The sequence below is a fragment of the Cervus elaphus genome, chromosome 16 (assembly GCF_910594005.1).
Source record: "Cervus elaphus chromosome 16, mCerEla1.1, whole genome shotgun sequence".
In the NCBI taxonomy this organism is placed as follows: domain Eukaryota; kingdom Metazoa; phylum Chordata; class Mammalia; order Artiodactyla; family Cervidae; genus Cervus; species Cervus elaphus.
Window position 1 is genome coordinate 42,037,299 of NC_057830.1, and position 288,358 is coordinate 42,325,656.

Sequence of the window (288,358 nt, forward strand, 5' to 3'; positions counted from 1 at the left end):
TATTTGCCTCTTGACTGAAGCCCTTACGATTGAAACCCAAGGTTTCTACCTGTGGACCATGTATGTGTAACAATAGCCTCGATGGACAAGAGAATGGGATCAGGGACACCCATCCATCAATCTTGTGAACTGATGGTCAGCGTTGCATGAGATTTCCAAACTGGAGGTCCCTTCTCTGTTAGGACTGGGGGAGAGAAGAGAATGGGGACATCTAGGGGATGAATTCCTCTGATTGTAAAGAAATGATGATCAGTAAAGACAGCTACTGGAGACTCTCCCTCCTTTCAGAAGTTTTACTCACAACCCAAAAAGATCTTTTCTCCTCTTCCCAATATCCTTCCTATCTTTTTTGTTAAGAGAGTAATCTATGCCATCAGGTTCCAATCTCCAAAATACTTTGATTTCTGTCATAAACAAATTGGGAACTGTTAGCAAGGTATAGGAAAACAGAGATAGGTGGGCTAAATCCTCATTCTCCTTATGAAATTATGTGGTTTTGTTTGCTGTTTTTGTTTCTTTTTTGAGCCACACCATATGGCTTGTGGGAGTTCAGTTTCTTGACCAGGAATTGAACCTCAGGCCCTCGGCAGTCAAAGTGTGGAGGAGTTGTAACTACTGGTCAACCAGGGAATTCCCTGAAGTTGTGTTTTTTGAAAAACGTTTTCTGGTGTCCTTGAAGCTCCAAACATAAAGTACTACTGTCTGGGATACATGTTTCAAGGCTGGGCTTCTACATCCCAAATGACATTAAGGAATTCTACAAAATATGCACTTTGGCACAGTGTCGCCCAGACATGTACATTCATTACAAGGCTGACCAGTGAGTTATTACGACATGGCACCTGTCACCAGGCTAAACCAAAAATGGGAGCCTAAGGATCCCTGAAACTTTCTTCACTAGTTGGTTGTGACCTGAAAAACTCAGGGAAGATTATTCAAATATTATATTTGAACACTTGTTTTTATATTCTAAAATACCCAGCAGAGACTAACAATACACAGTTCAACCTAATGAGTGCTAAAAAATGGAGGAACATCCCAGTATTTGACAGACAGGAGATCATAATATCACTCACCCAATGCCCTTCAGCAAGACTTCCAGTTCACAAGGGAACCGTTTTAACCTTGTCAGTTTCCATGACCCTGTGTGTGCGTGCTAAATCACTTCAGTGGTGTCCGGCTCTCTGCAACCCCATGGACTGCAGCCCACCAGGCTCCTCTGCCCATGGGGTCTTCTAGGCAAGAACACTGGAGTGGCTTGCCATGCCCTCCTCCAGGAGCCCCAGTTGGTTTAAAAAATGTCGACACAGAAAAACAGATGGAAGATAGGGAGAAGAGATGTGAGAGCCGATGCGGGGACACGGAAGGGTGTGACTGCCGGAGGCTCTACAGAGGGCATTTATACAGTATTTAGAAATGTCACTTCCTTTGCAGATGAGGTAAATTACCTAGGGTTCAAAAGTAAAAGCAAAAGAATCTGGCAACAGTTAAGAAATCTCCAAAGTTCAAAGGGAAGTTTAAACCAATCACGCTCATGGTTAGATGAATAAATTTTAAGTCATTCTACAAAAAAATCCCTCATTATTTTTTATTTTGCCATACCAGGATACATTAAGAGTAATTGAGAGTCCAGAAGAGAGTAGGTTATTATGGAAAGCATTTCCCTTGGCCCTTAAAATCACTGGGTTTGGGTTATTCACTGAGGAGTTCTACTATAATCAAGTTTTCCATAAGGAGAAGTTTTAGCCACTGAAATCTAAGAGATATTTTTCAGTGGTACCCTGTAGAAAAGGAAAAAGAAAACACCCTTTTGTGTTTGCAAAATGATTAGTCTGAAATGAACAATACTACCTCCAAAAACAAGAGAAAAGGCTGACTAATTCAAGTCAGAAAGCCAGGGAAGAGGTTTCCAAGGCCCTTTTATTTGGGGACAGTCCCCTTTATAACACACGACTTCACTATGTGTCAGACAATCAGATCAGTTCCTAAAAATTAGAGGGGGAAAAAAAAAGGGAAAACAAAACAGATGCATTTTACACATATATTAAACATAAATTAAAAGAATTTATAAAAGGGTCACGTTTCTTACAGAGTAAATGCAGAGTGTATTTTGAATGCACCTCCAGGTTTAAGTTGTTTAAGTTGTTTGTGTTTAGCTTTCCGATAATAAATAAATAACATGGACGATTAGGTCTTGGATCCACCAGTGCCACCACAGGACTCTGAGTCATTACTGGCTCTTCTTCCCTTGTCGCTCCTGTGAGTAGCATTGGCTTGGACCAGTTTCACCGGCCCATCAAAGTACTGGCTATCTTTGCGGGGTGGCATCCGCTCATTAATTCGGTCCAGACCTCGGGCTTCTTCAAAACTCCGGATCCTGTGCTGAAGCGAAAACCCTCTGATGGCTACAGGGAAACAGGAAAGAGAGGCACTCCATTAGACATCGTTTAGGTTTCTTAGCATCCAGCAAGCTCCGAGAGGAAAATACAGAAGGGGGACTGTGGAGCACATGTCTGGTGAAGGCGATGAGCAATATTTGATTTCAGTTAGCCTGGTCTGAAGCTATTGTTTTCTTAAGGCCCAAAGGGCCACTGAAACTGTGAAAGTAATTTTCATAGTTCAGTTCATCACAGCAGAAGTGGACCTGACAAAAAGCCCCCAATATCTTTGAAAGAGTCCCTTATGGGCCAGAAACGTGCTCAGAGAAAGGAAAGAAGGCAACACTAGAATAAGAGAACAAGTGAAGCAGACTAGTTAGTCTAACACAAACATCACACTGACCACACAAAAAAGTAACAAAAGAGCTAATCCGTTTGTTTAGGATAGCTTTTTTTTTTTTTTAATCTTGCAAAACCAGGAGCTGAACTTAAATTAAAAACCATCTAAAAAAATAGTTCCAGGTATTTTCTTTCTGTCTGAACTTCTGTATCACCAAGGAAAGGCATTCCCAGTGTGAACCACCTTCTCTAACAGAACAATTCAATTTATAACACAAGTTTATCGATTGTGATGATTTTCAGCCTCGGATTCATAGATAATTTGTTACTCAAAATTTGTGTAATTTAGCTTGGCTGACTGAGGGTAACCTCAGAAACAAATCAGACTGCATTCCTATCTGCTCTTGCCTCCACTTTTGATATGTTTCAGAATCATTAGATAAAGAGGTTGATGGTTTGAATTTCCAATAATTAAATGGATACCTCATAGCTATGGAAGGGCTATCAGACTGCACCATCTGAACACCCCATGACTGGTTGCTTAAACTTCAGCCATTGCATTCAAACTGAGAGAGCCCAGAAAGGACTTTGGCTGTGGAGAGGGTCATTTGAGTTAATATTAGACAAACGAAGAACACAAAGGCAGTACTTTGTGAGCGTAGCTAGAGTTATCTTTCCCTTTTCTCAGTGTTAACAGTTCTGGTGATGCAACAATAAAAGATGTCTAACATTGACAGAGCTTTTTTAAGAACTAATAGACAGACACATGATCACATCTATCGTAGGAACACGGCCATACCTTCCCGGGCCTCTACCGCTTCTACTGTGGCTGTGACAGACAGGAGCAGTGGCATGCAAAAATGAAGACAGAGAAAGAGTGAGTAAACCAACAGCACCGCTGCCAGCACAGACATCCCGGGGCCCGACCTTTGAGCCTATTTCCATCCATAGTAAAAGTGGACTAGTCAGAGAAGTGAGAGGAGTATTGCGAAAAACTGAACTGGGGGTGGGGGATTTTTCACACTGTAAGTGGCATGAGAACCTTTTAGTTAATGGCATCCATGGCTAAGACAGTCAAGCTGACTCGGAGAAATGAAATGCTGCTTTCCTCATTTTAAATAGCCAGCTGCTAATTTACGCCTTGACATTCATGTATCAAAATACTGACATGTCCAGTCAAATCACCTGATATTACAACCGTTCTTTAGTTTGTGATAGTTCAGATGGTACTAAATGAGCTGCTGCTGCATCCTATTAGAAAAAGTTATTTAAAACTATGAATGATTTCAAGCAACTTGTATAGGGTCTAGCTATCCTTTATAATTACTTAATAAGAGTGGCTTTTGCTACAGTAACTATCCTCCAATTAAAATAAATAATTTTTTTTTTTTTTTTTAAAGAGCAGCTTCTGAATAACAGACTGGCATTTGGAAGAAGAGAAAAAATGGAATATAAGTGAGAGGTTCTTTCTTTTCCAAGGGGTGAATTACTAAGCTGGGAAAGGCATAAAGCTATTCCATTTCAAATACAAATTCATGTACCATCTGGAATTAGAGAAACAGCAGAGGCTGACATGTCCAACTTACATGGCTTCCATTCTCCATGTGAGAGAGCAGGCCAGTTACTAACAAGGCCCTCTTCTTTGTGATGGAAAAGGAAGCTATTTAAAAGTTAAGACTAACAGGTAAACTTTCCTGCATTTGTTTTTTAAGACAGTAAGTCCCCTACATATAAACCTTCAAGCTGAGAACTTTCAAAGACCTGAACATGTGTCCTCATGTTCAGTCACGTAAATTAGTTTACGTGAAACTGCAGCCTTGTCTTCCATTGACTGATGATTCTTCAGTTCTGCCATCTCTCACCTCCTCTAGCCAGCAACTCTTCTTGCCTGTTCACTCGATGCCAGCCCCTGTATGCCAACCGTTATACTGTACTTTTCAAGGTACTGTGCTGTGAGATGAAAAATGTTCCCTTTGTTTCTGTGTTTTTTATGTATTACGTGAAATTAATTGGGTGGGTACCGAGGCTACCTTTGTTGGACTTAGAAACAAACTGGACATATGAACGTGCTCTTGGAATGAAACTTATTCTTATGTAGGGGACTTACTGTATCTGAAAAGGTTACAGGTTGTAGCAAGAAAGATCTTATTAGGAAAATCCTGTCAGCTCCCCCAAAATTAGTTTTTAAAAAGAAGGCAGGGAAGAATGAGTAACAGTTTGCTGTTCCTGAAGCTTTTTATAATCAATCATAGAGGAAAAACTGTAAGAACTGAAAATTAACTTCCGAATGCAATGTGAAAAATGGCAACTTGGAATCAACTTATCAAGTGAGTGTTTACACTTGTCAACCATATGTTGACATGTGTTAAAGCAATGCCACATCCTCCCAAATCCCCTCACAGAGAACAAACAAACTCTCAGAAGAAAAGCACAGTGCCTTCAGACAGGATACTTTAACAGCAACTGTTAGGAAGTGAGAGAATAAAGCTTTACCTGAAATTGTATACAGAGTGTTGGTTTAATTAGACTTTAAAAGCTATGTTTGCGGTAAAATGTGTACTAATATCGCATTATTTTGGGTCCTCCTAGAATTGCTTTTTGCATTGGGTATTACGATATTAGCCTGCATGAGGGATATTCTTTATAAGTAAGAGTCATATAAAACTGAAGAACTGTTTTTTTTTCTCCCTGTACTGAAATACTTTTCTTTATTGAATGAAATTTCTTTACTGAAATATAATTCATATACCATAAAATTCATTTGTTTAAAGTGTACAGTTCAATGATTTTAATATATGTAGAGTTGTGTAGCCATTACCACAATCTATGGTTAGAACATTTTCATCACTCCCCCCCCACCCAAAACAAACCATCTCCCTCCCTCATTCCTTCACCTAACCTTACAATCAATCATTCATCTACTTTCTGTCTCTACAGATTTGGCTGTTGGAGACATGTCCATAAATGGAATCATATACTACGTGGTGTTAGTGATCAGCTTCTTTCACATAGCAAAATGCTTTCAAGGTTTATTTGTGCTGAGGACTGTGTCAGTGTATCATTTCTTTTAAGGACTGAATAGTATAGTTCATTGTATGGACATACCACATGTTGTTTGTCTATTCATTAGGTGATAGACATTTGTGTGGTTTCCACTCATCGGCTATTACAAAGCATGCTGCTGTGAACATTTGTGTACAAGTTTTTGTGTGGCTATGTCTTCATTTCTCTGGGTATTAACTAGGAATAGAACTTCTGGGTCATATGATTAACTGTATGTTCAATCATCAAAGAAATTGCCTGATTGGTTTTCAAAGAGCTGCTCCATTTTACATCCCCACCAGCAGTATATGAGAATCATAATTCCGCTCCATTCTCACCAACACTTGTTACTGTCTGTCTTTTTGATCACAACTATCCAGTGGGTCTTTAATTAAAGTGGTGTCTCACTGTGGTTAATGTCTAATGATGTGGAACATCTTTTTACATGCTTATTGGTTATCTGTATCCCTTCTTTGGAACAATGTCTATTAAATTTTTAACCCATTTTTAATTGGGTAATTTGTCATATTGTTATTCAGTTACAAGAGTTCTTTACAGTTCCTAGATATTAGTCTCCTATCAGATATATGCTTTGTAAAGATGGGGTTGGCCAAAAAGTTCCTTTGGGTTTTTCTGCAAGATGCTATGAAAACACCCAAAGGAACTTTTTGGTCAACGCGGTATTTTCACCCATGCTGTGGGTTGTCTTTTCACTTTCTTGATGGTTCCATTTGTAGCACAAAACTTTAAAACTTTCAATGGAGTGCCTTTATAACTGACCTGTTTTTGTTTTTCTTTTTTTAATCTTACGGTCTTTCCTCTTTATTTTGGCTACTTGGAAGCCTGGAATCAAATGTGTGATTATTGGATTTCACTGGTTTGTTTTCCTTTGTGCTCCAGTTTCTCAGCGTATTTATTTCTCCCACCAAGCTGGACGTATACTGTGACTTACTCAAATCCCCCTGGAATAAGGTGGAGTATAAATGAACGTAGGCTATAAGGCCATATGGGATGGGACCTTGTTCACTGAAGGCTGTCCAAGTAACGTTATATGAACAATAAAAGGTCTTTTCAGCTAATGTGCGTTTGTCACTGAACCTGTGGAACTAAGACTCTGATGGGAAAATAACAAAATTAACTCAGTTCTTGCAAATCAATGAGAGACTAAGAAGCTCTGAAAAGTTTGCTGCAACTTTACTTATGTTCTGACACATTCCTGAGCTTTCTATCAATTTTCGAGTATCAATGCTGCTGCTAAGTTGCTTCAGTCATGTCTTACTCTGTGGGACCCCATACATGGCAGCCCACCAGGCTCCTCTGTCCCTGGGATTCTCCAGGCAAGAATACTGGAGTGGGCTATATCAATAACAATCTTACATTGATTAAAACATTCATATTCAAGTCAGGAATGAAGAGAAACTGCATATATTTGGGACTGAGAACAAAAGGTAGACTAAGGGTTATAAACAACAAGTCTCCAAACAACACATCTATAAAATTCTGTTACTTATCCCAGATTTGCCGATTTACTTCTTCAAATCAAGATCTAGAAAAATTTGATTCAGATTAAAACAACTTTGTGGATCAGCAAATTTTCGAAACGTTTCAAGCAAGGATGTATAGGATGTTCCTTTTTTTCCTTACCCATGTTACTTCCTATTAACTCTAAAATGCCTTGTCAGAGTTGCTCGCAATATCTCACATGACTAACAATGAAGGAATGATGGAAAAGTATTTTGCTTACAAGAAACTGTGCATTTGAGAGGAAAAATTCAATCGGAAACAATATTCTTCCTATGATACTACAGAAGCTAAGAAAATTAATTATATACTTCTAAGGAGAAAATATTCATTCTTCCTCATAAATAAGCTCTAATATTTCAGTACTTGATTTGAAAGAGAAAAGAGGAAACCAATCCTATAAAAAGTATGGGGAAACGAGGCTGTTCCTAAGAATCAATAGCCTTTTGGAATATTCACAAAACACAAAGAATTCCTATAAGAGGTATTCCTACAGGAGAAGAGGAAAAAAGAAAAACTGAAGTAGAAACAATTAAAAAAAAAAAGGCAAAAAAGCAGTGAACTCTAAGTTGTTAATGATTCAACTCCAGTTTTCAAGCCTAGAATTTAGTCACCCAGTGATCTGATCTCATGTCTCTTCCCTCGGCTTGACCAGATCTGTTTATTTTGATAAACATCAACCTTTTCATTCCTGGGTTCTATCAAGCCCTCTCCTTAGGAAGTCAGCACCCATGTGGTTTTCAGAGCTGACATTATGGTTTGAAGAGGCGACTGTGGTACTGTTGTAGGATATGGTTTGCAGGCAAAGAGGCAAACTCCTCTGACTGAGGATCTTTAACCGCCACCCCCCCATCAAATTAAGATATAAACTGCACACAAGTGAGGTACATGCTATGCACAGATCTGAAGTGCACTGCTTAATACATCTTTATATATATGCATGCACTTGTGTAACTACCATCCCAACAGTGATAGAGAACATGACTCCAACTCCAAAAGTCTCCCGTGCCCTTTCTGGGTCCACATTCTCCCACCAGAGGGGCCATTTTGACTTCTTTTACTATTTATGAGTCTGCCAGTTGTTGTTGTTTTTAAAGCAGAAAAATAATTTATTCCAGAAGACAGCAGAAGTAAAGTCACCCTGAAATACACTCAGGCATAATCCTGGTGGGACAGACCTTCCTGCTGAGCATGTTCTCCTGCTAGCTGCCCCACCATCCTGCTCTCAGACCCCTCACTGATGCTCACGTGGTGAGCAGGCAGGAGCAGCCTTCAGATCCACAGGTTTCACAGTCACGTATTCTTAATACAGTCAAGTATTTTTCTTAGAAAAACAGCACTTTTTTTTTTTTCATTTTATTATTTTTTAATTGTATTTTTTTCTAGAAGAGCACTTCCTTTTTTTTTTTCTTCATTATTTAATATTTTTAAGCTCTCCCCCACCCCCAAGAACAGCACTGTCTGTCTCAGTTCAGTTCAGTCACTCAGTTGTGCCTGACTCTTTGCGACCCCATGGGCTGGAGCACTCCAGGCTTCCCTGTCCATCACCAACTCCTGGAGCCTGCTCAAACTCATGTCCATTGAGTCGGTGATGCCATCCAACCATCTCATCCTCTGTCGTCCCCTTCTCCTCCTGCCTTCAATCTTTCCCAGCATCAGGGTCTTTCTATCTCAGTAGAGTATGCAAACATTTTATGGAGTTTGTACAGTTTACTTTAAGTAGGCACACAATTTGTCAAAAGGTGAGAAAAGGTGACAGGGAAAATTGTACTGCATTGTAGAGTAAGACGTTCCAATGTGCTGTGAATATTTAAGCAAGTGGATGGCCAAAGTAGGCACATCAAGAAAGGTGGTCAGGGTATTGAGGTGATTTTACATCTCTTCGTGACTAGAGACAACAGCTCAGTGACCAGGTCACCAACAAGGGGATGATAACTCCCTGGCTGGGACCCACAGGGATGAACCAGGGCTCCAGGAAGCTGATGAAGCCCCAGGAACATGTTCCTCACGATGAAGGCATCATGAGGCTGTGTACCCCATGGCTGTGGCCAGAGCTGCCAGCCCCTGCCCCACACCCTCACTTTGGTCCCACCCAGAAGTGTTCGTCTGCCTGCTCCTGAACATCATACAAGTCAGTCTGTGTTCTTTTGTATCTAGTGTTTTTAGTTAAACATGGTATCCACGAGATTCAACCATATATTCATAATATTATTTTTTGGTATATATTCATGATGTTACCTTTATCGCTGAGTAATACTCCATTGTATAAATATTAAGTGGAATATTTTTTGCATGTATTCATAATGTTTTTGCATAGATTCATAACATTTTTATTGCTTGGTTATAGGGTAGACAAATGTTTTGATTTACTGCCCAACAATTTTCTGAAGTAGTTGAACCAATTTACAAATGCACTGGCAATAAATATATCTAGTTCTCCACAAACTCACCAACACTTGATATTGTCACACTTTTAAATTTTAGCCATTCTAGAGGATGTGTAGTGGTATCTCACCATGGTTTTATATCCATTTCCCAGAAGAGTAACTATTTTAAGCATCAAATTTTCATATGCTTTTTGGTCATTTTGATACTCTCTTTTGTGAAGTACTGTTAAAATTTTTTGACCATTAAAAAAAATTAGCATTCGTATTTTTCATATGGAGTTGCAGTTCTTTAGACTCTGAATGTAAGTTCTTTGTCAGACATATGTACTACAAAAATCTCTCAGTTTACAGTTTGTCTTTTCCCTTTTTTAGTCATGAATTTCTGTGAACAGACATTCTTAATCTTAATGAAACTCATTCATTAATTTTTTTCTTTTAATGTTAGTGCTTTTTGTGTCATATTTAAAATTTTATCTTCCTCAATGCTTAGTTTGCATATCTTTTTCTGGGAAGTTCTTTTTTTATCTTTTACATTTAAATTATAATTCATTTTGATTTAGTTTTTGCACATGGCGAGAAGGATCAATCCATTTTCTCCCCTCCAGAGATGGATATTCAATTGCTTCAGTGCCACTAACTGAAAGGAGCCTTAATTTCCAATTTGACACTAATGCTGGATAACAGGAGCCCACACTCCATGAAAGAAGCGTTGCTCATACTCACCTGTCTCAATGGTCTGCTTTCCTCCTGAGAGGACACCCAAAGGGAGTGTCCCCGTAGGAGTCAGGCCCTTGAGAGTTAGCACACTCTCACTCTCTTCCCTGCAAAAGAAGATCAAAGCCCCGGGTTAATGCCAGGCAGGGTGTCTACCACTCAGTATCTACAAAGATACTTGAAAGAAGACAAGAAAAGATGCACAAAGATGGAGGATAGGTACTCCTTCTTCTACCCCTTCCCTGACTCCAAAAACGGATGTTTTCTGTACATATTTCAACTTTAAGCAATTAGCCAAAAAAAAAAGCAATTAGCCAGGCCCTGCTTTTCAATTAGAGCCACTTAATAGTCAGGTGTTAATCTGTGTTTTGCATACATTACCCTATTTAATCCTCCAAATAACCTTAAAAGGCAGATCCTGCTATTATCTTTTACAGGCCAAGAAAATGAGGCACAAGATGACATGGCTGAGAAGACACAGGGCCAGGATGTGAACAGAGGCCACTGAGCTCCAGAAATCACTGGAATGAAATCACTAGCACTCACTGCACTGTATCTAAGCTCACACCAAATAAACGTTTGCCAGAATTGTTTCTAGTCACTTTAACATGTAGGACTGATTCAATCTGCATTCAACCCAAAGACCCAGTTTCGATACCACACTCCAATTCTAAAACTACCGATCTGAAATCAACTTCTAAATCACTCTCAAAACATGATTATTGCACACCATAATGACAAGACTTCTCCTTACCGAAGAATTGAAAAGACCCGTGCCATCTTCCCAATAGCTCTGATTTTATTCTTGATGATCTCCTTGCGGACAGTAGTGCCTCCTTAGAGAATACAAACAATATGTGAGCTAAAGGAATATGTTAACAGGTTTAAAAAAATGCAGGATGAAGTGCCTCTAAGTTAAAGAAATGGTTTTAAACAAAGAAATCGAGGCCTAAGTTTGTCTAAACAAACAAAAAACCCAGGAAGTTTTAAGGAGCAGGAGAAAAAAATAAAGATGAAGTAAAAAAAATGGAGGGGCCACCAAAGGGACAGAGTGAGCAGATTTTTGAAGGTAGGAACTTACTGGTGTTTCTGAAAGGTAGAACACAGTGAAGAATGAAATACGTATAAACAAAGACAGTTGGTACTACAGCAAAAATATCTCTTGAGAATGCTGTGGGCCACCTTACGATGCAGGGCTTGGTCAACCAAATGGCAAGGGATGACTTAAGCAGTTGTCTTCTACATGGAAACACAGAACATAGCTGACTCTCCTGAATCGAGCAGGAGCTGCTCCCATTCTATCATCCTCACTTACACACTGGTGAGTTATTTCCAACCACAGACAGTGGTGCAGTACAAATGAGGATGATGGGTAAGGTATTTTATAAAACATCAAAAAAGTTAACAGAAGACTTTGTGGCCTTTTCTCATACCAGATTTAGGAAACAGCTCACACACCAGAAGTCAGTGTCCAGGCATGCATCAGGTGGCCGCATTCAAAAGTCAGAAACTAAGAAAGATGGCCTCTCCTTCCTCACCCACCCAGCTCTCAAAACCCTGCAGGATCACACAGCAGGGGCCAGAGAAAACGTATACATTAAAATAGGGAGGAGGGAGGGCCTGTCTGAAATTATTCAACTATAACTAAAAAAGTCTAATTAATAGACCGTGATGAGACAGACAGCAAGTATTAAGCTCGTAGCACATTCTGTTCAGATACCTTTCTGAAAGCTTGAAATGTAGTGATCTTCAGGGAGAAGAGACACCAAGAAACAAGGAGATGGAAATAGAAATATGGGAAGAGAAATTTAAGTTTGCATGGAAGAGAGAGAAAAACAAAATCAAAGTGAGATGCAATGAGAGAAGCAGGCTATTATCTTTATCAGCTCAGAAGAGACATCCTTGGTATCATGATAGAATATTAAATTACAGACTTCTTGCATGGAGTCTTCAAAGTTTTAAATGAATTCACATCTCTTATTTTCCATCTTATTCTATCCCCACAGATCATGAAGATAAAATCAGACAAGGAAAAAAGATATTATTTGTGTAATAAACAATGTTGAAAACAATGAACAAAGGATAGAATGAACAGCGCATACATTTCTGAATGGAGCATCATGTTTTCGTATGATGATCACAATTATCTTCTCATCTCCTTCTGGAGATATTATAGTTTTTCCATGTTTAAATTTTATATAGTCTTTAGAATCTCAAGTTCATCTATTTGGTTGTTTTTTGCTGTTGTCTCAGAGACTCTCCGGAGAAGTCCCATAGCCCTTGGTGTTTGCTCATCATTAAGAATGACAGACTAGAAAGCTTTCTGAACTGGTTGGCGGTTGACTGCTGACTTGGAGCTTTCTGTACATGGAGTGATCAGGGTGGGTCTTTTTTTAGGGAATTTTCTGTATCAGTACTGAGAACGTGCGCACATGTGCCTGTGTGCGTGTTAGCTGTTCAGTTGTGTCCGACTCTTAGTGACCCGATGGACTGTAGCCCACCAGGTGCCTCTGTCCATGGGATTTCCCAGGCAAGAATACTGGAGTGAGTATAGCCATTTCCCTCTCCAGGGCAATCTTTCTGACCCAGAGATTGAATCCGGCTCTCCTGCATTGCAGGCGGATTCTTTGAGCCACAGGGAAGACCACCGAGAATGTGCGGGATTACTTAATTTACCTGTTTTTGGCAAAGTTATCGATGCCCTCAACTGTATCCCTGTCCAGAAATTCTTTGGTTTATACTATTTTAGATATTAGCCTCTGGTCTTGGGAGAAAAGACAGCTAGGACTTTAACTGCCTTTCAAATACCTTTTACCTGCTCTACTTATTTTAGCTAGGGGCCCATCTCCCTCTTCTCAATAGTCCCCAATTCTAGCAACTGGTGTAGTCTAGCAATTCCTCTGCTTTTTGAAGATTCTGTGCTGAACTCAGCATTCTACATTACTAAGCCAGGCTTCAGCTTTCTTGAATCAGCCAAGTTAGTCATACTAATTCATTTGTTTCCTGGCTTCCAAAATTCCTACAAAAATCTCTACATTTTTGTAGGCTTATAACTTTGGTAAAAAAAACTCTTCTATTGTGAAGTATGATAAACTTACAGAAAAGTACATAAAACAAAGGCAGACTCAATGCTTTTTATTAAAACACAAATGGCCACATAACCAGCCAGGACAATAAACAGAACCTTGCCAGCACCACAGACTTCCCCCGACTTGGGCCCCTCCTAGTAATTAACAGTCTCCCTCTTCCAAAAGAAAATTGTTCTCTTGACTTCTATCGGAATCACTTTCTTGCCCTTCTTTATAGTTTTACCATTTAAGCATGTTTTCACAAGCACTAGTTTAAATTTTCTTTTTAATGTTATGTAGTTGGAACAATCAAATAATGCATTTTTGTGTCTGGCTTCTCTTGTTCAACATTATGTTTTTAAGATACATCCATGTTTCCCCTGCTCCTATAGTTCACTGTCATTATTGCATACAATTCCTCTATAAGAATATGCCACAATCTATTTATCCTTTTCACTGTCAATGGTCATCTGGGCTGATTTCAACTTTTGGCTAATTCGGCTGCTATGAATATTCTGGTGTATTTCTCTTAGCTGCACATATTTATGCTAAGTACATTCCTAGAGTTAGACTGCTCAGATATAAGGTATGTATATGTTCAACTTTGGATAATGGTTTGGCATTATCTACTAAAGTGGATGTATCCATTTATACTTTAGTATATGAGCATTCCTGTTGCTATACATTCTGGTCAACATTTGGTGTTATTCATGTTTAATTTTAGCCACTTTGGTAGGTATGCAGAATCACCTATTGTGGTTTTAATCTGCATTTTCAAAATGACTAATGTGGCTGAATAACTTTTCATATTTTTATTGGCCATTTGGATATCCTCTTTTGTGAAGTGCTCATTCAAGTCTCACCTCATTGATCATTGTAGTTTTTTATATATTCTGCAAGTGAACTGTTTTTCGGTTGTAGCAAATATCCTCCCCCATTCTGTAGCTTGTCTTTTTTTTTAAACATTCATTTATTTGGCTGCTCCAAAGGTCTTATTTGTGCTTTCGATCTTCACTGAAGCATGTGGGATCCTTAGTTGTGGCATGTGAACTCCTTAGCTGCAGCATGTGGGATCGAGTTCCCTCCAAGGGACAGAAGCCGGGCCCCCGGGCACTGGGGGTGCAGAGTCCTGGAGCCACTGGACCACTGGGGAAGTCCCTGTAGCTGTCCTTACACACTTAGTCTTTTGATAAACACAAGCTCTAATTTCTAATGCAGTCCAATAATTTCCTATATCGCTAGTGTTTTTTGTGTATTGTTTAAGAAATTTTCCTCTACTTCAAGGTCATGAATGCATTCTATGTAATACATATTAGAAGCTTTATTGTTTTGCCTATCATATTTGAATGTGTTAGTCCATCTGGAATTTATTCTTGGGTTTAGAGTAGGGGTTAGGTTTAATTTTTTTCTCAAATAGATATCCTCAACCATACCAATACCATCGTTTCCCTACTACTTTGCAGAGACGCCTCTAGTGTAAATCAAGTGTCTATCCATGTGGGTCTGCTTCTGGATTCTCTGTTTCACTGCTCCTCTGTCCTTGAGCTAATAATTCCAGTTACTTTCTTCTTTGACCTTAAATATTCCCATATGAATTTCAGAAACTACCCTTAGAAGTTCCATATAAATTTTAGGGTCAAATTGTTAATATTTGACTTTGTATTGAATCTGCAGATCAATTTGGGAGTAACATATCTTTATAACATTGAATCTTCCAATAATCTATGAACATGGTATTTCTATTTATTTAGATGTCCTTTAATTTCTCTAATAATGGTTTAGTTTGTTGCTTAGAGGTATCACACATTATTTGTTAGATTTATTGCTAGGAGTGATATTGTCAATGGCATCTTTTTAAAAATTTCATTTTGTTTGTTGCTGGCAAATAGAAATACAGTGATTTTTGCTTTCTGACTTTGTATCCAGCAGCTCTGCTACATCTGTTTATTGATTCTAATAAATAATCTATAAACTTTAAAATTTCCTCTATATATAATCATATAAATAATGATCTATAAATCTATAAATAACTATCGCTTTGTTCCTTCCTCCTCAATCTTTATACCTTGCCTTTCTTTCTATTGCCTTACTGTACTGGCTACGACTTCTAATAAGATATTTTAAAGAGGTTTTGATAGCTGGCATCCTTGTCTATTCCCAATCACTAAGGGAAGCTTTCAATATTTCACATATGATATTTGCTAAGGTTTTCACAGGTACATTTGTCAGATTAAAGAACTCCTTTCTAAACCTAGTTTAAGAGATCTATTGTAAAATGAAGGATGAATCTTATCCAATGCGGTTTCTACACCTGGTGAGGTAATGATTTTTCTCCATTTTTTCCCTTAATGCAGTGAATTATATTAATTGATTGATTTTTAAAAAAAAACTCTGACCATGCCTGCAGCATGCAGGATCTTAGTTTTCCAACCAGGGATCAAGCTTGTGCCTCCAGATTTGGGAGCATGGAGTCTTAACCACTCAACTGCCAGAGAAGTCCCTGTTGACTGATTTTTAATATATATATTTTTTACTTTTCAATAGTTTTAGATGTATAGAAAAGTTAAGATAGCATAGACAGTTTCCATACACCCTCTCCTAGTTTCCACTATTATTAATATCTTACATTAGTAAGATATCTTCAAACATCTTATTTGAGTAAGTTATATTTTTCTAGAAATCTATTTTATCTAAGTTCTGAATTTTACTGGTATAAACTTATTCTTGTTATTTTCTTAATGTCTGTAGGATTGGAAATGAATGTTGTCTTCTTTTTCAGTTCTGTCATCAGTTATTTTTGTCTTTTTTACCAGAGATTTGTCAATTTGACTGAAATGGGTACATTCTGGTTTTACTGCTCCCCTATCCTATATTTTATTTATTTAGTTAGTTTTTGAAGGGTGCCCTGCATAGCTTGTGGGATCTTAGTTTCCCGACCAAGGATTGAACCCAGTCCCTCGGTAGTAAAAGCAGAGCCCTAACCACTAGACCAGCAGGGAATTCCCTATACTGTATTTCGTTTTGTTTCTTATGCTTCTCGTAACTTCTTTATTTCATTCCACCTGCTTTCTTTAGGTTTAATATGCTAGCCCCTTTTTCTCTTTATTTCTTGAGACAGATTTTGATTTTTCACCTTTCTTCTTTTCCAACATATGCATCTGAGGCTATAAGTTTTCCTCTAAGTATGATGTTAGATGCATCTCTCAAGCATTATTGTTTATTTTTGTTCAATTTGGATCATTTTGTATTTAAGCACTGATTTTTACAAAATGTGGTATAAAGGTCAACTAAATTTACAATTTAATTTGTTCATGTAAATTGCCTTCAAAATACACTGTAGCTAAGATGTGTATAAAACTTTACATGCATTTTGGAAGCAATCACACAGAAGCAGTTGCTTTTTCAACAAAATTAGGCAGTTTCACATCCCTTTTGGTCCGTCTCCCACAGAATGTGAGGTGAGAGGCCTATGGACCTTGTTGTACACATTGAACCATTCTAGGTAATGATTCATCTTCTCTGCTTGTAGGTAACTTGAGACACTAAGCCAGATGCCTGATTAAAATTTCTGAAAGAGAACTCCTTGTTGATGGCATCTCTCTCACTTAATTCTGACCATCCAGCTGCTTTCAGGTCAAATATAACTCAGTTCCTCTTGTCTGCTGTCAACAGCAAACATCTGCTGAAGTTCTGGTTCCAACGCCAAACCCACGCCCGTCTGGGGCACTGCCTGCCTCAGGTTTCAATGTGCACTGCTTTTTATTTTCAGTTCAACTTATTTTCAAATTTTAATTGTGATTTATGATTTGACTGCTGGATAATTAAGTATATTTTAAAATTTCCTAAAACACGGTGGTTTCTAGTTATCTTTTTGTATTGACTTATATCTTATCTGCATACAGGCAGAATATAGTCATTGTGATTTTAATGCTTTGACACGTGAAACTTGCTCTTAACCCAGAACATTTTTTGTAAAGGTCAAGTTTTATAAGTGTTCATGTCTGTTTGAAAAGAAGGTATAGCAGGTATGTTAGACGCTTTCTCTTTACATGTCGATTGTTCTGCCACGAAGTTGTGTCCAGCTCTTTGTGACCCCATGAACTACAGCACACCCAGCTTCCCTGTCCTTCACTAGCTCCCACAGTTTGCTCAAGTGCATGTCTGCTGAGTCAGTCTAGTAGGTCAAGTTTATTATTTGCATTCTAATTTTCTACAACATTTTTAGTTTTGTTTGTCTGCTTATTTCTGCCAATTCCTGAAAAATATTTGTTAAATTCTCCCACTATCACTGTGGACATTTCTATTTCTCACTGTACTTTGGTTAATCTTTGCTTTATATATTATGAAGCCATTTTACAAAAATTTTTCATCTTTTTGTTTTAAAGTTTATTTCATGTAATTTTTCAGTATTTATTTTTATTTATTTATTTGGCTGTACTGAGTCTTAGTTGCAGCACATGGGATCAATGATCTTTTTTACAGCATGAGAACTCTTAACTGTAGCATGTGAGATCTAGTTCCCTGGCCAGGGATCAAAGCCAGGCACGCTGCGCTAGAAGCATAGAGTGTTAGCCACTGGACTACTAGGGAAGTCCCTATTTCATGTAATATTAATCTATCTGCAACAGCTTTTCTTTGGTTAGTAGACTATATTCTTCTTTTACTTTCAAATTTTCTGTATCTTTATGTTTTATCTCTTATAAAACATCATACAGTGTTTTCTTTTGTTTAATCTTACCTGACAATCTTATCTATTTACATGTAATGAGGTTGCTGACATATTTATCATCATTTATTTATCCTCTTTGCCCTAGTGTTATAAGTACCTTCCCTCCTTTCTTGCCATCTAGACTATTTTTTTATTATAGTCATGTTCCCCCTATAATTTAAAGATTACACACTTTTTAAAAAAAACTCTCTCTTCTTGAAAATTACTCTGCATATTACACCATGCATCTCTTACTTATCAAAATATAATGTTAACAGGTACTTCCCCCCAGCTTCCCCAGATAATATAAAGTCCTCAAACACTTTAATTCTATCCCACTGCCAACTACTATTGTCATATATTTTAATTGTCTTTTAAATTCAGTAAAACATTATTATGATTGTTTAATAAGGTCTACATTCATTTTATTTACCCATTTACGTATTTTCTACTATTCTCGTTATTTCTTCCTGACTCTCCAAGCTTCCATCTGGTATTTTCCTTCTGTTCGAGTAACATTCTTTAGAATTTCATTTAGTGTGGGTCTCCTGGTATTTCTTTTAGTATAGCGTTTACAGGGAGGAATACCTGAAGAGTGCTTATTTCTTCATTTTTAAAGGCTATTTCTGCTAGGTATAGAATTCTAGGTGTAGCAATTATTATCTTTCAGTGCTTTGAATATGTTAGTCCATGGTTTCCTCCTTCCATTGTTTCCATTAAGAATATACTGTCAGTTTAACTGTTCTCTTTTGAAAGTAATCTTTTTTCCCCCTGGTCTAATTAAGATCTTTTTCTTTGTCTTTCATCTGAAGCACTTTTACTGTGATGTACTTAGATATTATTTTCTTTGTATTCATTCTGCTTTGGTTTGGGGGACTTCTTCAATCTGCGGCTTAACTAATCAGTACTAAAAAACGTTTATCCATTATCTCTTCAAATACTGGTTGTACCCCATCCTCTCTCTCTCCTAAGATTGATTCCAAACACACAGCTGATATCTGTTCACTGTGTCTTCCATGTCTTATACTTTTTCTGAGTATTTTACTCTTTCTCTTTGTGATGTATTCTAGGTTGTTCCTTCTGACCTATATTCTACTTCATTTATTCTCTGTTTAGCTTTATTGAGTCTTCTATTAATTCATCTGTTAAGTTTTTTTATTTTTCATTCTTGGAATTTTCTTTTGGTGCTTTATCAGCTCTGCTACACTGTTTTTTTATAATTCACAGTTCTCTGTCAAAATTTTTAATTCAGTCTTTTATATTCTTGAACATAGTTAGCCTTGTTTAATTTTTTAGCACAGTGATTTTAAAGCTTGGTCTGATAAAGCTAACGTTTGAAGAACTTACGGGACTTTTTATTTCTCACTCTTTCTGCTCATTTTCACTCGTGTTGTTATGTCTTCTCATATATCTACTTATTTTTGGTTGTGAGCCATGTATTATATTTGAAAAACTTCAGTAGTTTAAGGTTCTATATAATGCTACCTTAGTCTGAAAAGGTTTGCTTTTGCCAGATGCTTGGGACTACCTTATTTAAATTTCAGAGATGGAAATGATCGAGGATAGTCCCTTTCAGGGAATTATATTTCTAGTTCATCCTTACTCTTACACAGATACAAGCTTTAGGGGCCCAAAACCAATCAGCAGAAGCTTAACCGCACTCTATCCATTTTTGACAAGTCATGAACTCCCAACTTTCTTAGCTTCTATCAAGAGGGCTGGTCAGTCTCTTAGCCCCCACTTTTGAAATTCATGAATGTGTTTAGGAGAAAATTAGTCCCAAATGTTACCAATGTCTTACCTCTCTGGGTGTATGCTTTTCCCCAGATCTCTACTTGGTAATTTTTTTTCACTTCCTTGGCTTTCTGAATGCCTCTGAAGCAACTTTTTAAAATATTTTGTCTAGCTTTTCTACTTGTCTTAAGAGTCAGGCTTGGTTTGAACTGTCTGGCATTATTAAAGCAAAAATTCTTAGCTTTTATATCATTTGGATAAAACCAAAATTGTAATTTTAGTGTGGTTTCAGGAAGGAATGGATTTAGAAGTATGTTCAATTCACCAGCTTAACCTAAAACATTATTCTTTATCTCCCTTCAGAAAAAAAAATTTTTAAAGCCTGTATCAGTTTATAGCCACACACTTTGTTAAAGAAAAAGGAAATTAGAAGATTCTATACATTTACTTTTGTACTTAATATCTAGCACACTTTCCGTATCAGCACCAATAGCTCTACTTCATTTTTTCACTTTTTAATGGCTGTACTTCATACTATTCAATCTAACTCAACAAATATTTGCCTACTTTGCTCATTCACCTACTATACTTGGTTTTGAGGTGATAATGGTAAGCAAAAACTAATTTTGTCCTCATCACTCAAGTCCCTGTTGAGTGACTTGTAACAACATATATATATTAACAGTATAAATAAATGCAAAATTATAACTCTATCAAATGCTAAGAAGTTAGCACCATTGATGTGAGAACAGGTCAGGTGTGTTAGGTCTAGTCTGGGAGATCAGAAATACCTTCCATGATGAAGTGGCAGTAAGTTGAATAGGAACTAACTAGAAGAGAAGTGGGAAGGAAAGGAGGCTTACAGCAAGGAAATAATCTAACTCTATGTTGACAATCTACCATATGAATATATCATAATTGACTTACCCTGCTCTCCTCTGAGGGATATTGTGATATTTGAATCTTTTGCTACTATATATGATACTTTGATAAATATTCCCATATATAATTTTTGGTATAATTTAGGAATCTTATCCTTACAATACATATAATATAGCATTATAAGGATACATATAATAGCGTTAATACATACAAGAGAGTTCACAATAATTTCCACTTAGATTAAAATATAAAATTTACTAGATCTATTTCCTACATATTTCATTCTTTCCTAACTTGAATTCTTTGTTTTAATTTTCACTTGGCTGCACTATTTTCACAAGAACTGGTTCCCTGCAGTGATCTCCTATCCCATTCATAAAGGTAAACATAGTTATGCTCCATCTGCTCTGCACCTTCAATGTGGAATTTGAAGCCTAAGTATGTGCAGGACTTTCGTCTATATTCTCAAAGTAAGCTGGGCTTTCTTCACAACACAGATACTTCATCCTAACAGCTGAGTGAATCACCTTAGTATAAGCTTGGAGAGAATGAGGCAGTCAAGAGGTTTATGCTAAGGTGCCACCATCTTTTCAGAATCTCCTGCGTTCTCAGATGAGTTAGGATCTATGTTTAAAATCAAACCTCTCACAAAATACTAGGAAAAAAAATACTTGGCTACATAAACAAAATGTAACTATATAAAAATCTCTCAGGCCAATAAGAAGAAAAACAAACAAGCATGTAACAGTACAAAAGGGGAAAATGCATGAATTGACAGCTCACAAAAAAGAAATAAAGGAGGTCAACAAGCACAAGAAAAAAATGCTCATTAGTCATCATAAAAATAGAATTTTAAATTAAAAAACACACCAGACTATAAAAATTAAAATAAGTAGTATTTAAGAGAGCACTGTGACCTACATGTTGCACATGACAAATGTGAACTGTTACAGCCTTTCCAGGTGATCTGTGTCTAAATTAAAATTGTAAGTACTGATTGACACAGATTTTCAATTTCTAGAAATCTATCCTACGGAAATAATCAAGAAAGTATTATTTTTCATTTCCTAATAGTGCTTTCCATTCTTTCATACCACATGTCAACATCTGGCTTTATTGTTTGTTTTTCTCACCACTAGAATACAAGCTTATTGAGAGCAAGGACCTATATAGTTCTTGGCACATATAAGGCATAAAATAAACGTTGATTGTTGGACAGAATATGCAAGGATTTATCTATAAAAATTTTCAAAACTGTGGAGTTGTAAAAGAAAAAAGTTGGAAAAAATCCAAAATCCATCAGCAGAGGATTGGTTAAAACAAACAGTAACCAACATGGACAACTATGTAGCCATTGAAAATTAGTCTACAAAAATACCAGTAAATGTATGTGATGCTATCACATGACTTCATTTTTGTTAAAAAGAAAAAAAGAGGAGAAAAAGATGCTAATAACAGTATTTATATCACGATGTTAACAGTGGGTATCTATGAGATGGTAGGATTACTGGTAACTTTTTCCCCTTATTCATGGTTTCCTGTATTTTTCAAATTTTATTTTTCTACAACAAACACAATTATTTTTTACTAAGGCAAAGAAAATTCTCCAAAACAAACTAAAACGCAAACCAAAAGTTCTTTGTTTCTAGTTCAGAGAAGGAAAAGGCAAGTTTACCTTCAAGTTCATCATCAGAAATCAATTCATCATCAGAGCATATGTTGAGAATGTTAACCAGCATCTCTGTGACTAAATGACAAGACAAAATAGTCCAAAATTTGTGTAGTTAATAAGGCACTTTCTCTAAAAGGATGTGGATATATAAACAAACATATATATATTAAATAAACACAGATAAAAATGATTGATTGTTTTGCTATTCAGAGTAGCTTAAGGAGCAGCATTAATGTAGACCTTCAAGTTTATACAGACTTGGGGGAAGATTACTTGTTCCAGTTAAAGCACAGAGTCTTTGAAGATTCTAATGCTTAACAACTTGATTTCATTTTAGACTGCTGCCAGTTTAGACTTTTCTACACTGACACACCCAGGAGAAGATTCCCTCCCATTTCACAAAGACAGTAAGCCACCAGGCCGACGTACAACAGACTCACAGATTTGCACTGCTCATTTGCTGGTGCTCAGTCACTCTTGTCCGACTCTTTATGACCCCATGGACTGTAGCCCTCCAGATGGCTCTGTCCATGGAATTTTCCAGGCAGGAATACTGGAGCGGGTTGCCATTTCCTTCTCCAGGGATCTTCCAGACCCAGGGATCGAACCTGCATCTCCTGCATTGGCAGGAGGATTCTTAACCACTGTGCCACCTGGGAAGCTTATTTGTATAGACGCATAAATAGAATTCTAAGGATAAATCTTCCCATTTAAGTCTCTTTATCACAGAAGGAAAGGTTATTTTTACTGTTACTTGTTATTCTAACATCTTGATCATACAAGGACAGCTATTTTAAATTGATACTTAGAAAAAGAAAATCACAATCAACTAGAATTATAATTTAAAATCCAATTAAGCGCCACTTAAAACTCTGTAGAGAACAATGAAAACGGAAAACACTTCTGATAACTTTAAGAAAAACTCTTCTGAACCATCAGGGAATGCATGCAAGTAGCAGGGTGTCACTAGTTAGGATAACTGATGGTCCCTGTCTTAGTTCTCTTACCTTTTTCCCCAACAAATGGCAAAGACCACGTGAAAACATCCATGAAGTTTGGAAGCCAGTAAGGGTGTGGAGAACAGTTAAACTGCCTGATATTCATGACGTTGTTTTCATATTTTAACACAGCAGCTAAAAAGGAAAAAGAAGAAAAATATCTGGCACGGAGGAACAGGACATGGTAAATGGTATACTGTATACAGCTGTGTACCTACTACCCAGATTTCAGGAACTGACTTTCCATTTATAAATTTAGGACACATGGAAAATCTTACAGCATGTTGTACAGTTTATTCTTTTAAGAATTATCCCAAAGAACAAAGTTACCTGAAGAGCTCATATAATAAAAGTACAAAAGAAACTTAAGCTCTGAGACTTCAAAGGTCTTGCATGGTAACTATCTATAGAAATCTCAGATTCCACATGAGAAAAATTTCATCATGATTTCCATTTATAGGCCAAATGGTTACAATTACAACTTTCCTTTGATGGCAAACATTTCTCATTAAATGAACACAGCCTGTTTTCCTAGTCATTAGCCAGGGCCAAAGATTTTATAAACTCTCTAGGAGTTTATAACATAGCAGTTATTAATTCATAGTGGGGAATGCAAATAGATGGTAAACTTGGAGCAGTTTAACAAGGTTCCAAGTAGATTAAATCACTTCTGCACACAATATGTGAATAAAAATTGTCCATCTCTCCTATACACAGTCAGTATACTGCTCACACTTTAAATGTTTAATATTAACCGGTTCATATACATATATTGCACACACACATACTTTGGTACCAAATTGATTCTCTTTATACTTAAAATTTTTTAAAAATCCATTCCCTTAGTTTGCATCACCAGCAATGCAATGTGGTTTGCATTATTCTGCATTATTCTATTAAATTATTCTTACTGTGATCATAAATAGAATAGGGTACAACAGTTCTCTAGAAATGACAGGTATAGGTCATCTCCTGATCCCTGTCTCTTTGCTTATTATAGATACCCTAGTATTCTCAAATTTTTAAGTCACTGAATATTTAAAATGTTTACCATATATTATTAAATAAATATATGAAAACAGGATTTTCAGCTTTTAAGAAGCTTCTAATACTGGTTACAATGTACATGTCCCATTATTTTCATGTATATGTATTTTATTTAAGTTAGACGAATATATAAATATTCAACAATTCCCTCAATCTACACAAGAAAAAGAGATGGACGGTGGACATAAAAATAGAAACAGAGATCTTTAAAAATCATGACTTAAAGGTCTTTCACGTAACCAGTAGAACTACTGATAAAAAATGTCTGTTCGTACCAGTAAGTCTAAAGAATATGCAAGAAAGAAAAGCGATAGGAAAAGAAGAAGGAAAGGGGGACAGAGTCATCTTTTTCAAGAGGAATAATGAAGCATCACCAGAGATTATTTTAGATGCCACATTTTCTTCCTTCCCCATCCCCCCTAAAAGGTTAAGAAATGACCAAGGAAAACAAGATTGTCGCAAGGTAAAGGATGTTACCAATTAAGTCAAGGCCAACAAAAAACTCAGAATCAACTGTGACTCTAAAATAGTTTACTAATGGAATGATCAAAACAAGACCAGATTAGAATGAGGCAAAGAACAAGCTGGCAGTTAGTTAAGCTAGTAAAGTGATTGCTGATTTAGATGACATGTTTTAGCTTAGCACACTGATAAATCCACCGGCCAATCAATAGACACTTTAATAGTAAGGTTAATAAAGGGAGTAAGAAGGGAACGTCTTCATCACAGATATGAGGGTGAGGGACAGACTGTCCTTGAGGAAGTCTGACGACATGAGTGGCACATACCATTCATAAGGGAGGAAACAAAAACAAAACTAAGTTTCTACTAGGAAAAGGGAAATAAGAAAGAACGGACTTAGGGAGAAGCAGAGTACTGAAGGATACCCAAGACTCGGAAAAGAATGATGAGAAGGAAAGCAAAAATCTAAGACTGGAAGAGAATTTAAGTCAAAGAAATGCCTTTTAAAAATGGACAGCAAGTCACTAAGGACATCCAGAGATAACTGATCCAAATCAGATTGAAATGAGACGTGCCATTTCATAGTTGACTTTGAAATAGAGGAAATAAGTATACCATGGACCTCTTTTACACTTCTCTCCCCGACTGCATATACAAGATATGACTATAAAGTAATGAGACTTAAGAAACCATCAACAACAAACACACCAGACCTTATATATCAGATGAGTGTGGTCCTCTGATGTAATCACACCAGGCACAGTAACGGTAGGATGTTACAGCAGTGTAGCAATTTATAGTCTGACCAATGCTTTTAATATTCATTTTGATTACTCCAACTTATCTTCAACAAGTCTACGTGACAGTCATTTAACATCAACTGAGGCTCAGAGAAGTTCAGTATCTTGTTGATTGTGAATTTAAAAGTGAAGCAGGACTAGATTAGGATTTTTGCCTCCTAGCTCTCAAGTGTTCTTATCAATGTACCCTGCTGCCTTGCCGTGTGTTTAATCCAAAGATGCTGCCATTACTCAAAATGTTTTTGGAACTCTTCTTTTGGAATTACCTCCAGAGGCATTTTATAAGCAACACAAGGAAAACCAGTCTCATTACCTTATAATCATACCTTGTTCCTGACCCCAAATGGTATCGTCTAGCTTGATCACTCACCTTAGTCCTCAGTCTTGACTCCGAATGACTTTTGGCTGTTCCAAAAATCAAATCCACCCTCAAAGGACGAAGATTTCCCATCATTGAGGATAATCAAAAGAATGTGTCGCAGACTCTGAAGGCAATGCCAAAAGAGGAGTTCCAAAAATGTTTTGAACAATGGCAGCATTGTTGGAATAAGGGTATAAGCTCCCAAGGTAACTACTCTGAAGGGACCATACTCACTTGGATATATTTGTTCTGGCATGTTTGTTTAAAAGTTCTATTATTTTATAGTCATACTTTATCAACAACAAAATAGTTACAGAGGCATGTTACAGAAGAGGCTTTTAGGTAGAAGATCGTCCTGATACAAACTGATCAACTAGGGATCATAAAAGTTAAATTTTTTTAAAAAATGACTAAAACTACAAGAAAGTCTTAAAAGTAGAATTTCTGGATCAAAAGGCAAGTGTATATGCAAATCTCTTTTTTTTATGTGGGAAACTAAGGTTAAGAAAGCTATGTGACTTCCTAAAGTAACACTATTAGTTTTGAGCAGGGCTTGGACTAAACGAAGATTTTTCTGACTTTTGGTACAGTATTCATTCTAATTGTATCATTTTTCAAGAGAAAAACAGCTTAATAATAGACATTAAAACACTAAATAGTGACATTTTATTGAGGGACTGTTATAAATAAATTAGATTCACCAAAACCAATAATTTATGCTGTTTTAACTTCAACCTGAAGTAATTTATTTCTTCTTATTTTGATTCGATGGTGCAAGTCAAACCTACTGTAATCATTACTCATAATCACAGAGTCCCCAAATCCTTAGGAGATGAAAACTAAACAGAAGCCTAAATTCTAAGTTTCTTGGCCTTTGTTTCAATTAAGACTTCTTTTTTTTCTTATTTAAAATTTATAAATATATTCCAAAAATTACCTATGCACGTAACATAGGATTAAACTAGAGCTCACATTTACTCACAAATTCAAACTCAAGTATCGCTGGTCCCCTTTACCTTTGTTGTTATAGACATCGAGGTAATTGGGTGCAGAGAAGATCGTAATGAGCGATGGAAAGCCCGTCGTTTGGCTCTTCCTATACATTCGGTACCTGGAAGAGAGATGGCAGCCCGTCTGTCTTCATATTAAAAGAAGGAACTCTGCGGTGCTGCTGGGTTCAGAGTTTTGTTTTGCTCATTATTGCCGTTGTTGTTGGCTGTGCCATACAGTCAGCAGGATCTTACTTCCCCAACCAGGGGTCGAACCCACAACTCCTGCAGTGGAAGCATGGAGTCTTAGCCACTGAACTGCCAGGGAAGTCCTGGTCCAGTTTTGCTATAACTTACCCGGCATCTTGGGCTTCATGGGCTCTGATTATTGAGAGCAAATTATTGTTCTGCAGAAATTCACAAACTGCAGGGTAACTGTAAAAGAAAATTAGAAAACAGATTCAGAATGAAGACACTTGTCTTTTAATAGGAGGCAGGGGAAAAATCAAGATGAAATGAGTTGAGTATGTTTTAAATTTATAGGTTTGCATTACCACCGAACTTTTATTAACAGCTTAGGAATCATCACTCTTGTTCTCCCGTGTCCCTCACACACCTCACTCCAGACCAAGGACACCCTGGACAGAAGGGAGCTCCCCTACCTTCTAATTGTTTTCTTTAACCCATAAGACTCATAACAATCATAATACAACGCCAAAACTTTTCTTGGTATCTTGATATTAAAAAAGTATTAATACCACAGCAGTGTGCGTGTGCATGCGCATGTGTGTGTATAGCAGGTACTAAGAACTGAATAGGGGCTTTCTGAACGGCAAATACCCAATAGGAAGAACTAGAGGATACAAAATTATCCCAGAATTATCCAAGGGTTACTTATTTAATTTAGGTTTAATCTTTGTTTCTTATTATGTTCAATAAGTTTTAAAACAGGTTGCACATTCATTCACGTGGTATAAAATGGAAAGATACAAAAAGTTCTACAGTGAAATGTCTCCCTCCAGCCTACCTCTATCTTCCAGTTACCTTGGAATCATCCAATGTCCGTGATTTCTTTGAGAGCCCTTCAGAGATACTTTACTCAATTTCATGCAATTATACACACACACATGCATAGCCCACTTTAAGAAATGTTATCAGATGGTACACACAGCTTTTTTGTAGGTCTTTTTTTTTTCACTTTATACTAGTGATTATTCCAATCAGCATATAAAGGATTTGTTTTCTTTTTTTCATTTCTTTAAAAAACAGACTCATTGCATTGTCTGGTATATTCCTTTGTCGGGATGTACAACCATTTATTTAACTAGTCTTCTATTGAATGTTTCGGTTGTTTAAAATCCTTCAGCATAAACAATGCAGGAAGGAAAACCTTGTACATGCATTTTACACATTTTCGAGTACAGTGGATCCCCATCACTTGCAGCAGCTGTGTTCCACATAGAGTTGCTGCAGAACGGAATGACAGAACACTGAACCACTGCTCCGAGGGGAGATACACGGCCAGGGTCCAGCGGGCCTCTGGTCACAACGTTTCATAAACCCATCAACACACAGCCTTGTTCTATATGTGTTTCCGTGCAAAGACCCTGACTGAAGATAACAGTGTTGATTCATGAACATGGGACTCACGGCCAACAGGGCCATACTTATTCCTGAATGAAACTTATCTAACACACCACAGCCTCCTGGCACTTAAGAACACTAGATAGCTCTTCAGCACTATGCTTGGGGTGATTTTAAACAGCAAAACACCAACAAAAACGTGGGAAATGTTTCACTAAATAGAGCACAGAAAAAATACTTGCTTACAGGGTGAGAGCTGAAATAAGAAGGCAGAGCAACTGTGCCTTCAACCTCAGCGGGAACGTGCAACGGGTGACCCACATTTTCCATTGCTCTGTACACACGAATGTCTGTGAGTGACCGGGACTGCTGTGAGTATGACTCTGGGGTTACAAATAAAAACAAGCAGGCAGATTTGCAAAGCAGAATTCGTGAATAATGAGGATCCAAGATCATGAATGATAATAGCCACAGGATTACACTTTAGAAGTAGAAATTCTGGAATAAAGGCCAAGGCCATTTATAATTGAGAAATATTGTCAAGCTGACTGTCACAGAAACTGTACCAATTTATATTCTCCTAAAGATAAAAGACTTTATGCTCTTTATTTTAAGCAATGTAAAGAGAAGTAAAATTTAAATGATTCCATCGTATTAGTCACTGCTAAAGTTGGCAGAATAGAATGAAAAAGTTACTTAGAAGAATGTTAAAACTATGGGAAAACTGAGGTTTCTTTTTGTGTGTAGATTTCCTTTAATGAATGCATTATCTTAAGCAACTATCAGAGATTTTTAGGGTACTAAATACAGATATGATTTATTGGAATAAAATATTGGAATTTTTTAAAAAGTAGGCTTCAAACTTCCCTGAACCTCCCTAGTTTGGAGTGGCAAAGCACAATAAAAGCTCACATAGGAGATTTAAGACAACAATCAACTTCCAGGAAATGTCCTGGGCTTAGTTCACAATGTCCTGTTCTTTTTATATCTTTGCCAATACCAGCAGTTCCAAAAGCTAGAGAGCTTTTAAAAAAATAACAGGATTCCCTTGTCTCAGGCTTACTGAACCAGAATCTCTGACAGAAGAACCAAGAAATCTTTTATTTTTCAAGAAGTCAATAGTGGATGTTTGGGAACAAATAATCTAGATCATGTAGAGTCAGACAACAACACTTAAACACTACAAGATGTTGTGTTCAATTGTGTTTGGTATATTACACTTATTAGGGCATAACACCTAATAAAGTATAAAAAACAAGCAAAGGAAGAAAAGCGTTTTCTTCCTTTTATTAATCAAAAAATTAAGTAGAAGTCCCTGAATGACACAGATTCAAGATACCAAATATGCAGTTAAAAATATTTTGATAAAGTATATTACAACTTCCTCTTCTCATTTTCCGAGGATTCAGTTTAGTTCAGTTGCTCAGTCTTGTGCAACCCTTTGTGACCCCATGGACTGCAGCATGCCAAGCTTCCCTGTCCATCACCAACCCCCAGAGCCTGCTCAAACTCTTGTTCATCAAGTCGGTGATGACATTCAACCATCTCATCCTCCGTTGTCCCCTTCTCCTCCTGCCTTCAATCTTTCCCAGCATCAGGGGTTTTTCCAATGAGTCAGTTCTTCGAATTAGGTGGCCAAAGTATTGGAGCTTCAGCTTCAGTATCAGTCCTTCCAATGAATATTCGGGACTGATTTCCTTTAGAAATGACTGGTTTGATCTCCTTGCAGTCCAAGGGACGGACTCTCAAGAGTCTTCTCCCAACACCATAGTTCAAAAGCATCAATTCTTCGGTGCTCAGCTTTCTTTATAGTCCAAATCTCACATCCATACATGACTACTCGAAAAATCATAGCTTTGACTACATGGACCTTTGTTGGCAAAGTAATGTCTCTGCTTTTTAATATGTTGTCTAGGTTGGTCATAGCTTTTCTTCCAAAGAGCAAGTGTCTTTTAATTTCATGGCTGCAGTCACCATCCGCAGTGATTTTGGAGCCCAAGAAAATAAAGTCTCTCACTGTTTCCATTATTTCCCCATCTAATCTTAACTGAGGATTAGCTTACCTGTAAAAATAAGAACACCCTCGGACAGTGTTGTGGGTGTAGTGTTCCAAGGTCTTTTCACTGCCATAATCCTCCGAGGGATCAGACCAAAGCAGGTCACATACTGGCCCAAAGGCTGGAGGTTCTTTAAACCTGTCTAACTAGAAGACACGCAAAAGCCAAAAGAAGAGAAATCATGAAAGCAAAAGAGCTTTTGGAAACCGCATGTGCACGTTCAGACGCTTCTGTCATGACCGGCTCTTTATGACCCCATGGACTGTAACCCGCCAGGTTCCTCTGTCCATGGCATTTCCCAGCAAGAATACTGGAGTGGGTTGCCATGCCCTCCATCTGGGGATCTTCCCGACCAGGGACTGAACCCTCGTCTCTTTAGTTTCCTGCACTGCAGACGCATTCTTTACTGCTTAGTCACCAGGGAAGCCCTGGTAGAGGTCAAAAAAAGACCCTTCCAACCATAAGACTGTATTAGGAGAGTGGGCAGTAACCCCTAAAGAATTTTCCTTTAGGATGAAAATGAACATTTAAAAATTTAGATGCACTGTTTTTACTAGGTTTTGGTAATAAATTTTAATTAATATCTATATCCCTATGGTAGAAAAGGATCTCCTTACATCCTCATCTTAAAAGTGGTGCTCATTTAATTAGAATGTGAAGTCCATCACTATAGAAACATACTATTTATGAGAAAGACTCTGTAAAGTTTATTTCAATTGCCTAGGTAAGTCCAGGTTACCATGAGAGCAGCAAGGGTTTTTCAATGGCTCTGTTCATTGTTTATCTCATTCCAATGGAGATTTATTTTAAAGAATGCTAGTTCTGAGGGGTTTTTTTTGCAAAAGGTTTCATCCTTTCCATTCTGTGCAGTGGAGGCATTTCAAAGTTATTAAATGAACTGATTACTAGTCATTGGTCACTGGTGCTTTAGTTAAAAAGTGAAAACAGAGAAACAAAAGAAACCACACCCACCAAGTAACTAGGAGAGCTGAATGCCAAGAAAAGGACTCCTACTGAATGAAAGGGGAGCTTTTTATTAATACAATTGATTTAGAATTGTAAAATTTGAGACTCACAATGTAAAACAGTGAAAGTGTCACTATGTAAAACAGTGAAAGTGAAAGTTGCTCAGGGTGTCCAACTCTTTGTGACCCCATGGACTATATATAGTTCATGGAATTCTCCAGGCCAGAATACTAGAGTGGGTAGGCTTTCCCTTTTCCAGGGATCTTCCCAGCCCAGGGACTGAATACCAGATCTCCCACATTGCAGGCAGATTCTTTACCAGCTGAGCTATCAAGAAAGCCCAAGAATATTGGAGTGGGTACCCTATCCCTTCTCCAGCAGATCTTCCTGACCAAGGAATTGCACTGGGGTTGCCTGCATTGCAGGCGGATTCTTTACCAGCTGTTTATTTAATAACAAGGCAGCAGAAAAGGCTGTGCATTATTACTACCCTCTTACCCTGAAAATAGTAACTTCAAGTCAGAGAAAATAGTTCTCCAAACAGAAAATTTTTTAGTTTCCGTACCTGTGTAAGAGAGGTAAGAGAATACCTCGCTTCATGATTCAGTCTTGGAAGTTTGTGTGACTCTAAAAATTCGTTTATTTTAGGTTGCCCTATTTGTTGGTATATAGCTATTCATAATATTCTGTCGTGGGGCTTCCCTGCGGTTCAGCAATAAAGAATCTTCCTGCCGATGCAGGAGATGCAGGTTTGCTCCCTGGGTCGGGAAGATTCCCTGGTGGAGAAAATGGCAACACACTCCAGTATTCTTGACTGGCAAATCCCCTGGACAGAGGAGCCTAGCGGGCTACAGTGCACAGGGTTGCAGAGAGTCAGACATGACTTAGCCACTAAACAACAAGAGAATACAAAGGCAGAGGAGAGAAGACGATGATGCAGAACAATATAATTGAAAAAAGACTGACCGCCTTTTTTCAATCGTGAAGATACATAATCCCTGAAAATCATGATTACCAACGAAGGCAAGTATAGCAATTAAACTCTATCATCTAAAAAGTCAAAGTCAATGAATTTCACAGCTGAAGAGTCCTCAGCCCACCCATTTCAACTTCCTCATTTTACAGAGAAGAAAATCTAAGAGGTTAAGTGATTTGCTATGGGTTACACAATTAATGGGGGCTTCCCTGGAGGCTCAGATAGTAAAGAATCTGCCTGAGATGTAGGTAAACCAGGTTCAATCCATGGGTCAGGAAGATCCCCTGGAGTAGGGAATGGCAACCCACTCCAGTATTCTTGCCTGGAGAATTCCATGAACAGAGAAACCTGTTGAGCTACAGTCCATTGGGTCACAGTCAGACACAACTGGATGACGAACACTTTCACTTCCTATCACATAATTAATGGCAGAACAGGGATTAGAACCCTGGTTTTCTTCCTTCCTTCAGTTTGGTCACTCAGTCATGTCTGACTCTTTGTGACCGCATGGACTGCAAACGCACGTCCTTCGAGTTCGTGATGCCATCCAACCATCTTATCTTCTGTCATCCCTTCTTTCCTTATTGCAATATAATTTAAAGTTTCAGGACTATACTCAAAATATGTTATGTTTCTAGTTTGTAAAAGCCAGGTTTTGTTAAAAATTAGACATTTACTGGAAGATATACAGGAAAGATGTTAATAGATGCTGTTGCCCAATAAAAAATCACTGGTGATTTGTTTTTCTTACTTTTAGTTATCCATATTTAAATTTTTCAGCAATAAAGACATATTAGTTAACTGCAATAAAAAACAAAATTAAAAGCATATTTACTCCATGAGACTAATGAATGCTTACTTACTTTCCGAATGTCATCTAAACAAGTAATTTCAGGTGACATTCCTCCATGTACACACAGAAACTGCTGGTTTAAGAGGGCAGCAAGAGGAAGACAGTCAAATGTTTCCATACATGCATCGTACACCTGTTCAGAATATTTGATTCGACCTATTAAAGGGAAAACAAAGGAGGAGAAACAGAATTTATCATTCCTGACAAAGGATACAGGCCAAATGATTATAAAGCTACTCCAAAGCCATTTAATGCAGGCAAATTCAAAAACAATCATCTTTGTAAAGATATTTCTGGAAAGTTGTGGATAAAGGGTAGACAAAATCTCCAACTTTTTCTAAAGACAAACGTGACCTTGGAATAAGTTGCTAGTTCTGCTGCCCTGGAAACCTGATAAAGTGAATACAATCACCTGTGTCATTAGGCAATGATGTTTATGGTAAAAAACTACCTCATCACCTCAGTGCTCAGTTGCTAAGTCATGTCTGACTCTTTCTGACCCCGTGGTCTATACCTGCCAGGCTCTTCTGTTTCCTCGCACCTGAGCTGTGACTAGGAGCAGACTGGGGGAAGGGAAGGCAAAAGGCAAGAAACCTCTGGACTGAGGCATGGACTCTGCACTCCCAAGAGGACTCCTCCGTGAAAACGGATACCTGGCGCTGCCTCCTGGGTTGCGCTCTTTAGGATAGATGACAAGCACCCATGGCCCATGGTCGCTCGTGAGTCTGAGTATTTTATTGGTTCTAAAAAGCCTTCCTGGTGGTATTGAAAATATATAAATAGAAACTGAAATTTTAGGAGTCATCAATAAAATGTCAGTAATATTTTTGCTCAGGATTTTTAAGGTCTTTAAGCAAATTATGTCCTATGCTCTTTTAGGTAAAAACGTTCATCTTAGTGAACTGTATTTTAATGTGGTGGTTGTTTTTGAGGCTACAGAACAGCAACCAAAATACTCCAGTGGGCTGAGTTATCTAGTCATGATATATAATAGTTGAGGTCATGAGAGGTCATGAAAGAACAGGTAATAGTTGAGAAGTTGGAAGAGGGCTTCCCTGGTGGCTCAGATGGTAAAGAATCCTCCTCCAATGCAGAAGACGCAGGTTCAGTCCCTGGGTCGGGAAGATCCCCTGGAGAAGGAAATAGTAATCCACTCTAGTATTCTTGCCTGGAGAATTCCCTGGACAGAGGAGCCTGGTGGGCTACAGTCCATGGGCTTGCAAAGAGTTGGACACGACTGAGCAACTAAACAATAACAAGCTGGAAGATGGCTTTAGTTTAAAGAGAGAGGGAACATCTTCTTGTTCTTTGGCCTTGGGTTCAAAAACCCAGTATTCTAGGAGGTGCACATTGGTAGACACGGCCAGAAGTTGTACAGGCAGGCAGCCCTACAGAACTGTGAGCTCCTCCACCTCTTCCATGATTTCATGAAGATGACAGAAAGCCTACAAGGGCCCAGACGGCGATGCTACAGCGAGTGAGTCAGACTGTCCAGTTTAATGATTTCTGGGTTTACTGCCTTCCTCTCATCTCCATGCTTTTAAAAGTGTCAGAGTTCAAGTATCAGAGCCTGGTCCTGGCAAGGCTTTGGGGAATAAAATGAAGGGTGATGGGTCCGGATGTGGGTCAGAGTGCAATTCCTGGGTAGCAGGAATGACTGGGCAGAGATTCCTGAAGGGAAGGTGTAAACCAGTGGACCACTCTTCCTCCCCGAGGGTGGGCACTGTCCCTTTACTGCCAATACTGATTAGGATTTGAGGACATTAAGGGAGTCTGTGGGTTCCTTTAGAAACTTTTAAAGAATTCTGTATTACCACAAAGGCAATTAAAATCTATTTCACAATATATGCTGACTCTATTACAACATCCAAGTTAACAAGAGCCATGTCTTCTACATCTTTGTATCTGCTTGCAATTACATCCTTCTATTCTCCTTTGCATCTGAATACTTCACCTTTGGCTATTTCAAAAGTAGACCCAGTAATAGCCATAAAAAGTTCTGAAGGGAAAAAAGGCAAGGGAAAAAAAAGCCTTTCATTTGTGCCCAGTGATTTACTTTTTCTCTTGTAAATCCATGGAGCCAGAGTTCCCCTTGTTGCCAACATCAATAAGCAAGTCCTTTGTAAGAGTCCTAAGGGTGCATATAGGCAGGATTTTAATTACATACTAGTTCATGCTCCAAACACCATTTTACACCAATAAACTGCCTTTCAACCCTAAGAATGACTCAAAACAATTCCTTAGCCTATTTCCAGAAGAATGCCAAGTCTGAAGAAAGAAATACAGTGTCTTAACCCATTTTGTAAATTGGAAGAGGAAGTCACGAATCAAACTAAGCTCACAGCCGAAATATGAGTTACAGAATGTTCTCGTTTTTATGTTCTCAAAGTTCTGAGTAGATACATAAACACCAATTCTTCTTTTCTGAGGGGTTAGACTGCAGATGATTTAGTTTAACTGCATTTTCTATGATGGATATATAATCTTTCTATAGTAATATTTATTATTATATTATCTTTATTATTAAAATTTGTTGAAGGTTCACAATGTCCCTGTGCCACCTTAAACACAGTGGAGTGGAGTCTGGAACCTGACTGCCTGGACCTGAACCTCAGCCCCACCACTTACTAGCAATAGTACTTTGGACAAATTCCTTAACTCTGTCTTCATGTTCTCATCTATAATATGGGCCCAACAATAATGCCCACCTACATTACAAGGTTGCTATGAGGATCAAGTGAATTCACATATGTAAAATGCTTTGAAAAATGTGTGGCACAAAGTCGGTACTATACAAGTTTGGGTTTTTTTTTTTAATATTTACTTACTTATTTGGCCACACCAGGTCTTAGTTACAGCATGCAGGATCTTTAGCTATGGCATGCAGGATCTAGTTCCCTGACTGAACCCAGGCCCCTGTTCATTGGGAGCACAGAGTCTCAGACCCTGAACCACCAGGGAAGTCCCAGTAAGTGTTAACCAATAAAATTACCTTATCTTATCCTCAGAGAAACTCTATCAAGTAGGTACTATCACTGACTTCATTAAAAAGTTCAGGAAACTGGGCTCACTTGTCCAAAGCTGCAACTAGTAAGTAATGGAACTAGAACTTGAACCTGTTCATGCTCTTAACATGATGCCATACTCCTCCTCCCAGTCTTTATTTTTTAAGTTAAATATTTAGTAGGAGAATCTAAAGAGCCAAATATATAGTTACTGAAGGTTAAACGAGCTGACTTGAGTGTTTTATTTTCATGATAAATTGTAAGGAACATCCCATAATGAAGTAAACGTGCACCTCAGTCACAGGATCACACTGATAACAAGTTCTAACCAGTATCAATAATAGAACATGAACAAAACAAAATTCTCACCAATATTCTTTCAAAGTAATTTTGAGAGTCAACACTATTTGCAAAAAACCATGAATTGCTCTAAACAGTGGTTATATATATTTAATTTTTATTTGCTTTCGTTTTTTTTTTTTAAAAGGTAATAGGTTAAAAAAAAAGTTTCAAAATTAGTGTCTCTTGCCCCTCCTTTAGGCAACTAGTTTTCTGGGTGTCTTTGTAAGATATTTGATGCACATACATGCAAATATGTGTATTTCCCTTTCACAACAGCCTTTTGTTTTTTACATAAATGTAGCATATCTACTTCGGAGAAGGCAATGGCAACCCACTCCAGTACTCTTGCCTGGAAAATCCCATGGACGGAGGAGCCTGGTGGGCTGCATGCAGTCCATGGGGTCACTGAGAGTCGGACACGGCTGAGCAACTTCCCTTTCACTTTTCACTTTCATGCATTGGAGAAGGAAATGGCAACCCACTCCAGTGTCCTTGCCTGGAGAATCCCAAGGACGGCGGAGCCTGGAGGGCTGCCGTCTATGGGGTCGCACAGAGTCGGACACGACTGAAGCGACTTAGCAGCAGCAGCAGCATATCTACACTGTTTTCACTTGCTTTTTGGACCTTTTTTTCCTGGTTGTAATGTGTGGCATGTTGTATCTTAGTTCTCTGACCAGGGATGGAACTCGGCCTCTTGGCAGTGAAAGCATGGAGTCCTAACCACTGGACCATCAGGGAATTCCTGCTTTTTGGACTTAAAAAACATATTCTGGAGATCACGCCACATCATTACATGAAGAGCTTTGTAATTTTTAAATACCTACATAATATTTCACTTTATGGATATAAAACAATCTAAGGACACCAATCTCTTGCTACTGTAAATAATGTTTATATAAGTAATGAACAATGGCAAACAATATTTGTTTATTAAAAAAAATCAACTTGTCATAACAATACTATTTTCATTAGCAAAATTATAGGAGTTTCTGGAACGTCCTGAAATTTTAGTAATGTTTAACTACACATCAAAAAAGGGCCCCTGGAAAAAAGAAATTAATTTACTTTAGAAATTTGAACCCAGAGCTATGAGATGGAATCATAAAACCACTAGGTTACTTGCTTTCTAAATATTACAGCAATAAAGAAATGTTTTTGCAAAGATAAATAATATGTCAAAAATTAACTGTTATACTTTGCTAATCAAATTATCTCTGAAAAACTTATCTCTGGATTTGAAAGAAACTTTAAAAATATCTGCAATATAAAGTACTTTAAAACTTGATATAATAAAAGCCTCCACCTGCCCCTTTTGGAAATATTAACAAGACTGCAGCTGCAAAATTTGGAACTAAGCATCACTTGGCAGTCATTATAAGTGCTGATTCTAAATGCCACGGTGTCTCTATAAGAAAGATCAGCTTATCAGTAAAAACACTTGTGCAAAGCAGCACACACGCTCTTTCCCTATATAGGAAAAAAAATTGAAATTGTGCTTGAATTTGTGTTTATTCCAAGATTTATTTACATTTCAGATGCAGGGTTAGAATCAGGAGTACGTTGGTAGATGAGAGGGAAAAACGTGGTTTAACTAAAAAATTAAAGCATGTGAAAAGTAAATAAAAACCTGAGATAAGAAATTCTGTGCAAAACGACAGACTCAAAATGTTTCCCAAAACTATTGTTGTATCTTCTAAAAATAGCCTGAACCAAGTACACTCATCAAAAAAAGCTCTGAACAAAACAGAGGAAAAACTAAATTTACCTAAAAAACCCTGAATCTTAATTCAAAGGCATCCATACACCTCTTTCTTCATTTCTTGTATATTGCTAAATATTGGGCATTCCAGGGCCTTTGAGAATTGCTTAATATGAACTGTTTAATTTTCCCAGGTAAAGAAATAGAGACATAATGAGAACCACTCCAACATTTGGCTTAGAAAAACAATGCAAAATACTTCCAATTTTTAAATCACTTAATGAAGTGGTTCTCAAATGACAAATAGTAGATATGTGCCGAGCCTCTGTAACAGGTGTTCTTAACTAGCAGTGTGCTACAGAATCACCTGAGATGCTTTAAAAAGTTAAGGATTTCAGCCCCAGTTGGATAATTTGGAAGTTACCAGTTTAAAACCTTGTTATAATATTAATAGTATTACATGGCGGTGATGAAAAGCTAATTCAAGGAGTCTAGGGGAAGACAATTAAAAGTACTAATCTTCCTGATCTAACTCCCCACAGGTAATCACTGTGACCAATTATTTCTGTACCTTACATATTTGTAATTTACAAAGGCGATCACACTATACATGTTCTGCAAATGGCTTTGGTCACCTAACAACATATTTAACATCTCTCCATATCAGGACATACATATCCACCTTGATCTTACAACAGTTGCCTAGCATTCCATTTTTAAGATGTATTATCTCTTATTTAAGCAGCTCCTTACTGACATTTGCTTCCCTGGTGGCCCAGGTGGTAAAGAATCTGCCTGCAATGTGGGAGACCCAGGTTCGATCCCTGGGCAGAGAAGAATCCCCTGGAAAAGGGAATGGCTACCCACTCCAGTATCCTTGCCTGGAGAATTCCATGGACAGAGGAGCCTGGCAGGTTACAGTCCATGGGGTTGCAGAGTTAGACATGACTGAAGTGACTTAGCACACACATACAGGAGCATGTATGAAAGTTATACGGAAACATTACACCACTTTACATAAGGAACTTGATAATCTGCAGATTTTGCTATCTGTGGGAGTCTTGGAGCAACTCCTCAGGGACATCACGGGATGGCTATGTGTGTGTGTACATATGTATAGATTTGAACTATTTCAGGATAGGTTTTTATGTAGACAGAATGGAAATCTGTATCTCAAATAGTGAGCTGCTGCTGCCGCTGCTAAGTCACTTCAGTCGTGTCCGACTCTGTGTGACCCCAAAGACGGCAGCCCACCAGGCTCCCCCATCCCTGGGATTCTCCAGGCAAGAACACTGGAGTGGGTTGCCATTTCCTTCTGCAATGCATGAAAGTGAAAAGTGAAAGTGAAGATGCCCAGTCATGTCCAACTCTTAGCGACCCCATGGACCGCAGCCTACCAGGCTCCTCTGTCCATGGGATTATCCAGGCAAGAGTACTGGAGTGGGTTGCCATTGCCTTCTCCGAAATAGTGAGCTAATAGTTATTAATTTTAAGTGATGTAATTGTGTGGACAATATATATCTTTGGACTTTTTAATGTTTTCCAAATATTCCCATGGGGGAAACTCAAAAGTTATTTTGCTTAAATAGTGGAGCCTAGGTTCTCACTAGAAAATGAAACAAAACAAGAACAAAACAGAACAGGAAGCATTTGAGGTCCATTAGTTTCTTGTTTGTGTGTTTAATTTGCTTTGAGATGAGCTAAAGCGTAACTTCTAAAAAGTTCCGAAGAAGTGATTATACTTACATTCCTGTTTGAAGGTAAAATATTCTGTAAGATGCCTGCATTCATGATTTCCTCGAAGCAGAAACAATGTTTTGGGATGATTGATCTTTAAACTCCATAAATACAGCACACACTACAAGCCAAACATAAGGATAAAATTTTTATTTTTGATTACAATAACACATAAAGACAATTTATACAAGTTCCAATGACTTGCTGTAATGGCATATCTCATTGCTATTCCCAAGACAAAATGTGAGGAATCCGTCTTTTGAGTGTGACCTGCTGCTGTCGCCCTAGAATTCTTTTTGTTTGTTTGTTTTTGTCTTGGCCTCACTGTGTGGCAGGAAGGATCTCTGTTCCAGATCAGGGACTGAGCCCAGCCCCCTGAAGTGGAAGCGCAGAGTGCCAACCATTGGACCGCCAAGGAATTCCCTGCCCTAAAGTTTGAAAGAACAAAGGAGAGTAGCCTTCACAGAAATCTCTTCTTACTTTCTGCTCCCATATTCTGTCTAGATATCTAGATCTCTATGATAAAGCCACTCACACACATACCTTAGGCCTAAAACTTGTATTTTATTTAGTGGAGAAACACTAGAGACATTTCCACTAAAATCAGGAACAAGGAAAGATACGTACTATCACCACCACTATTCAGAGGTATTAGTCAACTGAATTCAACAAAAGAAGTCAATGAGAGGCTTAAGAATGAGTAAAAATAAAACTGTTCCTATTTGAAGATAATATAATATCCTACCAGAAAAACTCCAGAAAAATCAATGATACAACTAACTAAAATAATAAAAAAGTTCAGTAACATGAAAGGATATAAAATCAATGTGTGAAACCATTAGCCTTCATATATACAAACAATATGTAGGACACAATGGTAGACAAAACTCCATTTACAACAGCAGCAAAGAAGATTAAACATAAAGGAATAAACTTAACAAGAAGTGTGCAAAACTCACACTAGGAATAACTTGAAAAAACACTCCTGAAAGACACAAAAGGAGACATGAACAAATAGACTTTCCCTGTTTTTGTATAGGATGATTCGCATTAAAAGAATATAGTTCTTCCAAGTTTATAAACTCATTGCATTTCCAATGGAAATACCATAAGCTATTCTATGGAATTAGATGAATTGATAATTAAATTTATATGAAAAAATAAACATGCATGAATAGCCAGGAAACAGAAAAACACTGAAAAAGAGTATTAAGACATACTGTAAAATTTCTAAATTAAAACAGTGGTCCTGACACATATATAGATAAATATACTAGTATAACAAAATGGTCAGAAATTAATCCACATACTAATCCAGGTAAATCCAAGCTCCGGGAATTGGTGTGTGCTGCAGTCCACGGGGTCGTAAAGAGTCGGACACATCTGAGTGACTGAACTGAACTGAACTGAATCCACGAATACGTAAAAATTTGAGATATAAGAAAAGTGGCATTCATTTATTTTTTAAAACTGACATGTAAATATATCTGTATATGTTTAACCTATCTCTGAAAGATCATACAAGAAGCTCTTAACAGTGATCGTATGGGTACAATGGCTAATACATGAGAAGATGTTTAATTGCACTAGTAATCAAAGAAATAATAATTGAAACAACAATATACCCATCATTTTGGTAAATGTTAGAAAATGAGATAAAAGCAAATTCTGGAAAGAGACGGGAAGAAACATGAATTCTTAGGTGCTGCTGGTAGGCATATAGACTGTTACAGCTATTCTAAAGAGTGATCTGAAATACTCAGTTCATGTATGGGTCATACCCTTTCCCCTAGCAATCCCAGTCTCATTCATATACCATTTTGTCTTTCGCTGTTGTTGACTCGCTCAGTCACGTACGACTCTTTTGTGACCCCATTGACTGTAGCCCCCCAGGCTTCTTTGTCCACAGGATTCTCCAGGCAAGAATACTGGAGTGGATTGCCATTTCCTGCTTCAGGGGATCTTCCTGACCCAGCGATTAAACCCGTGTCTTCTGCATTAGCAGGCAGATTCTTTACCACTGAGCCACTAGAGAAAGCCATAGAGTGACTACTAATAAAACCTGGGACCATAAATGGATTTATACAAGGGTGCTCCTCACAACAGTGTTCATTATAGAAAGAAACTGGAGTCAACCAAGTCGTCCACCATTGAGAACAGAGAACTAAAATGTCACAGATGTATACTACGGAATACAACGGAACAGAGAGAAACCCAGACAGACCTTTAAAACATAATGATACGTGAAAACCAAAATCAACAGAAGCTTGTTAGAATACAGAGATTCCCAGGGTCTACCCCAGACATAAAAAAGTCAGAAATTCTGGGGTGGGGTCTAGCAATTTGTTTTTTAATAACCCCTCCATGTAATTATGATGCCTGCTAGAGTTCGAGAATGACTGAACAGCACCATATCATTTATGCAAAACTAAAAAATATTTTTTCCTCAAAAACATTATATACTAAAAAGTTAATATAATTAGTATATGTATTCTGAGGTATATACCAAATACCACACAAACGTGTACACTTTGGGGAGGGAGTAAGGAAAATAGAGGTCACAGATTAAAAAAAAAAAACCAGTAGAGGGACTTTTTAGGAAAAACTAGCAATAAATGTGCCATGACCTGAAGGGCTGAATTCAACCAAGATTGCCTGCCTCCTAAAAGGAAAGACATCAAAATTCTGAATCAAGACACTTCTCTGAAGTCCTCTTCTAGTTCACCAGCATCTTCTGCCTACGCTCCTGAATGAGACTCCTAACGAGTCTCCCTGAACCCGTTCTTGGGCTCCTAGAGTCAGTCTCCCACATAACAGCTAGAGGAACTGTCTTAAAACATAAATGGAAGTTATATCACTGCCACGCTTAAAAAACAAAAAACATATCAACAAAAAAAGCTCTAGAGGATTTTCATTGAGTTCAGAATAAAACCCAAACTCTACCATGGTTTGCAAAGCCTGACATCATGTAACCCCTGCCTCTCTCTCTGATGCACCATCCACATTGTCCCCTTACTCATTTTGTCAAACCATGTTGACCTTGCTTCTGTTCCTGAGCTGTCTTAGGCTCGTTCCTTCCTCAGAGCTCTACACAGCCTCTGCCTGGAAGGTACTCACCCCACCTCCATCTACGCATGGCTCATTCTCTCCGGTCATTCACGTGTTCTATTCAAATGTTACCTCTTCAAATAGAACTTCCCTGACCTCCAACTAAATTGAAAGTGAAAGTGTTAGTTGCTCAGTCGTGTCCAACTCTTTGGGACCCCCTGGACTGTAGCCTCCAGGCTCCTCTGTCCATGGGATTCTCCAGGCAAGAATACGGGAGTGGGGAGCCATTCCTTTCTCCAGGAGAACTTCCTGACCCAGGGATCGAACATGGGTCTCCTGCATTGCAGGCGGATTCTTTACCATCAGAGCTACCAGGGAAGCCCCAGATGAGCTACTCCTGTCCCCTTTAGTCCTTTACCCTGACTTGACTTTCATGGACACTAAACAAATATAAAGATGCTGTCTCTCTTACTAGAAAACACAACAAACGACTTGGTTATGCTTGTTTATCTTCACATCCCCAGAAAGATAACAATGTCTCCCAACTCAGGTACTACTAACAGGCACAATTCTTTGCTGCAGGGTGCTTTGCAAGCCTGTGTGCTAAGTTGCTCAGTCATGTCTGATTCTTTGCGACCCCATGACTGTAGCTCGCCAAGAAAAACTGCATGTGACAAACTATTCATTCATGTCATTGTACATAATTATGAGTATATGTGTAGTATAATTTCGCAGAAAGTGAAACTGTTAGATCAAAATATGTGTATGTTCTAAGAAAGACAATGCAAAAGAAACATGAAAAAAAAAAGAAAACACATAGACACATACAAATATAATTAGATGGCTTTTCCCTTTTGGGGGCTGACTTCCGTTTGCAACATACCAACTTTCATGATATTCCAAGGGAAAATGAGATTAAATTCATATATAAATGTAGAATGCACTTTCTCTTTTCTATACTTACCTTTCCAAGAACATGATATATCTTTTGATTTATTTGGTCTTTATTTCTGCCTCCTGAAATGACCAACTAACCTTTCTGAAGTAATGCGCTATAAAAAGCACAGTGCACATCCACTCTACAATGTGATTTGGTTGATATACTTCTCAGCCTCTAATTTCAAGTTTTACTCCCTCGTACTATACATCAGGAGACAATCTTATGATTATTTAGTCCACAACAAAGAAAGGTCATGATCATCAGAAGGTCTCTTTACACACTACTGGGTGAAAGAGGATCCCATGTTCACTTAGACTAATCAACCAGCGACAGGGAATGGATTGCCATGACTGGTTCAAACCAACCAGAAAATTCATCCCCTTGGGCTGGGATAAGGGCCTTCCCTCCCCAACATTAAAAGTTCTCCCTGAACCCCCAAGCCCATTTATTTGGAAAAAAAACAAGGATTTTGCTAGTAAGGAATAAGAAGAGAAAAAGGAGACAATAAGCAGTACCTGCTACAAACTGAATTATCCAAAGAGAAATGGTGAAATAAATTGTGGTATTTATGCCACTCATCACACTTTTAGAGAAATTTTAATGACAGAGAAAAGTGTTCTCAACACAAAGTTGAAGAGGGGGAAAAGATTACAAGAGAGAATACACAAAACAATCTCAACTTTCTTTGAAAATTGTACATACATGTAAAAGGAGAAAAAAGAATGCAAGGAAATATAACAAAATGGTAACAGTAATTATTTCATTTATAAATGTTTTTATTAGATTCTGCATTTCCCAACTTTTCTACCCCCAAAAATGACTATTTATAACAAAAAATTGTAAACGGGGCTCCGTTATCTTATTTTCCTCTGTTTGACAAACATAACATTCATGTTTATCAAGCACATTGATAAAAAATTATTGTTCAATTACATACTTATATCATGTTGGACTAAGCTGTAGCTTACAGAAACCTATAACCTTATTGGTTTATAAGTGACTTCCAATTAACACCAGATATCTCCTACAGTTTAGTTTTAAAACTGATGTGATACAGCGCTGTCACTTTAAAGTTTTGATTAATTTATCTCTTAAACTATTCTAGAAAAAACACTTTAAGGTAGCCAAACATCAAGTAACAAGATAAAGCCAAATACAACCTATGATTTATTAACATCCATTCAACCAACAAATACCATGTGCCCACTATGTGTCGAAACCTAACAGAGAGATTTCCCTGGTAACCCGGCAGTCAAGACTGTGCTCCCGATGTAGGGAGCAGCCTGGAGGTGAGGCACCTAGGATCTGGGACACTGGCAAGACAACACTGAGGCTTTCTGACTCATGAATTTAGACTGTCTATCTAACTGAAGGGTAAGATCCATTTCTCCTGTTTCTTGTGTTTTTGGCAGCTTTGGAACCACAGCTGCTTCTCTGGTTGAGAACCAGGTGACATGGTTGACTTGTATTTAGGCGACATGCTGCATGAACAATAAACCTCATCTCAAGTCTCATCTCAAGCTTATTCTGGTGACATAATAATTCAATTACCTGTACTATTTCAAAAGTTACTTTTCTTTGCCGAGCATGTACAGCTGAATCAATAGACATTAAATATGAATGTTCTAAGTCCTTCCATCAGCTTTTTAAAAAATACTTATTTATCTGGTTGCGCCAGGTCTTAGTTGCAGCATGCAAGATTTTCAGTCTTTGTTGCGGTGTGCAGGATCTCTAGATGTGGTATGTGGGATCTAGTTCCCTGACCAGGGATATGAACCTGGGCCCCCTGCACCGGGAGCCTAGAATCTTAACCAATGGACCACCAGAAAAGTCCCTCTGTTAGGTTTTAAAATAGTTTTATTTTTTATACGTAAAAGCTTATATTAATACTTTGTTTTAAATCTAACCATTTTTCTGTCATCATACAGTTTTCAAAATATGTAAATTGTGAGTTTTCATTAACTTCATTAACTGTAATTATTTTTCCTTCAATGAACATGTCCTTACTACGTGCAATAGTATCAGAAATTATTCCTACAATAAGTTAAATGCCTGATTATTTAGCATTGGCAGTTAATCTATGCATTCAGTGTAGCCTAACAGCTTATGGTTTTACAATTAAGGTGAGCTAATCCAAACCCCATTTAGGGTGAAAAGCAATTTAAGTTATTTATACATATCCTGTACACTACCTCCAAAGAGGAAAGATTGGTAAACACTTAACTTATTTGCAAAGCTGGGTTAATACAGCCTTCGACATGTCAGATTTTTACTAGTAAATAAAAGAAATAGTTTTTTAATATCAATTTCTATCACTTTAATTAATGAAAGTAACAACGTTTATAAATTCTGCCAGTGTTCATTTTAATTTCTTATACTGAAGAAAGAAAAGAAAATATTTTTAAGAATACAATATGATAGTTCCAATATATCCAGTTTAATATTTACCTCTATACTGAAATAACCTCTGTCCACATAGTCACCCAGAAAGAGGTAGCGTGTATTACTAGGCGACCCTCCAACTTCAAACAACTTCATCAGGTCAAAGAACTGTCCATGAATGTCACCACATACTAGGAGGGAAAAAAGACATAGGGTGAGACGAAAAATTATGTTTTAGAAGAGAAAGAGCATTACACTATTAAGACCACAGTTTAACTTTTAACTTAAATCACTCTAGTTTTTGACTGGACTGCTTAATAATTGCAGGTAATCTATCAATCTGAAGCAGTCCTACTGGAAATATTAGACATTTTAAATTATATTTCTTCAATGAAAAACAAACATATCAAACAATCGTAAGACTGCTCACAATTCCTAGAATAATTATTACACATTTTAGTTGATGATGAATTGTAATCATTCCTCAAACTAGCTCAAATCTGTAATCATTCCTCAAACTAGCTCAAATCTAAGTACCACCATGCAGATCCTTCTCATACCCGTGATTGGAGCGTCTACTTCTATCATAGTCTTCTCTTGTCTCAGTATGGCAGCCCCATCATTGATTATTTTTAAGGCTACTTCCTCTTCCAGTCGCCCTTCCTTCACCAAATGGTTTTTCAAAACATCAATTTTAGGTTTCCCATTCTCAAATACTTCCTTCAAAGTAAGCCGCTGGGTCGGAGGAAAGGGGACAGCTAGAAAGAAAAGAAAAGAAAAAATTGTAAACAGCTGAAGTTATAGAAAACAACCATAAACACATCACTTTTACATAACAAATTAAGTCTAAAACATCACCATGATTTAACACCCACAGCACCAGAACTACATGGGGAAAAAAAACTAAAGAGATTTATAGATGATCGATTCTAATTTTTTAGAAGGCCACAAAGTCAAAGTCATTTAAAAGATCTAGGTGTGTATAAATTATGCCTTACATAATAACATGAAACACTTGATTCAGTAAATAAGCTAACAGACAATGAATATATTTCTTCTATGAAAAAGTATTCAAAAAGAAACTATAGTTTAAAAAATGAAGGAAAAGAAACCACAACACTACTAAAAATGCATTTATTTCCTTCAAAGAATAGACATAATGAAACCGTGTCTTGGAAGTTTAACTTCAGTTCCTGTTTAGGGGAATCAAAAATGTATGATTTTATTATTAATAAATGTATGATTATATTATTAATAATACATACACAAGTGTATGTATGTATTATGAAAAGATGAAAGTGAAAGTCACTCAGTTGTGTCTGACTCTTTCCGACCCCATGGACTATACAGTCCATGGAATTCTCTAGGCCAGGATACTGGAGTGGGTAGCCTTTCCCATCTCCAGGGGACCTTCCCAGCCCAGGAATTGAACTCAGGTCTCCTGCATTGCAGGCAGATTCTTTTATCAGGGAGCCACAAGAGAAGCCCTATTAAAAGATAGTCACTTAAAATATTACTGATAATAAGGACACAACTAACAGAATGGAGCTCTTTCAGAAAATAACTTCCTATAGTAGCAGAGCACAAACTTGAGAAAAATAGATATGGGAGGCCTAATCTGGAGATGCTAACAACTTCAGTTTACACTATATATAAAGATTATATACAACATCACGGTAAGTTAGCAACTTGAACAGAAAAAATTTTTTCACATTTTAAAATTGGCTATCATCTCTTCTTTTACCTATCTTTAAAACAGTCTACTTTAGATTTCCTGTGACCTATAGCCATAAGTCTATAAACCATACATTTGAAAGGAGAGGTTCATGTTATTTCTTTTTAATTTTTGGTCACATGGGATCCAAGTCACCTGACCAGGGATCAAACCCGTGCCCCCTGAACTGGGAGCACGGAGTCCTAACCACTGGACTGCTGGGGAAGTCCCAACAGAGGGGTTCATTTTAATTTGTGCTTATTGGAGAAAAGGGAACCCTCTTACACTGTTGGTGGGAATGCAAACTAGTACAGCCATTATGGAGAACAGTGTGGAAATTCCTTAAAACACTGGAAATAGAACTGCCATATGACCCAGCAATCCCACTCCTGGGCATACACACCGAGGAAACCAGAACTGAAAGAGACACGTGCACCCCAATGTTCATCGCAGCACTGTTTATAATAGCCAGGACATGGAAGCAACCTAGAGGCCCATCAGCAGACGAATGGATAAGGAAGCTGTGGTACATATACACAATGGAATATTACTCAGCCATTAAAAAGAATACATTTGAATCAGTTCTAATGAGATGGATGAAACTGGAGCCCATCATACAGAGTGAAGTAAGCCAGAAAGATAAAGATCATTACAGCATACTAACACATATATATGGAATTTAGAAAGATGGTAACGACAACCCTATATGCAAGACAGAAAAAGAGACACAGATGTATAGAACAGACTTTTGGACTCTGTGGGAGAAGGCGACGGTGGGATGATCTGAGAGAATAGCATTGAAACATATATATTATCAAGTGTGAAACAGATCGCCAGTCCAGGTTGGATGCATGAGACAAGTGCTCAGGGCTGGTGCACTGGGAAGACCCAGAGGGATGGGATGGGGAGGGAGGCGGGAGGGGGGTTCAGGATGGGGAACACATGTAAATCCATGGCTGATTCATGTCAATGTGTGGCAAAAACCACTACAATACTGTAAAGTAATTAGCCTCCAACTAATAAAAATAAATGAAAAAAAAAATTTGTGCTTATGTCTGATGATTCCACTTCTAGCTTTATGGAAGTGTTAAGAACCAACTTGAAATGTACAGGTGCTTACACAATTTTAAACTTGCTCTAGCCATACCATTTTGTATTATTCAAAAGTGAAGAAAGTCCCATGGTAAGTTTTGTAATACTCTTGGCTACAACTTGACTCATTTTGACTATTCAAAGCCTACTGAAAGAAATCATAGTAGCTATCCAACCGGCAAATATTACACTGAGATAGGGGACCACATGCTGCTGCTGCTGCTGCTGCCTGCCAAGTCAATTCAGTCGTGTCCGACTCTGTGCGACCCCATAGACGGCAGCCCACCAGGCTCCCCCGTCCCTGGGATTCTCCAGGCAAGAGTACTGGAGTGGGTTGCCATTGCCTTCTCCGGAAGGGGACCACATACACCCCAGTTTACTCAAAACAGTCCTAGATTTCAGCCATTCTCCTAGTGTAACTGTTAACAGTATCCCCTTTCACTCTCAAAACCACCTCAATTTGGAGGACAAATTTAGTGTTAACTTGTGTAATTCATACAGTACACCAACATACTATCCTAATAGTATAATCTGCATCTATTATAAGAAAAATATTATGATGGGTCTTTTATTCACTCATCCAGTGAGTCTATAAAACAGGGTAAAGGTTAGTCCTGAACAAGTTTACTTACATTTTTACTAAAATAGCAATGGTACTATGGTTGTGTTAAAAAATAATAATAAGCCTTTTGTATTTTAGTGATTCTTACTGAAATATTTTCAGATGAAAGTAAATGCCATTTGGGATTTGCTTCAAAATTATGGGAGAAATAAGCAATAGTATAGAGCAGCAGCAGTCCTGGGAGGCACAGCGTGTGCCTTAAGTCCTCTTGGAGGAGGTTGCCATTAGACCCACTACACAGCCACCAAGCAGGTGACCCAAAAATAGGTTTTTACAGTAGTCATGTATGGATGTGAGAGTTGGACCATAAGAAAGCTGAGAGCTGAAGAATTGATGCTTTCAAACTGTGATGTTGGAGAAGACTCTTGAGAGTCCCTTGGACTGCAAGGAGATCAAACCAGTCAATCCCAAAGTAGATCAACCGTGAATATTCCTTGGAAGGACTGATGCTGAAGCTGAAGCTCCAATACTTTGGCCACCTGATGAGAAGAGCCAACTCATTGGAAAAGTCCCTGATACTGGGAAAGATTGAGGGCAGGAAGAGAAGGGGGTGACAGAGGATGAGATGGTTAGATAGCATCACCGACTCAGTGGATATGAATTTTGAACAAACTCCAGGAGACAGTGAAGGATGGGGGAGCCTGGTGTGCTGCAGTCCATGGGGTTGCAAAGCTTGTGCCCACAAAGCTCAGATAATTAGCGCCTGCATTCTCAGTCATCACATAGGCACAGTTTACTCATCTTCGTGTCCTTACTCCCAGCCCCTGTGTGGCCACAGGGATACAAGGAGTTCAGAATTTCTGAGTAGAAAGAAAGGAGATCTAGAGAAATGCTTCGTAAACTGTCTTGGGAACTGCCCCCACCCCAGCACCAACAGGCAGAAAACTAAACCTTGTAAAATGTGGTAAAAGTAAATTACTAGAAAAATAATCACAGGCACAGATGTTGTGCCGATGTCGAGCTGCTATCGAAGTTTTTAAATGGTCACCACTCTCTGTACCGACTTCACTTAGCACCAGTTGGTGGACAGACACTGGTTCACAGACCACACTTTCTAAATAAGACTGGTTTGGATAAATATGGATTTAGGGGAACAAGAATTAGACTAGAATGAAAACTTGAATATTATGCATATACATGTGTTCAAGCCCCAGTTTCAGTTTTAACAAGTTTTAAACAGTCTTTAGTGACATACAGAATTTCACTGATTAAAAAATACAATCTAAGCAACCTAGATGCCCATCAGAAGATGAATGGATAAGGAAGCTGTGGTACATATACACCATGGAATATTACTCAGCCATTAAAAAAATTCATTTGAATCAGTTCTAATGAGATGGATGAAACTGGAGCCCATTATACAGAGTGAAGTAAGCCAGAAAGATAAAGATCATTACAGCATACTAACACATATATATGGAATTTAGAAAGATGGTAATGATAACCCTATATGCAAAACAGAAAAAGAGACACAGATGTACAGAACAGACTTCTGGACTCTGTGGGAGAAGGCGAGGGTGGGATGTTTCGAGAGAACAGCATGTATATTATCTATAGTGAAACAGATCACCAGCCCAGGTGGGATGCATGAGACAAGTGCTCGGGCCTGGTGCACTGGGAAGACCCAGAGGAATCGGGTGGAGAGGGAGGTTGGAGGGGGGATCGGGATGGGGAATACATGTAACTCCATGGCTGATTCATGTCAATGTATGACAAAACCCACTGCAATGTTGTAAAGTAATTAGCCTCCAACTAATAAAAATAAATGAAAAAATAAAAAAATAAAAAATACAATCTAAGCACTTGGATTCTGAAGTTTAAGCTTCTAACATCTTACCCATGCTTTAAACTATGAAGTATTTAAACTGTAACACTGAGGTTTAGTACTTGTATCCTTTCAAGTCATAAATAAACCATATGCCACCAAACACAGAAGTCTCCCTTCTTCATTTCTGTGGCTGTGTGTCGCCTCTTTATTCCATTTCTAAAGCTATCATCCTCCCAAAACCAAGTCTTAGCACAATTTTTCAATTTTCAAAGAAAAGATACTCAAGTGTAATTACAAGGGTAGTAAGTAATTCCAGACATTTTATTTGTTCAAAAAATTATGCTAACCAAAGTAGGCATTTTAATTTTTTTTCTTAATATATATATACATATTTTATTGAAGTACAGTTGACTTACAATGTTTCAGGACCAAATTAGGCATTTTTAAATGAAAGAATCAAAATGTCAGTAGTGCCAGCACTCAAGTTATTGCCTTATTGGTTATTTCATATTGTCACTTGGGGCACTGGTTCCTTTATTTTTAACATAGGCTCATCATTTTAAAAGCTACAATCCTTATCAACAAGAAAGTAGGGTTAATAGAGGGATCAAAGGGTCTCAAAACGCAAGCACAGAGTTAAAAAAATTTTTGACTATGAATTGAAAGGTCATTTACCCAGAAATATGATAATTTAGGGGTTAACAAAGTACAGTACTTTTTTTTTTTGGAGGAGAGGAGGTTCTTGTTATTCAAAGATGACTGGCACTAGAAAAGGCCACTTAGGCCTTCCCTGGTGGTACACTGGTTAGGAATCCACCTGCCAATGCAGGAAACAAGGTTCAATCCCTGGTCTGGGAGGATCCCACACGCCACGGAGCAACTAGGCCCATGCGCCACAATTACTGAGGCCACGCTCCAGAGCCCACGAATTACAGCTACACCTCCTGCACGCTCTGGGGCCTCTGAGCCACAACTCCGGCAGACTGTGCTCCACAACAAGACAAGACCCCACAGCGAGAAGCCCGAGCACCACGACGAGACAGCAGCTCTTGCTCACCACAACTAGGCGAAGCCCACACAAAGCAACGAAGATCCAGCGCAACCAAAAATAAACAATTAAATAACTGCTTAAAAAAGAACAGGTCACTTAAAGTGTATCCACATTAAAAAAAATAGTCATAAAAAATAGTGGAGGGACATCATTCAGCTTTTTATCTTTAAAAATAAGGGACTTCCCTAGTGGTCCAGTAGCTAAGATTCTGTGCTCCCAATGCAGGAATCCTGGGTTCAATTCCTGGTCAGGGAACTAGATTCCCACATGCCAACTAAAGATCACGTGTGTCAAAACTTAAGACCCAGCACAGCCAAATAAATAAATAAATGAGAAAGTAAAAACTGTAGAAATGATTTTATTTCATAATTAAACTAGCTGCAACATGATTACAAAGGGAGTTGTTTGTACAAATACAACCAAGACTTTCAATATAAACCTTCTGAAAACTGATGAGCCCTCCAGACTCTTAAATTCAACAGTCTATTTAACATCTACTCAGATGTCTAAGAGGCATGTAAAATGTAACAGGTTATGGAAACAACCTGTGTGTCCATTGATGGATGAATGAAGATGTTATGGTACATATATACACAATGGAGTATTATTCACCCTTAAAAAATGAGCAAGTCCTATAATTTGCAACAATATGGATGGATTTGAGGGCATCATGCTAAGTGAAATATGTCAGGCAGACAAAGACAAAATCCTGTATGGTATCACTTACATATGGAATCTAAAAACAAAACAAAACTCCTAGAACAGGAGATCAGACTTACAGTTACCAAAGGAGAAGGGTAGGAGGAAGGAAAAATGGAGGAAAGGGGTAGCAAGATACAAATTTTCAGTGAAAAGATAAATAAGTACTAGGAATGCAATGTGCTATAATGATAATAGCTAACACTGCTGTATGATATACAACAAAGTTAACAGAGTAAATCCTAAGAGTTCTCATTGTTGTTATTGCTCAGCTGCTAAGTCGTGACAGACTCTTTGCGACCCCATGGACTGCAGAGGCAGGTTCCTCTGTCCTTCACTATCTCCCTGAGTTTGCTCAAACTCATGTCCATCGAGTCAGTGATGCCATCCAACCATCTCATCCTCTGTTGCCGCCTTCTCCTCCTGCCCTCAATCTTTCCTAGCATCAGGGTCTTTTCCAATGAGTCAGCGGCTCCTTATGTAAGATTATGTAACTCAAAGAATCAAACTTCCACTCATGTACACGTCTTCCATTTCAGTTCCTCCTCAATCCTAAAAAAAGCATTAATAGAAGGATTTTTTTTCACCCCACTGTTAAAACAGAATCATTGTTGACATGGTTGATGACCAAATCCAGATCACATTTCGGACACTTTGCAAGGAATATTACAAAACAAAGTATTTGTCTTTGCCTCATCTCTCTCCTCAAAAGTAGAAGCACAGTAAGTAACAAAACAAACTATTTTCATCACCAAGTAAATAGTGATTTTCTGTATTCTTTAATAATTCATACAGCGAGTGCCCAGTCTATTAATGTTTCAGCAAGAAAATACTACACTGAGCCCTCATATCAGTCTGCACCTTCAGGAGGAACATTTTAACATTCTAGGCAGTCCCAGGTGATGCCAGTCGTGAAGAATCTGCCACTGCAGGAGATGTAAGAGACACAGTTCGATCCCTCGGTCAGCAAGATCCCCTGGTGTAGGAAATGGCAACCCATTCCAGTATTCTTGCCTGGAAAATGCCATGGACAGAGGAGCCTGGCAGGCTGCAGTCCATGGGGTCACAAAGAGAGGACATGACTGACGGACTGAGCACAGTCAGCCTGAGAAATCAGGAGAAGAGGGGTGAGGAGGCACGTGGTGCTCTCTTTCACTCTCTAAGTCTGGAACATTCTTTAAAGACCTCTTTTCAAAGCACTTTCTTTTTCTGACCTGCTATTCCCCAGAGCAAGGCCAGGGTCATGGCATCTTTTCTCAAGAAGCAAGAGGGAAGTAGAGACAATGGAAACACTAATGTCCTTGGTCCATGGATGGTATTAAAATATAAGGTAGGGTGAAAACTCAGCTGTCAGGGACTCTGAGGGAGTGAGTCAATTTGAAAAGACAAAGGAATTCTCTTTTTCCCATAAAATAGTGATCATACATATATATATATATATGCATATACATATATATGTGTGTGTATATATGTACATATGCATGTAAAAATTTTAAAACAAAAAGCTTATTTATGAATTTAAAATTCACATAGAATTAACAAAGTCACTTTTAAAGGTTAAGATACAAAGAAACTCCTGGGTGATAAGTAATACACCAAATATCTTTTATTTAAAATTGTTAAGTGTTCCAGTATTAACTCTGTTTAAAAATAAATTCATATAATATGATCTAAATTGTGACTAAATAATGCATTAGGAAAGGCAGTGAAGAAATATACCCAAGTATTAGTGCTAGGTAACAAGATTCTAAATTATCTCATTCTTCCAGCTTGCCTATTTTTTTTTTAACTTTCTCCAATTACCCTGTATCACTTCTATAATCAGAAATAGATCTATAAGAAGTTAGTATATAATTATTTTCTACACTACATGATCATACTGATATTCTTTTTAGTGAACAATAAAAATTGAAAGAATAGGATGAAAGTACGTGTTTGGACTACAAGTGGCTTTTTTACCCCTATCTGCTTTGCCCTACATTTTTCCAAGTTTTTATTAAAAAAACTTACTAAGAGAAAAATAGGAGATGCCAAAGGCATAAAAGGCAATCCTGTTGGCAATAACTTTCCCTATGCTAGTCAGTTTTATACATAAATAAGACTTCTCAAATCAGCAGAGCTGTACCCCAAACTGACTATTACCAGCGACATTCAAAAATTCGACATCAAATTTAAGTTACACCTATAAATGACCAAGAGTTCCTAAGATGACAAAGAGGAAACTGTGGTTTATGCTTCAAAACACACAAAGGCACTGTGGTGAGTGGGAGACAGACCCCTCAAGATGCCTGGCCCATGGTATATACACATCTTCTCCCAGTTACTCCATCAAACCACAATCTAGGTACTGGTGGAAGGAAGGAAGTCTGCAAGCATAAGTAAGGTCCCATATCAGATGACCTTAAAATAGGGAGACTGTCCAGGTATACCCGACCTAAGCACAGGAGACCTTTGCATCTGGATCTAGAGGTTAGACATAGGGAGAGATCTGAAGCATGAAAGGGATTCGACGTGTAAGTTCTCCATCGTTAGCTTGGAGACAGAGGCGGCCACGGAGCAAGGAATGAAGGCAGCCTCTAGGAGCAAGGAGAGGCCCCCAGATGAAAATAAAGATTTCATCCCTACCACCACAAGGAACTACCAATAACCTGAACATGCTAATGATCAGATTCCCCGAGCCTCCACATGTAAACTCAGCCTGGTGGGCACTTTGATTTCAGCCTTTGAGCTGTTGAGCAGAGAAGTCTCATAACCACACAGCTATGAGCTTAAAAAAATCATTGTTTTAAGCCACTGAGTTTGTGATAATTTGTTACACAGCAGTGGAAAACTAATACTGAATTCCTGAAGTCAAAGTTTTTTCCTTAGACTGTTCAACAATCACAAATACACTTTTATACACACAAGAAACTAACACCAGATACCTCTCAGAATCGAAACAGCAGTCCCAACTTATAACTGTACTATGACTCATAAGACAGATAAAGTGAGCCAAACCAAACCGCAACATACATCACAGACTATCTGAGCTCAAACTTTCTCACACCAGATGTTTCAGATCTGTATATTTCAAGATAAGACCTCAGGCAGAGTAATTTAACAGCAACTCTGCATAGACACCAGATCTGATCTAACACTAGAACTTATGAGTGCCAGCAACTTATCAAGTTTACAGATTCTAACTAGCCCTTGCCCAGATGACAAACTTCCAGCCTAAAAATCCAACAACAGTCTCTCATCTAACAATAGCATCTGTGAGTAGCCTTCCTAACCGCCTCAGAGAAGGTCCCTGGCCCCCTGGTTTTCACTTGTTCTGTGTGCCTCTGTTCAGTTGCTTAGCCATGTCTGACTCTTTCCGACCCTGTGGACTGCAGCCCACCAGGTTCCTTGCGTCCATGCAATCTTTCAGGCAAGAGTACTAGAGTGGGTTGCCATTTTCCTCCTCCAGGAGATCTTCCCACACCTAACTCTGTTTCTTTATAAACAAATCCTTCGGCTGACCTTGTTTCTCGATACATCCGTGGCTCTGTAAGAGTGTGCACTTATGAGGCCACTTGATAGCCACCTGCTCAGGGCCACCCTGACTACAGTTGCCTGAGCTCCAGTACTTTTGTCGAGCACTTCAGGGTCAAGGTGATCTGTGGGTCCTCTTTCAGTCTTATCAGATTGTACTGTTTGGGAGCAAAATCTGGCTTCTCCCTAATTATCAGCAATCCCATCACCTGTCTGTTTGTTTAGTATCTTGAGTGTCATTCATCTACAAGGAAGTACATAAGCAGAGGACAGACAAGAGCTAAGAAGGGGATCCTCCAGCCAGCCCCAAAGGTTGGTTCAGACAGCCTCTGACAAGTCTGGAAGGTCTCATTAGATGAGTGTCTTTAGATCAACTCTGCACTAGATCAATTTCTCTAAAACTTCCTAAGGATCTTCCTCAGGCCTTAAAATGCTGAGAAGTGTCTTGTTTAGCTCTGTCTATCTGAGCTGAGGCTCTGACTGGCCCTCAGTTGGTAACGGGTGATCTCTGGTGTCACTTTGCATCTTCCAGAGACACGTGGTTGCAAAAGTGCCACGCTTGATAACCGCTGCAGATCCCACTGAGCTTTCTCAGTCTGAGCCTTTGTCTCCGCTGGGCCTCTTCTATCTGCTTCCTTTACATTTCAGATTACCAATATACTCAATAAATGCCATAATTTCACCAAGGAAAAATTCTGAAATACAAATGGCATCCTGGGGAACTTCTAACATGAACAAAATTATTTGAGAGGCACCTTCAAACAACAGGAAACAGAATTCTGAATACCCAATGCTCTTCATTCTGTAATATGAAGAAACTTCCAAATGCAATTCAAATTCTAAAACTGGCTCCCTGAAAGAATCCCCAAATGCCAGGAAAAAAGAACATTTACTGAAGGACTCAGGCTTGTGTAAATATCCCTGATCTCTATCAATTAGTCCCTATTTTGATGTGTCTAGGAGATACAAGGCTTCCCTGGTGGCTCAGTGGTAAAGAATCCGCCTGCCAATGCAGGAGACACAGGTTCAATCCCTGGGTCAGGAAGATCCCCCGTAGGAGGAAATGGCAACCCACTCCAGTATTCCTGCCTGGAAAATGCCATGAACAGAGGAGCCTGGGGAGACGACAGTCCATGGGGTTGCAAAGAGCTGGACCCCAATGAAGTGACTTAGCACTCACACAGACAGAGGACACAAAACCTGGGAAAGACTAGTTGGCATTACCCTAAAGAGAATTGAGAGGCCAATTAATCCACAGGCAATAAAAGCCCTTTTAATTTGTAACTCTCTGGAAGTTATAAGATTACTCATTTCTAATACCCTCACAATTCCCCTCTCAATCAACCTTTAACTCTTAACAGTGTCTTTTGTTACTGATTTTGAAGGAATGTAAAAGAATGCATGTAAAGACATGGAAATGTGAATTCATAGTATCAGATATGTTTATGTTTATAAAGAAATAAAGAGAATAATTTTGTTTTAGAATAAGAAATATCTGTCTCACCACAAAAAAGATATGGTAATTATAGGGTGTTTATACGTTGTCAGCTAACACCATTGTGGTAAATAATCATTTTGCAGTATATATCAAATCAACATATCATACACCTTAAACTCACAAAATGATATATGTCAATTCAGTTCAGTTCAGTCGCTCAACTGTGTCTGACTCTTTGCCACCCCATGAATCGCAGCACCCCAGGCGTCCCTGTTCATCACCAACTCCCAGAGTCCATTCAAACCCATGTCCATTGAGTCGGTGATGCCATCCAACCATCTCAGTCACTGTTGTCCCCTTCTCCTCCTACCCTCAACCTTTCCCAGCATCAGGGTCTTTTCCAATCAGTCAGCTCTCCGCATCAGGTGGCTAAAGTACTGGAGTTTCAGCTTCAACATCAGTCCTTCCAGTGAACACCCAGGACTGATCTCCTTTAGGATGGACTGGTTGGATCTCCTTGCAGTCCAAGGGACTCTCAAGAGTCTTCTCCAACACCACAGTTCAAAATCACCAGTTCTTCTGTGCTCAGCTTTCTTTATAGTCCAACTCTCACATCCATATGTCAATTATATCTCAATAAAGCTGGGGGGTGGGAAATTTCTAGCTGTGTCAAAAAGTGACAAGAGTATAGCTAAAGACAAATTAGACAGTAGACCTTAATAAAGGTAGCAAGTCTGAGAACTGGTATATTTCATTTGTCTGGGTTTGTACAAAAACAAAACAACCTTTGAGGAGAGAAAGAAAATACATCAAAATTTCTGACAAAACTGGTCAAATGTGAGGGGTTTATCATAAGGAATAAAGGCTTATAGATCCTTTTAATGTAAATCCTTTCATGAGTAATAGAGGAAAACTAGAATTTGATTTTCTTTCTGTTAAAAGGGCAGTTATTCTGTGCCGAGAGAAGACATTCCTTAAATCAAAGTATTCTGTTAATTCTGTGCTTTTTTTCTTTTAACGAACTTGTAAGTCTTCTTTTTATTTTACATTCCTTACTTTTAGAAAAAAGATGACATTCCTAATAAACAGTGTCACTTATTGCTGTATTTTTAAATATACTGCCTTTAATTTAACTATTCCTCACCTTTGGATAGTCACAACTAGTATTCTGTCACACAACAATTCTCTTTGATTTTGTTCTTCTCCAAATTCAGAACAATAAAACTGTAAAGATGTCTCTTATGCCTACGATACCTTTGGGTCTACCCAATTAAAGGACCATTAGGTTACACAAAGATTTGATCCTTTACCTTATTAAAAATATTTTTAAAGGATTAACAGAAATTATTAGCTCTGTTTGGCATTCTCCAACTTTTAATTAACTCAAAACTATTGTGAGAGCTCCTTGCTTTACTAAAATGGGGTAAAAAGAAAAAAAAAATCTGACAAATGGAAAGAGTTCAGCCTTCGGCCTTCCTAAGCTAATGATTTGTTAATTTAAAATGTGTTAAAGTAGATATGCTTCAATGTTTCTATATCTTTCAGGTTAAAGATACATTTACATACAAAGACTGACACAATAGCTGTGGACAAAAGATTTATCTCTAGGTTTAAATAAGCTTGTATTGGTGACATTCCTCATACATTTTATAGGAATAATCAAAAGGCTTGGAGATTTGTCAATATCCTCTCTGTTCAAGACATATTCATACTTTCAGAATACTCAATGACTGACTCTTTATCAAACTGATTATATACTTTAACAGAAGATTCCACTCTCTTCCATTCTGATAAGGCTGGTTAATTGTTGATATAATAAATTAAATGAATAAATAAAGCCTGCAGACTCAACACCTACAAGGAGTTTTTGCTTCTGCCTTACATTAACCTAAAGTTCCACCTATAATCTAAAGATCAACAGTTAACCTTGGGGAGACATGTCAAAAGAACTTTGGTAAAGGTATGTATCATGTGCTTGTAACTACATGGAACAAATTAACTATGCGTACTGCTTACACCATTGCTATGGCCAGACACTGTGCCTGAGTTAGGATTTCTAGAACTGTTTTGGTTCAAAAGCAGAAGATAATGTGAATAGACCATTTATGTCCAAAATCAACAGAACACAATCTCTCAGATGCCAGAAGCCACTGATTACCATGCACATTCCATGATTTTGCCCTTTATTCTCTTGGCTCTTTTCTTCTGTCTCCAGATTGTAGACTGTCAATAAATACCCTGCCCTTCATTCTTAGTATTACCAAGACCTTTATCCTTGATAATCAACAATGCAGGACTAATTCTTCAGACACTGGGAAAGGTAAATACCCCATATCCAAATTAACGGGGGAAAAACGACTTGGTTACCATAGGAAGATCCAGATAGATATGAGATATATGGGACATTATCTCAAGCTTTAACAATAATTATTGAAGTTTTGTCTGTTACAAATGCCATGTGTGTGGTCTCCTGAGTCTTAAATAATGCATTCAGTTATTATCATGCCAGGTGACTCTGACTCAAAAAACAATCATCTGACCTAGAAGGGTGGGATGGAGTGGGGAGGCCCCAAGGGGAGGGGATATATGTGCGCATACAGCTGATTCACGCTGTACAGCAGAAACTAATGCAACATTGCAGAGCAATTATATTCCAATAAAATAAATAAAAACAAAAAAAATCATCTAAGGAAAAGAACAAAATGGCTTGGTGTTTACAGAGGTCAAAATGACTACCATCAAAAGCTTGATAAACACTCACAACCTCTCTTAACAATGGCACAGACCTTGACTGATCACTCCTAAGTGGTAAATCCTCCAGTTTTAAAAAATGATCAGAGGCAAAGAGTGAAAATTGAAACAGAAACCACAAATTGTTCCCAAACTCTCAGAGAAAACACAATGGCTTAAAAGTCAGATAAAGTGAACCAAATCAATCCACAATGTGCATTACAGACTATCTAAGCTCTTTTTTTTTTTTTTACATTAGCTCATTATGTATGTTCCAGTACCACAGAGAAACTGATCTGACAAAAACACCTCAGGGACTCCGGTCTAAAGATAAAATCACTGACCATTCCAGCAAGTCAACTAAATCGCATAGTGTAGCTAGTCCCGGCCCAGACTACTAACTTCCACCCTAAATTCACTCTATGACCAATCTCTGCTCTGAAAATACTGTGTATCTTCCTTTCTAACTCCCTCCTTCTGAGATGCTCCACCAGTTATTCTAGTATATGTGATTCCTTGTTGCAACAAGCTAAGTGTAACTTCATTTTGATAAGATACAGATGTGTTCCTGGTGGTCTCTGGTGACAGGCTTTAACCTCCCCAAGACAGGGAACTGGTGGCCTAGAATTAGGGATAGGAAGAAGACTTTTGTTACACACCTTTTAAAAGTTTATACCATATTATTGTATTACTCACCTAGAGACAGACATCTTGGAGTGCAAAGTCAAGTAGGCGTAAGGAAGCATCACTATGAACAAAGCTAGTAGAGGTGATGGAATTCCAGCTGAGCTATTTCAAATTCTAAAAGATGATGCTGTTAAAGTGTTACACTCAATATGCCAGCAGATATGGAAAACTCAGCAGTGGCCACAGTACTGGAAAAGGCCAGTTTTCATTCTAATCTCAAAGAAGGGCAATGCCAAAGAATGTTCAAACTACCACACAATTGTACTCATCTCACGTGCTAGCAAAGTAATGCTCAAAATTGTCCAAGCTAGGCTTCAACAGTACGTGAATGGAGAACTTTTCCAGATGTTCAAGCTGGATTTAGAAAAGGCAGAGGAACCAGAGATCAAATTGCCCAACATCGGCTGGATCATAGAAAAAGCAAGAGAACTTCAGAAAAACATCTACTTCTGCTTTATTGACATGCTAAAGCCTTTGACTGTATGGATCACAACAAACTGTGGAAAATTCTTCGAGATGGGCGTACCGGACCATCATACCTGCCTCTTGAGAAATGTATATGTAGGTCAAGAAGCAACAGTTAGAACTGGACATGGGAAAAAAAAAAAAAACTGGACATGGAACAACAGACTGGTTCCAAATTGGGAAAGGAGTACGTCAAGGCTGTATACTGTCACCCTGTTTATTTAACTTATATGCAGAGTACATCATGCAAAATGCCAGCCTGGATGAAGCACAAGCTGGAATCAAGACTGCCAGGAGAAATATCAATAACCTCAGATATGCAGATGACACCACCCTTATGGCAGAAAGCAAAGAGGAACTAAAGAGCCTCTTGACGAAGGTGAAAGAGGAGAGTGAAAAAGCTGGCTTAAACCTCAACATTCAAAAAACTAAGATTATGGCATCTGGTCCCATCACTTCATGGCAAATAGATGGGGAAACAATGGAAACAATAATAGACTTTATTTTCTTGGGCTCCAAAGTCACTGGAGGTGGTGACTGCAGTCTTGAAATTAAAAGACGCTTGCTCCTTGGAAGAAAAGCTATGACCAACCAGGACAGTATATTAAAAGCAGAGACATCACTTTGCCAACCAAGGTCCATGTAGTCAAAGCTATGGTTTTTCCAGCAGTCATATATGGATGTGAGAGTTGGATCACAAAGAAAGCTGAGTGCCGAAGAATTGATGCTTTTGAACTATGGTGTTGGAGAAGACTCTTGAGAGTCCCCTGGACAGCAAGGAGATCCAACCAGTCCATCCTAAAGGAAATCAGTCCTGAATATTCATTGGAAGGACTGATGCTGAGGCTAAAGCTCCAATACTTTGGCCACATGATGCGAAAAACCTCATTAGAAAAGATCCTGATGCTGGGAAAGATTGAAGGCAGGAGGAGAAGGGGACGACAGTGGACGAGATGGTTGGATGGCATCATTGACTCAATGGACATGAATTTGAGCAAGCTCCAGTTAGTTAGTGAAGGATAGGGAAGCCTGGGATGCTGCAGTCCATGGGGTCACAAAGAGTCAGACATGACTGAGAGACTTAACAACAACAACAACAAATTGTATTACTTATTCAAAATGTACATAACTCTATTATAAATTAATCAATCCAATGGTAATACTACCAATATCTAATTAGGCTGCAACTCACCTAGGAATCAAAGAGCATTGCTGGATGTCCAAGAGGTAAATTCGTCACCTGTTTCTACAAGGCTAGAAAGAATACTTTTTGGTTTTTTTGGGGTTTTTTGGCCATGCTGCAAAGCTTGAGGGATCTTAGCTCCCCTACCAGAGACTGAGCCCAGGCCTAGGCAGTGAAGTGCTGAGTCCTAACCACTGGACTGCCATGGAATTCCCAAAGATTACTGATCATTAATGGATCATCAATACATCATCAACAGATCTTGGTGTCCAAATGCAAAACCTCTTCCTATTGTGAAACTATTAACAAATCTAAATCAGCCAGCAGTTAGAGGTGATACTTTGCTTTGTATCTAATGTGAACAAAACTTTATTACACTTCGTATTTATTAGAATCAAACTTAAGGACTGCCATTAAATAGCCTCATAAGTGAAGCTATGCTTGATAAATATCATGGCTAACACTGTAAATAAAGTGAAGATTTTCAAGCTATTGTAAAACTTTTTTGAAATTCTCAAAGAATTTGCAAAAACAGAAGGTACAGCATAATGAATACTACAGTATCAATGTTTAACCTTCTGCTTATCTTCAAATCACATCAAAGAAACTATATACTCAGTGCAAAACAATTTTTAACAACATATACAAATTACTGTATATAAAACAGACAAGTAATAGGATTTATTGTATAACACAGGGAACTATATCTTGTAATAACTTATAATGGAAAACAATATAAAATATATATTATATAGCTGAATTAATCTGTGATACACCTGAAACTAACAAAATATTATATATCCAGTATACTTCAAACTTTATTTAAAATACTTATTTACTCATCTATCCGACCGCACCAGGTCTTGGTGTGGGACACAGCCTCCCCTCTCGTCACGTGGGGTCTGTGTCACAGCACACAGACTCTCTAGTTGCTTCATGGCATGTGGGATCCCAGTTACCCAGTCAAGGATCAAACCCATGTCCCCCTGATTCCCAACCACTGGACCACCAGGGAAATCCCCATACTTCTATTTTTAAAAAAAAATTTTTTTTTAAACTAAAGATCACAGAAAACAACAACCCCCATAAAACCAAATCTCTTAGAATGCCACCAACGAAAGATAATCACTGTTAAAATTCTGATGTAGATCTTACTATTTTTAATAGTTAAATATCTTATTTTATAATCAGCTGTACTATACAATCCTGTAATCTGTCTCCTGAAAAATATTGCAGAATCCTCCTCTTGTAACCTGTTTTTTTAACTTTTGTATTAAACTATTAAAATCTTCTCACACCAACAAATATTCTTCTACAATAGAGTTCTCAAAGTTTGCATCATAATTCACCTAACCAATCTGCTATAACACTGCAGCTATTTTTATTGTTAATTTTTGCTCTCATGAGTAACGTGGCAACAAATATCTTTGTTCATATGTCTATCATCTCATATGCTCACTGGTCATTCGAATTTATTCATTCATAAATTATCTATAAACATCACCTCCTTTGCTCATTTTTATCGTCCTTCTGAATGATTTGCTGTGCTTTAATAAGTATAAAAAATAACTAAGAATACATCCATGGATTAAAGCTAGTCATATAGTGCAAATATTTTCTCTCTGAAGCATACTTTGAAAAGGAGGCATTTCAACTCCAGGCAGTATTTCAAAGTAAATTGTATGCTTCTAAAGCAAACTACTAATCCCCTTAGTTCACAGGGGGCCTCTATTTATTTCCTTCTTTCAGGTTTTCAATTCGATTTTGCAGTAGCCTATCAACCTGCAAACTCATTTTAGCCAAAGTCAGTCATCTGCACTAAATCCTAGATTAATTTTAGGGTATAGCCCCCCACCCCCACCCCCCAGTCTATCCTAAAGGAGATCAGTCCTGGGTGTTCTTTGGAAGGACTGATGTTGAAGCTGAAACTCCAATACTTTGGCCACCTGATGCAAAGAGCTGACTCACTGGAAAAGATCCTGATGCTGGGAAAGACTGAGGGCAGGAGGAGAAGGGGACGACAGAGGATGAGATGGTTGGATGGCATCACTGACTCAATGGACATGGGTTTGGGTGGACTCCGGGAGTTGGTGATGAACAGGGAGGTCGTGCTGCGGTTCATGGGGTCACAAAGAGTCGGGACACACACACACACACACACACACAAAAAGAGTCGGACACAATTGAGCGACTGACTTGAACTGACAGCTCCCTTAACTTCTTTTTTAAAGATGTTTTATTGAGGTGTATTTAGGAACAGTAAACTGTATCCACTAATGTGCACAATTCGATAAAATATGACACGTCTTTGTCAAACCACAACCACAATCAAAAACGAAACATTTCCATTACGCTTGAAAGACCCTCTCCTCTGCCTCTCAGCACCAGACAACAGCTGATCTACTTTCTGTCACTACACATGAATTTTGCACTTTTTAAGTTTCATATGAATGGAGCAGTCCAGCATATAGTTTTTTTGTGTCTGGTATTTTTCATAAACATAGTGGTTTTGTGATTCACCTGTGCTGTTGCATAGTCAGTAGTTTGTATCTTTTTATTGCTGACTAGTACTCCACGGTGATGATTTACCATGAGGTCATTCATTTACCCATTGAATATTTCCTGGTTTGGGCTATTATGACCAAAGCTGCTATAAACATTTGTGTACAAATCTTATTTTCATTACTCTTGGGTAAATACCTAGGGGTGGAGTGCTAGAGATGGAAGGCAGGTGTATAATTAACACATGAAGAGACTGTCCGAGCCATTTTCCCCAAGGACTTTTACAACTTCACATTCCCACCAACAGTGCCTAAGAGTCTGTCACTCCACATCCTTGTTAAAAGTTGATAGCTGTCCCTTCAATTTCAGCCATTCTAATGGGTGTGTAGTGGTAGTTCATTGTGGTTTTAATTTGTACTTCTTTGATAGCTAATGATATCAAATATCTTCTTGTCTACTACTGGCTATTTATATATCTTCATTTGTGAGTTGTCTTCAAATCGTGCCCATTTTTAAATTTTGCTGGTTGGCTTATCAGTGAGTTGTTAAATTCTTTAAATATTCTTAATAAAAGTCCTTTGTAAGACACACCTAGCGTATTTTCTCCCAGTCCAAGGTTTGTCTTTCATTCTCTTAAGAAAACATATTTAGAAGAAGAAAAGATTTTAATTTTGATGAAGTCCAATTATCAGTTTTTATAGTTCTTGCTTTTTGTCACTGAAGAAAACTTTGTCTACCCCAAGGTCACAAAGATTTCTTCCAGGTTTTCTTTTCAGTTCAGTTCAGTCACATCTGACTCTTTGTGACCCCATGGACTGCAGCACGCCAGGCTTTCCTGTCCATCACCAACTTCCTGGAGCTTACTCAAACTCATGTCCATCAAGTCGGTGATACCATCGAGCCATCTCATCCTCTGTTGTCCCCTTCTCCTCCCGCCTTCAAACTTTCCTAGCATCAGGGTCTTTTCCAGTGAATCAGTTCTTTGCACCAGATGCCAAAGTATTGGAGTTTCAGCTTCAGTATCAGTCCTTCCAATGAATATTCAGGACTGATTTTCTTTGGACTGGTTGGATTTCCTTGCAGTCCAAGGGACTCTCAAGAGTCTTCTCCAACACCACAGTTCAAAAGTATCAATTCTTCGGCGCTCAGCTTTCTTTGTGATCCAACTCTCACATCCATACGTGACTACTGGAAAAACCATAGCTTTGATTAGACAGACCTTTGTTGGCAAGTAATGTCTCTGCTTTTAATATGCTGTCCTGGTTGGTCATAGCTTTTCTTCCAAGGAGTAAGTGCCTTTTAATTTCATGACTGCAGTTGCCATCTGCAGTGATTTTGGAGCCCAAAAAATAAAGTCTGACACTGTTTCCACTGTTTCCCCATCTATTTGCCATGAAGTGATGCGACTGGGTGCCATGATCTTAGTTTTCTGAATGTTGAGTTTTAAGCCAACTTCTTCACTCTCCTCTTTCACTGTTATTAAGAGGCTATTTATTTATTTTGAACTAGTTGCACCATCTATTTGTTCCCTCATTAATTAAAAATAAAAGTCATCCTTTATCACTTAAAAAAAAAAAAAAAAAAGAGGCTATTCAGTTCTTCCTCACTTCTGCCATAAGGTTGGTGTCATCTCCGTATCTGAGGTTATTGATATTTCTCCCAAGTTTACAAAAATGGTAATGTTTTGCTTTTACATCTAGGTCTGTGATCCATTATTAAATAAGCTTTGTGTAGGCTACATGTCAGATTTTACTTTTCTCCATACAGATATCCAGTTGTCCCAACACCATTTGTTGTAAACTTTTTCCTTTCACTGCTGAATTGCTTTATCAAAAAATGAAGTGACCATTTACGTTTAGGTCTATTTCTGGACTCTGCTCTTTTCCGTCCGTCTGTCCATCTGTCCTTTTCACCTTTACCACACTGTCTTGATTCCTGTAGCTTTATAGTGAGTCTTGAAATCAGTAGTGAGTCCTTCAAGCTTGTTCTTCCTTTTTAAAATCAGTTTGCTTACTATTTACAATAGCCAAGTCATGGAAGCAACCTAAATGTCAATCAACAGATGAATGGATAAAGATATGGTGTACACACACACACATACACACACACACACACACACACAGAGGAATACTGTTCAGTCATAAAAAAAGAATAAAATAATGCCATTTGCAGCAAACATGCATGGGCCTAGAGATAATCATACTAAGTGAAGTCTGAAAGAAAAAGACAAATATCATATGGTATCACTGACATGTATAAGCTAAAATATGATACAAATAAACTAATTTACAAAACAGAAACAGACTCACAAGCATACAAAATAAACTTAGGGTTACAAAATGGGGAAAGAAGGGGTAAATTAGGAGTCTGGGATTAGCTGATACAAACTATTATGCATAAAATAGATAAGTAAGGACCCATTGTAGAGCACAGGGAACTACACTCAAAATCTTGTAATAAACCATAATAGAAAAGAAAAGATATATATTATATATATACAGCATGCCAGGCTTCCCTGTCCTCCACTATCTCCCAGAGTTTGCTCAAGTTCATGTCCGTTGAGTCAGTGATGATGTCTCACCATCTCATCCTCTGCACCTCTTTCTCCTGCCCTCAATCTTTCCCAGCTTCAGGGTCTTTTCCAATGAGTCAGTTCTTCGCCTTAGGTGGCCAAAGTACTGGAGCTTCAGCTTCAGCATCAGTCCTTCCCGTGAACATTCAGGGTTGATTCCCTTTAGTATTTCCAGAAGTGTTTGTTTAAATCATGAATGGGGTGTTGAGTTTTTGTCAAATAGTTTTTCTGAATTTACTGAAGTAATGCTATGTGTTTTCTCCTTTACTCTGTTAATATGTAGATTTATATTCATCGATTTTCAAATGTTAACACAACTTTGCATTACTGAGATAAATCCTACTTGATAATAATGCGGTTTTTTTTTTTTTGCGTTATTCTTTTTGTTAGTACATTAAATTTGCTAATATAAGTTAGCTATAATCTCTGATGCTAAATTATTTATGTTGTGCTAGTTTGTCAAAAGTATCCAAAAAACGCTTTTCGGTATAGGTTTCAGATTTCAACTTTTAATTATAGAGTCACAAAAATAATAGTGATCATAATGTTTATTGTTGTCTGCTAACTGCAAAACAGCCATTATGCTGACGGCTTTACATACATAGTCTCATCTAACCTAATAACACTCTATGAAGTATTATTATCCCCACTTGACAAATGTGAAAACCAAGGTTCAGGGAAGTTAGAAACTTTGTCCAAAATCTCACAACTGGGAACTGGAGGAGCTGGAATTTGATCTCAGGTCGATTGATTCCAGAGACTAAGTTCCTTTGCTATAGCAAAAGTCACTCAGTCGTGTCTGACTCTCTGCAATCCCATGGACTATACAGTCCATGGAATTCTCCAGGCCAGAATACCGGAGCGGGTAGCCCTTCCCTTCTCCAGGGGATCTTCCCAACCCAGAGAACGAAATCCAGGTCTCCCACATTGCAGGTGGATTCTTTACAAGCTGAGCCATAAGGGAAGTCCAACAACTGAAGTGGGTAGCCTATCCCTTCTGCAGCGGATCTTCCCAAGCCAGGAATTGAACCGGGTCTCCTGCATTGCAGGAGGATTCTTTACCAACTGAGCTATCAGGGAAGTCCTTTGCTATAGTGCTTCATCAAATAATCTCTAATAGTTTTTCTTCATACATAAGTCAAAGTAAAAAAAAAAAAGGTTAGAATACAAATAATCTCTCTGAGAAGCCACTAAAATTTAAGTTTAAATGAGTACTATGTAGACATAACACACAATAAATAAATTCATAAGCAAGATACACTCAAGAAAGCAAAAGAATTTTATACAATCCAGGATTTTACACAATTTGAGATTTTATAGAATTCATGGCTATACAATGTTACTAACTTAAAAATAAAACACTCAGTACCTGAAGAGATCTAAGTTCCTATAGCTGGCCTTCCTAAAATCCTATTTAATAGTGATTATTTGTTAAAACCTGAAGTTCTGAAATCTATAGGAGACAAAAAACTGCAAAGGTTCTTTGAGTAAAAGTAGAAAATACTAGGGAGGTAATTATATTCTAAGTTAAATAATTCAGTATTTATCAAGCATCTACCACATACTCATGCTGTCTAGAAGGTAAGGTATAGATTATATAAATTTAACATATGAGTCTACCTTAAATAAATGTATATTCTACTTAAATAGACAAAATAATTAATGCAATGTCAACATTACATCAAAAAATAAGATGTAATGTCAACACAGAAGAGTTAAGCAATACACTATATTGGAAGCACTGGCTGTATAAAAGACCACAGAGCTGACTATCAGCAGATGGCTACAGAAATCAGGGGAGGGCATCAGAAAGCGGAAACCTCAGCTGGAAGTCTGGGTCTTCTGGAAGCTCCAAAGCTACTTTCTTAATCCTCACTTTTAGGTATTTATTTCCACTCTTGGCACCAAAATAAAATAAACAGAAGTATACTACAAGGGAAAAAAGAGGAAATTCGAAACACAGATGTAATATACTGCATGTAGACCCAGATTTGATCTCTGGGTTGGAAAGATCCCCTGGAGAAGGGAATGGCTACCCACTCCAGTACTCTTGCCTGCAGAATCCCATGGACAGAGAAGTCTAGTGGGCTAATAAGTCCATGGGGTCACAAAGAGTCAGACATGACTGAGCAACTAACACTTTATATATATTTTTAATGAAAAAGTTTAAAAAAAATTTTACATAAAATGGTATAGGAAATAATACAAATACTATGAACACCCGTGTACCTACCACATAGATTTAAAATATTAAGTCTGCCATATCTGTTTCAAATAGAATGTTACAATTATAATTGAAGACAGCCTCCATCCTTTTCCTTCATCCCAGGGGTAATTAGTACCGTTAAGTATTTGTGTATCCTTCCCAATGTCAATTTCTTTATATACACATAATTTTCCTTAAATATATTTATAAACAATATATTTAAAATTTTTATATATGTATCATACTGTGTATCCTTTTGTAACCTGGATTTTATATTCAACGCTGCTTGCCAGATTTATCTGGAATGAGGCCAAAGTACCCATATTTCCTTCATTTTTTTTTTAAGCTCCACAGGTGATTCTGTTTGGTAACCAGAGCTCAGAATGATTCTAAGCCTTTATACATTTATCCAGAAAAGTTTTCAGTGCTCCCAAATTGCCAACACATCTTAACCTAGTTTTTGCCCTGAGACAATTGCTGTTAGATTACCTCGATTGCAAAAAAAATCTATTGTACAATGCTTTCAACTCAGAAGCAAAAACCCTAATCAAATCAAGTTTATATACGATTCAAGACAATAACCAAACTATAAAAATGAGCTTCTGAAGGGGACGGGTGTGGCCACAAAGGGGTAGTAACACAAGAGTCTTGTGGTGGTGATTCAGTTGAGTATCTTGATTGTGGTTGTAGCTATAAACATGTGAAACTGCATATAGCTACACACACACACACAAGTCCACGTATAACTGGTGAAACTCGAATAAGCCCTCTGGATTGTGCCAATGTCGGTATTTTAATTTTGGTACAGTACTTTGGCGATGTGGGACACTGACACTGTGGAAGAGACCTGGGGGAGGGTGTATAGGACTTTCCTGTACATTTCTTTGCAACATCCTGTAAATCTAAAATTATCAAAATTAAAATTTAATAAATTTTAAGAACTAAGTTGCTACAGTACACCGAAAAAATTCTGCAGCCTTTTCATGGTCAAATTCAATTCAATACACTGCTTTAATATACATCCACTGAATAATGATACATATTCTCATATGCCTAACATCTGATGCAGAACTGCATTAAAGAGAAAGGCCACATTGGTGACCATGTTAATCCTGTAGGAAGTATAGGAGATAAACCTTAAAAGTGATTGGCCTTTAAGCTATTATTTTTAGATTATGTGTGGTCTTATCCTCATGGGACACTAGGATTTACCTAAATAGCTGTCTCTGTTCACTGCAAATAACCCTGCTTTCATTCCTATTTTAAGCCAACAAGCCTGCCCTACTTTTGCAGCTTATTTCCTAATCTCCTCACCTGCCTTTCCAATCATGAACCAGTTAAACACCGCGTAAGAAGTTATATTAACTATTATTAGTGAAAGTGGTATGCACATTTCAGGTCCTTTTATAACTGATCAGAACAAATCATTTTATTTCAATAATCTGAAATCACTCTTTCAGATTATTCTCTCTGTTCTTTGAAGGTCACTGAACTCACCAGTCTTAAGGAAACCATAACTTTACAGTGATCATATGTGTTCAATAAAACTTGCACAATAGTTAAAAAAAAAAAAACTAACTTACTTTCATGAATAAGTCCACCAATTACATTTATTACTCTGGCCCTTCGTTAAAACTATCCTATTTTATTTTTAAACTTCCACAAAGCCCTAAGTCACAAGAATAAAAGGTACCAAGGCATACATACAAAAAAAAACCTCCCACAAATTAAGTCTTACCTAGTTAGGCCACCAATCAACCGTTAAAGTTTAAACTTGAAAGGATTATCAATTTATAGAGTGAAGGGGCAAACATTTCTCACCAGATATAGTCTAAGGTTTAGTCATCCACTCTTCCCGGTGGTATTAGTCATAGGAAGCTCCACAGTTCTAATTTTCTGTTACATTTTTGGGAAATTATCACAGGCTATACTGAGTACTTTTCAAGACAGTAATTAAGCTTCTGAGTATAACCAAAAATATGTTGCTGCTTATAGTAAGAACTCACCAAATATCTGTTTCTGAACACACAATTTTCAAAATTCTATCTATACTATAGAAAAGGACATTTTCACTATTTTGACTAAGCATTTAAGTTCTTTCAAAAGCTAAGGAAACTAAAGTTGGAAAACACAAAATATAACACTGTTAAGCTATCATTGCACATATACCACTTAAAATGAAACAGTTCTGGGGTCAAATTTCACCAAGATTCAAGAATTAGTTTAATAAAGAATAGCTAACATTTATTAAGCACCCACTACGGACAATATGCTGACCATTTTATATAATGTGAAATATAATCTTTAGATTCTGAGGTAGGTACTGTTATCTCCCATTTTAAAATTAAAACAAGGAAAAGAAGTCACACAACTAGTAATTAGCAGTTCCCATGCTCTTTCCTACACTGTCTTCAATAAAGTTAAGTTTCTTAGGTTTTCACTTAGACATTTACTAAGCACCTATGGTCTAGGCACTGTACTCAGCATTAAGAATACACAGTTCTTGGAGACTTCCCTGGCAGCCCAGTGATTAAGACTCTGCCTTCCAATGCAGGGGGTGCAGGTTCGATCCCTGGTCAGGGAGCTAAGATCCCACATGCCTTGGGGCCAAAAAACCAGAACATAAAACGGAAGCAATACTGTGACAAATTCAATAAAGACTTTAAAAACTGGTCCACATCAAAAAATTAAAAAAAAAAAAAAAACTACAGTTCTTGCACTTGAAGAGAACAGTTTAGAACAAAGAATAAATTAGAGAGTCTAATTAGAAATTAGAATGAATAAAGAACATTAAAATATTTTCGGAAATTTGTAATGCAAGTGAGAGTGCTTGTGGGAGCACATAGGAGGCAAACACCTCATTCTTCTGACGAGGATGAGAGCAGCCAGGTACTGACCGTTCACCAAGCGCCCATCACTGCACTCTACGGAGTTTATTTAATCCTTACAACTATCTGGCTTTCCTGGTGGCTCAGCGGTAACAAATCTGATCCAGGTTCGATGCCTGGGTCAGGAAGATCCCCTGGAAAAGGAAATGGCTTCCCACCCCAACATTCTTGCCTGGGAAATCCCATGGATAGAGGAGCCTGGCAGGCTACAGTCCATGGGACTGCAAGAGTCGGACACAACTCAGCAACTAAACCACCACCCTACCCTACAAGCTAAGTTTTAGCGTCCCTCTTCCTCAAATACGGAAACTGAGGGAAAACAAAGGTAAGTGATTTGTCCAAGGTCATGCAGCTACTAAAAGAAGCAGAATTTGAATCATTCATCTGACTTCAAAGTCCAAGTTCTAAAACAATTACTCATACAGCCTCCTAGTAAAGGAGAAAAAGTTTCTCAGCTGTTCTCTTGACTAAATCCTGAAAGATAAATTAGGAACTAGTCATGTTAGGGGACAAGATTTTATATGAAGTAGTGCAAAGAATCCTTTCACATATACAGCACGGCATGGGATTCTAGGGGATGACAAGGAGTGGGAATGTAGGTTTGGGAATGGGGGTGTGAAATAAGGAGGAAGGAACACAAGGTTAGAGGGGAACCACGAGGGGAACTTCCACATCAGCAAAGCTGGAGTTTACCCTACGGGCTGCAAGTGTTCATGAAGGATTTCCAGCACAAAAAAGATGCTTTATATTATCCAAGGATCATGATGGCAGCATAAGATTAGATTAAACCGCCCTAGCAAGAGGCTACTGCAATAGTATTAATATAAGCAAGAAGTGAGACAGAAAGATGAAGCAGTAGCTTATGTAGAAACCGGAAGTCCACAGAACCGAGTCTGATAGGATGGGGTATGACATGCAAAGGACAGGAAAGAGTCTGGCCTGGTTCCCAGGCTTGTCATCTGAGCCAGTGACAAAATGGGTAAGTGGTGTGATTAACAGGGATGGGAAATATACTTAGGAAATCCTTTCCATCTTCTCTCCTTCTTAGTCCTTTTTAATATTTATTTTATCCCTCCACCACTTTTCTCACTTCAGTCTCCCCCCAAAAATAAAAACAAGCCTGTCACAGTATCTGTTTAGGTAATGTTTGAATGTTCCATGATTCTGAATTACATTTATGAGTCAATTAAGCCTCAGTTTGTTTAACACATAGCCATCAAAATAGTCTTGCTCTCTCCTTAATGGAATCACGGCCAACTGATCACTGACAGTTTTCAGTTGCCCCTCGTCCTTCTCCTCTTCTTCATTAGGCTGCTTCCCTTCTCTGAACTCATTTACCCCTCCTCTCAATTCCTTAGTCAAGCACACTTTATTTCTCCATCTTTGCTTCTGCATGTTCTTCCATGCCCGACTATGTAGCTGCAACAACCTCTTTTCCTACTGAACAAGTAGCCATCACTCCACATCAGCTGTATGTACTTTAAAATTCGTGTTCTAAACAAAAGAAAACAAAACTCATGTTCTTCTCTTCAGCATGCCTTCACTGGGCCACCACTGCATCCTCAAATTGACAGTGCCTTTCCAGAGTCCGGTTATTGGAGGCATCTCTTAATTGTACTTTTTTCTCTCTCCAACTTTATATTTTGAAACACTGAAATTCTATCAAAAAGTGAAAGAATACTAAGATGAATATCCATTTGCTCTTCACCCATATTCACCACTGGACTTCCCAGAGGTGCTAGTGGTAAAGAACCTGCCCGCCAATGCAAGAGACACAAGAGACATGGGTTTGATACCTGGGTCAGGAAGATCCCCTGGAAAAGGGAATGGCAACCTACTCCAGTATTCTTGCCTGGAGAATTCCACGGACAGAGGAGCCTGGCCGGCTACAGCCATCGGGTCACAAAGAATCCAACACAACTGAAGCGACTTAGCACATACCACGGTAAACATTTTGCCACTTTTGCTTTCTCTTTTAACAAACATATTTCTTTTCCCTAAACCATTTGAAAACAAATTGCAGACATCATGACATTTCAACCTAAATGTTTCATCAGGTATCACCTCAGAATAGGAACATTATCCTTTATAACCACAATAGCCTATCACATACCCAAGACATTTAATATTGAATTACTATATCTAACATATACTCCATATTCAAATTTGCCAGGTGTCCTAAAAATGTCCTCTATGGCTTATCCATCTTCCCCATCCAAGCTTGGCACTGTGCTTGGCTGCCATTTCTCTTTCATCTTCTCTCATCTAGAAAACTCCTCTTGCCTTCTTAATTTTTATCACTGTGACATTTTTGAAAAGTTCAGACCATTTGTCTTACAGAAAGTCCCATAAGTTGGATTTATCTGATTATTTACTATAACTAGATACAGGTTAAATATTTTTAACAAGGATTACAGGTGGCTCAGTGGTAAAGAATCCACCTCCAATGCAAGAGATGTGGGTTCAATCCCTGGCTCAGGTAGATTCCTGGAGAAGGAAATGGCAACCCACTCCAGTATTCCTGCCTGGGAAATCGCAGGGATAGAGGAGCTTGGCGGGCTACAGGCCAGGGGACACAAAGAATCAGACTCGACCTAGTGATTAAATAACAATTATCTCCTACTGCTTATTTCATTCAGAATTTCACTCTCGGGCTGACACTGTCTGGACATTGCACCAAAACATCATGATTTGTTAGCATTCAATAAATCTAACAACAATCATCAAAGATACACATTTCCTTGGCCAAACAGTATAGCATATTTTTCTGTCAACCAAGCTAGAGAGCCTAGTTACCAAGTTATACCCTCTTCTAATAACAAAGACTCAAGAAACTAAAAGATTTCATGATAAAAATCTAGTTTGCCAACAAAATAAAACTGAATATAAGGAACCAAAGTTCTCTCTGCATACATCTGAATAATTAGGTAGATTATAAAGATAACGAAATCAGATATGACTTAGGTTAGGATGAAATTTTTAGACCTCAGCTTTGTATCTTTGAATGAAGCTAAAATTTAACATAAAAATGTTAATATAGAACGCTATATTCTATTAATGACTGCACCAAAGGATGATGATTAAAAAACACCTCTTTATTTCCATTAGTCCTTTAGCAAGTAAGGAGCAGCAAAGCCCCAAAATGACTACAAATGTAACAGAATTAGTTGAATAATTTTGTCTCTCATAGATATGTCTAAAAATTAGCTTTTCCCCAAAATGTTACTTTAATGGAAAGACACTCTGTTATCAAATACTGCTTAGGAAAAAGTTTTTAATCAATTCTTTAATTTACTTTAAGTAATGAGTCCTTCTGGCGCTAGTGGTAAAGAACCCGCCTACCAGTGCAAGAGATGTAAGAGACAGGGGTTCGACCCCTGAGTCAGAGAGACCCTCTGGAGTCTGGTAACCCACTCCAGTATCACTCATCGCCTAGAGAATTCCATAGGATCGCAAAGAGTCAGACATGGCTGAAGCGACTTAACATGCACACAAGTCCTTAGCATTTGTCTCTCCAACGATCCAATAGCTTTTTTTTACTTTACAGTAAAATGTGATGTTACTTTATAGAAGAAAAATTTATTATCAAATGTCTGATATAAATAAGGCTTTCATCACAACCATTATCATACAGGTAAAAAGAACACCTTATTCCTGCTCAAAAAAAAAAAAAGAAATTAAGTGTTTAAATTAAGAGATCCTTTCTGAATTTTGGGACTTTCACCTAGAGGTGTGAATTCCAAACAGTCTTGGATGTCCAAGTGTTCAGATAGCTTGGCAGCTTGTTAATTACAATGGTAACTAAGCATAACTGAAATACTTTTGACAAATTCAACAGATGTGTGCTGTAAGACTTGCACACCATGAATATTCATCCTTGAAAACATTTCTTCTAGGTTGGCACTGTATCAAATGATTGAAAATATAAAGGATCAAAATATGAATATGAGCACTTTCAAATCATTTTCATGTTGACTGAAACCATTATGAAAGGATTTAGGTAAAATTACCATATTTACATTAAAGGAATATGAATTATTTGCACAATCAAAGGCTTAACATGACATATATTAAATTCAAAGCACACCACTAGATGGAAATACAGCTGATCCTTGAATAAGGAGGGGCCGAAGGGTGCCAATACTTTGGCCACTTCATGCGAAGGGTTGACTCATTGGAAAGACTCTGATGCTGGGAGGGATTGGGGGCAGGAGAAGGGGACGACAGAGGATGAGATGGCTGGATGGCATCACCGACTCAATGGGCATGTGTTTGAGTAAACTCCAGAAGTTGGTGATGGACAGGGAGGCCTGGCGTGCTGCGGTTCATGGGGTCGCAAAGAGTCGGACACGACTGAGCGACTGAACTCAAGTGAAGGGTGCCAAGACTGCAGACACTAGAAAGTCCACTACATCTTACAGCTGGCCCTCTGTATACCCAAGTGCCTCCCTATCCACAGTTCTGCATCCTCGGATTCAACCATCTTCAGATCATGTAGCACCACAGTATTTACTATTGAGAAGATCCATGTGTAACGGGGCCTACCGTTCAAACCTGTGTTGCTCAAGGCTCAACTGTATGAAAAGTATTAATGAAAGAAGAGTAATGAAAAGTATTAACAGCAGTTGCTTCTGTAAGGAACGAATATGAAGCCTTTGTTTTCTTCCCTTTTGCCTTTCAAAATTTACAGGGTTAAGCGTATATTTATAAGAAAAAATAATTTTAACCCTTGGTAAATTCATTCTCATGATATGAAAATGGGAGAGGGAACAAACAGAAAATAAAAGAGGTATAAGTACCAGAGACAGAAATGGGGTTCAGGGTAAACTTGTAGAAACAGCCATTTCTGGTCATACTACTCTTCTTAAAAAATTTTAAGAAAGCCCTGCGTGCATGCCAAGTCGCTTCAGTTGTGTCCAACTCTCTGCGACCCTTTGGACTGTAGCCCCCCAGGCTCCTCTCTTCATGGAAATCTCCAGGCAAGAATAATGGAGTGGGTTGTCATTCCCTTCTTAGGGGATCTTTCCAACCCAAGGATCGAACCTGTGTCTCATATATCTCCCGCATTGGCAGGCAGGCTCTTTACCACTAGAGTTACCTGGGAAGTCCAAGAAAGTCATAGCCATATCTAGTCCCAGTGCCAGAATATTAAAAAACAGTAGTCTTCAATGCGTGCTACAAATGACAGTACATTCTCTGACTATACAATATACTTGAATTTCAAAAGAATGAGAGAACTGTATGAAAAAAGAAACCTGACTTCTGTTTCCATTCGGCCACCAGATAACAGACTAAGACAATGCATTCTCCCTATCTGTCACGTAATGCCCAGTGAAATTCCCTTGTTGCTGCTGAAAAGATTCAGTCCAGAGGAACAGAAACTTTTTATAAAAATCACCGTCAAAGGAAAAAAAATCCCTCCAACAGGAAAAGAAGCTTGGAAACCAGAAAAAGAAAACAAATCAAGCTGAAAGATTTTCACAATTCAATTACTTGAGTTTCTGTTCCAGACACAAGTAGTGATGCTAGTGCATATGGGCTGTTCTAGAAGCTCACCCATATATTAATTTTTAAAACAAAGAGGAAACAAATGAGCACCTATTGGGAATACACTGCAGATGGCTCTCCATAAACATTTAATGAGTGAGTGAAATCATAAGAATTTTTATATTTTTTAAACACAAAATGAACACCTTCAACTGGGAGAGAAGAAACCAGCTGCCAGGGAATACAAGACAGACTGTATTATCGGTTTCTATGCTGTTATCCATGGGATTCCACCCAAATGTCCTTTATATTATAGAAGAGGTATTTTCCTCAGAACAGCTTCTTAACTTGTAATTTCATATGCTTTCTGATGCTGATATTTTTCAAATGGTTCATAATACTACATGGTCTTAAGCTTTTCACATCCATTATGTCATTTGCATGGCTGAGATGCTTGAGGAAGAAAGTATTATTAACTCTATTTTGCAGATGAGATTATTGAAGCAAAAAAAAAAAGGGTTTAACTAAAAAGGCAAGGTTAGAAAAAAAACAGGCAAGGTCACAAGTAAGCTTGAGAAACAGAAGTAAAACCACCCTCTAGTCCTTCATTTTAGGCAAGTTGCTGTTTAAAAGACACTTAAAATACAAATCACTCCCACCCACCCACTCTTCTCCACCGTTTGCTCAAGCAAAACAATTAAGTAGACTTTAAAGTGAACAGGAAATGACAGAACCAAAAATAACTGGGGTGTGGTCTCACCTCTGAAAAAGATTTCCAGCTGTGAATAAATGCAAACAATTCTGGCCAGACAAGATAACATTAGATCAGGATTTAGAACCCAATACAACCAGGGGACCTTAGCTATAAATACAGTGACACCTTACTTTCTTAGAATAAACCTCAATATTTCAAACTCAGGAAAATGTAGATAAGAAGCAAGGTAAATCATCAAGAAGCCACAATTGCTGTGCTCAAGTTCTCATGCTCAAGTTTTTACATACTAGACAAATCCATACAATCTAAGGGCTTGAGATCATTCATGTTTCATTTCTTTAAGAGTAATGTGATAACACACAGTCATTTATAATTTCACCAAAAAACAGATCTGAATGATACAGACTATGAGGGTGTTCACTTAACTGTGGGCATGCCTAGCAATAAGTCAGCACCTGCATATTAGCTGCATTTTATTTCACTTTACTTCTGTATTTAACGATTTGAAAGAGTCATTTTAAAATGACCTTTATATCTTTTATACCATTTCCTTTATAGCTTATTGCACGTTATGGTAGAAATTACACGCTACAATGGCGATCAGAATTTGAGATTTGTAAAGGTCTGAGGACTACCACTAAGCTTTACTCAGATCCTATTTATTCTGACTTGACACACTATTCTGGTTTATCTGGTTTCCCTGCCTACTTCAGCTTATAAGTGGCAGATGAGAAGGGCATATTTTGACAGATAAAGAACAGTACTGAAGGAGATAAACTAAAAACAGACAAAAGCACTAAACTGGTATAGCAGTGAGGAGTCATTTTAGCCCAGGAGGAAACTGCCAACACCCTTATATAGCAGAATGCACCGGCCATATTAACTGCATAGGACAGAAATTAATGTACATTATGATGACCTTGATTTATCAAAGAAGATTGTTTAATCGATTCTAAATCTTAAGAGATGGTTATATACCCTTGATGAGTTATATACTATGAAAACTGACATTAAGATGGTCAAAATAATTTAGCAGTTAAAGGGCTATCAGTTATATGACCAATTCTCTTAAATCCCTAATGATACTAGACAAATGCTGAGGAGGTAAATCTCAAAATTCCCATTATATTTAATAAATATTATATAGTGTAGATAATTAACATTTATGATCAACACTTATGATGATGACTTTCTGGGTGGAAACTACATGATACATTAAAATTATATACTGCAGACAATCAACATTTATGATGCTTAATGTTTCTGGAGGTGGGGGGGTGCTAAGTTATAACTAAAACTCTTCCCCTTCATTGACCATTCATTTTTCTCCACTAAGAGAAAAATGTTTTCTCATCACCAATCTTGGTTGCTTTTCTCCATCTAATTACCAAAATAAAAAAAAAGTATTTTAAGAGTTCTCCCCACTTACAACTAACCCCTTTATCTAGAGGTCACTAACACACCTGGATCTTGCTATATTCCCGTCTTACAAAATGGTGCTTTCAAACCCAGTATTAAAACTCAGAGAGCAGAGTTGTACTTAAGTCTTATGTCTGAACAAAAGCAGCACATAAATTAGTGGTTATGCTTAAACCACTAATCTTATTTTAAGGGCAGAAACAACTACAACATAAGAAACACTTTAGTCGATGTTGGACACCTGAATCAGAGAATATCATTCTCCAAGTCTCTATGGCCAAAAGGAAAATAAAACACCAACAATCATGTCAAGAGATCTGTAGATCCCTTTCAAATATCATAAAATGAATTTATTTGTTTTTATTTCATTATATTGTTTCTTTTAGTAATAACAGTGACGTGATGATCTGGAGAAAGTGGTATTCATACTTTAAAAAGGTTGGGGAAGCGGCAAGAAAGATCTGACCTTTGAGTAGAAAGATCTGACTTGGAAGAGCCTACTTAACACCCTGCCCACATCACCCTAGATGGCTTCCCTCAGGTAAGAGACTAAAAAGATGGAGATCCAGACTCTTCATGGGTTGATAGGATTAGAAACACCCATCCTGCCTGGAAATCCGACACTGCTGGAGATAAATGAGCAATCCCCAGCTAGCTACTGGTCCAGGTGCTACAGAAAACACCCGGCGCCCCCGCCGGGCAGCCCCGGTGGGGATCCCCGCCTCCCGTCTCCCACACCCCCTCCAGGTCCTCCTCCTGGATGGGCGCCGCCCGGGACCCCGCCGCCCTCCCGGCTCCCGTCCTCGACTCCTTCCCTCCCTCCGGCCCCGAGCCATCGCCCGGCCAAGGGCCGTTTCCCGCCGATCGACTGGAAGGCCTGGCCCGCTTGGCACCTTTGATGACGCGTTCGGTGGTGGAGAGGTGGAGGTTCCTCCCGGACATGATCCCCTCGGCCTCCTCCCGGTCCGGGGAGATCTCCAGACGTGCGCCTCCGCCTTCGCCTCCAGCGATCTCGACTCCCCGGGGCCGGTCAACCGGCCGTGCCCCGGCCCCACTTAATCAGGGCGGCCCAGGCACCAGAAGGAGGCGGCCGCAGCAGCCCGGCCTCAAATCCCACGGACACTATGCGGGCCCGCTGACCGCTCCCTCCCGAGGCGCCGAGTCGCGAGCGCAGGCGACAGCAGATCAGGGAGGCTACGCGGGCAGCCGCGGCTGCGCGCGGCCGGGCTCGTGCGCGCGCGCGCGCTCTCCCCCGACTCGGCGCCTCCCCAACTTCCCTGCGGCGCGCGCGGCGCCGCCGCGGTTACCGCGCCGAGGCCTTGAGCTCCGCAAGTGGCCCCGGCCGCTCGGCCGTCTGACCCCCAGCCCCCGGGCAGTAGACAACCCCGGCTTTACCCTTCGCGCGGAGGCCCCGGGCCCGCGCGGCCGCCTTCGGTACTCGCGCGCTTCCTTCGTCTCCTCCAGGTTCCGAAAGTCTGTCTTCCCTCTCTGCTCTGCCTGCCCTCCCCTGCAGCTCTGACTGCTCCTCGGCTGCCTGCGCCTCCCGGGCCTGGAGCACCTAACGCCGGGCCCTGGGCCCCGCACCCAGAGGCCCAGCGGAACCGCGGCCATCTTGTGACCCGGCCCGGGCGACCCGGCGGCTGTCTGGCGGAGCCGCGCGCATCCTGTCCGCCTGGGATCACCTTGCGGGGCGCCCTCGTCCTCCCCGACCTTCCCCACGGCGGGGCCTCCCTCCCTTCCCTCGGGGTCTCCCCTCCAACTCTGTCTCTAGGAGTCGTTATCAGCTTGATCCAGCTCCTTCCCACAGCTTACCCTCCCCCCAGTCACCACACCCATTTAAATCCCTGGTTTAAGTTGTCACATTTGTCGAGAGTACTTAGTATAGTGAGGACGATCGCGTGCATCCTAGTTCTAATCTAGTAGTGGGAGGTGGAGGGGGGTGGTTTCCGAGTGGGTGGATAGGAGCCCCCACACACACACCCCGCCACGTCCCACAGCCTCCTGGCTTCTTTTCCACTTGTCAGAAGGGACCGCAGCCCCCTCAGCGAGTCCTTGGGCCAGACCTCTTCTGTGCAGGGAACTGACCTGTAAGTTCTGCGCGCCACCTACACGGCTGGAAGCAACCCTTCCCCTTTGACACAGTGACACAGTACCTACCTCCCCCCTCATTCTTACCGTGGAAAACGATGGGCAAGTCTCCGTAGAGTCTTAATAATCTGGCTCATCTCTAGGTTAAAAACTGACCTTTTTCTCTCCTTGAACTGCAGGCCTAATATAGAAAGTGTTTTCTAGTATAGTGCCTGGCAAAGACAAAAGTCTTTTAGTCCTGATGGTGGAATGTTAATGGAGAAAGCAGTGGCACCCCACTCCAGTACTCTTGCCTGGAAAATCCCATGGACGGAGGAGCCTGGTAGGCTAAGGGGCGTCCATGGGGTCGCTAAGAGTCGGACACGACTGAGCGACTTCAGTTTCACTTTTCACTTTCATGCATTGGAGAAGGAAATGGCAACCCACTCCAGTGTTCTTGCCTGGAGAATGCCAGGGATGGGGGAGCCTGTTGGGCTGCAGTCTATGGGGGTCGCACAGAGTCGAAGTGACTTAAATGCACGACTGAAGTGACTTAGCAGCAGCAATGGAATGTTAAAACTGGGATCCAAGGAAGTATATGCAAATTACAGGAAAACCGATCTTAACAGTCACTGTGGTGGCCAGTGAGTAGTCATAAGTGGCTCTGTACATTTAAAGTAAATAAAACAAATATTTATTTCCTCAGGTGTACTAGCCACATTTGAAGCATTCAGTAACTACATGTGGCTAGTGACTAATTGGATGTGGTCGAATAAGACCTAGTGCAAAGAACCGTCCCACTGGAAAAGACCCTGATGCTGGGAAAGATTGAAGGCAAGATGAGAGGAGGGCACAAAGGATGAGACAGATGGTTCCTTGGCATCGCTGACTCAATGGACATGAATCTGAGCAAACTCTGGAAGATAGTGAAGGACAGGGAGACCTGGCGTGCTGTAGTCCTTGGGGTCTCAGAGTCAGACACGACTGAGCAACTGAACAAAACAACAGACTAGGACACTTCCATCATCACAGAAAGTTCTTTTGGACAGCTCCCAGCTGAAAGATTATAGAGGTTAACCCAAATCTCCTTTAACGTAGATTTATGTAATGGGACCAACCTAGACAGCATATTAAAAAGCAGAGACATTACTTTGCCAACAAAGGTCCATCTAGTCAAAGGGAGAAGGGGACGACAGAGGATGAGATGGCTCGATGGCATCACCAACTCAATGGACGTGAGCTTGAGTAAACTCTGGAAGTTGGTGATGGACCGGGAAGCCTGGCATGCTGCAGTCTATGGGGTGGCAACGAGTCGGTCATGAGTGAGCAGCTGAACTGAACTGACGGATGTAATGGGAGGTGGTCTGGGCGTATGCCCTAGAGTCAGAGCCTGAGTTACGCTTTGCAGGTGTTTTAACTGGAGGTGAATTGCTTCGGCCCCCACTAGCCGTCTGCCTCACACTCGGCAGTCGTGATCTCAGTTCAGGCCACCCTCCTCGGCCCACCTGCGTCCGCATGTCCCTTTTGTGCAGCTCGTCTCTATTTCTGCCTGTGCCTTGCAGTTTTGACCTAAAGGAAACTCGCGGCAATTCTAGCAAGGCAGGAGCACTTCAGGAACCAGACAGATTTTGGTTCTGTGTTCTTGGGTCTTGATTTCAGGCTTTCACCGGAGAGAATTGTTCAGAGATTCTGAGGAAGTTCTTCAACTATGAAGTAACCAGAGCTCCACGCCCCATATCAAACAGAGCAACTTTCTAGTGGTCGAAAATAAACTGGTTCCTGCAGCATAGTAGAGGCTGAAATTCATCTAGAAGAATCTACACAAGATGACTAAAACAGTTTAAGAAAACACTGGAAACCAACGTGAAGAGATGGGTTATTCAATAATAGTAGTGGGGAAAGGAACCAGCTATCTGGATCTCAGATATATCTTCGCTCGTTTTTGTTTGTTTGTTGATTTGTTTTCTTTGGTTTTTGGTCACACTGGGAGGCATGCAGGATCTTAGTTCCCTGACCAGGGATCAAACACATGCCTTTTGCAGTGAAAGTGCAGAGTCTTAACCACTGGACTGAGCTACGGAAGTCCTTGGATCTCAAAGTGGAGCCACATTTTAACACCAAACTTCATAAGTAATAAATATGAGAATTAAGGTGCTATTTTTTTACATAGAAAATTGGAAAATATTTTTATTTTTATTTTCATAGTTTAAGGAAGTCACTACATTTTATTTCTTGATGTTATAGATTTAACAACATATTGGTAGCAACATGTAACTTCTCACATGGATTAGACATCAAGAGACCAGTTTGTGTATATAAACTTAAACACTGAAAATGAATACATTCAGCTATTGTGGAACTTACAACAAATAAAAACTTGTTAACAACTTTCCAGAAAGCACAAAAGACGATATTAATAAAGAGTGGTCTTTTGCATCATTTTCAAAAATTCTCCCTTGCTTATTTCTCCGTCCATCATGCTCAGCCTCATCAAGCTTTCCTGAAGTTCATCATCTGTTACATCTTCCCCTAGTTCCTTAGCAACCCCTCGATATTGTTCAGTGATGTACTTCCTGTATCATCAGCATCAAATAATTTGAAAGCCTTCAGTATTTCTTCTTTTTCATCCTTTTCACTCATTTTTACACTCATGGCAAAAAATTCTTCAAAACTAATGGTGCCAATTCCTTCTTTGTCAGTTTCAGCTATCATCTTTTTAATTTCTTCTTTCTTTGGCTCAAATCCTAAGGCCCGCATTGCAATCATGTCTCCAACCGGAGCCCCCGGCCAGGACCTCCCAGCATTACCCGCCAGCCGAGCTGCCCAACAGTAGCACGCCGCCCATCAGAAAATTGGAAAATATTTTTAAAAGGTGATACTGTTGGTAGTACATCATGAGAAACGCTGGGCTGGAGGAAGCACAAGCTGGAATCAAGATTGCTGGGAGAAATATCAATAATCTTAGATACGCAGATGACACCACCCTTATGGCAGAAAGTGAAGAAGAACTAAAGAGCCTCTTGATGAAAGTGAAAGAGGAGAGTGAAAAAGTTGGCTTAAAGCTCAACATTCAGGAAACTAAGATCATGGCATCATTTCATGGCAAATAGATGGAGAAACAGTGGAAACAGTGGCTGACTTTATTTTTCTGGGCTCCAAAATCACTGCAGATGGTGATTGCAGCCATGAAATTAAAAGACGCTTACTCCTTGGGAAGGAAAGTTATGACCAACCTAGATGGCATATTGAAAGGCAGAGACATTACTTTGTCAACAAAGGTCCGTCTAGTCAAGGCTATGGTTTTTCCAGTGGTCATGTATGGATGTGAGAGTTGGACTATAAAGAAAGCTGAGCACCGAAGAATTGATGCTTTTGAACTGTGGTGTTGGAGAAGACTCTTGAGAGTCCCTTGGACTGCAAGGAGATCCAACCGGTCCATCCTAAAGGAGATTAGTCCTGAATATTCATTGGAAGGACTGATACTGAAGCTGAAACTCCAATACTTTGGCCACCTGATGCGAAGAGCTGACTCATTTGAAAAGACCCTGTTGCTGGGAAAGATTGAGGGCAGGAGGAGAAGGGGACGACAGAGGATGAGATGCTTGGATGCCATCACCGACTCAATGGACATGGGTTTGGGTGGAATCTGGGAGTTGGTGATGGACAGGGAGGCCTGGCGTGCTGCGGTTCATGGGGTTGCAAAGAGTCGGACACGACTGAGCGACTGAACTGAACTGAACTGTTGGTAGAATTATAAATTAGCACAATTTCTCTGCAAAGGAATTTGGCAGTATCAATCAAGATATATGTATGGCCAGTGAGAAGACTCAATATTATTTGTCATGAGGGAAATACTGAGATACCATTTTACTAACCTAGAAGAGCTGAAATTGGAACTTCCCTGGTGGTACAGTAGGTAAGAATCCACCTGCTAATGCAGGGGACACAGGTTCAATCCCTGGATCCAGGAAGATCCCACATGCTGAGGGGCAACTGATCCCATGCACTATAGCTACTGGAGCTGTGTGCTACAACTGCTGAAGCCCACACACCCTTAAGCCTGTGCTCTGCAACCATAGAAGCTCCCACAATGAGAATTCCATGCACCACAACAAAGAGTAACTCCTGCTCACCACAACTAGAGAAAGCCTGCATGCAGCAATGAAGACCCAGTGCAACCAAAAATCAAAAATTAAAAATAAAAGCTGAAATTAAAAACTCTCAACATGTAAGTGTTGGCAAGGCTGGGAGCAACTGGAACTCTGCTGCATTGCTGGTGGGAGAGTAAAATGCTGCAACTACTTAGGAAGTTTGTTATAAAAGTTAAATATACACACAGTATTACTCAGTAATTCTACTCTTGGGTATTTTACCCAACAGCCATAATAACCCAGCAAAAATACCCAATACTACTCAGATAATAAAAAGAAAATAATTAATGAGGTATGTAATAGTATGGATGAATCTTAAAAACATTATGGTGAACAAAAGAGGCGAGATACCAGGACTTCCCTGGTGGCCCAATGGCTAAGACTCTATGCTCCCAATGCAGGGGGTTCAGGTTCAATCCCTGGTCAGGGAACTAGATACCACATGCTGCAACTAAGAGTTTGCATGCCTGCAACTGAGAAGATCCTACATGCCTGCAGATAAGACCCAATGCAGCCAAATAAATTTTTAACAAAGAAGCAAGACATGAAATAGACGCTATATTATTTCATTTGCATAGGAAAATGATTAAATGAAGTATGACACTGGATGGAACATTATGCTTTATGAAAAATCATACTTTATGTGGATAGAGATTTGACATCATGAGAAAAATCTCAGGAGATAATAAGCGAAAAAGTACAGTATGGACTCCGTGTTATTAACAAACGAGCTAATGCCTGCATAAAAAGGCTGGAAAGAAATGTTAATATAGTCATTCATTCAATAAATACTAATTAAATGTCATCTGTGCCAGGTACTGTGCTGGGCAGTAGGGATACAGTGATGAACTGAAATCAACACAGTTCATACCACCATGAAGCATTAGCTGATGATGAAAAGATGTTAACAGTAGCCATCTGTTGGTGGCATGATTAAGAGTCACTTATATAAAAATAAGAGGGAAAAAAAAGAGAAAAGAGTCACAAAAACGAACCATAATTTTCCGTATTTTCCAGATTTTCTATGGTAAGAGAGTATTACTTTATAACTAGCAGAAAACAAATTTTAAGTGCTCTTTTCTTTCAAAGGCCTATTGTCTGTGCCTATTTCCAGTAGCATTAAGTGTTTATTTGGAGAACTTTCTGAGAGACTTCTCTGATCAAAACAAACAAAACATCTAGTACCACTCAGTGAAAAAAGAAAACTCTAAGTAAGTTCCCTTCGAAAACAATTTTTTTTAAATAAATAAGGCTTTAATGTACTGGTGGTGGTGGTAATGTTTTTAGTCCTCATATTAATAGCTCCTGGCAACAAATGAAGAGTTCTATTTCATTCACCTGTACATCTACCACCTGGCCATGGTCACATGCATCTTCATTTCATTGATGGATTTGATTCTCTTTCCTTTTACTTTCTGCATTGGTCAGAATTGACTAAATATTTAAAACTACCAAGATTCATGCTTAATTGGCAACCCTACTAATTTCTTCAAATCTAGGTTTCCATGTTACAGGGCCTATGAGACTTGTTTTATTTCCTTATGAAACTCCCTAAGGACTTCATAAACCTTAATTAATGACTAACTCTTTTGAGAAATAAGCATGAATGCTTTTAATTTAACAAAAGCACAAGGAAACCTAGTTTCCACTGTTGTATAAAAGTAACCTGGCTTTAGTTTCTGTATGAAGCCATTAAATATTAAACTTCTGTGTTAAATGCAGGCAAGAGAACTGCAGAATATTTTAAAATGAATAAAATGGGCATTTCTAAAATAGCAACACAGAGTAAAAGGTATTTTATAGTGTATAAATTCTAATTTTATATGAAAAGCACTTCTTAAATGTTTTTATTAGTAATACATATGATATGGACATCACATACTAATATTTCATTTATCTCTTTCTATATGAGTGCATTTGGGCTTCCCAGGCAGGAGATGTGGATTCAATCCCTGGGTTGGGAAGATCCCCTGGAGAGAAAATGGCAACCCACTCCAGTATTCTTGCCTGGGAAATCTCACTGAAGAGGAGGCTAGCGGGCTGTAGTCCGTGGGGTCACAAAGACTCAAGACACTGAACACACACGCAGGAGCGCATTGAACTCTGATTACATTACCTTGGCATGAACACCCCCCACACCAACAGTCGAGGTCTAAACAAAATTAGCAAACTTATATTTAAAAAAAGTGGTTTTTTTTTTGCAATTGGAAAAACATGACTCAAAGGAACATTCTACCCATCATAACCTGATATGAAAGTAGTAATCTCTATAGACACGTGAAAAGTAAAAAGCGCTAAGGAAAGTTTTGCTTGTCTGGTGTGCTGCAGTTCATGGCGTTGCAAAAAGTCAGACACAACTTAGCGACTGAACAACAATATTCAGGTCATTTTGGGGGTAATGTGCAAGCTTCTGAAGTGTGTTACCCCTTGGTCTTCCTGGGAGAACCCACTACTATAACTGTAACAGGATTAGGGACCCCCCAAAAGTTGCCATTACCCATGATTACTTTTGTTTAAATCATGACAAAACAGAAAAAGACAGTAACAGTCATTATTGGGTACATAATACAGTACAGTCTAGGAGAATAGAATTTAATACCTCTCTCATCGCTGGGCTCCAGCATTCCACAGGTGAGAGATGCCACAGGTAAACGTCAGGGGCATTCATCAAGTTGCTTGGGCCAAAAATTTACAGTGGGAGGCAGGCAGAGGGGGAGGCCAGTCTTCCCATAAACTTACACCCCCTACAGTCCATTTCCCATACAACAGATCCTTCTCAACTAAAAGCAAATCTGATTTTTATTATTTCTCTGCTTAAAACCCTCAAGTGTCTCTTTTTCTAAAAGTGGTCTACTTCTTAGTAGACTTCTGTCTAATTTGTTGATCTCAGCTCAAATCTCTTCCCCTCCATCCACTACATTTCAGACCTAGTGGCCTTATACGGGATATACTGCAATTTATACAAATAGCCTCAAACAGACCAAGTTCATTTCTGTCCCAGAGCTCTTGCATTTCCTGAATAGTCATTGAAAGGACTGATGCTGAAGCTGAAGCTCCAATACTTTGGCCACCTGATGTGAAGAGCTGACTCACTGGAAAAGACCCTGATGCTGGGAAAGATTGAAGGCAAAAGGAGAAGGGGGCAGCAGAAAATGTTAGGCGGCATTACCGACCCATGGACATGAATTTGAGCAAACTCCAGGAGACAGTGAAGAACAGAAGAGGCTGGTATGCTGCAATCTATAGGGTTGCAAAGAGTCAGACATGACTTAGCAACTGAACAACAACAAAATTGCTCAGAACATTCTTTTCCTAGATCTTCACAAAGGTGCCTCCTCATTACTCTCAACTCAGGTGCATCTCCTGAAGGCTGGCCTTCCCTAACCACTGAACTACCTAAAGCTACAACACCCCACCACTCTCTGCCTCATTCCCTAAATTAATTTATCTGTAGCATGTCTGCTGTCACTTCTTAAGGGGGGTATCTTTGTCTGTCTTGTTCACTGCTGTTACGTTGTCATGCTGACCCTGGCCTGAGGTTGGAGGTTAATAATTCGTTGAATTCATGAATATCATCTTACTCTGGTCCTAAGCAGAAGTTCTCAACTTGTGGTACAGGAATTTCAAATCATTCCCTCCCCATCTAGCTCCCAATTATAAGTGAAATCAAGGTATTGAGTTTATTTTTAAGTGCTTTGGGGTGTGTGTGAGAAATGTATAGGAAAGCATTTATTTTTCATTTTCTTGAAGGAAACCAGACAACAAAATGTTAATAATCACTGATACAGAATTTTAATTTACAAAGCACTGTCCCTTTAAAAAAAAATTCTTTTTTTTGCCACCCTGCATGATGGAACCTGAGCCCCCTGCAACGCAGATCTTAAACCACTGGACCATCAGTGAAGTCCCTAAAGTTTCTTACACATTTAGTTCTCTTACATTTATGCAGATACACAGTATAGAAATGATCTTTTCTACCTTGTAGATAAAGTAATTGAGGTGTGGAGACATTAAACAAATCAGAGTTTGCACAGCCAGTCAATGATGGAATTGACACAAATCCATTCTTCTGGACTCAAAATACTTTGCCCTGTTGGCTGAAGACCAAGACAGAATCCACTCTTGCTTAACTTCATTTGCTTCCAAAAGCATCAAACTTAAACATTTTTCTAACAGCTTTCTTATTTAAACTAGTTTATAAGGCTGCATTAAAAGTTTCAATGAAAATAATTATTAGCTAGATCAAGGCAGTTTTTTTCAAGCAAAAATTTAATGTATGGACCAAGGAGTGCAAAACAGTTTTCCATTAGGTTAACTGGAACATAATTGAGGAAGTAGCTTTGCAAGGATAAATATAACAAATGAAAATAATGTTGAGATCTTTAATGTTTAGATTTTATCTACCGTTTCAGTTAGGATGCACAACTGAACCATCTTTCCTAAAAAATCAATTTAATCTACTTGTTTTTAAAAGTTAGGTTTCCCAGAAAAGAAAAATCTAAATTTAATCTCTTTCCTCTCTGCTCATGCAGTTTTCAAGAGGAATGGGATGGAGGGACCTACATTATTTGGATTAAACCATGTACATTTGGGGCAAAGATATTTCTCCTCAAGGGCGATGCCTGTGTAATAACTGATATAGGAAAAGAATCTAAGAAAGAATGGCTGTATGTATATGTATAACTGATTCACTTTGCTGTGCATGTGAAACTAACACAACATTGTAAATTAACTATACTCCAATTTTTAAAAAGTGGGGGCATGCCTGTAGGATACAACCAGACACTGGCTTCAAAAGAGCTTCTTTCATTAACCTCAAGAACTTATGTGGAATATGCCACTTGAAAGAATCTCCTATTCTGGGAGGATACAGTAGATCAAAGAGAATTTTTTCCTTCCTTATGAGAATCTATAATTAAAGACCTAATCCTTTATTTTAAGGAAGAAAAAAAAAAGTCCTCCTTTATTGAATTAGTTATTTTCCTCTCTTTAAAACGCACATGGTTAACGTCATGTTTTGGAAGGAATTTCCTTTTAACTGGCCCGAGTGTCAGTCTTAGATTTTGGTGCATTTAAAAATGTTAGCCTGGGTCTTCCTCGGTGGTCCATTAGACCCCCATCTTCCAATGCAGGGGGTGCAGGTTCAATCCCTGGTTGGGGAACTAAGATGCCACATGCCTGGTGGCCAAATAAATAAAATAAAAAATGTTAGCCGAGCAGTGTGTGTTCCTGGCATCTTGGGATCTGTCACTTTCTCGGGACAATGTGAAGTCCAGCGCCCAGTCCCCGCCGCCAGCCGAGGCCCAGTTCCGTGCAGAGCAAGGGTGGCAAGTGGAAGGACAGCCCTACTGAGGACGGCCCGTCACCCTTACTGGCAATCACATATGAAGCCTGAATCCATCTACTTACGGGGTGTGTCCACAGCTAGGTGCAGGCGGCAGCAACCACTGTATCCAGGATTCTCCACTAACAAGTTCAATTTCCGCTTTGGGATCCAAGGGCCTCATGTGGGCAAATGCAGTTCCCACAGGGGTGGCATGAACACCAATGGAGGCCTTATTGTGGTAGACTATGACAACCATCGGGTCAGCATCTTTTCTTCCGAGGGCAGGTTCAAGACAGAGATTGGACCAGGTGGCCTTGAGGGCCCCAAAGAAGTGGCCACAGAACCGATGGTGACAGGTTATGCAACTTAACCTTCGGGGCCAGTGGCAAGCTGGTTGGCCATTTCGGAGGCCGTGGAGCCACTAACCACTACTATGCAGTACCTGTGGCCCAGGTGGTAAAGAGTCTGCCTGCAATGCAGTTTAGACCTGGGTTCAATCCCTGGGTCGGGAGGATCCCCTGGAGAAGAGAATGGAAACCCATTCCAGTCTTCTTGCCTGGAGAATTCCATGGACAGAGGAGCCTGGCTATAGTCCATGGGATTGCAGAGTCAGACACAATTGAGCGACTAACACTTTCACTTTGTGAACAAGAATGCAATTGTAGTGCTAGATCTCTGCAAGCGTTCCATGGAGGTGGACGCCCCTGGCAGGGTTCCTCTTCAGGTTGGCCTCCCACAGGAGGTGGACCCTTCGATGCCTCTGTGGGGTTAGCTGTGGACGCCAGTGGGAGCCCCCTTGTGGCTGACAGGGGGAGTGCAGCCTCCGGCCATTCCAAGGCTCTGGCTCTGTCTAGTCCTTCCATCAAGTCTGCAGAGCCACTGAACGCCACAGGGCCTGGCACGGACCACAGATGCCCGCGAGGCGGTGGCCTATGCTGCTGTCAAAGAACATAGTCAATATTCTGTCATAGGAATGGAAGAGATTTATCTGAGCCACACTAAGGACGATAGCGTGGAAGACAGCATCACAGATAACTCTGAAGAACTGCTCTGGAGAGACATGGTTTTCAGCAGTTTTATATGTTGTCAGAACAAAGAGGGCATCCCTGGTGGCGCAGGCAGTAAAGACTCTGCCTGCAACTCTGGAGACCCAGATTCGACCCCTGGGTCGGGAAGATCCCCTGGAGAAGGGAATAGCGACCCACTCCAGTATTCATGCCTGGAGAATTCCGTGGACAGAGGAGCCTGGTGGGCTACAGTCCATGGGGTCACAAAGAGTCAGACACAACTGAGCGACTAAAACACACACAGAGAACAAAGAGCACTCAACAAGTCAGGTACACATTCCTTCAAGGTTTTTTTTTTTTTTTTAAAGGACGTACACAGCGAGCCAGTTTGACCTTGGCACCCGGGAAGTGAGTTTTATCATTGATGGGATATCAGCACTGGTGTCCCAGGAAGGGAGACATTGAGTCTTTACTTTTCACATGGACATTCTTTCCTTTGGGTCAGTGTACCCTTTTCTTAATCATTAAAGCAGATGTACAATGTATGTTTGATATGCCACAAACAAGGCTGTTTTAGTTAGCATAAAATTCAAGTTATGTCACGTGTAAGCCAGAATGACTTCCCCAGACTGCAATATGTGAATACTTTTTTTTTAATCGCTGCTAATCAGAAATGGCAACCCACTCTAGTATTTTTGCCTGGGAAATCCTATCGACAGAAGAGCCTGGTGGGCTACAGTCCATGGGGTCACAGAGTTGGACAGGACTTAGCGACTAAACAACAACAAACCACTGTTTTAAGGTCTATGCTACACTAGTGGCTGCTCAGAGGCCATGCCTAGTTCGTGCAGGGATATACCTCGGGGTGACCAAACCAGAGGATCTGGCCAGGAGGTGGGCCACAAATCTGGCAGCACTGAATGTGGGCTGTGGGCATGGGTGCCCTCCCTTCCCCCATCTCCCAAACTCAGGGTTGCTCTTTATTTATTCAATTCTTTTTTTTCTCCTTTGACTGCACCATGCAGCATGCAGGATCTTAGTTCCTGCACTGGGAGTGCAGAACCTTAAGCACTGGACCGTTAGGTGCATGCGCGCTAAGTTCCTTTAATCGTGTCCAAATCTTTGCCACCTTCTGGACTATAGCCCACCAGGCTCCTCTGTCCATGGGATTCTCCAGGCAAGAATAATGGAGTGGGTTGTCATTTCCTACTCCATGGAATCTTCCCAACCCAGGGATCAAACCCACATCTCTTATATCTCTCACGTTGGTTCATTTCAGTTCAGTTCAGTTGCTCAGTCATGACCAACTCTTTGCGACCCCATGGACCGCAGCACACCAGGCCTCCCTGTCCATCACCAACTCCCAGAGTTTACCCAAACTCATGTCCATTGAGTGGGTGATGCCATCCAATCATCTCATCCTCTGTCGTCCCCTTCTCCTCCTGCCCTCAATCTTTCCCAGGATCAGGGTCTTTTCCAATGAGTCAGCTCTTCGCATCAGGTGGCCAAAGTATTGGAGTTTCAGCTTCAGCATCAGTCCTTCCAATGAACACTCAGGGTTGATCTCCTTTAGGATGGACTGGTTGGATCTCCTTGCAGTCCAAGGGACTCTGAAGAGTCTTCTCCAACACCACAGTTCAAAAGCATCAATTCTTTAGCACTCAGCTTTCTTTATAGTCCAACTTTCACATCCATACATGACTACTGGAAAAACCATAGCCTTGACTAGATGGACCTTTGTTGGCAAAGCAATGTCTCTGCTTTTTAATATACTGTCTAGTTTGGTCATAACTTTCCTTCCAAAGAGTAAGCGTCTTTTAATTTCATGGCTGCAGTCACCATCTGCAGTGATTTTGGAGCCCCCCAAAATAAAGTAGCCACTGTTTCCACTTGTAGGCAGGTTCTTTACTACTAGGGCCAGCCACCTAGGAAGCCCACTAGCTAAGTCTCTTTTTATTCAGTTCTTGCTTTAAGTGGGTGGGCCTAGACTGTAGTCTCAATGATGTGCACCTTCCTTACATATCTCCCCTGTCCCTTCCACGTGCTCCCCGCCAGGCTGGGGCCAGAACAGCCTTTCACTCCAGGTCTGGTTGTCTGCCTACCACCCCCTACACGGACAGTGATAGCAATACCCCATCACTCCTATTCAATGACTTCACACACACATAAAGTCAAATACAGGATGATATATGCTTTAAGAGCACATTTCATTTAGAATCACTTCATCAAAGATTTCTTTTCAATATGTTATTTGAAATTCCTTGTTTCAGATACTCAGCACATGTTTCTGGGCTCCCTTTGGGGGGAAAAACTGTAAAAGATGTATGAAAGGATTGACCATGGCTCACAGGAAATGGCAGAGAAAACAAAAGAAAAACCTGCTGCTGCTGCTAAGTCACTTCAGTCGTGTCCGACTCTGTGTGACCCCATGGATGGCAGCCTACCAGGCTCCTCTGTCCATGGGATTTTCCAGGCAAGAGAACTGGAGTGGGGTGCCATTGCCTTCTCCGAAGAAAAACCTACAAAACACTTGAAATGTATGGAGACGTGTTATGTTTTTGTGACATTTTTATGTTATGCTTATGTATGAATGTTATGATGGATGCACATTTATGTTGTTTCCAGTTATAAAAAAGGGACATTTTGAAAACAAATTTTCTTTTCAGGAGCTTCTCCTTGGAATTTCCTGATCGCTTTCTTTTAATGTGTATACTTATAAAAACCTCTGTGGATTATTGCCTGAGCTTATTCTTAGGCAACCTCAGGAGATAAGCAAACCACAGATGGAGAAAAAAAATTCAGAACCTAATGGGAGAAAGAACTCCTTCTTGGCTTCTGATTGCCAGAAGTAGAGCACTTTTGGATTACTCCTTAACTATAATTGATGCCACTGTTTCAGAATCCCACCCACTGCCAGGGTCAAAGATTGTTCTTATACAGGAAGCATAGTCTGTGAACTCCCTTCCTTCTTTTAAAACAAACCTTGAAGAGACATCTGGCAAGAACTGTGATGTTGGAGAGAAAAATATTTTGGGGCTGACAGCTCTAAACATACTTAGCTGAGAGCTGATACGGACCTATGGATCTTTTCCAACAACCTTTTTTCCCCCTATTTAAATAGAATGGAATTCAGTTTATTTCAGAGGGATGGAAAGGATTCACTTCCTCTGGGATTCAAACCTGTCATTCCTGAGAAGTCCAGGTATATCACATTAGATCATTCAGTTCAGTTCAATCGCTCAGTTGTGTCCGACTCTTTGTGACCCCATGCCTCCCTGTCCATCACCAACTCCCAGATTCCACCCAAACCCATGTCCATTGAGTCGGTGATGCCATCCAACCATCTCATCCTCTGTCGTCCCCTTCTCCTACCCTCAATCTTTCCCAGGATCAGGGTCTTTTCCAATGAGTCAGCTCTTCGCATCAGGTGGCCAAAGTATTGGAGTTTCAGCTTCAACATCAGTCCTTCCAATGAACACCCAGGACTGATCTCCTCTATGATGGACTGGTTGGATCTCCTTGCAGTCCAAGGGACTCTCAAGAGTCTTCTCCAACACCACAGTTCAAAAGCATCAATTCTTCGGTGCTCAGCTTTCTTTATAGTCCAACTCTCACATCCATATATGACCACTGGAAAAACTGTAACCTTGACTAGATGGACCTTTGTTGACAAAGTAATGTCTCTGCCTTTCAATATGCTGTCTAGGTTGGTCATAACTTTCCTTCCAAGGAGTAAGCATCTTTTAATTTCATGGCTGCAATCACCATCTGCAGTGATTTTGGAGCCCAGAAAAATAAAGTCAACCACTGTTTCCCCATCTATTTGCCATGCAGTGATGGGACCTGATGCCATGATCTTTGTTTTCTGAATGTTGAGCTTTAAGCCAACTTTTTCACTCTCCTCTCCTCTTTCACTTTCATCAAGAGGCTCTTTAGTTCTTTACTTTCTGCCATAAGGGTGGTGTCATCTGCATATCTGAGGTTATTGATATTTCTCCCAGCAATCTTGATTCCAGCTTGTGCTTCCTCCAGCCCAGCGTTTCTCTTGATGTACTCTGCACATGTTAAATAAGCAGGGTGACAATATACAGCCTTGACATACTCCTTTTCCTATTTGGAACCAGTCTGTTGTTCCATGTCTATTTCCAACTGTTGCTTCCTGACCTGCAAACAGGTTTCTTAAAAGGCAGGTCAGGTGGTCTGGTATTCCCATCTCTTTCAGAATTTTCCAGTTTATTGTGATCCACACAGTCAAAGGCTTTGGCATAGTCAATAAAGCAGAAATAGATGTTTTTCTGGAAGAGTGTGAAAATCTTTAATAAAAGAGATGAGCATTTTGTTTTCCAGTAAATCAAAAACCCTGTGTCAACATTTGGTGTAATTATTTCTCAAGACACATTTTTTTCAAATCAGATCTCAGCATTACTGAATGGTAGAGACAAATGTGCAGAAGCAACTTGATAGGGCATTCACCTTCCATCAAAAATGTCCTAAATGGCTTAGTTGATTAACAGTACTACAAAGAGATGGCTAAGATCAAAGTTTTAATCTTCTTAGTGACCTGTTTACTTTGCTCGGCTCTGTCCTAGGTTGTTGTTTCATCACTAACCTGTGTCTGACTCTTTTGCGATCCCAGGGACTGTAGCCCACCAGGCTCCTCTGTCCATGGGATTTCCCAGGCAAGAATACTGGAGTGGGTTGCTATTTCCTTCTCCAGGGATCTTCCTGACCCAGGGACCAAATCCCTATCTCCTGCATTGGCAGGTGGATTCTTTACCACTCACTGAGCCATCACAGAAGCCCACTCTATTCTATACTGGCCACAAATTCACCTCTCTCAAACTTCTGTTTCTAAAGAAGGACCAGGAAACAAGGAATTAGCAAAACCAACACCAAAGACAGTAAAAACACAACAGGAACTGCTGCCAGTGGATAAGGAGCCCTTCTATCAACACAAAGCTTGCAGGCATTCCATTTGATCTTCTCATTCATTCCTACTGTGTGGCAGCTGCTGGAATCACAGAGAGAAACCAGGTAGAGCCTCTGCCCAGAAGGAAGTCGGTGCATAAAGAACAAGCGACCACAATGCAAGTCCAGTCACTGATAAGCTCAGGGAGGCATCAGTCCCAGGGCAGGTGATCCAGAGGTGGCACAAGCCGAGGATGGAGTGAGTATCATTTTGAAAACTGCCTCAGATGCTAGTCCAATACAGCTACTTAATGCGATTTAAAATTCCAATAGGAACCACTTAATATATTATTCTTGAGTTTTTTTTTTTTTTTTTTTAAAGGAAGGACTAAGAAACAGGCATTTGGGAATTTCTATGTAGTAATAAGACAGCATCTTTTTTTTTCCAAGTCTTCATTCAATTTGTTACAATATTGTTTCTGTTTTGTTTTCATTTTTTGGCCATCAGGCATGTGTAATCTTAGCTACCAGACCAGGGATTGAATCTGCAACCCCTGCATTGGAAGGCAAAGTCTTAACCACTGGACTACCAGGGAAATCCCTAGCACCAGTTCTTTTACCCTACTGGTCATTTTTGTTGTCGAAGATAAATAACAGAACCCTGCTCTTTTGAATAAATTGGAGAAAGAGCAGATTTAGAATTTTAAATCTCATGACATAACTTTCCCCTGTGAGACATTCAGGAGACATGGTTTGAATGAACCAATTATATTCTTCTGCTTCATTGACTACAGTAAAGGTTTTGAGTGGATCACAACAAACTGGAAAATTCTTAGATATGGAAATACCAGACCACCTTACCTGCTTCCTGCGAAACCTGTATGCAGGTTAAGAAGCAACAGTTAGAATGGACATGGAACGATGGTCTGGTTCCAAATAGGAAAAGGAGCACGTCCAGACTCTATATTGTCACCCTGCTTATTTAACTTCTATGTAGAATACATCACGCGAAATGCTGGGCTGGATGAAGCACAAGTTGGAGTCAAGATTGCTGGGAGAAATATCAATAACCTCAGATATGCAGATGACACCACCCTTATGGCAGAAAGCAAAGAGGAACTAAAAAGCCTCTTGATGAAGGTGAAAGAGGAGAGTGAAAAAGCTGGCTTAAAACTCAACATTCAAAAAACTAAGATCATGGCATCCGCTCCCATCACTTCATGGCTAATAGATGGGGAGACAATGGAAACAGTGACAGACTTTATTTTCTTGGACTCCAAAATCACTGCAGATGGTGACTGCAACCTTGAAATAAAAAAACGCTTGCTCCTTGGAAGAAAAGTTATGACAAACATAGACAGCGTATTAAAAAGCAGAAATATTACTTTGCCGGCAAAGGTCCGTATAGTCAAAGCTATGGTTTTCCCAGTAGTCACGTATGGATGTGAGAGTTGGACTATAAAGAAAGCTGAGTGCTGAAAAATTGATACTTTTGAACTGTGGTGTTGGAGAAGACTCTTGAGAGTCCCTTGGACTTCAAGGAGATCAAACCCAAAGGAAATCAACCCTGAATCTTCATTGGAAGGACTGATGCTGAAGCTGAAACTCTTATACTTTGGCCACCTGATTCAAAGAGTTGCGTCGTTAGAAAAGACCCTGATGCTGAAAAAACAGAAGGTAGGAGGAGAAGGGGATGACAGAAGATGAGATGGTAGGATGGCATCACTGACTCAATGGACATGAGTTTGATCAAGCTCCGGGAGATAGTGAAGGACAGGGAAGCCTGGCATACTGCAGTCCCTGGGGTCGCAAAGAGTCAGACACAACTGAGCAACTGAACAATAAATATTCTCCAAGTTTCAAATCATGGATTTGTATGAGTGAAAACAGTATGACAGAAAGTTCTTTTTAGGAGACACCGTCCATCACTGATAAAGTCATAGGCTCCATTAAAAGATAAGTTAATCATTTTAAAGTGAGCATGTTACACTATCTGAGGGTCCTTCTAAAGTGAAAGTGAAAGTCACTCAGTCATGTCTGACTCTTTGCGACCCAGTACATGGAATTCTCCAGGCCAGAATACTGAAGTGGATAGCTGTTCCCTTCTCCAGGGGATCTTCCCAACCCAGGGATCGAACCCAGGTCTCCTGCATTGCAGGTGGATTCTTTACCAGCTGAGCCACAAGGGAAGAACAAGAATATTGGAGTGGGTAGCCTATCCCTTTGCCAGCAGATCTTCCTGACCCAGGAATCAAACCAGGGTCTCCTGTATTGCAGGCGGAATCTTTACCAACTAAAGTGAAAGTGAAGTCGCTCAGTCGTGTCCAACTCTTTGCAACCCTGTGGACTGTAGCCCACCAGGTGACTCTGTCCATGGGATTCTCCAGGCAAGAACACTGGAGTGGGTTGCCATTTCCTTCTCCTCTCTCCACATGTGAGCTGGACCAGCAAAAGGAAGCTTCATGTTAGTGAGACATCATCGCCACCTTGTGTTCAACAGTCTCCATTACACCTACCTTATTGCGAAAGATGACTCGGGATTCAATAGTTACAGAATATAGCTTTATTTATAGAATCTTACAAATAAAAACATTTACAGTCCACATAACTTAAGTTTATTTTATTTTCTAATTTATCTTCATAACACCTGAGTCATTTAAAAAAATACTGTGATGGAATTGCAGAACTGTAAAATAAAATATGAATAATAAAAAGCTAACCTCTCTCTTTTGCAACAATCAGACAACCTTTTGTTTCTTTTTAAGCAGATTTCCAACATATTGCTATCTCCATATTACCATGTGGAAGAAGATTTACTAAAAACAGGTCTTAGGAGGCCATAAAAGAGAAGCTTTCTTTTTAAAACCCAGGGTGAAGGACCAGTGAAGGGGAGACCTAAGTTGACACTAGACACAAAAACCCTTGGGGGCAAGGACAGCAGACCTGCAAGCCAGGGGGAGGGTGAGAAGCAGCAGAACCCCTCCTCTGGAGTCACGGCTCCTGCACGTTACACATACCTTCCTGGTTATCCTTAGAGAAAGGTGGTCCACAAGGGAGACAGGCTGAAGATGCTAATGCCAGACGTGAAATAAGTCCTCAGAACTTGCTACTCCTCAGACTTCTGTGTACAAATGCTTGAAACAGCAAACCCAACACTTCAAAAAGAAACTGCCACATTTTCGATTCATGAGGCAAATCTGTTGCCATAGCAACAGGTAATCCGTTGCACAATTTGAGTGTCTCTACCCCTCCTAAGCTACAGCTGGGACTGGCCTCTGGACTAATGACAGTTTGGAAAAAACTCCCCTCTGAGGCAGGTGTCTGTGAAAGGAAAGTCAGTTCTTAATACGGATGTGCACGAGAAGGGAAAACACCCTACTGCTCATATTTTAGTTTTTTAATTTGCTCAAGGTTACATTTTTGGGCTCTTCTCCTAAAACTAGAAACCCACTAATGCTTACTTAGGATTCTACTCCACAAATACCAGTGTCTGTAAGGAAGGACAGATCTACAGGGAATGCTAAAATTATCAAGTTAATACATCCATGTAAATTAAGGGAAGCAAAATCATCTAGGGTCCTAAGGTTTGAGTGTTATTTCTTGCTAGCTCCTGAAAGCAATCTGAGAAAAATGAAACAGAAGAGACAAAGATTCGTTTCAAAACAGTTAACAGTGACAATAATAATGACGGTATAAAAAGTTAGATTCCAACATTCAAGGAATTGGTTCTTTGGTAAAAACTGGACTGTAATCCTACCAGGGAGTCTGTCCTGACAGTACATCTAGAATCTTGAGAACTGAGTTTTCCTCCTCCTTCCGCCCATTCTCAAATCTATCCAAATCAACAGGCAAGATGAGAAAAACTTGTAAAGCATCGCCAACGGTTTTCCTGCTCATGTTCAAGAATAGTCCCGGTTTGAGGGATGTTTCCCAAAGGAAAAAAGAAAGAAAGAAAAAAACCCAGAGTCGATGCTTTCAATTACTGTAGAGTGGAAAAGTTTTCCTGTCAGAACGGAAATGTGCTCGGGCGGTGGCGATGGACCAGCGCTGGTCAGCCACGCGCACAGGCCGGTCTGCGACCGCGCGCACCGCTGAGAAAGGCTTCTGGGGAGGTCTGCTCCCCAGAGTGGCTGAGGAATCTCACGTTATCAATATGATAATAATACAGCAATTCACCTAGTGAACCTGGAGACTAGCTCCCCTCACAGCTGGAGCTCTGCGGAGAGGGCTCCACAGGGCAAGCAGGTGACCCACGGTCTCCCACACACACACACATGAGGCTATCAACCCATTTTCTGAAGAGAGTTATTAGCATAATTCATACTGTTCCATACAGGATCCGCCCTCTCTGGTGTGGGGTGAGGGCGGAAGGGGGACCCAGCTGGCTGCCGCGGGAACTTTTGGGTCGCCTATTCTGGGAACCCCAAGGGTGCTCCCCTCCCAGCTCAGAGTCTACCATGTGCAGTTAGCTGTGGCATCAGTAAGTCCTAAAGGCTGCCTGCGCTGACTGCACCCCCGCTCACCCTCGTCAAGAAGACCCCAAGCGGCACTCCCGTTCTGAAAGTCAACTCATCGCTTGGCAGCAGGAGCTGTTGCCCAGGGAGGTGGATTTGTGCGGTCTCCCCTCCAACATGGGTGTCGTCACTGTGCTTAGAGTGTGCTGCCAGGGAGGCAGCGGAAATGCCTCTCAGGAGATGGGGGTGGGGGCTGCGGGGTGGGAATTGTAGCAAAGCCACTGGATTTCTCAGACGTCTCTCTTCTCTGCCCTCCCATGTCCACCAGCGTTCATCTCAAAGGAGGGGAGGTTCAGGCAACACACACTACTGGCTGCTTAGCTGGACAGCCACGAAACACCAGGTGCAGAACCGATTGTGGCCCAGGGTCCCAGTGGGGATAAGCGACTGTCCTGACAAGACACACGCCCCTCGTCCACACACAGCGATCCTTGCCTCTCCTCCAGCCCCGCTCATCTGTTCCCAGCTCTGACTTCTCTTTGACAGAACAGGCAACCGAACAGACTGAAAATATGAGGGATTCCTGTCCTTTGTACTTTTGCTGTAAAAAAAAACAGGCAAATTCACTTAAAAATGGGTCACCCTGAGGCCCAGGAAACACACTGAGACTTTGTGAGCCCCAAACTGTAGATTCACCTCCTAGTATTTCTCACCAAGCTGTGAGCCCTGGCTCTCTTTCTGCATCACCTGGCCAAGGATTCAGAATGTCTCAGTGCTGGTTGGGAGAGAAAGTGGCCAGGGCAACCAGAGGAAAAGTTAGGCTTGTCTTTCGAGCTGTGCTGAGAAGAGGAAAGGGACAGAGGCACTACCGAGAGGCTGGTTTCCAGGGCAGCTTATTCCTTGGACAGAGCATTTTCAAAACCAGCTGACATTTGAATGTAGGAATAGAGTCCGTGTCACAGTTTTTAATAGAACTGCCTCTTCCGAAGTGCTTCCTGGATGAGGCGTCCTTGGGCCAGGGGTCGGGCAGCCCAGGGCCGGACTGCCAACCCCGCCGGCTCCTGGCGGGGCCCTATCCGATCTGGATATGTCCCGAGTACATGGTGAGGACCAGCATGATGCCAAAGCCGGTCAGGAGGCCCAGGTTCTGGATGACAAAGGGGATCAAGGAGCTGCCCTTGCGTTCGTCCTCCTGGCTGACCTCGTTCATCTCAGGGAACTGGGGACGAAAAGAGAATACGAGAGCTGCAGGTCCTTTAAGTGCAGGACAATTCGGTGATGTACACTATCGAATAATCATTACAGTGTTTGTCATTATTATATTTCTATGTGAAAATAACATATCATTAGTGTATATGATTACTATAATAGCTATTATATATAATATTTAATCAAGACGCGTGCATGTCAGTTACTCAGGCATGTCTGACTCTGTGATCCCATGGAGTGTAGCCCACCATGTCCGTAGGATTTCCCAGGCAAGAATACGGGAGTGGACTGCCATTTCCTTCTCCACGGGGTGTTCCTGACCCAGGGATTGAACCCACGTCTCCTGCATTAAGAGGCAGATTCTTTTACTGCTAAACCACCAGGGTATATAAAAAAATAGGATTGGTTTACAAAGAAAATCAATAGCAGTAACTTCTAGAACTTAAACATTATCACCTTTCTCCAAGGTGGTTGCCACTGCTTTACAACTATGGAGGTGAAACAAAGTACTAAACGTATATGTAACCCTGGATGTGTTTAGCGACTGGTTAAAAATAACCACTCTGATAAAACTGCCACTTGTTTGGGAAACTAAGCAACTGTGTAAGGGGCCAGAAAATGGAGCTAAGTATTGCAGTGACTCAAGGTCTCCTGCAGCTGGCTAGCAAGGCATGCATGCTCAGCCATGTGTGACTCTCTGTGACCCCATGCACTGAAGCCCTACAGGCTCTTCTGTTCATGGGATTTCCCAGGCAAGAATACTGGAGTGGGTTGCCATTTCCTTCTCCAGGGGATCTTCCTGAGCCAAGGATTGAACAAAAAATATCCTAACCCATTGGCTGAGGATGGACCATGGTGGTCAGTACTCTCATCATCTCATCAAAAATACTACTTTTCAGGACTTCCCTGGTAGTCTAATGGTTAAGAATCTGCCTCCCAGTGCAGGGAACATGGGTTCCACCCCTGGTAGGGGAAGATCCCACATGCCCTGGGGCAATTAAGCCTGTGCTTCACAACTAGTAAGCCTGTGAACCCTAGAGCCTGCGCTCCACAACAGGTGAAGCAATAAGAAGCCCATGAACTGCAAGGAAGAGTAGCCTCGGCTCGCCACAACTAGAGAAAGCCTGCTTGTAGCAATGAAGACCCAGCGCAGCCAAAAATAAACAAACAAATGATTTCTTTAAAATAATACTTTCCAAGGATACAGAATAATGCATTCAAACATGCCAAAGAACATGTCATGCCCTTAAGGAAAGAAATCAACCTCGTTAGAGAAAAAGCTGCAACAAATCAGTATTAAAGTAGCAAACTCAAATAGACGTTAGTGGGCACAGTACAATGTACACTTTCAGACGCTGCTAATAATGTAAAGGAAGGTTAAGCTGTTTTAGAAAGCAATTTGGCAACACACATTAAAACCTCAAACTAATGCAGCCTTTCTGAGCCCGAGATTCCTGTTCTGGATCGAGTACACTCTCCCACCAAATAATACCAGCAGTGGAGATGATGCCTTTTTTGGTTTGGTTTTGGCGTGCCTTGCTGGATCTTAGTCCCCCAAAGAGGGGTCACACCCACGCCTCTGGACGTGGGCAGTGTGTTACTCTAACCACTGGACTGACAGGGAGTTCCCTGAAAAGGATGCCCTTAGAGAGTATGCAGCAAGAAAAACGTCTAGGATGTATTAAGTGAAAAAAGAAACTAGGATACAGAAGTGTATATTCAGTGTGATTAGTTGTTTAAAAACAAACACGATGCGTTGTGAAGAAACAAGAAATAAAGCCAAGTGGTGGTGTTCTGAGGGAGAATAATTATGGGTAATTTTCTTTCCTTCCTTCCCTTCCTGCCTCCTTTCTATTTATCTATGGATATCTAAAAGATACTTAGGTAAGGACCCTGGAGTTGAGCTAGATCATTTTTTTTCAGTGACATGTGCCTAAGGAACATAGGCTTTTCATCCTTTAAAAATCTAATATCCCTTTTAAAAAAGCATTGTATACTTTAAATAGGTAAATGGTGTGGTATACAAATTTGGGCTTCCCACATGGCCGAGTGGTAGAGAGTCCACCTGCCAATGCAGGAGACATGTGAGATCTGGGTTTGATCCCTGGGTCGGGAAGATCGCCTGGAGGAAGGCATAGCAACCCACTCCACTATTCTTGCCTGGAGAATACCACCGACAGAGGAGCCTGGCAGGCTACCAGCCCACAGGGCTGCAAAGAGTTGGACAGGACTGAAGCAACTTAGCATGTGCACACACATGAACTGATTTGTTGATAAAGTTGTTATTAAAAACAAAGTAACTAATGCATCTTAGCCGTCATCCCACTCAATGAACTTAAATTAATAACCTGATCCAGTTTTGCCTACAAGGCATTAAAACTATGGAAAACTTACCATATCAGCCAGTGAAATATATAAGAACATTCCTCCAGCCAGTGCAAAGATCCAGTTGGCAGAGAAGTGGCTGCCGGCTAAGATGCCGAAGCCCAGGCCCACGTAACAGCAGCAGGCAGAGAGGAAGTTGAAGAAGAGAGCCTGCTGGAGACTCATGCCGGCATTGAGAAGGATGACAAAGTCTCCTACAGCAGGGAGGACGAGAGAGGAGGGTGTGGACAGAAGAGTCATATTAGGTTGTGGGACACACAACTTGATGAGGACAGGCTGCCTAAATGTTGGATGGAGTCTGGGTGAAAATCCTGACGGCCCCAGACTAGAGCTCATAATGACAGACTAAGGCCCCCTTGACCTCCACACCAAGGATGCTTGCAAGCTTGCATCTATGAGGCTGACCATGCGCGTCCAGTCTAGAGGCTGAACACAATGCACAGGATTTTCAAGACAGAAAACCACCTACAATGGCCTCGTTTCTCTTGTGATTGATGGTGAAATAGAAGAAGCTTCCTTCCTCAAAACTGTAATGCATGGTGTTTTTAGGAAACAAAATCGAGATGGACAGATGTTAAGTCATTTGCCCAAATTCACAAGCCAATAAATGGCAAAGCCGGGATATGACCTTGAATATCTGAGCCTCAAAAAAGTCTAGGCTTTTTACACTCTCCCTCTGATAAAACCAAGGAGTTTCCAACTGGCTCATCTACCCACCAGACCTCTAACATATAGCTCAGCCTTTGGAAGATTAATAGGATGTAAGACATAACCAATACTGAAAACTTAAGTCTAGTGAATGGCACACCATAAGTCCTTTTCACTATTTCTCCCCCCATGTTTCTCACGATGAGTCAATGAGACAGGTATCACTATTAATCCCAGTGTAGAAGTGAAGAAACTGAGCCACAAACATGCTGGTAAAAACTCCAACATTTCCAACGATCAACTTTCTGGGTTTTTTTGGCCAAACTGTGTCACACGCAGCATCTCAGTTCCCTGACCAGGGATCAAACCTGTGCCCCCTACAGTAGAAGTGCAGAGTCTTAATCACTGGACTGCCAAGGATGTCCTTATCCAATGATCGATTTGCAGTAACTGATTTGGCTGTTGAGAATCAGTGGTTTGATTTCACATAGCACAAAGAATGTGTCCACCGAAGATGGTCTGTGTTCCGAAGGGCAGCGGGGGAGACAGCACAATGGACCAGGCTGGGGTGGGGGCAGTGCCCAGGCACCTACCAAGCTCATGTGGGAACTCCTCACACAGGATGGCCACTGAGGTGCTGATTCCCTGGAAGACGGACACAGTGAAGGAGGCGCCGATAGCCAGGCCGTCGATGAAGTTGTGGAGGCCGTCACTCAGGGTGATCATCCAGGCCAGCGTGCCGATGTCTGAGTAGCGCACGCCTTTCAGCCAGTGACAGGCACTCTGGGAAGCCTGCAGGTCCTGCCAGGAAGCCCGACCCCAAGGCCCCCAGGTCAAAGGGTGGACGACAGACCTTCAGGGCAGGCCCGAGTCATCAAGGCTGTTACCGTGCAAGCCCCTCCCACCTCCCAACCCCCACCTGCGTCCCCCAGTGGAGGGCGGCCCAAACCTGGACGGACAGGGAGCCCACGATGACCTTCTCGTCCACCACAGAGGTCTTCCCGTCCAGCTCCCCGCTGCAGTGCTGAGGAATCATGTGGTCCAGATCCCCGTTCTGCAGCTTCTCTGTCACACCCTCTTCCTGGTCCTTCTGGGAGGGGAGCGTCTCAGAGGTGTAATGGCTGTGTCCGTGATGATGCTGGCGGCACCGCACAGAGGGGGTCAAGCCAGAGCAACGCTCACCAAAACCACCCACCCAGCAGGTGCCACGAGCACCGGGAAGACCTCACTCCCACCGTCCGGGAAGCCACGAGCAGGCAATGAAGAGACAGAGGCCAAAGGCAAGGTAATGGAGAAAGCCGAAAGGGGCAGGGTGGGGCGTGGGGCTGGGGGGTGGGGCGTGGGGCGTGGGGCTGGCATGGGGTGGATCTCAGAGCAGTGACCGAGGGGCCAGTGCTCATTCCTGGCAGGAAGCACAGCACAGGTGCTTAGAGAGGCTGATTGTATCCCATTCATCAACTGCTTAGGGGAAAACTAGGAGCCAGGCACCAAACGTGACTTCTGGGAACTACGCCACAAAAACTGGTCTCATTTCCTTGAGGACTACTTCATATACGGTGCCCTTCCTACATCTCCTCAAGGGCTGAAAAATCTGTTAAGGAAATAATCTAGAATAAGATAAAGAGGGCAAGTCACTGCCTGGGAGGAGGCACACAGGCCAGACCTGGTTTCGGGTTCGCCCTTACCCCCTGCTTGTCCCCTTTCCGAGGGGAGGTGGGTTTATCTACTCAGGAAGTCTGTGGGTTTGAGCCCACGGTGGGAGGATCCAGGTAAGCTCACTGGATCAGCACTGAGGTCAATAGCACGCCTGGGACACATTTCTGAGATGGATGCTCTCCCGAGAGGCACTTCCTTTACCAACAATTAGGCCTCACCTCGTTTTTCTGTTTAAGGAGCATCTTCAAGATCTTCTCTGTGAAAAAGAAGAGATAAAAGCCCCCGAACACCACTGCAGACTTGGAGACATAATAGTCTTCCATAGGGTTGAAGCCGAAAGCCTGTGGACCCAGGAAAACAAAATGAATTGAGTTTCACTGGTCCCCTCTCCTCTCTTTCACCACCTCCTTGACTCCAGGAAAGGAAGAGACTGGGACAACTCTGCCATCTACCTCACCTTTTTCCAGCAAAATCTAACCCTTAATGTTTTTCTCATGTCATGCCACCAGACCTGCTGGGTTCTCTCTAGCTGATTTTCTGATGCAAAAGACATCAGATCGTCTTTCGAATTTTACTTTCAGGAAGAACAGGCTCGGACAAAGGCTGCCCAACTTTTAACAACCCTGTCTTTACTTTCTCCTGGTTCTTTGTAATAAGGGCAGACTCTGCCGGCAAATTCCGTATTTAAGGAGACACTTATGTTTATTTTTGTCGTTATCTAGTCTCCCTGGATGACCTGCATGTAAACACACAGGGAGATGGTGTAATTAAACTTTCTAAAATGGGAAATCCTTTCCCTGGTGGAACAGTAAGAATTGCAGCATCTTTCTGACCGCAGACCTCCCAGTGACCACAAAGCCAAAGGGGCAGACAGTATTACTGCATGTATCAACCTGGGGAAGTTTGTTTTGGGTTCTTGAAACTTCACTTAGGGAAAAAAGAAAATCCTTGGGAAAGCAGACAGGAGTAGAAGTTAGGAGAATACCGTTTTCCCAGTGAAGCTCCTAACTTGTGTGCAGCAGCGGGGAACTTGAGAAAGTGTCTGCTGACCTGCTCCTCAGTTTTCTGATAGAAAACGGGCCTCACAAGCAAACACAAGCATCTCATGGATGGGCCCAGATAAAAGGGCCATCAGAACCAGGGACTCTGGGCTGCTTAGAAACTGTTTTTTTTTCTTTTCTCTTTTAAAGAGACAAAATGCAGTCTCTAATCCCAGTGTAGTTTTCTAAGAGACATTAAAGGTCAAGTTCTAGAATAGAAATGACTCACTCAGGCCAACCTTCCAAGAGAGTCAAACCATCTTAAGGAAAAGAGGAGCGGACACAGGCAGCTAACAGTTCTCACTAAAAGAACCAGGACACGAGTGCTCTTGTACAGGCTGGGCTCTGCATCTGTTAAACAGGTCAAACAGCCCTTGTTCCCTACACATCACAGAAGTGATCTGAGGACCAACTTGGGAGACACAAAACCACAGCGTGGAAAACGAAGTGCTACAAGGAGCGCAGGGCGTCATCTTTCTGCTTCACCTCTGGCGGGTCCGGGCCTGTCAGACCACCCACAGTGAAGCACCTCATGCTTGCTTCCTGCATCAGCGGGTCTGCCAGGAGACCACAGGGCATCAGGAACTCCTTCTTGGCCCTGCTAAACCTTACAAACACAGTGCTCCTCCTCTGCCACGGAGGGTGTCCTGGTTGGCCCAGGTGAAGGGGCAACGGGGCCTTCAACATGTGTGAGGCCAGATTGCTGGGTTCAGCTTACTTTCTGATGCAAAAGACAGAGGGTCTTTAGAAGTTTATGCCCTACTGAGGAGAACTAATTTTTTTTCACTGAGACCTACTGATTCTGGTTTTGGTGCCCAAAGCTCCAAATTGGGGGCCATCATGTGACCTAGCTACACTATGTCTCTTCACCTGGTAGGTAGCGAGCACCAGGTGATTTATGAACACGAACTCATAGAACCCTCACGAGCTCATCCTGAGGTCCAGCCGATTATTTTCCCCCTTTTCTGCATGAGGAAACTGCAGCACAGAGGGGTTAGGTGACTTGCCCTAGTGCACAAGTGGAGCTGGGATCTGCACCAGCTCTCAGACCTACTCCCTGCTCACACTGCCTCAAACTGCCCCTCCCTGCTTGTGTCTGCTTCCCATCTTCGCTTTCCAAAAGGAGAGATCTCCTCGCTACACCATAAATGGAGATGGGGAGGGGTCCCTCCCACTGCACCCCGCAGTCCCCAGGAGGCGGCGTGCTCCCGAGAGGGCCCTGGCTCGCCATACCTCAGGGATCAGCTGGAAGAGGGCGTTGGAGTAGAGGGTTCCAATCGCCAGAGCTATGAAGTAGAGCAGGAGCCTCTTGTAAAAAGTCTTCTTCATGAAGGGCACAACGCTGGCCCCCAGGAGGGAGCAGAGGGAGATGACGGTCACGCAGAGGAGACCGTACCCCCACACTGCCATGGAGCGGGGGAGCCAGCCCCACCCGGGACAGGGGCAAGGGCCAACACCCCAGGGCATGGCAGCCACCATTGGGGGAAGGCAGGTGGTGGTCGGGGAGGGAGCAGGCAGGAGGGGTTTGGTTGACAGATATTAACAAAGGAGACAAAAGAGAAGAATCAGAGAGAGACAAGCAGGGGGGAGAGAGAAACAGAACATTTATTAGTGATTCAAGTCTGATGAAATTTTCTTCAATCAAGTTCAGGAGAAATGGGGGAGGAGCTTGAGGTGGCCTTGGAACGCTGTCTCTCCTGCCCCTGTTGCCTGGTGGCCGAGTCCCACCTGCCTGCTGCTGTGCCTGGCGGGGCAGCTGCGGTCTTAGCCCAAGTGTCCCCAGGCCAGGCCAGAGGCTGCCTGGAGGACTTTGGATGCGAGGGCTATCCGAGAGAGGAAACAAGAGCCCGGGAAGAGACCGTTGTGCTGCCTGTGTTTGCACATCCGCCCCACGCGGCAGGCACGTGGACGCTCCTCAAAGCTGGTCTGCACCGCACAGGGCGCAACCAGGTCAGAAGTGCAGGGCAGAAAGGGTAAACAAATCAGCCCCGACGCCCGGAGAATTCACGCTCTCAGCAGCCCAGGTTCTCTTGCCGTTTTTCCCCTCTATGTTTTTTGTGTTCGTTTTTTCTTTTGGCTGCATAGCTTGTGGGATCTTAGTTCCCCAACACGGGATTGAACCCAGGCCACAGCAGTGAAAGCCCGGAGCCCTAACCACTAGACAACCAGAGAACTCCCTCAGGTATTGTTTGTTTCCATTTGCTTTGAGAGGGCTGCAGCGTAGAGAACAGACTTCCAAGATCACCCCGCCAAAAAATATTTCCTCTTCCATTTCTCAGGGGGACATACTCCGGGCAGGACGAAACCGACCCAGGACGTGGCCTCCCCTGTGAGTCCAGGGGCGGAGTATGCACCATTATTGTATTCCTATTCAAGAGGCAACACAGCATTTCATTTCCGATCTTGAAAAAAAAAATTAATTTAATTTCCAGAGCTGGAAAAAAAAAAAATAGCCCAAGATGAGGCCTGCCCTGAGAAGTGCTTGCCAGATTCATGTGCAATTCTGACATAGCATTGAGATGGTTCACCTTAAACCAAATTTCTTCTCTCATCGAGAAGCAGGAACAGGTAAGGCAAGGCTGGGCATCCCGTAAAGTCTTTTTTTTTTTTTCTTTTTTGGTTGCTAGTACAGTATATGGGATCTAGTTCCATAACCAGGAACTGAATCCAGGCCCCCTGTGTTGGGAGCTCGGAGTCTTAGCCACTGGACCGCCAGGGAAGTCCCCATGAAGTCTTCTGATTGGGAGAGGTGGGCAGCTGCCTATGGAAGGCAAAGCCAACACACGTCACCACTGCCCCACTGCACGGCCTTGCCTGAGTTGACACGTCGGCAGGCTGTCACCTTGGGCCTTTTTTTTTTTTAAGCTCTTCAATGGTTACAATTAAAGAACAAAATTAACGAACATTTCAAAACAGTCAAGTCAGGGCGCCAGGAAGTCATTCCTATCAGGAAGAAGTCCAGATGCAAGGTGTGAAGGGCTGCGGTCACTTTCGCTTGTTTTTGTTTCACAGTCTGGATTCTATGTTTGGCCTTGTATCCTGCAGGTTATTTTTATTTAGTCCTAAGTAGTGTCTGACTCTCTTGCAACCCCATGGACTGCGGCCTACCAGGTTCCTCTGTCTATGGGGTTTCGCAGGCAAGAATACTGGAGTGGGTTGCCATTTCCCCCTCCAGAGGATCTTCCCGACCCAGCAATCAAACCCGTGACTTCTGCATTGGCAGGTGGCTTCTTTACCACTGAGCCACCAGCGAAGCCCACGCTGTGTGGATTAGGGCCTGCTTTAAAAAAAAAGGCTCTTTTTAGGCCAGTTCCGCTTTTCAGTTGGTAGCCTCTTTCCTTCCACCTCACTCCAGGTGGATCGTCTCTTGGTGGCCACACCTGAGTACCGCCAGGGCCTCTACTTCGAATGGCAGGGGGTCAGGCGGACCAAGGGCAGGGGCAGCCACCACCGCCACTTTCCTTTCAAGCCCTGCCAACAGGGCTTCGGAAAGGCGCTGACTGGGGAAGGGGAAGGAGGCTGACGGACCCCCAGCGTGGTGATGGTGGGTAGGGGTGACGGGGGTGAGTGCTAACAGCCTTGCATCTGACAACCCCTGAAGAGGCCAGAGGCCGACCTGGGTGCCCCAGGAGTGACAGGAAGCCCTGGAGATTCAGAGGCAGAAGTCACTGGGGTCCCTTGACTAGAAAAAGACGTCTGTGTTTCGGGTGGCGGCTGTCAGGGGCCTTGGAGCACAGGTTGGGGCAGGGATGCCCCGGGGAGGGAGGACGCACACACTTCCATTCTACTGCACCTCTGGGATGAGCTGGAAGAGCGCGTTAGACAGCAGCGTTCCAATGGACAGGGCGATGAAGTAAGTGAGCACACGGCTGAAAAACGCTCTCTCTGTGCAGGGCAGGACGAGGACTCCCAGGAGAGAGGCCAGGTTAATCAGTGAGACACTGAGAAAGCCAAAGCCCCACACTGTGGAGGAACAAGAACAGACGAGGGCCGCCATTACTACGGGCGGGGGTGCTCTTGCTGCTGGGGGTGCGTGCAACCCCCATTCTGAACTCAGCCGCAACCAGGGCAGACAGAGTTCCACCAGCCCATCAGTAAATGCTTGCCGAGTGTCTCTTGCTGGGTGCTGTGAAGAAGCCTGAAAACATACACCAAAGTTGCTATCTAAAGCAGCTTACCTTTCAGATGGAGGGGCAGGTGAACCCACGAAAGGCTAAAGACTACAGGAGTTAAATAATGACATGGGGCAGGACACAGGTGGCATGTGCCAGGTACCAAATGCCGGCAGCTCACACCAGCAGGACAGGATTGCAGGAGCTCGATCCAGGCCCGAGGGAGCCACGTGCACACACGTGAACCACTGTGGCTGGAGCAGAGGTCCAGGCAGAGGAGGAGGGCAGGTGGATGAAGGGGGATGAGGGCAGTCTGTGAAAGGCCTTAAATGCTAAACTCAAAAAACCAAGGCACTGGCCCCCTGGTAGTTTAATGAAAACCAAAAGGGAAAAGTGGTCCAACAGTTTCACAATGACCGCTCACCAGCCACACTGCCCAGCCTGGTGATGTGCTGGACTGGTCTCATGAGCATGGGAGATATCAGTTTATACATTACTTCAGTTCACCCCTCCTGATGATGATAAGAGGAGGATAACTGGTTAATCATTCAGCGAGCCACTCTATCTGATCAGCCCGGCAGTCCCTGGGCTGACAAGCATGGACACCTGCCTGCCTCCCCATCCCGGCTCACCTTCCACCGAGCTGGGCCTCCCCTCTTCCGTCTGCTCATTCTCCTCATTCTCCTGGTTCTCGGAGGAGCAGGCCCTGGAGTCCAGCTGCTGGAGGATGGTGGGGCAGAACTCCTGGAACTCACGCTCCCCGATCTGCGACTGGTGGCTGAGGTTGTGGGCAGCAAAGAGTTCTCCAGAACTGAAGCACTGAAACCAAGAGGGAGGGGCAGAAAGCTTCTTAGGGCCCAAGGTCACACCTTGCCCCCGAGGAGCCCTCCAAGATGAAGAACAGAAGACGGACCTGGCTAACTTTCATGGAATCTGCAGGCTAATTTCCAAGGATGAGAGCAAAGTAGTCCCTAAACTTAAAACACTGATGAGTAATCTTACGAGATCGGCCACCCAGACCTGCCTTCCACACGCCCATCTATGAATGGCTACCCAGAAGTTCTGGAAACAACTGAATTCCAATCATTACGACCAGGGTGCGGCTGCTGGAAAACGTGCCTCTGTGTGCATGCCTGAAGATGCAGTTTCTCCCAGACTCCCACTCTGGCTCCACATCACCACAGCCCCGGGAGCTGTAAAATGCAGATTTCAGACGCTTCTCCAGAGCCACTGAGCACAGGCGTCTACGGGGACGCCGGTCTCCTGGGCCATGGGCAGTAATGCCCATAGCCTGCAGCATGTGCTGGCAGGGACTGGGGAAGGGTGGAGGGGTACCTGGAGATTCAGGGTCTGCCAGGGAGAGGCGTGGGCTGCCCAGTGAACCTGGGCTCTCAGTTCCCTGGGAGGCATCAGGTCAGTGGTTCTCACATACCATTCCCCTGAAACACTGCCATTTCACTTCTAATTAGACATTCACACGTCAGTCTTTCGCTGAGTGTGGTTTTATGTGGGTCTGTGTCTAATGAGCTAATCAGCTCTGGGAGGGCTGGTGAGGGAGGGTTTCCTGGGCCTACAAAGCTGGGGGCTGGATGTGGTGACCCCCAGTATCCTTGTGCTGCACCGGAAGGCTGCTGGGGTCAGGCTGCGTGAGCCCCAGCCTGGGGCAGGCTCCCCTGACTCAGAGGCGGGCCACGTCCTCATGGTCCCACATCCATGCCACAAGGTCCCCCACTTCTGGCCACTTGGCCTCTCTGAACTCTGCTCTCCTTCAAGAAGCTCCAGGATGCCCCACCCACAAAGCTTCCTTGACCAGTGAGCCTATACTCACCCGCTCCTGTCATTTCTGAATCCAGAAATGACTTGCCAACCCACAGCATCTTAACACTTCATCCAAGTATCAGCTAACTCTGTCCTTGGTTGGCTGAGCTCCCCATCTGAACGGTACACTCCCTGAAGATGACTCATTTTCTCTGTCTTTCTCACAACACTCAGCACAGGCAACAGAGCAGATGCATAAAGACATCGCGGGTGACTTATACATGGCCGCCACAGGGCCTCAGACTCTGATTGGCCAAGATGACACGGAAGACAGAAGAGAGAATCAGAAGCCAAAACACCCGGGTCTTAATCCCGGTCCCTGCGGCACTCGCCGTGGGTCCCTCAGTATCCCAGTATATTGTTGTTGCTTAGTTACTCAGTCATGTCTGACTCTTGGCAACCCCGTGGACTGTAGCCCGCCAGGCTCCTCTGTCCACGGGATTTTCCAGGCAAGAATACTGGAGTGGGTTGCCATTTCCTTCTCCAGGGGATTGTCCCAACCCAGGGATTGAACCTGCATCTCCTGCATTGGCAGGCGGATTCTTTACTGTCTAAGTCAGCATGGAAGCCCATCTCACTGTACACAGGATATGATGAAGATCTGCCACCTGCCCAGGCTCACCCAGGATGATGGGCAAAGGCCTTTGCAAAAACTCCATTAGAAACACAAGCTGACCCAGGAGCCCCAGCCTAGCAGGAGTTCCAGGAGCTCCCAGTACAGCTCTGCGGCAGGGTCTGGACTGTGGGCAGCCCCTATTGCATGGCTGTCCTGGGCTAAGGGATTCAACGCACCCATGGAGAAGGTTACGAGGTGCAGCTGGAGTCTCAGACCAGCTGACCCAGACTGCAGGGCAAGAAGTGGCTCCTCTGTTCTGTCATCAAGGCTCACCTAGCCCCCACCTAGACTGTGAACCTCGAACGGGTAGAGTTGGTGCCGGGCGGAGCTGAGGGCCTTACCGTCGAGAGGTTCCTCGGGCCCTGCACGGGCTGGGAGATGTTGCTCCGGCCTACTCCCACGTCCAGGTGGTTGAGCAGGGTCTTCAGCTGCTGAAGGGTAAGGCTGTCACCCTCCCCGTAGCGATGCATGAGGTTTTGCAGAAAAGAGGCTGCGCTGAGGGTGGTCCCTGTGGACACAGCACGAGCCTCAGAAGCAGCTGTCCGCATGATGAGCAGGGTCAGCAGGAAGTAGCTGGGGAGGGCTGGGCGCTGCAGCTTCATGGTGACGGATGAGCCTGCAAGAGCGAAGAGACAGGTGAGAGACCCACCCTTACCTTCCATACCAGACCCACAGGGCTCCCTCCAGACAGGAGGGTCTCTCCTCAGACTCTGGATCCCGTCAGTACCAAAGCTGACCCTTCACTCCTTCTCTAAGTCTCTGCCTAACTTTTGAGAACAATCCTTCTTTTGTAATAGAAAATAAAAACAAATTCAACAGGTCTGAGTAAATTTTTTAAAAGTAGGGGCTTCCCTTGTGGTCCATGTGGCTAAGACTCCAGGGGGCCCAGGTTCGATCCCCGGTCAGGAAACTAGGTTCCACATGCCACAGCTTAGGAGTTCACATGCCACAACTAAGAGTCTGCATGCTACAACAAAGACTGAAGAGCTCCGGTGCTACAACTGGGGCACAGCACAGCCAAATAATTATATATAATTTAAAAAAAAAAGGGAAAGAAAAACTATGTGTGTTTTTTAATTAACTTTTTTTTTTGGCTGTGCTGGATCTTCCTTGCTACACATGGACCTTTTCTAGTTGCGGCAAGCAGAGGGCCACTCTCTATTTGCAGTGCGTGGGCTTCTCTCGTTGCGGAGCACAGGATTGAGGGCGCAGCCTCAGTAGTTGTGGTGCATAGGCTTAGTTTACCCGCTGCATGTGGAGTCTTCCCAGACCAGGGATGGAAGCCAGGTCCCCTGCATTGGCAGGTGAACTCTGCTAGTGGACCACCAGGGAAGTCATGTGGTTATGCTTTTCTTTTAAAGTCTGTGTCTTTTTAGAGATACTGAGATCATCATGGATTAAGTATTTTACTTGGGATTTGCTTCAAAATCACAAAGGAGGGAATATTTGCGTTAGAGTACAGATGAGACCAGATTAGGCATGAGTTGACACCTGTTGGAACTAAGTGATGGGAATTCGTTATGCTACTCTCTCTACTTTCGTATATGTTTGAAATTCTTCAAAGGAAAAATCTTAAAAAATGGAAAGTACAACTAAAAGGTGGGGGGAAGTAGACTGGGGAAAATATACACCATCAAACATGCCAAAGAGTTATTTCTACACTACCTAAATTAGGGAACCAATATGAAAACTACTAGTCTTGGAGTTCCCTGGCGGTCCAGTGGTTAAGAATCCCCCTGTCAAGGCAGGGGACGTGGGTTTTTGATCCCTGGTCCGGGAAGATTCCACCTGCCTCAAGGCAACTAAGCTGGTGAGTCACACTATTGCAGCCCACATGCCCTAGAGCCCATGCTCCGCAACGAGAAGCCACTGCACCACAACCAGAGAGTAATCTCCACTCCAGATCCCAACTGGAGAAAGCCCGCAAGACCAGTACAGCCAATTAAAAACAAAAAACAAAACAACCCCCCAAACTTGGTCTCCCTGGTTTAAGAATATAAATTTAAAAGATGGAGGGTGCTACTTACTAAGATAGCAAAACATTTTTTAAAAAAGATATAAAACCAAATGTCAGTGAGGTTAAACAACAGAAGAAGATACTTCTGGTGGCTATCCAAATGACTCTGGAAAAGTTATGTGATAATAAATGTATCTCAATCCGTTAATAATTCTACTTCTTCTGGAATTTACACTAATAGAAGCAATCCCAAAATAAAAAAGCCATTGGCAGAAAGATGTGTGTGGTCAAGTGAATTATATCAATTTCACGCAACAGTATGCAGCGATAAAAAGCAGAATCATGAGTTTAACATTAAATAAAGACGTGGAACAATTATGTAAACAGAGTTAAGAACCGAGAAAGAACAGAGAAAAACGAAACCTTCTGGTAGCGCGACTGACAACCTTTCTTTAGTTAATCATTTCCCTTAGTAGAGTTATAATTTAATTTGTGAAATAAACAAATACCAGGAGTGGGAAGTGAGCCTCCTATTTAATCTGGGGCCCGGGAACCCGGGTGCTTCAGTCACTTCCCCATCTCCCTGGGCATCCAGGGCTCTGGCACAGTGCCTGGTGTGGACAGAGGCACCAGAGCAGAGTGGGTAACGGCAGGCCTGTTAGCAGCCCAACTGCCATTCACCAGCTGTGTGATCTTGGGCAAGTTATTTAACCAGAGTCAACATTCTAGAATCACTGTGAGCAGTGATGGAGTATGCCATGGCCTTCAGGGTCAAAAGACTTGGCTTGAATTTTCATGCCGCTGATTCCCAGAAGTGACCTTGGCCAAGTTGCATGGCCTCTCTCCACGCCTCGGTTTTCTCATCTGTAAAATTGGTATCCACATCATTGGACTATCGTGAAAACTTAATGACATGAGCTTTGGCAAGCGACTAGACGCAAGAGAGCACTCGATAAAACAGGGCTACGATGATTATATGACTAATCATTAGCAGGGCCCCCCAACTGCGATCCCCTCTCAGTCAGATACTAAGCTGCCAAAGGAAGCACTGAGGCTGGCTTTGCACCAGGCCTGCAACACACACACGACACAAGCCCCAGCTGCAAGCAGAGCTGGGACACCCCAGGCTCTCGGTCCCACACATGAGGCACACGCCAGAATCTGGGACGCAAACCATCACTCCAGGGAACATGCACCAGCGAATGGGTCGGGCACCCGCCCAGACGGTAGTTTATAAAACTGCTATTTTGGGACTAAAAACTCTCAAATCTTTACCAGGCACCAAAGTTAAATCATGGTGAGCTAGCAGGGTGGATCTTAGTCTAAAACAGCTAAACCCCGCTGCACAAAGAAGTCTGCTCTCTGCTGGACCATAGTGGGATTTGTCTAAGGCATGTGCTGTGCTGTTAAAACAAGCAGGGGAGGGCTGCCTGGGTTTAGGAAAGGGGAGGCAAAGAGCTGATGCGATAAGCTGCTAGTGGTCCCAGTACTTTACTGAAGCATCTGACATTCACCAATGCCTTTAAGAGACGGTAGAACACTTATCTCAGCCTAACAAATGAGGGCTTCCCTGGTGGCTCAGTGGTAAAGAAAGAACTTGTCTGCTAATGCAAGAGACATGAGTTTGATCCCTGGGCCACGAAGATTCCCTGGAGAAGGAAATGGCAACCCACTCCAGTATTCTTGCCTAAAGAATACCATGGACAGAGGAGCCTGGCAGGCTACAGTCCATGGGGCTGCAAAGAGTTGGACTGACTCAGAGACTCAGCAACAACAGATGAGGTTTAGAGATTAGGGAGCGTGACCCATGGCCAGTAAGTAGACCAGTGAAGCCAGGAATCAAATTTTCATGATCTGAAGCCAAGTCTGAGTGACACTAAAGTCAGGGTGCACTTAACCACTCACTGTCCCTGCTGTGTGGAGACACATACATACACGCCCCAGGTCTCGTGGAGAAGCCACCAAAGCCTGTGTGTCTCTGGGCAGATCTACCCCAGTTTCTATCAGTCCCAGTAAGTACCCCAAACCCAGGCGTAAGATGCCCTGAAGACTCGTGGAGGGAAACTGCCCAAGTGTGTCTCAGGGGACAAGCCATGTTACAAGTTTCAAAACAAGCAATGCACCATAGAGGAGGACATGGCAACCCACTCCAGTATCCTTGCCTGGAGAATCACTTGGACAGGGGCGCCTGGTGGGCTACGCTCCACAGGGTCGCAAAGAGTTGGACACGACTGAAGCGACTTAGCATGCACGCACGAAAGGGCTACAGATCATAATCTGAGCCATATCCTTTAATGCTGGAGCTCCCACCAGATGGAAGGTGTACATTGTACATCCAGATGTAATTGTACCTGGATGAGCATTTATGTCAAGGTAACCATCTACTCAGCATCTACTCAGCATCTACTCAGCATCTGCTCTTTAAGGAACCCAGTAGCCCCCCAACCATGGCAGCCAAGAGTGGGTGATGGCAGAGCCCTCCTGCCTGGCCCTCACGCCAGACATGCCCCCCACCCCGCCCCAATCCACCTGAGAGTCAGAGGAGAATCGACAAACAATTGGTCATGACTAAATCATGACCAGACTTTAGCCACGACATAAGTTGCTCCATCTTACACAATCTTGAGAGTTTACCTCAAGGAAATGGGAACAAACTGACTCTGGAATTGAAAATTAACTGTACTTAAAACAGTCAAGGTGACACTGATCAGACCACCACACGAACATTTCAGGGTGACTGTGCCCCTCTGTATGTAGCCACACCTCCCTACCAGTGCATTCCTGGAATTTTCCCTTTAAAATCTCTTGCTCCCTGATCAGCAAATGGGGATTTGGTTCTTTGGAACAGGAGTCCAGCTTCTCCCCAAGACTGCTGGCTTCCCCAATAAAGTTACCTTTGCTTTCAGCTCCCCCACCCCAAAAAAACAAGCAATCCAATTAATCTGCAGCAACTTCAGAATACTTAGAAATGACAGAGACACAGGACCTCCCTGGTGGTCCAGTGGCTAAGACTCCATGCTCCCAATATAGGGGTCTGGGGTTCAATCTCTGGTCAGGGAACTAGATCCCACATGCCCCAACAAAGATTGAAGACCCCATGTGCCACAACTAAGACCTGGAACAGCCAAATAAATAATTTTTTTTTTTTTTAAAGAAAGAAATAAGAGACATGCAAAAACACTTCAAGGGTGAGAGGCTCAAGATACTGTAATTGTACCTGGATGAGCATTTATGTCAAGGTAAGCATCTACTAGCATCTGCTCTTTAAGGAACCCAGTAGCCCCCCAACCACGGCAGCCAAGAGTGGGTGATGGCAGAGCCCTCCTGCCTGGCCCTCACGCCAGACATGCCCCCCACCCCACCCCAATCCACCTGAGAGTCAGAGGAGACTCTACAAACAACTGGAGGGTAGTAAGAAGTCTTGGTCCAGGGATCCTGGAGTCACTAAAGATACTTCAAACTCAAGTGACCCTGGCCTTTTGGCAGACACATGAGGGGAGCTTTCTGCTCCAAAGGACACTGAAGTTATTCTAAGGGGGTAAAAAAACGATTCTTAGGAGAAAACAAAGAAGAGAGGAAGAAAATACATACACTCTTGGAGTGGCTGGGTGGTGAAGCTGGGCAGGGGTCCTCGATGCATGGCCCGGTTGCAGGAGGAAGCTCAAGCCCTATAAAGGGCTTGGAAATGGGCGGTCCTGGGTAGGCTGCTCCCCACCCCGCCCTCCCCCGAGGGAGCTGAGCCAGCTGCCCCCAGGGCCACCTTCCTTCCAGGAGGAGCAAGAAGAGCAAGTGGGGCCAGGCATTAAAAACAAGCTGCAGAGACAAAGGCTCGAGTATGCTGTTGGCTCAGAGGACCAGGCTCCCCCACTGAACAGAAGCTGGAGTCTCTCCACCCCTTTGTTCACTTGGCTCAGGTTCAAAGAAGTAAATTACTTTAGTGCTTTAGGTCTGTCTGCAAGGCGCCAGACCTAACCCTCCCCCCAGGGGCAGGGGCAAGGGGAATAAGAGTCAACAGGTCACTCTCTTGACCCTCTGTGGAAGCTCAGAAGTTCCTTCCCTCCTGGGAGGAGGCTCAGCAGGATTCTACCTGCCCATCCCTTCACGTGGCCCAGAAGCACCTCATCCTGGATGCGGCGCTCTGTCCTGCAGCGTACTTCGCTGTTCCATTTATCAGGCCACACTTTTCCCATGCCCACTCCGTCTCAGAGATGAGCAAACATTTACTTCTCCTTGTGTGAAGGAGTAGTGCCTTGCTGTGTTGCTTGGTCCAGAGGCTGGACATTGATGTGAGCAAAATGGGCAACAGAGACCCGGGGGGCCTGGGAGCCGCTGGCCCTTCTAACATCCACTCCCTTCCCTGACCACGAGCTGGCCACACGGCCCACTGTTCTTCCTCTCAGATTCCTCTGGGCTGAGGAGTGAACATGGAAGATAAGATCTCGTGCTCCCAGGGACAGACTTGGCTAAGGCACAGTGATCTCCAAGGCCACCCGGCGAGCCACAGGAAGCAGGCAAAGCATGTGTTTGGGACCCTACCTGCCCCCCGCCTGCTCGGTGCCCCCTAAAGCACAGGCCGAGTGCATTGTAAGACAGGCCAAGGGGCAGCGTGTGCGTAATGGGCTTTTACAAAGCACCTCAGTTAAAACTGGGAAACAATGGATGGTCCATACCGAAGCAGGACCAAGGTGGTCGGAGGGGTAGAAAAGGAGGTGCAGGCCAAGGAGCAGGGGAAAGAGGGAGGAGACAGTGACAGGAAGGACGGCTCCCAAAGTCCTCGGCTGCACTACTGACTGGCCTAAGTGAATCACCTTTAGCCATCCCAACTGTCTCCTTGTCTGAAATTCAAAGGACGTAAAGACAGGCATCGAGGGGACTTTCCCGGTGGTCCAGCGGCTAAGACTCCACATTCCTAATGCAGGGGGCCCGGTTTGATTCCTGGTTAAGGAACTAGATCCCACATGCAGCAACTAAGACCCAACACAGCCAAGTAAAATAAATAAATATTTTTTAAAAAGATGAAGAAGAAAGGCATCAAGTTCTCTTATATTCCTCTTGTGGATAAACAGCAGTGGCGGGGGGTGGGGGAGGGTGTGGTCTCTGAGGTATTCGTGGCCTTAGCACATGTTCCAGGGCTGTGAGCATTAGCGACCCAACTGTTAACCACAAGACAGCTGCCACCAGGCCCCTGCTCCCGGGGGTTCTCCCCGCCACTGCCGTCCACCACCAGCTCTTTGCTACAGAAAACGGTCACGTGACTGTTCTTCCTCCAATCCCCTCCCCACCCCATTCTAGGCCTGTGACCCGTCAGCCTAATAGGACTGTCTCCCCACGGTACACCTCTCACAAAAGGCTAACTTACTGAGGGGTGAACAGATGCAGGTGGTCTGGGTGAGCCAAGAGGACATATATACGACTATATATGTTTTACACGCCTGTACCTCAGGACAGGTGTATAAAAACCCCGAGACCTGCAGACAAAGACGAAGCCAGGCCTCAGGGTAGAAGTGGAGGCCCCGAGGACTCAGAAACCCTGGCATTTGTTTTCTGAGTCACGGGCGCTAGTGAGCAGGAGAGCGCCAGCTTCAGCAACAGGAGGACCACGGGGCTTGGGGGAAGGGGTCCAATATGCAGTGACCCCAAGTACCTCAAGTAAAAGGCAGAGACATCACTTTGCCAACACTAGTCAAAGCTATGGTTTTTCCAGTAGTCATGTCCTGATGTGAAAGTTGGACCATAAAGAAGGCTGAATGCTGAAGAACTGATGCTTTTGAACTGTGGTGCTAAGGAAGTTCTTAAATTCCTCGGACAGAAAGGAGATCAAACCAGTCAATCCTAAAGGAAATCAACCCTGAATATTCACTAGAAGGACTGATGCTGAAGCTCCAAGACTTTGGTCACCTGACACGAAGAGCTGACGCATTGGAAAGACCCTGATGCTGGGAGAGACTGAGGGCAAGAAGAGAAGGGGGCAACAGAGGATGAGATGATTGGACGGCATCACAGACTCAATGGACATGAGTTTGAGCAAACTTCAGGAAATAATGAAGGACAGGGAAGCCTGGCGTCCTGCAGTCCATGGGGTTGCAAAGAGTGAGACACCAACGAGCGGCCGAACAAGTATCTCACTGATCTCACTAGGTCAGTTCCTTATTCTGGACAAAGGAAAGCAAATCCAGAGCTTTGTGTATTAGGAAAGCTAATGTATTTTGAAACACTATATAAAAATAAAGATTTCTGAATTAAGATGCGGAATTGAAATGGAGTCATGATTTTTCCTTCCCCTAATAATTAACTTTTGAGTTAAAAAATAATAATAAAAAGCAAGCCTCCTCCCCCACTCCCCACCAAAGTTACCAAAAGCAAGCAAAGAAAGAAAGAAGCATAATCTGATATAATAACTTCTAAACCAAAAGCAAGGAAAGGAATGCAGGAGGCACCCACTTGTGGCTCGTCTCCCGGCCCTGGCTGGGCCCGGAGGAAGCAGGAGGATTCTCACTAACCCTCCCCAGATGCAGAGACAGGCAACCTGCCACCAAGTCTTCTTCCCCTTCCAGTGGGGAGTAGTGGGAAAAGGTGCTGGAAAACAAAGAAGCGGGTGACAGGGGAACAAGAACAATGGGCTGACTCCCCCGAAAGGAAGTAAGGGCTGCAAGGCCACAGGCTGAATTGGGGAAGCTGTCCAACTGCAGTGGGCCCTCTTCCTCCTTCAGCACGAGGGAGCACCTCCCCAGTAACCCAGGGTTGAACCCTGCCACTGGGCGCCACCAAAGTCACAGAACAGAGGCCCAATCCGGCCACCTGTCTAACTCAGGCTGCACGGAGGACACTCTGTCACAATACCCGGCCCTGGGCACTGCTGTCGTTGAGGAGGGGGACAAACCTGCCTCGACATGGTGGGAAGCAAGTCACTGCCTTATTTTAGAGCCAGCAGAGCTGAGAAGCACTGGCATGAACGCGATGAGAAGAGAAAGCCGGCCAAAGACGTCGACAGAAAGGAGACAGCAGTCCCGCACTGTAGCCCCACTCTGTGAGACCACTCACCTAGAACACTCACGCAACAGAACCAGGGCTCAAAGGCGGGAAGAAAACAAAAGGAGATGCAGGCTTAGCGAAAAAACCCCAAGAACACAGCACTGATGAACTAACACATAGATTATAATGAACAGAGAACTAAATTCTGCCAGGAATTTCACACGGAAATGCTGACAAAAGGTTTGTGGCGAGCAGAGCGAATGTGGATGGAAACGACAAATAAAAAGCAGGCACGGAATGAAATGACGATACGACACCAGTGTCGGGATAACTGTCATTCCCGATGTGCTTGAAACAGAGAGCCCAAGCCTGCAGCTGAAGATATGTTCACAGATTAAAAAACCCAGATTTCCCTGAAATGAGAGGGAAAACAGAATCTGATGATTGAAATAACACACAGTACTTCACAAAAATTTCACACAGAAGGTTCAAAACTGGGATTTTGCCCAGCTAAGTTACTGAACTTGAAGCTTTTTCCAGGCCACCAGAAGGAACTTCCCCCTGCCCCAAGTATTTCCTTCCAAAAATTGTGAGATATACTAAAACTTAAGGGGCAGAAAATTCAGACTGCTCTCATCTTCTCCATAGTGACACTTAGTATCAGAAGCGTCACAAAGTTTATATAATTCTTAGAGAAAGAAAATACAAACCAATGAGTATTATTCCCAGCTGTGATGTCCAGCATCTTATAAAGTTGGTAAAAACAACAAACAGAAATTGTCAAGCATGAAATAAGTCAGAGATTTCAGTCCCCTTCCTGGGGTGGGGAGTGGGGAAATGACATGATAATGAAATGCAACTGATGGGCTACAGTCCATGGGGTCACAAAGTCAAACAAGACTTCGCTGCTAAACAATGACAAAAAGAAAAATTTCATTGGAGAAACAAAAATGAAGGGCTCCAGGGATACAAAAACCAAAGGTAAGCTTTAAAATCCTTCAAATAAGAGTTAAAAACTATGGGGATTACAGTTACAGGACAGAATCTAAATGTTATGATTATGGATAATTTAATAATAGAATTAACACAATTAAGAGATGGAAAGGAAATGGGAAAAAATGTAAAAATGCTGACACCTTTATTTTTCATAGCAGAGTCAATAAATACTGTCTAAAATGGAAACAAGTAATTATAGATATGACTCACAAGTTGTTTTTTTTTTAAGCCTTTTTTGGGGTCTTTTAGCAAGTCATCTCTTTTGTGAAAGACACGTTTCTTCACAGTTTAATAATTCCTTTAAATTTACTACAGTTTCTTTTTTTTCAGTTACAGTCAGGGAAGTTTTAATACTCTTTTTATAGGAGTATTTAAAAAATCTACTGGCGTGTCGTTGACTTATAATGTTGTGTTGGTTTCAGCTGTGCAGCAAAGTGGATCGGTTATATCAGTTACACATTTTATTTATGTATAATATATAAAGAATGGATATTCTTTTTCAGATCCTCTTCCCACACAGGTTATTACAAATGCTGAGTAGAGCTCCCTGTGCTATATGGCAGGTACTTATTAGTTATGTTTTATATATAGCAGTGCTTATATATTTATCCCAGTCCTCTAATTTGTCATTCCCCCTATGTTACAGGAGCATTTATGTCTATCTCTCTATATCCATTTATCTGTAAGCATGCCTGGAAGACTTTCTGGAATGATGTTCACCTAATATTAGTGATGACTATTTCTGAGTGGTGGGAGGTGGAGTGTTTGGGTTTTTCCCCTCACTTTTTAAAATGCATCACTGATGTGTCCCAAGGCGTTGCGTAGGTACAATAATACAAGAAAACATGGGTAATTATTTTTAGAATCAAGGAGTTGGGTCAAATTTTCTAAGTATGGCACAAAACCTAGAACCTGTAGAATTAATAATTTGACTACAAAACTGCTAAGTGTTCTATATGAGTGGTCTCCCAGTACTCATGGTCCGGCTAATAATGATACAGTCCTCTGTGTCAGTCTCAATAGACTTCATGAGAAAACCAATAGTCTCACAGCATGGTGCTCAAGTCCCCCTACAGGGTCTCTGGAGTTCTGAGAAAAACTACCCAGCCTGTGGTCCTTCCCAACCACCAACAGAACATCGTTCAGGAAGCCACTCCCCTCTCGGACAAGCCAAAACCCCCTCTGAAATACAGTGCAAATATCACAGCCTAAAGCCAGTCCCTGGCCTTGCCCAAGAGGCCCAGGGCTCAACAGGCCCATTCTTCTCCGGCCTCCCCTGGCCCTCCCACCTAACCGCTCTCCTACATCCCTAAAAGGATGTGCTCTCTGCTTCCAGCTCACACTCCCAGAACCTTAGCCTCAGGCTGTGGCTCAGCCAGAGGCCACCCAGCGTGGGGGATTTCCAGAGAGAGTACATGAGAGCCGGCAGGGTGGAGATGAGGCAGGGGGTACCTAGAATCAGTGGCCCACTTACTGTCCCCGTGAAACCTCACGGTGCTGGGAGAGGCAGGATGAGAAAAGTTAGGGGGAAAAAAAAGTGGTGACCCAGAAGCAGAGAACAAAATAAGAACCAGCAGCCTGCCGTACATCGACCAATATTTACTGAGCCCCCACTGTGTCAGCGCCTGTCGGGGGAGGTTGGTAGGGCATCAGGGCCCTGGGCAGCCAGCACAGGCGGCTGGGATGGCTGATTTAACCACATGCTGAGCCCTGAGGGCTGGACCAGCAGAGGAGAACTGTGCATCTGCCAGGCTCCCCCGTCCCAGCAGAGCCTGGGCTTGACGGAGCAAGGAAGCCTTCCAAAACCAACGAAATGAGTCAGGCAGCCGGGTAGGGAGGAGCCTGCAGGCCCCCCACCCCCACCCCTCTTCTCATCATTCATCCATCAACGTTTCCCAGATGTTCCATTGCAAAATTCTGACCTGCTGTCCTCTAAGTCCACTCCTGTTTGTCAGACCACGGGGCCCAGCGTGTGGTTTCGGAAACAAGGTGCTCACAACCACCGCTTACATCACCCACTCGAAGCAGAACTTCCCAACTTATTATTCAGGGTCAAATGCATAAGAGTAAAATGTACGTGCTGGTGGCTAGATCATCAGACAGCAGGAGGAGTCGGGCAGGCCTGGGTTCAAATTTGGGGCCTGCCACTAACCTACCATGTGCCCCCAGCATGATTAGGCTATGAAATGCCCAGCCTCTCAGGGGCACTCTGATAGATGACAGAGAGCTTAAAGGTCATAACACAGCATGGACTTAGGTCTCTTCCTTCTGCTCCCTGTCCTCCAAGCTCTCAGGCCAATCCCTTTACCTAGACTTGGACCTATCAAGTCTCAGATTACCTCTTCTTCCAGGAAGCTTTCGTGGACCACTTCCTGAGAACTCATCTGCAACTACTTTGAACTCCTAATGATCTGGTCTCTTAGGGAGCCTTCCCAACAGAGTTTTGTTCCATGAAGGCAAGGGGGTCCTCCCCTTATGCTTGACCAGTGCTGGGCACACAAGAGGGGAGAAGTAGAAATTTTCAGCTAGAAGATGCCAACTCCAGGCTCCCACCTAACTAATGTCTGCCTGCACCACCCTTACACCTTGATGAACACAGAACTCAGTGCCTCCTCTCAGACATTCTAACCCCTTCCCCACCCCTACTGCCTTGGGGCCTTCATATGTTATCTGAAGTCAGATGTCCAGACCATTTATTCCTCTAGACTAAACAATTCCCATTCCTTCAATATGATTTATATTCATTGAGTAAAAGGCTAGCCACACCTGCGACTTGAAAAAACTCATTCCAACAGTTCATTCACTCAAAAAATATTCATTGCCTACAGATCTCATACCGAGAATAATGCTGGAGAATGCCTGGTACCTGCCCTCACAGAGCTGCAGAGCAAACAATTCAACAACCAACTTACAAGAACAGTGACAACAGGGTTGTATACTGATTGGAGTTCAGTTAGACAATTTAAGCAGAAAGAGGGTTTGTATAACATATTAAAATGGCCCAGAGAATCATGAGAAGAGTGGAAGAAACAGACTCTGGGCTGAGCTTCCAGGAGCTGGTCCCAAAATCACAGAGTGGAGTCAGCCCTCCAAGGAGCTTCTGCCCTGACCTGCCACCATCAGGAAGCTAATGGCACAAGGAAGATGCCATAATCCACACCAGCACATGGACGTCCCAGGTCCATCATGAGGAAGAGGATATCCACACATTCAAGACCACATCCAATGTGGCTCACTGGCAGAATGCAAGTCACACTGGGAATTCCAGTGGAAAGATGTCTGTGGAAAGTGTTGTTTTTCCCCTACACTTAGTAGCTTAGAACAAAATTTATTATCCAAAGTAATGTATGCAATAGTGAAAGGAGGTGCTGTTAGTAAACAGACCAGAACCAGGGCTGCTTCAGCGTGGATTCCTGGGGAACAAGTCAATCGACACCGTCCGCCACAGGTCATGATGAGGAGCAAAGGAAGCTTGAAGAACACAGTAGGATGGTCAAATCTAGTGTCAGGGGTCAGGGGAGGCCTCCAGAAAGAGATGTTATTTTAGCTGACACCTACAGGACATGCTCTCAAGGCAAGGATGCTGAAGTGGTTTGCCGTTCCTTTTTCCAGCGGACCACTTTTTTGTCATGAGTTTGAGCAAGCTCCGGGAGATGGTGACGGACAGGGAAATCTGGTGTGCTACAGTCCATGGGGTCGCAAAGAGTTGGACACAACTGAGTGACTGAACAACAACAAAAGGATGTGTAAAAGTGGGCCAGGTGAAAAGTGATGGGGTGGGGATGGGGCAGGATGTTCTAGGAAGACGTAGCATCCTTTGGAATGCTTCGGCCAAGATGCTGCATCTAAGAACTTAAAGAGCATGGTGTGGCCAGTGTGTACATAAGAGGATGAGGCAGGGGCCAGGACAGGGAAGGGCCTGTAGGCCACGTTAAGGTGGCTGAACGCATCTGGAGGGCAGTGGCGATCATTTTCAGCTAAGGTACCAGCAGATCTGTGTCTTTAGTATCCTGGTCAGACTGCAGTATGGAGAACAGACCAGAGGCGGGCAAGAAGAGAACTAGGACTCCAGGAAGGAGAACACAGTACCCAGTCTGGTCTAAAGAGCAAGACTTTGTTCTCCCAACTTCACCCTAGCCCGGGGGGCTCCCCTGCCTCGTGGGGCTGCGGGCGTGGCAGTTTTCCATTAAAGACCCGAACTGTTGTTGTTCAGTCGCTAAGTCCTGTCTGACTTTCTGTGACCGCATGGACTGTAGCCCACCAGGCTCCTCTGTCCATGGGACTTCCCAGGCAAGCATACTGTCATAGGTTGCCATTTCCATCTTCCTGACCCAGGGGTCAAACCCACATCTCCTGCATCAGCTGGCGGATTCCCTACCACTGAGCCACCAGGGAAGGGAAGCCTATGAAGACCTAGAAAGGCTCCGCCTTAGCAGTTACCAGGAGAGAAACAAGTCACGTCACTCCTGGTAACCAAAAGTGCGAGTGAGTTTGAAAACAACCCTCCCCAAACCCGCCCTACATCATTGCCTCAATCAGCCTAAGACTTCAACTCTCTGTAGCAGGAGGGCCATTTATAAAGACCAACTCCAACTCCTGGGCAGCATCACTCTGGGCAGAATGTGCCACCAAGGGCCTCTCACGAGAAGCCTCCTATGTTCCCTTCTTCCCAAAATGGCTAAGAGGAGTGCTCTGAGCCCTCTGGGCAGTGAGGTGGGCTCTTCCCAGACAGTGAGCCTTCACAGGACCTGTGGCTGCAGCAGGCGGAGGTTTCAGGGCTGGGTTTCCCTGGTGCAAGGAACCTCTCTCTACTAGAAGCCGGGCCCCAGGTCAGCTCCACTACTCAGCCTGCACAAAGACTCTCTGTCCTGCAGCCAGCCCACCCTTCCTCTGTCCCTCGTGTCCTTGTTGTTTGTTCTTCAGTTGCTAACTCTCATCTGACTCTGTGAGCCCATGGACTGCAGCAGGCCAGGCTCCTCTGTCCTCCACTCTCTCTCGGAGTTTGCTCAGATTCATGCCCATTGAGTCAGTGATGCTATCTAACCATCTCATCCTCTGTTGTCCCCTTCTCCTTTTGCCTTCAACCTTTCCCAGCATTTCTGGGCTTCCCTGGTGGCTCAGACGGTAAAGAATCTGCCTGCAAAGTGGGAGATGTGGGTCTGAACCCTGGGTTGGGGAGATTTCCCTGGAAAAGGAAATGGCAACCCCCTCCAGTGTTCTTGCCTGGAGAATCCTACGGACAGAGAAGCCTAGTGGGCTACAATCCATGGGTTGCAAGGAGTCAGACACAACTGAGGTGACTAACACTTTCCCAGCATCAGGGTCTCTTCCGATGAGCTGGCTCTTCACATCATGTCCTGCTACATCGCTATCTCCCTCTACCCGCATCCTTAAGCCAGGGGCAAGTCACCTCGCTCCTCCTCAGAAGCTCTGACCATGACGGTCTCTACAGCTGAGATGCTGAACTGGGCGTGATAATTTCTCCAGGAAAGTAGTTCTCAGAGCAAGGCTCCACAACCAGCAGGCAACACCATCACTTGGGAACCCACTGAAAGTACAAATTCTCCCCTCCCCGACCCTTCAGACAATTTGTTTTTTTTTTTTTTGAAGAAAAAATTCTTAGCACCACCCAAATCTGCTGAATCAGAAACTCTAGGTGGAGCCCAGCAATCTGTGTTTTAGGAAGTTCTCCGGGGGACAACGATGTACATGGAGGTCTGAGGACCACTATTCTCAGAGGAAGGTCGTTAGGTTACCAGCTTTCTTCCCCAAAGTGGGTGGCATGAGCACATGCCCAGGGCCCCAGCAGGAAGGCACAGGCTACATCTTGGGTCTGAGATTTCTCAGTGACCATAAACATTTACCAGCATGAGTCACAAATGAGCCCTACTCTCAGGGGAAGAGGGTAATTGGGAAAAAGAGGGGAAAAGTCCATATTTCCAAATCAGAGAGAGAAAGGTAATGAGACACGGGGAAGATTGAGTAACGACATTCCTGAATCATATTCCTCCACTTTCCCGCCCACTTCCCAAACTTCCACACGGCTCATTCCCTGATCCAAGGGCACTGGCCGTCCCCACGAGATTACTGAGGTGAGAGGCCTTCTCTCGTCCTTTGCTTCCCCAGTGTGGACCCCTCTTTTGAGATTCAGAGGAGATACCATTGCACCAGTCTCACTGGTCACTAACACCCGCTCCATCCCATCTCCTCCAACAATCATACCACTCTCCTGCTAAAATACCTACCTTCCATCACTCCCCCTAACCAACAGCAAAGTTCAGTCCCTCTGCCTGGAAGGCAAGGGTTTTCCTCCAACTAGGCTCCCATCACCTCTCACCCTCAGCGGCCACTGCTTTCTAGCCGGGACCCCAGGATCCACCCGGAACACCTATCCCTGCTCCCTTTCACCCCTGCACCCTCTATCTCTACTGCCCACAGAACCAGGCCTGGGAAGGCTAATTAACATCTGATTCTACCAACAGCCAGAAAGCTGAACACAGTCCACCTGTGTTCCAAGCACTCTCCACAAGCATGAAGGGGTTGGATGTGTTTAAAAAAAAAAAAGGATAGGGCTTCCATAGTGGCTCAGTGGTAAAGAATCTGCCTGCCAAGGCAGGAGACCCGGGTTCAATCCCTGGTCCAGGAAAATCTCACATGCTGCAGGGCAACTAAGCCCCTGCACCACAACTAGTGAAGCCCACGTACTCTAGAGCCTTCAACGTACTCTAGGCTCTTCAACGAGAGAAGCCGCAGCAATGAGAAGTCCACGCATTGCAATTAAAGAGTCGCCCCAACTCGCTGCAACCAGAGAAAAGCTGGGGCAACAAGGAAGATCCAGCACAGCCAAAAATAAAAAAAGGATGAACTGTAGGAAAAAGCTCCATCTCTGGACCATTCCAAATCCTTCCCAGCACAAGCCCCACCCTACCCTCCTCTGACTCCAACCTCTCTGTTTCAATGCTGTAACTGTCTCAGAATGACACTCCAAACACTTTCAGTTAGTTTCCTCAGCTGTTTCATAACAATCCTAGGAGGATGGGAGGATCCCCTGCACGGAGATGTAAATACAAATGCATATGTACACAGACATCACCTCACTTCTCCAGAGTGCTGGGTGATACACTGCACTGAAAATGCAGCTTTTAGGGCCAGGGGGTCGAGAGCAGGAAAGGACAAGTGTCATCTCAAAGCTCCATCTTCTCAAAGGTGAGAAGGACAGCATAAGGACTCCCATACTTTGCCCTCCTGATTCCCCATCTCTGCCCGACCAGAGCTCAAGAGAGACTGTCAAGAGTATACTCAGATGGATTCCAGAACAAAGGCAACCACATCTCTGGCTGTCATCCTCAGATATGGATCAGGGCCAAGAGAAGACCCACACGGACAAGCTCCTCCTTCTCAGGTGGCAGTCTCTGGACAACCCAGTACCCTAAGTGACTTCCCTAACGTCACGATGAATTTCCACTTGCCCTACCCCACCCCCTACCAACTGCTTGCCTATTAAAAAGGGATCAACATTCTAACCAGACTTAAAGGCTTATCCTCTACTGCCAACCCCAGCCCCAGGGGGACAATCGGAATGCCACCTGGAAAGGGTTTCTGACTTTAGTTTGCTTAGATGGTAAAGAATCTGCCTGCAATGTGAGAGACCTAGGTTTGATCCCTGTGTCGGGAAGACCCTCTGGAGAAGGGAATGGCAACCCACTCTAGTATTCTTGCCTGGAAAATCCCATGGACAGAGTAGCCTGGCAGGCTACAGTCCACAGGGTCACAAAGAGTTGGACACAACTAACTGACTAACATTACTACTATAGACATTCTCTAGTTTGGGTGATTCTCAAACCCAAACAGAGAGGGGGGAAAAAAAAAGACAGATATGAGAAGTCTTGTGGTAGCACTATTCACAATAACAAAAACTTTGGAAGCAACCCAAGAGCCCATCAGCAGGAGAGTGCGTAAATAAACTAACCGACTCTTACAACAGAGCAGTACACAGCATGAATCAACTGCAGCGGCAGTAATGCCAAGTGTATATCACAAGCTTCCGATGACTGCTTTTTGAATGCTACTTGCTCAAGGACAATTCATTCTTCAGGACTTCTCCTCAAGATGATCTGGAAGGAAGGACTGCCTGAATCTAAAGACAGGGAATCTGAGTGAAGGAAACACTGGAATGCTGGTGGAATAAAAATGCTAAAATAAAATCAAATCTCTTAACCAGATTTCAGCTTCCTCTGGGCACTTACCCCCAAACTGTCAGAGTCCCTTCTCTCTTTTCAAAGTATAACATACACACATGTAACACACCCAAGTCTTAAAGTGTACAGCTCAATGAAAGTGCCATTTTTAAAAAATACAAATCTGATCACAGCATTTTCTTTGCTTTGAACCCTTGATGGCCTCCCAGCACAAGTGAAACCCTATCTGGGACTTTGTGGCAGTCTGGTAGTTAAGGCTCCACGCTTCCACTTCAGCAGGCATGAGTTCGATCCCTGGTCAGAGAACTAAAGTCCCGTGTGGTACACACTGCAGTCAAAAACCAAACAAAAACAAGTGGGATCAAATCTAAATCCCTTTTCCTGGCCTAGAAGTCACTGTGAGATCTGGCCCTTGCTGACCCCACCAACCTCATCAGGATCCAGTACCCTTCTTTCTGTCCCTCTAGCACATCAAGAGCATTCTTACCCCAGGGCCTTTGCACCTGATATTCCCACTGCCAAGAATGCCCCTCCCCTAGACCTTCATATCAAGTCTCAGTTCAGATGTTACCTCCTCAAAATGGAGGCCCACCCAGTTTAAAAAAAAAAGCCTGCTCCCAAGGCATTCAAAGTCCCAACACCCTGTTTTATTTACCATATGTCACTACCTAACAGAGTTCTTTCATTTTGTTTACATGTTTATTATCTGTCTCCTCCTGCTGACTGTAAACTCCACAATAGTGGAGACAGACTCGGCCTATTTTCTTTCCCGAGCCCAGAGAGGCCAGTGCTTAGCACCCAGACAACCCCCAAAGGATAACTTTTTAATAACTTTTTATTTTTTTTAATTTTTGATTGGAGGATAATTGCTTTACAACATTGTTCTAGCTTCTGCCATACATCAACATGAATCAGCCATCAGTGTACGTATGTGCCCCCTCTCTGTCTCCCTCCCATCTCTCTCTCCATCCCACCCCTCTAGGTTGTCAAAGAGCTCCAGGTTGAGCTGCCTGTGTTATACCAGCAAATTCCCACTGGCTATCTATTTTACATTTGGTAACGTACACATTTCAGTGTTACTTCTCCTTCAATTTGTCCCTCCCTCTCCTTTCCTCCACGTCCACAAGTCTATTCTCTATGTCTGAGTCTCCATCCCAAAGAATACCTGCTGAATGATGTGTTAATTCCCATGCCCCTCCTTGTTGCCATGTCCTCAAGTTTAGAACCCTCCTGTTCTTTGGTCTCAACCCCCAGTTAAACTACTATTAGCAATTTGAGGGGGAGGGACACCCCCTTCTGCAGCATCAATAGAGCTGAAGACACCCCCAGAGAACCAGAGAAGTCTATCTGGAGTTGGAATATTAAAAAAAGTAAAGTAAAAAAAAAAAAAGAAGAAAGAAAGCAGAACATCAGGTGGAATGGAGGATCCAAAAGGAAGGTGGGGGGAGAGGCGCAGGAAGCCAGCCTTCCTTCCCCACCCCAGCAGCAAATGTGCCAAGGACAGGCCACCATCTGATCACATGGCCAAGAACCCCATGTTAACTTCTCCCCAAGGCAGACAGAGGAAAGGAAAGGAAACCCCCAAGTACAGGTGGCTTCTGGCATTTCTCAGCTGGTCACGGAAACTCGAGTCTCGTCCTGTGGCTCACAACCTCTCTTTTTGTGCCAGTTGCACGCATCCTGAAATGCAGGGGGAGGGGCGGTGGCCACTGCCGCCAAGAGGAGGGACTGGTGTGAGCAGCCAAGGTCAGAGGCGCAATCTGGCCCGCAGAGCCACGCGCACCATGGCTTACCCACGGTCAAGGCCTCTGCTGTGGGAGGCACCCCTGGAGGTCAGGAGGCGGCTGAGGCGGGAACAGGAACCGGGACAGAATCTGCTGAGAGCTGGTCAGGCTGCCCCTGAGGGCACTCTGGCTAGTGGCCCGAGTCTGGGGGAGTGGGTGACTTTGTACATTTTGTGCTTTGCTGGGAACGGTGATGAGAAAACAGTTGTAGTTTGCTACCCCCTGGAAATTCCCCAGCGGCCTGGTATCCTGAGGACCTGCCCAGCCTCTCAGATAGGAAATGGTCAACGCTGAAATCTACAGACGCTGATCAGTGTCACTGGCGTGTCTTCTGGGAGCAGGGGGAGAGGTGGGGAGGGAAGCCAGGGCCTTCTACCAGGGAAAGCTGGGCCAGCTCCGCTGCAGGCCAGCACAGCTCCACCTCGCCCCAAGCCTCTCGTACTCTGTGCTCTGAGAAGAGCAAGTCCCCAGGGCTGGCTGGGAGCCCTCTGGTTTCCAGGAAAGGAAGAGGGTAGCCGGCAGTACAGCTTGCTCCCTGGGACTTAGATGGCTTCCCCTGACTAGCAGGACACATGCTCACCTCACTTGCCCCTGCACAAACCAACTTTTCAGGCGTCCAGTAAAAATAAGAATAAAACAGTGGGTTTGGGTTCTGGTCTGCCCCCTCACCCCAGCATTGAGAGAGCAACACAGAAATTTTGGGAGTCACAGAACATGGGGTCATAAGAGTAGGACATGACTTAGCGACTAAATAACAAAATCAAATATATCCCACTTTTCCTATAAGGTCTCTGCTTTTAGTAGCATACTTGGAAAACCCTTTGCCACCCTGAAATCATAGAACTACATACCTGCTTTTTTCTGGCATTAAAAAAAAATTACATCTCTAATTTATTTAGAATTTAATTTGACATAGTGTGAGAAAGAGAAACTCACCTAAACAACAACAAAAAAAAGGAGTTGGCTAATTACCCCAGTGTTTTTTAATGAACGGTCTATTTTCCCTATAAACCTCAACAGTAAAGTCGATAAAGATAAGAAACAGGGGTGAAGTCAACGACATCCTTTGTGCAAAGAAAAGCCACAGGGGACCGTTCTGCCAGTGAAATCTAAGAGCGTGGCTAGGGTGCTGTTTCCCATTCAGAAATTTAGGTTCAAAGATCACAAGAAGGAAGTCCTACTTGCCAAGGATGGCAGAGCAGAAAGATCCGCTGAAGAGAGCCCGGGTCCCTGCAGGCACCCCTGGGCAGGAACCCAGCCTCCCTCCATGGCTAATCGCCAGACGCTTTACATGCTGTTGCCTAAACTAGCCTTGTTGGACTCTGGTATTTGCATCTGAACACTCCTGTAACTCATCCACAATCCTTTCTTCCCTAATTTTATACCAATAGGAATTGCTAGGATTTACTGTTGCCAGGCGCTGTGCTAAGCAATTTGTTTTCATTAGCTCATTTAACCTTCTCAATAACCTTACTAGGATAGATTCTACAGTACTTCTCTAATAATAAGTAGCAATGGCAGCTTTTCAGAGTAGAAAAAGATACTACATTAAATGCACACATCACTGAGACACCTCTCTAGTTCAGAAGCATGAAAACAGAACAAAAAGGCATTTTAAAACTGAGGAATGGAAGTACACATTCAACAACAAGTATCTGTCAAGTACCAACTGTTGTGGGCACAGGGGATACAACAATGACCAAAAAGACAAGAATACGTACCCTCTTGGAGCTTGCTCTAGTGCAAGGCTCACAGTAGTGAAAAACTGCAAGCAATCTAAGCAATAGAAGGGAATTGCTGGGAATTCCCTGGTGGTCCACTGGTTAGGACTCCACACTTAACGCTGCCGAGAGCGCAGGATCAATCCCTGAAAGGGGAACTATGATCCCACAAGCTGCATGGTGCAGTCAAATTAAGGGGGAAAAAAGGGAGGGGACTGCTAAAGAAAAGTAATCCACATAACAAAATATATAGTTCAAGCACAGAGATTCAGAGCTTGGGCTCCATGTGCAACAAACCTCAGTGTAGATCCTGAAATACACATTTACAAGCTTCAAGTCACAACATCAAAGAGACTTCCTACAGGAAAACAAAGCTACTAACAGTCTCCCTTGGAGCAAATGAGAAAACTGAGTAAGATGCTAAGTATAAATACAATGCTAGATATATAGTAATGGTTCAATATATGTTAATATTCAGGAAAATAATGACATGGAAAGACATCACATGCTAAGTGAAAAGAAAAAAAGAGGCTACAAAACTCTATGTAGAGCAGAACCTGTTTTCCTTACAAAGTATGCATTCGCAGAAAAAGATGGAAAATATTTAACAAGTTACTAGCTCTTGGTGGTGAGTTTAATGGTGACTTTTGTTATCTTTTTTAACTCTGTATTTCCTACAATGAACCTGAATTACCTCAAGAAGAAGGTTCAGAGGGTTCTCTGGTGGCCTAGTGATTAAGGTTCCACGCTTTCACTGCCGTGGCCTAGGTTCAATCTTAGGTCAGAAACTCGGATGCAGCCAAAAAATAAAAGTTCACTTTCGAGTTCAATTAGGAAATGGGAAAGGAGGAATGATGACCAACTGGAAGGCAGTTCTCTCCCCTTTTTTAAAGACCTTCACTTAAGAGCCTGACAATGGATTCCAGCCCTAATCTGCATGGGCAGGACTTCCCGTGTGCCTCGTCCCCTAACCTGGGTACCCCCAGGAGCAGAGTCTCACCATGGTTCTTCTGAATCAGAGCATCCTGGGTGAGACCCAGGTAACTGTACACACAGCTCTGATAGATCAGCCTGCCTCTTGTCTGGGGCACTGGTCTGACATTCTGGTCTAGTCAGGACTGCTGGACTAGACAGACTAGCTATAATATCCTGTGATTTACCCAAACTCTTTGAAGTCAGTTCCCCCTCTCTGGCCAACGGGTACCACCGTTTCTGCCCTGCCCTTCCTACAGGGAAACTAATCTTCAGTGAGAACTCCTTGCACAGAGACAAATCGTTGGCATTACAAAGAGTCTAGAATGTAGGGACTCTGAGGCCAGAGTCCTCAGTAACTGATACCCACCTGGTTCTCAGACGTGTAGCAACGTGAGGGAAGCAGGCAACCTGAGGCTGGGCCCTGGTCTCCCCAACAGCCAGGCCTGCCTTCTGTCTTTAAAAACAAATCTATCTTTTTTTTGCAGTTCTGAGAACCAGAGTTGACAAAGGACAGTCCCCCATCCTGAGTGCAGCGGATAGACTGTGCGTGCGTGGGTGCTCAGTCACTCAGTCCTGTCTGACTCTGCAACCCGCTGGACTGCAGCCCGCCAGGCTCCTCTGTCCATGAGACTCTCCAGGCAAGAACACTGGAGCAGGCTGCTGTGCCCTTCTCCAGAGGATCTTCCGAACCCAGGGCTCAAACCTGCTGTCTCCTGCAACTCCTGCATTGCAGGCGGATTCTTTACCGCTGAGCCACTGGGGAAGCCCAATGGGTTGAATTCAGTTCAGTTCAGTTCAGTCACTCAGTTGTGTCCGACTCTTTGCTACCGCATGAGCTGCAGCATGCCAGGCCTCTCTGTCCAACACCAACTCCCGGAGCATACCCAAACTCATGTCCATTGAGTCGGTGATGCCATCCAACCATCTCATCCTGTCGTCCCCTTCTCCTCCTGCCCTCAATCTTTCCCAGCATCAGGGTCTTTTCCAATGAGTCAGCTCTTCGCATCAGGTGGCCAAAGTATTGGAGTTTCAGCTTCAACATCAGTCCTTCCAATGAACACCCAGGACTGATCTCCTTTAGGGTGGACTGGTTGGATCTCCTTGCTGTCCAAGGGACTCTCAAGAGTCTTCTTCAACACCACAGTTCAAAAGCATCAATTCCTCGGTGCTCAGCTTTCTTTATAGTCCAACTCTCACATCCATACATGACTACTGGAAAAACCATAGCCTTGACTAGACGGACCTTTGTTGGCAAAGTAATGTCTCTGCTTTTTAATATGTTATCTAGGTTGGTCATAACTTTCCTTCCAAGGAGTAAGCGTCTTTTAATTTCATGGCTGCAATCACCATCTGCACTGATTTTGGAGCCCAGAAAAATAAAGCCAACCACTGTTTCCACTGTTTCCACATCTATTTGCCATGAAGTGATGGGACCAGATGCCATGATCTTAGTTTTCTGAATGTTGAGCTTTAAGCCAACTTTTTCACTCTCCTCTTTCACTTTCATCAAGAGGCTCTTTAGTTCTTCTTCACTTTCTGCCATTAAGGGTGGTATCATCTGCATATCTGAGGTTATTGATATTTCTCCCGGCAATCTTGATTCCAGCTTGTGCTTCCTCCAGCCCAGCGTTTCTCATGATGTACTCTGCATGTAAGTTAAATAAGTAGTTTGACAATATACAGCCTTGATGTATTCCTTTTCCTATTTGGAACCAGTCTGCTGTTCCATGTTCAGTTCTAACTGTTGCTTCCTGCATACATATTTCTCAAGAGGCAGGTCAGGTGGTCTGGTATTCCCATCTCTTTCAGAATTTTCCACAGCTTATTGTGAGCCACACAAAGGCTTTGTCATAGTCAATAAAGCAGAAATAGATGTTTTTCTGAAACTCTCTTGCTTTTTCTATGATCCAGAGTATGTTGGCAATTTGATCTCTGGTTCCTCTGTCTTTTCTAAAACCAGCTTGAACATGTGGAAGTTCACGGTTCACATACTGTTGAAGACTGGCTTGGAGAATTTTGAGCATTACTTTACTAGCGTGTGAGATGAGTGCAATTGTGTGGTAGTCTGAGCATTCTTTGGCATTGCCTTTCTTTGGGATTGGAATAAAAACTGACCTTTTCCAGTCCTGTGGCCACTACTGAGTTTTCCAAATTTGCTGGCATATTGAGTGCAGCACTTTCACAGCATCATCTTTCAGGATTTGAAATAGCTCACCTGGAATTCCATCACCTCCACTAGCTTTGTTTGTAGTGATGCTTCCTAAAGCCCACTTGACTTCACATTCCAGGATGTCTGGCTCTAGGTGGGTGATCAAACCATCATAATTAACTGGGCCATGAAGATCTTTTTTGTACAGTTTTTCTGTGTATTCTTGACACCTCTTCTTAATATCTTCTGCTTCTGTCAGGTCCAAACCATTTCTGTCCTTTACTGAGATCTCTAGTCTTTCCCATTCTATTGGTTTCCTCTATTTCTTTGCATTGATCGCTGAGAAAGGCTTTCGTATCTCTCCTTGCTATTCTTTGGAACCCTGCATTCAAATGGGTATATCTTTCCTTTCCTCCTTTCGCTTCTCTTATTTTCACAGCTATTTGTAAGGCCTCAGCCATTTTGCTTTTTTGCATTTTTTTTTTGCTGGGGATGGTCTTGATCCCAAAATCCATGTCTACCCCAAAACCTCAGAATGTGACCTTATTGAGAAATACAGTCTTTGCAGAAATAATGATTTAAGAATCTAGAGATGAAGTCACCATGGACTTTGAGTAGCCCCTAAATCCAATGATTAGAATGTTTACAAGGTAAAGGAGATTTGGACACAGACACACAGAAAAGAAGACCATGTGGAGATGGAGGCAGAGAGGAGAGTGATGCTGCCACAAGCCAAGGAACACCTGGAGGCCCCAGAAGGTGGAAGAGCCAAGGAAACATGTGCCCCAGGAGTCTCTGGAGGCAATGCGGACCTGCTGACCCCTTGATCTCAACCTTCTGGCCAGAACTGAGAGTAGATTTCTGTTCTTTTAAGCCACAGAGTTTGTGGTCATTTGTTAGGACGGTCATAGGAAACTAACACTTAGATGCTGGAATTAAGGCTTGATATCTTTTATCTGGGGCTTCCCTGGTGGCTCAGTGGTAAAGAGTTCACCTGCTAATGTAGAAGACCCAGGTTCAATCCCTGGGTCACGAAGATCCCCTGGAGAAGGAAATGGCAACTTACTCCAGGATTTCTTGCCTAAGAAATCCCATGGACAGAGGAGCGGGCTACAGTCCATGGGGTCACATACAACAATATTTTATCTGAAACTCTCTTGCTAGAGTTGGCAGAATTCCAAGATAGGCCTCAATGACCTTCTCCTTTGTATATGGGCAGGAGCTGAAAATATGAGATATCACTCCTGTTATCAGGTTACATTATCTGCCAAAGGGATTTTGTTGGTGTCAGCTGACCAAATCAGTTGACCCTTAAGACAGGGAAATTGATCCTGTAGACTCAGAACTAGTCAGGTGAGCTCTTAAATGGGATCGGCTCCTCCTGGCCCAAAAGGGTTTGAACCATGAGAAGGATTCAACATGAGAGAATGACTCTTCCAGTGTGAAGGTCCAGCAGACACCAAGTAACCAAGGGATCCAGGAAAACATCACCATCGACACCACGAATGCCTTGATATGATGCTCTTAAAAGGATGTAACATCATTTTTATTGATATTCTTGCTAAAAATGCATGACCTTATCCTATGGGAGAAAGATATGGGATGGTTACAAACTGGAGCAGAGAAATGACAATTAAATGCAACATGGGATGGCAGACTGGATCCTGGGACAGAAAAAAGATGTCAGCAGAAACAGTGGTGAAATTTAAATGAGGCCTGTAATTTAAAGTTTTGTGCCAATGTTGATTACCTATTCTTGATGATTATACCACAGGGTGAGGGGATATAAAGGAACTCTGCTACATAATTTGTGACTTTTAAGTCTAAAGTAAGTTGAAAATTAAAAGTTTACAATAAAAGGAAATAATTGAGCAGAGTAACAGAAGTTGTCTTACAGCCTCAGGATTACACCTTTTTCTCCCATACTTTATACTTTTCAGTAAGTATGCATTACTCTTGATAATCACAAGAACACAAGGTTGGCTGGAGTAAGTGGACTGATAACAAAGGATGTCGATTTGGGGCCAATGGTGTTTTTCTGGAAAAGAGCAGGCTGACCCCAAAACAAGGCTGAAAAGACCAGCAAGTCTTTGATTAACAGCTAATACCTACCAGAGAATATTGGTACCTTAGACCCCAGAACCCTGGTGATCCAGGAACATACATCTTAATGTCACTATTCATGGTCTTCCTCGATGGGGAAGTAAAAGAAGTATGTCTGCAATGCAGAAAACATGGGTTCAGTCCCTGTGTTGGGAAGATCCCTTGGAGAAGGAAATGGCAACCCACTCCAGTATTCTTGCCTGAAAAATCCCATGGGCAGAGGAGCCTGGGGGGCTACAGTCCACGGGGTCACGAAGTTGGACACGACTGAGCACACACACACATTACTCACACAGCTCCCCTGGCAGGAGCCCCCGGCTCACTGCCACCTCCAGGAAGCCTTCCCAGACCACTCCTGCCCCCGTCACCTCACCTTCCACTGGCCTCTTTCAGTGTCTCTTGGCTGTTCCACTCAATGGAGCTTAAAGAATGCCACAAATAGCATGTGAAGCTTCCAACAAGTACTCAGCTCATCTCAACACATATTTTACAAGCCTCCTTGGAACAGAAACAGTGTTTTGCCTGTCTTCACAGAGTGGGCACTCTCTTAGCTGAGCTCTGCTGGCTGGGCCCATCCCTGCAGCAAAGAGGCCCTCTCTGTTGTCACTGTCCAGGATTCATTTACTGAGAGTCTGCTGTGCCTCTCTTCAGACTTCTTTATGCCAGTTCTGTTTGGTTTTAAACAGTAACTGAAATAAAAATGCAGAGAGGAAAACTTTTGATTTCTACAAAAATGAAACTAAGTGCTCTAGAATGGCAATTCCCAACATTGTGGTCTTAGATGACACCTGGATACACTGAGACTGTGTGAGGAGGCTGGAGAGGTAAAAACTAGTTTTATTAGAAAATTAAGATGTTAAAAGCTTTTTCACTCTCATTTTTCAGAGGCTATGTGAAGTATGATGAATGTGTGCCTGTGTAGTTTTCTGAAATTTCCGAGGTAGAAGTTTAGGGTATAAATAGGTGTCTTTTCAGAGATTAACTCAGTTTGTTCTCAAGACTTCCACTGAGTATTTGCCAGCAAAATTATGCTATACCTCCTATAATCTGTTATATCTAATAAATCATTATTTTGAAGTCCTGAAGATGTGCAAAAATGTAAAAATAATGCCACTTTTCTGACTTTTTGGAAGTTATTTTCCATAAAAATATGCATTTTATGTTACCATGTAATTACCTTATTTCTATTAATTTAAATGAATAAGCAACTTTTTATATTTGCTTTAATTTTTAACATGGTAAATAACAGGTTTAGCCAATAAGTGGAAGACTAAATTAAGGAATCCTAGGATCAAAAAGTTTGAGAACTGCTCATCTTGACAAATGCGTTACAAATGGGGGGGGGGGGGGGGCGGAAATTAAATTCAGTTCAGTTCAGTTCAGTCGCTCAGTCGTGTCCGACTCTTTGTGACCCCATGGACTGCAGCACATCAGGCCTCCCTGTCCATCACCAACTCCCAGAGTTTACTCAAACTCACGTCCATTGAGTCGGTGATGCCATCCAACCAGGTCGTCCTCTGTAAATTAGGTGTGTGCATTCAAAAAGTAGGATTCTGCACATGGACTAATTTGCAAATGTCTCAAATTCTTGCTCTATAGTTATTTTTTAAAGGAGACGAATTAACAGATCTATATATCCTGTCACCCAGCAATCTCACTTCAGAGAACTTCTGTAGTATGCACGTAGGAAATGCCATTGTAAAGTTAACCCCTGTGGCCCTGCACATACTGACAAAATACTGGAAACAACCCAAACTGGGGGAGAGAGGGAAGCAACATGCACTGGTTTAAAACTACTTCGCTTCCCTCTTCTGAAATAATATGCAGCCATAGTAAAAGTGCTTCCTGGGTTGATAGGGCAAGATCCAGAATAGTTGCTAGGTGAAAAAAAGCAAAGTGCTAAACAATGCCTAAAATGCTAACTTAGAGCATTTCTAAAAATGGGATGGGGTAGGCAGAGGTGAGACTTTTTACTGTACTGGGTGGGAGTTTGTGGGGGTGCAGTTAATGTATGTGTAGTTGCTTTTTAAACTTTTTTTATCCTTCTAATCTTTGAACTATGGACTATGTAGTGTAGAAAAAATTTTTTTCCTGTTAAAATTTTTTCTTCCGTTTTATTGAGACATAATTCACATATGGTTAAAAAAAAAAAAAAATTGTAATAAAAGAAACCAGAAATCACAGGTCATACATGCAGATGTGATTTTTATATACAATTTGCAAGTGTAATTAGCAGACCTAGACCCAAAGACAAAGCCTCAGCCCTAAATCAAAGTTTTGGCAAATAGAAATATATATGCACACAGAGGTTGTGGAGAGGGGGAACTGGATCAAGGGAGTCAAAAGGTAGAAACTTCCAGTTATAAGATAAATAAGTACTAGGGAAGTAATGTGTAACATGCTAGATATAATTAACATTGCTATAGGTCATATATGGGGGTTCCCTGGTAGCTCAGCAGTAAAGAATCCGCTTGCAATGCAGGAGATGTAGGTTCCATCCCTGGGTTGGGAAGATCCCCTGGAGAAGGAAATGGCAACCCACTCCTGTATTCTTGCCTGGGAAATCCCAAGGACAGAGGAGCGTAGTGGGCTACAGTTCATGGGGTCACAAAGGTTGGACTCAACTGAGCAACTAAACCACCACTAAACTTTCATATGTGAAAGTTGTGAAGAAAGTTAAATCCTAAGACTTCTTATCACAAGGAAAAAGAAAAAAATTTTTTTTCTATTTCTTTAATCTTTTATCTCTGGGGTGATATATGTTCATTAAATTTATTGTGGTACTCATTTCATAACTGTATATAAATCAAATCATTATGCTGTACACCTTACACAATGTTGTCGGTTATATCTCAGTAATGGGAAGAAAAAAACGCATGCACATGCTTTTAAGAAAAAATGAACTGTTAAAACATCCCCAACTTTTAGCTGACATTTTAATTACTAACACTGCTAAGAGGCTCTAGGGACCCAATGGTAATAAATTCAGGACAGTCACATTCTCATTCCACCAAAGCCCAGAACTGTCCCAGGCCTGAGGTTGGAGAAAGGTTAGGAGGCCTGACAATGCAGTCAGATTGGAGGTAGGTAAGTTGGTTTCCCATGGACGGACATGCCCACAGTTCTGTCCAGGCTGATTCTGTGGCCACCTTCCCTCCCCGTGGGATGGTCCACAGGGGTCTCTGCCTCTTCTTACCCAGGGCCCAATGAGGAGTCCCCTCTGGGAGCCTCGATGGCCACAGTAAGTGTGAAGAGAGCTGGGCCTCGGAGACCTTGTGGTGAGGCTGTCCTGCTTGCCCCGGACAGCGCATGAGGCCCCTGGCTGGTGCAGACTCTGGACTCCTTATCTGTCAGGCAGTCAGCCAGCCCGCCAGCCCGAGTTCAGAGAAGTTCCACTGTAGACATCCAGAGAGTCCAGGCTAGGGCCCTAGCAGCATGACCCTTCCTCACTCACTCCCCATCTTCCTGTGTCGCCGAGTCTGGAAGAAGGAGAAGGGAGAAGAGTCCTCCAGAATAAATTTCTATCCACACAAGCCGAGAACTCCCGTTCCCCAAATAAGCACAGGGACAACAGGCTCCTTTTTCTTCATGTTTTCAAGGAAATGTCTGAGATTTCCAGCAGTTTTATCATCACACTTACGAATAAAAGTTGCACCTCTTTTTCTGGCAGGCTACAGTCCACGGGGTCACAAAGAGTCGGATGCAACTTAGCGACTGAGAACGCACGCACGCTGGCCCTATCGAGCCTCTTGGCCAGCAGCAAGTAATGTGACTTGGAAACACCAGTTAACCTCCCTAGATCCAGTTTCTTTAGCTGTAAAACAAAGGGCCTAGAACTCGAAGATTTCCAAAGTCCCTCCAGTTCAATATTCTATCACCATCGGCGATTCTGCAAAAACGCCTAAGCGTTATTTTCTTCAGGCATCAAGCGCGAAAAGGCTGGATTATTTCGGAGGTCCCGATTTCCAGAAATATACAGCTATTCACGGCACTAATTCTTAGATCTCAACATCCGGTAAATAGTGGACCCAGATTGAGGGCTCCTCCTGGAACTGAGGTGTAAACAGGTAAGGAAAACAGGAAGTAGGTGGAACAGTTCTAAAACTGAATCCAGTCCAATGACCGATCTAGCGCGTGCGCATGCGCACACACGCGCGCATGCGTGCAGATACACACACGTCGCTAGTCCTTTCCGCCTACTATCGGTCCAGAAAAGCAGTGCTTCCATTACCTGGAAGAATCAGCATAGCTTGCAAAACTAAAGGTGGGGGAAAAAAGGTTCTATGGAAGTGTGAATATGACAATGCCTGGCACGCCCCAGAAAAGGCGCCTACCCAGAAAGGCACGGAGGCTGCCTCCGCCTTCCCGAGATGAATCAACCTGAAGCCAGGACTCACACTATTCCTACAACCCAAGCCACCTATCAGCTCCTGGGACCCCTAAACCATCCACTTCACCCTAGAGAAGGTGACAATGTTGATTCAGATGAGTTAACAAACCTCTGCTACACTCCAGGCACAATCACGACATGCTGCACAGCGGTGAGGACCGGTCTGCAGAAGAAATGTCCCCTGCTGGAGAGTGATGGGGCAGGATTTGAAGAGATTTACGTGGCTCAGAGGGCTCCCCAGGTGGCTCAGTGGTAAAGAGCCCGCCTGCCAATGCAGGCGAAGCAAGAGACCTGGGTCTGCTTTCTGGATCGGGAAGATCCTCTGGAGGAGGAAATGGCAACTCACTTCAATATTCTTGACTGAAAAATCCCATAGACAGAGGAGCCTCCTGGGCTATAGTCCATGGGATCACAAAGAGTCAGACACAACTAAGCAAGCACACACACATGTGGCTCAAAAGCTGAGAATTCTTCTGCCACCTTGTACCATCTCTAGTAGAGTGCTATCTTCTCTGAACTTGACCAAACACAACAATGACCTCTATTATGTTGCTACCTTATTCTTCATGTAAGGACGGATATTCTTTCTCCCTCCAAGTGGAGCCAGGAGCCAGATCCCATACCCTCTTTGTACTCTCCAGTGGCCAAGTGCAGAGCCAAGCACAGAGCAGGAACCGCATATTTACAAACTGAAGGGATGAAATCCTGAGAGTCACGGGGCTCTGGTACCTCAAGGCAGTGTTCTTGCCTAAATGACAGGGCCAGTCATTCTGTCTGGTGCTCTCTAGTCATACCTGCAAACCAGGAAGTGTACCGCTACATAGTGCCTATCATAGTTTATGAAAAACTCACCTCTGAGCATCCAACAGGAGATGGACTGTGTAGTTTTTAAAATTTCACCTACTAAAGTTATGATTCTCGACATTCTTTCTCTTACTTCATCAAGTTTCTCTCTGTTTTTATGGCTCTTGTTTTAAGGGTTAAGGATTCATTGTACATGCTGTGGATAAGAGACCACAGATCTAATCTGCCCTTAGCACTGACTCCTTTCACAAGACATGGGGCAAGTTAGGAGCAGAGGTGGGAGAGAGGCCAGGTAGCTAGGCCAGTACTCACCAGGTTACCACCGCTTTGCAAGTGGGAGACCTAAGCAGCCTGGGGGTCCTAGGAAAGAATGACTCCAGACAAATCCCAGCCCAGGCAGGCTCCAGGAGGAGGGGTCAGGTCAAAGCTGCTCCTACCCCCACCCTATCTTAGGTTCCCAGGAGAGAAGTCAGCCCCTCACTAAATCATGCTCACATGCTCAGGATACCCAGATCCTAGCCGACTCTAAATCCTCCAAACGGAAGCCACAACCCAGAGCAGAGGAAAATGTGACTCAACTGGACCTCCGGATCACAGGGTATGACTGCTTAGATGGTATTCTGTCCCATTGCTCTAACCCACCAAGAGAGGGCAGCCTGCGCCAGACCACCTAACCCGGTCGGTAGGAACCAAAAATAGCTAAAAAGCCATGCCCACAGGATGAGCCAGGTCAGTTAGTCCCTCCTTTGCCATTCTTCAGCTCCTGCTCGGGGCCAATTGGAAGGCACCGGGCTTTTGTCTTCAGCTACAAGGTGGTCTGGCCAGGTGAAGTGGGGGACTCAGCTCCTGGAAAGCCAAGGCCAGATACTACTGTCCCATCAGAGCCATCCTGAGAGCTGCCCACCAGATTTGCCAGTCCACTCTCTGCTCTTCTCCGTGCTCGAGTCCATGGGCTCCAGGACACCTCTCTCAGCCTTTTAGTGCGGCTACCGACATCCTCTCTGGCGCCCAGATCCCGCGCTCTCCAGTCCAAGGGGCCGTAGCTGTACCTTCCCCTCCCTCGCCACTGAGGAACCCTCGTCGTGGCACCGCGGCCAAGTGGCCAGGTGTCGCCTCCATGCAGCGTCCGGGCCCGCGTGTGGGTCCGCCCGAGCGACTTCCGAAACCGCGGCTGAGCTCCGGGTCCTCGGAGCAGCCGTGCCCCCGCCCCCACTCGGTGACCCCGAGCCCCGGAGGCGCACTGCTCCTCCGCGCGATGCCCCATCCCCGGGGCACAGAGCTGCCCCTCCCGCATGTCCTTACCCCCTCACCTGAAGCTGGGCCGACGCCACCTGGCCCCGCGCACCCTCACAAGCCAGGTCCCCCGGGCGACCCGCAGCAGCAGTGGTAGCGGCAGCGCAGCTAGGTCGGCGTGCCCGCGCAGGCAGCCCGCGCGCCCTCAGCCCCCTGCCGGCGTCCTTCCTCGGCGTGGCGCGCATGCCCCGCTATATACCCTGCGCGTCACGGCCGGGCCCGCCCCCGCCCTCGCCCCGCCCCACCCCACTGGCCCCAGGGCTTGCCACGTGGGCTCCGGCCGGTGGTAGGGCGACTTGTGAGTGCTCCCTGCCAGCCACCCGCTAGACCCGACCGGAGCTTGGCTTGCCCAGGCTTGCCAGGCAAGCCAGCGTCTTTCCGCGCCTTGGGGCCTGAGCTCGAGCCCCTAGCTCGCCGAGATCCTAGCTCACTTCCTAGCTCTATCGGCTTCTAACCCTGCTGCAAATTCCATTCATCTTTCACTGAGGTTTCCTCAGGAAAGCGCCCATCAAGACCTTTCCCTCCTTCTGTGGGAAGCTCTCATAACCTGGTCTCCATCCTCTCGGAGTAACACTGCCACCCACCTAATGTGTGTGTGTGTGTGTGTGTACCTTAACACATCTGATTAATATAAAATATGCGTGTGTACCTTAACACATCTGATTAATATAAAAAGCTGCTTTTTCCTCCCCAACTCGATTCTGAAATACTCTTGGGGGTGGGGGGAACACATCCATTGGTAATAATGTTTCTTCTGCATTTCGCCACCAGACAAAAGAACAAGAAATTCCTGTTCAGGTTCCAAATACGCCGTATCATACTCACTTTTCCAATAAGATGTCGCACCACTCTACCAAACTGATCAGACTAAGAAACCATATTGCTAAACGGAGGCTGGGAGGAATGTTATTTTTTGTGTGAGGAGTGTCCTAGGACTCTTTTCTGATGTGAAGCAGTTCTATTGAGATGGATATCTAGGCTCGGAAATGCAAATTTCTTGAAAAAATAAGCCACCCATTAAACTCCCATTGTTCTAGTCTGCTGGACGTCATGATTATTTCCTCCGCAGCTAGGCCGGCTGCCACCTGTGTCTAGGGGACCCAACGGAAAGGCCTTCCAAGCAGAGCTGCAGTCTGTCAGTACCCAAGGCCCTGTGCCAGCTCAGTGACTTGCTCAGCAGACGCCAAGCGTCTCTGAATTTGCACAGAGAAGGGGAACCGCATCCCACCCTGCAAGTCCTGGGGAGAGGAAGGCCCAGGACAGCAATGCTTGTGATGAAAGGAAAAGGAGACAACCCCTGCAGCAGACAGCAGGAAGAATCTGGGCCTCAGTGGCAGCCTGTTCCTCCTTTAGAGGAGGGTAGAGAGGGAAAAAGAGAGAAAGCACTGAACCAAAGCCAGAGCAGGCCAGAATGTTTATGCCACTTGAAGAGACAAGCTGGGCTGTGGGGTTTTTCTGAAATTTAATTATCCTTACCCTGCAATTATAGTGCTCTAGTGGAGTTAAGGGGTGGGGTGAGACTCCTCTCATTTCCCAAGAGATTGCAAAGTAATGGTATCCCTGCAGAATCTCCTTCAGAGCCCCTTCATCTCTGTAATAATCCTTTATGTTTGTCTTCCCTGGTTAAACTCAAGTATTTTTCAGACATGATGTCATCCATTTGGGACTCTCAACCCGATCTCCAGTGGGTTGTCAGAAATGGCCCAGTCTCTACCACGCCTTCCTTTTCTTGAAGTTCTGAAAGAGGAATGTGAAACTCACCCAGTGATTAAGTAAAAGAAGCATGCTTCTAACACACGGAGCTCTGAACAGTTTGAAGCCCATAAATACATATTACAGAGAGGTGTTATAGTGTTCCTAAAATTGAAGTCTCAAAGCAATCCCCATGGCTCTTCCAGGCAATGTGTCAATAGTACAGGCTGGGGGGAAAGGTACCTGTCACAGAGACTGGAGGGGAGGGAGGACACTGACACCCTACCACAGGGCCTATCACAGCATTCTCACTTGTTTGCAACCAGCAAGGAGCAGAGCTGCCAAAGTCCACCAGAGCTGATAAGCTATCAGTAATCCATTAGGGAGTTCAATTAATTATTAACACAGCTAAAAATCAAAAGGTCTTAGCTCTACATATCCACCCACCTACAAAATTCTTTAGGTATATTCAAAGTCCTGCCTTCCTCACTCAGTCTGTCCTGCCTAGTGCCAGATGGGGAGCCTCAATTCTCCCTTTCTTCCAAATATGCTCCTTTTTCCACTCATTCCCCCATTTCCACTTGTTAAAATTCTAATTCTTCAAAGCCACCACTTCCATTCAGAAAGCTTGATTCTCCTGAAGCCTATTTGATCTACCCTTTCAAAAAAAATTTACTGTAACCCACTGTAAAAAAATATTTTGCACTGCATCTTCATTACAAGTAACATAGCAAACAAAAAATCTTAAAAAATCACCTTAGCATATGCAATGTACTGATATTTCAATTTTTTAAAAAGTGGTTAACAAACCCAGTAAATGGATTTCATTGGACTGTAATTCACAGAATTAAAACATTTTATATGGTTTATGGTACTTGCTCCTTGGAAGGAAAGCTATGACCAAACTAGACAGCATATTAAAAAGCAGAGATATTTCTTTACCAACAAAGGTCCATCTAGTCAAAGCTATGGTCTTTCCAGTAGTCATGTATGAATGTGACAGTTGGACCATAAAGAAAGCTGAGTGCCGAAGAATTGATGCTTTTGAACTGTGGTGTTGGAGAAATCTCTTGAGAATCCCTTGGACTGCAAGGAGATCCAACCAGTCCATCCTAAAAGAAATCAACCCTGAATATTCACTGAAGGCCAGATGCTGAAGCTGAAGCTCCAGTACTCTGGCCACCTGATGTGAAGAGCTGACTCATTGGAAAAGACCCTGATGCTGGGAAAGATAGAAGGCAGGAGAAGTGGAGGACAGAGGATGAGATGGTTGGATGGCCTCACAGACTTGATGGACATGAGTTTGAGCAAACTCCAGGAGTTGGTGATGAACAGGGAAGTCTGGTGTGCTGCAGTCCATGGGGTCAAGAGTCAGACATGACTGAGCAACTGAACTAACTAATGATACTTGCTTTTCCTCTTAAAAAGTATTTCATTTCCATCTCTAACCTCTATATTGGGCCTTAATCTGTCTTGATTACCAAAGATTTCTGTATATACCTGCATCCTGTAACATCTTGCACAAAACAGATGCTCACTAAATATTAGCTGGATGAATGGCCAGTTCACTAAAAGTTTGACATTGGGCAATATTTAAGGAACTAGCATACAAATCTGACATTAGCAAGACTGCTATTTCCCTTTTGACAAGGTATCACAGCTGCTTGTCTTTTCAAAGGATATGCAGGCAGATTTCTCAAAGCTGAAGTGAGTAGGGAAAGAAGTGGCCTTGGGAAAGAAGCCAGGGAAACAGGAGCCTGGCCCAGGGAATATACAAAGTGAGACTGGGCACTCAGAAAACCAAAGCTGGTTCTGTGGTATATTGACAAGGTAGACAACGTGATCAGCAGGGTAGGGCAAAGATCCCCTTTCCAACCCCCAACTATCAGGCCAGCTCTAGAGAGACTGAAGAGAAAAGCCAATGGCCAGGTTTCTAAGGGGAAAAAAACATGTCTTAACAAATTCAAGAGGATCAGAAGGAATGTGCAAGTTCTAGTTTACCCAAAATCATACCAGAGGACTAGCACCCTACATTCCTGTCAGCCAAAAGAAAACATCCTTAGAAGGCTTATCAATCATTTCCGTTACCATTCGATGGTTTCAGCAGACAGACAACTGGGGAAAAATGACACTTGGTTCAGGAGCAAGTTACCTATAGGAATTTATCCTTTTCATCTAAGATAGCTAATTTGCTGGCATTTAATTATTTGAGGGACTGAACTGGGTATTCCTTTACAATCCTTTTTATTTCTGTAAGGTCAGTGGTCCTCTTTTTCATTCTTGATTTTAGTAATTTGAGTCTTTTTTTTGACAATCTAGCTAAAGATTTGCTAATTCTGTTAATCTTTCTGAAGAATCAACTTTTGGTTTTATTGATTTTCTACATTGCTTTTCTTGGAAGGAAAGCTATGACCAATTTAGATGGCATATTAAAAAGCAGAGACATTACTTTGCCAACAAAGGTCCATCTAGTCAAGGCTATGGTTTTTCCAGTAGTTATGTATGGATGCGAGAGTTGGACCATAAAGAAAGCTGAGTGCTGAAGAATTGATGTTTTTGAACTGTGGTGTTGGAGAAGACTCTTGAGAGTCCCCTGGACTGCAAGGAGGTCCAACCAGTCCATCCTAAAGGAGATCAGTCCTGAATATTCTTTGGAAGTATGGATGTTGAAGCTGAAACTCCAATACTTTGGGCACCTGATGCAAAGAGCTGACTCATTTGCAAAGCCTCTGATGCTGGGAAAGATTGAAGGTGGGAGAAGGGGACGCCAGAGGATGAGATGGTTGGGTGGCATCACCGACTTGATGGGCAGGATTCTAAGTACACTCCGGGAGTCGGCGATCGGCAGGGAGGCCTGGCGCACTGCGGTCCATGGGTCGCAGAGCCGGACACACGGAACGACTGCACTGACTGAGCTGCATTTCCATCCTCCGTCTCATCCACTTCTCTGGCCCTTGTTGTTGCTGTTGTTCCGTCGCTCAGGCGTGCCTGACCCTTTGTGACCCCACGGACTGCAGCACGCCAGACCTTCCCTGTCCTTCACCATCTCCCGGAATTTGCTCAAACTCACGTCCATTGACTTGGTGATGCCACCCAACCATCTCGTCCTCTGTCCTCCCCGTCTCTTGCCGCCTTCTATCTTTCCCAGCATCAGGGTCTTTTACAATGAGTTCTCTCTTCCTATCAGGTGGCCAAAGTATGGAGCTTCAGTTTCAGCATCAGTCCTTCCAATGAATATTCAGGGTTGATTTCCTTTAGGATTGACTGGTTTGATCTCCTTGCAATCCAAGGGGCTCTCTAGAGTCTTTTCCAACACCACAGTTCAAACAGAATCTATTCTTTGGCACTCAGCCTTCTTTTTGGTCCAATTCTCACATCCATACATGATTACTAGGTACTGAGCCTTATTAGAAAATGTTAGTTTGGTCCTTACCTTTGAATGAATGTTTTAGCTGGGAACAGAGTTCCAAGTTGACACTGAATTTTAATATTATTATTCCTTTTGTCTTAAGTATCTGTTGTGGTTGATAATAAGTCTGCTGCCAATCTAACTTTCTTTATATGCAATCTCTCCAGTTGTTTTTAAGATTCTGTCTTTGGTGTTCTGTAGTTTCACTACAGCACATCTAGGAATGGCTGTGCTTTTCTTTATTCTCAATTAATTTTTTCTGGTGGAGGATTCATATTTGTCTCTAATGCTGGAAAATCCTGTATCTACCATATTGTGTGACTTATTCTATTTTAACCTGCAGCAACTCCTATTTTACCTTCTCATTCTCTCCTGTACCTTCTCTTCCATTTGTTGTTTAGTTGCTAAGTCATGTTGGACTCTTTGTGACCCCATGGAACCTGCAACACACTAAGATTCCCGGTCCTTCACTATCTTCTGCAGTTTGCTGAAATTCATATTCACTGAGTCAGTGATGCCACCCAATAATCTCATCCTCTGCCGCCCTCTTCTTCTTTTGCCTTTAATCCTTCCCAGCGTCAGGGTCTTTTCCAATGAGCCAGCTGTTCTCATCAGGTGGCCAAAGGACTGGAGTGTTAGCTTCAGCATCAGTCCTTCCAATGCAATCCAGGCGACTGACCATTTCTTTCTGCAGGGCTACAGACTCTCAAGAGTCTAGGCTAATCTTCATGATAATTTGTCAGCATGTGGTCCTTCCACATGGTAATAATACGAATTCAGGCTGCACATACCTGTCTGTGGTCCAGGCTTGGGGATTGCTCATCAATGTCTTTGCCCTTAGTTTCTTCCTACTGCCCTTGGATGGTCAGCATAGACTTTCTACTCCCCTTGCAGGCTCCAGCTGTCTTCATCCAGAAGAATTCATTCCAGCAATCCTGTGCCTCATAGGGTCTAAGGTTGCATCTTCTATCCTTATGTGAAATGAAAAACCTCAGCGCTCCCATCCCTGCATTCTGTCCATAACCCTAGGAGCTATGTTGACATCAACTATAACCACAAAGGTCCGGATAGCCAAAGCTGTGGTTTTTCCAACAGTCAGGTACAGATGTAAGAGTAGGACCATAAAGAAGGCTAAGCACCAAAGAATTGATGCTTTTGAACTGTGGTGCTAGAGAAGACTCTTGAGGGTCCCTTGGACATCAAGGAGATCAAACCAGTCAATCCTAAAGGAAATCAACCCTTAATATTCATTGGAAAGACTGATGCTGAAGCTTCAAAACTTTGGTCACCTGACACAAAGAGCTGACTCATTAGAAAAGACACTGATGCTGGGAAAGATTGAGGACAGGAGGAGAAGGGCATGACACAGAATGAAATGGCTGGCATCATCGACTCAGTGGACATGAGTCTGAGCAAATTCCAGGAGACAGTGAAGGACGGGGAAGTTTGGTGTGCTCTTCATGTGGTTGAAGACAGTCAGAAACGACTTAGCAACTGAACAACAACATAACCACTCTGGCTTCCCTTTCTTTCTTCTGCCTCAATTATTTTCCTTCCTTCCTCCTTCCCCCATCGTCATCTCTTCCCTTGTTCCATTTCCCCCAAATCCAGATAATTAATGTAAAAAAAAATTTTTGTTTTCTAAACATTTCTCAGTATGGTCAGCTCACTCTATTGCCAGAAGTCCCTCATGTTCCCAGAAGTCTCCCGTACTCACTTTTCTCTTGGCCACATGGCGCAGCTTGTGGGGTCTCAGTTCCCTGACCAGGGCACCCAGGGACTGAAGCCCAGTCAGCACAGTGAAGGGCATCCCCGGTGGCTCAGCAGTAAAGAATCTGCCGGCAATGCAGGAAACACAGGTTCAATCCCTGGGTCGGAAGATCCCCTGGAGGAGGGCATGGCAACCCACTCCTGTATTCTTGCCTGGAGAACCCCACAGACAGAGGAGTCTGGCAGGCTACAGTCCATGGGGTTGCAAAACAGTTAAGACATGACTTAGTGACTAAATAACAACAGGAGAGAGAAAGCACTGAATCCTGATCTCTAGACCACTAGGGAACTCCCACCCTAACTCATTCTTTTTAAAAAAGTTATTTTGTAGAGCACATTTTTAGGTTCACTGCACAATTTGCAAAGGTTAGATGTTTCCCATATACACAGCCGCCCCCATTATTAACATCCCCCACAAGAATGGTGCTTGTGTTAATTACAGTTAGTGAACCTACATCAACTTCTTGTCATAATCACTCAAGGTTCAAGGAACATCAGGCTTCATTCAGTGTTTCACATTCTATGGGTTTGGACAAATACATAATGACATGTATCCACCATTACAGTATCCTACAGAATAGTTTCCTTGCCCTAAAACTGCCCTGCCCATTCATCCCTCCTTCTCCCCAAACCCTGATCCTTTTATTGTCTATAGTTTTTGCCTTTTCCAGAACGTTACATGGTTGGAATCATACAATATGTTTTAACACTTTCAGATTGGCTGCTTTCACTTAGTAATATGCATTTAAGTACCCTCCAGGTCTTTTCATGGCTGTGATAGCTCATTTGTTTTCAGCACTGACTAATACTCCTTTGTCTTCCTGTACCACTCACCTACTGATGGACATCTTGGTTGCTTGCTTACAAGTTTTGGCAATTATGAAGGAATAAAGCTGCTATCAACATCCAGCGCAGGTTTCTGTGTTGATGCAAATTATAAACTCTTTTGGGCAAATACCAAGCAGTGTGACTACTTCAATCATATGATAAGGGTATGTTTTGATTTGTAAGAAACTACCAAATTGTCTTTTAAACCAGCTGTACTATTTCGCATTCCCTCGGGCAACGATGAATGACTGAATTCCTGTTCTACATCCTCCCCAGCATTTGGAATGGTCAGTGTTTTGAATTTGGACCATTCTATTAATAAGAGGTGTGCAGTGGTATCTCATTTTAATTTGTAATTCTCTAATGACATATGACGTTGGGCATATTTTCATATGCTTATTTGCCAACTGTATATCTTGGTGAAATATCTCTTCAGGTCTTTTTGCCCATTTTTAATCAGGTTGTTTTCTTACTGTTGAATCTTAAGAGTTCTTTGTATATTCTGGATAAGAGTCCTTTATCGATGTCCTTTTTTATCCTCTGACGCTCCTCACGGCATGTAGGACTTCCCTGACCAGGGCTTCAACTCGAGCGCCTACAGTGGAAGAGCAGTCTTAGCCACTGGGCTGCCAGGGAGCCCCTCAGATGTGTCTTTTGCAAATATTTTCTTCTAGTCTGTGGCTTTTTTTTTCTCATTCTCTTGAATTTCCTCATTTTTTTAAAAGAGAGAAAATAAGTCTAGACAGGGAAAGGTAAGACACTCAGAAAAAGCTAGGTTTAGGGGAAAAAAAAAGAAAGTAGGGTCTTTCTCCAATTATCCCAAATCACTGAGAAATTTCAGGCACAAGTTATAACATTTTCAATATGAAGAGTTAGTCATTTATAAAACTACTTCCCTTTTCATACCATTCAATAAAATGCTGCTCAAGTAAAAAGAGGCTAAATTAGATTATTTTAAGGATGAGTTCAAGAAGCACTGAATCCCTGAAGATGGAGTTTCTAAATAAACAGAACAGGATGCAGTGGTGAAGCAGGCAGTCAGGGTTCTTTGGGAAGGCACTTTAAAAGGCTACGGACACGCCATGAAGCACAGCAGAGAAGGACAAGCACCAGGAAAAGGCAGGAGGGAAGGGCCGCCCTCAGCAGCTGGCTCTCACTCAGGCTGACGGAAATTCTCTGATGGGGAGAGAGCTTTGAAAACAAGACAGAACACACACACACACACACACACACACACACAACACGTGCCTCATTTGTCCCAGAAGACAGACTATTAGTATCTTCTTCAAGAAATCTTACTGCCAGATTTCAGTGAAATTACCTGAGTACCAATACTGCAGCTGCCCCCAGCATGCCCAGTAACAAATTAACAACTCTACCAAGTGCTACAGGTTTATGAAGAAAAAGAACTGTATCACTACCATATGTCAACATTATTACAAACGCAATTACACATATATACAAATTTCTTTTTATTTTCCACCCCATGACCCAGTCATTTCACATTAAGACTGAAATAACAAGGAAAGAAAACCAGGAGGAAAAAGTGAAGAAATGTTTATGCTATCTCAAGTATTTGTCTTTTCTGATTATCTAAGAGAAATGAGAATTAGGAAATCTAACTTCAAAAGAGAAATTCAAAATGCTTCCAAAGAGAACTGGAGAACTGTTAAGCCTAAAACCAGTGACCCAGTGTGCCTGATTCTGCGGTGTTTAAACCCCAGGTCTCAGCCCTTCGCTGTCCCTCACTCCGCATGCAGCCGGAAACGCACAAGACCACCAGCCTCATGGCTGCTCAGCCTCTGCCTCATGCAGCAGCCAGCGCAATGCTAGGTTGGTTTTCTTCATCTAAGGAGTTTTAAGCTAAAGTTTCTCTTCTCACACACTGTCATATAGAATGAGAATTTCTGCGTCGTCCCTCCCTGCCACCACACCAAAAAATATATTAATGAATAAAATAAAACACACACACAAATAAATACAAATTCAAAAATATTAAATAAAACTGGCTTTTAAAAATCTAGATAAAACAAGGTAAGACTGAATTAGCCCTGAAGGGACTGGAAGATTTTTAAACAGCGGAAAAATAAACACACACACACGAAACACTGAAACCCACAGGCATAGTGACAACTCTCTAAACTGAAACGTCTGGACTTTGGAAGGAGGGTCATGTTTCCCAAAGCCAACTTCTGGAAATCTTAATGCAGACTCAGAGAAATTCCTAACAAAATGAGCTAGCAGCCGGGAAGAGAGTATTGAGCAAGGAAAGTGAGTAGTTCAATTTGCAAACATATCAACAGAAAAGAAAGTGACATACCACAGAGAAAGGGTCAAGAAAAGCTCATGGCCTGTCATGAACCTTCAAAGCTGTTGAATTTCACATGTTCTGATTCTTAGTTTAAAAAACTGAAACTTACCAAAGGTTAGTAACAAGGACAAGGAGCAAAGGTATCTTGGTGGGGGGGGGGGGGTGGGCACGCGCACGCGCGTGTCTATGTGTCTGTGTGTGTCTGTGTGTGTGTGTATGCTGGAGGTCGGGAGAGGAAGGTAGGAAGACAGCAACACTGCATACTATAAAGCAACTGAAATATCCAGATAAAACTGCGTTTGTCCTCTCAGGAGGCAAGAAAGAACTAAACACCCTTTCCAAAACTAGTTCAAGTCACGTGTCATCAACTCAATCCCTAGAGATGATTAGGTCAGCAAGAGTCTGAAAAGGACCCACCAGCTGGTTTCGCGACATGTCTTTCACATTTGCCAGCAACAGCCAAATCCTGAGAAACTATGCCTTCTTACCTTTCCCAGTTGCCCAAATAAAGTAGCTCTCTACTTTAAGAACTTTGCAAAGACTTCATTCACTACCAGCTCTGGCACCAGAAATGGGAACTGCTTAGTAAGCAGAGTTTATAAGTGTAACTGCTGCTTCTTCAGGTTTCTATGGCTTCTGTCAGCTTTGCAGACTCCTGAAGGGTCACCCATCTTCACCCACCCCATCTATATTGTAGCAGACTACCCCCATTTGCTCTACAAAGGCAACAAGACAATTTCTAGCTGGAATTTATGATGGAACCTGCTTCTCAGTGTTAACGGACTTAAAAGAGAAAAGAAAAGGAAAAGAAAGATCTTCTGCTGGGTTGGTGAACGAGCAAACACCAACACGAACTCCCTTCCGGTCGCTGGGGACCCTGCACAGATGCGCTCACAGCTGAGCTCAGAAGTCTGCCTGCTCTGACCGGCCCGTGTCCTGACTGTCCAGTCACAGGAAGAACAGGTTCTCGCATAGCTGGATGGCTGGTTCATGGTGCAAGATCTGTCCTGACAGGAAGGCTAGCTTGTGGGCATACTTGCAAGGAGCTGGAACTCTAATGGTACCCGGCCAATTCCAGTACATGTGGCAGAGTTTGAAAGTCAACCTGTAGGCCAAGAAGAAAATATGAGCCTTATCACTCCCCATCTTCGGTGCGGAGCGCGATGATGTCCTTCTGGGTACACGACGCAGTGCATTTACCAGCAAACTGGGGGACTGAGGAGTATATGATGCAACTTTTTGGAATTACTATTTTTAAGTGAAATTATTTCCACTACTTTTAAGTCAAGAGGACATGGGGAAATTCCCAATTTAGGTGCTCCTGTTTTTATATCAAAACAAGGAAAACAACATTTTTTTTCTCTTGTCTCAAGAAAAGGCTGCAGAAAGAGACGTACCCCAGAAAGTATTTCTTTACTCTGAGCTCAAGAGCAATGGGTCTCAAACTTGACTGTGTGTCATAGTCACTGGAAGCAGTTTTTAAAAATACAAATGCTTCAGAATGCTTCGAGATGAAGCCTGGTTGTAATTTTTTGAAAGGTCTTCAAGTAATTTTAGCATACAACAACGATTATCAGTCACTCCTCAAAAAGATATATCATTATCATCAAAGACATAAAGAAACTCAAGGGGTAAGGGGGCAGGCAGTATTTGTCTTTTCTGATCATATAAGAGAAAATGAGTCTTAGTAAATCCAACTCCAAAAGATAAATTCAAAATGCTTTCAGAAAAAAAATGCTTTCAGAGAGAATCAGAAAATTATTAAGCCAAAACCAGTGATTTGTTGAATTAAGCCAAATCCAATTTGCTGAATTCAGAGGTTTTTAAATTCCAGGTCTTAGACTTAGCTCAGTGGCCAGAATTATTCGCAAGTTAGGAGTAAGTTACTGGTCAGCTCACCTTTGCATATGATCAGGGCTCAGGTTTGCAGTGTTGAGAACACAAACATAATGGGTTGGAATGCCACAACCCTGCCGCACATGATGGGCAAGAAGGTAGAAGTCCACCCTAGTAAGGAAAAAATACAAACTAATGGTATAGTTACAGAGCTGGAGATGCTTCTTCATCCAAGGCTCAGAGAGGTCAAATGACTGGATTAAGGACATCACAAGGACCAAACCAGGATGAGAATTCAGGTCTCCTGACTCAACAGGCTATTTAAAAGTGGTGGTAGAAACGACCACATCTGTGTGCAGAAGATTAAGCATGCATATTCTTAGGAAAAGAATACATGCTCAATATTTTATACTTAAGAGGTAAAAGCTTCATTGGTGGTTTGTGTGTTTTCTAAACTGCTTTTAAAATTTTATTTTTTACCAGGAAAATCTCTTGAGGATTTCATTCCAAATCTCTCTAGGCCACCTCCCCATTCCAATACCCGGGGAATGGAGAACTTCCCCAACCTATTCTTGTTGAAATCTGTGTTTCGCCCACTTACCACTCACAGCTTGTTATTGTATGATCTACCACGGTCCCAGGGGAGGGGGTCGCAAAGTTCTCAGTGGCAGCCAGGTACAGGTTGGTGCTAATTTTCTTCTGCACTACAAACACCACCATCTTGGGATGATAATTCTCAAAAGCTTCAAAACACTTCTGTAGCTGAGGAATTTCATAGCTGGCAACTGTCTTTAGTTGGCCATCAGACACTCCATCACGGTACACCACAATCTTCTCCGGGAGGCAGTGGTTCACCTGAAACGAAAGCTTGCTGAGGTGGACCGCGTGGCCCGAGGGCTGATGGCCACTGGCAGAGGGCAGCTCACTCAGTGAGCAACCTGGAGACGTGGCAGCAGGTCCCTCTGACAGCTGGGCCCCAAGCCATCACGTCGGAAGGGCAAGGAAAGGCAGCTTCTAGTCATTTCTAGACTTCATCATGGTAGTAAAACAGGTCTGGCACAGCCAAGGTGTTATAAAATGTGGAACCAAATAAGCAAGCTCTGAGTCATATACACAAGGCTTACACTGAAACGGTGTGAACAAAGTTAAAAAGAAGGAAAATTACAGGCTTGAATCAATCTTCCGTCTACTTGGATTTAACACTAAATTACTGTCTATGCAAAGAACAAGGTGAAATGTTGAAGAGATTCTAACACATAACTGCACATGCCACAGATCCACCAACCTGATATTTCTGTGTATCAGCAACATCCAAAGTTGCTAATACAAGGATCCTTTACTAAATAATTATTCTGTGTGTGTGTGTGCGCTTAGTCGCTCAGTCATATCTGATTCTTTACAACCTTGGAATTATTGCCCTAGTTGCAGTACTTTTTTATCTTGTTTTTCTCTGTCTAGTATTTATTCCACTCTTTCTTTTTTTTTTTATAAGAGCATTTTAGTGTTCTTTTGCCTCCAATAGGATAGTCTGGTGGGATTTTAATCGAGCTGCCTCCCCCTAATCCAGGCCTTCTCAGCCTCAATACTACTGATGTGTGGGACCAGTGAATTCTGCTATTGGGGGCTGACACCAGAGCACGTTCCACAGCATTCCTGGCCTCTACCCGCTAGATGCCAGTAGCTCTCTCTCCCAGTTATAACCCAAAATGTCTCCAGGTTTCCCAGTGGGAGGACAAAACTGTCCCCAGTTGAGAATCACTGCGCTAACCAAAAGACAAGAGATGATTCCAGCCACGCCAGCAGAACGCCTTTCCCTCACTCTGACTCTTGGGCAGAGAACCAGAAACAGTTGGAGTTTGATGGTGCTTTTTCAGGTCCCTGCTTCTAGAACTCCTGTCCATTTCCCAGTTTGACTCTCAACCTTCTCACCAATTCCCTGAGGCTCTTCATGATCTTACCAACTAATCTCCATTTTGCTAAAGTGAGCACATTTCTGTGACTTCCCAAAGAGTCTCGATACACTGTGTTAAAGGCTGGGTAACATAGGCACTGAGGTCTGAAAGAAACCCTGATTTCACAGGTGAGGAAACAGAGAAGTATGATACTGGATCTGGGGTCAGGAGACCTGGGGCTGAGTCTGCATATGCTGCTCCTCAGCTATAGTCTTGAAGACCGTTTCCCCACTTGAAAAATGGAGGTAAATGATCACCTCGCCTTCTTCTTAGGGCTGAGAGATAAAGCGTGTGTATACATGAATACACAAATTAAACACAAACTAGATCAAGGAAATACAGATATTCTGAAGCACAGGGAAGAGATCTAACAGGATCAATGGAGTGAAAAACAGAATCAAATTCAACTGACGTATTCACTGATATTATGTCTTTCTTTAAAACTTGCTAACCTTGGCAATCCACTCCAGTATTCTTGCTTTGAGACCCCCATGGACAGAAAGGTCTGGCAGGCTACAGTCCATAGGGTCTCACAAAGTCAGACATGACTGAAGTGATTTAGCACGGCACGGCAACCAACCACTGAGGGTGAGACACTGTACTTGGTCCTACGTGAGATTCCAGTAAGAGTGTAGGTTACCAAGGAGCATTAAAATCTAATAATATAGTGACAGCCAACAATGGTAACTTCTCTAGGTCACCTAGCCCATCCTCCTCATTTCATAAATGATAAGACTATGATCTAGGAGGGTCGAAATATGAGACAAGTCACAATACTGAAACATTAATGGTAAATATACATTATCAAATCACTTCAGTACTAGGGTAAATACAGGAAACAATAAATTCATGAATATCTTGAAAGCAGGACTGTGCTTGTTGGCCTGGTGTCTCTAGCACTAAATACAATGGTGAGGGTCAAGGAGAAAATAAGTATCTGCTGAAAGTTTGAGATGTTCTTTTATGTGTGATTACATTCATTCACTGAACAAACAATGCCCACTAGGTATGTGCCACTGTGCTAGTCTCATAAAAATTATCTTGAAAGGATGTGCGAAGTATGAGTCGCTCAGTCATGTCCGACTTCTTGTGACCCCATGGACCATAGCTGGCCAGGCTCCTCTGTCCATGGGATTCTCCAGGCAAGAATACTAGAGTGGGTAGCCATTCCCTTCTCCAAGAGATCTTCCCAACCCAGCGATCGAATCCCTGTCTCTTGCCACTGCAAGCAGATTATTTACTATCTGAGCCACCAGGGAAGCCCCAAAATTATCTTGATACCTTTCAAATACTAGTGGAAATTAAAACTGGGGAGACAGACACATAAAAGTAATGCTCTCAAGACATTATAAATAATATAACAAAGGTATAAATAAAATGCTATGAGAACAGAGAAGTATAAGACATTTGTTTCCTGGAGGAATATGTGAACCTCAGTGAAAGAATCAGCAGACACTTCAGTCAGCAAAGAAGGGTAAAAGGATTCCAGGTAAAGCATGAGCAAAGTTCTAGACTGTGACTAGACAAGGGGCAAGTAAACAACTGGAGACTGACCTGTGTGATGATGTAAGTAACCCCAGTGTCCATCAACACAAGAATGGGTAAGCAAAATGTGGCATATACATCCAACAGAATATTATTCAGCTCTTAAAAGGGAGGAAATTCTGCAATGTACTACAACATGGATGAACTCTGAAGACATTATGCTAAGTGAAACAAACCAGTTGCAAAAAGACAAGCGAGTATCATTCCATGGATGTGAGATACTCAGAGTCGTCAAAATCAGAGACAGAAAAGAAAATGGTCGCGGCCAGGGGCGAGGGGGTGGAGAGCATGGGAAACAATTAATGAAGAGAGTTTCAAGTTTTACAAGATAAAAAGAGCTATGGAGATGGATGATGGAGACAACTGCACAACATTATCAATGTATTTCCTACCATTAAAATGTTATACTTAAAAAGGGATAGGATGTTAAATTTTATATGTATTTTACTTAATTAAAAAAAAAAAATGGGGGCTTCCCTGATGGCTCAGTGGTAAAGAATCCTCCTGCCAGTGCAGGAGACATGGGTTTCATCCCTGGTCTGGGAAGATCCCACATGCAGCAGAGCAACTAAGCCCATGCACCATAATGACTGAAGCCTGGGCGCTTACAGCCCCACTCTGCACCAAGAGAAGCCACTTCAGGGAGAAGCCTGTTCACCACAACCAGAAGGAAAAAAAGTCCACAAGGCAACAAATACCCAGTACAGCAATTAAAGAAAAATTGGGGAAAAAAGGAGGAAGAAGAGGCATTGGCAACGGTAGGTGCAGTAAGGGCAGGCTAAATTCTGGAAGAGTTCCCAAATAATCACTGGCTCCAGATAACTCCACCCTAAGAATCTCCCAATTTTGCTAAGAAAAGGGAAGTGAAGGTGGAACTAAGAAGCAGAAAGAACCTATACACTCACACAGCGTAAAGCTGGCTGCCTGCAACTTTTGATGCCAAAGGTAACACCGTGGCCCACTACCGTCTGTCTTCAGAGTCAGACACCAGTCAGACCAGGCTAGTAGTCACAGCCACAGCCAGAGCCACATCAGAAGCAACAGCTGAGTTTAATCTTCTCCAACCTCAGGCCAAATAACAGATAAACTCAACATCAGGTGATTACTAATCATGAGCGCTAAAAGCTAAGGCAAGTGTCACGAACAGCTTGGTTTTGATTTTCACACGTGAATGGAAAGCGACCCTGGCACTCAGACTCACATGTCAGGCTTCAGTGGCCCATGAGACATCCCAGTACCAGAGGAGCCTCGCAGGCAGCGGGAGATGTGGTCCCGGAGCTCTGACGAATGCTATGGGCCACAGCAGTGGTTCCCAGTGTGTGCTCTGGGCTCCAACCCTTTCCCATCCAGGAGTCCCTTAGTCATTTCAGGGAGTCCACAAAGTCAAAACTATTCTCACAACACCACTACATTACTTGGCATTTTCACTCTAATTCTCTCACAAATATTCACCAGAATTTTCCAGAAAGTAAATGATGTGTGACACCACAATAAACTAAATGCAGGGCATTCCCTCGCCTTTTACTAACCCAAACATTACAGCCATTCACTGAAATGCAAAACAAACATCGCCAAACATTTTGAAAGTAGTTATCTTTAATTTGACTACACTTGAGTATCTCATATATGTGGAATCATAGAGTATTTATCTTTTTGTGATTGCGATCTTTAAAATGTGATTTTTGTTATTCACATGTACTGAGCTTATTATTATTTGAAGGTACAATTTAAAAATATAAAACATTCTGTTTTAAAATCTAATATGATAATAATCACTGATAGATATACACTTATATAAACAAAAAACTCAGTAATATTTAAGGTTTCCTTAGACCAGAAAATCTGAGAACTGCTGGACTAGAAAAACAAATCTAAATACAGATTTTAAATAAAACCATCGATGAAATGAAGCTTGCCAGCAAGGCCTCACTCACAGACCAGGAATTCTGGGAAATCCTACAGCTGAGGATAATTGGAAAAGCTGGACAAAATATAAAAACATCTATGTGAAGTCATGTCAGAGGAAGGGTGGGGGCCCAGGGAAATAAGCCAACGTTTCGAACCTGTTTTTCCCTTGGCAGCATGTGTTAATTTGTTGATTCCACACACGTACGTAAGCTAGATGGATGTTTGGGAGTAGTGTTTTTTTTAATTCACAGCTTTATTGAGATATAATGTGCGACACCATAAGACACTCTTTTAAGGCATAAGAGTCAAAAGTTTTAAGTTTATAGAATCTTGCAACCATCATCAATTTTAGAATATATTCATCACCCCAAAAAGGTAATCTCATACCCATTAGCAGTTATTTTCCATCACCCCTCAACCCCAACTCCTGGAACACACTAACCTACTTTCTGTTTCTTTGGATTAGACTGTTCTGGACAGACATAATCAACAGGTGGTCTTTGTGACTAAGTAGTTTCACTGAACATAATATCTTCATAGTTCACCCATGTTGTAGAATGTATCAATACTTCATTCCTTTATGCTGCCAAATAGTATTCCATCACATTGTTTGTCCATTCATCAGTCATATGGAGTATTTTCACTCTTGGCTATTACGAATAATACTGCTATGATCATCATATACACGTTTTTGTGTGGACATTATGCTTTCTTTTGGTTTATATCTAGGAGTAGAATTGCTGGGTCTCCTGTAACTATGCTTAATATTCTGAAGAAATGCCAAACTGTTTTTCAAAGTAGCTCAACTGTTTGGCAATCCCACCAGCAACGCATGAGGGTTGCAATTCCTCCACATACTCAACAACACTCTTTTTTATTTTAGCCATCTTAGTGCGTGTGTGGGTTCCCCGGTGGCTCAGATGGTAAAGAATCTGCCTCCAGTGTGGGAGACCTGGGTTTGATCCCTGGGTTGGGCAGATCTCTCAGAGAAGGGAATGGCAACCCACTCCAGTATTCTGGCCTAGAGAATTCCATGGATAGAGGAGCCTGGCAGGCTACAGTTCATGGGGTCACAAACAGTCGGACACAACTGAGTGACTTTCACTTTCACTTTAGTATGTGTGCGGTAGCATCTCATTGTACGTGCATGTTTTTAAGTAGAGACCAGTATTAAGTTTATTTTTTAGACCAGTATTAGGTATTAAGTATTTTTTTAGGATTTTTCAGACCAGTATTAAGTTTACAAGGACTTCCCTGGTGGCTCAGATGGTAAAGTGTCTGTCTACAATGCAAGAGACCCGGGTTCAATCCCTGGGTCGGGAAGATCCCCTGGAAAAGGAAATGGCAACCCACTCCAGTACTCTTGCCTGGAAAATCTCATGGACAGAGGAGCATGGTAGGCTACAGTCCATGGGGTCGCAAAGAGTCGGGCATGATTGAGCACTTTCACTTAAGTTTACAAAGAAACAGGAGGCCATAGTACAGAGTTCCCATATACACCTTCCCCACCAATCACACAGTTTCCCCTATTGTTACCATATTGCATTAGGATAGGACATTTGTTACAACTGATGAATACTGATACATTATTATTAACTAAAGTCAACAGGTGGCCCAGTGGTAAAGAATTTGCCTGCCAATGGAGGAGATGCAAGAGACCAGGGTTCAATCCCTGGGTTGGGAAGATTCCTGGAGTAGGAAATGGCAGTCCACCCCAGTATTTTCACCTGGAAAATCCCATGGACAGAGGAGCCTGGCAGGCTACAGTTCATGGGGTCACAAAGAGTCAGACATGACTGAGCACAGCACACAGTTTATATTAAGAATTTACTCTCATACATTCTACAGGCTTTGAAAAACACATGTCATTTGTAGTATCATATACAATATTTTTACAGTCCTAAAAATCCCCTGTGTTCCCTATTTATCCTTCCCATCTTCACCCTCCCAAACCTCTGGCAATCACTATCTATTTACTGTGTCCATAGTTTTGTGTCTTTTCCAGACTGTCCTATAGTTGGAATAATACAGTATGTAGCCTTTTTAGATATGCTTCTTTCACTTACTATTATGCATTTAAGATTCCTTCAGATCTTCCCATGATTCAATAGTTCATTTCTGTTTACTGCTGAATATTTAACTGTCTGGATGTCCTACAGATTATTTGTCCATTCACCTACTGAAGGACATCTTGGTTGCTTCCAAGTTTTAACAATTATAAATAAAGCTGCTATAAAAATTTTTGTGTAGGTTTTTTTTGTGTGTGTGTGTATACATATGTTTTCAGTTCATCTGGGTAAGTACTAAGGAGTATGACTGCTGGATGGTATGGTAAGAGAATGTTTAGTTTATAAGAAACTGCTGAACTGTCTTCCAAAATGGCTGCACCATTCCACACTCCCTCAGGCAATAATGAGAGATTGCTTTATAGCCTCACCAGCATTTGGTGGTGTCAGTTTTTGGATTTTGGCTATTCTGAAAGATGTGCAGTGGTATCTTGTTTTAATTTGCCATTCCTCAATATTATATTGAGTATCTCTGCATATCCTTATGTGCCATCTGTATATGTTCTTTGATGAGAAGTCTGTTCTTTTGCCCATCTTATTATTTCTGAGTTTTTAACAATTCTTTGTTTTTTAAGTAACAGGACTTTATCAGATACGTGTTTCACAAGTATTTCCTCTGAATATGTAGCTTCTTTTCATTCTCTTAGTGTCTTTCACAGAAGTTTTTTAAAATTTTAATTAAGTTCTATTTATTAGTTCTTTCTTTTATGGACAGTGAAATTTCCACGTGGTTAATAGACAGTGCTTTGGTATCAAAAGGTCATCACCAAACCCAAGGTGACCAAGAATTTTCTATACCTTTTATACCTTTTACAGTTTTGTATTTTAACACTAAATTTGTGATAAATTTGTGATAATTTTGAGTTACATTTTGTGAAAGGTATATGGTCTGGATATAGTTTGTGGTTTTTGTTGACACTGTTTTTTTTCTTTTTTGCATGTGGATGGGCAGCTATTCCAGTACCATTTATTGAAAAGAGTCTCCTTTTCCCATTGAAGTGCCCATGTTCTTTTACCAAAGATCACTGGAATGTATTTGTACAGGTCTATTTCTGGGCTGTTACCTTGACTTACCTATTTTTTTTTTGTCAGTACCACACCATCTATATTACTGTAGATTTAGAGTAATTCTTTGAGGAACCTAAGTCCTCTGGTTTTGTTTTTCTTCAGTACTGGGTTGACTACCCTGTGTCTTTTGCCTTTCCATTTAAACTTTGCTGGGATTCTGTCTAGTGCTACACTAGACAAATCAAATTGGGAAGATATAGATCAAATTGGGAAGAACTGACATCTTGGTAATATCGAGTCTATCAACAAACATGGGATAGCTCTCCCTTTTTTTAGATTCTTTGCTATTTTTCATGAGCATTTTAAGAGTTTTCTTTATGTAGATCTTACACAAATTTTGTTAGATTTATATCTGTATATTTCTTTTTTTTGGTGCTAATACAAACTGTATGGTTTTCAATGTCAAATTCCAATTGTTCATTGCTGGTATATAGAAAAGGAATTGATTTTGTGGTTGTTTTTTTTAAGCAACTTAATTCTGTATATTTACTTTGTATCCTGCAACCTTATAATTCCAGCAGAGTTCTCTTTTGCTGTTGACTTCTTGAGATGTCTATGTAGACATGCTACCTGTAAAGTTTTCTCTCTCCTTTTCAACTGTATAAGTTTTACTCCTTTTTGTCTTTTTGCATTAGCTAGGACTCCTAGTATGATGCTGAATAGGAATGGCAAGAGAAGAAACACTTTGTTCTTGATCTAGTTTCTCAGAATTAGGTACAAGGTTAGCTGCAGGATTTTTGTAGGTGTTCTTTATCAAATTTATCACGTTCCTCCTACAGTGCTAGTCTGTTGGGAGGCTTTTTTATTTTTTAAATCATGAATGGGAGTTGACTTTTGTCAAATGCTTTTTCTGCATCTATTGGTGTGACAGGATTTTTCTTCTTGAGTCTACTGATGGACTGTATACAAATTTTCAAATGCTGAACCAACCTTGCATAACTGGAATATAACCCACTGGGTTGCTGTACTCTTTTCAAGGGTTGCTTTAGCAACCACATACTGAGTAGCTTGGAACAACAGAAATGTACCCCCTCACATTTCTAGAGGGTAGAAGTCCAGAATCGCAGTTATCAACAGTGCAACATGCGTCCTCCAAAGGCCCTAGGGAAGAGCACCTCCTGGCCCACTCTGGTGGTTTCTGGCAATCCTTAGTGTTTCCTGGATTGTATACACATCACTCCAATCTCACTTCCACCTTTCCAGTGCCTTCTTCTGTGTCTGGGTCTCTGTTTACACGGCCTTCTGTGACTCTGTGACCAGACTTTCCTCTTTCTGTAGGAATACAATAGTGGCTTAGGGAAAGAGTTGATTACAGCATATTAATCTTGTATCTTCAACCCTGCTGAACTTTTATTAGCTACAATAGCATGTGTGCATGTATTCTTTGTGATTTTTTTTGTATGTAAGACAATGTCAAATAGATACAGAGAGTTAACTTGGGACTTGCCTGGTGGCCCAGTGCTAAGACTCCATGCTCCCAATGCAGGGGGCCCAGATTCGATCCCTGGTCAGGGAACCAGATCCCACATGCCATAACTGAGAGTTCGCATGCCACAACTAAAGATCCCACCTGCAACTAAGACCTGATGCAAACAAATAAACAAATAAAATAAATATTTTAAAAGGCATACTTTAACTTCATTTCCAGTCTAAAAATCTTCTGTAATTTTGTGTGTGTGTGTGTCTAATTTTCTTGTGATATTTTGGTCTAGCTTTCAGTTCAGTTCAGTCGCTCAGCTGTGTCTGACTCTTTGTGACCCCATGGACTGCAGCATGCCAGGCTTCTGTGTCCATTACCAACTCCCGGAGATCGCTCAAACTCATGTCCATCGAGTCGGTGATGCCATCCAACCATCTCATCCTCTGTCGTCCCCTTCTCCTCCTGCCTTTAATTTTTCCCAGCATCAGAGTGTTTTCCAGTGAGTCAGTTCTTCGCATCAGGTGGCCAAAGAACTGGAGTTTGAGCTTTAGCATCAGTCCTTCCAATGAATATTCAGGACTGATTTCCTTTAGGATTGACTGGTTGGATCTCCTTGCAGTCCAAGGGACTTCTCAAGAGTCTTCTCCAACACAACAGTTTAGAAGCATCAATTCTTCGGCACTCAGGCTTCTTTACAGTCCCAACTCTCACATTCATACATGACTACTAGAAAAACCATAGCTTTAACTAAATGGACCTTTGTTGGCAAGGTATGCTGTCTAGGTTTGTCATAGCTTTTCTTCCAAGGAGCAAGCATCTTTTAATTTCATGGCTGCAGTCACCACCTGCAGTGATTTGGGAGCCCAGGAAAAGAATCACTGTTTCTATTGTTTTCCCAGGTATTTACATGAAGTGATGGGTCTGGATGCCATGATCTTAGTTTTTTGAATGTTGAGTTTCACTCTCCTCTTTCACTTTCATCAAGAGGCTCTTTAGTTCCTCTTTGCTTTCTGCCATAAGGGAATATCTGAGGTTATTCTCCCTGCAATCTTGATTCCAGCTTGTGCTTCATCCGGCCCAGCATTTTGCATGATGTACTCTGCATGCAAGTTAAGTAAGCAGGGTGACAATATACAGCCTTGACATACTCCTTTCCCAATTTGGAACCAGTTTAGCTTTAGTATTAGGGTAATACTGGCCTTATGGTACAAACTGGAAAATGCTCCCTGCTTTCATATTTTTTGGAAGAGTTCGTGAAAGAATATTCTTTCAATGTTTGGTATAACTAAAAAGTTTTTATGGTTTGTGCCTCTTTTGGAGTTTGTCCATCTCATTTAGGTAATCTAATTTCTTGGCATATAGTTCATTTCCTAAAATCCTTTTTATTTCTGCAAGGTCGGTCTTTTTCATTCCTGATCTTAGTATCTGATTCTTCTCATTTTCATGGGTACTAGCTAAAGGCTTATCAATTTTGTTGATCTTTTCAAATAATCAGTTTTTGGTGGCACTGATTTTCTCTGCCGTTTCTAAGTGTTCCAGTTCACTTACCTATGCTATAACCTCTATCAATTTTTCCATCTTGCTTTGAGCTTAGTTTGCTCTTCTCTTTCTAGTTTCTTAAGTGGAACTTGGGTTGTTTGGAGATTTTTCTTATTTAATATAGGTGGCTCAGACAGTAAAGAATCTGCCTACAATGCAGGAGACCCGGGTTTGATCCCTGGGTAGGGAAGATCTCCTGGAGAAGGAAATGGCAACCCACTCCAGCACTCTTGCCTGGGAAATCCCATGGATGGAGAATCCTGGTAGGCTACAGTCCATGGGGTAGCACAGAGTCAGACTTGATTGAGTGGCTTCACTCACTCACTCATTTACAGCTATAAATTTTCTTCTAAGTACTGCTTTACATACATCCAGAAGTTTTGGTATGCTTTCTTTATTTCCATTTATCTCAAACTGTTTCCTAATTACCCCTTTGATTTCTTCTTTGACCTCCTGGTTACTTAAGAGTACTGTTTAATTTCCATATAGTTGTGATTTTCCCAAATGTCCCTTGTATTAACTTCTAATTTCATACTATTGTGGTTTCAGACCGTATTTTGCAGGGTTTCAATCTTTTAAAATGTACTGAGTCTTGTTTTACATACATTTTATCATGGAGAATGTGTCACGTACATTTGAGAAGAATGGGAGTTCTGTTGTTGGGTGCTCTGTAGACATCTGTTACGTTGAGTTAGATCACAGAGTTGTTAAAATATTCTATCTCCTTGTTGATCTTATTTCTACTTGTTTTATCCATTACTGAAAATGGAAGTTTGGAATCTCCATCTATTACTGAATTATCTATTTCTCCTTTCACTTACATTTGCTTTTGTTTCATATATTGTTGGATCTATATTGATAGTTTCACATGAGTTTATGTTTTATGATCTTCTCATGGGCAGACCCTTTTGCTATTACAAAAGTCTTGTCTTGTCTTCAGTAACAACTGCTGTCTTAAAAGTCTACTTGGCCTATTAGTATAGCTATGGCAGCTCTCTTTTGGTTACTATTTGCATGGTTTATTTTCTTCTTTTACTTTCCACATGCTGTGTCTTTGAAACTAAACTATGTCTCGCGTAGAAAGCACATCTTCATATTTTCACTCAATCCAAGTTACAACTAGTACCTCTGAATGGCGTTTAGTCCACTTACACCTAGCGCAGTTACTGACAGAGTAAAGTTCACATCTGCTGTTTCACCATTTGCTTTCCACATGCCTTATATCTTTTACGTCCCTCTATTTTTCCTCCACTGCCTTAATTTGTATTAAACAGGCATTTCCTAGTTACCATTTTAACTCCTTCATCATTCCTTTTCTTATATTTTTGAGTTATTTTCTTAGTGTTTCACCTGGGGATTACAATTAACATATTACAACAATCTCATTTGGTCAATTAATACAAAATTAATTTTAGTATTGTTCAAAAACTTTGCTTCTATATGGCTCCACTCCCTCTCCTCCCCATTGTAACTTGGTCATACAAGTTAAATATTTATATACTGTATACACAACCAATTAGATTTATAATTATTGCTTTTTGCCCTTGTCTCTTAAGACACAAACTAGAAGAAAAGTTACAAACAAAAATATATTTTTGCTCTCCTTTATCTATACAGTTATCTTTCCCGGGGCTACTGATTTCTTCATGTGGATACAAGTTACTGTCTATGTCATTTCATTTCTACATGAAGGGCTCCCTTAAGTATTTCTTGTAGGACAGGTCTGCTAGTGACAAGTCCCCCCAGCTTTTATCTCAGAATGTCTTACTTTCTCCTTTAAAAAAAAAATGAGATATAAATCACAAAATAATCACCACCTCAAAGAGTGTAATTCAGAGATTTTAGTATATTCACAAAATCTTGTACCTATCAACACTACCTATTTCAACAATATTTTCATCACCCTGAAAAGAACCTTGGACCCATCAGCAGTTATGCCCTATTCCTGCCAGCATGCTCCTTCTCTGGAAACCAGCAATCTGTTCTGTCTCTACAAATACGCCTCGTCTGGGTACTTCACAGATGTGCATGCTAAGCCACTTCAGGAGTGTCTGACTGTGTGTGGTAGCCCACCAGGCTCCTGTGTCCATGGGATTCTCCAGGTAACAATACTGGAGTGGATTGCCATGCCCTCCCCCAGGAGCTCTTCCCAACCCAGAGATGGAACCTTCATCTCTTATGTCTCCTGCATTGGCAGGCAGGTTCTTTACCACTAATGCCACCTGGGAAGCCCATTCATAGAAATGGAATAATATAAATATGTGACTTGTTATGTCTAGCTTCTTTCATTGAGCACAATGTCAAGGTTTCGCCTTCATTTCTGAACAGGAGCTTTTCTGGATATACAATTCCTATTCAACCTTCTTTTTCTTCCAGCATTTGCAATACGTCATCTGACTGCCTTCGGGCCTCCACGACTGCTGATTAGAAGTCAGCTCTTAATCAAATTGAAGATGCCTTGAACATAACGAGTGGCTTTCACTTGGTGCTTTCAAGATGCCCTCTTTGTCTTTTAGCAGTTTTACTAGGTTGTGTCTCGGTGTGGGTATCTGAGTTTTTCCTATTTAGTGTTCACTGGGCCTCTTGGATGAATGATTTTTTTCACTAATTTGGGGAATTTGGGGCTATTATTTCCTCCAGTATTCTTTCTTCCCTATCCTTTCTCATAACTCCCCTTCTGGGAATCACATTATGTTCATGTTGCTATGGCTGATGTTATCCCACAGATCGCTGAGCCTCTGTTAGAATTCCTTAGTTTTTTCTTTCTTTTCTTCACACTGAATAATATCAACTGACCTATCTTCAAATTTCCAGCTATTTCTTTCTGCTTAATCAAATCTGATGTTAAGCCCCCATCATGAAATATTCATTTTACATTTTAGAATGCCAGAATTTCTATAAGGTTAATTTCCTTAAAAATACCTTTATTCAGATAATCCACATACCATGTAATTCACCAATTTAAAGTGTAAAATTCAATGGTTTTTAGTGTATTCACAGATACATACAACTATCAACACAATCAATTTTATAACATTTTCATCACCTCAACAAGTCCCAGACTCTTAAACTACCACCACCCTATATCTCTTATTCTCTCCCTAACTTAGCCCTAAGCAACCACTAATCTACTTTCTGTTCCTAAAATGTCAGTGTTCTAAATATTTCTGATGAATGGACTCATGTAATATGTGAATGTGTGGTCCTTTATGACTGGCTTCTTTCATTTAGCATGACATAGTCAAGGTCCAGGTATCGCTTGCTATCTGTTTCATCTACTCTATATTTTTTCCTTAAAAATTTTATTATTTTATTTTCTCTTCTCTTGTCTAAATTGTTACATGCTCTTCTTTTATTCTTTTAGTGGCTACCCTAGAAATTACAACATAACTCTTTAGTGTATCAAAATATAATATATATTAGTACTTTCACCTTTTCCTCAACAATTAAAGAAACTCAAGGCATTGGAATTTCATTTACTTCTCCCAGATATAATTTTATTGTCATTAATTTGAAATTTATACACACAAATGAATATATATCCATTCAAAAACATTATTTTAGATGGTGGGCATTCATTTAAATTTACGCCCATGTTTGGCACTTTTACTCCTATATTTATTCCTTTAACCATTTCTACATTTCTTTCTGGGATAATTTTCCCTCTAGGTGAAAAATGCTCTTTAGTATATGCCTTCAATGCAAATCTGCCAATGAGGGAGTCTCTCTTCTTTTCACCTTACTAAAAGTTACTTTTAGTGGATATTAGATTCTATGTTGTTAGTTATTTTCCTTCAGCATTTTGTAGCTCTCTTTATTTGTGGTTCAAACTGTTTTGACTAGTTCACTGTTTGTCAATTTGTTGCTTCTTGAAGATAAGTGCTCTTGTTTTCCTTAACAGGTGTGTGTATATATGTCTTAGCAGGTGTATATATTTATTTGTCTTTACTTTCAACAGTTTTATTATAATGTGCCCAAGTGTACTTTTTATATCTTGCTTGGGATTTGACGGATTTCTTGTCTCTATGACCTGATGTGTTTTCTATCACTTTTAGAATGTTCTTTACCATTGTCTTTTCTGCCCTCTACTCTCCCTTACCTCCTTCTGGGCCACTTAAGTGTGTATTATATTTTAACTCCATAACTCCCACGTCTGTTACCTTGTTATATTTTCTAACCCTCTGTATCTCAGTGAAATTTACTTTTTTACCTATATTTTAATGGTCTCTTTATTTCCTCAACTAAGCCTAAACTAAGGTTACCCACTGTTATGCACAAAGATATGTTTCTCCAAAATCTGTGTGTTGAAGACCTAATCCACCATACCCAGAATGTGACTGTACTTGGAATATCTATTTAAAGAGGTTATTCAGTTTAAATGAGGTCACTGGGGTGGGCCCTCATCAAATATGACTGGTGTCTTTCTAAGAAGAAGGGACTGGTACACAGACATACATGGGGTGAATATTATGTGACACAGAGAGAAGACAGCCGTCTTTAAGACAAGGAGAGAGGCCTCAGGAGAATCCAGCCCTCTAAAACAGCACCGTGATCTTAGACTTCCTACCCTACATAACAACTGTGAGGAAATAAACTTCTATTGTTTAAGCCACTCAGTCCATGGGATATTGTATGACAGCCCTAGCAACCTAATGTACCAATTCACTGACTGTTTAATTTTGGTAAGCGCCATTTTTAGTTCTAGAAATTTCGATTTTTCCCCATAAAACTCCCCAAGAATTCTTTGCTAAAATTCTTAATGTTCTCTTCCATTTCTCCAAATTTATTAAGTGTAGTTATTTTAAAACCTATCTGATTACTCATCTGGCTGAATCCTCTGTGTATCTGGATCAATTATGTGTTGATCTTGGTTTTTCAGTCCCTTCATTTTCTCTCGTATCCTTGGTTAATATTTATTGATTGCTAGATATTGCAGAAAAAATGTGATGCCCAGGATACTACTATCTTCCTTCAGAGGATTTGTATTTGCTTTTGGCAAATGGGCAGAAAAACTAGCAGTCAGAGTTTACCTGAATCCATATTCAAGAACTGAAATTAATTCAGAGTTGGTCTACCTACAGCTCTTCTTTATTCAGAGTCTGCAGCCCTTCAGATTCACAGTCCAAATAATGGGGAGCAGACTCCAGATGACACTGACGTGGGGGCCCAGGCCTCCGTCTTTTGATCCCTAAAGACTTCAAAAGTGCTCCAAAGCTTTTCATTGTTTCCGCTGCCTCTTCCAGAATTAGCTTATGTCCCTAAAGAAAAAGAACCCAAATGCGGTTCTCATCGTCTCACTGTGCTTCAGTCTATTTGTATTTTCACCTACTTAATCTTTCTTTTCAATTAAACTCAAATATATATATGATAAATATATGATATATATATACACACATACGTATGTGTGTATATGTATTTTGAATGCATATTTATGTATATGTGTGTATGTATATAACTATATCAAACACACATGTGTATACATATGAGTGTATAATATACATATTCCTTTTAAAAAACTGAATGCTAACATAGCACACACATAGCATAGACATAGAATACCTCGTTTTATTGTGCTTTACTTTATTGCATTTTTCAGATATTGCATTTTTTACAAACTAAAGGTTTGTGTCACTTTGTGTTGAGCAAGTCTATCAGTGCCATTTTTTTAACACATTTTTTAAATTAAGATATGCATATTTGTTTATTGAACACTTAATAAGATTACACTATAGTGTAAACCTAACTTTCCTATGCACTGAGAAACTAAGAACTTGTGACTCATTTCACTGCAGTACTAACTTCACTGTTGTAGTCTGGGACTGAACCCACAATATCTCTGAGGTATGCTTGTATTTACATTATTGTTAAGCAATTAATACAAGTAATGTGGGGCCTGGAACGATGTTTTTCACACAGAGAATATTCAAGTTTGTTTCTTCCAGGTACCTGGAGTATTCATACTACGAGAAACTTGGAAACACTAGCACACCAGATCATCATATTTGATTCAAAAATTTTAAATAATGCAAAGGGAGCCATAATTTGCTTTCAATTCCTCTTATTCCTAGAAAGTAGCCCTTTGGGGTCCTAAAACCAGATGATGGAGGTTTTCTAGTGCGATCTAGTTTCAGTGGCTTCTAAAGTCTAATGACTGTCCACCTAGAAAAGTACTTGCACTTGACAAAAGCAGACTGTCAAAAGCACTCCTCAAGAAATACTTCTTGAAAGAGAAAGTAAGGACCTCTGAAAAACTGTTCAACCATAAAAGCAACAAGCATACTGCTTTGACCCAAAAGCAACTTTTTTAGGGCTGTGAAAACTAACTAAAGCTTGAAAGAATCTGAACAGCATTTATTCAACAAAACTGTGGATCTTCAGCTTTGCGGTGTTTTAACTTGTTCTGTTCATATCCCCCTTTCTTTGCAGTAGCTGTAAAACCTGCAGTTTCACTACCACAGTAACTGTGAAAATAATCCAGCAATCGCTGGAGGATGCAGAGCATTCAAAGCATTTGAAGAAATTCTTACCCTGTCATTAGCTGATCACTGAGCTAAATAAACGAGGGGGAGATTTCAGTGACTACACACAGTTTAGATTACCAAGATTACAGAATCAGGCCAGGAACGTCATCAAACAAAGAGCAACAACAACAGTCCACAGGGGTGGAGATCTGACTTGCGGAGTCGTCAGCATTATATTAAAAATGTCTAGCTTTCAATAAAAAGTTATGAAGCATGCCAGGAAATAGTAACGTAAAGCCCATCCACATGAAAAAAATGTAGTGAACAGAAACTGTACTGGAGAAGCCCAGACACTGGTTACACTAGACATGGACTTTAAACCAATCAGAATCTGCCTTGCAATGCAAAGGACACTGGTTCAATTCCGGGTCCACGAAGACCCCACATGCCTCAGAGCAACTCCATCTATGCGCCACAACTACTGAGCCCACATCCAACTACTGAAGCCAATGTGCCTAGAGCCTGAGCTCTGCAACAAGAGAAGCCACTGCAATGAGAAGTCCACTCACCACACAGTAGAGCAACGAGCAGTCCTTGCTTACCACAACGAGAGAAAGCCTGCATGCAGCAATGAAGACCTACCACAGCCAAAAAATAATATTTAAAAAAAAAATTGTAAGAAAGAACCAACAAAAATTTTGGAGTCAGAAAGTATTAAGTGAAATGGAAATGAAAAATTTAGTAGAGGGGCTTAAGAGTAGATAATTCAGTAAGAGAAATAGAAAAAAAAAGGAAGAAAAATAAATGCAGTCTCTGAAATGCAATGAGACACCATCAAGCATAACAACATACAAATAATAGGAGTCTTAGTAGCAGAGGAGAAAGGGAAAGGGGCAAAAATGTGTGTGAAGAAATACTGACCAAAAATTTCCTAGTTTAATGCAAAAATTAACTGACACATTAAAGAAGACTAAAAAATATCAATTAGGATAAACTCAAACTTAATCTGCAACATCAGCCCTTCTCTGGGTCTCCAGCCTCCTGGCCAACCCAGTATATTTTGGATTTGCCAGCCTCTGTAAATTACATGAGCCAGTTCCTCAAAATACACAAACATGCACACACATACACATACACACATACAAACTGTATTGATTCTGTTTCTCTGGAAACCGTAATATAAAATTAGCACAAAGAAGGAGGCACACCACAGAAGCACACAGGAACAATAGTCTGTGTACTACTGAAATTAATTTGGTATTAACATGAATGAGACTGTTCTAAAATCCAACACAGTTTCACCATAAAAGCACTCTGCCCATTAGGAACATAAAGAAACTTCCTGAATGTGATAAAATGAGTCTATGAAAAACCCACAGCTAACATCATGCTCAATGGTGAAAGACTAAACAATATCCACCTAAGAGCAAGAAAAAGATAGGATGACTGTTTTTACTACTTCTATTAAAAACTGTACTAGAAGTTCCAGTCAGAGCAACTAAGCAAGAAAAACAGATAAAAGGCAACTAAATTCAGATGAAAGAAGTATGACTACTTCTACTTGCAGATAATTGATTCTATACACAGAAAATCCAAAAGAATTGGGAGGGGAAATCTACTAAAGCTAGTAGATTCGGAAAAGTTGCACAGTTGAACATTAATACACAAAACAGCTAGTTCTAAACACTAGCATGAACAATCCAAAAATGAGAACTATTCCATAAATGTAGCATTCAAAAGAATAAAATATCTAGAGTAAATTTAATCAAGGAAGTGAAATACTTGTACACAGAAACTACAAAACATTGCTGAGAGAAATTAGAAACAACCTAAATAAACAAAAAAACATCCTGTGTCTACATACTTCAAGAGTAAATATTAAGATTACAATATTTGCAAAGTGATCTATAAATTCAATGCAATTGCTATCAAATTTCCAATGGCCTTTTTTGAAAAAAAGAAATGGAAATGACTATTATCAAATTCATATGGAATGCCAAGGGTATCTGAATAGCCAAAACAATATTGAAAAAAAACATGGAAAACTCAGATGTCCTAACTTCAAAACTAACTAAAATGGAACAATATAACCAGAACAGTGTTATTCTGACCTAAGGATGACAAACAGACCAAAGAAATAGAATTGAGAGTTCAGAAATAAACCCAAACAGCTTTGTTTGGCCAACTGAATCTTAACAAGGATGCCAATACCAGTCTATAAAGAATATAGTCTCCCCAACAGGAGGTGCTGGGAGAAGCTGGTGACTACATGCAAAAGAGTAGAGTTGGACCCCTGCTTTATTCCATACACAAAATGTAACTCAAAATGGATCAATGACATAAATGGTAAGAGCTAAAGGGATGGAGGAGAAGGGGACAACAGAAGATGAGATGGCTGGATGGCATCACTGACTCGATGGACATGAGTCTGAGTAAACTCTGGGAGTTGGTGATGGACAGGGAGGCCTGGTTCATGGGGTCACAGAGTCAGACACTACTGAGTGACTGAACTGAACTGAACTGAAAGCTCTAAAACTATTAGAAGAAAACAAAGGTGTAAATCTTCATGACTTCAAATTAGGTAACAGATTCTTAGATTTGATGCCACAAGCACAGGAACAAAAGAAAAAATGGGTAAATGGGACTTTATCAAAATTTAAAACTTTTGTGCGTCAAATAACATTATCAAGAAAGTAAAGAAATTCTACAAAATGGGAGAAAATATTTGCAAATCATACATCAGATACAAGTTCTATATTCAGAATATACAAAACAAAAATTCTTACAACTCAAAAATAAAAAGACAAATAGATCAACTGAAAAACAGGACAAGGACTTGAAAGGCCTTCTCTAAAGAAGATATACAAATGGACAATAAGCACATGAAAAGATGTTCAACATCGTTAGTCATTAAGGAAATGCAAGTTAAAACCACAATGAGATTCCACTTCACAATAGTTAACAATTAAAAATGGAAAGTAAGAAGTGCTGGCAAGGATATGGAAAAACTGGAACCCTTCTATATCGCTGGTAGGCATGTGAAAAGTACATAATGCACAGCCACTGTGGACAACAGTTTGAGGGTTCCTCAACAAGTTAAAACATAGAATTACCATCAGTGAATCAGTGAAAGTTGCTCAGTCATGTCCGACTCCTTGCGATCCTGTGGACTGCAGCCTGCCAGGCTCCTCTGTCCATGGAATTCAATTACCATATGACACAGCAATTTCCCTCCTAGGTATACACCCAAAGTTGGAAAAGTCTGGGTATAAATGGAAGGAAGAATGGTAGCTGAGGATAAAGAAAGAAAGAAATGGTTGTGCAAGGAGGAAAATACATATTACACTGCTGCTGCTGCTGCTGTCGCTTCAGTCGTGCCCGACTCTGTGCGACCCCACAGACGGCAGCCCACCAGGCTCCGCCGTCCCTGGGATTCTCCAGGCAAGAATACTGGAGTAGGTTGCCATTTCCTTCTCCAATGGATGAAAGTGAAAAGTGAAAGTGAAGTCGCTCAGTTATGTCCGACTCTTCGCGCCCCCATGGACTGCAGCCTACCAGGCTCCTCTGTCCATGGGATTTTCCAGGCAAGAGTACTGGAGTGGGTTGCCATTGCCTTCTCCCAGTATTACACCGGTCTCTTCTAAAAGAGTCCCAGAGCAAGCGATGATACTGTCTGTTAGTTCAAAAATACCAGATGTCTGAAATCGCAATGAACTGCTGCTTTCAGAAACTGACAAAGTTGGATGGAAGCCTAAAAACTTAAGTGGCATGGCTCTGGGAGATACTTTAGTCTTACAGTATAATGATGAGCTGGACTAATTATTCAAGCCTGTGAGGGTCTCTACTAATGTGTCACTATTGACTCTAACATTTCAGGTTATATCTACCCGTCACCCTGCACTGTGATGTGACACTAACCTTGTTGGTAAGATTCAACTATACCACGTCTTGTGGTAATACTAATGTTGATAAGCACATCATGAGAAACGCTGGACTGGATGAAGCAGAAGTTCACTGGAAGAATCAAGATTGCCGGGAGAAATATCAATAACCTCAGATATGCAAACGATACCACAGTTATGGCAGAAAGCAAAGAAGAACTAAAGAGCCTCTTGATGAAAGTGCAAGAGAAGAATAAAAAAGCTGGCTTAAAACAATATTCAGAAAACTAAGATCATGGCATCTGGTCCCATCACTTCATGGCAATTACATGGGGAAACAATGGAAACAGTGACAGACTTTCTTATCACTGCAGATGGTGACTGCAGCCATGAAATAAAAAGATGCTTGCTCCTTGGAAGAAAAGCCATGACCAACCTACATAGCATATAAAAAAGCAGAGATGTTACTTTACCAACAAAGGCCCGTCTAGTCAAGGCTATGGTTTTTCCAGTGGTCATGTATGGATATGAGAGTTGGGACTATAAAGAAAGCTTAGTGCTAAAGAATTGATGCTTTTGAACTGTGGTGCTGGAGAAGACTTTTGAAAGTCCCTTGGACTGCAAGAAGATCCAACCAGTCCATCCTAAAGGAAATCAGTCCTGAATATTCATTGGAAGGACTGATGCTGAAGCTCAAACTCCAATACTTTGGCCACCTGATGCAAAGAACTGACTCATTTGAAAAGATCCTGATGGTGGGAAAGACTGAAGGTGGGAAAAGGGGATGACAGAGGATGAGATGGTTGGATGGCATCACCGACTCAATGGACATGCGTTTGAGTAAACTCTGGGAGTTGGTGATGGACAGGGAGGCCTGGCGTGCTGCAGTCCATAGGGTTGCAAAGAGTCGGACACGACTGAGCATCTGAAATGAACTGATTAGCAAATATACTGGGAAGCTGGGTTAAAGCCTCCTCAGGATGTATAATACTGATGGAAAAATAACTGCCCTGAGGAAGAACAGGATTAGCAAACCATCAGCTAACTCCTATGCTAAAGAGTTTTGTACAAGTTTATTTTAAGGTACAAACGTAATCTTATCTGAATGGGCTGCCATTCCCTTCTTTGGGGATCTCATGACCCAGGGATCAAACGCAGGTCTCCTGCATTGTGGGCAGATTCTTTACCATCTGAGCCACCAGGGAAGCCCAAAAAATGAAGAAGGGACTAATAATTAGTATAGAAGTTTGAGAATATAAGTAAGACTTTTTAGAGTATATCAGTTTTTTTAGTCTACCCCTACCCCCAAACTGACCCCTCCAAAAGTTAGGCATATTCACAATGTTACCACTTGGCTCATAGAAATGCAGTAGAAGTGATACTACATGGATTTTAAAGCTAAGGTACACCAGGCAACACATTTTCCACCTGGCTCTCTCAGTCTCTTGGAACGCTCAAGCACTGACCCCCAGCCACCTTGCTTGAGGAAGCCTAAACTAGCTCATGTGAAAAGACCATGTGAAGATGCTCAAATGGAGAGGAAGGGGAGCCCATTGTCCAACTTCCTGACAGTGGATATCATAAATGCTCACTGTACGTCACTAAGTTTTAGGGTAATTTATTACACACCCATCAATAACTGAACAGGGCTCAAGTAATTTACAACCTAGAGGGAGAGACAAATAAAGATACAAACAACTAACAAAAAGCAGGATGTGATCATCACTATGCAGAATGTAAACAGAAGGCCTTGAGAGAGGACCATAAAAAATTAAGTTTAGCTAAGCATGGCTTAGCTGGTAAAGAATCCGCCTGCAATGCAGGAGACCTGGGATCGATCCTTGGGTTGGGAAGATCCCCTGGAGAAGGGAAAGGCTACCCATCCCAGTATTTTGGCCTGGAGAATTCCATGGACTGTACAGTCCATGGGGTCACAAAGAGTTGGACACAACTAAATCACTTTCACTTTCTTTCAAGGGATAGAACAGAGCGGGAAAAATGAGAAAGGCTTCACAGAAGTGATCTTCAAGCTATGGCCTAAAAGACACACAGAACTTTGCAGGAAAACAACAGCAGTAAGAAGGAAGGTGCAGGAGAACTTGGTAACAAAGTGGCATATCATATGGAATTCTTCAGAGACAGAAATTGAACTTCTGGTTTACACAATGTCTAATATTGAAACAGTATCAAACTATCTGAAGGATACTGTAGGAAATGTTACTCTGAAATGAAACAAGGTGGAGTTCCAGAGATTGACCTTAATCATGAGAAATTATTAGATTTCTTGCTGTTTAATCTTTATGCAAAGGGCTAACTCTGACCCCTAAGAAATGAAAGCCACTTATCAGTGCTTCCTTTGATGTACTGGCCAAGGCAAAACCCAGTACCTCGCTTGCTCACTGTCCCAGACCCAGTATCAGCTTAATGACAGCAATTCTCCACACTCAGCATTCTTTGGAGTTGTAGGGGTGATTTTCAGGGAGGCACTGATCTTGAACCTAAATGAAAAGAGCCAGCGCCTAATAACAGCCATAAAAAGCTGAGAAAATTAATAAGCTGCTTTAATCACTGAAATTTACCCTGACTTTTCTGATAAGGGCCTAAAGATTATATCTACAGGCAACAGGCCGACAAGCCAGGAAATAATCACTACTTACCAAACCAAATCAAAGCACTGAGCCCTTCAAGCTGCTCGACAAGTAGAAGCACGCAGTCCCTCTGAGCTGCCTGCTGGTGGTCTTTTTAGCAAACTCACCTTCGACCTGGGATCCCTCTCTCTAAACCAGTGCCTGCGTGCTCAGTCACTTCGGTTGTATCCAACTCTTTGTGACTCTCTGCACTGTAGCCCACCAGGCTCCTCTGTCCATGGGATTCTCCAGGCAAGAACACTGGAGTGGGCTGTATGCCCTCCTCCATGGGAATCTTCTCCATCCAGAGATCGAATCCACTTCAAACCTGCATATCCTGTGTCTCCTGCACTGCAGAATTCTTTACTTGCTGAACCACTGGAGAAGCCCCACTAAATCAGACTTCCTCTTAAAACGATCAGGAAGGCAGTCCTTAAAAACCCTGATACTTTAAAACTGCTGTTCTCCTCACCTCATAAAACTTTTTTAAGGAGCCCACCAGGCATAGCTTCAGGCTATCCACAATCTCCTGATGAGGCATCTGGAACACCACTCGTGAATACCATTTTGTGAGGGTGCTGGGGCAGAGGTGGGGAGAGAAGAAAGAGAAAAGATGAACACACATTTACAGAGGAAGGACTACATCTGAATGTCAGCACACACAGGCTTCTCCATGTATCAGTCACACAAGTATCCAGCAAATGCATTTATGTTACATGTAAAATCACACGCTAATGCAGAGAAAAGAAACATGTAAACCAGCTACAGAATAAAGGATATTTGCTACCAAACTGCTTTTAATTGGAAAAAAAAACACCTAGATATCTACCTACAGAGGACTAGTTAAATAAATAGTGCTGTAGCATATAATAAATTCCATGCAGCAACTAAAAAGAAACAATGGACATTTATTTATATTGATATGGGAAAATGTCCAAAATACATAGTTTAAATACACAAAAAATGAGGAACAGTATATATAGTAATATGCCACTTGTGTGTGTCCACCAGCTACCTAGAAGTGTTAATATATACATAAAAGAGAACCTAAAAGTATATATATGCCAAATCTTTGGTGGTGGTTCATGAAAGATAAGCCATGAGGAATTTTCACTTTCTCAATTTCCAGAGATTTTGCATGAGCAAGCTTCATTTTTATAATCAGAAAAAACAAACAAAACCCCTCATTTCTGGGGGAAAAAAAATCCACTACCACCAAGACACAGGCTCCATTCTGAAAGGGATTACACTGCAGCCAGGGAAGAAACGTACACGTGTGACAAGGGATTGCACAAATTAATATTATAGGAAGAGAGAGGAGGAAGGATTTTAGAATACTTTTACTACAATATTGAATACTCAAAAGATTTTATGGCTTTACAGTAAGACTAGGTGTTAAAATGAGGTAACCAAACACGACAGAGCCAGGAGTGGCACTCACAGATTGATGCTTGCGACGAAGCCAACGACAGAGCGCATGCCTCTGCTGGGGTCGTGGTAAACATCCATCCCAATCACCATCAACTGTTTCTGGGTCAGAAAGCAAAAACAAACCGCAACATCCAAGTAATCCGTCAGCCCACCTTGAATTGCTGTCTGAACCCCAAAGCAACATATGAAAGTTAAGTTCTGGGGAGAGGGGGAGAAAGGGTACAACCAAACTGACGTTTTTAAACACTGTGAACAAAGTCAGAGATTGTCAAGATCTGGGATTGACAGACTTTCTATAAAGAGCTAATCAGTAAAGACCTTAGGCTTTGTGAGCCACACCGTCTCTGGGGAACTATGTAATTCTGCCACTGCAACACACAAGAAGCCACAGGTTGTAGTACATAAAGGAGTAAGGCTATGTTCCAATAAAACTGCATTTAAGGACAGTGAAATCTGAATTTCATATCATCTTCCTGTGTCTGGAGATATTAAGTCTTATGTTTATTTTTCTCACCATTCAAAAATGTGAAAACCAGTCTAAGCTTTTGGCCTATACGAAAACAAGGAATGAACCACTCTGATTACTAGGCAATGAGAATATGGAAAACTCTCGGAGGAAAATTAGGAAAACAGCCAGGCAGGACTGTTTGGGGAGATGAACTGAATAAAGAAATATCTCAGCAGCACTCACCAGAGGAATATCCACTCCCCAGAGCTCACCACCCAATTTACAGTTAATCTGAAGTAAAATTTTCTGGGCCACACTTCGAAGCCTGGTGGGCTGACCAATGGTTCGGACATTGATGACCTGTAATAGAGGGACCAAAAGGTATGGGCAAAGAGGACACTAGCAACCTTTCGGACAATGTAAACTACTCTAAAGCAAATACTACATTTGCTCAAGAAACTCCAGCTGGCAGGTAATTTACTTTGCACTAACAGTTCTAACACTAACTGGGTCTCTAGTCAGGCATGCGTGTACAAACATGTGCACACAAAATGCAAATGAAAACCAAAAAAACCAGCCAATAAAAACTTTCAAAAATATCTCATGCAGAGAAAAAAAAATTAATCTCCATAGGAAGTCAGCTTTCCCTTTCAAAGGGACGCCTGTACTCTCAGCACCCAGTCATGTGAAACAACCTGGTGGCTTGGCTCTGAACAAGCCCAAGGGCTCATGTGGGAACACGAGGGCAGTCTTTACAAAGAGTGCCTGCTATTCGCCAGGCTACTCTAACAGGGGAAGTTTCACCAGCTGGGTCTACACGCGCTGGCTTCTAACAGTGACGTCAGTCAACGTCAGTCTTTTTGAACACATTTACCCCTCTTTTCCAAGCCTCGGGGCAGCCTAGAGTTTCCATCTGTGCCTCCCGCCCAGCCCTCACTCACCTGTGAGGGCACAGGAGTCTGCACACAGCACAGCTTTTTAATGGCCCCATAGAGATCGTCCCGTGTTCCCATGATGATGCAAACAACCATCTGTATCTTCCCCTTGAGGAGATAAAGTATATATAAGTCAGGCTTTGGAACTCTGAGGGGACCCTGACAGGGTTCTAGTCAGGGCAGTTCAAGAGTCTGGAAAGCCAGAGGACCTTTAGTGTATAGTGGGGGCTGAAACAAAGATGTGGACATTCCAACACAGACAAAGGTCTGTGAATGGACCTTTGGGTTCACATTTGTTGGGTTCCAGGCTTCTTTGCTTAGCTATATAACATGCTATGTCAAATTATCTACAGCTGATCCTGATTACCTGACTTACTCATTAGGAGACTTAAGATGCCTGCAAAAGACCAGACTTAAAAATATGAAAGGGTTTCTTATTAGTTGATGTTTCTAATTCCCGACAATTTTTTTTTTTTTGCCACTCTCTTTAGTAAACTAAGTGCCTTATGACATTAATGCCACAGAACTTTAACTAGGAAATAGGGAACATAATACCAGAAGAAAGGATTCGGAGTCAAATGCAGAGGAAATGAAGTCACTGCCAAATCCATAAGAAGATCTTCCTAACTCTCTGATTAGGAGAGAGAAAAATACTGCCAGCAGATTATCTTATATCAGTATCTTCTACCTCTCACTACTTAAGAGATCTGATACTAAAACAAAGGATCTGACATCCCTGGCAGTCCAATGGTTAAGACTCCACGCTTCCACTGCAGGGGGCTTGGGTTTGATCCCTGGCTGGGGAACTAAGGTACCACATGCCGTGCAGTGTGGTTTAAAAAATTGAAAAAAATTAAAGTAAGAGAGGAAAAAAAGAGGCTCTTTCAAAATCTGAATAAAGGAAGGCGGCACAGAAGTAAAATAAATTTGCCAACCTTTTATGCCAGAATCAGAAATCAACAGTATACTATTCCAAACCAGATTAGTTTTAAATTAAGATCTTTCAGAGGAAACACATTCCAGCAAATCATATCAAAGAACTTCCAAAGTCACAGAGAACAAGGGCTGTACACTGTGAGCCTGTGGGCTGGATCTAAGAAACGGATGTGGTTTTTTAGTCTCTATAATGAGTCACAAGTCTTTTTTACATTAACATTTAAACATAGGTAGATACACACATGTGCAAATCTAGATTTTTGGCTTCTATTGAAAAACAAATTAAAAGTAAATTTGACAATGCTGGGCTGTTATCTGCAGTCATGGGGTTTACTCCCTTTATTCACTAGAGTCCCCTCCTAGCTCACTTCACTCCGGTAGACATCTGATTTATGACCCTGAAACAAAGAGAAAAATGAAACAGAATGCCCTAAAGATGACAGATAGTAAGACTAATATGACCAAGTAAGACCAAGTTACATTAGGAATGTAACTCATATCCATGTCAATATCCATGAAGATTGTTGGCAGTGTACTCTCATAAAAGGAACATGCCAAGTCATGAGATGGGAGAGCTGAGGTGCTAAGTTGGACTTTTCTTCTGAAAGCAAGGCAGAATTTATCAGGTCCAGGGGAGGCCACTGCAGAGTAAGCAGCATAGAAAGTCAGCAAGAAAATACAAAGAAAGGGAAAACAGGAGTGTGCTGCTACAGACGATACACCCAGAGCGGTGGATCAAGAGAAAGTCATGATGCAAACATAGCCTAATTCTAGTATTGATCTCACGTGAACTGACTCTTCAAGGACCAGTTATCACCAAAATTCTTTGCCTGCTTTTGCTCCCTCCTTAATCTCCTTCCTTTGCTTTATGCACAGATAAGAACTGAAGGCCTGAACTACAAGCTGTGAATACCACGGCCTGCTCAGCTCTAGTGGTGCCGCTCGGCCATCAGGAACAAGCCCCTGCCAAGTTCATCACCGGGGCAATTTGGATCTTAAGCCAGACCAGACTGTGACATCTCAGCACTGAGTCGTGCAAGACAGCACCTGGCCCAGGAAACTGCTTTCTGTGCACGACATGTGCTATAAAGATAACACACCCAAGTCCAGTCAGCTATTCTCTCGGTCGATGACACGAGAACAGAACACGAGAGAGAGAGCGCAACACAGGACGGAAGGGACGAAGACGACCGTTAACTCCGAGCTCCACGTGCGTGCGAGTGAGACGCAGGCTCCCGGACACCATCGACAGCAGGCCGGCGACCACGGCGAGATAAAATCGAGTACTCAAGTATTTCAAAATGGGCGTCCGGAAACTTTACTCAAGTGAAGTTATACCTCAACCCCCAGCATGGACTGAATGGTTCTGACATAGGTCTCTATGCGGTCATCCTTCAGTTCCACCCAGGCTGGTGGGCTCATACGCATGCCCATGGGGCTAGCTATCTTCTCCAACATGTTCACCAGGTCTCGGGCTTGATCCATTGCTCTCTTCGGGTAAAACAGTGCCCAGAAATGCATGGGGACCTAGGAACAACCACAAGCTATTTTTTAGTACTTCCCATGACATCTCTGACACTCCAACATCATTTCAGGAGATGTTACTCCAAAGAACAAACTGCTTTTCACTCTTTCTGCTTCAGTCCTGTCTTATCTAATGCCAATTACTAATGTAGATGTCTGTGATAAGTACATTGTGGCAGGCTCACAATGGAATACTATGCAGCAATGAGAATGGAAGCTCTATAACTATACTTAATGATATGGAGAAATTCATCAAGCAAGGTTGAAGAAAGGAAGGCAGATGTGAAAGAATATATAAAGTATGGTTCCATGTGTATGTTACGTACAAACACAGCTTTAAAAAATTCAATGCTGTTAGAGGTCAGAAAAGTGGGCATTTTGGGACTATGTAAGGGTGACAAGTAGTAGTAATTAGGATCATGGAGGGTAGCTTCAGGGGCACTGGTAAAGTTCTGCTTCTTAACCCTCAGTATTGATTACTCAATTTGTGAAAATTAATCAAAACTATATATATCATTGGGAGGACTGATGCTGAAGCTGAAACTCCAATACTTTGGCCACCTCATGCGAAGAGTTGACTCATTGGAAAAGACCCTGATGCTGGGAGGGATTGGGGGCAGAAGGAGAAGGGGATGACAGAGGATGAGATGACTGGATGGCATCACCGACTTGATGGGCATGAGTTTGGGTAAACTCCGGGAGTTGGTGATGGACAGGGAGGCCTGGCGTGCTGCGATTCATGGGGTCGAAAAGAGTCGGACAAGACTGAGCGACTGAACTGAACTGATATACAGAAGTGTACCTTTTATTTAAATATATTGCCAAAAGACATTTTTGAAACAAAGTATGTATACTTTATGCATGGCCATAGCAACCAGGTTAGCAAAAAAGATTTTAAAATAATTATATACCATTTTTTTCTTTAGTTGCCTTGGTGGGAAACTGTTTTAATTTTACTTCTTTCATGGAAACTGTAGGGGAAAAGAGGAAGGAAAGAGAAAGGAAGAAGGAAGAACGAAGAACAGTTGGCAATAGGCTGGCACTGTATGAATTACCATAGCAATTTATTTCTTTGTCCTGAATCTATGGTCAAGCAAAGGGCTTACCTCTAACAACTCATCAATTTGCTCTTGTTTGAAGGACCTTAGTTTAGTAAGTAATTCCATGGGAATTCAGTTGGTACTTCCTCTCAAAAAGAGGACACTAAATAATTTCTGCTTCCTCACATTTCTAGGAATACTGGCCCTCTCTTTACCACCTCACAAATCACTTACAGTCAAGATGGAAAGGTCTCTGGTTACTTCCTTAACCCAGTTTAGTTCTGGAGATGTGATAAATGACGTATTTCTTAAGTTAATTCTTTCCATTGGCAGAACACGTCCTTCAATCTAAACAGAAAATAAAGTGCCTATGACATGAACCATCTGCAAACATTAGTTAGAAAAATGTCCAGAGGCCTGGTCTACTCTACTATATACACCTGTTCCTGTCATAACTTCTGAAAACGGTAGAAAAATGCAACTGTTAGCAGTTAAAAATCCATGTCAATAAAACTCTGAATACACACAGTTTTAATAGGCACTGCCTTTTAATTACTGAAGCTCCCAACATGGTCCCCAAGAAAGGGATCAGAAAACATTGTGAACATTGTGTTTTTAGAACCACAGAATGAAGGTAAAATGCCTATAAACTCAAGGTGAACAGGAAAATAATATTTAGAAAAATTTAAGTAGAAAATTAAAGAGAAAATGCCATAATAAGACTGAGCATAAACTACTATTAAACTTCATACAAAAGAAAAACAGGAAAAAAAATTCATATAATGAAAGACCAAATTAAAGTGAAGAATAATAAATAAATCAGATCTAAATACCCAAAAGTAACAAGGTAACTAAATTGATGATATATCTATACGATGGATATTTTGTGACCATTACAATCACTTTCTAAGTGCACTTTTTTTCCTGTTTTTGCAAAAAATAAACAGCAACATATACATTATAAAAACTGAATTGAAGAATGAGTGAAGAAGATCCCCTGGAAAAAGAAATGGCAACCCACTCCAGTATTCTTGCTGGGAAATACCATGGACAGAGGAGACTGGAGAGCTACAGTCCACGGGTTCATGAAAGAGTCGGACACAACTTAGTAACCAAACAGCAAAGGAGTCAGACTCATCTTTGCTTATGAAAGGAAAAAACTGCTGAAACTGTCTGGAGGGCAAAATAACAAAAAATACTAGAAACATAAATATGTATGTCCACTGACCTAGCAATTTCCCTTCCATAAATCTGTGAAAATGAACATCATGTGCTAAGATATAATTATAAGGATGTTCACAGATTCATTTTCATAGGAAAATGTTAAATTCAATTTGAATGTAAAAGAATAAGAAATTATTAGTAAAATGAATTATCTGTTATCCATTAAAATATTCAGAAAAATATTAAATGAAAAGACATTACAAATAAACTGAATAAAAAAAGAGGAAACCACTTAAATACATACCACATGTGAGTATGTGCATGCACATACACACAGACCAAAAACACTAAAGGTTATATACCAAAATGTTAACAGTGGTTACAGGTATTCTGATATAGCATGACTATGGATAAACATTTTTCTTCTTTGGTTTAAGTTCTCTACATCTTCAAATAATATTTAACAACATGAACACATGTTCAAGATACAATAATAAATGAAAAAGAAGACACAAAACCATATATAGTATAAGCACAATTTTGTAAGAAAAGATTCACACTCACAGGAAAAAAAGTTTATGGAAATAAAATATAATGAAAAGAATACTGTCTTTTTAATGTGCCTAAAATAAACCACTAAGATATTATCTTTGGGCGATGAAACTATTGATATTTTTATTTCCTTCTTTACATTTTCTATATCCACATTTTCCTTATTGACGTTCCACTACTTTTGTTAAAAAAAAAAAAACAAAAAGAAAAACAATTTCGGGACTTCCTCTGTGGTCCAATGGTTAAGAATCTGCCTGGCAATGCAAGGGACGGTGGTTTGATCCCTGGTCTGGGAAGATCCCACATGCTTGGGGGTACCTAAACCTGGGCACCCCAAACAGCGAGCCCATGTGCTCCAAGTACTAAAGCCTGCATGCTCTAGAGCCCATGCCCTGCAACAAGAGAAGCCACTGTGAGGAGAAGCCTGCGCACCACAACAAAGAGTGGTCCCCGCTCGCTGCAACCAGAGAAAGCCTGCGCGCAGCCACAAAGATCCACCACAGCCAAAAAATAAAATAAATATTAAAAAAAAATTTTTTTAACAAGGAGTCAATTCAGAGTGAAAGAGAACAAAAGATAGAATTAATTATTAGTATTTTAGGTATAACCTAGAGAGAAAAGTAAGAAAGCAATAAAAGCTAGTATTTACTGAACATGTGCTATGTGTCAAATATTATGCTAACGATTTTACCATGTAATTCTGTTAACTCAATATCATCTTTACTTAATAGATAAAGAAACTATGAGATTCTAAGCAATTTGTTTCAAGTAACCAACAAGGCAAGAGGCAGAACTGAGGTTCAAAGTCAAGGACTTCCCCACCTCATGCCGCCCCTGCATTATGTCTCCTGCTGCATAAAATACAATGGAGTGGACTCAGACAAACTGCAGGCAGAAAGGGCCACGTGAAAATTAAAATGCACAAGTCTGAGACTTTATGCCGATGGAAACAACAACAGTAGTGTATTCAAAGAAACACAAGTTAATCATTGGGAAAGAAAAACTTGCAATGGGGGGAGAAAAAGACTTTAAGAATAATTTGGGCTGGAAAACTAAAAATGAGGTAAATTTTGAGGATCAATATTCTTTTTGCTTGACTGGAAATTAACAACTCAGATCTCAGGAAATACAGAGGAAAATCTGTAAGAGCTAATAGCAAATTAAGTCAAGGAAATTCAAATATTGTGACTAGGACCAAAGAAAAAGTATAATAATAAAGCAAAAACTGTAAAAGACAAGATAGGAAGTTATCACCTAGTCTCAGAAAGCTCTAAATTCTTTGTTAATGCTATTTCCTACCATCATATCTTCCAGTTTACCTTATGTACATCCTTCTGCAGATAGAGTCCCCAACGTGTCAGTTCACTGTTAGCTGTCTCATTCTTCCAAATTCTCTGTAGCAAGCATTCCAAAGCACTACGGTGCTGTCTGGGGCTCAGGTTGATCTGCTGGGTCAAATCCTGAACAGAATCAAAATGGAGATACTAAGCTATTACTTTTCCAGTATGAGATTAAAGAAACCCCAATGTAGAAAACATTTCCATAGAAACACCTTTTTCCCACTGAAATCTGTAGAAATTTTAAAGTGTCTCCAAGGACTTTATTATAATAGCTCATGAAAGTGAATGAAGTATAAGGTTAAAATTTTAGCCATAAAAGTAAGAATTTTTTTAACTTGAAGTATAGTTGATTTACAATGTTGTGTTAATTTCTGCTGTAGAGCAAAGTGATTCAGTTACACATATACATACACATACATACTTAAAGTAAGTATTTAAAACTGTCACTGTTTCTTTCTCATGACATCCAAATCTTATTCTCTTTCTCAAAGCCATGCAAGGGGACTTGACTATACCTATTTAACATTGGGGCAGGAAAACACCCTATGCCAGGCACGCAGGCAAACATAAAATACATCTAGTCTTATACTTCATGTCATATGATACTAGTCACTTAATGTCACTATAAAACACTTGTTTGGTCCAGGGTGTGACCCATAATAGGTGTTTTCTAAATATTTATTGTTGAATGAACATCTAATGGGATGAAGATTCAGAATCGTGTAAGTGAGTTCTTTCTTTAGCTTCTGGAACTGATGAACTGCATGGCAGTCATTAGGGCGGTGAGTCTATGGGACTACACAGATAGCTCTGTGACCATAAAGTCAGTAACTGGAGCTATAAGGAAGAGCCCTGACCTACATACTGAGAGCAGAAGGGTCAGAAGGTAAACGTGAAAGAGCTCTTAAAGGAGCTCACTGTGGCTCTTTACGATGCTACTAAAACAATTCATGGCCTCTGAGACGGGCCCAGGGGTCCAAAACTGGGGCAGACAAGGACTGAGACAGAGGCGGCAGGGCAGCACGTGGGTGGAAAGACCCAAGCAGACAGTGTGGGAGTGGAGCCCTCAGGGTCTGGACCCATGCTGCTGCGCACACCTCTGACTCCCAGCTACTTCCAGAACACTGTGCCCTACGTGAGACCTCCAGGACACCCAAGCACCGCAGCATGAACTTCTATCCTCTAATTTCTTCCTCCAACTTGCTGACTTTTTGCTACATTATCTCCTCCATCCCTTCAAATAAGCTGAAGGCTTACAGAATACCTTAGAAAAATTCAGTGCTCTCAAAGAACGTCATTTGTGGTCACATGAGCAGCCTACAGTCATGCATCAGATTAGAACTATTTGTATCCTTTTACCTTATAATCCAGTCATTCTACTATTACAACAACATTCCAAAGAAAGCTCTGACAGGCGCTTTCACAGTGTGTGGGAAGAGACACAGATCACGCTTATGGAGAGGAAAAATGAACCTGCCCAGGTGGCGATGCAAATCGGGCCCAATGCAACCCATATCTCTATCAAAATGGTCTTCGGTTCAAAGCAGGCCCTTCTCACCTTCATGGCTCTGAAGTCCTTCTTCATCTTCTCAGGGATTCCAGTCATGAAGGAAAGCTCAGGGAGCAGCAGGATTTCGCTTTTTAGCAACTTGGAGGAGAGAACAGAGGGAAAGCAAGGCAGTCAAAGAACATCCTGTTCCTCTGACTGGTATAAGACTTTGGCAGGCCCAAACTGGTCCCACAGGGGTATAACAGGCACTCTTAGGAACACAAGACCCCAGAGAAGAGGGCAGGAAACACAACCAGTGTTTTATCCTTTTCTCGCTTGGGTTACAACTGGCTGTTGCACTAGGTAAAGAAAAAAATATTCAAATTGTCAAAAGTAGAGGGAAAACTAGAAAAACTAAAACTACCTTTTCACTTGGGCCTCCAAGTAAGTAGGTGTACATCACACAATATATCCTATCAAGCTGGTGCCTCTGTCTCATCTTAACCTGTTTTGATCTTCAGTCTGCACTCTGAAGACAGAGGAATTAGGTGTCAAGGTACTTTTCCCTGGTCCCTAACCCTGTTAAAATGTCTCCAGCTTCCCTAATGGACCCGGTGTTTCAATCTTCTTTAGCAGTCAATTCTCCTCATTCCTTAACCTAACTCATTCTTTGGATGTTTAGTTCCTCACTGAGGGGACTGAAAGAGTACCTCTGGCTACAGGAGACAGACAAAGAAGGCACGGCTCCCCTAACCACACTGCGACCACGCCTCATGGCCCCCAGTGGCTGACGGGTAGAGAAGCTGGCAGGCAGCACCAGCTGACACGCACCAGCAGCAGCACTCACCATCCCTTGGTTGTTCTGTCTCTCACTGGGCCTGTGGATCAGCAGCGGCTGGTCCTCTTCCTTGACTGTGATCCCATAGTTCTTGCTAGAGCAGAACAGAGGCAGGAAAAAACGGTCAGCAACGCCACTCTTACTGCAACACAGTCTGAGCATTAACCAGGACTGAGGCATACAATTTGTATTATACCCTTGTCAAAGATCCATCCGAAACTCTGACCAGACTACATTCATAACTGGAAAAAGCAGGCTCAAGTTAATGTTGCAATTAAATAGAGAGGAAACAGGATAACAGCCCAGGAAAGAAATTCTTTAAAAACTGAATCAGGCCAACAAACAAAAAAATCAAAATAAAAAACTGCATCAGGCCAAAGGGCTTAGGTAACTAGAAAGGCAAAATGACAGTCAAATGATTAATGACTTGAATTTAATCTCTCCAACCAGACTTCAAACCAAAACAGAAAAGGAAACATAATTTTAAAGCCCTGAGATTAATTTATGAAATAACTTACAAAAAGTACTAAAGGAAATAAAACTGTAAGGGTAGCAAATTCAGGTCAAATCCCACAAACAAACTCGTCAGTCTTGGGTGCATTACCAATCCAATTACTTTTGACATGTCCTGCTACATGCCACTCTTACTGGAGAACGATAGACTACACCCCAACCCGCAGACCCAAGCCCAGTCTCCTTCCTCTACCTGTAGTATTCCAAGAATGTAATCTCCTTCCCATCAGACATGGTGAAGCTGTCTTTCGGAGTCTTGTTCCAGTCCACATCATCGATACGATAGGTGCGATTGTTGTACCGGGTTATAACAATGCTGCCCACCAGAAGCTTAGTGCACTCATCCTGGAAGCTTTCTTTGTTGTGCAAGTACATGGTGTGCCTTGGGAAAGAGACAAAAGACCTCTAGATCATACGGGGTATACACAGAGCAACATGAAAGGGACATGGGATGCCTGTGAGCACTTGAGGGTTCCAACTGCCAACACCTAGCACCAGAAGGCTCCAGCTGTCTCTTTTAGGAGACAGAACTCTCATCTCTTTTAAACAATGCCCCCCAAAAAGAGTAAAAAGATAAAAACTAAAAAATTGATAAAATCCACTACAGTCCTAAAATAAGGTACCCTAATCATCAAAATGATCTGTATCATCATTATTAGAAGGCAGTCTACACAGAAACAACAGAACATTCTTAAAACTATATTTTCCCTCACTAGCTGAAGGAAGAAATTACAACTGTTGGAGGACCACACTTGCAAGGCAAAGAGGTGAAAAAAGGTCATCGAAGATGATCAGTGGAGGCTGACGACAGACAGGGACCAGACACCAATTTCCTTGTGGGTGAGAGCATGGACTCTTCTGTGGGCCAGTGTCACCAGAGTATACTCCTTAGGAACACTGGTCCCGTGAGAAGTCTTGAGGGGGTGAAAAAGGTTCTACAATCAAAAAAATTGAGTCCATTCTTCATATTATAACCCCTTTCTAGAGGTTCACAGCATACATTACCACATCAGACTGCTACAGAAAGAGGAACATGTTGAGTTTCATTCACATACAATTTACTAATAAACCCAGACTCCTCCCTGCCTTTTCCCTTTTCGCTCCTTGAACAACTATCACCATTCTAGGTGATTAGCATCCTGCTGAACTTGCTGCAGTTAAGTGATGAAAAACCATCAGAAACTTGAAATAGTTCACACTGACTACAGACCCTGGATCCAAAACCTCGGTTCAAATCTTGGCTCTGCCCCTTACCAACATATGAGACTGAGCAAGTCACTTGACCTTGTGCTTCAGCTTCCTTGTGTCAAAGTGGAGTCAGAACAAACTGCCTAACTCACTGTTGCTGACAGAACTCCAAGACTTTATTCATGTAAAGCACTTACAGCATAACACTGTGTTTTGAAATAAGATTAGAGATTTTATCACAGCTCATTTCATGAATTTTTGCTTCCTATTTACAAAGCTTTATTCAACAATACAACTATTTTTAAAAAATATTTTTAAATCAAACTCTTCAACTATGTTAATGGCTACATAACACTACTTTACTAAGTGGAGGGTACATTAATTCACTGGTCTTTTACTTTTTAAGTAGTAGTTATATTGTTTCACTCTTACAAATAACTGACTGAACATCTTTTACAAAGATTCTTCTATACTTAAACCTGTATCCTTGAGAGAGATTTCCTATAAGTGAATACCAGACCACCTGACCTATCTCTTGAGAAATCTGTATGCAGGTCAGGAAGAAACAGTTAGAACTGGACATGGAACAACAGACTGGTTCCAGATCGGGAAAGGAGTACGTCAAGGCTGTATATTGTCACCCTGCTTATTTAACTTATATGCAGAGTACATCATGAGAAACGCTGGGCTGGAAGAAGCACAAGCTGGAATCAAGATTGCCGGGAGAAATGTCAATAAACTCAGATATGCAGATGACACCACCCTTATGGCAGAAAGTGAAGAGGAACTAAAGAGTCTCTTGATGAAAGTGAAAGAGGAGAGTGAAAAAGTTGGCTTAAAGCTCAACATTCAGAAAACTAAGATCATGGCATCCAGTCCCATCACTTCATGGCAAACAGATGGGTAAACAGTGGAAACAGTGGCTGACTTTTTTGGGGGGCTCCAAAATCACTGCAGATGGTGACTGCAGCCATAAAATTAAAAGACACTTACTCCTTGAAAGAAAAGTTATGACCAACCTAGACAGCATATTAAAAAGCAGAAACATTACTTTGCCAACAAAGGTCCATTTAGTCAAGCCTATGGTTTTTCCAGTAGTCATGTATGGATGTGAGAGTTGGAATATAAAGAAGGGCAAGTGCTAAAGAATTGATGCTTTTGAACTGTGGTGTTGGAGAAGACTCTTGAGAGTCCCTTGGACTGCAAGGAGATCCAACCAGTCCATCCTAAAGGAGATCAGTCCTGAGTGTTCATTGGAAGGACTGATGTTGAAGCTGAATCTCCAATACTTTGGGCACCTGATGCGAAGAACTGACTTATTTGAAAAGACCCTAATTCTGGGAAAGACTGAAGGCAGGAGGAGAAGGGGACGACAGAAGATGAGATGGTTGGATGGCATCACCGACTCAATGGACATGAGTTTGAGTAAACTCCAAGAAAATTGGTGATGGGCAGGGAGGCCTGGCGTACTGTGCTCCATGGGGTCGTAATGAGTTGGACACGACTGAGCAACTGAACTGAACTGAAAAACCAGGGAATTACTCACTTAGAAGGGGCTAATTTTATGGCACATTAATTATACCTCAATAATAAAAACTGAAATTAAAAAAAAAGGCTTCTCATTATGGCAGTATGAAGACGTCAGCAATTCTTCTCTATTAACATGCTGCTGCTGCTCAGTCACTTCAGTCGTGTCCGACTCTGTGTGACCCTATGGACTGTAGTCCACCAGGCTCCTCTCTCCATGGAGATTCTCCAGGCAAGAATACTAGAGTGGGTTGCCATGCCCTTCTCCAGGGGATTATCCCAACCCAGGGATCAAACCTGGGTAGCCTGCATTGCAGGCAGATTCTTTATTATCTGTGCCACCAGGAAAGCCCTTCTATTATTAAAAATACGTTCAGACAACTAACAGAAAATATGACGACAAATCCACAAATAAGGAATAGTTTCAATAGAGAAATAGAAACTGTAAAATAAATAGCACAAAAAAGGAGAAAGAAGAGAGTGAGGGAGAGAGAAGGGGAAGAGAGAGGAAGAGAGGGAGGGGAGAGGAGGGAGGGGAGAGGGGAGAAGAAACTGTAGAGTTGCAAACAATAATGAAAATGAAACACTGATTAAGATGAACTCACAAGCAGATCTGAGATGGCAGGATAATAGCCTACAACATAGAGTAATAGAAACTGCTCAATGCAAAGAAGACAGAGAAAGATATTAAACACAAATGACACAAAATCCTGTGAGAGAATATCAAGATCCCAACCTAGAAATGAGAGTGCCAGGAGGAGGACAAGAGAGTAAAAACAAATATTAAAAGACACAGCAGTCTAAAACTTCCCAAATTTGATGAAAATCATAACTTATAAATCCATAACTTCAATGAATCTCAAGTATGATAAACACAGTAAGTACCACACCTACACATGGACAAACCCAAAGCCAAAGAGAATATCTTGACAACAGTAAGAGAAAAGTGATGCATCATACACAGGAGAACAACAATATAGTTAAAAACCTACTTTTCGTCTCAAACTATGGAGACCAGAAGGCAGTGTAATGACATACTCAAAGGATAGAAAACTAGCAAGAAAACTGTATCCTGGGAAACCATTTTTCTTTTTCTTTTTAGCCGCGCCTCACAGCTTCTGGGATTTTAGTTCCCCAACCAGGGATCAAACCTGGGCCCTTGGCAGTGACAGCATGGAGTTTTAAACACTGGAATAGCAGGGAATTCCCAACACTGCTTTTCAAAAGTGAAAATGAAGAAACAAGTCACAAAGGACCATACACTGTATGATTCCATATATATATGAAATGTCCAGAACAGGTAAATCTATAGACACAGAAAGTAGGTTAGTGGTTGCCTAGAACTAGGGAGAGGAATTTGACAGTGGGTAGGGTGGGTAATGGATAAGGGGTGAAGGGTTTCTTTTGATTGTAATGGAAATGTTCTAAAATTGATTGTAGTGATGGGTGCATAATGAATATACTAAAAGCCATTAATGTTATCTTTTAAACAAATGAACTGTATGGTATACAGTTAAATCTCAATAAAGCTGATTTAAAAAAATGAAAGATAAAATCATTCCCAGGTAAATAAAAACTAAGAGATCATGTTCCTGGAAGACTCTGCTCTACAGGAAATACTAGAAGACAAATCTTTCATCCCTCAGCATAAGAAAACAATACCAGATGGCAACTTGGAGCCACAGGAAGGAAGAATGTTGGCAATGATCTATATGGAGGTAAATATAAAGTGATTATATGAATATAGTTTTTCTTCATGTCTTAAAAAAATTGTAAGGTTGTTTACTGTAAGACTGTTTAAAGCAATAACTAAAAGATTGTACTGCTGAGTTTATAACATATATCCAGTTTGTGTCTCTGGGTATTTATTCATAAAGAGGAGAGAAATATGGAACTATGCTGGAGCAAAATTTCTATATTTTACTGGAATTAAGTATGCATTAATGTAAAATAGATTGTGATATGTGAAAGATACTGAAATACATAGAACAAACACACATAGACACACACACAGTTGACAGAGGAACTTAAATGGTACACTAAAAAATATTTAACACAAAAGAAGGCAGTAAAGAAAAAATGGAGGGGAAAGAAAAAGACCTGAGACATACAGAAAACAAACAGCAAATGGCAGACATATAGTCAACAATATAAATACTAAGACTTAATATAAATGTATTAAACAGGCCAATCCAAAAGCAGATTGTCAGATTGGGTAAAAAAAAAAAAAATCTAGATATAGGCTGTTTACAAGATATACATTTTATTAATAATCAAAGACATAAACAGGTTGAAAATAGAAGAACAGAAAATACATACCAAACAGTAACCATAAAAAAGCTAGATTGGCTACACTAACATCAGACAGAAGAGACTTTAAGGCGATATTTACTAGCGATGAAAAGGCACATTTCACAATGGTAAGAGTTAATTCATCAGTAAGATACAGTGATTATAAATATGTACATTTATTGTAAGTATAGATGTATGTGTAGCCAAAGGCAAATATCTGAAGAAAAAATTGACAAAGTTTAAAGGATTAAACTTGAAAAGATTTCAATATTCCTGTCTTTGATATCACAAATAGAAAATTAGGAAAGATACAGAAGACTTGAACAACATTAGTAAACCAACTGAACTGAGTACATAAAACAGTCCACCCCAAAACAGCAGAATGCATATATATCCTTTTCAACTACAAAAGGAACTCCCAGGACAGATTCTATACTAGGCCATAAAACAAGTCTCAATAAAATTAAAACACCTGAAATAATACAAAGTATGTTTTTTTACTTTGTATAGTAAAGTATAAGACTAGAAAACAAAAACAGAATAGGAAGTACTCAAATATCTGGAAATTAAACTGCAACCTCTAAATAATTCAAAGAAGGCAGTACAAGAGAAATTAGGAAGTAACTCAAACTGAAAGAAAGCACAAAACAAATATCTAAAAATCATGAGTTATAGTTAATGCAATGGTCAGAGGGAAGTTTACATCTTTAAACTATAAGAGAAAGAAAGGCAGCAATAAACTTACATATTTATGATAGAGGTGTCAAGTTAAATCAAGAAAGGACAGTGTTTTTTAAGAGTCAGTGTTATGACTTACATGCAACAAAATGAATTTAGACCACTACCTCATATTCTTCACAAAAGTTAACTCAAACTGGATCACAGACCTAAACATAACAGTGAAACAATAAAGCCACCTAAAATAACACAGAAAATCTTTATGACTCTGAGTTAGGGAACAATTTATTAGATTTGAAAAAAAAAACACAATCCATCAAAGAAAAAAACTAATAATAGACAGTCAAATTAAAAATGTTTAATACTTACAAGACTCCATTAATAAAAATGAAAAGATAAGCCACAGACTAAGAGAAAAAGTTTGCAGATCATGTATCTTGATAAAGGGCTTATATTTCTCACTCATCAGAATTCTTAACACACTCCATGAAAAGAAAACAAAAAAGCTGGTGAAAACTCTGAATAGACATTTCATCAAAATAGATAAATGAATGACAAATAAGCACAGGAAAAGATGCTCAACATCATCTAGGGAAATGCAAATTAAAACCCACAATGATATTCTGTAATAACCTTAAATGGGAAAAGAAACTGAAAAGGAATAGATACATGTATAACTGAATCACTCTGCTGTTTGCCTGAAATTAACACAACATTGTTAATCAGCTATACTCCAATATAAAATAAAAAATTTTAAAAACCCTTAGAAAGCATTAAAATTAAACACAGGATCTTAAATGTTCTCACCATAAAAAGAAATAAAACCACAACAAGGTACTACTATGTACTGATCAGAATTTCTAATATTAAAAAACTGACTGTAAAAAAAAATAAATAAATAAATAAAAAAAGGAGTCCGGGGTAGGGGAAAAAATAAATAAATAAAATAAAAACAAATAAATAAATAAAAAACTGACTGTATCAAGTGTTGGCGAGAATGTGGAACAAACAGAAATCTCATATATTTGCTGGTGGGAACATAAAATGGTACAGAAACTTTGGAAAACAGTTTCTTAGAAAGCTAAATGTACACCTATTATTTGACCCACCATTTTACTTCCCAAGTATTACCTAACTAACAGAAATCAGAGTATGTGTCCACGGAAAGACTTGTACCCTAGTATTTACAGCAACTTCATGTGTAACAGCCAACAAGTGGAAACAACAGGTGAGTAGACTTTAAAAACTGTGGTATATTCATACAAAAGAATATCACTGAGCAATGAAAAAGAACAAACTTTTGATACACACATCTACAACTAAGAATATACTGGGATTTCCCTGGCAGTCCAATGGTTAAGACTCCACACTCTCATGGCTGAGTGCCTGGGTTTAAATCCTGGTTGGGGAACCAAGATCCCACAAGCTACGTGGCACAGCCAAAAATAAAAAAGTTATATACTATACAATTCTATTTTTATAAAATTGTAGAAAAAGCAAACGAACCTCAAGTGACACAGAGAAGATCAGTGTTCACTGCCCATGGGGCAAAGGAATAATAAAAGTGGGAAGAGGTTTCAGAGAAACATGGGCAAATTTTGAGAGGGCAATGAATATGTTCATTTTTTTTCATTATAATGTTTCATAGATAGAAAAATATGTCAAAATTCATCAAAGTGTAGACTTTTTTTTTAACTTTTTATTTTGTATCTGGGTATAGCTGATTAAGGGGTTCCCAGGTGGTGCTAGTGGTAAAAAACCCGGTTGCCATTGCAAGAGGCATAAGAGACGTGGGCTTAACCCCTGGGTCAGGAAGACCCCCTGAAGAAGAGAATGGCAACCCACTCCAGTATTCTTGTTTGGAGAACCCGGTGAGAAGAGGAGCCTGCTGGGCTACGGTCCACAGGGTCGCACAGAGTCAGACACGACTGAAACAACTCAGCACACACACACAGCTGATGAACAAACAACACCGTGGCAGTTTCTCGGGAAGAGCAAAGGGCACAGTCACACACACAAGTATCCATTCTCCCTCAACCCTGCCTCCCACCCACGCTGCCACAGAGCAGTGAGCAGAGCTCTGTAAAGTGCAGACTTTAAATGTGCGCAGCTTACTGAATGTCAACTGTGCCTTTAACAGATCTGAAAAGAGAAACAGAATGAAAGATCCAGAACTAGACTGAACTACAGATTAAGACTGCACATACAGTAATTACTGGTGGCATTGCAAATTAGTGAGAAAAAAAAAAGATCATCAAAAAATGGACCGGACTTCCCTGGTGGTACAGTGGATAGGAACTGGCCTGCCAATGCAGGGTTTGATGCCTGGTTCGGGAGGACTTCACCTGCCTCTAAAGCCCATGCCCTCTAGTGCCTGCCCGCTGCAATTACTGAGCTCATGCGCTGCTCTACAGAGTGCTCTACAAGAGAAGCTACCACACTGAGAAGCCGGTGAACCACAACGAAGAGCAGCCCCTGCTCACTGCGTCTAGAGAAAGCCTGTGCACAGCAACAAAGGCCCAGTGCAGCCAAAAGAAAAACATGGACAGAAACAAATGAAAAGACAACTTAATGAAATACAAATGCAGGTCTAAGAGGGAAGTTCATAGTGATACGGGTCTTTCTCAAGAAACAAGAAAAATCCCAAACAACCTAACCTACAACCTAAAAGGACTAGAAAAAGAAGAGCAAACAAAGCCCAAAGTCAGTAGAAGAAAGAAAATAATAAAGATCAGAGAGGAAATAAGAGATTAAAAAAACACAACAGAAAAGATCAATAAAACCAAGAGCTGTTTGTTTTTGAAAAGATAAACAAAATCAACAAACTCCTAGCCAGGCTCACCAAGAAGAGAGGACCCAAATAAACACAATACAAAATGAAGAATGAGAAGTAACAACCAACACCACATACATATGCAAAACTGTAAGATAATATTAACAGTTACATGCCAACAAATGGGACCACCCATAAGAAATGGACAAGTTTCTCGTTAAAATGGCCATACTACTCAAAGCAAACTACAGATTTATGCAATTCTTATCAAAATACTCATAACATTTTTCACAGAAATAGAACAAATAATCCTAAACCTTATATGAAACCATAGAAGACCCTGAATCACCCAAGCAATCTCCAGAAAAAAAGATTAAGATGGGGTATCACCCTCCCAGACTTGAGACTAAACACAAATCTATAGTAGTCAAAACAGTGTGATACCGGCACAAAAAAAGACTGTAGATCAATAAACATACATCAGAGAGCCCAGAGATAAGCCTATGCAGCTAGAGTCAATTAATCTATGACAAAGAAAGCAAGAATATACAATGGAGAAAAGACGGTCTCTTCAACAATGATGTTGGGGAAAGCTGAACAGTTACACAGAAAACAGTGAAATTAGAACATTCACTCATACTATGTACAAATTTTAATAAACTCAAAATGGTTTACAGATCTAAATGTAAGACATGACACCATGAAACACCTAGGAGAGAACACAGGTGAAGCTTTCTTTGATGTACACTGTAGCAGGATTTTCTTAGATCACTCTCCCAAGGCAAAAATAAATAAATAAAAGCAAAAATTAAAAAAAAAAAAAACAGGACCTAATCAAACTTAAAAGCTTTTGTACAGCAAAGGAAACCATCAACAATACAGACAGATAACTACAGAATGGGAAAAAATATATCCAAACAATGCTACTGACAAGAGATTATTTCCAAAATACACAAGCAGCTCACAGAACTCAAAATGAAAAAAATAAACAACCCATTCAAAAAATGGGCAGAAGGTCTAAATAGACATTTCCTCAAAGAAGACATAACAGATGCTCAACAGACACATGCAAAGATGCTCAAAATCACGAACTACTAGAGAAATGCAAATCAAAACTACAATAAGGTATCACCTTACTCCAGTCAGAATGGCTAGCATCAAAAAGTTTACAAATGTGAAGGAAAAGACACCCTCCTCTACACTGCTAAAGGGAATGTAAACTGGTTCTCCACTATGCAGAACAGTATGGGCGCTCCTTAAGATACCAAAAACAGAGCTACCATATGATCTAGCAAGTCCACTCCTGGGTATATATCCTGAAAAAGACACACACTGTAATTAAAGAAGATACATGTACCCCACTGTTCACAGCAGCACTGCTGACAACAGCCAGGACTTGGAACCAACCCAGATTCTCACCAACAGATGATTAGTTTAGGAAGATGCAGTGTATACACACACAACGAAAAAATACTCAACCATTAAAAAATAATGAAATACTGACATTTGCAGCACCTACAGAATATTATACTTACTGAAGTAAATCAGACAGAGAAAGACAAATATTGTATAATACCAATTATATGTGGAATCTAAAAAAATATCCAAAGGAATCCATATAAAAAGCAGAAACAGAATCACAGACATAGAAAACAAACTTTTGGTTACCAAAGGGGAGAGAGGGGGACAGGAACAAATTAGGAGTATAAGGTTAATAGATACAACTATACAGATAATAGGCAAGCAACAAGGATTTATGGTATAGCACAGGGAATTATATCTAGTATCTTGTGATAACTTATAATGGGGTATATTAATAAACTGCAAAAAAAGAACCACTACGCTGTATACCTGAAACTAACACAATACTGTAAATCAACGATACTTCAATTTTAAAAAAAGAAAAATATGGATAGAATAATTTCCTAACCATTTAAAAAATTAAAATTCTTTATGAATTTAAAATTATGTAAAAAATTAAATAATACAACTGGATGAAAACATAGACAGTCTTATACTCTTGGGAATTAAAAACATCTGCACAAACTTTAGAAACAATGGATTGTTCTGCAGTCATGGTAACAAGCAGCCATCTGCTGTGCTTAGTCACTCAGTCTTGTCTGACTCTGTGTGACCCCATGGACTGTAGCCCTCCAGGCTCTTTTGTCCCTGGCATTCTCCAAGCAAGAATACCAGAGTGGGCTGCCACGCCCTCCTCAACAAGTAGTCATAAGAACCAATTTTAAACCTGCTTAATTATTTATATCAACTCACTTCAGAAAACACACTTTTGCAAGCCAACCCAACCACTGTCACCCCTGTTTCTAGAAACAAGGGAATGACAGTCCAATAACCATCCCACCAAGTTGGTTCAATCAACAAAACTCTCACCTAAGCAACAGAGCTTTTACAGACAACGTTAACCTACTTGGTCAGTTGCAAGTCTGCAGTCCTAAACTACACGCTTCTCAAATACAGCACTCTATATAAGATCAACAGTCTCTTACTGGTGTAAGCAGTAAATCAGCTTTCTCTAAGAGGTCTCATCATCCTTTGACAATTCTGGAAGTCTCACCAAGACGACTGTGAAAACTCTTCCCAGGCAACATTCCAGGCAGTCTCAAACCAACAGAGGTACTCACTGGGGCCCCCATGCTTAACTCCACTTATCCTTCAGGTCTGCTGCCAAGACAGGCAATCCCAAAACCAGCTAAGGTCTGACTAGTTTCATTAGACTCCAACTGCTTTAATAACATTGGCCTTTCAGTTTACAAATGCATTATCTGGTATATAATTAGACCGAGGTCTTTGTACAAGGTCTTTAGGCTTTCTGTTTTGAAGATATACTATTTGAAAGTATTTTTGATATTGTTGACTATTCTTCATTTGCTTATTTTGCTTTTGCTATTACGTGTCAATATGCATGAAGTCTTCTTTCATTTGTTTTTGTTTTCTCCTGGACTTCCTTGTCTCTGTTCAATGTACGAGGGAGTGTTCTCTAATGAATGAATAGAGGCATAAGCCAGATAAATCTTGAAACCAAGACAATCTACACCTGGACATTATGACTGGAGGCCCACTAGATCAGTGACCAATTTGTAAAAAAGCAATTTCTCAAAAGTCATAAAGGCATTCCTTGTCTTGTCAATTTGTAAAAGAAGGTCACTTTGTTTGTTTAGTTCAAATTCCAGGGTCAATGATAGTTGGGTCACTGATCTCATGGCCCCTTCCTATCTGTGGTTGGAACCTGAGATATGGTTCACAAACACACATCCTTCAATGACCTTAGCGCTTCTTTTTCTTGTTTGTCATAGGTTTGCTAATGTCAAAGTCTCAATGTCTCCCTGCTTCTGATATAAAAGACACACTACTGCTATACCATTGGAAAAAAAAAGACACACTACTATCCTAATCTTACCGTTTCCTTGGTAAACAGGAAAAAAATTTTTGACTTCAACTTAAAATGCCCAAAGTGCACATGTGACATTCTCCAGTACAGATCATAAGCTCACTCATAAAACAAACCTCAATAAATATAAAAGGATAGAAATATATAAGTCCTCTGACCACCACAGAATGAAATTAGAAAAGAAATTTGGGAAATACACAAAATGGAAATTAAACAACATATTACCCTAGATAATCAATGGGTCAAATAAGACATTACAAGGGAAATCAGAAAATACTTTGAGTTTGATGAACATGAAAATACAACATAATCAAACTTATGGGATACAGCGAAAGCAATATCAGAAGGGAATTTATAGTTATAAATGCCTGTATTAAAAAGAAAAAATATCTCAAATAACTCTTCTACCTCGAGACAATGGAAAAAGAAGAGCAAGTTAAACCTGAAACAAGCAGAAAATTAGATGACAAGGGACAGGGAGCCCATGAGTAGCTTCAGGATTGGGGTTGATCCCAAGCAAGTCCAAGGCATATCTCGAGGGTTGGAACTTTCAGCCCCACCCCTCCATTTCTGGGAAGGGGAGAGGGGCTGCAGATTGAACTTGATCACCAAAGATCAATAATCTAATCAATAATGCCTACGTAATGGAACCTCAGTAAAAACCTCGGATAGGTTTGGGGGAGGTTCTAGATTGATAGGGGCTTCCCTGGTGGTTCAGTTGGTAAAGAATCTGCCTGCAGGAGACCCAGGTTTGATGAATTCATGGACATGCTGGGAGGGTGGGTGTGCCTGGAGAGTGTGCCCTATTCTCTACTGCCCCAAACTGCTCTTCCATTTGATTATTTCTAAGTTTGCACCATTTATAATAAATCAGCAAGTTTTTAAAAAAAATTAGAAATAAAGTAAGCAGAAGGAAGTAAATATAAATATAAGAGTGAAAAGTAATGAAATAAGGATATCAACAAAGCCAAACGCTGGTTTAAGAGGTCAACAACGTTGACAATCTTTTAGCTAGACCACCAATCAAAACAAGGAGACCAGATGGCTAAAATGAGGAATAAAACAGGGGACTTCACAACTGGCCTCACAGAAGCAAAAAGGATTCTAAGAGAACACTTATTAGCAGTATGTCAACAAATTAGATCCCCTTAAATGAAATGGATAAATTCCTAGAAAGCCACAAACTAACCCAAGAATAAAATAAAAACCTGAAGAAACCTCTAACAATACAACGAATTAGTAATTTAAAAACTGAACACAAAGAAAAATTCAAGCCCAGATGGCTTCACTTAAATTTCAATGAGGCATTTAAAGAAAACTGAATACTTATCCTTTACAACTCTTCAAAAAGAACAGAATAGGGAGAGAATACTTCCCATTTCTTTCTATAAGGTCAATACTACTCAGATAACAAAACCAGACAAAGGCATCACAAGAAAAGTACAGATCGGTATCTCTTATGAATACAGACACAAAAATTCCTGATAAACAAGGAAACCAAATCCAGCAACATAAGAAAAGAATTACATGATATGACCAAGAGATTCCAGCAAAGTCGACTTACCATCCAAAAATCAATTTAAAAATCAGAATTTTTAAAGTGATCATCTCTACAAACACATGAAAAGCAGTCAACAAAATCCAATAGCCTTTCATGATAAAAAACATTCATCAAACTAAGAATAAAAGGGAACTTGCTCAACATGACAAAGGGGGTCTTCAAAACCCATAATTAACACTGTACTTAATGGTAAAAGACTGGATGTTTCCCCCCCTAAAATCAGAACAGGAAAAGATATCCATTTTCACCACTTTTATTCAGCATTGTATTAGAGGTCCTGGCAGGGCAATTCAGCAATAAAAAAATAAAAGATATCCATATTGGAAAGGAAGAAGTAAAAATATCTCTATTTTCACATTACATGGTCTTGTACAGAAAATTTTGAGGTATATGTAAAGGAAATTAATAGAATAAATGAGTTCAAAGGGGCTGTAGGATACAAGATCAGTACACAAAAATCAACTGTCCCTCTATACATTTACAAAGAACAATCCAAAAATGCAATTTAAAAATTCAATTTATAAAATCATTAAAAGGACTAAAATATCTGTACTTAGGAATAAATGTGAAACTTACACTCTGAATCACTGCAAAATCACTCAAAATACTTACACTCAAAATCACTGCAAAATACACTCAAAATCACTGCAGATGGTGACTGCAGCCATTAAATTAAAAAATGCTTACTCCTTGAAAGGAAAGTTATGACCAACCTAGACAGCATATTGCAGATGGTGATCGCAACCATGAAATTAAAAGATGCTTACTCCTTGGAAGGAACGTTACGACCAACCTAGACAGCATATTAAAAAGCAGAGGCGTTACTTTGCCAACAAAGGTCCATCTAGTCAAGGCCATGGTTTCTCCAGTAGTCATGTATGGATGTGAGAGTTGGACTATAAAGAAAGCTGAGCACTGAAGAATTGATGCTTTTGAACTGTGGTGTTGGAGAAGACTCTTCAGAGTCCCTTGGACTGCAAGGAGATCCAACCAGTCCATCCTAAAGGAAATCAGTCCTGAGTGTTCATTGGAAGGAGTGATGTTGAAGCTGAAACTCCAACATTTTGGCAACCTGATGAGAAGAGCTGACTCATTTGAAAAGACCCTGATGTTGGGAAAGACTGAAGGCAGGAAAGGGGACGACAGAGGATGAGATGGTTAGATAGCATCACTGACTCAATGGACATGGGTTTGGGTAGACTCCAGCAGTTGGTGATGGATAGGGAGGCCTGGCATGCTGCAGTTCATGGGGTCACAAAGAATCGGACACGACTGAGCAACTGAACTGATTACACTCTGAAAACTACAAAACACTGTTGAAAGAAATTAAAGATCTAACTAAGTAGAAAAGCTCTTGTGTTCCTAGATCAGAAGACAATATTGTTCACATGGTAATACTCTTCAAATTAATCTGATTTAACATATCCCTATCAGAATCCCAGTTGATATACTGGTAGAATTTGACAAGCTGATTCTAAAATTCATATGAAGTGCAGGAGATCCAGAACTATCACAAGAAATCTTAAAAAAGAACAAGGTTAAAAGACTCGTATTTCCCAGTTTCAAGACTTCACACAAAGTCACAGTAATAAGACAGTGTGGCACTGGATTAAAGACAATCATAGACCAATGGAACAGAACTGAGAGTCCAGAAATAAATCCATGTGTTGAACTCATTTTAAACTAGGATGCCAAGAATATTCAATGGAGGAAAGATCAGTTTTTTAAATCAATGGTACTGAAACAACCGGATATCCTCATGCAAAAGAATGAAGTTGGACACCTACCCCATACCACACTGAAAATTTTATTCAAAACCTAAATGTAAGAGCTAAAACTATAAAACTATTAGAAGAAAACAGAGGGGTAAATCTGTATGACCTCAGCTTTCTGCAATGGATTTTTACATGATACAGGAACACAAGCAGCAAAAGGAAAAACAGATAAACTGGACTTCATGAAATTGAAGACTTCTGTGCTTCAAAGAGTTTTGTACTTCAAGAAAGTAAAGAAAACCTAACGAAAAAGAAAAAATTTCCAAATCATGTATCTGATAAGAGACTTGTACCTTGAATATATAAAGAAATCTTGCAACTTAATAATAAAAAGACAAATGATTCCATTTAAAAAGAAGGCAAAGTATCTGAGTAGACATTTCTTCAAAGAAGATATACAAATGGCCAATAAGCACAGAAACAGATTTTCTGTATCACTAATCATCAGTGAAATGCAAATCAAAACTATACCATTTCCAACCACTTGGATGATGAGAATCCTAAACACAGATAATACATGTTGGTGAGAATATGGACAAATCACAACCCTCACACACTGCTGATGGGAATGCAGAACAGTAGAGTCACTTTTGGAAAATAGTCTAGCAGTTCCTCAAATGGAGAAACATAAAGTTAACAGCAGTTCCACTCACAGATATTTACAGAAAAGAAATGAAAACACAAGTCCACAGGAAACACTTATGCCTGAATGTTCATAGCAGTGTTATCTGCAATAGTTCTCTAGCAAAAACAACTCTAATGTCTGTCTCTAAACGAATTTATAAAACAAAATAAGATACATATCCATTCTATGGAATATTATTCAGGCACTGAAAAGGAATGAAGTACCAATACATATCATAACATGGATGAACCTTAAAAACATGCCAAGTCAAAGATTATTACACATATATTACATGACCCTTTTATATGAAATGTCCAGAAAGGTCAATTTATAGATATACAAAGTATATCAGTGGTTGCCTAGGTCTGGGGGAAGATGAAGGAATTGAGAAGTGATAGCTAGGAGGTGCAGGATTTCTTCCTGAGGCCATGAAAATGTTCTACAGTCGATTGTACTTGGATGTACAACTATGTGACTTATATTAAGCCACAGTTAAAATAGGTACTGAATGTTGTGTGAATCATGTCTGAATAAATCTGTTTAAAAAGATCACACGTATTTATTACCTCACAGTTTCAAAGGGTCAGTAATTTGCGTGTGGCTTAGTTGAGTGCCTCTGGTTCAGGGTATTTCACAAGGCTGCAAGCAAGGTGTCAACCAGGGCTACAGACATTTCAAAGCTCAACAAAAGAAGGTTCTGATTCTAAGTTCACTTCACTGGGCTGCTCCACAACCTGGCAACTGGCTTCCCCAGGGTGAGTGACCCAAGACAGCAAGAGAGAGTACCCAAGACAGATACCATAGTCTTTGTATATCTCACCTCAGAAGTGACATCCTTTGACACCAAAAGCAAAGGCAACAAAGGCAAAATTAACAAGTGGGACGACAACAAACCAAAAAGCTTCTGCACAGGAAAGGAAACCATCAACCAAATGAAAAGACAACCTACAGAATGCGAGAAGAGTATTTTCAGGTCACATAGCTGATAAGGGGTTAATAGCCAAAATATGTAATAAACTCATACAACTCAGCAACAACAAAAAAATCTGATTAAAGAATGGGCAAAGGATTTGAAGAGTTATTTTTCCAAAGAAGGCATACAAATGGTCGACAGATACATGAAAAGGTGCTCACACTATTACTCATCAAGAAAATGCAAATCAAAACCACAAGATCACTTCACATCTGTTAGAATGGCTACTATCAAAAATACAAGAAGTAAGTATTGGTGAGGATGTGGTGAAAAGGGAACCCTTATACACTTGGGAGGCGATGTAAATTAGTGCAGCCACTGAAAAACAGTATGGAGGTTCCTCAAAAAACTAAAAATAGAATCACCATACGATTCAGCAATTCCACTTCTGGGTATTTATCTGAAGGAAATAAAAATGCCAACTCAAAAAAAATACATGCACTCCCATGTTTGCTGCAGTATTATTTACAAAAGCCAAGACGTGGAAGCATCCTAAGTGTCCACGAACAGATGAACGGAAAAAGAAACCATACTATTTAAACACACACACACATGAACATACAGTGCAGTATTATTCAGCTATAAGGAAAAGAAGGAAATCCTGCTGTTTGGGACAACATGGATGGACCTCGAGGGTATTATGCTAAGAGAAATAAATCAAAGAAAGACAAATATTATATGACTTCATGTATGTATGAAATGGAAGGAAAGGAGGAAGGGAGGAAGGAAGGAACCAAACCTTCAATTCATCCATACAGAGAACAGGCTGGTGGTTGCCAGAGGCAGGGGACAGGAAATAGATGGAATGGGTAAAGACAGGCAAAAGATACAAATTTCCAGTTATAAAATAAATATGTCCTAGGAATGTAATATACAACATGGTGACTACAGATAATAATAGTACACTGTGTATTTTAAAGCTGCTTTCAAATCTTAAAAGTTTACACCACAAGAAAAAAACCTGTAACTGTCTGGAAATGGATGCTAACAAGACTCAGTGACTTACTGTGGTGACCGTTTCACAATATTTACATATATCATTATGCAGTACACCTGAAATTAACACATTATATGTAAACTACATCTCAATTTTTTTAAAGTGATATTCTATCTGATCCCTTCTGCCATATTGTTTTTTTTCATTGAAGTACAGTTGATTTACAATGTTGTGTTAGTTTCAGGTGTATAGCAAAGTAATTCAATTATACATATATATGTACTCTTTTTCAGATTTTCTATTATAAATTATTATAAGATATTGAATATAGTTCCCGGTGATATACAGAAGATCTCTGTTGTTTATTCTGTAATTAGTACTGTGTATATGTTAATTTTAAACTCCTAATTTATCCCTCCCCTCTTTTCCCCTTTGGTTACCATAAGTTTGTTTTCTATGTCTATTAATCTATTTCTGATTTGTAAGTAAGTTCATTTGTAACTTTTTTTTAATATTTCACATATAAGTCATACCATATATTTGTCTTTCTCTAACTTCATTTAATATGATAATCTCAAGGTCCATCTATGTCACTGCAAGTGGCATTTTTTATGGGTGAGTAATACTCCACTGTATACTGTATCATCTTTATCCATTTATCTGTCAATGGATATCTAAATTGTTTCTGTGTGTTGTCTATTGTAAACAGTGCTGCTATGAACATTGGAGTAGATGTGTCATTTCAAATTAAAGAGTTTTCTCTTGATGTATGCCCAGGAATGGAATTGCTGGATCATGTAATAGCTTTATTTTTAGTTTTTTAAGGAACCTCCATAGTCTCCATTGTGGCTAAACCAATTTACATTCCCACCAACAATGTAGAGGAGGGTGCCTTTTGCTGCACACCATCTCCAGCATTTATTATTTGTAAAATTCTTGATGATGATCACTCTGACCAGAGTGAGGTGATATCTATCTCATTGCAGCTCTGATTCAATTTCTCTAATAATTAGTGATTCTGAGCATCTTTTCTTATATCTGTTGGCCATCTCTATGCCTTCTTCGGAGAAATGTCTATTTAGGTCTTCTGCCCATTTTCTGATTTGGCTGTTTGTTGCCACTTTTCATTCATTAGAAATAGGTCAGGGACTTCCCTGGTGGTCCAGTGGTAGAGAATCCACTTTTAAATGCAGGGGACACAGGCTCAATCCCTGTTCAGGGAACTAAGATCCCACATGTCAAGAAGCAACTAAGTCTGCAGGCCACAAGAGGAGCACGCACACTACAACAAGTAGCCCGTGTTGCAACCAGAGACACTCCTGCACATCACAACTAGAGAAAGCCCATGCACCACAATGAAAAGCTCACACACCACAACCAAGATCCAGAATAGCAAAAAAAAAGAAAAGAAAGAAGTCAATAAATCCAGCCCACACTTGAGGTGAGGGCTAAGCAGTAGAAATACTGGGAAACTACATCTAGACACATTACAGGTATTCCTTGGAGACACTGCAATTAAGTTCAAGATGGCTACAATACAGCAAATAACACAAAATTTTTGGCTTTCTAGTGCATATAAGGTTTCCCTGGTGGCTCAGATGGTTAAAGAAGCCGCCTGCAATGTGGGAGACCTGGGTTCGATCCCTGGGTTGGGAAGATCCCCTGGAGGAGGAAATGGCAACGCACTCCAGTATTCTTGCCTGGAGAATCCCCATGGACAGAGGAGCCTGGAGGCTACAGTCCATGGGGTTGCAAAGAGTCAGACACGACTGAGCGACTAAGCACAGCACAGCACAATGCATATAAAGGGCTTCCCAGGTGGCTCTGTGGTAAAGAACCCGCCTGCCAATGCAGGATGTGCAGGCTCAGTCCCTGGTAGGAAGGTCCCGTGGAGAAGGGAATGGCAACCCACTCCAGTATTCTTGCCTGGGACGTCCCATGGACAGACGAGCCTGGTGGGCTCCAGTTCATGGGGCAGCAGTGAGTTAGACAAGACTGAGGGACCACAGCACAGTGCACAATAAAGTTGAGTTTATACTGTAGTCAGTCCATTAAGTACGCAAGAGCACTATGTCTAAGAATGTGACACATCTTAATTAAAAAAGACTTTATTGCTAAAAAATGCTAACCATCACCTGAGCCTTCAGCAAGTTGTAATCTTTCTGTAATAGTAACACCAAAGATCATCATGACAAATATAATCATGGTGCCCATAGACTATTTTGATGCAGGATTGCCACAAAACTTTCATTTTGTAGAATACTATAATGCATTGCACAATAAAATGAGGTATACCTCCACAGTGAAACTGCTGAAAACTAAAGACCCCCCCCAAAAAAAGTAATACCTTAAAAAAGGTAACACTGAAAATTGATTCATCAATAGAAATACTTAAAATACAAAATGTTTTTCAGTATATTGTGTAACAGTACCAAAACAATTGTGATAATCCTAACATCATACCAAGATAAGTTCCAGAAGGTTTAAAACATTGGAAATAAAAATAAACAAGTAGTAGACCTGGGTTCCATCCCTGGGTCAGGAAGATCACCTGGAGAAGGGAATGGCAATCCACTCCAGTATTCTTGCCTGGAGAATTCCTTGGACAGAAGAGCCTGGTGGGCTAAAGTCTATGGGGTTACAAAGAGTCGGACACAACTTAGCAACTAATACTTTCACTTTTTCAGACCTTTCTAAGTAGAGAAACAAAGACGGAAACCATGAAGAAAAAGAGCGAATTCAAAGACATCTATGTTTATTTAACAAACATTCTTGATCACTTATTATAGTCTAGGAATAAACTCAGTCTGGGTGTACCATGTGAGAAAAAGAAACATGGCCCCCACCATGAAGAACAGAGTCCAGAAGAGACAGAATAAACCACTACAAATTCATTCCAAAAAATCCAAGTCATCCTCTCTCTTGCTCTCACAGCCCACATCCCATCAGGAAATGGACTGGGCACTACTTTCAGATCACATCCAGAGGCCAATCACGTCTCACTACCACCACGGCTGCCACCCTCACTTCTCCACGGATTAGTACTACAGCTTTCTGCTAGCTTCCCCACTTCGACCCCATCCCACCAAGCCTATTCGCCAAGCAGTAACGAAAGGGATCCTTTCACAACTCAAGTCATATCGTGCCACTCCTGGCTGTAAGCCCTATGTTTCGCCCACAGTAAAAGTGAAAATCTTCACAACAGACTTACCAAGCTCTCCATCCTCAGTCCCTCCATCTACTCCATCTCCCCACTGCTCTCACCTCACTTGCTCTGCTCTAGCCAACCTGGTTTCTCTGTTGCGTCTCGAAGAGCCAGGCATCTTCTAACTTAAGTCTGTACCTCAGCTGTCCCTCTAACGAGAATGCCCTTAGCCTGTATCTTCACCTGGTTAACTCCCTCACCTGTTCCAAGTGTTGGGTCAACTGAGCTTGACATGCCACTTAAATGACAGCTCTCCATCCCAATGCCCCTCGTCCCACGTGATTTCCCCTACCCTGTGTCCTACCTGTTTTTTCTTCCACAGCCTGTATCATTTCTAGTACACTACACAATTTACTTATCATGTTTATTATTTACTATTTATCTCACCTGACTACAATGCAAACTCCTTAAGGAGAGGGATCTTTGTTAACTGCAAAGTCCCAAAACTCTGGCACAAACTGGAGCTCTATAAATCCATGTTGATGGAATGAATGAATTTATCCAATAAGCAAAGATTCAAGAGCCTGATAAGCCTAGCAGTTATACATAGCTGGTGAGAAAATAAAGTAAGTTTTCCAGAGGCTAATCAATCAATATGTATTTAAATATACTATAGCAAATAGTTGAAGTCTAAAGTGTTTGGCCTTTCCATTAAGTAAATCCACTTCTAGGTACCCAAATTTAAAAAAAATTATAGATGCACACAGATTTATGTATAATGTAGGATTTCAGGTAGCCATTATAAGTTGTACACATCTGTATTTACTACAGTATATATTTACTAGAGTAATACTTTTAAACAAAAACTCAGGGTGTATGTATATTACACCAAGTCTTCTCAACCACAGACTTAGATACATTCCTCCTTAGTCTAAGCACAGCAGGTCTCTATTCAGATGTCTATCTTGGTAGGATTCACAGAAAGAGCACATCCATTCAGTATCTTTAATCTGTTCTACAATTTAAAACCCAAAAAGAACAATGGGCTAAATGTGTATTTATTAGCAGCTACTACTGAACTTCTCAGAAAATTGTTAACTTGTTAAAGGCAGATTCCCCCCATCCATCCACTCACATGATGTCCAGCACAGAATCATTCCGAATGACCTTATGGGAGACATCAGCTAGCAGGAAAAGACCTCCGTCTGTCTTCCGGATGCTAGCTGCATAGCCTGGCCAGATCTGCAATCTGAAGACACAGATGGCCTTTATCCTGGGATGCTAAAAGAACCAGAGATATTTCCATGCCCTCATTTGAGGCAATACTTTGGGCAGATACTGCCCCTCCCCAATAACAATGAGAAAGCAATAGAAAACAAATGAAGTCAGCATCACTACGAACTTAATAAAACACTTAATTAACTCACAAATTGTACCTGCTATCATAAAAAACCGATACAGTGACTGCAATGAAAATTTTCTCTGTAGAACATTCAAAACTGAGGAAGAAAAAACCAGCACCAACCTGTGCTGCTGCAGCACCATAGCACTTGTAGGGTCATAGAAGTTTCTTCCAACAAGTTTCATGTCCAAAAGTTTCATTACCCTGAAATAAAGAGCAAAGAATGAGTGTTCCAGTAGAAGATTTAAAAATAAATAAATAAGTTCAAGTGCTCTTAGTTACATTTTCCTCTGGAAGCCTCAAAGGGCAGAAAGGCTGATGCTCTTCGCACAATATAGCTTTTATGTACACAATACTCTTACCAAAAGGAAAATAAAAATGACCAAAGCATTTATCTTGCTGTATACGCAAATGATTGCAGCCTTTTCTCCTAACTAGGTAACCAAAAATCAAGTTGACTTCCCGAGCTCAATTTACATTACTTTACCCTATTAACTAAAAATAGCACGAGAGTCCACTTCTAAATTTGTGAATTTCAGTCTGGCACAGGAAGTTATGTTTGTTCCTAGCAGTTCAGCTTACTAAGTAGAAATTAGGTTTTGTGTTTTATAAAAGAAGTGGTTTGGGAATAACAGTTTCATGAAAATTTGAGAGTTTTCAGAAGAGTAAAAATAAAAAATTATGAGCTATTTATATCCAAACCTTCAAAGGACCAAGAGAAATTCTAGCAAAAATTTTTACACATTACCTCTTCATGTAGACCCCTCATGGTGTTTAATGTAACATCATTAAATATACACCATCAACATTTGCTTTTACACTTCCTGAATGAATCAAAGGAACCCATTCCCTTCTAGCCAACCACCTCAGATCTACTTTCATATACCCAAATCTGTCCAATCACCCGAGATAAGTTAGCCTTTAATGTCATGCATTTATTTATTAAATATTTCCAAACTCTTTATATACACACTGTAGTTTTAATACCATCCAAGGCTCCTGAAGAGCTCTGTTACAAAGACTGAGGTTAAAGAAAATAAGACTTCAGCCATTTCTCACCGACGGAATACAACATTGTAGAAGGGAATGCACAAGTCAGAACAGGGCTCCAGGATCTTTGTCAACTGAATCTTAATGGTGATCTCAGCACTGTCAGTTTTCCTTTGACTCTTTAACTCAAGAACCTAACAAATAAACATATGTATGTAAAAAGAAATGACATTACCAAGCCCTAATATAATCCAACTTGTGTTCTAGAACACTAACATATCTTAATCATGTTTTATTCTTTTCTATTACTTTGCTGTCCACACTAGACAAATCACAGCAGGACAATCAGGATTTACAAGAGGACTTGGTAAGAGATACCCAATGGAGAACTAGCAATAGAGCCTCATGATTTTGAAATCTTATAGTATTCTTTGTCACTGAGGTCAAAGGCTTCCAACCACTCCTCTTAAAGAGAGAAGGAACTAGAAAGAACTCATATATAAATAGTTTCTCAGTTTGCAATTTCTTGGTTGCAGAGAAGTCAGCCCTCCCTCTCACAATAGGAAAGTACAACTCAAATGTTCAGGGACACTATGATTTCCCACCACTCTGGCTTTGTCCCAAAGTGCATTTCCTATTTGGTCTCACTTGCTGAAGCTTAACAGGTAGATAGAGAATGGATCCATCAAAAGCAGTGACATTTCCGGTGACAGCTTGATGGTCCTTCAACATGCCAAACCTCATGCTTTTGCACTCCACGTTGGGGCTAGAAAATAAAGAGGATTTTACTTCAGTTTGACTTTACAGCAGGGCAGTAGGTTTGTTAGAGAAACAGTCACTTGTGACTACTGCTCCATCTAGTGGTCATACTAAACAATTCAAATATATCTATCTGACTAAAAAAGAACTCTTGACCCAAGGCTCACAGAAAATAAAAACAATCCTCTCTCAAACATAACTGCCTTAGCATGTCAGGGTACATTCTTCGAGAGTTTAGATCAGTGGGCCAAACAACTTCTACAGAAAGTTTTTAGAGGCCATATGGTCTCTGCTGTAACTACTCAACTCTGCTAACATGGTGCAAAAGCCTTATAGACCATAGGTAAACCAATAAGCAAGGCTATGTTCTAGCAACACTTTATTACAGAAATAGGCAGTGGGTCAGATTTGCCTGGCAGGCCTATCATAGTCTGCTAATCCCTGATGCAACATCTGTAGAAATACACACTTTTTAAAAAATATATTTTTAAAAAACAGTACTTTAGACCATTTTTCACTCAACAATTTCAACTTTTTATCAATTCATTGGCACAAATCTTACAGTTTTGAAAAATTCCAATAGCTACTTTGTACAATGATTTTCCCATTAGATTACAGTAATGCATAACCTTATCCTACAACTTCGAAGATTAAACAAATCCAAGGCTAAAAAGGGTCAAGCGTGTTCAAGTATGTGAAGAAAGATAAAAACTACAGAAAGTTCAGGTGGTAATCCAGTACAGTCATCCCCAAAACTAAGCACTCACATGCTAACATCACATTTCAAAACGCTTCTTCAAAAAAATTCATATTAATACACACAAGGCGTTATGCTCCAGACAACTTTTGAGTTAGTCTTTTTAGAGCTCTATCACGTCACGGAATCCACAGGACAACCAGTCACTGTAGTGCATCCTCTCAGTATTCTCTCAAGGGCCTGGCATTCTCATCACATTGCAGCTTCAAAGGTCTGCAACTACAATCTCAAAATGTATAGAATCCACGCTGTCTCCACAGCCTGGTCAATGCAGACATCCATGAGGAGTCACACACCAGTTCTGTTTCAGGAACAGTTGTCAGTCCACTTTCCTCGCATTAACACCCATCTCTGTTCCTTACGTTCCAGAACAGGACCATTCTCACTACCTTCTCCTCCTGTGAGTTCAATTTCACCCAGCTTCTTGGCTCCTTCTCTTGTCATACATGCTCAGCTCTGGTTTCTTACCTCACAGAAACATTTAAAGCAATCTGGCTACCCTCTCTAATTAGTATTTCATTTCTCAATCATCTTACAAACGTTTAAAATAAGTGGCTAATTCACTGGCTATTTCTCATGGCCCATGCTCCCCTTTGTTCTTTTAATCTATTTTCTTTCCCTCCATAACACTAAAGAAAAGGAATACAAATACAGGTAAGTTAAAAGGTTATGAAGGGGTCTATGTGAGTAAAGGGGTTCCCAGGCAGTGCCCCTGGTAAAGAACATGCCTGCCAGTGCAGGAGACCCGAGAGACCGAGGTTCCATCACTGGACTGGGAAGATCCCCCAGAGGAGAGCGTGGCAACCACACCAGTGTTCTTGCCTGGGAAATCCCATGGACAGAGAAGCCTGGTGGGCTACAGTCCACAGGGTTGCAAAGAGTCCAATACGACTGAGTATCATGCAAATAAAAGGCCTTGAACTTAAGTTTCATTAACTTCAAAGAAAATCCACATGCATAAAATTGTGCCTATTATGTTAAAATCTAGATTGGTAATACAGCTAAACAGACACACAGAAAAGTTAATTTCAAACTTATTGCAAGGATTTGAGTATTTGATGTTCTGTAGGGGGGTAAATGCATCAGGAATTATACAGAAAACCAATTCAGTTATTCCTATCGAACTATTTCTTTACTGCTCTCTAAGAAGTAAATACGGCGGGGTGGGGGGGAAGCTATGAATACCTGAAAGTCACATGATATTGATAAACTGCTTCATTATGACACTGTATTTTGATAAGGTTCAATCCCAAAAATTGAGGTGTTCCTTTTGATCCTTGCTTCACAAAAAGCTCTCTAGAACATAAAAATAAAAAGTAAAAGCACCCACAGATACGAAAAACAAATAGCCCATGCCACAAAAATACAGAGAAAGCAAAGAAAGAAGGAAAGACATATTGGGGGAAGTAGTATTTTATAGGTACACAGGCCCTCAAGACATACAAAAGCAGCTTTGAAAGAAAGAAGGTAAATTCTTGCAATTTCTAATTAGAGCAGCAAGGTCACCGTATTCGTCCTAGTAATATCACTAGAATAACTAGGCCAGCTAACTAAGAACATAAGAATTAGTTCTGTAGAGAAAAATGAACAACTGCAATGTATTTCCCAGACAATTTCTTTATCTACAACATGACAAGGAATTATCTATGTCTGAACTGGGAAGGAAATGAAAAGCCGTTGAGTTGATTGACCCATAGTATCAGCACTAACCCCATTTCACCTCATCAGGAATTGTCTACCTCTTCTGTCCTTCTCCCCACTGTCAAAAAACAAAACAAAACCCCTGCGGCGCCTACCGCCAGGGAGGACCTTAGACACAACGGCACAGGGTGTGCAAGCCTCTGAGAAGGCCTCCGCTACACCATCCCCAAGCAGGAAGGCAGCACTCCCGACTTACTTCTTGCGCTCTGCAGTTCCAAGTGGAGGGCTATCAAGAGAGTATAGTGGGGCCTGGGGCAGAGGAGGCAGAGGTGAGAGCTGGGCAGGATCCTGAGAAGCCAGGCTGAGAGCACTGGGAGCCCTGTATATTCCTCTGCCTAAACCACCAGCTGCTCTTCCCACTGGTAACACAGATGCATCCAAATTCCCTCTTCCGAGCATCCTGCATCGTTGAAGAGAGACAAATCAGGACTTTCTCAATCATGCTTCTATCTATGCTCCCAACTAAATGAGTCCTCAAATCTCATTCTTTCCCTGGAGGAGTCAGCAAAAGGGACCCAAGCACTGGGATTCTCTCTGAATCCAATATGCCAACAAGACTCACTCATCAATTACTATTAATATGGACTCTGAGGACCAACTTCCATAGCAGAAATTGAGGTGGAAGTCTGACCCACCTGGGATAAAGAATCAGCACCATCAGTCTGACTTCTTAAGAGAGCAAACAGGGTGGTGAACTGTGCTGTGGAAAACTGCTTTTACCTTGTCCAAAGACTGACTGGGTCAGTAGTTACTGACTACTTTTGGAAAATGCCCATTCTTACCATGAAACCATGCACTGTTTCCTTGGGAGACAATATAACCCACTTTAGAGTTTCTCTTTGGACTTGGAGCTATTTCACCTAAATTTGATAGCTACCCAAGGAGGCAACTTTACCCACCTATTCCAACCAACGGAGGCCTCTGCCATCTTGCTATCCCCAGCTGCCAACAATGAAGGATCCAGAAAAGTGGGATGGGGTTCTTCTTTGTCCTTGCATGCCATATTGGTAGGTAAGCCTAGACCTAAAATGCCTCTACCTAAAGGAAAGGTCAGATCCCAGCTGTAACTGTGAGCTGAACATTTTGTAAAATGCAGTAATTTTTTTGAAGATAAACTGTGTTAATTTAAGAACAAAGCAATGATCACATCAATGATCACATCACACAACATCATGTTTTCTCAAGTTAGTTTTCCACATACCTAAAGGAAGCATCTCCCGTTTCAGAGGGGTCTGGGATGCTGTTTCAAGGCCCAGTCCTCGGAACATTGAGACTAAACCCACAGCCTCCTACAGAAAGTCAAAGAATCATGTTACTCTTAAGATACAGTTTAAAAGGCCAGAAATATTGTTGATTTTCTTCAAACCTTGGTAAATAATAAAAATCGTCCACTTCAAATTCTATAAATGTCAAGAACAAAGGATAAAAGTACCTCATAAAAATTGCTTAAATTCTTATGGTTTTCTTTAAGGACACTTATAACTATGCCATATTAGGCTTTTAAACATAAATATAGTTCATGATTTTATAAATATAGTTCATACTAGGTTTTTAAGCACAAATATAGTTCATACTTTGGCCACCCGATGCGAAGAACTGACTCATTAGAAAAGACCCTGACACTGGGAAAGACTGAAGCCAGGAGGAGAAGGGGATGACAGAGGATGACATGGTTGGATGGCATCACAGACTCAATGGACAAAGTTTGAGCAAGCTCCAGCAGTTGGTGATGGACGGGGAAGCCTGGCTGGCTGCAGTCCATAGAATCGCAAAGAGTTGGACAGGACTGAGCGACTGAACTGATAGTTCATGATTTAATGTAAGTATTCCAAATAAAACAGAACCACTTTTCTAGTTCATTTCCTGTACACCTAAGGTAAGAGGGCACAAGCATACCAGCTAATAAATATTCCCAAAAACATGTAATTTAAGGGTATCAGAAGTCTTGGGGTTTTGTGTTTTTTTTTAAACAATCCTCAACAGAACTTGTTACTGTTTTCCTGTGGCTTGGAAGTTTACTACTGTCACACCAATCAGAGTCGCACATATAGATTCAAGCAATCCATCTGAGTGAAAACACAGGATTACTGTCATCAGTGTTTCTTTTTATAGAACAACGTTACATCTAACATGGTCAACACTACTTAACATGGTCACAACTGCATTATTAGGTTCTTCCTATATCTGCTAACTCTCCATTCTTTGAAATTTGTTAATTACAGGCAAAAACCATTTTAAAAATTACTATATAATCAGGAAATTAAGCATGCACATCCATATAAGTATATACACACACAGCAGTTAACAATAGCCGAAGACCCTTTTTTTCTTTAAGATTTGGGCAAAGAGACTTCTGAAAGGAACTATTCTTAACAATTATGACCTCAGAGGCAATGGTGGCTGCTAATACCATAGAGTCCAACCCACAGTGAAAATCTAAACACTAAAGGTTGTGTCTCTAAACCTGTCATGTATGTATGTACATATTTATACTTTAGAAGCCAGGAAACTAAGCCATTTACCCAAGTCCATCTAACATTCATTATGAGGCACTTTTTCTAGACCTGCAATTCAAGAACTTGAAATCTATTCCTAGAAGATGAAACTACTTGTTAAAGGGGGAAATAAAAACAACCCTTGCTTTCATATGGAGCTTCCTAGTTTCCTAAGTACCCTGAAATCCATTATTTGCTCTAATGATAAGCTGCATGCTGCTACTATGTACACAGACATGGTCTTACCTTTTGCACTGGCCCACTCTGTGGACTCGGCTCCTTTTGCTTTCCAAACACATGGCCCCTGCCTGCAGGTCCTGCCCTGCTCAGAGATGGGTCCAAAGGTGTTGGAGCTTGTGGCCAAGAGCCTGGCATCCGCACAGACTGAGATGGGTACACGGGAGACAGGCCCCTGAAGCGTGGTCGGACAGGATCCATTGCAAGGCTGCAGAGGACATGGGTGTCAATCTATCCTTGTTAATTACCTGCCATCATTCTATAGTTTAAATGATTCCCAAAGGGTTTCCTTTTCCTTCACAACAGACTCACAAGGCATTAAAAGAAAAAAAAGCTACTTTGGATCAGACCAATGATATTCCTATATTATATTCACAATATATTATATTCAAAAGTTTCTACTTAGCCCAGAATGTTCTAAATACTCTCAATCAGAAATCTCTTAAAGGCCAAACTCTCCTTAATTTTACTCATATTTACTCATATTTTCTACCCAAAGAGTTTCTTTGAGAACTCAGTCCTGTAGTTAACTACCAGATGTAGAAGTATTTTTTATATATGGGCGTAATTTTGCTTTATAAGTAAGTATATAGTTAACATATCACAAAAATTTTCTGTCAATAAATATTCATCAGTTTTGCTTTATTTTGGGCCTCTCTACCAGGGACTTAATCTTTTTTCCAGTCTGTTTTCATAGTAAACTATTTCATCTCCTCCTTGATTCCTTAGTGTGCTTCTCTGAATCTTTATCCAGTTCCTTCTGACAGAGCTCTTTTCTCAAAAGCTATCAGAACTGAGGTCTCCACCATATAGACGCTTCCTGATTTGAGCCTATGATTCCTGCTTAGTCTCACAGGTGACATTTAACACTTGCCCCTACCCTTAAGGTAACCGGGGATGATGCTCTTCTCGGCCCTCAAGTCTCAGACTCACTAAGCCTTTTCAAAATCACTTTATATAATCTACAGACTTCAAGACTCCCCTTTTTTTAGAAGGCCACGCCAGGCTTCCCTGTTAGCTCAGCTGGTAAAGAATCCGCCTGCAATGTGGGAGACCTGGGTTCAATCCCTGGGTTGGGAAGATCCCCTGGAGAAGGGAACTCCAGTATTCTGGCCTGGAGAATTCCATGGACTGTATAGCCCCTGGGGTCGCAAAGAGTCCAACATGACTGAGCAACTTTCACTTTCAGGAGCATATAGGATCTTAGTTCCCCAACTAGGAATCGAACCTATGCCCCCTGAAGTGGAAGCATAGAGTCTTAACTACTGGACCCCTAGCAAAGGCCCAGGACTCCTTCTTTCAGGGGCTCCTTTTCACTGTCCTGACTCACCCCAATCCCCAAAGAAGCTTCTGTAATTAACAAGTAAGCCTCTTCTTAATTGTCACTAACCTGTCTTAACTATAAATTACTGAAAAATCAGGTCATGCACATAAAAGAAAAGGCTGACACACAATTTCTAAGTCAATTCTACAGATGAAGGTGGTTCAGGATCTGGCAAAACGTTTTAATACAAACTGTTACTTTTTACACTAAAACAGAAAGGCATGCCTCCTCCTCAAAGGCTACTAGAATTCTCCCCTATAATTGTTCAAACTCCTTTTCAGTTAACCTGACCTCTTGGCTCACACCTTCCTACCACCACTGGAAGAAACCAGAGCAATTAGCAGTCTGACTGGTATACACTGAGAGGCACGGTGACACCTACCGATTACAGGACTTCTGGAATCCTCTTCTTTCTTCACCCCTCTCTCACCTCCACCATCACTTCTACAGAGTCAAGCACCTCCCCCAGAAAGCCCTCCCTTACTGTGGATTTTCTCCTTTGATTAGTTAACAAATAGCTGGCTGACTCTAAGGCCCAACCCGGAAGAGTCCCAGGACAGACAGGTCCCAGGACAGGCGAGGACTACGTTCCGCACTCCTCCAGGTGCGAGCTCCAGACTGGGGTCTATGACTGGGATGTAACCAGAAGGGAAGGCCCCTACGCTTCTTCCACATGGAGAAAGCATCATTCCCCAAACCAAGACTCCGCCAGCGGTCTGGCCCACTGTTCCTGCCCAAGGGAACACTCAACGCGTTCAACCACCTCCCTGCCAAGAGCCTCCTCCCTCCTCCTTTCCACCTTTTCAAGGGCCTGCCTTCCTCCTACACCCCCAACCTCAAATAACGACTTCCCGCCCCCGCCCCAGGCCCAGCCTCCACCCAAGGGCCCACAGACTCCGAGCTTTCCCAAGGGGAGGGGTGGAGAGGGCCACAGGGACCCCAGCTTACCACCAAGAACTTGAGTGCGAGAGCACCTGACCTGTAGCAGAGCGACCTCTGCCTCCCTGGTCTTTCACACCTGCGTCCCGTCCTCTCACCGGCGCTGGACCTCACCGAGCAGCTTGGCTGCGCCTCAGGAGACGCCAGCGCTCAACGTTCCCACCACGCCAAAATCCCACATGCTCCAGACCTCGAGTTCCCGTCCTCTCGCGAGGCCTCAGGGACTGAACCCATTGGCCTAATGACGTGCCATTCACAAGAACCAGCCATCTCATTGGCTGTTCTGCAGAGAGCCCCTCCCTCTCCCATTCCAGCCGTCTCCTGTGGTGGTGCCGGCGAGGTTCACCCGGAAGGGGTGCTCAAAGTGGGGGAGGGAAGTAGGGGGTCCAAAAGTTAGGAGTGAAATTAAGTGTTGAAGTGTGTTATGCTTTCAACATCCCGACTCTCTTACTGAGAGCAACTCACATAAACAGAGTTAGCTTACATGCTCATGTAGAAATTGACTTTCCTCAACCTTCCCATTGGGGCTTCCCTCATGGTTCAACTGGTAAAGAATCCGCCTGCAGTGCAGGAGACCTGGGCTCGACCCCTAGGTTGGGAAGATCTCCTGGAGAAGGGAACGGCTACCCACTCCAGTATTCTGGCCAGGAGAATTCCATGGACTGTATAGTCCATGGGGTGGCAAAGAATTGGACACGACTGAACGACTTTCACCTTCGCTTTCAACCTTCCCATTGGGGCTTCCCCGATGGTGCAAGCTGTAGAGAATCACCCCGGCAATGCAGGTGACACAGGACACGCAGGTTCGATCCCTGGGTCAGGAAGATTCCCTGAAGGAGGAAATGGCAACCCACTCCAATATTCTTGCCTGGAGAATCCCATGGACAAAGGAGCCTGGCTGGCTACAGTCCGTGGGAGCTCAAAGAGTCTGACATGACTGAGCACGCACAGGCATAGCTTTCCCCTTTAGAAGATATTGAGGATGGTGGTGCATAGAAATGAGCTTGAGTTATAGTCACACAATTATGTGGTCTCTGTGCCCCACTATTTTTATGTATAAAACTGGAATAAAATCACCCATTCATAGAGTTGTATGGAAATTGCATGTGTATGCTCTGTAGTGTCCAACTCTTTGTGACCCCATGGACTGTAGCCTGCCAGACTCTGTCCATGGAATTTTCGAGGCAAGAATACTGGAAGAGGTTGCCATTTCCTACTCCAGGGGATTTTTCCCACCCAGAGATTGAACCGGAATCTCTTACCTCTCCTGCATTGGCAGATGGATTCTTTACCACTGGGCCTCGTAGGAAATGTACATGAATGTGTGTAAAATACTTTGTACCAGGACAAGATTGCCTTCCATAAATGTTGTCTATCATTATTTATAGATACCTGAATCTGTGAGCCAAGAAGAGCTATCTTCAAATTATGTAAAAGCGTTGGTGGTTAATTCTGCAGCTACAGTATATTTTCCAAAGACATAAAAATTTCTCTCCCTCCTCAATTATTTTGGCAAATAACTGCACCCCTCTCCAACCCCCGGGTTTCTGGGGTGGTTGAGGTCAAGCTTCCAGAGACCTTGACTGATGCTGTAGAGACATGCAACTACTGTTTATGGAATAGGGCTAGAGAAGGCTTTTCCAAGCCTCAGATATCTCATACCTTGCTTTATTCCCTACATTCGAGGACTCTACTCTCTTTCCCAAATCAGAATAAAATTTGAAAATTATTGGAGCAGGAGATTTTCCAAAGCAGGAATCTAATTGGCAGGATACCCCTTCCTTCTTTGTAGATGTAATTTGTTTAACGTTATATTTAAGTTCTTCTACCTCACAACCTTCCTAATTTACAACATTACAGTGTTACAATAACATGTATACTGAATTCTGTTGCCCATGCACACATTTAGTAACAACTCAAAAACAGTTCCATACCTAGGAAACAATATTTTAGGGGCAGGACTCAGCAGCTTTTCACAATAGCAATTCTCAATTTTCTGAAGCTGTCAGTTTTGAAAGAGCATCATTGTAAAGGATATACGCATTGGATTCTCTAGATTTCTATATCGTATCATGCAAAAGTGGACAAGATATTGGTGGTGGTGGTGGTGTTCAGTCACCCCTTTCTCCTCCTGCCTTCAGTCTTCTCCGGCATCAGGGTCTTTTCCAGTGAGTTGGCTATTCACATCAAGTGGCCAAAGTATTGGAGCTTCAGCTTCAGCAGGGTATAGAAATATCCTATACAACATTTCTAGCCAATCCACGCATAACAAGTACTAGTTATTTCACCAAAGGGAAATCCACAGTCTCAGTGTTGACTGGAAATAAAGATGGTTGAAGCTCTAAAGTGTGGACATCTGCTTGGAAACTTTCAAAATATAAACTTCTCCTGGAGTTTATATTCCACAACAGGGCACTTCAATTGTTAGTTAACAACCCCTTGGATATTGATTTAAAGTACTACACACATATTGTACTGTTTAAAGTATTTAAAATTAAATTACAGATGATATAGGTGGTATATTTTCATAGCACCAAGTTCCATCCACTTGGCCTTGCCAGGCTCTAAAATTCAGGATGAGGACAGCCCTGTCACTATATACAGTCTGGATTTTTCCAGGCAGTCATGACATCAAAGACTCTGGCCTATTGTCTCCAATAAGTATTTCCATTCTGACCACAAATACTGAATTGTTGTTGAGAAAATAAAGTCACACAGAGCTACAGCAAGATTAATGGCAGAAAATGACATTACCTCTTTGGCCTAGAAACTACAGAGAGGGCTTAATTGAAATTGGATCTACATCTGTAGTATATCTGAGTTCCAGGCAGAGGTAAATACAGATCCTCCCAGGAGAAATACACACTCACCCTGGCCCTTAAAGTTCCCACACAGGAACTCACTAGAAAAGATAAATTACAAACCACATGAGGGTTAATAAAATGGGTGAGTTTTGCTTGTTTGTTGGAATTTTTTTTTAATTAAATTTTAAGGTGGGAGGGGGGATCGGGATGGGGAACACATGTAAATCCATGGCTGATTCATGTCAATGTATGGCAAAAACCACAATATTGTAAAGTAATTAGCCTCCAACTAATAAAAATAAATGAAAAAAAATTAAATTAAATTAAATTTTAAATACACAGATTAGGCTCAATAAGAAGACAAACAATCCAGGTTTTTAAATGGGCAACAGATATGAATTGATCTTTCATCAAATTTATACAAATGGGTAAAAAGCACATGAAAATATGCTCAACACCACTAACTATTACGGGAATGCAAACTGAAAACACGCACAAAGTATTTCACATCCACTAGAATGGCTATAATAAATAGCACAGGTAATAACTGTGAGAGTTACTTTTTAATCTTTTTTTTTTTTTTTTTTTTTTTGAGCAAGGATCAAACCCTGGTCCACTAGGAAATTCCCTGTGATGGTTACTTTTGCATATCAATTTGACTTGGCCACAGTTACCCAGATACTTTGTCCAACATTATTCTGAGTGTTTCAGGGAGGGTGTTCTGCATAAAATTAACATTTGAACAGGAGACTAGGTAAAACAGATTGCCCTCTCTACAGTGGATGGTCTCATTCAAATAGTTGAGAGCCTCACTAGGACAAGAAGGCTTGGGAGTAAGAGAATTTTTCTCACCTGATTACAGTTGAGCTGAAACATCATCCTTTTCCTGCCTTTGTGTGTGCTTAGTCACTCAGTCATGTCCAACTCTTGGTGACCATGCGGACTGTAGCCCACAGGCTCCTCTGTCCATGGGGATTCTCCAGGCTAGAATATTGGATTGGGTAGCCATTTCCTTCTCCAGGGAATTTTCTTGACCTAGGGATCGAATCCATATCTCCTGCATTGCAGGCGGATTCTTTATGTTCCAAGCCATTTTCTGCCTTTTGACTCAAACTAAAACATTTGCTCTTTCTGGGTCTTGAGCCTGCCAGCTTTCAGACTGGAGCACCACCATCAGCTCTCCTGCAGCTCCACTGAAGATCCCAGGATTTGTCAACCTCCATAATCATATGTTATAATTGCTTAGTATTATTGTTGTTGTTTGGCCATTAAGTCGTGTCTGACTCTTTGCAACCACATGGACTGTAGCCCACCAGGCTCCTCCGTCCATGGGATTTTCCAGGCAAGAATTCTGGAGTGGGCTGCCATTCCTTCTCCAGGGGATCTTCCCGGACTAGGGATCAAAGCCATGTCTCCTCCATCGGCAGGCGGATTCTTTACCACTGAACCATCTGGGAAGCCCATGCTTAGTATAAAGCCATGTATATATGACTTCATATACATATCTACATATCCTAATACTTCTGTTTCACTAGAGAACGCTAACTAAATGCAGAGTGCTGATGTAACAAACACATAAAAATGTGAAAGTGGTTTTGGAACTGGGTGATGGGTATAACTGGAAGACTTATGAGAAACAGGCTAGAAAAACCCTAGATTCCCTTGCAGAAACTGTTGGTACAAGTATGGATATTAAAGGTGTTTCTGGTAAGGTCTCAGACTGAAATGAGGAATATGTTATTCCTCATCCAGGAAACTGGACAAAAGGCGATCCTTGTTATAAAGTGGCAAAGAACTGGCTGAATTGTAGGCTTGTGCTTTGTGGAAGGTAGAACTCACAAGTGACAAACTTGGGTGTTTGGATAAGGAGTGTGTGCATGCTAAGTCATTTCAGTTGTGCCCACCTCTTTGCAACCCTATGTACTGTAGGCTGCCAGGCTCCTCTGTCCATAGGATTCTTGAGGCAAGAATACTAGAGTGGGTTGCCATGCCCTCCTCCGGAGGATATTCCCAACCCAGGGAATGAAATGCAAGAGGAAAAAGATAAATAGAAAGAAAGATTAAACAAAAAAGAACCAGAATTTGAAGAGTTGGGAAATTTTCTGGTGGCTCAGTCGGTAAAGAATCTGCCTACAATGCAGGAGACCTGGCTTTGATCCCTGGGTCGAGAAGATTCCCCTGGAGAAGGAAATGGCAACAACACACTGCAATGAGAAGCCAGCTCACTGGGACAAAAAAGTAGCCCTGATCTCCACAACTAGAGAAAGCCCATGTGCAGCAGTGAACACGAAGCATAGCCAAAAATAAGTAAATAAATCTTTAAAAAAAAAAAAAAAGACTACTAGTCCTGACAGGATGTTATCTGGAAGAGCTGGGAGGATACCTATGTGCATTGACTGTCCTCTCCCTTGATCAAAGTCTCACCTCAAAGAGTATTAATCCCTATACTTTTTAAGTGCACCATCATGCTCCATGACTTGGCATCAATGCAGAAGCAACAGGGCAGAAAGCAGGGGATACCCAGGGCAAGCTTGAGGCTAGGCATTATCAGCTTGAGTCCCTGTTGCTGTTGTTCAGTCACCAAGTTGTGTCCGACTCTGCGACCCTGTGAACTGCAGCACACCAGGCTTCCCCGTCCTTCACTGTCTCCCAGAGTTTGTTCAAACTCATGTCCATTGAGTCAGTGACGCCATCCTGCCATCGCATCCTCTGTCTCCCCCTTTTCCTCCTGCCCTCAATCTCTCCCAGTGTCAGGGTATTTTCCAGTGAGTTAGCTCTTCACAGCAGGTGGCCAAAGTATTGGAGATTCAACTTCAGAATCAGTCCTTCTAATGAATATTCAGAGTTGATCTCCTTTGGGATTGACTGATTTGCTCTCCTTGCTGTCCAAGGGACTCTCAAGAGTCTTTTCCAACACCACAGTTCAAAAGCATCAATCTTTGGTGCTCAGCCTTCTTTATGCTCAGTCCAACTCTTGTATCTGTACATGACTACTGGAGAAATCATAGCTTTGACTATAAACACCTTTGTCAGGAAAGTGATGTCTCTGCTTTTTAATATACTGTTTAGGTTTCCCATAGCTTTCCCTCCAAGAAGCAAGTGTCTTTTAATTTCATGGCTGCAGTCACTGTCCACAGTGATTTTGGAGCCCAGGAAAATAAACTCTGTTACTGTTTCCACTTTTCCCCCATCTATTTGCCATGAAATGGTGGGACCAGATGCCGTATTAGTTTTCTGAATGTTGAATTTTAAGCCAGCTTTATCACTCTTTCACCTGCATCAAGAGGATCTTTTGTTCCTCTTTGCTTTCTGCCATTAGAATGGTATCATCTCATATCTGAAGCTGTTGATATTTCTCCCAGAAATCTTGATTCCAGCCTGTGATTCATCCAGCTCAGCATTTTGCATGAAGTACTCTGCATAGAAATTAAATAAGCAGGGTGACAATATACAGCCTTGACGTACTCCTTTCCCAGTTTGGAACCAGTCCATTGTTCCATGCCCAGTTCTAACTGTTGCTTCTTGACCTGCATACAACTATCTCAGGAAGCAGATAAGGTGGTCTAATATTCCCACCTCTTTAAGAATTTTCCACAGTTTGTTGTGATCCACACAAAGGCTTTAGCATAGTCCGTGGAGCAGATGTTTTTCTGGAATTCCCTTGCTTTTTCTATGATCCAACAGATGTTGACAATTTGATCTCTGGTTCCTCTGCCTTTTTTAAATCTAGCTTGTACATTTGGAAATTCTCGGTTCAGATACTGCTGAAGCCTAGCTTGAAGGATTTTTGAGCATTACCTTGCTAGAAATGAACGCAATTGTGCAGTAGTTTGAACACTCTTTGGCATTGCCCTTCTATGGGATTGGAATGAAAACTGACCTTTTCCAGTCCTGTGGCCACTGCTGAGTTTTCCAAATTTGCTGACATATTGAGTACAGCAATTTAACAGCACCATCTTTTAGGATTTGAAATAGCTTAACTGGAATTCCATCACCTCTGCTAGCTTTGTTCCTTGTAATTCTTCCTAAGGCCCACTTTACTTCACACTTCAGGATGTCTGGCTCTAGGTGAATGATCACACCACTGTGGTTATCCAGATTATTAAGACCTTTTTTGTATAGTTCTTCTGTGCATTCTTTCCAACTCTTCTTAATCTCTTCTGTTTCTGTTAGGTCTTTGACATTTCTGTCCTTTATTGTACCTATCTTTGCATGAAATGTTCCCTTGGACTCTCCAATTTTCTTGAAGAGATATCCCTGTAGATCTTGTGAATGCCCACAGAAAACTGTTTACCACAGTACTGGCTAAATAAAGGGACAGGTAAGACTGAGAGAAACTACAACGGGGCGTAAGAAGTGCCCAATACAGTGAAATTTTTTAAAAAAATGATAGAATTACGAGGTTAAGAAAAATAGCGTAATATTTATTTTTGGATGTGCTGGGTTTCCACTGCTGCGTGCAGTCTTTCTCTAGTTGTGGAGAGTGGGTTCCATCCTCTAGCGGGGTACACCACTCTCATTGCAATGGATTCTCTTGTTGCGGAGCACCGGACCTAGGTGCATGGGCTTCAGTAGTTTTGGCTCTTGGGCTCAACAGTTGCAGCTCATGGTCTTTAGGGCACAAACTCAGTAGTTGTGGTGCACAGGCTTAGTTGATTTGAGGCATGTGGAGATCTTCTCAGATCTGTGATCAAACCAGTGTCCCCTGCATTGGCAGATGAATTCTTAACCACTGGACTATCAGGGAAGTCCCCCAAATAGCATATTAGGTCAGGAGAGAGGTCATTAGAATAAAAGCATTAAAAGCTTCTGGAGGAAGATAATACTACACTCTCTCAGAATGCATATTAAATGTACTTTATTTATTTTTTTGGCCTTGCTGCCTGGTATGTAGGATGTTTAGTTCCCTGACCAGGGATCACACATGTGCCTCCTGCAGAGTCTTACTCACTGGGCTGCATGAGAAATCTAAATTTTAAATACAGATATATTTAAAATATTTTAGTTAGGAGTAATTGACATGTAATATTTTATTAGTTTCAGGTGTACAACCTGATCACTATTTGTATACACTGCAAAATGATCACCACAAGAAGTCTAGGTAACAATCATCACCTTACAGAGTTATAAATTATTTTGTTGTGTCATGAGAATTTGAAGATTTACTCTCAGCAGCTTTTGAATATGCAATACAGCATTATTAACCAGAATTGCCATGCTATACATTACTTCCTCAGGATTTTTTATTTTGTAACTGGAAGTTTGTATCTTATGACCACATTCACCAATTTCTCCCACCTCTGCACTTCCCACTTCTGGTAACCACCAATCTTTTTATCTATGTGTACACAGATATATTGCTTGTTTGTTTAGATTCCACATATAAATGAAGGCTTACAGTTTGTGTCTTTCTCTGACTTATTTCACTAAGCATAATGCTCTCAAGCTCCATGCATGTCACAAATGACAAGATTTCACCTTTTCTGATGGCTGAATAATATTCCATTGTGCATGCGTGCATGCACATGTATACATATCACATTTTCTTTATCCATTCATCCACTGATGGATACTTCAGTTGTTTCCACATCTTGGCTGTTTAAATAATGCTGCAATGAACACGGTAGGGTATGCATATATCCTTGGAGCTGGTGTTTTTGTTTTCTTTGGAAAGTACCCAAAAGTGGAGTTGCTGGATCATATGATTGTTCAAATTTGTGCTATTTACAAAAGAAATAAAACCCATGTATTTCCAATCAGGAGAGGAAAAAGATAATAAAATGAGAAAAATCCAATCAATCCAAACAAGAACGGCAAGAAAGAACAAAGGTGAGAAAAATCTGGACAAAGAGAAAGCACAACATAAACAGCAGAAATAAATCCACCTGCATTAGTAATTACAATGAATGGGCTAAACTTTTCAGGTAAAAGGCAGAGATTACCAGACTAGATTTAAAAAAACAAAACCCAACTATATGGTGTTTAGGAGAAAAAGATGGACATAAAGCAGAATAATAGAAAAAGATAAAAAGTTAAATGATTAAAAGGAAATGCAGTGGGCAAGTATGAAAGAAAGAAAGAAATTAAGAAATAGAAGGAGAAAGAAAGGAAGGAAGAAAAGAAAGGAAGCAGTGCTACTATATTAGTGTCAGGTAAAATAATCTTAAAGCAAAAACTATCACTAGAGAAAAAGAGTGTGTGTGTTAGTTGCTTAGTCATGTCTGATTCTTTGCAACCCCATAGACCGCAGCCCACCAGGCCTCTCTGTCCATGGGATTCTCCAGGCAAGAGTACTGGAGTGGGTTACCATTTCCTTCTCCAAGAGAGAAAAAGAGAGTCACCCAATAATCACAGAAGATTTAAGCAATGAAAACAATACTATCTGAGGTTCAGACATTTCCTACGGGTCTTGGAACATATACCCTGTGGATAAGGTGGCCCGGGTGGAGGACTGCTATAATCATAATCATTTGCTAACGGGATGTGCTGGGTGCTGTACTACTTCTCAGACCTTGAACTCAGACTGGGCAGTGCCGTAGTCATTTCTTACGCCACACTGAGATTCACGCAGTGTTTGCTTTTTATCACAGCAAGTGCAGAAAACCCAACTTTGCAAAGATATCACTTATTAAAAGGAAAACAATCTAATGTTGAAACCAATGATCTACCTTGTACTTGTTGTTTGCATGGTTACCTACAGATATTGAATATCACTGTGCGTCTCTTGCACATTTAAAATATAGTTGGCCCAGGAACTCAATATTCTGGAATAACCTATATAGGAAAAGAATCTAAAGAAGAATAGATATTTGTATATGTATAACTGAATCACTCTGCAGTACACCTAAAACTGGTACAACATGGTTAATCAACTGTACTCCAATAAAAATAAATAAGTAATGAATAAAATACAGTTGACCCTTGAACATATCAAACTGGGGCACAGATCCTCCACATAGTTGAATATCTGTTGTGTTCAACTCTTTGTAACCCCGTAGACAGTGGAATTCTCCAGCCAAGAATCCTGGAGTGGGTAGTCATTCCCTTCTCCAGGGGATCTTCCCAATCTGGGGATTGAACCCAGGTCTCCTGAGTCTCCTTCGTTGTAGGCAGATTCTTTACTGTCAGAGCCACCAAGGAAGCCCAACTTGCAGTCAGCTTTCTCTATACACGGTTCACCTGTATTCAAGGTTTCATATCCACCGAGCCAATCAACCACAAGTTTTGTTGAACTACAATATTTACTTTTGATATAACCTCACATACGTGCAAGATCATGCAATGTTCAAGGGTCCACTTGTCCAAGGGTCAACTGTATTCCACGGTGCTCCATGGGCTTGCTACCGAGACACCCTTGTTTGCCTCAGGACCCAGTTTGGGAAGTGAATTAGAAAACAAACTTGTTACTCAGTTTTGGGGACAAAATTCTTGGGGAAAAGAATTCAAAATCAGATTGTCACACTGCATATTACTTCAGAGTGTGAATGTTAACAAATTGTATAAAGAATTAATATTAAAAACAAAACTTAACATTTGGTTTGAAACCCCTAGGCCCCCTTTTGGCCAGGCAGCCACCAAAGAGGGAAGCAATCATGCCTGCTGGGGTTGCCATTAGGAGAAATAAAGAAACATTTTGCCTAAAAGGGGATCCCCAGCTCTCAAAATAGGTCTACATAACACTCCACCTTTTCATTCTGGTTAGTCCGCAGGGAGTGGCCAAGACCAGACAGCTTTCTTAAAACAGTCATATGTAGTGACCACACTGCCTTGCTAATAATGCCCATGGCCCACAGGGTGGTGGATATAGGATCAGAAATCCCTTTGAGTTGATTTTTAAGTTTTTGTTTTACTTTATTAGTTTTCGCTATGCTGGGGCCTTGTTGCTGCACATGGGCTTTCTCTGGCTGTGGTCCTTGGGCCTCTCATTGTGGTGGCTTCTCTTGTGGGGCACAGGCTCAGCATATGCAGGCTTAGGAGTTGTGGTGCATGGGCCTGGTTGCCCCGACACATGGAATCTTCCTGGACCAGAGATAGAACCTGGGTGCCCTGCATTGGCAAGTGAATTCCTAACCACTGCATCACCAGGAAAGACCTGAGTTGATTTTTGAGGAGGCCTTTCCCATGCTCAACAAGCCCACATGCCTATGGATGGTCGGCCAATAGGAAAGTCCATCAAATACCTTTGGGTTTGAGAGCCCATTGAGATTAAAGGTATGTCATCATCAGACTGCAAATGTCTAGAAAGCCAAAAATGTAACGAAGATTAGTTTCAAGGGCTATAGTGTCTGGCCAGAGTCAGCTGACAGGATTGAGATGACAACACTACAACCTGAGAAAATGTGGATAGCAGTGAGCCCCAGGAGGGGGACACAGGCTCAATGGCTTTGCCCTGTGCAATGGGCCTTCTTCACTCAGACCAACAGTTGAGCTTTTATTAGGAGGTGCAGGTCTGGCATGCAGTAGTAGCTGGTGCATCCGAAACATAGAGCCCTTTACTGGAGCCCCAGTCTATGGTGGTAGGTGTGTTGCATGTCTGGTTCAACGATGGGTCCAGGCAGCAAAGATGGCTATCTGGGTGGTGCAGGTTCAATCCACAGCTTCATTCCAGTCAGTCTTGTCAGGGAATGGGCCCTCACCAGGGGCACCTATAGGAGTGACCAGATGTTTCCACCAGCAGCCATGGCTGTGTCCATGGTTGGTGACCCGAAAAGGGAAGCCTTCAGTCTGCCAGTCTGTGGTTTTCCACGTGGCACATCAAACAGCTGGGCCATTGTCAACAGCCTAAACAAGAGTCAGCAAAAATACAATAAGTTTCATCAAGGATTACTGGCTGGAGCTGTGAGAACGGCTTTGAATTTTGCCCACCAAGCAGAGTGATCGCGTCTGTTTTCTGTTCCATGTAGCTGAATAGCCACAACACAGTGTCACCCCGGGCACCATGCAGTTCCGCTTAGCCAAACGATCAGCGAATCAGGCCCAGACATTTAGGGGAACCACTGAGGCCTAAAACTCAACATTCAGAAAACGAAGACCATGGCATCTGGTCCCATCACTTCAAGGCAAATAGATGGGGGAAAAAATGGAAACAGTGACAGATTTTATTTTCTTGAGCTCCAAAGTCACTGCAGACAGTGACAGAAGCCATGAAATTAAAAGACGCTTGCTCCTTGCAAGAAAAGCAATGACAAAACTAGACAGCGTATTAAAAAGCAGGGACATCACCTTGATGACAAAGGCTATAGTCAAAACTATGATTTTTCCAGTAGTCATATATGATGTGAGAGTTGGACCATAAAAAAGGTTGAGTGCTAAAAAATTGTTGCTTTCGATTTGCAGTGCTGGAAAAGACTCTTGAAAGTCCCTTGGACAGCAAGGAGAGGAAACCAGTCAATCCTAAAGGAAATCAACACTGAATATTCATTGGAAGGACTGATGCTGAAGTTGAATCTCCAGTACTTTGGCCACCTGATGTGAAGAGCCGACTCATTGGAAAAGACACTGATGCTGGGAAAGACTGAGAGCAGGAGGAGAAGAGGGTGACAGAGAATGAGATGGTTGGCATCATTGACTCAATGCACACGAGTTTGAGCAAACTCTGGGAGATAGTGAAGGACGGGGAAGCCTGTGTACTGCAGTCCATGGGGTTGCAAAAGAGTTGACCATGACTGAGAGACTAAACCACCACCGCACTGTGGACTGAGAAGCCCGCCGAGTGAGTGGCTTTGCTTCAGGGTGTGGAGTGGAGGACATTTTCCCCAAAGGGAGGCTGCCTGTTTGTCATGTAAACCTGAAAACGTCCCTAGGGCCAGAAGACCTAAATACACCATTTCCATCTGACAAGGAAGGCTTGTTTGGCCCTCCCCACATTGTTAGTTATTGAGTCTGAGTTAACTTCCCCTCCCAGCCCCAATACTGATCACAAGCCCTCTATAAGTGTTTGTTTTAACAAGTTTTGACAAGAACCCAAGAGCAAGGTAAGAGATGCTTTTCAAAAGGGATGTACCTCTTAGCGTCATCAGGGAGACAACAAACCCCATCAAGGGACACCTCCCAGTGGAGGCTACCTTGATTTGCCTCCCAAACATTCTGATCAGAAAAATAATCAGGACTTCCCTGGTGGCCCAGTGGAGAAGAATCCATCTGCCAACGCAGGGGACATGGGTTCCATCCCTGATCCGGGAAGATTCCACATCCCTCGGAGCAACTACTGAAGCCTGCTCACCTATAGCCTGTGCTCCTGTGCTCCATAAGAGAAGCCACTGCAACGAGAAGCCTGTGCACCAAAACTAGAAGATCCCACTCACCACAACTAAAGACAGTCAGAGCACAGTAACGAAGACCCAGCACAGCCAAAAATAAGTAATTGTTTAAAAAAAAGAAAAAAAAAAGAGAGTCAATCAGAAAGATGTTTAGTTCAAAGGGATCATAGGGTTATGGGGTCCCAAAGACACTAGCACCTCTCTAAATGCAGCAATCCCCCATCGGTATCATCCCTTCTGGCATTTATGAGCATTCATAGAACATTCATGAAAAACACCAATGCCAGTTGGTCAGTCAGCAGCAGAAGGCACAAGGACAGTCCGTTGAATTGACCCAAAGCCCTGCCCCAAAGGTTGGCCAGCTTCTGTCTTCTGCTTGGAAAAGTGAGGGCCATTCTTCCCTTGGGAGGAAGACTAGGAGACTTCAAAAGTCTTTTTTCTAGACTTGTTCAGAAATGCAGTTGGGGTTTCCCGGGTGGCATAGTGGTAAACAATCAGCCTGCCAATGCAGGAGACACAGGATTGTGGGTTCGATCTCTGGGTGGGGAAGACTCCCTGGAGTAGGAAATGGCAACCCACTCCAGTATTCTTGTCTGGGCAGTCTCATAGACAGAGGAGCCTGGCAGGCTACAATCCATGGGGTTGCAAAGAGTCAGACAAGACTCATCAACTAAACACACACTCACACAGAAACGCAGCCATCAGTTCTTTGGCACACACAGCCTCCGCACAGTAGTAGTCATTCCTTCATTCTTTTAACTAACATTTATTTGGTGTCTATTATGTGCAAGGATCTATCTTAAGTTCTGGGGATACAATAATGAACAAAATAGTCTGTACTGTCCCATAGCTTATGTTCTACTGGGAATATCAGACTGAAAAAAGGGAAATTGGTAACAGGACAGGTGATCACTGTTATGGAGAAAAAGAGCAAGGAAAAGGGTAAAAAGGAGGGTCAGGAATGGAAGTTTCCTAACTTATGCAGGGCGGTCAGGGAGAGGCTCAGAGACCGGGAAGGAAAGAAGAAACAAGACATGAAGTTCTCTGGGAAAACTGGGTTCTAGGCAGGAGGGAAATAACGCAAAACCCGAAGGCAGGAATCTGCTTGCTCTGTTACACAAGAATCAGCTGGAGTGTCCAGAAGAGCCGGACCCAAGGTCACGGGGATCATAGGAGGATCCTATAAGGTCTTGCAGACTTGGCTCTTAGTCTGAATGAGACGGGAAGTGGCATAATATGGCACATTTTACCAGGGTATCTCTGACTGATGTGTTGAGAGCAGACTGGTGGGGGGGGGGGGTGGGGGCAGGGGGGCGGATATGGGTATAGAAGCAGGCAGATCATTTAAGGGGTAACTGCTAAAAATCCCACAATAGAGGATGTTATCTGGTCAAGAGGAATGATGCTGGGAGTAGTAAGAATTGATAACGTTCTCAATAGATTTTTTTTTTTTAATTCTTTTGGCTATACGGCTTGGCGGATCTTAGTTCCCTGACCAGGGATCGAACCCATGCCCTCAGCAGTGAAAGCTCGGACTCCTAACCACTGAACCACCAAGGAATTTCTTTAAAATTATTATTTTGAAAAATACAATCACAACACAGTTAAATTATCACAGTTTTAATTATCACAGTTAAAAACACTAACAACAATGATTTAATATTATCAAATATTTAGTCAATCATGATTGCCTCATGATTTTTATTTTTTTTTCTTTTTTTTTTTTTTTCTGTGTGTGTGTGTGTGTGTGTGTGTGCATGTGTGCAAAGTCACTGCAGTCGTGGTTGACTCTTTGCCACTCTATGGACTGTAGCACACAAGATCCCTCTGTCCATGGGATTCTCCAGGCAAGAATACTGGAGTGGGTTGCCATTTCCTTCTCCATGCCTCATGATTTTTAAAAAATTCTGTAAAAAATATCATAAACAAAGCCAGGTATTAGTTAAAATATTAGTGTAAACATTTTATTCAGTGACTATTGACAGTAGGCCAGAAGGCTGAGCTCCATCCTGATTTGCAAAAAGGCCCCATAAAGGGAGAAAGGGGCAAGGACTCACGTGAAAAATTACGAAGGGTCGGTCCCTGCACATGCGTTAGGTGAGCAGTGTCTGCTGGCTGCTGATTATGCACTTTAGGATTCTACCTTCCCGGAGACTGGGAGATAGAAGCCCTCTCTTTCCTGATAATTACATTTCAGGAATGGTTTTCGAGTCCTTGCGACATGACGCTTCACAGTTAGAGAAGATATGTATCATCTCAAAGGGATAGAAAATGGATTCATAACTATAAACCCTTTTTGAATAAGTAATAAAGGGAGGTCGGGGCTACATCAGGTGTCACCTAAAACAAGCAGAAATTATTTTTTGACAAACAATAGATATTTTTTGACAGCTCTAAGCTTTTCCAAACAGGAACTCAAAAGAGACTGGGTAGTCCCAGACACATGATCTTAAGCTGATAGAAGAAGCCACGTTCAGGTTTGGTCAAGACTCTCAGTGCAAGATTTTTTTTTTCAGTACAAGATTTGAATGGAGTCTTCATGCTGAGAGTTCATCGCAGTGCTCAGAATCGCTATTCAAATAAGGTTAATACAAATAATGCTATTTGCAGCAACATGATGGATCAAGAAATTATCATACAAAGTGAAGTACATCAGAAAAGACAAATACCATATGATATTGCTTATATGTAGAATCTAAAATATAACACAAATGAACACATATATGAAACAGATACAGACTCACAGACATAGAGAACAGATTTATGCTTGCCAAGTGGGAAGGGTTGAGGGGGATGGATTGAGAGTTTAGGATTAGCAGATGTAAACTATTAGATAGAGGGTGGATAAACAACAAGGTCCTACTGTATGGCACAGGGGACTATTAATATATTTGATATTCAGTAGTAAACCATAATGGGAAAGAATATGAAACAGAATATATAACTAATGTATAACTAAATCACTTTGCTATATATCAGAAACACATTGTAAATCAACTATGCTTCAATAAAATATATATTTTATTTATATATTTAATAGATTCATTATTATATCTATAAATACATTTAATAAAATATTTATTAAATAAGTATACTTAATAAAACCTATAAATAAAATCTAAAAATAAGAATAATACAAAAAAGGTTTATGTATTACAACCAATTAACATTACCTCTCAAATCTCTTTTTAATCTATAGGTTCTTCTTTTTTCCCTTACAATTTGTGGAAGAATCTGAGTCATTTGTTCCATAGACTCAAGGCTTTGCTGATGGGACCCTCATGGGTTATCATACTATGCTTCTTGGTGTCTGTATTTCCCAAAATTGGTAGTCAGGGGTGAGTTGCCTACTAGACATACATGAAGAGATGAAGGAGTGGCAGCTGAGTGTAAGGTTGGGAGGTAGGAGAGAGGTCCTGGCTGCAATAATACATTGAGAATCATAGGCATGCAGAGTTTAAGGCCATGATTCTGGTGAGATGGTGAGGGAATGAGAGCAGAGAGCCAAGAGAAATCCTCGAAGGCCTAATATGGAGGGGAAAGGATATGAGGAGCAGATCAGCTGAATATAGGTCAGCATCTCTAGGGGCTTCCCCAGTGCCTTAGTGGTAAAGCATCTGCCTGCAATATGGGAGACCCGAGTTCAATCTTTGGGTCGGGAAGATTCCTTGAAGAAGGGAATGGCTACCCATTCCAGTATTCTTGCCCGGGAAATCCCAGAGGAGCCTGGTGGGCTACGGTTCCTGGGGTGGCAAAGACTCGGACACAACTGAGCGTGAGCACAGCGTCTGTCCGTTTACATAGTTCAAAAGCAGGCTCTTGGTGATACCTTTAACTTCACAGTTGCACAAACAGCTCTTACACGCTGTCGATGGGCATGTGGACAGGTGCAAGCATTCTGGAGGATGGGCTCTGCCAAAGCCTTAAAGATGTCATAGAATTTGACACTTTTAAAGTCAAAAAGCCATTTTTTTCCCACCACGCTTCACAGCATGTGGGACCCTAGTTCCCCAACCAGGGATCAAACCTATGCCCTTGCATTAAAAGCTCAGGGTCAAAAAAAAAAAAAAAAAAGCTCAGGGTCTTAACCACTGGACCACCAGGGAAGTCCTGTTCCCTTTCCCTGCTCCTCCCCCCGCCCCCACCACAAAGCCATTTTTAATTTAAAAAAGATCCTAAGGAAATAAATAGGATATCAGAAACAATTTAACTATAAAATTATCACATTAAGATAGTGAAAAATTGGAGACACTAAAATTGTTCAGAAATCAGGGACTATTTGGGTGAAAAAGATGGAGTCTAATGTAGCCATTAATGTTATGTTATAGAGTGGAAGAGCTGTTTCTAAAATAATTCCTGTATTATCCTGCCCTGGGGAGAGGTGTGAGAGTCACGCTCAGTATGGTCAGTCTTAGGAATTGTGTTTTCATCTGGAATATCCTGTTTTGAGGGAATGGATCAGAGAGGACTTTGTATTGGCAGCATGACATGACATGGTCACAGAAAGCTTCACCTTCAAATCTTGGGTCCTTAAGTCAACTTCTGTGAGTACGGTTGATCCGCACACATCAACTACCACTTTATAAAATGTCAGCCTGGATTACTGGGGCCAGAAGGGTGATGATACATTTCCCCAAATCTCTTGTGCTAGGATTCTGGGTGTGAATTAGGTTTCACTGTTTTGGATTTGAAAAGTGGAGGTACAGGCCACCTACTGCTCCAGCTGTTTGATTCTTCCCTTTCTTTCATTCACCACATCTCCTCTATCAGCAGATCGAGATGAGTCTACCTTTGAAGTAAGTGTCTGTGATAGAACCCAACTCCTTCCCAATACCTCCACTAGTGACCCTGGTCCAAGCCACTGCCATCAGTTGCCTGGGTCAGGGTAATATCCTCCAAACTGGTGCCTCTGTTTCTACCCTTGCCTCAACCCCACAGCTAATGTGAGCCTTCTCAAACCTGAGACACTTGTGACAGCTAACCATTTCCCTTAGAGCATGTGTGCTCAATCACTTCAGTCATGTCCGACTCTCTCACCCCATGGATGGAAGATTATCCCGGCAAGAATACTGGAGTGAGTTGCCATTTTCTCCTCCAGGGGATCTTCCCAACCCAGGGATCGAACCCCCCTCTCCTGTGGTTCCCGCACTGGCTGCTGGATCCTTTACCAATAGCGCCACACGGGAAGCCCCATTTCCCTCAAGATAAAGCCGACGTCCTTACGACGGCCTCAGCGCCCTGCAGGACCTGGGCCACCCACCCCACCTCTGATAGTGTCCCCTCATGGTGTCAGCTCCAGCCCGTCTGCATGCCGATCCTGATTCTAGCCGCTCCCTACTGATCTGCTAGTTCACGTCTTCAGATACCTTTTCATCAAAGCCTACTCTATTTGTGACACTACCAGTCAAGAGACTCACAATTAAAAAAAAAAAAAATTCCAAAGCATCCATCACCGTCTAAATGCTATGTAACTTACTATCTCCCTCCCTCCGGGTAGAATGCAAACTCCACCCGGACAGAGGCCTCTCTGCCTTGTCACTGACCAGTCCTAAAACTGGCACTGTACCGAGCACACAGACAGCACTCAGTACGTATGTGGGGATTTTTCTTCAGCTTTTCCAGGGTGCAACCTTTAGCTCTGTGGTTCTCCAGGCAGTTGAGACCATGGGCGTTTCCTGACCCCTGGATTGCAGTCACATGGGGTGTTCTGGAACCCATAGCTCCATCCTGGCCCTCCGCCTTCCTGGTTTCAGCCACGGCTATAGCTCCCCTGGTGGACGAGTTCTCCAGGGCTCTGATTCCTGGAGATTCAACCTAGGGCTCATTCCTCCAGCTTTCCAATAGGTCTAAAAATATGCATTTTCCTCTCTTAAACTTCTCTACTTAGGGTACCAAGAATGGTCTCTATTTCTCTACTGAATCCTGAAAAGTATGCAAGATAAAACTATTAGGCCAATGATGATTAAAACTGCATTTTTTCCTGACCAATTGGGTCTTAAATGCGAATTAGCTAAATAGAAGGAAGTCCAACCTCTGTCTCAGCTTTCAGGGTGTTGGACCAGTGAGTGCTCCAATGGAAGGGGACAGAAGTGCTTCAGAAGAACCAAGTCAGCAGTTAGTCACACAGCGGGGCTCCTAGAGTTGGTAACCTGTCTCCATGTTTTCAGATGATGTCCTTGAGACCTAACCCCACCCCAGTCTCCACCCTCCATCAGTAAAACTGTGGCAGCTGAACCAGTCCCAGAGCAGCTGTTAACATTGCATCTGTCACCACAGCTGTAGCCCTCTTAAGAGGGGAATGCCCCAAATGCGATGGATCCTGCATGAGGCAAGGCGATGGATGTCACTTTTTTCCACTGTGACTAAGGCTTCTCAGGTGGCGCAGTGGTAAAGAATTTGCCTGCCAGTGCAGGAGATGCAGGGGACACAGGTTCAATCCTGGGTCAGGAAGAGCCCCTGAAGGAAACAGCAAGTTGCCCCAGCATTCTTGCCTGGAAAATTCCATGGACAGAGGAGCCTGCTGGGCTACAGCCCATGGGGTCACAAAGCCGGACATGACTGAGCATACACACCACACACCTAAGAAATAAGCCTCTTTTCCTTTAAAGTGTGAATTAGACCATATGTGTAGGTCTGGGAGAATTAAAGGGCATCATCTCTGATATTTTCAGCTAGATCAGAAGTATCTGAAGTACAAGATACTTATTAACCAGGAAGGACTGTATTTGAGATGAAATCTGTAAAACAGCATGTTTATATATGTAACACACGATTTTGTAGTCTGAAAGAATATGCACTAAAATGTTAAAACTGGTTTATTTAGAGTAAAAGATAACTGAACATTAAAAAAAAATTCTACCTAGATAGACTTTTATGATTTAACAAGAGACAGCATTTTTTGATGATGGTGTCACCTATCATGGACTGTCTATACCTACCTTTCCTGTTTCCTCCCTCCAAACAAAACCCTGCCTCACAGGCAATAAAGTATCAGTGCTAAGGGACAAATGGGCCCACCCATCCTTTTTTGCCAGAGTCCAGCCAAGGAGGGGCATGTGGTCTGCTCTATCAGAGACACAGGGCCAAAGTTCTCTGGGCCTCTGAAGCATATCTCTCCCTGATACGAGCAGAATGAGAAAGTTCCTTTACTGCTATGTACTTTGCATCCTGCTTTGGCTCTGAACACTCTCATTTTAAGAAATGATGCTGAGTTGTCATAGCCACTTTAGAACGTCAAAGATGGTGGAACAAACACATCCTAGAAAATCTTGATGCTTTGGCTGCCACCCGACCCTGGAACCGTCTCACCTCCAGACTGCTGGTTACACGAGGTAATTAAACGTCCCATCGCTTACATCCCCGTCAGTCTAGTTTCCTGCTGCCTGTGCTGAGCACACACTGATAGCAGCACTCTTCTGTCTTGCATAAAAGAAAAACTGTGTCCATTGTAACTTAAAGGCAACTTTATTTTAAAAGCTACTATTATCTCATTTTTTAGAAAATGAGTAAAACTGAGTTAGGGAAGTTAAGTAATTTTCCTCCAAAGTTATACTGGTGGAGTTCCATTCAAACTCAATCCGGACTCTGAAGCCCACATTCTGTCTACTTACGTAGTTAAGAAATGAACAAGCCTATAGTTTACTGTCCATGTCTTAACAAAATACATACACACAGATGCAGGTAGTAATAAATTTTCATCCATTTTCACTCATACATGAATCTGGCTTTGGGCTTTTTACCCGTTACTTGTATTTATTTGTCGGTACAAATGTAGGCTTTGGAGGCTTGTCCATGAAAGCAGATGTGTCCTGTCTTCTCCCCACACTCCTACTGTCCAACCTGTATATCAGGAATATAAAACAGGCTGTGGAGACTCGGATTCAGGGTTGTAACATTCAATCTCCAATATACTTGAAATGGCAAAACAGTGAGCTATAAAGTGATATATGCTCTTCCTCAAGTTTTTGTGGAAGAATCAGAGAATTAAAGACTGTGAAACATCAAATGTCTACTGAGGCAGGGACTTTGAGTTAGCCCAGAAAAGCAGAAGTTTTTGAACCAAACAAACCCAGAGAGGGACCACCTCATTGGTGGTCCCGCAGGTAACACTCCATGCTTCCACTGAAGGGGGCATAGGTTGGATCTCTGGTCACAGACCTAAGATTCCCACACCCCACAGCATGCCCCCCGCCCCCCATGAAACCGAGAGAAAGGGTTACAATGGAGACTTATTGGCATTAGCTGTAGAAAAGGAGCAAACATTAAAGCTCAGAGAACAAAAAAAGCTGTTGGTTCATCAAACCTGTCTCAGACCAAACAGGACTTCCATGGCACATGTCTTCAAGACCCTTTCTGCTCAGCTGCCCTCTGCAGTGAGGAGAGAAACCAGAACAGCACCATCTAGCAGAACTCAATGAGCTCTTACCCAAGAAGGGGCAATGTGGGGACTACGTCGTCAATCCCGCCTCCTAGCTACTGATTAGGCGGCTTGAAGGGCTTAGTGAAAAGCCCAGCGGTGATGAATTTAAAAACAGGCTCAAGGAACAAAAAAAAACCCAACAACAAAAAATAAAAACAGGCTCAAGGAACAGAAGGGCTTCCCTGGTAGCTCAGACAGAAAATGAATCTGCCTGCAATGCTGACAAACCTGGGTTCAATCCCTTGGTTGAGAAGATCCCTTGGAGAAGGGAATGGCAACCCACTCCAGCATGCCTGCCAGGAGAATTCCATGGACAGAGGAGCCTGGGCTTTAGTCCATGGTGTCGCAAAGAGTCAGATACAACGGAGCAACTAACACAAGGAACAAAAGGGAGACTAAAGACAGGAGTGTCCTTCCCAAACCTCTAGGGCCAGCTAAGTCAGGAGGGAGCATTTCTCATGGAGCCTGTGTGGTTCCCAACTGTTCCAGGGGCGCTTTGCTAAGCTCGAAGCAAAGGGAGCTGCGATGCCGTGTCTAATGACCACAGACACTGCAGCAGGCGGCCTTCCCCAACCTCCAGGGTGTCTCCATGACCCTGCTCTGCAGACAAGGAGTAAGGAGAGACGCTGCTCCTCAGGGACCACACACTGGATGGGTCAAGAGTGTGCTGAGAGGCTGAAAGGAACAAGACCACACAATGAACTACAAGGCCAGTGCGGCCAGGGAGAGCGGGATCCCAGACAATGCCAGGACAGGAGAGAGTCTCAAACTTAAAGCTTCTCAAGTGAGCGTTCATCTGTCAAGTGTTGATGAGGTCATTATTCAATCATCTCCACTTTCTTTTTCGCCCGGGGTTGTTTTTCAGTATTTGAGTTGGTGGGGTGATTATTATCAACGAGCAGTCACAGGTTTCTTCTAAGAGATAGTTTAAGTGGAGCTGGAAGAGGTGAGGGTGGGAGCAGTGAGTCCTAGGACCGCCGTGACCCCGAAGGCACCTGTAGGACTGGGAGGAGTCAAGTCTTCGCTTCCCTCTCTTCTGATGACACCTATGGCTAGGGGCTCACACCAATGAACAAGAAGTGCTTGCCTAAGATACCCAGGAGAAAAAAGGGCACAGAGAGGCCCAGGCCCAAACCTGCAGAGCATCAGTCCAGAGGGATGGGACATGGAGTAAGAATGTGGGGAGAAGCAGTTCCATTCACCTTTTCTGACAGATCCTTGGACTCTCTCTTTTGTTTGAAAACACTCAGGCGAAGGAAAACTAAACTAACATTTATTGAGCTCCTACAGTGTATGTCCAGCCTTGTGCAAGGACATTTCATCGACAGTATTCCACAGCATCCTCACGCCAACCCTGTGAGGTAGGTATTGTCCTCGATTTGTCAGATGAGGACTCTGAGGCTCAGAAAGGTTAGGTAGTTTGTTCAGTCACACTATTAGTAATGGACAGAGCTGAGGTTGAGTCTCAGACTCCAGACATCTCTGATCTCTCTCAAGCGCTGCCTCTTGGGAGGAAGGAGGGAGCAATAGCGTCTCCTACCCTGAGAACCAAGACGTCCCCAGAGAAGGAGCCTGTCCTTGCCCAGACCGACCCTTCTCTGCCTGGGGAGGGTGCAGTCCGCTGAAGAGCTAAGACATAAATATAAAAATAAATAGCAGGGACCAACCCCCTAGCAGTGAGGGTGTGCAATTTCCTCACTGTGGGAAGGTCATCATGCCGTTCACAGCCACCGTGGAAGGGAGCCACGTGTGGGCCCTGTGGGGAAAACTGGGACAATGGCTGGAGTGGGTGGGCTAAACAGGCCCCTTCTGGGTCGAACAGATTTGAGAACAAAACGTCTGGAGCAGGCAGCAGTCGTGGGCACAGTCACCACCGTCCTCCATCTGCTCGCTTTACCGGTGTTTGTGATCCAGCAGGGATTCGAAGTTGGGAGAACAGACGAGTTTGTGCTTTATGTGTCCCAGGACTGTCATGTCGCCTGTCCTGCTGTCTCCAAGGCCCACAGACACCAGCTCCTGCCAATCAACAGAGATGGAGATGAAAGGCAAGACCACACATCCCACTGCTCAGTCCTGAGACTTTAATGTGATGATCCCAAGAGCCCTTCCCCCATGCTCAGCACCAAGTTGTCAACATCCTGAACAGCCTCCACCCTGACCGGGCTCACTCTCACCTGCAGGAAAGAGCAAGTGGTCCCCATCGTTACGTCCAGAGTCACCTTGCCGAGGAGGAGCTGTACCTTCCCTGACTTGCGGATGAGCAGCTTGCCAACCTGTCCCTCTGTCAGGTCAGCCAGGGTACAAGTGTTCTCTGCCAGCCTGGCTTCCTGTGAAGACAATCAGGGGATGGAAACTGGGTGAGGAACTGTCTCCTCCATCCTTCAAGAACAAACCCTTTCCCAAAGGGAGGTATCAGCAGCAAAGGTTAGAACAAGCTCCCCAGACTTCCCTGGTGATCCAGTGGCTAAGATTCTGAACTCCTAATGCAGGGAACCCAGGTTCAATTCCTGGTCAGGGAACTAGACCCCACATGCCACAACTAAGAGTTCACATGCCACAAGTAACACCCCAACCCAGGGATTGAACCCGGGTCTCCTGCATTGCAGACAGATGCTTTACCATCTGAGCCACCAAGGAAGCCCTTTAAAAAAACAACAACATTAAAAAAAAACAAACAAAGAATGAGCTTCCCAGAGAGGGTCTTTTCCTGGGAATGCCTGCCACTGGTCAATAAACAAAACAAAAAAACCCAAACCACAGATAAATGGACAAAATACCAGTAACTGCTGAAACTAGGTGATGGTACATGAGAACTTATATTCTCTCATTTGTCTATGTTCAGAACAGTTCACTGTGAAAAATAAACACACACACAATTTGGGCTGAAGCACAAAGCCCCATGCCCCTTGCGGGCAGCAAGAACGCATATTATTCTCAAATTTCACCACGGGCGACATCCCTCTGCTTCCCCCTCGGGATGGCTACTTCCCCTCCAGATCCCGCGCATCTTCACAGCCCTCACTGGTGAGCGTACCCGGTCTTTCTCTTGCTTTATAACCACCATCTGCCCGTCCTCGCTCTGCACCTCCGTCTTGATGGGCTTGATGTCCTGAGTGGGTGGCTGGCCGGGGAGTGAGTCCGGCAGCTGCAGGAACAGCAGTTCTTCCTCCTGCGTGAGGCTCAGCTCCCTGAGCAGCTGCGCCACAGACACATCCTTCGGGAGGCCTGGGATCTTCCTGGCTGCTCTGAGAGGAGCCTTCATCTTGGCCTCCTCATCCTCATCTCGGGGCTCCTCTTTTACTGCCCAAGACAACAGAACGTGAAAGCGATCAGAGGCTACCTCCAGCCACCTCACCACACCATCCCGTCCACCTGGTCTGCTCCCGTCCCTCAGCCAGGAAGCTGGAGGGAAACTGTGCTTAGAAAGAGGGGCCCAATATTTGTGTGACTTATTTTAAAAGGGTGGCCCAGTGATTACAGATCCACCTGCCAATGGCAGGGGACACAGGTTTGAACCCTGGTCTGGGGAGGATCCTACATGCTGAACAACAAGCCCATGTGCCACAACTACTAAGCCTGTGCTCTAGAGCCCAGGAACCACAACTACTGAAGCCCGCACGCCCTAGAGTCTGTGCTTGGCAATAAGAAAAATCATTGCAATGAGAAGTCCGCACACCACAACAAAGAGTAGCCCCCACTTGCTGCAACTAGAGAAAGCTGGTGTGGAGCAATGAAGACCCAGCACAGCCAAAAATTAATAAACCTTAAAAAAAAGGAACAAACTCATTCTTTAAAAAAGAAATTAAATAAATGAAAACAGGTAGCTGAGGCTGGGCCTACCAATCCTCATCAGGGGCTGGGAAGTGCTAAGACAAGACTTAGCAGCAGCAGTCAGGCAGGCTCGCTCCTGCGGGAACAGCTGGAGGAAAGGAGACGATACCTTAACTGACAGAGTACCTTTCACAGCAGGCATATCCACCTCCATATCCTCTTCCTTGGGGCCGGCCAGCCGTGGTTTAACATCTGCTTCCTCATTCTCTTCCTTAAAAAGCCAGCCCGAGTGAGCCAGCGGCAGTTGCACAGGCATATTTCGAGTGTCATTCCTAAGCCCAGGGTCATCGATGAACTGCCAAAGAAAAGTCGGGGGTCACACAGCAGGGCCGGCATACCTTTCCACCTTGCCCGGTCACTCGGTCGTGTCCGACTGTAGCCCTCCAGAGTCCTCTGTCCATGGGATTTTCCAGGCAACAATACTGGAGTGGGTTGCCGTTTCCTTCTCCAGGCGATCTTCATGACCCAGGGATCGAACCTGTGTCTCTTGCATCTTCTACACTGCAGGTGGATTCTTTTACACCTCTGAGCCACCTGGGGAGCCCACAGTCCACCTTAGCTCTTTTCCAATCAAAGATTCCTGCCGCTCACCAGACTTTCGGGACATTAGAGAGCTTCCCCCTCTCCTGGTTCCCTGGAAGTGCTTTTTATCACAAAAGCAGCCCCTTCCCCTTGTCTGCTGGTACCTACATCATCCTTCTCCAGCATGCGCAGGATCTGTTTTGTTTCCTCATCTGTCTCCCTCTTCTCCTTTTTGATGTTGATGATGTGAGAGGGCCCCACGTCTGACATATCCACGGTCTTATCCCAGTTCCCTGTGGAAAACCACCCACAGTTCACCAGGAGTGAGTGAGGAGCCGACAGCAAGGAAGGCTAAACTGGGAGCAAGCGGGGGATACCACCACCCTGGTCCTTCTCTTGGGCAGTCTGGACTGAAATCCACTGATTCCTTCCTCCCAGAGCCCTGGCAGCTTTGTACCCTTTTTCTTCATCATTTCGGCGGGGCCCTGCTCGAAGATGGAGTGGGACTGGATCACTTCTGGGCGTCCCCGGCCCCGTCCATGGCCCTCTCGCTGTCGGTCTCTGTCCCTTTCACGCTTCTCTTTCTTGACAGTTACTTCTTCCTTGGGCCTGGAAAAGCAAATGGGTCAAAGGAAACTACTGACATCACCTGCATCCAAGAACTGGTCTCACTCTCCCACACCACTCTGCTCCACCGGAGGGGAGTTTATGAGCCAACAACCCTATCGTGAGAAGAACAGCACCCACCTGTGTGGGTGGTCTAGCACCTTTTTCACTTCCTTGATGAGGCAGAGTCCTTCAGTTTACTGTACTTTACCTTTTTGAAGAGTGTATACTAGAATTATAACACAAAAGGTGAATTACAGAGATTGCCTCCAAATGTGGATTTTTTTTTTTTTGGTATTGACTGAAAGCAGGAAGGTTGAAATGCAAAAGAATGTAAGGGAAAACCTGACCCATCTTTGCCCAAACTATTGGCTCTCAACTCTGGCTATAAAACATAATCTCTCTCTGAAGCAAGTTAGACAGAGAAGGAGAAATATTGTATGACATCCCTTATATGTGGAATCTAAAAAGGAATTATACATATGAATTTACTTCAAAACAGAAAGAGACTCAGAGACTTAGGAATTGAACTTGTGGCTGCTTGTACACACTGCTATATTTAAAATGTATGACCAACAAGGACCTGCTCAACGTTATGTGGAGGCCTGGATGGGAGGGGAGTTTGGGGGAGAATGGATACAGGTATATGTATGGCTGAGTCCCTTCACTGTTAAACTAAAACTATCATAACATTGTTAAATGGCTATACCCTAATAAAAAAAAATTAAGTTAAAAAAAAAGATAATCACTGTTTCATTGCAAATAAGTTAAAAAAATTTTAAGGATTAATTCCCAGGCATAAGTATTTTTTTAAAGCTCGCACATTAGAATCACCTGGGAGCCAGGGTCGGCAATCACTACCAAAAAGAACTAAATCTACAAATTTAAACTTCTGAGCCACCTACTTAGTTATTTCCCCAAAGGTCCAAATTCAGAGTAAGTAAACAAAGGGGCAAGGCTTCCCAGGTGGCACTAGTGGTAAAGAATGCAGGAGACACAAGAGATGCAGGTTCAATCCCTGGGCTGGGAAGATCCCCTGTAGTAGGGAATGGCGACCCACTCCAGTATTCTTGTCTGGAGAATCCCATGGACAGAGGAGCCTGGCGGGCTACAGTCCATGGGGTGGCAAAGAGTCGGACTCAAGTGAGGGACTGAGCACACACGCACAAACAAGGCGCGAGTATTCAGGAGGCCTAGCTACTTACTCTTCCTTGATCTTCCGACTGATGATATTTGGGGTGAAGGTTTTCTGAAAGTAAAATACAGGAGTCACTGATTCGGTAAATTCTGGTCCCAAAGTACAGAGGAAAAGAAAAACTTCCAAAGGGCATCTTCTATGGATGAAGACCAATATGGCTCTCTTCGGCACATTCCATACTGTTGTCAAATATCTACTGAAATGGACAGGTGCTTGAAAAGGAGGAATGTCATGCCAAGGGGATGGTGAAGCTATATACAGAAGGGGGCATCAAAAAACATTTAAATGGCAGCCTCAGTCTCTGCCTCTTGAAAGGACAGCCCTCATGACTCTAACAGCAGAGGAATTTACCTACTCTCACACTTCATCTTCAAATTGCTATGAAGACCAGACAGTATTATAGAGAATGAGCTCTACCAGCAAGGTTCAAATGGGAAAGACAGATCTGCCAGCACTCACAAACTGATGATTGGGTTAGACTGCCACCAGAATTTACAAAGTGAAACAGGTCTTCAAAAACTGGCTGTTTTATGCTCTGTCATCCTCCCCACTCTCTTTACAGTCTACCCTTCACATCTACAGTCACAAACATAATAGAAGACACAGAGGCTCTAATATCACACCTAAGACTCAATACTTTGGACCAGAAGTCTGCACACTGGGATCCAGGGCAAATTCAGAACGCTCTTAAACTGCAAGCAAAGTTTATGTCTGCGTGGCTATCACGGGTTTCTGAAAGGTATCCAAGACACACCAAAAGGAAATAAACCCTGCTCAAGTTGCTTCTGAGCTAACTAGGATTCTGTTCTTCAGCCATCTCTGAGAGCCATGTCAACATCTCAGACCCCGTATCTTGACCTGAAGGCAGGGCAAACTCCCCAGAAATTGCAGGCGAAGTCTGAAGACCAGATTCTCAAGGCCCAACACCACGCCTGGCGCACGGTAGGCCCTACAGTCAAACCCCCCGGTGCCTGGAATTCAGCGTAGTTGGGTTTCTGTAGAAAGGTGCCGTCGGGTACCTTCTTGACTCCCCCGAGGGTGAGGTCCCTGGAGCGGATGGAGGGAAGGCGGCCCGGGGTGAGGGGAGGTGCCGGCCTTCGCCCAATAAGCCCCCGCGCCCCAGAAAGGAGGGGTCGGGGTCCTCCCGGAGCGCTGGGCTCGCCCGCGGCGTTTCCTTCCGACATGATGCCTGGGAAAGAAGACGAAAAGGGGTAACGAAGTCACTCGAGGAGGAAGGACTCGCGGACCCTGAGCGGAACCCCACCCACGTGGCCTCCCGCCCCCCAGTCGGCGCGTCCCTCCCGCAGCGACTCAGCTCCTCCCCCTCCCACGTGGCGGGACTCCCCCGACCACCCCGGCCAGGGCCCTCGGCTCGCCTTCTCCCCAGGCCCCCGGCCAGGCACGAGGCAAAGACGCACCCCTCCGCACCCAGGCTGTAGTTCCACACCACGCGGGTCCCGATTTCACCTCCGACGCGACGCGCAGCGTGTTCCGAGTCTCGGCGCCGGGCGGAAGTCTGCGTGGCAGGGCCCGGGCGCCGCCATCTTGTCGCGGGGCGGAAGTGAGGTCGGTGGGCGGGGCCGGGCCACAGTATTTATCCCGCGGCGTCTCGCTCCCCTCCGCCTTCTCTTCCCGGTTCTTCCCGGAGTCGGGAAAAGCTGGGTTGAGAGGGCGAAAAAAGAAGAGGGGAAGGGTCTAAAGGAAGGGTACGTTCGCTGGGTCTTGGCCCCGGGCATAAGGTGGGGGCGCCCAGCTCAGGTCTGGGGGCCGGGAGGCCGCCTGGACGCAACGTGGGAGTTCGCCGCTGGGGAGCCTCGGGGTCGAGACTCGGGATGGGGCGGGGATGCGGGGCAGAGAGCGAGACCCCGACTCAGAGCCCTGGAGCTCTAGGCTGGGCCCGGCCGAGCCTCGATCGCCGGCTTGGTGATGACCTTGGAGTGGTCACTGCACCTCCGGGCTGCGTCCTCGCCCTCGTTTGGGGATCTCCATCGGACTCCTGGTGGGGTCCTGGGGTGGGGCTGTGGACGTGGGGCCGTGAGCACAGCGCTGGAGCAGCTGAAGCGGTTGAAGCGGGTGCCTAATCGCACCTGCCCTAAGCTCGTGACTGTGGGTCCTTGTATACACTCTTGTACCAATCCTGGAACCTGAAAAACGAAGTTCGTTCTACTGGGAGGGACAGATTTAAAGAACTTTCGTCGTGACTCTGATGTTTGTAATTAAACATAAAAAATGCCTTTACTGTCGTTCCCTCCACTCCCAAACCATGTAACTTTAGAGACAGCTTGAGGGAAGGGAAACATTTGTTAGAATTTCACACAGAGTAACTATTAAAACTTTTGCAATATCTTCCAGCCCCATCACAGAGATTTCATATTGTACCACAACTTTGAATCCTCCCTTTTCAAATAGCATTTCTTTGTGGCTACATCAAACAACTGCGTAATTCTTGGGTGGCTGTGTCATGATTTGCCTGTGTCGCTGTTTGGACACAAAATGGTTCCTCTATCCTGTTGAAAATAGCGCTGTTTTGAACATCTGGTGCCTTTAGAGTACTTGAGTCTTTTGGGTTCTATTCCTAGGATGAATTTCCAGGCTTATGATAACTGGTCAAAAGAAGATGGACTTTGGTTTTTTTTTTTTTCACTTTTAGGTAATAGTAGATACATGAGTAGTTGTAAGAAATAGTGCAGAGGGACTACCCTGGTGATTCAGTAGCTAAGACTTGGGGCTCCCAAAACCGGAGGTCTGGGTTTGATCCCTGGTCAGGGAACTGTGTTTTACATGCCTCAACAAAGATGGAAGATTCCAAGTGTGGCAACTAACCCTTGGCACAGCCAAATAAATAGGTTAGAAAAAAGCATGTGGAGATACCAAGTATGCTTTACTTCGTCTCCCCAATGGTACCATATTGTAAACTAGTATAGTATCACAACTGAAATATCAACATTGACCATCACATACAAGACAGTCCTTCACCACAAGGATCCCTCAAATGCCCTTTTACAGCAGCACTTCCCTCCTTCTCACCCCTCCCAGGTAGTTACTAATCTTTTCTCTATCTATACTTTTGTTATTTCCAGAGTAGAGATCATTCAAAGATGGAAAACAGTGTGTGACTTCTTGGGATTTCCTTGTTCACTCAGCATAATTCCCTGGAGATGATCCAAGCTGTGGCATGTATCATGCATGTATATAACTAGTTCATTCCTTTATATTGCTGAATTTCCATGGTTTGTCTATCTCTTCATCCTTCGAAGAACATCTGGGTTGTTTCCAGTTAGGGGCCATCGTGAATAAAGCTGCTATGCACATACGTGTACAGGCTTTTAAATGTTTTTCTTTCTCTTGGGATAAATGCCCATGAGTGCAGTTGTTGGGTTGAATGATAGTTGTATGCTTCATTTTATCGGAAAAGGCCAAACTGTTTCTACAGTGGCTATTCCCTTTTGAACATGCACTTTGTATGGTTGTTCATACATATTGCTGAATTACTTTCAAAAAGGGTTGTGCCGATATGCATCACCAATAAAAATGTATACATGAATATATATCATATATGAGAATATACATAATGTTTTACCACATTGTTTTGAGTATTGGCTTTCAAAAATTTAACCTTTCTGTCAATTTAATAATATATTAATATTATAGTAAAATTTTGTTGTGTTGGTTTCTAAACCAGACTTTTTTCAACTTTTCTCCATATTGGTTTTATGGTAACTAAACCTAACCGAAGGAAAACACTTCCTGTCCCCTATAGAGCTACACACAATAGCTGTTAGCTTCTCACTCAGGCACTAGAACTGCTTTGATTTCATTCTCTGGGCTTTGAGGTCCACCAGCTTTCTCGCAGCTCCTAGGTTTTTGTTTTGTTCTGTTTTTTTGTTTTGTTTTGTTGTTTTACAGAGATACTTATTCACTATAGAAAGTTTGGAAAATGTTAAGACGCACCCAAATGTATATAGATATGGATATAAGTGTATGGGCTTCCCTTGTGGCTCAGTGATAAAGAATCTGCCCACAATGGAGGAGAGGCGGGAGACTCAGGTTCAGCCTGTGGGTTCAGAAGATCCCCATCAGGAGGGCATGGCAACCCACTCCATTATTCTTGCCTGAAAGGTCCCAGAGGAGCCTGGCAGGCTACAGTCCATGGGGTTGTAAAGAGTCAGCTGAAGCGACTGGGCACAGCACATGGGTATATATGCATATATACACATAGAGAGACACGCACAATGGAATACTGCTCAGCCATACAAAAGAACGAAAACTTGCCATTTGCATACCATTTACCTGGATGGACTTGGAGGGTGTTATGCTAAGTGAAGTAAGTAAGACAGAGAAAGATACTGTATGCTATCACTTATATATGTAATCTAAACATACAAAAACTTGTGAATGTAACAAAAAAGCAGACTCACAAAAAAAAAGTGGTTACCAGTGGGAAGAGAGAAGTGAGAAGGGGCAATATAGGAGGAGGGGATTAAGAGGTACAAACTGTTAGGTATAAATGTATAAAATGAGCTACAAGGATATATTATACAACATGGAGAATATAGCCAATATTTTATAAATGCCAATGGAGTATAATAACAACTCTATATCAAAAAAACAACTTGATTTAAAAACGGGCAGAACTGAACATTTTTCAAAAGAAGAAATGCACATGTTGAGCATGAAAAGATGCTCACTACTACTAATTATGAAAGAAAAATCAAAACCGAGATGAGGCATCACCTCACACCTGTCAGAACGGCGATCATCCAAAGGTCTATAAATAACAAATGTTGGTGAGGATGTGGAGGAAAGGGAATCCTTGTACACTGTTGGTGGGAATGTAAATTGGTGCAGCCACTGTGGAAAATAGTATGGAGGTTTCTCAAAAAACTAAAAATAGAACTACCATATGACCCAGCAATTCCACTCCTGAGTATGTCTGAAGAGAACGAGAACACTGATTTGAAAAGATACATGCACCCCAATGTTCACAGCAGCATTATTTATAAATGCCAAGACGTAGAACCTAAGTGTCGTGAGAAACAACCTAAGATGGATGGATAAAGAAGATGTGGTACATATATATATACATATACAATGGAATACTCAGTTCAGTTCAGTCGCTCACTCATGTCCGGCTCTTTGGGACCCCATGGACTGCAGCACGCCAGAGTTCCCTGTCCATCACCAACTCCCGGAGTTTACTCAAACTCATGTCCATCGAGTTGGTGATGCCATCCAACCATCTCATCCTCTGTCGTCCCCTTCTCCTCTTGCCTTCAATCTTTCCCAGCATCTGGGGCTTTTCAAATGAGTCAGCTCTTCACATCAGGTGGCCAAAGTATTGGAGTTTCAGCTTCAGCATCAGTCCTTCCAGTGAATATTCAGGATTGATTTCCTTTAGGATGGACTGGTTGGATCTCCTTGCAGTCCAAGGGACTCTCAAGAGTCTTCTCCAACACCGCAGTTCAAAAGCATCAATTCTTCTGCACTCAGCTTTCTTCACAGTCCAACTCTAACATCCATACATGACCGCTGGAAAAACCATAGCCTTGACTAGACAGACCTTTGTTGGCAAAGTAATGTCTCTGCTTTTTAATATGCTGTCTATTTTGGTCATAACTTTCCTTCCAAGGAGTAAGCGTCTTTTAATTTCATGGCTGCAGTCACCATCTGCAGTGATTTTGGAGCCCAAAAAAATAAAGTCTGTCACTGTTTCCACTGTTTCTCCATCTATTTGCCACGAAGTGATGGGACTGGATGCCATGATCTTTGTTTTCTGAATGTTGAGCTTTAAGCCAACTTTTTCACTCTCCTCCTTCACCCTCACCAAGAGGCTCTTTAGTTCTTCTTCACTTTCTGCCATAAGGGTGGTGTCATCTGCATATCTGAGGTTATTGATATTTCTCCCAGCAATCTTGATTCCAGCTTGTGCTTCATCCAGCCCAGCGTTTCTCATGATGTACTCTGCATATAAGTTAAGTAAGCAGGGTGACAATATACAGCCTTGACGTACTCCTTTTCCTATTTGGAACCAGTCTGTTGTTCCATGTCCAGTTCTAACTGTTTCTTCTTGACCTGCATACAGATTTCTCAAGAGGCAGGTCAGGTGTTCTAGTATTCCCTTCTCTTTCAGAATTTTCCACAGTTTATTGTGATCCACACAGTTAAAGGCTTTGGCATAGTCAAAAAACATCAGAAATAGATATTTTTCTGGAACTCTTGCTTTTTTTGATGATCCAGCGGATGTTGGCAATTTGATCTCTGGTTCCTTTGCCTTTTCTAAAACCAGCTTGAACATCTGGAAGTTCACGGTTCGCGTATTGTTGAAACCTGGCTTGGAGAATTTTGAGTATTACTTTACTAGCATGTGAGATGAGTGCAATTGTGCAGTAGTTTGAGCATTCTTTGGCATTGCCTTTCTTAGGGGTTGGAATGAAAACTGACCTTTTCCAATCCTGTGGCCACTGCTGAGTTTTCCAAATTTGCTGGCATATTGAGTGCAACACTTTCCCAGCATCATCTTTTAGGGTTTGAAATAGCTCAACTGGAATTCCATCACCTCCACTAGCTTTGTTCATAGTGATGCTTCATAAGGCCCACTTGACTGCACATTCCAGGATGTCTGGCTCTAGGTGAGTGATCACACCATTGTGATTATCTGAGTCATGAAGATCTTTTTTATACAGTTTTTCTGTGTATTCTTGCCACCTCTTCTTAATGATATTTTGCTTCTGTTAGGTCCATATCATTTCTGTTCTTTATTGAGCCCATCTTTGCATAAAATGTTCCCTTGGTATCTCTAATTGTCTTGGAGAGACAATTGTCTTTCCCATTCTATTGTTTTCCTCTATTTCTTTGCACTGATCACTGAGGAAGGCTTTCTTATCTCCCCGTGCAATTCTTTGGAACTCTGCATTAAAATGGGTCTATCTTTCCTTTTCTCCTTTGCTTTTGGCTTCTCTTCTTTTCACAGCTATTTGTAAGGCCTCCTCAGACAGCCATTTTGCTTTTTTGCATTTCTTTTTCTTGGAGATGGTCTTGCTCCCTGCCTCCAGTACAATGTCACGAACATCCATCCATAGTTCATCAGGCACTCTGTCTATCAGATCTAGTCCCTTAAATCAATTTCTCACTTCCACTGTATAATAATAAGGGATTTGATTTATGTCATACCTGAATGGTCTAGTGGTTTTCCTTACTTTCTTCCATTTAAGTCTGAATTTGGCAATAAGGAGTTCATGATCTGAGCCACAGTCAGCTCCCAGTCTTGTTTTTGCTGACTGTATAGAGCTTCTCCATCTTTGGCTGCAAAGAATATAATCAATCTTGATTTTGGTGTTGACCATATGGTGATGTCCATGTGTAGAGTCTTCTCTTATATTGTTGGAAGAGGGTGTTTGCTATGACCAGTGCGTTCTCTTGGCAAAACTCTATTCGTCTTTGCCCTGCTTCATTCTGTACTCCAAAGTTGCCTGTTACTCCAGGTGTTTCTTGACTTCCTACTTTTGCATTCCAGACCCCTATAATGAAAAGGACATCTTTTTTGGGTGTTAGTTCTAAAAGGTCTTGTAGGTCTTCATAGAACCGTTCAACTTCGGCTTCTTCAGCATTACTGGTTGGGGCATAGGATTGGATTACCGTGATATTGAATGGTTTGCCTTGGAAACGAACAGAGATCATTCTGTCGTTTTTGAGATTGCATCCAATTACTGACTATGATGGCTACTCCATTTCTTGTAAGGGATTCTTGCCCATAGTAGTAGATATAATTGTTATCTGAATTGAATTCACCCATTCCAGTCCATTTTAGTTCGCTGATTCCTAAAACATCGATGACATTCACTCTTGCCATCTCTTGTTTGATCACTTCCAATTCGCCTTGATTCATGGACCTAACATTCCAGGTTCCTATGCAATATTGCTCTTTACAGCATCGGACTTTACTTCTATCACCAGTCACATCCACAACTGGGGGTTATTTTTGCTTTGGCTCCATCTCTTCGCTCTTTCTGGAGTTATTTCTCCACTGATCTCCAGTAGCATATTGAATGGAATACTGTTCAACCATAAATAAGAATGAAAAAATGAATTTTTGCCATTTGCAGCAACATGGAGAGACTTGGAGGGCTTTATGCTAAAGTGAAGTAAGTCAGACAGACAAAGACAAATACTGTATGATATTGCTTATTTGTGGAATCTAAAAAACACAACAAACTAGTAAATATGACAGAAAAAGAAGCAGACTCACAGGTAGTGATTACCAGTGGGGGCGGGGCAGGAAGTTCAAACTATCAGGTATAAGATAGGCTCAAGGATGTGATGTACAACAGAGGGAATGTATCCAATATTTTGTAATAATTCTAAGTGGAAAGTAACCTTTAAAAATTGTATAAAAATAAAAAATTGAAACATTTTATATGTGGTTCTATAATCTGCTTTTTTCTCATCATGTACTACAAACATTCTTCTGAGTTATTAAATATTCTTCTAAGCTGTTGTTTTTAATGGCTAAATAGTACTCCTCATTGTTCTTGAACACCGTACTTTATTTAACCAGTTTTCTTACTGCAATGCTTGCTGGATTTACACAGCATTTTTCATGCCTAAAGGACAAGAGGAGAGAATGCTTAAATCAAGCCTTCTATTAATACCTTTTACATTTTGGGGCTTATTTCCTAACAACAATTACTATAATTCCCCATTAAGAATACGCTTCAGTTTTCCCTCTGATCAGGCTGATATACTTTTGGCCCCATTCTGCTGTCTTTCTTAATTTGCTCCACCCCTCCCTCATTTTCTCTGGAGGAGGGTTCATTCTCTTATCTAGCCTCAAATGAAAGTTGTAAATTATTATTAGCCAAACTACAGGTAATCGTATCTGCGATTCTAGCAGACTTTAATTTGTTACTAATAACATTTTATTATACTTTATTTTTACATATTTCATAGTAAATATGGAAAATTTACATATTTCTTTCTCATTTTGGGCTGAAATTAATAATCACAGACTCATGGACACAGTGAAGGAAGGAGAGTGTGGGTTGAATTGAGAGAGTAGCATTGAAACCTATACATTGTGTTGTTTAGTCACTAAGTCATGTCTGATTCTTAGTGACCCCATGGACTGTAGCATGCCAGGCTCCACTGTCCATGGAATTTTCCAGGCAAGAATAATGGAGTGGGTTGCTATTTCTTTTTCCAGGGGATCTTCCCAACCCAGGTATCAAACCTGCATCTCCTGCATTGGCAGGTGGATTCTTAACCACGGTGCCACTTGGGCTTCTGAGAAGGGAATGGCAACCCACTCCAGTATTCTTGCCTGGAGAATTCCATGGACAGAGGAGCCTGGCGGGCTACAGTCCATGGGGTCACACAGAGTCGGACACGGCTTAGAGACTAAACCACTACCACCACTTGCGCTTCAACATACACACCACCGTATGTAAAATAGATACCTAGTGGCAAGTTGCTATATAATCCAAGGAGCTCAACCTGGTGCTCTCTGACGACCTAGAGGGCTGGGATGGGGTAGCAGGTGAGAGGGAGACTCAAGAGGGAGAGAACGTCTGTATCACTATGGCTGATTCACGTTGTTACAGGCCACAAACCAAAAAACACTGTAAAGCGATTAACCTACAATTAAAAATAAAACATCTTCAAGAAGGGTTTTTTGGAGTCTAAATACAGATTTCAGAAGGTTTAACAGATTCTGTCAATGCCCTATGAATTTCGATGGGCAATGGAAATGCTAAATGAATAAAGAACCCTTTTGAATACATATCAGTAGAATAAAAGAAATATGTGGTTTGGAAATGTTATCCGAGTTCAAGTTATTACATATTTTCTAGGAATAATTTATCCTAATTTGTTTCCATCATTTTGAAGCCATATATTTTCTGGTTCCTCCTCATCTCCTTGACCTCAAAACACTAAAGAGCTGTAAGATTCAGTTCTCAGAACTTCCCTTTTCTCTTACACTTGCTCCCTCGGCAATGGTCCAGTTTCTCAGCTTTGAACTGTGTGCTGTATGTGACAACTCCTCAGGGCTTATCGTCTGGACCTCTCTGCCTTCCAGCTACATCTCTCTGCCTATCCCACACCTCCACGGGGATGTCTGCCGGGCATCTCAAACCTATATCCACAGCCAAACCCTTGATATTCCTCCTCAAACTACTCCGGAGTGCTCCCCATCTAAGTACCCAGCAACTCCTCCCTCATAGGAGTTCAAGTCCAAAATCTTACAGTTATTTTTGCCTCTTTTTCTCATGTGGTACATCTAACATGTCAGTTCTCCCGGATATAGCCAGAGTCCTACTGCTTCTCACCAGCTTCACTAACACCCCACCTAGGTCCAGGCCACCTCTAGCGAGGAGGCTGTGACTATTATAGGGCCCTTCTAACAGCCTTCGTGCTTCCAGCTGAGCCCCCTCCGCCAAGCCTCGGGAGAGCACGATTAACATATTTCACACCAGGTCAGTGTCTGCTCTAAGCTTCCCCATGGTTTCCCATTTCAGAGTGCAAACCAGAGGTTTGAGAACGGCCTACACACCCCTGCATCATCTGTCCCTCCACCCACCATCTCTCTGTCGCCAACTCCTGCCCGCCTCCCCTCGCTCCCTCTGCTTCTGCTGCAGTGGTCCCCTTGCTGTATCTGGAACAACTTGGTACGCTGCCGCTTCAGGCCTCTATGTCCATCCGCTAATGGGAATGCTCTTCCCCCACATACTGATAATTCTGCATGCCTCCCTCCCTTTGGATTTTTTTTTTTCCCCAAAGTCATCTTCCCCAGGCCTTCTCTTATGGCCTTGTTTAAAACTGTAACCTCCCACTCTCCCTGCCTGGGCGGCTTTCCAGGTGGCTCAGTGGTAAAGAATCCACCTGCCAGTGCAGGAAATGTGGGTTGATCTCTGGTCCAGGAAGACCCCCTGGAGAAGGAAGAGGCAACTGGCTCCAGTATTCCTGCCTGGGAAACCCCATGGACAGAGGAGGAGCCTGGTGGGCTATCTTCCATGGGGTCGCAAAGAGTCGGACACAGCTGAGCATGCGTGCACTCCCCCACGACATTCCCTATCCCTACATCTGACTTATTTTTCTCCATAGCACTTTTTTGAAATACTGAATGTTCTTATTTTTGATATTTGTTTACTTATTTTTGACTGTGTCAGGTCTTAGTTGCTGCACTTGGGATCTTTCATTGCGACCGCGCATGCTTCTCTCTAGTTGCAGAGTGTGAACTCAGTAGTCGCGGTACACGGGCTTAGTCACCCCACGGCATGTGGGATCTTAGTTCCCCAACCAGGGGTCAAACCCACATCCCTCGCATTTGAGGGCATGTTCTTAACCACTGGACCACCAGGGAAGTCCCTCCATAGCACTGAGTATCACCTAATATAGAGTTTATTTACTGTCTGTCTTCCCCTTGCCAGAAAGTAAGCCCCCAAAAGCAGGGATTCTTCTCTCTCCTCCCACAACAATATCCTCATGGCCTAAAACAATGCCTGATACATAGTGAAGCATCCAATAAATTTTTCTTGAATGAATGAATGGATTTCAGTTTGTGGTGAGGCCAAGTAGCCCTAGGTGCATTAGAAAAATAAGGGTGGATTGTTTCCAGATGGATTGTATCAATAATTTGGCTTTGACACCATTGGTACAAAAGCCATCTTTGTGTTACTTTTTCCTATGTCTTCTCTGTAGGTTCTCCTCTATGCAGTTCTCTAAATAAAATTATTGTGGAGGAAAGCCTTTGCAGCATTAGGAGTTCGAGTATTCAATATGCCTAAGTGTTACCCCAGTATCTTGCCATGCAGTGCCCAGAGGTATTCCATAGTTCCAACCTTATGCTGGTCCACTTTAGGCATAGTTCAGTGACTATTCCAGCACCATGATTCTATCTGATTTGTTCTTCCCCTTCTCATTTCACTTGATATTCTTTCTTTATTGTTTTTGATCATGTTCCTTGAAATTTAACTCCTTCAACATTTCATTAATGTCTCTTCTAATAACTTTTCAGATTCCTTAAATATAAGTTGGTATTTTTCCATGCCTTAAAATTGTTACATATTTAAGTTTTCAAAAAGGTTTACAGTGTATTATATTCTTTAGTTGAGTCCATACTCAGAAATGTGTCCAGTTTTTAGAATTAATATTCTTTATAAGTTCGAAATAGGTGGGGGTTGTAGGAGGCCTAAACAATTCCAGACAGGTAAAGTAAGTAAGCACTGAGAAATCCACACAGTTCTCATAAACAGCCACTGCTCACTCCTGTCATTGTCAACACTTGTGAATGAACAAGGTGGTTTTTATGGGCTGTCTGGGTGTGTCTGCCTTCATTGGCCTCTGAAATCTCCATACTTCAACCATGGGGAAACACACATAAACATTTTGAGTCTAAAAGGTGCATGAGGGACTTCCCTGGTGGTCCAGTGGTTAAGAATTCACCTGCCAAGGCAGGAGACTCTGGTTTGATCCCTGGTCTGGGAAGACCCCACAAGCCAAGAAGCAACTAAGCCCGTGTGCCATAAGTACTGAGGCCAGGGTCTAGAGCCTGTGCGCCACAAGAGCAGCCCCGGCATCACAGCCAGAGAGCGGCCCTGTCGCTGCAGCTGGAGAACGCCGCGGGCAGCAACGAAGACCCAGCACGACCAAAAGTAAGTACATAATAAAATAATTTTTAAAAAATAAATAAAAAGTGCACAAGCAATGTTAAGGCTGTAGTTTTTTTCATGTACAACCTCGTTCTCTGTTACCTAAGACTTTATAATTGCTATATGCCCTTCTACCATGAAGAACGCAGTCTTTTTATTCAAACCTGAGTTTGACTCTACCTTGACTTCTTATGGACCAAGTCTCATTTTTCCACCATCTACTTTTCAAAAAAAGGGTTGCTAGATCTACCCCTCAAGGCTGTTATGAGAATCACCTGCCTAGCACTGTGTCTTGGTGCTTAATAAATGCTTTTGCTATGACTGTATTGAAATCATAACTTAGATATAATGTTTAACAGGGGAACTTCCAAGCATGCACAAAAGTGGAGAAAGTAGCTTATTGAATCTCAAAGTGCCCAGCTTCAACAATTATCCACCCATGCTGATCTTTCATATACACATCCCACTGAGTCCCCCTGAGATTATTCTGAAACAAATCACAGATATGTCATTCATCCACAAATATGTATCTCTGAAGGATATTCTTTTAAAAGAATAACCCTGAAAGATGATTGGAACTAACAATTCCTTGTTATTGTTTAGTTGCTAAGTTGTGTCTGACTCTTGTGACCCCCATGGACTGTGGCATGCTGGGGTCCTCTGCCCATGGGATTTCGCAGGTAAGAATACTGGAGTGGGTTGCCAATTCCTAAATATTATAAAAATCCAGTTAGTATTCAAATTTTTCAGTTGTTACATAAGTTTTTTTTAGCAGTTTGTTTAAATCAGTATCCAGTTAAGATCCTTTTATATTTATTATACCACTTAATATTTTATTGGAAAAGTAATTAAGGTGTGGGAAGGGATTTTGCTGTAAGAAAGTTCATTGCAGTGTTGTTTAGAATGCAGAAAAAGTAAAATAAGTTAATTATAGAAAAGATAAGCTTCAAAGAAATAGAACATATTTAAATTTAAAATAGTAATGTAGGGAATTCCCTGGCCACCCGGTGGTTAGCACTTTGCACTTTGACTGCCATAGGCCTGGGTTCCCTGGTCAGGGAACTAAGAGCAGTGCAGCCAAAGGGAAAAAAAATGCTGTAGAAAGACTGTGATGAGCAGAAAAGGTATTGGTAAGTGGAAGAAGCAGGTATAAAACAGTACTTATACTTTCTATTTTTGCTAATAAAATATGTATCTTATATACCTGTTTCTGAATGGTGAGGAAACAAGCAGTTATAACGCTCTCAAATTTTAGAATTAATTTTTCTTTTTCACGTATGAGTTGTGTAATAAAAAGTTATTAAAAATAAAAATGCAGCAGGAGTGCATCTTGGCGGTCGTTTTGGTTTCATCCGGAGTTAGTTATATTTGGCATGTTATGCTTTCTTCTTACCATGCGTCTCCTCATGTGATCTGCAGAGAAGTTCTCTGAGGTGAGAAAAGGCAGGAGCTCTGAGGGTTTGTGCCTTCACCTGAAGCCAGCACCAAGCCCCACAAAAGCGCATTCAGATGGCTATTGTTCTCTGTTTGGGACGCATGATCTCATGCGGTCTCGGCGTGCCATCCCGCAAAGGTGGGAGGCAGGGATGTGCTTAGACTAATCTTCCTTTACCAAAGGGGAAACCAAGTTGCTGTCCGTAGGTTGGCACTAGAGCCAGGGTTTGGTCCAGATGTCAGCTGCTGGCCCTCATCGTGAGACAACACATTGCCTGGCATCAGAGTTTCAACATCTTTGTGTAGGTGTGTGAGGGGCAGGACCTCCTCTTGTTTGGCCAAGGGAGTGCTTAATCCTGCCTCCGTGTAACACCGCACATCGCCTTGTGAGTTTCGGGATCTGACCCAACTTGCCCTGGTTCTCCACACCCCTTTAGGGTAGGATTGACTTCTGCTTGTCTTCACTTTCAGTAAACTGTTCACTTTCTAACTGCTGTCAGCTCCTTTAGCCTTTGTGGCCGATGCCTGCAGTCTCTGGTCCCTCTCAGGGCGTGCCCCTATGCTCAGCTCAGGCCCCTGTGGCTCTCTGAGCCCCTCACCCAGGGCCCGTCTGGTCGGGCTGCTGGCCATGCACCATGCCCTCCCCACCCCCACCACATTGCTGCTTCTAGTCTGGGCTCTGCTCCACCAGTTCTCTGGAGCTGGCCCCCACTCCTCCTTTTTCGAATCCCCATCTATACCCTCAGCTTAGTCATATATTCCTTGTTCTCTAATTAGGTCTCTAGATGTCCATCTTTTCTCACCTGCAAGACTGTGGGCTCCTTGCAGGCAGGCGCTGTCAACAATGGTGCTGACGATAACAGCTCTGATGTGACCCAGCATCACTGTGACTCTGGGTGACTGGGCACATCTCCTGGACCAGCCAGAGCTTCATGATTTACGAAATTTCTCATCAGTGATGACAACAAGCTTGTGTCATTATTCCTCTTGACAGATGCAGAAACTGAAGCCTTGAGAGGGTGAGGAACTTGTCCAAGGTCACCCAGCTAGAAAGTGACAGAGCAAGAATTTTTGACCATATATGTCTGTCTGATTGCAAAGTCTGTGCTTTTCCACACCATGCATACTCTTTGTCACTGTTGGTTGCTTGATTCAGATTTCCCTGAGTGTTATTCACTGTGACATCCTTGGGGTCCTCCTTTCTCAGTGGTAGAAAACCTTCCTGTTAATCAGAGAGCAGAGGATAATCTCTCTGGCCAAGGTATTCAGGGCTGGGCTCCTCTGAGCCCAGGGAGTTGGCTGAGATGGGAACACGCCAAGCTCTGTGTGTTCCTCCTACCCCTGTTTCCTCATCTCTGCTATCCCTTCACTGCCTCACAACTTCCTTCTCTTGTTTTTTCCCTGGAGAACATTCTCTCTAGATGATCAGGGGGCCCTGGAGCTGCAGGTCTGATAGCTCTTGATGGAGTTGGTAAGAAAATGGAGCCACAGATCAGCAAGAGTCCGGACTGTAGACGGACCCCCTATGCCTGCCCCCTGCAGCTCGCATACTCCCGGTGGATTCTTCCTGTACTCTTCCTCCTCCCCATCCCCCAATCAGAATTCAGGCTTTAGAGCTCCTGAGCCCTTAGGCTAAGCCCCACCCCTCTCCCAGCATCTTGAAGTTTAGGGGCTGCTTCAAGTGAGAGATTCCCAAGCAGGGGTGTGTTGGAGAGACTTCTGGGGGCAGCCGGTCCTGGGAGCATGGGGGAAAGGTGATCACTGCCGCTGTCTCCAAGGACATTGATTGAGCTTCCTAGGAGACCCTCTGCCCTTTCCCCCCCTCCCAGCAGCCCAGGCGAGCAGGGACCAAGCTTGCTTATTGTCACCTGACGCTGGGCAGCCACTGATCCCATTGGTGGAGCCAGATTCGGTCTGGCTCTTTCGTTCTTTCTCGCCTTCTCTGCCTCTCTCTCCTCCACGCCGCTTTGATTTCGCTCTCGCTTCTCTCCCGGCTAGGAGCATTGCCTCTCCAGGGGCAGAAGCGTTGCGCTGCAGAGTCAAACGGGAGCTGCCAGCGGGGCATGGAAGAAGCCTCCTTGGCAGCCACGAGAGGAGCTAGGGGAGCAAGAGAGTGCTGCTGCCTGTGACCTAGACCCCGGCTGCTGCCCCTCTGCCCGAGGAGCACGTCCACACAGAGGTCCTCCGTTCCCTCCCGTCCAGATCTCCCTCTGCAGAGCCCGGCGGAGCCAGGTGAGTGTTCTTCCTCCCCAGAACATCCTGCTGTCAATCCGGAGACGTGGCCAGGGGCTAGGAGCTGGGGGCACCAGGGTCCCGCCACTGCCCGCGGTGCCCACCTGGAGTGCCGCGGACGACGACCTTGTCCCCTTTCCCCTGGGCCCTCAGCAGAGGGGTTCACAGCTGGACCCAGTCCCCGGGGCAGCAATGCCACCCGTGACCATTCTGCTGCAGTCCGCGATGCCACCGGGGACGGGGTGGGGGCGACGCGTTCCCTCTGGCATGCGGTGGCTGCTCTGAACAGGCACGGGCGGCCTGGGGTCACCAGTGTGTATGGCGTGAGTGCTTGCTTGTCAGGGGACTAGAGGCTTGCTTGCGTACATAGTTCTGTCTGCCTGTACTTGTGTTCATGCATGGTGTGTCTGGAAACATACGTTTCTTTTGCATGTGAGGTCCATGTGTGGGGGACCAGTTATCTGAGTAGCTTGGGGGCTGTGTGGGCTGGGGGTGATGTGAGGCAGTATATTTCTGGGATGGACATATCACTTGTCACGTGTGTGGGAGTGCTTATTGTTGGGGGAGGGGAACGCATGCAACCAGAGGGTTTCTAGGTGGGGAGGCACAACTCCGGAGCAGGAGGAGGGATGGAGGTGGAGAGAGTGGGCAGAAACCTCTGTCCATGGGCAGGTCCACCTGCGTAGGTGCGCAAACCTGTTGGCATGAGAAGGATGGGGCTGGCAGAACCTGGCAGAGACAAACACATTCTCCAAGTCTGTGGCTTTGAGCCCGGAGGAGCCGTGAGCGAGAATACCAGAATATGGGCAGAGGTTGACGTGTGTGCGAATACACACGTGTGTGCAAGCAGGCGGAGGTGGCACGCATGCATGTTAGTGCCTGTGGCCTCCTTTCTTCCCCAAATATGGCTTGTGGGAAGGCGTGTGTGCATACGTGTGTGTGAGAGCCTGAGGATGTGAACATGCGTGGGTTTGTGTGGAGGTGCCAGCTTGTGGAGAGCCAGCTGTAGGACATTCTTAGAATGCAGAAGGTGGTGGAGGGGACCCGAGTGCATAGGTGAGTGAGGAGGACAAGGATGTCTGAGGAGGTGTGTGCAGCCATGTGCGGCAGGCGTGGGTGGGCAGACCCAGTGCGTGTGCCTCCGCGTGTGGGTGTGTGTAAATGCTTGTCTTGGGGTGGATTACATGGGACCATGGGTGCTGTCTCAGCCTGTCCATCAAACCCTGCCTTTCCCCATCATCTGGGCTTAGAGACCCGGGTACACGCCCACCCTTGGTCCTCTCGGCTTTGTTGTTCTCCCAGTGTCACTCACAGTCACCCCCCAAAGCTAGCATGGGCTCCCCAAAGCTAGATCTGAGCTCCCCTAGAACTGGAGGGAGGAAAGGAAGAGCCAGGTGCTGGAGACCCCACCACCAAACACGGCTGCCCCGCCTCTGGGAGGGGTATGAGAACAGGAGTGGGGGGCAGGGCTGGGTATCCGCCCTCGGGGTCAGTGTAGACTGCATCCCGTGTGGGTGGAAGATGGCCCCTCGGGCCCTCTGGGGGATGTGCTTGTGTGTGTCTGCGTTGGTGTGCGTGGGTGCATGTGTGTGGGTGCATTTGAGGGGGCACATGTGTGTCTCCCAGGGAGCTCCTCACTGGAAGCCCGAGGGATGGCAACTTCCCCCTGCTCCACACCTGTCCCCATGAATTACCAACTGGTTTATTATCACACAGTTGTTTCTAGACACTCATCCCATTCTGTTTGATTCGGGGGTGGACCTGGTAGCAACACCGTGCTTATTTACCGTAGGATTCCCATACACGGAGCCACTGGCATTTGGCTGTATTTTATCGCAGGCAGGCACACAATTTAGGGTAGAAAGCTAAGATGAAACAAGGACTCAGGTGACATCCTAGGACTGGTAGGAGCCATCATCCATATTCTTCACCCTGTGCCTGCCACCCAGGCGGCCCATGGGTTAATTTAGAGGTGCCGGGCTCTGGAGCAGGGCTAACTGACAGGAGAGTGTGGGTTGGATCTTATGAGAGCTATAATTAGAAGTACCTGCTTTCGAAGGCACAAGGTGCCCTCACCATTAGCACCTGGGTGAGGGAGAGAGACAGGGAGAAAAGGAGATGACACCCCAGAAATCTGAGTGTGCTGACACTGGGCTTGAGGAAGGCAGGAGCTCCGCGGGGGACAGAGAATGCACCCCGGGGCAGAGTCCGATCATGTGCTCTTGGCCCAGAGACAGGCCCCCCCACCTCCTCCTCCCTCGCAGTTCCCCACCCTGTTCCCCAGAGGTCCTCTGAGCCAGGCCAAAGCCAAGGCCAGAGCCAGCTCGTCCCAGTTACAGTAGGTGACAATGATGATGTGTGGTCCTTTCAGACCCGGAACAGCAGCCGGGGCAGAAAGAGTGAGGAGGGAGGTGAGAGAGAAGGCAGTTCCTTGAAAGGGAAGGATGGAAAGAGGAAAAATAAATAGCAGTAGAGCCGTGAGCACCTGGGCATACACAAGCACACGCCACGTGTACCACGAATCACACGCACGCACACACACACACACACACACACACACAAGGGGACATAACCTTAGCTTAAAGATAAAGAGCTTAGACTCTGGATTCAGACCTGCATTCCAATCACTTTCCAGCGGAGTGGCCTTTGGCATCTTAGTACCACCCTCCACCCCCGACCTCAGCTACTTAATCAGTAAAATAGGGATAATGATAATAATAATTGTGAGGCTTGCATGAGATGATGTTTGTGAAATTATTAGCACGTAGTTGGCCTGCAAGAGATGTAAAGGTTAAAAACTAGTCATTGAAGAGTCAAGTAAGCACAGGATCTGCTGAAAGAAAAAGAAAAAAAAAATGGAGTTGAAAAGTTACAGGTGCAAGAGAGCCATGGCCTGCCGCCCCTCCTGCCACCAGTGGATCCACTCATCTCCACGGCGCTGTGCTCCCAGCCCCTTCGTGGTGATCCTTGCTGAGTCACCCCCAGGGTGGAGGGGGCCTGGGCTCGAGCGCCCTGGCACCCAGGCCTCTGGGCTGCCAGTGCCCCCTGCCCGCTGAGCCCTCACCCCGTCTCCAGTGGGTGCTTCCCACCGCTCCTACGCCTCCTTGCACTGTTCTCTCCAGCACCCCCCTTCTCTTTTCACGCCTGCTGGCTGAGGGCCCCCTCCTCGGCTCCATCTGCTGCAAATCTGTCCCGCCCCGCGTCTGCAGCATTCCCACTGCCTCCGCCACCTGTCAGGTGCCGTCTGCTCTGCAGACCCTCTGCAGACAGCCAAGAGCCCCCCCAGGGGGCCCCCAGCCCACCTTTGGCCACACCCCTCCAGCCCTCCCCATGGCATCTTCCCATCAGATCCGGCAAGGCAGGTACAAGTGAAGGCTCCTCAAGGTTCCACCTAGCAAGGGATGGTGGGAGCAAGGCATTCTAGAAGGTTCCGTGGCGGGGAGGGAGGTACTGAATCTTCTCTTCCTGCAGTCCTCACAGAAGCCAACCCAGTGGGGAGCATGGAGCTGCTGTCCACGCCCCACAGCATCGAGGTCAACAATATCACCTGCGACTCATTCCGCATCTCCTGGGCCATGGAGAACAGCGACCTGGAGAGGGTCACCCACTACTTCATCGACCTGAACAAGAAGGAGAATAAGAACTCCAACAAGTTCAAGCACCGGGTGAGCGCAGGCTGCCCAGCGCGCCTCCTCCCAGAGTCTGCTCTCCAAGGAGGCAGGCTGACAGGATGCCTAGAGGGGAGTGTTGGGCATTGGAGAGGCCTGACCCCAGCCCAGCTCCTACTGGGTAATCTTGGGCAAGTTTAACCTCTCTCTTCCCCCAGTAAAAAGGGAATAATAATAATAATGCCAGCTTGTGAGAGGCTTCATGGAGGTAATTGTCTGTGTGGTGTTCCACTTGGGCCCAGCCCACCATGAAGAGCACTACCAGCATCTGATTGGACCTTCCCACGGGGCGGGAAGACCCAGGGTGCAGCCACAGACATCACACCTGGGGATGTCTCAGGGGTCCGACAAAGCCCCTAACTCAGGAAGCAGCCTTGTTGTTGATGGGGTGGGCCTTGGGCAGAGGTGGGGCCCATTGCTTGGTCCTCAAGCCCCTGAGGGGCGGTTTTCCAGGTGGCGCTAGTGGTAAAGAACCTGCCTGCCAATGCAGGAGACGGAAGAGACGCGGGTTCGATCCCTGGGTGGGGAAGATCCCCTGGAGGAGGGCATGGCAACCCACTCCAGTATTCTTGCCTGGAGAATCCCCATGGACAGAGGAGCCTGGCGGGCTACAGTCCATGGGGTCGCAAGGAGTCGGACATGACTTAGTGACCGAGCACACACACGCACGCGGGCCCTCGTGATCCTCTCTGCCCTCACCCTCTGGCCTATCCTTCACTGGGTTTAGAAAAGAGATGGCGTGGTGAGTCCTCTGATGGCTGGGGTGTCCTTTCCCTGGGTTAGAGCTAGTGTGGGGGCAGGCAGGAGGAAGGCTCCCATCTTCTCGAACTGGTGAGCTGGCAGCGAGGCAGGGGGAAGAGTGAGGTGGGAAGGAGCTGGTTCCCACGACGACCGCATCGTGTGGGTTACTCACCCTCTCTTTCTTTGGAACTGGCTCTCCGATCTGGGTGTCTTTTGGCAGGCCAGTTGCCACGGTGACGTGAATGTTCAACACCACCCCCTTAACCCTCCTCCCCCCAAAGAAGAAGGCATATTTTCCCTTCCTCCCTGGCTTCTCAGCATTTGCCGTTGCCGTGGAGACGGCGCTGCACTGTGCAGCGCTCTCGAAGTGTCCCTCGAAAATGAAGGTCTCGCCGCCCTCAACTTTGCGGGCCTCCACCCCAGTGGCCTTTCTCCTCCGTTCCCAAGAGAACGGGCATCAGGGGTTAAGGGGGTGGAGGCTGGGGAGGGTCTGTACGGCCTTCCCAATGGCCACTGCTTGCTTCTGCAGGAAAATGGTGGCCAGGGCACTGAGCCATTGCGTCCTGGAGACTCCGGCTGTCTTCAACAGGAAGGTGGCCATCGGGGAGTGGGAGGCCTGGGGGGATGCCAAGGGTGGACGTGACCTCCAGTGTGACTCTTGGCTCTCTGCACCTCACTTCTCAGGATGTCCCCACCAAGCTTGTTGCCAAGGCTGTGCCGCTGCCCATGACAGTGAGGGGCCACTGGTTCCTGAGTCCCCGCACCGAGTACAGTGTGGCGGTGCAGACTGCCGTGAAGCAGAGCGACGGGGAGTACCTGGTGTCTGGCTGGAGCGAGACGGTCGAGTTCTGCACTGGGGGTGAGGTTCTGCTGTCCGGCTGCTTTGGCTGGTTTAGCGATGGTCAGGAGGGGGCTTCCTCTTAACCCAGCACACACTTAGCAACTCCTGCTGGATGTGGGCACCACACTCTGGCTGACACCGTGGAGGAGACCCACTCCTGCCACCCCAAAGCCTGCAGTCTGATGCAGGAGGCACATGCAAGCACTGCTAATTGCATTGACCATACCACTTCTGGAAAGGGGTGGAGTTACTTCTCTGGCCTGGGGCAAGCATAAGTGTGGGAAATCACACATAACATAAATTTACCACCTTAACCATTTTTCAACGTACAGTCCAGCAGGATTAAGTATGTTCATGTTGGCATGCAATCCATGTCTACAAAGTTTTCATCTTCCCAAGCTTGAAACATTATGCCCCCTTAAACAACAACTTCCTTTCCCCCTCATTAAATGCCCCAGAAACCACCCTCACTCTTTTTGTAAATTTGACAACTCTCAGTATCTCATATGGGATTTTCCTGGTGGCTCAGACAGTAAAGAATCTGCTTCCCAATGCAGGAGACCTGGGTTCAATATCTAGGTCGGGAAGATGCCCTGGAGGAGGGAATGGCAACCCACTCCAGTATTCTTGCCTGGAGAGTCCCATGGACAGAGGAGCCTGGCTAGCTACAGTCCAGTATCTCATACGAGAGGAATCACACAATATTTGCACTTCTGTGACTGGCTTATTCATTTGGCAAAATGTCTTCAAGATTCATCCGTGTTGTAGCATGTGTCAGAATTTCTTTCCTTTTTAAGGCTCAATAACATCCCATTGTATGGATGGACCACATTTTGTTTATTGATCATTGGTTGATGGACACTTGGTGGGACCATCACATTTTGTTTGTCTTGAGCTTCCACTCAGCCTTGGAAAATGGTCCCGCAAACTCACCTATTAGCTTGCAAACTCCACCATGAACAGACACTGGGGCTTCTGCGTATTGGGTCACTGGTGACCCAGGATCTGCCCCACAATCTTCCATTCTTTTGTTGTCCACGTGAGAATTGCTCCAGATCTTCCCCCGTCACAAGGAAGGGGCAGGAACATCCTTAGCCTCAGGCCTCAGAGGCTGCTGACTCCATCCTCTGCCAAGGCGTGTGCCCCAGCTCTCCTTGACCTGCCTTTCTCTTTTGAGTGGTGTTTTTTCCCATAACTTGGCTGCAAAACCCCACTCTGGAGGTGCTCCTGCACCTTGCACGGAAAGTCTCTTGGTGTACCCCAGAACTCTACATGCAGTGGGAGTCCATTCAAACTGGGGAGCTGGGGATGGCTGCAATCCAGTTCCTCCTTCTCTTGTCAATGCAGCGCCCTGGCCAGGGCTGCATTAGCAAGGAGGAAAGGGCAGCTTTTCCTGCTTCATTCAAAGGTGCTGTCTAGATGAGCAGCAGCCCTGCCTGGACCCCGCGGCCCTAGCCTCTGGCCCTGGCCCAGCCAGTCCAGTTTTACCATCCTGTTTCCAGGCTTCCTCCTTTCTCCTGGGATGCTTAGGCAGAGTCATTGCCCCTGACCCTGGGCTAAGCCTTCCCCTCAGTTGTCTGCAGTTTCCCCCTCAGTTATTGTTCTGTTGCTAAGTCGTGTCCGACTCTTTGCAACCCCAAGGACAGCAGCATGCCAGTCTTTGCTGTCCTTAATGATCTCCCTGAGTTTTCTCAAACTCATGTCCATTGAGTCAGTGATGCCATCCAATCATGTCATTCTCTGTCACCCCTTTCTCCTCCTGCCTCCGATCTTTCCCAGCATCAGGATCTTTTCCAGTGAGTTGTCTCTTCACATCAGGTGGCCAACGTATTGGAGCTTCAGCATCAGTCCTTCCAACAAATATTCAGGGTTGATTTCCTTTAGGATTGACTGGTTTGATCTCCTTGCCGTCCTGAAATTACACCTGACTTCCATATGGTGGTGTGGACAGGCTCATACCTGCTGGATTTGAGGGGCTCTCCCCAAAGGACCTCAGATTCTTTCCTCTCAATCTTTTGCCTCTTGGTTCTCTTTTCACATGAGAATGGTCTGGGATTACAGACTCTGGGTCCCTCGACATGACTGTATAACTGGGCAGCCCTCTGCCCTTTTCTAATGCAGAGCCCTGAGTCCGTGGTCACAGGGCACTGAGGCGACAGGACAGACAGCCCCCAGCTACCCACGTCCCAGCCAGGCCAGGCGGTCCTTTCTGGTCCACGGCGCTGTGACTGCCTGGTCTCCCCTGCACCCTGAGGACAGAGGTGGCTGACGTTCCCGGTGGGCAGTGAGTGATCTGAGGGGGAGGCTGTGACGCCCCGCCTGGCCCTCAGCTCACCCTCCTGGGCTCTTGCAGATTATGCCAAGGAGCACCTGGCCCAGCTACAGGAGAAGGCTGAGCAGATCGCAGGCCGCATGCTCCGCTTCTCCGTCTTCTACCGCAACCATCACAAGGAATACTTCCAGCATGCCAGGTACGGCCCGCCCTGGACTTCCTGCCCCGGCTCTGCCCACTACCCTGGCCCTCTGATGTCACCCCCACCCTGGTAGTTGCCAGACCCTCCTCTGGTGTCCTCACCACCCCCCATTTCCCAGGCTGGTTCTGGGGGGATGTTGGGCTCCAGAGAAGGAAAGGGGCTTCAGAATGGTGCTGCCTGGAGGCACTGCACTGACAGGCCTGAGTGAATGAGGTCCTGGGGTTAATCCTCCTTTCAGAGAGGCCCTTTTGCTGAGCTCTAAGGCTGCAGGGGGCACAGTGGTAAAGAATTCACTTGCCAATGCAGGAGACACAGGAGACGTGGGTTTGATCCCTGGGTCAGGAGGGTCCCCTGGAGGAGGAAATGGCAACCCACTCCAATATCCCTGCCTGGGAAATCCCATGGACAGAGGAGCCTGGCGGGCCACAGTCCATAGGGTCACAAAGAGCTGGACGTGACTGAGCGCACATGCGCACAAGGCTACAGGTCGGCTGTCCCTCCAATTCGGGCCCTGGTGTCAAGGGAGGTGGTGAGGGGAACACAGAGTGAGAGGATGCTGAGCAGGAAGGGTCGTGATCTTCAAACTGTGTGCTGGGAAGCCTGCAGGCTCCGGGGAAGGATCTCGGGGCATCCTCGGGTGGTGCTGAAGGGTTAGTGAGGAACTCAGAGGACAAGGCCGGGTGAGCCCTGCCCCCATCATCCAGCCAGGGCCCAGCTTCAGGTCTGTTACCTCTGCCTGCCTGTGTATAATTTCCTTGGGGGATACAAGAGGGGTTCTGTTTGAATGTTTGAGGTATTTTTAAAATGTCTGAAAATTGGTGATCTGATCCAACACCCTCAGCCTACAAATGGGGAGACTGAGGCCCAGAGGGCCAGCAGGTCCAGGGGCTGCCCATACACTCTTCGCTGCCTGATACCACTCCAAGTCCTTGTCCTTCTAAGGCTGGGCCAGCGCAAGCTGCCACTGTTACTGTTTTTATCACTGCAGTCAGCTGGGGTGGGGCGTTCTGACCTGACCCCAGGGGGTTCTTCTGTGTTTGTTCTAAAGAAGGGAGGCAGTAGGTGAGTGGGGAGGACACTGGCCCAGTTTGGGCTCATCTATCAGCAAGCAAGGGAGAGACACAGAGCATCCATGTACGCTGGAATATAAAGATGAATAGGGACTTCTCTGGTGGGCCAGTGGTTAAGATTCCATGATAGCACTGCAGGGTTCAATCCCTGGTTAGGGAACTAAGATCCCTGCATGTTGTAGAGTGTAGCCAAAAAAAAAAAAGAATAAAGGCATAGCCCCCACTCCTGCAAACCTGAATCTATCAAGGGGACAGTACAGCCAGAGGGAATGTAGTAAGTGTGTGTGATTGCTGAGTAAAGTTCAGTGCCCTGCACATAGTAAGCAGTCAAAGTTTTGTTGAATACAAGTGTTTGCTGTTCCTGGAAGGTTTTTGTTTTTTTTTAATATTTATTTGGCTGCCTCTTAGTTGCCTCATGTGGGATATTTTCTTGCAGTGTGCAGACTCTCTAGTTGTAGTGCACAGGTTTAGTTGCCCCGAGGCCCATGGGATTTTAGTTCCCCAACTAGGGATTGAGCCCACACCCCCTGCATTGGAAGGCGGATTCTTAACCACTGGACCACCAGGGAAGTCCCTGGAAGGTTTTAGAGGAGAAGGGACGGGACACCTGTTTTGGACTTTGAAGAATGGTTAGAAGTTTGCCAGATCAGGTGGGAGAAGGTGGAAAAGGCAATTCAGGCAGAGGGAAGAGGCAGGAGAGACCTGGGGTGGGGCTCTTGCATGGCTGTTACCTGTGCATGTGGGGGTGGTGGGAGGTGGGGCCAGAAAGACCAGATCTTCCCGATCTTGCTTTTTGTGCAAGCCCCATCAACAGGGTTTTAATCTGGGGAGTGGCAGGTTCAAATCTCTCCTCCGTGAAGGAGTGGGCTGGATCAGCCCCATCTCCAGGGCCCTCCCTTCTCTTGCCTTCTGGAATGTTCTATTTGTGACTGGTGGAGGCGGTAGCTGGTGGGAGAACTGGGAGCTGGACTGACTTCCTTCTTGGTCACACCACAGCCGCCAAGCCTCAGTCCAGCTAACCAAAAGCGTTTTCTCTTCCTCTTGGCATTTATTTTTCCCCTGCGGTGGGCAGGACCCACTGCGGGAACATGCTGCAACCCTACCTGAAGGACAACAGCGGCAGCCACGGCTCCCCGACCAGCGGCATGCTCCACGGCGTCTTCTTCAGCTGCAACACAGAATTCAACACCGGCCAGCCCCCGCAGGACTCCCCCTACGGCCGCTGGCGCTTCCAGATCCCCGCCCAGCGCCTCTTCAACCCCAGCACCAACCTCTACTTTGCGGACTTCTACTGTATGTACACGGCCTACCACTACGCCATCCTGGTACTGGCCCCCAAGGGTTCCCTGGGGGACCGCTTCTGCCGCGACCGTCTGCCTCTCCTGGACATTGCCTGCAACAAGTTCCTGACCTGCAGCGTGGAGGACGGGGAGCTGGTCTTCCGCCATGCCCAGGACCTCATCCTGGAGATCATCTACACCGAGCCGGTCGACCTGTCCCTGGGCACCCTGGGGGAGATCAGCGGGCACCAGCTGATGAGCCTGTCTACCGCCGACGCCAAGAAGGACCCCAGCTGCAAGACCTGCAACATCAGCGTGGGCCGCTAGGAACTCCTGGGGAGCCAGGGAGTTAGGGAGAGATGGCAGGCAGGGTGGTGATGGGTGGCATAAGCGCAGGGAGCTGGCTTTCTCTCCCTTGCCCCCCTGCTCCCTCCACGCCATCCATCTCCCTCTTCCCTTCCCTTCCCCAGGGCACTAGAAGCAACGGAGGGTGGTCCCTTGGCAGGCATGGCCTACCCATGCCTGGCCGAATTGGGAAGGCTTCTTAGCCTCAGCAGGTTGGTGGGGAGGGCGGGTGGATTTCTGGAGACTTCCCCTTTCCTTTGGTTTCCCTGCCCTGCTATTTCTTGCCTCATCCCAGGCCTCCATCTTAGGAGACCTGCCCTCCTAGGGTTCTCCCACGGAAGCCTTCCCTCCAAAGACCCACCTGTAGCTTGCCTGCCTCCAGAGGTGAGCTGAGAGCTGTGGGCGTGTTCTTCCTTAGCCCCACCCACCCCATGAGGGCCAATCACAGAATGCCCCTCCCCCACGAGCCAGGCCTTGGGGGGGGGCGTCCTACTGCAGGCCCCACCCTCTCCCTCTATAAATAGTCTCCTGCACCGCTGTGACCCCACCCCCACTCCACACCGTTATTCGTTGCTCCGGAGCACCCTCTTCCTGCATGGGGAGAGCCGTCCCTCTCCTTCTCCACCTGCCCTCTAGAAAAGGGCCCTCTTTCTCTTGGCTTTGGGGGCACCTGGCTGCTGGGGGGGGGGGGGTCCCCTTCTTCTGCCTGGAGGTGGTATAAATCCCAGCGGACTTTCTCCCTTGCTCAGAGTGCTGGGGTGTGCCGTGGCGGCCACTGGGGTCGAGGAGGGGGCCAGAGACCCCTGAGACCCAGAGGGACCCCTCCCCCAGCTGGGAGTGGGAGCCTCATGCCGAGGGGACCCGGCGTGGGACTGGGAGCGAGGGCGTTCCCACAGGGCCCTGGTACCCCGCCTGGCTGCGCGCTTGCTCGCTCATGCTGCCGGGGCACCGCCGCTGCGCCGTGCCTGTGTGTCATCTGGACTGCGGCTTCCCCGCGCCACCCCCACCTCGCGCCCCCTCCCCCGGCACTGTTGGCTCCTCACCTCGCGGCGAAGCCAGCCTCCTGGCGGAGGGCCCCTTCCCTGGGGAGCGCTTGTGAAGTCTTTCCTGGGCCACTCTATGTTTTCACCTCTTTCCTACTTTTGTGCGGGTCGTGGGAGTGCTGAGGGTGGACCGTAGATATGAGCAGACCTGGTGGGTGATGAGGAGAGGGGTCAACTAACGCATCCAGCTGTTTGAGGGGTGGAGAAGGATGTCAGGTGAAGGAGAGCAGCCCCCACAGTGACAGCGGACTTCTGTGATGAGAGACAGAAGGGGGCAGCAGGCCAACAAGGCCATATCTCAGTGAGCGGGCGAATGGGACAGCTGGTGGCCTCTTCTGTAGCCACGGGGAATGGTGTGGTCATCTGTGCTTTGGCCTGGATCAGGGCTGGGGGCCGAGGGAGGTGCATGGAGGAGAGGACGTGGGCCCCAGGCCCTTTCCCCTCTGCTGAGGGGGTGGCCCGCTGCCCTCCCCTGGCCCCGTGTCTGCCCTGGGCTGGGGGCACACCCACCTGTGCTGTGCTTGCATCAATAAACCACCATGGCCTGAGAGCCCTGCCTTTCCTTGGGCTCTGGGAAGGGAGGGGTGGACAAGCTGTAAAGTCACAGAGGAGCTCGGACAGGCCACCTGGAATCCTCTCCAAGGGTGTTCCGGACTCACTGTGGGAGGCAGGGCTCTGAGAGCAGAGCCACATCTCCAGCTTGGGAAGGACGTTGGAGGTCAACGTGGTGCTACTCTGCACTTTGCAGATGGGAAAGCTGAGGCCTCTTTGGGCAGAGCCTGCAGCAATCCGGAAGGGTGACCCAGGTCCAAGGCCCCCTGTTTGGAGCCCCTCCCCCTGCAGCCACCTGCACTGCATCAGCCCCACATGCCACTGAGCTCCCCTCCCCCAGAGCCCCAGTGTCCCCTCCCCAGCAGGGCTCCTCGTTTGTGGATCTGAGTCACCTCTGCGTCTGTTATTATGGACTTATTAAAATGATCCTCTGCTGGAGTGGAAAAGCTCCAGAAAAATTAGAGTCACCTCCCTGACACTGCTTGGCTCGGGGCCGAATGAACATGTGTCATCCAAAGCTTAGGACCTGGCCTCCTTGCACCAGGAAGGAAAGCTGAAGGGCAAATGCCACTTCCCAAGGGCCTACTATGTTCCCAGGCATCCGGCCAGGTGCTTTCACACACAACTCCTTTAGTCCTCCACCCTCTATGATTCCCATTTAACAGATGAAGAAACTGAGGCACAAGGAGGTTAAAAGGTTTGCCCGTGTCTAACAGCCAGTAGGTAGCAATGCCCGGGATTTGATTTAGAAGCTAGAATCTTCCTATTTCACTGCTGTCTCCCCAGTGTATGCCAGGAATCCCCTGGGACTGTAAGACACGGGTGGGGCAGATCTCTGTCACAGCCACCTTCAGAATGGTCTCCACAGAGCTTTTGGTCTATCAAGTCCATGCCTAGTTCCTGAATAACACCAGGGGGCGCTGTGGAGTCAAAAGTGCCAAGGAAGCTTATTTTAAAGGCGTAGTGGGAAATATTTAGATCCCAGGGTTCTAGGGTGGCTTCCCAGGTGGGACTAGTGGTAAAGAACCTTCCTGCCAATGCAGCAGACATAAGAGACATGGGTTTGATCCCTGGGTCTGGAAGATTCCCTTTAGGAGGGCATGGTAACCCACTCCAGTATTCTTGCCTGGAGAATCCCATGGACAGAGGAGCCTGCCAGGCTGTAGTCCACGGGGTCACAAAGAGTCAGACACAACCGAAGTGACTTGGCATGCACAGGGTTCTAAGGATGGGGGCGGTGACCTCCAGGGCCCATCTTTCCTCCTCTGGGCAGGACCTGAGGGGTTTTCAGTGTCCCCAAGAGGGACAGGCTTCAATCTTCCTTTTGCAAATCCTTCGTGGGTTTCTTAGGAGAAAAGATTGGCTTCCAGGGTCCTCTTAGCAGAAGATGAAGAAGCCAGGTGAAGCAGGGGTGGTGGTGGGGTTGCATGTAGGTTTCCTCTGGAGAGCCTCTTCTTGCTTCTCCCCAGATGGCACTCCGGCACTGCTCCAGGCACCTGTCCAATAGAGCTGGGTCAGGTCATCTGCTGGCGTCTGCCCTGGGGTCCCTTTTGATCAGTGTCCCGCTAATCTGACCTGGTAGAAGGAGAAAGGTCTACATGTGCACACACACACACACGCACTGCTTCCCTGGGCTGGATATGGAAGACAGCCTTGGTGACTACAGAGAGCTGCAAGGTGAAGGGCAACCTCAGACTGCAGCAGCCACGGTCCAGCAAAGGGGCTCCAAGCTAGCCCTGCTCCCGTGCAGGTAGGGAGGGACAGTGAGGGGCTGGCCACCCAAGGGCACTTCCTGGTTACAGGTGGGGTATTTTGCTGTGCAGGCACAAACACAGACACACCCAGCACATGGACATGGGCTCACACACTCCTAACCCTCCACCACACACACATGCACACACACACGTGCACACACACACACAGACACACACACAGACACACACGCAGTCTCCTCTGCCCAGACATATACCCATACTTCCCTATCTGTTCCTTTCCCCCTGGAGTAGCATCTTTCTTTTAATCCTGGATGGATGACAGGCCCCCTCCAAGGAAGTGGGAGAGAAGGCGCCAGTTCCGAGGACCCTCAGTTTCATCTGGCTTTGACATGCGTCTCTTCTCCATGTTAGGAAAGGAGGTGGTAGGGGTTCCAAGGAAGAGGACGAGGAGGGACCATTCCCCGAAATGGAGGGAGGCCTTCAGGAAGC

General features: G+C 42.7%; 5 protein-coding genes and 1 non-coding gene across 15 annotated transcripts; 2 read left to right on the top strand and 4 right to left on the bottom strand.

Annotated features, from left to right (window-relative positions):
* Positions 1-1,574: 1,574 nt before the first annotated feature.
* Positions 1,575-82,683, bottom strand: PPP3CC (protein phosphatase 3 catalytic subunit gamma). 4 transcript variants are annotated; one of them, XM_043927276.1, is made up of 15 exons: positions 82,336-82,683; positions 47,252-47,449; positions 46,758-46,882; positions 40,331-40,442; positions 33,549-33,694; positions 30,750-30,889; positions 27,460-27,537; positions 27,130-27,224; positions 23,453-23,578; positions 22,449-22,520; positions 12,102-12,128; positions 11,136-11,217; positions 10,391-10,488; positions 3,517-3,546; positions 1,575-2,405 (listed from the first exon to the last, which is right to left on the bottom strand). In XM_043927276.1, exons 1-15 carry the CDS (start codon positions 82,382-82,384, stop codon positions 2,188-2,190), a joined length of 1,596 nt encoding a protein of 531 aa, XP_043783211.1. In that variant the 5' UTR covers positions 82,385-82,683; the 3' UTR covers positions 1,575-2,187. The 4 variants fall into 4 exon arrangements, with proteins under 4 accessions (XP_043783211.1, XP_043783213.1, XP_043783212.1 ...); XM_043927278.1 differs by lacking the exon at positions 3,517-3,546 and having other exon boundaries at positions 82,336-82,682; XM_043927277.1 differs by lacking the exon at positions 12,102-12,128 and having other exon boundaries at positions 82,336-82,680.
* Positions 82,684-101,449: 18,766 nt separating this feature from the next.
* On the bottom strand, positions 101,450-150,362 carry SLC39A14 (solute carrier family 39 member 14). 3 transcript variants are annotated; one of them, XM_043927393.1, is made up of 10 exons: positions 150,199-150,362; positions 146,891-147,173; positions 117,181-117,455; positions 115,038-115,224; positions 114,087-114,256; positions 109,472-109,594; positions 108,547-108,735; positions 108,191-108,398; positions 106,959-107,143; positions 101,450-104,574 (listed from the first exon to the last, which is right to left on the bottom strand). In XM_043927393.1, exons 2-10 carry the CDS (start codon positions 147,003-147,005, stop codon positions 104,428-104,430), a joined length of 1,599 nt encoding a protein of 532 aa, XP_043783328.1. In that variant the 5' UTR covers positions 147,006-147,173; positions 150,199-150,362; the 3' UTR covers positions 101,450-104,427. The 3 variants fall into 3 exon arrangements, with proteins under 3 accessions (XP_043783328.1, XP_043783327.1, XP_043783329.1); XM_043927392.1 differs by lacking the exon at positions 114,087-114,256 and adding an exon at positions 111,527-111,696 and having other exon boundaries at positions 150,199-150,361; XM_043927394.1 differs by lacking the exons at positions 114,087-114,256; positions 146,891-147,173 and adding an exon at positions 111,527-111,696 and having other exon boundaries at positions 150,199-150,361.
* A 7,888-nt stretch (positions 150,363-158,250) lies between these two features.
* PIWIL2 (piwi like RNA-mediated gene silencing 2) lies at positions 158,251-230,357 on the bottom strand. Of its 3 annotated transcripts, none has more exons than XM_043870646.1 (23): positions 230,232-230,357; positions 227,938-228,136; positions 226,398-226,485; positions 226,096-226,234; positions 225,393-225,596; positions 224,681-224,791; positions 222,628-222,745; positions 222,049-222,173; positions 221,113-221,193; positions 220,723-220,836; positions 198,898-199,086; positions 198,201-198,285; positions 197,423-197,512; positions 195,844-195,984; positions 193,043-193,156; positions 191,583-191,771; positions 189,315-189,416; positions 188,617-188,733; positions 187,936-188,024; positions 186,967-187,072; positions 162,629-162,882; positions 162,091-162,198; positions 158,251-161,296 (listed from the first exon to the last, which is right to left on the bottom strand). In XM_043870646.1, the coding sequence occupies exons 2-23, from the start codon at positions 228,127-228,129 to the stop codon at positions 161,140-161,142; spliced, it is 2,913 nt and encodes a 970-aa protein (XP_043726581.1). In that variant the 5' UTR covers positions 228,130-228,136; positions 230,232-230,357; the 3' UTR covers positions 158,251-161,139. The 3 variants fall into 3 exon arrangements, with proteins under 3 accessions (XP_043726581.1, XP_043726580.1, XP_043726583.1); XM_043870645.1 differs by having other exon boundaries at positions 230,201-230,348; XM_043870648.1 differs by lacking the exon at positions 224,681-224,791 and having other exon boundaries at positions 230,201-230,348.
* A 22,568-nt stretch (positions 230,358-252,925) lies between these two features.
* POLR3D (RNA polymerase III subunit D) lies at positions 252,926-259,383 on the bottom strand. Of its 2 annotated transcripts, none has more exons than XM_043927727.1 (9): positions 259,249-259,383; positions 258,850-259,019; positions 257,838-257,881; positions 256,484-256,635; positions 256,195-256,319; positions 255,631-255,799; positions 254,708-254,973; positions 253,848-254,000; positions 252,926-253,689 (listed from the first exon to the last, which is right to left on the bottom strand). In XM_043927727.1, the coding sequence occupies exons 2-9, from the start codon at positions 259,012-259,014 to the stop codon at positions 253,567-253,569; spliced, it is 1,197 nt and encodes a 398-aa protein (XP_043783662.1). In that variant the 5' UTR covers positions 259,015-259,019; positions 259,249-259,383; the 3' UTR covers positions 252,926-253,566. The 2 variants fall into 2 exon arrangements, with proteins under 2 accessions (XP_043783662.1, XP_043783663.1); XM_043927728.1 differs by having other exon boundaries at positions 259,207-259,374.
* TRNAR-CCU lies at positions 254,120-254,192 on the top strand. Its single transcript has one exon. It is a non-coding gene; the product is annotated as a tRNA-Arg (tRNA).
* A 13,891-nt stretch (positions 259,384-273,274) lies between the features above and the next one.
* On the top strand, positions 273,275-286,152 carry LOC122710137 (phytanoyl-CoA 2-hydroxylase interacting protein). 2 transcript variants are annotated; one of them, XM_043927729.1, is made up of 6 exons: positions 273,275-273,379; positions 273,907-274,140; positions 277,612-277,805; positions 279,234-279,408; positions 281,744-281,861; positions 284,007-286,152. In XM_043927729.1, exons 3-6 carry the CDS (start codon positions 277,641-277,643, stop codon positions 284,539-284,541), a joined length of 993 nt encoding a protein of 330 aa, XP_043783664.1. In that variant the 5' UTR covers positions 273,275-273,379; positions 273,907-274,140; positions 277,612-277,640; the 3' UTR covers positions 284,542-286,152. The 2 variants fall into 2 exon arrangements, with proteins under 2 accessions (XP_043783664.1, XP_043783665.1); XM_043927730.1 differs by lacking the exon at positions 273,275-273,379 and adding an exon at positions 273,607-273,662.
* The last annotated feature ends 2,206 nt before the right edge of the window (positions 286,153-288,358 follow it).

Coding starts and splice junctions, on each gene's coding strand:
- PIWIL2 (XM_043870646.1), bottom strand. CDS start 228,129: ATGGATCCTGTCCGACCACGCTTCAGGGGCCTGTCTCCCGTGTACCCA. Junction 225,597..226,095: donor GCCTCCGTTGGTTGGAATAG/GTGGGTAAAGTT, acceptor TCAACGATGCAG/GATGCTCGGAAGAGGGAATT. Junction 220,837..221,112: donor ATGGTGCTGCAGCAGCACAG/GTTGGTGCTGGT, acceptor CTGTGTCTTCAG/ATTGCAGATCTGGCCAGGCT.
- PPP3CC (XM_043927276.1), bottom strand. CDS start 82,384: ATGTCCGGGAGGAACCTCCACCTCTCCACCACCGAACGCGTCATCAAA. Junction 27,225..27,459: donor CATGAAGCCCAAGATGCCGG/GTAAGTTATAGC, acceptor TCTCTCTTCCAG/GTACCGAATGTATAGGAAGA. Junction 23,579..27,129: donor CGATGTCTATAACAACAAAG/GTAAAGGGGACC, acceptor TTTCCTTTTTAG/CTGCTGTGTTAAAATATGAA.
- POLR3D (XM_043927727.1), bottom strand. CDS start 259,014: ATGTCGGAAGGAAACGCCGCGGGCGAGCCCAGCGCTCCGGGAGGACCC. Junction 255,800..256,194: donor GCATGCTGGAGAAGGATGAT/GTAGGTACCAGC, acceptor TTTCTTTGGCAG/TTCATCGATGACCCTGGGCT. Junction 253,690..253,847: donor CCACTTGCTCTTTCCTGCAG/GTGAGAGTGAGC, acceptor GTTGATTGGCAG/GAGCTGGTGTCTGTGGGCCT.
- LOC122710137 (XM_043927729.1), top strand. CDS start 277,641: ATGGAGCTGCTGTCCACGCCCCACAGCATCGAGGTCAACAATATCACC. Junction 279,409..281,743: donor GGTCGAGTTCTGCACTGGGG/GTGAGGTTCTGC, acceptor GGGCTCTTGCAG/ATTATGCCAAGGAGCACCTG. Junction 281,862..284,006: donor GAATACTTCCAGCATGCCAG/GTACGGCCCGCC, acceptor TGCGGTGGGCAG/GACCCACTGCGGGAACATGC.
- SLC39A14 (XM_043927393.1), bottom strand. CDS start 147,005: ATGCGCTGTCCGGGGCAAGCAGGACAGCCTCACCACAAGGTCTCCGAG. Junction 114,257..115,037: donor GAGGCCCAGCTCGGTGGAAG/GTGAGCCGGGAT, acceptor GTTCCTCCACAG/TGTGGGGCTTTGGCTTTCTC. Junction 109,595..114,086: donor TCTTCCAGCTCATCCCAGAG/GTGCAGTAGAAT, acceptor CTGGGTCCACAG/GCTTTCGGCTTCAACCCTAT.